General features: G+C 41.6%; 1 protein-coding gene and 1 long non-coding RNA gene across 3 annotated transcripts; one reads left to right on the top strand and one right to left on the bottom strand.

The window, feature by feature from the left end:
- Positions 1 to 15175: 15175 nt before the first annotated feature.
- On the bottom strand, positions 15176 to 16993 carry LOC132872796 (uncharacterized). The gene is made up of 3 exons (XR_009651489.1): positions 16946 to 16993; positions 15515 to 15679; positions 15176 to 15235 (listed from the first exon to the last, which is right to left on the bottom strand). It is a non-coding gene; the product is annotated as an uncharacterized LOC132872796 (long non-coding RNA).
- An 85479-nt stretch (positions 16994 to 102472) lies between these two features.
- On the top strand, positions 102473 to 251581 carry LOC132872795 (uncharacterized). 2 transcript variants are annotated; one of them, XM_060907883.1, is made up of 12 exons: positions 102473 to 102612; positions 102889 to 102999; positions 111422 to 111471; positions 111595 to 111694; positions 116657 to 116745; positions 121113 to 121224; positions 165809 to 165931; positions 180837 to 181067; positions 208299 to 208457; positions 209296 to 209443; positions 223602 to 223736; positions 250551 to 251581. In XM_060907883.1, exons 2-12 carry the CDS (start codon positions 102889 to 102891, stop codon positions 251024 to 251026), a joined length of 1734 nt encoding a protein of 577 aa, XP_060763866.1. In that variant the 5' UTR covers positions 102473 to 102612; the 3' UTR covers positions 251027 to 251581. The 2 variants fall into 2 exon arrangements, with proteins under 2 accessions (XP_060763866.1, XP_060763867.1); XM_060907884.1 differs by lacking the exons at positions 102473 to 102612; positions 111422 to 111471 and having other exon boundaries at positions 102914 to 102999.
- Positions 251582 to 268294: the final 16713 nt, after the last annotated feature.

Below are 268294 nucleotides of genomic sequence, written 5' to 3'. Positions count from 1 at the left end.
TCAACTGGTAATCTTTCTACCACAATGAAACAAGGAGTAATCACTCTAATTCCAAAACCTAACAAAGACATTCTCCTCCTGGATAATTGGAGACCTATTACTTTATTGTATAATGATTATAAAATTTTGGCTCATGTTTTGGCTGACCGACTAAACAGAGGATTAGAAGATATAATTAACGAATGCCAGTCAGCATTTATTAAAGGAAGAAACATTCATAGGTTAATACTTGATATGTTAGATTATTGTGATTTTATTGACAGCGACAGTTTGATTTTATTTCTTGATTTCTACAAGGCATTTGACACAATTGAGCATTCCTTTCTGCTAGAAGTCTTAAAATTCATGGGTTTTGGTGATAATTTTTGTAAGATGATTAAGATGATGTATAGTGATATTTATAGCTCAGTTTCCTTAAACCCAGGACTTGGTTCTAGATTTAAAGTCCAGCGTGGTATTCGGCAAGGCTGCCCCATCTCCCCGAAATTGTTTAACTACTCAATTACTGGCCTTACTCATTAACAATAACCCTGAATAACAAGGTATTAACATTTTTGATAGAGAATTTAAAATTAGTCAGTTTGCTGATGATACGGCAATCTTTTTGAAAAATCATTTTATGATTGAAAAAGCCCTTAATACAATTTCCTTATTCTCCAAGGCTTCGGGTTTACAATTAAATATTAAAAAGTGCGAGATGCTTCCCATTCATACTTGCATTCATAAGAACATTGCATCAATCAGAGTTGAAAATGAATTAAAATATTTCGGAATATTGCTTTCTAAAATGCAATTAGAAGAGACAATGTTAATATCTCAAGTCGATTACTAGAAAAAAAGTGTTAGCCGTTGGTTAGCTAGGGACTTGACTATTTTTGGAAGAAACCTGCTGACTAAAGCTGAGAGTATTTCCGAGGTTATTTATCCTCGTCATTCTATGTAAATATCTCCCAGAAATATAAAGAAAGCTAACTCAATCATTTTTCAGTTCTTATGGAAAAATAAAACTCATTATATAAAAAGGTCCCAATTAGTTAAAAATTTTGAAAATGGTGGCATTAATGCTTTGGATTTTGAATCAGTGGTTGGTACATTTGAGATCAAATGGCTGAAAGCCTTTTTCATGCAACCACATTCCATGTGGTTTGACATTCCGGGTTCCATCTTTCAGCAGCTAGGAGGGCTTAAATTCCTTTTGAAATGTGATTTTGAGATAAATAAGATTCCAGTTAAATGATCAAACTTTCACAGACAAAGTCCTCTTTTCTGGAAATTGATATTCAACCATAATGGGTCTACTCTTTGGAATAACAGAGTAATCACAATTGGTAACAAATCGAAAGGATTGGTATGAAAAAGGTGTTATATTTGTGAAAGATATATTAGATTGTAAGGCGGCACGGTGGTGTAGTGGTTAGCGCTGTCGCCTCACAGCAAGAAGGTCCTGGGTTCGAGCCCCGGGGCCGGCGAGGGCCTTTCTGTGTGGAGTTTGCATGTTCTCCCCGTGTCCGCGTGGGTTTCCTCCGGGTGCTCCGGTTTCCCCCACAGTCCAAAGACATGCAGGTTAGGTTAACTGGTGACTCTAAATTGACCGTAGGTGTGAATGTGAGTGTGAATGGTTGTCTGTGTCTATGTGTCAGCCCTGTGATGACCTGGCGACTTGTCCAGGGTGTACCCCGCCTTTCGCCCGTAGTCAGCTGGGATAGGCTCCAGCTTGCCTGCGACCCTGTAGAAGGTTAAAGCGGCTAGAGATAATGAGATGAGATGAGATGAGATATATTAGATTGTAATGGTAATTTTTTTGTGTTTCTCAGCTTTTATAGAGAAATATATGTGGTGTTCCTCTAGGGATTTCAATAAGGTTTGCAGAGTGATCCCTTTATCTCTGGTTTAGTTAATCGGAAATACCCTTTTATACTCTGACGTGACTACATCATTACCAGCTTTAAAAGTGAATGACTGCAATTTTTTAAAATAAATATTTTTATTAGGGGGCAAGGCACATCAAAACAGGAATCAATGCCAAATCTACATTCAGTACCACACCATCCCTGCACAACAATCGACAAAATACACACACTGATACCACAGAAATACTGTGCATCTCAATGACTTAAGAGCAAGGCATACAGTCTACCTCCTAAGATGTTTTTTTTTCATGCGAACAAGAACAAGGCATTACACAATTCAAAGAAAATAATAAATAAATAAATAAATAAATAAATAACTGGAAGTTCTATTATGGCGGCACGGTGGTGTAGTGGTTAGCGCTGTCGCCTCACAGCAAGAAGGTCCTGGGTTCGAGCCCCGGGGCTGGCGAGGGCCTTTCTGTGTGGAGTTTGCATGTTCTCCCCGTGTCCGCGTGGGTTTCCTCCGGGTGCTCCGGTTTCCCCCACAGTCCAAAGACATGCAGGTTAGGTTAACTGGTGGCTCTAAATTGACCGTAGGTGTGAATGTGAGTGTGAATGGTTGTCTGTGTCTATGTGTCAGCCCTGTGATGACCTGGCGACTTGTCCAGGGTGTACCCCGCCTTTCGCCCGTAGTCAGCTGGGATAGGCTCCAGCTTGCCTGCGACCCTGTAGAAGGATAAAGCGGCTAGAGATAATGAGATGAGATGAGAAGTTCTATTATGTAATAAATAAGTATTAAAGCTGCACAGTACAAATAAAACCAAAAGACAAAAAAAAAAGGGGGGGGAGAGAGAGGGTCCGTCAATCAGGGGGCAGGGACTGGAGAGAGTGGAAGAATATAAGAAAGGGAAGCCACTTGTTATAAAATTTAGCAGAGTTACCTTTCATCTGATCTTTTCCAACTTTACAAAAGACATGGTGTCATTGAGCCACTGACTACTAGAGGGAGCTTTAGTCGACTTCCAGTGGAGTAGAAGGTGGCGTCTTGCCAGTAAGGAAGTAAAAGCTAAAATATCTAATTGATTAGAGGTAAACCGGTTATGGTCTTCTGGGAGCCCGAATATGGCAACATGGAGGGAGACTTTTATGGTCACTGAAAGTATTTTTGACATGATATCAAAATAATTCAACCAGAAGCAAGAGAGTAGCGGACAAGAGTAGAACATATGGGTTAAATTGCAGGATGAGGCATGACATTTGTCGGCAATACTGGGATAGATTTGAGACAATCGAGCTTTAGAAAAATGGACTCTAAACAGTACTTTAAACTGTATAAGTGTGAGACGAGCGCAGGATGAGCTTGTGTGAATTTTCTTAAGAGTCCCACCAGTCATCCTCCAAGTTTAGATCCAGTTCATCTTCCCAGGCAGTCTTAACTTTAGTAACTGGTGAGCAATCAAAAGAAAGAAGTTTGTTATAAACTTTAGAAATAAATGATTTTTGAAGTGGATCACAGTTTAAAAACACCTCCCAGTGTAGAGTAGGCGGTGAGGAAGGAAAAACTGGAAACAAAGCTTTAGCGCAGTGTCTAATTTTAAAGTATCGAAAGAGATGAGAAGGTGGAAGATGAAATTCTCTTGAGAGATCTGTAAAGCTGCGAAAAATACCATCTTTGTAAAGGTCTTTAAAACATTTCAGGCCTTTATTATGCCATGCGAGAAAGGGTTGAATCTGTAAGCGGAGGTAGAAATAAATGATTCTTCAGTAAAGGAGCTAATGTAGATGCTGACTTAAATTTGAAGTGCTTCCTAAACTGATACCAAATTTTAAGTGTGGAGTGAACCACTTGATTATTTGTAAAGCCAGAGAGGTTAGATGGAATAGAAGAGGTAAGTAAAGCAGGTAAGGAGGATGAAACACATGACTGTGCCTCCAAGTTGCACCATGGCAGATTCATAGATTTGAACCAAAATGAAATTGTGTGAATATGTGCTGCCCAATAATACAGTTGGAAATTCGGAAATGTTAATCCACCATTGAATTTACATCTCTGAAGTGTAGATTTACGGATCCTGGGAGCCTTTCCACACCATAAGAAGTCAGAAATAGTTTGATCAATTGTTTTAAAAAAACTGCTTTGAAACAAACCCTCATTTTCCTGTTTTATGAACAAATTCAAATTGTACTATTCTGTATTACTTAGTTTAAAAGACTGGAAGTATTTCTCATCAGATTTCTAAGTCAATGTTTTAACCTATTTCCAGTTGTATGGTGTAGCTCCTTTTTTTTAAAATAAAAAATATTACGCCCCCTGGTTTTTTTTTTGCTGTTTATACTGTTGTACTATAAAAAAAGGTCTGTGAAATATGGTTATGTTTTTTTCCTCTACGAGAGGTTGTACTGTATTGCATTGCTGTGTTCTTGTATAAATAAAATACACACAAAAAAAATTACCAGTCCTAAACGCCGCCTAGCGGTCAGTGTTAGTAATTACCAGTCATACACGCCGTCTAGCGGCCAGTGTTAGTAATTACCAGTCATACACGCCGCCTTGTGGCCAGTGTTAGTAATTACCAGTCATACACGCCGCCTAGCGGCCAGTGTTAGTAATTACCAGTCATACCTGCCGCCTAGCGGCCAGTGTTAGTAATTACTAGTCATACACGCCGCCTTGTGGCCAGTGTTAGTAATTACCAGTCATTCACACCGCCTAATGGCCAGTGTTAGTAATTACCAGTCATACACGCCGCCTAGCGGACATTGTTAGTAATTACCAGTCATACACACCGCCTTGTGGTCAGTGTTATAGGCGGTAAAGGAATAAAACAAAAGAGGCTGGCTATGATATAAGAAAATTCTACAACCCAGAAACGGATAGGAGCTCCGCTTTTAGGCAGTGCCGTGCCTAAATCTATAGAATAGAATGCCTTTATTGTCACTATACACATGTACAATGAGATTAAAGCATCTCCAATAACAGTGCAAACAGCGTGTAGAGAGGGAGAGAGAGGAAGGGGGGAAGGGAAAAGAGAGAAGAGAAAAAAAGGGGGGGTAAGGTGCACAGTCTGAGGTGTATGTGTTGTGTTACACATTATGGAGTGAGGTATTGCACATATAAAGTATTGCACAGTGACAGTCACATTGTAAATTATTGCACGAGAGAGTCACATTATAAGATAAAATATTACACATTATGAATTATTGCAAGGTAAGGTAAGGTGCACAGACTTGAGGTATATGTGCTGTGTGTAAGGTGCACAGTCCTGAGGTGCATGTGCTGTGTGTAAGGTGCACAGTCCTGAGATGTACCGGTATGTGTTGTGTGTAAGGTGCACAGTCCTGAGGTGCATGTGTTGCGTTTCACATTTTGGAGTGTGGTATTGCACAAGGCTGGATTAACTATATGGGCCTGCGGCACAGTGCCCAGGGGCACTAACTACTCACAGCCAGTAGGGGGGCACCACATGACAGAAACTTTAAAAATATTTTTTCGTGAATGTTTGTACACTTAAAATGGTTATACACTTGACATTGTTAAATAGTCATATATAATTCATTATGAACACTAATTTCATAAGAACAACAACAATAATCATAATTCTGAGCAAGAGTGGCCTATGTGACCATTAACCCCCCTTTCCTCAACCTGTCAGTTGAGCCAGTCCACCTACGGTGAAATGTATCAATTTTTTAAAAACCGCAGTAGAAATGAAAAATGGACAGACATCAATTGAGTGGTTGTGCGAAGAGAAAATTAAAAAAAGAGAAAGACTCCAGGCGTGTAGCTGCAATTAAAAATGTTCCAGTGTTAGATCGTTTTTTAAATAAAACGATCGACAACTGCTGTCACTACCAGCGCTGAAGCCGAAGCTAGTGAAATCAGCGATGCTAGTGAGGGAGATGGCCCTGCTAGCACTAGCTGGGGAGATGCTACAACCACAGCCAGTGTTAGCCGAGGGGTCGGCGACGACGAGGATCCCCTTGAGGAAGATGGGAGCGAGGGAGACCCGGGGGAGGAGGATATGTGCGAAGCCACTTTAAGCCAGGTAGAGATCAGTTCACACCATGGTGACGAGAAGGAAGACGAGGGTGTTATGGATTCAAATGTGTCAATTCAAAATGTTATGGACAACATTTTGAATTGACACATTTGAATATGCTGTATTGTATATAGATGGATGCTGTTTAAATTGCTGATGCTGTTTGAATTGATACACATTTTGAATTGGGACATTTTAATATGGATAGAATAGAGTATGGATGCTTTGAAGGTTTTTATTGAGACATACAAATATATGCTGCTCATTTTTGAATAAGACATTTCAATATGCCTACATGCATATCGTTGGTTGTTTTCAGTGAATTTGATGGGCTGATGTAGCCTACTTAATAAATTTTCAATGAGGAAGAATGACCTTGTTTATGTGTACTATTGTTTATGTATATGCTACTATTTTTGACAGCAAAGGGCAAGGTTTGTGAGTGTGTGCAGGAGGTTACTGAACGCGTGCGTGCAGGGTGGTGGTGGGGGGGGCACTTGAGGTATAGTGCCCAGGGGCACCGCATTGGCATAATACGGCACTGGTATTGCACATTATAAAAGTATTGCATAGAGAGTCATCTTATAAAGTACTGCACATTTATAAATTAGTAAAATAGTAAAATAAAATAGACTATAAAGTCAGAGCATATCCGAGTTCAGGGCGGTTATGGCTTTTGGAAAGAAGCTGTTTTTTACCTGCTCAAAGTTGCTTTACTGTCTTCATCCTCACTGCCTGACCTGTCGAAAATAAGCAAGAAGAAGCAAAGTAAATCTTTAATACTTGATTACAAAACAAGGAAATAGTCAACACATAAAAACTGTTGTTTAAACAGGACAGTTTGGCTATTATCTAGTATAGTATTTTTTGAGCACTTCCATAAATGGGAAAGATTGTAACCATTTAAGCCTTTAACAACATAATTGCATATGGTTTCCACTCCCTAGATATGATGGCTTTATAAGCTCCATGACTGAGTCATTATGTTTATATTCCGACCATGTGATTTGCCAGCATACACACTGAAAAAGATGAACCATCGCACAAATTATCCAAAACAAATAGCTTGATTTTGTTGGCGTAATCCCTGTATATTTTGTCACACCCGGGTTTTTTTTCCCCTTCACCATTTTTTCATCAACTGCCAGCTCCCTTTTTGGTTTTTAATGAGCTTGGCAGGCAATGCAAATGTCATCAAGCAGAAGCCTGATTCTGAACAGGTTGTCATGTTCATGTCATGTTGCGGAGTTTCCTTCTTTTTGACATCCTCCTTTGGACCTCTGAGGTGCAATTTCCAAAACAAAGTCCTGAATGACAATGGGAAGAAGTATCACAGACAAGACGTGACTTCCTTTCCAATTGTCCAGTTAGACCAATGATGGGTAGATGAGGAGACCAATGAATTTGTTCGGCTTATCAACTTTTTGTCAGTCCATTTGTATTTCTTGGCCATTTTCTGATATATTGCAGCTTTTTTGTTTGCGTTTGTGCAAAGTCTCAGCATTGTGGTCATGCTGAGAAATCATTTGAAAAGGTCCTGTGGGGAGTGTGTTTTTGTTGTGTCTTACCTGGATTCCTGATGTACACTGCAAAAAATGATATCTCGGCAAGTTAGAATATCTTGAATATCACTGAAATGATCTAGCATTTCCTATTAGAAGAATACAAGACACCAACTCAGATTATTAAAACTAGTTCTAGATTGTAACCAATTTATTCCAAGATGTCTTGTCAAGTAAAATTCTCTGTCCATGCAGCAAGATAATTTAACTAGTATGAAATAATTTTCTCCTCAAATTCAGTTTTCAATGTTTTTGCAGTGTAGGACAGAAAGCTAAAGATGTGTGTGGCACTGTTTGCAGTTTTCCATGGCTCAGAAGTAATTCGTTTGCAGTTTTCCATGCCTCAGAACTGTGGTGTGGCTCTACTGGTAGAGCTTGTGGTGATCTTGAACATGTATAGTGATCCCTCCTTCTCTCGTGTCAGGATTGTGGTTTCTGGCTGCTCCTTATCCTCACTGTATCTTCTTCTATGGGCAGCATGGTGGTTAGCACTGTCGCCTCACAGCAAGAAGGTTCTGGGTTTGAGCCCAGCGACTGGCAGGGACCTTTCTATGTGGAGTTTGCATGTTCTCCCCGTGTCAGTGTGGGTTTCCTCTGGGTGCTCTGGTTTCCCCCACAGTTCAAAGACATGCAGTTAGGTTAACGTGGGGTGGCCTTGGGCTGAAGTGCCCTTGAGCAAAGTACTTAACCCCTGACTGCACCAGAAATATATGTGGTGTTCCGATAGGGATTTCAATAAGGTTTGCAGAGTGATCCCTTTATCTCTGGTTTAGTTAATCAGAAATACCCTTTTATACTCTGACGCGACAACATCATTACCAGCTTTAAAAGTGAATGTCTGCAATTTAATAGATGGTAAGTGCAACAACAAATGACTTAATGCTATAAAACAAAAGATTTACCATGATTATAGCACAGATTTTTTTCAAGAAATTGCCTAATATAGACAATCAATCCATTATGACTAACACTCATTCAAAATTCATAAAGTGGCCTATTCCACCTAAAGGCAAAGAGACTCACTTTAAAAGAATCAATAATATATATCCAGTAGCCCAATTTCTTAAGAGAAGATTTAAATTTGTCGTTAATTTGTCCACCTTTTGTAATTCTGATGGCGAAGCCCTGGAGCATTTGATCTTTTCATACCATTGGACTCAACTTTTTTGATTGAATATCAGATACTGGTTATTACTTACATTTTATTTTATATGGATAATTTAAGCCCATCTAACTCCAATGTTGTTAATATAGTCTTACTTTTAGCCAAATATCACATCCATTGCAGCAAATGGAGAGGAAACAAACCCGCATTTTCCTGTTTTATGAAAAAATTCAAATTGTACTATTCTGTATTACTTAGTTTAAAAGACTGGAAGTATTTCTCATCAGATTTCTAAGTCATTGTTTTAACCTATTTCCAGTTGTATGGTGTAGCTACTTTTTTTTTAAATAAAAAATATTACGCCCCCTAATTTTTTTGCTGTTTATACTGTTGTACTATAAAAAAAAAAGTCTGTGAAATATGGCTGTTTTTTTTTTTCCTGTACGAGAGGTTGTATTGTTGTGTTCTTGTATAAATAAAATACACACAAAAAAATTACCGGCCCTAAACACCGCCTAGCGGCCAGTGTTAGTAATTACCAGTCATACACGCCGCCTTGTGGCCAGTGTTAGTAATTACCAGTCACACACGCCGCCTAGTGGTCAGTGTTAGTAATTACAGTCATACACGCCGCCTAGCGGCCAGTGTTAGTAATTACCAGTCATACACGCCGCCTTGTGGCCAGTGTTAGTAATTACCAGTCATACACGCCGCCTTGTGGCCAGTGTTAGTAATTACCAGTCATACACGCCGCCTTGTGGCCAGTGTTAGTAATTACCAGTCATACATGCCGCCTTGTGGCCAGTGTTAGTAATTACTAATCATCTACGCCGCCTAGTGGTCAGTGTTAGTAATTACCAGTCATACACGCCGCCTTGTGGCCAGTGTTAGTAATTACCAGTCATCTACGCCGCCTAGTGGTCAGTGTTAGTAATTACCAGTCATACACGCCGCCTTGTGGCCAGTGTTAGTAATTACCAGTCATACACGCCGCCTTGTGGCCAGTGTTAGTAATTACTAGTCATCTACGCCGCCTAGTGGTCAGTGTTAGTAATTACCAGTCATACACGCCGCCTAGTGGTCAGTGTTATAGGCGGTAAAGGAATAAAACAAAAGAGGCTGGCTATGATATAAGAAAATTCTACAACCCAGAAACAGATAGGAGCTCCACGTTTAGGCATAAAAATGACAGATATGAACAGCTGATTTACAAAGCAAGAGTCTTTTTCAGGGCGGCACGGTGGTGTAGTGGTTAGCGCTGTCGCCTCACAGCAAGAAGGTCCTGGGTTCGAGCCCTGGGGCCGGCGAGGGCCTTTCTGTGTGGAGTTTGCATGTTCTCCCCGTGTCCGCGTGGGTTTCCTCCGGGTGCTCCGGTTTCCCCCACAGTCCAAAGACATGCAGGTTAGGTTAACTGGTGACTCTAAATTGACCGTAGGTGTGAATGTGAGTGTGAATGGTTGTCTGTGTCTATGTGTCAGCCCTGTGATGACCTGGCGACTTGTCCAGGGTGTACCCCGCCTTTCGCCCGTAGTCGCCCGTAGGGATAGGCTCCAGCTTGCCTGCGACCCTGTAGAAGGATAAAGCGGCTAGAGATGATGAGATGAGATGAGTCTTTTTCATGATTAGTTCTCTAACAGTTAAGTTGCTTCAGCATTTGAATGATTCCCACGAATGCTCAAGAAGCTCCGCTCCCAGTATCTACAGTGGTCAATAAAGTGTTTATAAAATGACTGGCAAAAGGCACATCCAGACACAAAAAAGCATTCTGGACCAGAAATCAGTTTTCCAAACTGTTGTCCACATTATTACTCAGGCCATGGCTAGATGCATTTTTTTTTAAACCATGGTCTTCATATCTTTCAGGTTATTTGTACAAGTAAGGAATAGAAAAATTATCCAAATTCATCTTTTTGCAAGCAATATATTTTCCTGAGAAGTTTGCCTTACCTTAAGTCAGCTAGAAAAACGTTGTATCTTCATTATCTGATCGTTCACGCTCCAGGTCTGATGAAAAAAATTTCCAAACTCATCATCTTCCGGTTTGTTGGGAACAAGCTTAATGACTTGCTGTACATTCAATCTTCTCTCACTCTCAGAAAATAAAGTCCATTATTGTATATTTACAGGTACACTGGCTTGTCCCTGGGGCAGTGTCCTCTAAGATACGCATTTGTACCCTTTATATATTGTTTGGGAACATATACGTACCTTTCTGGACACCTTGAGGTCCAATGAGCCCTAGGGGGTACATTAGTGTAGATTGTACCTTGGGGGACAGAAATGGACTCCTACTATACCCCTATTTCTGCCAGTGCTGCATTTTTGAAAAAGGCAAATATTTTCCAAAAAGTACAACGGCCATCCTTTGTCAATTTAATCAAAACAAACATGAGAGTTTCATATTAAATTTAATTTGCTATATTTCTGTTTCTAACATGGTCTCGCAACACCAAGCTCCCCAAAAACAACCAAATAAACAATGCTTAGTAACATCAGTTACTGTTTATGGCAGTTGGCAGCCCGGCTTATGCTGCATTACCACCATACAGAGCTTTACGAATTATACTTAAAAAATTTTAAATATAAAAAGGATTCAAAATTATATAACTTTGAAAATGTTAAGGACTGAAAATGTTTTCCATAAGATATTCATTCCTGAACTATGTAGGCTTTTTAATGTAAAATCATTATATCTGGTTTGTTCCAGTGTGTCTTCATATCTTTGTGTGATATATTATACTTCGCAGTGTGATAGAACATGCTGTGCTGTCTCCGGACTTATTAATGCTTTTTTAATTAAGAGCAGTAAGTCATTAAATATTGTTTGTATTATTATGGGCAATGTAAGCAGTATTTCCATAAATCCTGTTTTTATTATTATACATTATGTTTAACCATTTTTTATTAAGTTTTTGCTTCTGCCTTGCTCATTTGCAAATCGATCTCTGCTCTTTTAAGACTTTATTTTGCTGTCTTATCCACAGTGCCTTATCCACATCAAGGCATGGACTCTACAGTACCTCTGAAGGTGTGCTGTGGTACCTGGCACCAAAACGTTAGCAGCAAATCCTTTTATTCCTGTAAGTTGTGAGGTGAGGCCTCCATGGATCGGACTTGTTTGTCCAGCACATCCCACAGATGCTTGATCGGATTGAGATCTCGGGAATTTGGAGGCCAAGTCAACACCATGAACTTTTGTAAATCATTCCTGAACAATATTTGCAATGTGGCAGAGCACATTATTGTTGCTGGCCTCAGGCCTAGGGGTACCTGGGCTGGTGACAAACCTGCTGTATGACTGTGATACAGAATAGAAGAGACACACACGTTCAGCTGGTGTTCACAGCAGGAAAATGTATTCTTCCTTATAAACATACTTGAAGTATCAACATATCTGTTGTACTAAATGGGCTTGGCTTCAGTCCTGTTTTGCATAACATAGCCACTTAACTACATTGTGCTACAATAGCAACAATTCCTTCACATGTTCATTTCCAGTAACAAAACAATAACTCAATTAGGCAACTTGGACCCATTCAACACATTCACATTACTTCAGTATTCCCAGGAAACACATTCTCTTAAAATTAAACATATATAACCAAATACTCTTGAATTCTGATTTAGTACATCTTCACAGTACATGAGAAATGAAAACTGTTATCACAGCTTAGTCAAAAAAAAAAAAAAATTACTCTAAAGGCAATATAACCACTTTTGTTCTTGTTACATTCTCTTAACAAAAACCAAATATTTTGCTTTGTTCCTAAACAAACACATTCACAATAACTCTTAACACAAAATTACTACATCTGCTCCGTTAATGTTGCCGAGTCTGTCTATTGTTGTGCAGTCGCCATTTTAGTGTGCTAAACCACTTTCCAACAGCATTTTCAAGTTTTAGTAAAAAACTACAATTACAGTGGTACTTGAAAGTTTGTGAACCCTTTAGAATTTTCTATATTTCTGCATAAATGACCTAAATATCATCAGATTTTCAAACAAGTCCGAAAAGTAGATAAAGAGAACCCAGTTAAACAAATGAGACAAAATATTATACTTGGTCATTTATTTATTGAGGAAAATAATCCAATATTACATACCTGTGAGTGGCAAAAGTATGTGAACCTTTGCTTTCAGTATCTGGTGTGACCCCCTTGTGCAGCAATAACTGCAACTAAACATTTCCGGTAACTGCTGATCAGTCCTGCACACCAGCTTGGAGGAATTTTAGCCCATTCCTCCGTACAGAACAGCTTCAACTCTGGGACGTTGGTCGGTTTCCTCACATGAACTGCTCGCTTCAGGTCCTTCCACAACATTTCCATTGGATTAAGCTCAGGACTTTTACTTGGCCATTCCAAAACATTAACTTTATGCCATTCTTTGGTAGAACGACTTGTGTGCTTAGAGTCGTTGTCTTGCTGCATGGCCCACCTTCTCTTGAGATTCAGTTCATGGACAGATGTCCTGACATTTTCCTTTAGAATTCGCTGGTATAATTCAGAATTCATTGTTCCATCAATGATGGCAAGCCATCCTGGCCCAGATGCAGCAAAACAGGCCCAAACCATGACACTACCACCACCATGTTTCACAGATGAGATAAGGTTCTTATGCTAGAATACAGTGTTTTTCTTTCTCCAAACATAACGCTTCTCATTTAAACCAAAAACTTCTATTTTGGTCTCATCCGTCCACAAAAGATTTTTCCAACAGCCTTCTGGCTTGTCCACATGACCTTTAGCAAACTGCAGACGAGCAGTAACATTCTTTTTGGAGAGCAGTGAGTGGTTTTCTCCTTGCAACCCTGCCATGCACACCATTGTTGTTCAGTGTTCTCCTGATGATGGACTCATGAACATTAGCCAATGTGAGAGAGGCCTTCAGTTGCTTAGAAGTTACCCTGGGGTCCTTTGTGACCTCGCCGACTATTACACGCCTTGCTCTTGGAGTGATCTTTGTTGGTTGACCTCTCCTGGGGAGGGTAATAATGGTCTTGAATTTCCTCCATTTGTACACAATCTGTCTGACTGTGGATTGGTGGAGTCCAAACTCTTTAGAGATGGTTTTGTAACCTTTTCCAGCCTGATGAGCATCAACAATGCTTTTTCTGAGGTCCTCAGAAATCTCCTTTGTTTGGGCCATGATACACTTCCACAAACATGTGTTGTGAAGATCAGACTTTGATAGATCCCTGTTCTTTAAATAAAACAGGGTGCCCACTCACACCTGATTGTCATCCCATTGATTGAAAACACCTGACTCTAATTTCACTTTCAAATTAACTGCTAATCCTAGAGGTTCACATACTTTTGCCACTCACAGATATGTAATATTGGATCATTTTCCTCAATAAATAAATGACCAGGGCTCGAAATTCATATATTTTTTCACCAGCCAGCCAGACTAGTTACCTTCCAAAGTAACTAGCCAAACAGAAAATCAACTAGCCAAAATTTGTTCATGTATGAATTTTACTTCTGTCAAAAATAACACAAAAGAGAGTAGTTACCATTGTTCATGACTAATGTGCATTTATTTCAAGACCCGAGTATTTTGATACTGTTGTTAAATACATAAATGAGAACAACACAGAGCACCATAACATAATCCAAAAAAATGCCAGATGACTGACCCCTTACTAGTTCTTTTAGGAACCAATTCGTCCGCTTCCATTTTTACTTTGTCGCTGAAATTGACAGAGCTTACACGGTAGCCTATGCAACACCAGCGATTGCACGAACTGAGTCAGCGCTGGAAACCGAAACTAGGAAATATTCCCACAAGTTCCTTTCAGCACCTAGATGTCGCCCGGGATTGGTTGGCGAGTGCGTGAAGTTATTGTTTTTTTTTTTTCCCTTTGGCAGCCTCTCATGTACAGTAACTGCCTGAGGGACAGGGAGAAAACCACCGGAAAATGTTTTAAACAAACACAACAAACACAAAACAAACGCAAGTCGGCAGATGACCATAAAATACTCGATAGTTACAATATAATAATTTGATGCATCTCACACAATTTTCGGAGATATATCGAGTATATTCGATATATCGCACAGCCCTAGTCTGAATCTTCGCTTCATACCCAGATAGCAGAGGGTCGTTGAGTCGACGTGGAATCATCGGCATGTTCTTCGACCTATACGCCGTCGAATCACCGTCGATCACCGACGTTGATTCAACACCGCTTTGCTCATACGAGTTTCCGTTGAAACGACGTTGAAAAGTGGCTGGTGGTCGACAGAGAATAGACCCCCTTTCACCCTTTATTCAACTACGTATTTCGGTTGATTTATATTTGAATTTTCGGCGATGATTCATCCAACTTTACTTCCTGTTTTATGTACAACAGGAAGGCTACAAATTAAGCAAAACAGGCTAAATTAAACTAGCTAACAATAAAGCATCGGGGCTCTTGCCTAGGATGAACACACACATGCATACTTCAACCATGAAAGTGAAACTTAATTTATATCAATGTGCGTAGGCTACGTCCTGTTTAATGTACAACAGGATATAAAAATGCATGCAACAATGCACCTCTCCTAATGTTTGTCAAGCTATCTAATGAGGCATAACTTAACATTTATAAGGAACAGAACACACTTGAACAAGTTCTTAGAAACATTTTATGATTTATTTATAATTGTGGCCTATTCCTCCTGCGGCGCAGACCTGTACATGGAAACAGAAAAACATAACCAAAATTAATTTGATGCAGCATTGATAAAGAAAGTCAGCAGTAGGCTATGGGTTTCTAAATGCCACCCTACCTCATTATTTGGACATGGGGAAAAACTATATTTAAAATCCAAAGAGGGATGGAGGGAGGAAAATTAAAACAAAAGAAAGAAATGAAATATAGAGTAGAGAATATTTGATAAAATTAAAGGATGTTTTTATTCAGTAAACATTTAAAAAAATGTTCTACAACACTCTAGCCTAGTGACTTACCAGTAACAAAATAGACTTGAAGTATTCAGATCCGCTCTGCATAAAGCAGCTAAATCCTCTCTCTGTCTCCTGGCAGAAAGCTCCTTGGTTTGCTTGTGTCTCAATCACAGCTGGTATTCTGTAGAAAGACTTCTTTTCACCTTTCCCATCAGCTTTGTTAGAACCCTAACACAACACAAAAGTTTACCATTGTAGGTTTTTGATGAACCAAGTGCCTCGTGGGTTCACATACCGCGCGCTGCCGTTATTTCCCCCAAATCACGAGTTTGTTGGTCTTCCAATGTGGCGCAGGGTTTGTTTACTTCCGGTTTCGGGTGACGTCAGTGAAAGGGGTCTAATGGGGGCATTACCGCCACCCACTGGATTGGGGTGTAAAGCAGTCTGAACAAAACGTGTAAACATAAACATAGGAGAAATGAACCCGTTTCTCTAACTCGTCCTCACTTAGTCTACTTTTCTTTTTTGATTAGTCTGGATTTGATATTGTAAATTTAAATGTGAATCAATGTATATTCATCGGACATGAACAAATGAATAAATCTTGAGTAATCTTGAGGCGTGTGTGTCCGGGGCGCGGTGTCGCGGGGGGGGGGGAATCGAACGAACCCTCCGATCCCCCCTGGCTACGGGCCAGAATTAGTTGCTCCTACCAATGTTGAAAACTGGCCGGCAAAAGTGACGATGGTTCAACGTCGTATATTCAACCTTCTCTGACGGTCGACAGATCAACCTTTACCCACGTTGATTCAACGGTGATAAATCGACCCTCTCAGACGGCAGAGAAATCGACGTTTCACGGCGCCGTTTCAACGTTGATTTTCTGACGTACGACGGAAACCGACCATTCTGACCAAAACTCTACGTCGTTTCAACGACCCTCTGCTATCGGGGTATATATTTTTTATTTTCAACTCGCCAGCCGGGCTGCCTAGTGACAGGAATTACCCGCCAAATGACAAATTAAGTCGCCTCGGGCAACCGGACCACTGCGAATTTCGAGCCCTGATAATATTTTTGTCTCATTTGTTTAACTGGGTTCTCTTTATCTACTTTTAGGACTTGTGTGAAAATCTGATGATGTTTTAGGTCATATTTATGCAGAAATCTAGAAAATTCTAAAGGTTTCACAAAGTTTCAAGCACCACTGTATGTCCATTTGCCAACAAATAGTAACCAGGAAATACCTTCTTGCATAACTAATGTGTCAAAAATTACACACCATACAGTTAACTCTACAAGTCCGCTAGCATTAGCAAGTTAGCATATAGCCCCTTTATCACGATTCACAGAAGATTTTCTAACAAAACGTTTCACTGACCAACATGTAAAAACAACCTCATAAGGTGCATGTTCCACTCTTAAACTCTAGCATGCACACTATTTTTAAGGGATATTAACCAATCTGTGATACACAATAGAAGAGACACATACATTCAGCTGGTGTTAAACTTCCCGGCAGGAGAATTTATTCTTCCTCCGTGTGTGTGATATTATTCTATACCACGCAGCATAATGCGCCATCTAGCGACCTGTTTTAGTGTTGCAAGTGTTACAAGTATAGCACAAAGAAATAGGTTTTTAGTCACTGCTTAGGATACAATAATAATAGATTCACTGCCTAAAAGCAGAGCTCTCATCTGGTTCTGGGTTGTAGAATTTTCTCATATCATAGCCAGCCTCTTTGGTTTTATTTCTTTACCAATATAGTTACCGTTTCCTTATGTTGTACAAAGCGTCGGGCGACAACAGCGACAAGTTACTCACTACTATCCTGTCCCGACTACTACTCTACATCACTTGCTAATGCAAGCGGACTTGTAGAGTATGGGTTAGTGTGTGGGGGGAAAGTTAACTCAAAACTACAGGGAATTCATGAAATGCACTTAATTCATTAGGTATGTAATTTTTGACACATTAGTTATGCAAGAAGGTATTTCCTGGTTACTATTTGTTGGCAAATGGACATTTGCGTGGTGCTTGAAAGTTTGTGAACCCCTTAGAATTTTCTATATTTCTGCATAAATATGACCTAAAACATCATCAGATTTTCACACAAGTCCTAAAAGTAAATAAAGAGAACCCAGTTAAACAAATGAGACAAAAATATTGTACTTGGTCATTTATTTATTGAGAAAAATGATCCAATATTACATATCTGTGAGTGGCAAAAGTATGTGTACCCCTCCTGACCTAAACACTCACTGTAAGTTAATGATTACGTCACAGCCGCGTGTTACTCTGATTGGATGAATCCGCGCTAGCTCATTGAATATTCATCATGTCCCGCAATAAATATCGCACGCACTTCTGAGCTCGAGCGCTTCTACTCGACCTGTCCACCTTTGAGGTGAAACGCAAGGTGTGCGCACGCGACGCTTCCCAAACACTTCTAACGGTTCTGAGAAAGTGATAAGAACAACCCAAAGGTACCAAATCACAGGTTTATGAGCTCATCTATTAGAAATAATTCACACTTGATCATGTCAATTCTTACAGAAATGACTCTGGGTCTGTTTTTGTTTGAATATTTTGGCTGTTTATGTTTGATTATTTGGGTAATTTGGCAGCTCTAACGGTCAACTTTAATAGTTTAATGTTAGTTTAATGCTATATTGTTATTGATAGTGATTTTCAGCTGTTACTGAAGATGCATAAGTGAAATGTTTATGTTATGTTATGGTAGCTGGCTGCCTACAGTACTATCTAGTTACTGCTACAAATCAGTGGTTACAATCTGGCTAGTTTGCACATTTCTCGATGAATAAATAATAGTTTATCTTTTTTTTCCCCCATCCAGTTGGCTGCCAATTCTTTAGCTGGTATGGAAATCTATTCGATCAACCCCAGCAACTTCCCTGGCAAGTTATGGTGCTTGCTGAATGACCCTCACGTTCCCTCAATCTGGTGGGACGCCAGTGGGGAAAGCATACTCATCCATCAGGAGCGCTTCGAAGCTGAAGTGCTATTTTCCAAAACCGACCAGATGAACAAGTACTTCAGAACAACACAGTTCATCAGTTTCGTTCGCCAGCTAAACCTATACGGCTTCAGCAAAGTGCGTTTGGACCATTACAGCTCAGAGAAGGAACTCAACTGCTTTTCCACCACGGCCCAACTTCACCAATTTCATAATCATAACTTCAAACGGGATAAGCCGGAGCTCCTCGTGAACCTCAGGCGACACACGCCTGGCAACAAGGCCAAGCTCGCTGCCGGGAGAAAGCTGACCAGCAGGCCATCGAATCATTTCCATCATGTGATATGGAATTCAACAGAAGAAAACTCTGCTGGAATGAAAAAGGGTTGGTAGTGTTTCAATAAGCAGATAAAAAAATACGCAGGACTGAATAAATAAATAAATAAATAAATAAATAAATAAGTTAATAAATTATTCAATTAATTAATTCCTTAATTAACCAACCTTCAGTAACCGACTTACTGGTCAGGTTCATGGTGGATCCAGGACCTATCCCAGGAAAACTTGGCATCCTGAATGAGACGCCTGTCCATCGCAGGCCACTGTGTGCACAAGCATTCACACACACGCATTCACACTGGGTGTTATAACCCCTCGACTTATAACCCGGGATGTGAAGAAACCTAGCTCAACTCCAGTCCACAGATTTCTGGGCCACTGTGCAGAAGCTTTAAATCTTGAAACATTTTGAGGCAGGTCCTTTGAAGGACTGCATAGTCCCAAAAAAATAGTCATACTGTATGTAGGAATGTGTAGAGAAAAAAACAGACAGCAAATAAAATGAGTCATTTTGCTCGTATGGTGTCAGCTGGCTAACTTTGTGGCCTCGATCATTATTTGAAGTTTTAGTTTATTAATATTTGACTTGTCTTTGTCTCTTCAGATTCAGTTTTGGTTGAACATCAGGGAAGTCCTTACCACCATCACTGTAATGGCCCTCAGCAGGTGAAGGAGTGTGACAGAATGCCCAGATACTCCCAAGCAGCTGTAAGAGATCCTGGTGATCCTTCTCGAGAAACTTTATACACTCAGAAAGCTGCACTGGTCCCTGTGTTCCCCCACTTTTTGGCGGGCCCACCGTGTGCACATCCCTTCGGGCCCATGCATGTCCAGCAGGGCCTCATGCCTCATCACACCCAGTACATGCTTTACACACCAGGTAAAGATGATTTAATGCATTTTGTCCCCTTTATACAACAATAGTTTTGAGCTCAGCCTTAATTACTATAAGCACCCCATTTGCATGCCACTTTAGTATCTATTAACAACTAATAATATCTATCTAGCAAGTTCATCTGTCATATTTTGCTTGAAATGTGTCCCCTTCCATCAGCTCATACAGCTCAGTATAAAATGAAAAAGGGGTGTAGGAGTGTACAGGAGTGAGGCATTATTAAGTAGGAAGTCCCACAATGCCTTGCAGCAAGTCTTTTTTTAACATGAGTGATTAGTGCCCTCTGGTGTTTGACAGTGTATTTGGCTTTTGTTCAAATTCAAATTCAAAACTTTATTTGTCTCTTAGGGGCAATTTAAAGGCACGCAGAGAAGTACAGTTAAACATAATAAAAAAAACCCAAAACATTAAACATAACTATGAATTCTGAATCATATCAAAGACAGCTTGAAGATAATACGAGGCCATTTGTTTAAAACTTGAAGGTGAACTGGAGGTGGACCTTTCAGCAAGATAACGATCCTAAACACACTAACAAATCCACCAAGGACTGGCTCAAAAAGAAGAAATGGAAGGTCATGGAATGGCCGAGTCAAAGCCCAGATTTGAACCCCATTGAAATGTTGTTGGGAGATTTGAAAAGGACAGGACATGCAAGAAAACCCTCAAACATCTTGCAAATGAAGGACTTTTGCATGGAAGATTGGTCAAACATTTTAGCAAGCTGATACCAGAGACTGGTGAACAATAATGCAAAACGCCCACAAGTTACAGTATTTCTGTTAAACGGAGCCATACTAGCTTCTGAAGCCAAGGGTGTACTTAGTTTCTCCACAGACGAATATTACATCTGTTGATATTTTTGTTGAAAAAATGATTGAAAGAGCTAATTTTCCTTGTTGTTTTATTCAAGTGTATCACTTTTATCCGTAGGCGCTGTGCCAATAGGGTGAAATGTTTGTGTGTTTAAATATGTTGAGAAAAGTCTGCAGTTTGTACATATTTTTTTTTCACATGAGTGTAGCAGAATGAACAAAACTTCTGCAGGGTTCCTGCAGGAGCTGTATTGTATTGTAATATCATTCCAGAATAATCTATTAGTGATGTGTTGTTAATGTGTTACTAATCTTGTGACTGTTTGTATTTTTTCAGTGTCTCAGTATATCAACCCAGGCTTCTTGGATTCAGAAGTGCAACGCTCTCAACAACCAGCTACTTCCTACTGTCATTATGGCCCTAACCCTGTGAGATCTGAGAAATGGTTTTAAGTTTATATATGGATCAGTAGAAACAGTCAGTGCCGTTATTTTAGCCTGTGTAGCCATATTCTGTAACATTTACTGGTCCATGTTGCAGTATGATGGGAACGCTGGGATGCCAGACAGTTAAAAGTAAAACCCTGATGTATAAATAATACTAATATGAATTTTCCCTCTCATTTCTCAGGAAGACTCAGTCAGCCACCTTCATTCCACTGAGAAGGATCCTGACTGCAAAGCAGATCCGTTTTTAACGTCTTGGGAGAGTGATATGTCAGTGGATATGGACACCTTAATTAAAATTGCAGAAGAAATGGAGGTGAGATGAGATGATTCCTGCCCATCACAAACATCCCTGAGTGTCTATCTGTGCTTACAATGTAGTCAGGCCTGCTGTATGGCCTAAAAGTCTCAATCCAACACCAAGAACTGTTTACACAGCTCAAGAACATGTGATCTGAGTCTCTCATCCTCATATAAAACAAATCAGAAATCGTACCAAATGCTAACATGTGCACTTCTACCACACACTGTTGAGCCTTATTGTCTTTTCATACACAACTGTAGTGATGCACTGAAATTTTTGACCAAAGCAAAGTTCAACACTTGTAAACACTTTTCCGAGTACCAGGATGATTATTTTTTAATTTTAACCACATTTTTTTACATAATTTATACAGCTGTGAATTGACTTAATTACGTTGTACAAAATGAGAAGTAATGAAAAACTGAATTGAAAAAATTATATTGAAACCATAAAATGTTTGCAGTGGAAATCAGGACATAGACACCATTGTTAATTAACAATAATTCACTGAAGGTTAGGTGAATATCCGTTATTATTATATGGCACGAGCTATTTCCGGTGAAATCGTGCCCACCGATTGGTTCCATAGCAGGCAGTATTTTCCCATAATGCCCGTGGGCAATTACAGACTTTCTTTCCAAGGCGCCAGCTTTCAATATTGCAAAAAACAAAAAAACAGAAATGAGTAACGAAGAGCATTGAGAAACCGCTAAACGCTAACAGAAATTCAGTTTTGAAACCGCTAGCTGTTCATTCTGCATGCATGTCTCAACTACGTTAAAAATATGACGCGACTGGAAGCTGCATCGCACCTCATTATAATGACCGTCTGCTTTAACCTTAGAAATAAAAAAGATATATAATAAACTAATTATTAACTTCGTTTGCTTGGTCTTTACGGGAGAATATCAGACCGAGGTCTTTTTGTACGGCCTCAGTCCGTACTGTTGTACCTCGAGCTGATGTTTTCCCATAAAGAACGAGCAAGCGAGGTTAATAAGTTGTTAATAATAACCGAGACAAAGTCAAGATTATCATTCACCAATATTCACTGAAGCAGATGATTATTTTAGTATGAATACACTGGTGATTATTAAAGCTAGACGGCCTTTCGATTTCATGAAATCAGTGAAATTTTTTTCCCGCTGAAATTTGGTCATTGTGATATATGTTTATTTCTGTAATATCTCACAAAAAATCAGACCATTCTGTGGCTGGGAAGTTATTTCATTTGAGGGGATTCCCAAGCAAATAATGTGCATGAAATCACTCGCTTCCCGCAGTCAAGCAGACAGAGGAAGTCCGTGTGCGCATGCGCAGGTTTACCTTTGACCGTGCACTGACAGTTGCATCATTCTGTCGGTAAACAAACAGCTGATCACACCGAGGTGCTCGCTGACCACCGATATTTATTAGTTTGGTCCTGCGTTTCCTTTCCTTCGCAACATAACGTCTTTTCTTCTCACTTTCCATTACTGTAGTCGGTCTTTCACATGCCTTTCAGGTATTCTGGTGTTCACAAATGAACCAGTGCCGTTATTTTAGCCTGTGTATCCGTAATGTGTAACATTTACTGGTACATGTTGCAGTATGATGGGAACGCTGGAATGTCAGACACTTAAAAGTAAAACCCTGATATACTAATATGAATTTTCCCTCTCATTCCTCAGGATGACTCAGTCAGCCACTTAAAAGTAAAACCCTGATGCACTGTAAAAAAGAATAGTTGAGAATACTTGAAATTTCAAGGCAACAGTCTGCATTAATAATTTTATGTTTTGCCAACGATGTGCCCATGATAATCCAAACTATGATAACAGTTATCTTTATTAAGAATTCTTAATTAAGTCAATTTTCAATTCCTCATTCTGCCAACATAGATTTCTCTTTTTGCTGAACAGTGGCATTCACAGTAGTACAAAAAGGCAATTGAGGTTATCACAATTTTTTGGGGGGCTTTTTTCACCTTTATTTGGATAGGACAGTGTAGAGACAGGAAATGAGCAGGAGAGAGAGAGATCAGGAAATGACCTCAGGTCAGAATCAAACCCAGGCCCCCGGAATTATGGTATGGCGCCTTATCCACCTGAGCCACGACAACATGAACTTCAACCGGAGAGAGAACCACATTGCCCAGCCCTTGCATTTGGGAGAGGAAACCACGTGTCTTGGTCATTCAGAGCATGCGCTGAATAAACACCTGTGACAATTATGTATTTTCAATTCAGATTATTCACTATTGTATATTTACACATCACTGAGGTGCACCCTATCAGTTTGATGTGGATTTTTCTGTTCGTTAATAATTATTCATATTTTCTTGTCCATTCAATTGGCACTCATTTGCTTTACAAAAATGGGTCTTGCGTTGGTCAAATTCCATTGAGAATTCCTCCTTTTTTTCAAGCAAGCAAATACCTGAAATATAAAATAATTGATAGTGCATATGATAAAGGCTTTGGATGAAATGTCTTAACTATTGGACAAAAAGGCTTTCAATGAAATGACCTGTAGTAGTACTCGACGGTCGGTAGAAACGTCTTATCCTCAGGAAAGTCTGACTATTTTAAATAATATGGGTCAAAACCACACATATCTATCGTCTCTTTGTATCGAATCTTCGCTTGACTGTTCAAATTTTGGTAATACTGATAAAATTCAGCATTGTTTACAGACACGCTTTCAGCGGCTGCCATCCTGGTTGCTTTGTATAGCCACCATCACGGCGGAAGTTCATGATGTAGCACATTTTAATCACGTGGTTGCAAGTCATCTATTGGCCGCCATTTTGCCGAGTTGCTCGAGGTGATTATTGAGAAATAGTCATGAATTAGCAATAAGAGTTTTATAGGTTATACCAGATTGCTTTCATTATCCAACTCTGGAGGCTGCTCTGATTGGAGGAGACGAGGAGGAGCGCGTCTCTGTAACCACACAGCAGCAGTTAGTGTGACCGTGACCTGTTTGTGAGGTGATGGATTTCAGTCTGTGTTTTGTGCAGTGCTAAGCATTTGTGTTGGTGTTTTCTCTTTATTCAGGCCGCTGCTGATGTCCATAAAGAGGCGAGGAGTCCTGAGAGTTTTGCAGGCCTGAGAAACTTCACACATTTTACATTTTGAATTTATTATTGTTCCTTGAACATTTGATATCATTCAGCTTTGTCCTGCAAATACATCTTAAGTAGGGATCTCATTTTATTTTGAGTGTCATGACTGGACATGTTCACTGAGTGCCTTTAATCTTTTTCTTGCGTTGATTATTAACACTTTTCCAGGTATAATTCTTTCTGAATTAGTCTAATTCATTAAACATTATGACATAATTGTAAATAGCACAGCTTTAATTAATCAAACCAGTGTGAGTATTTCCTGAATAATTTATTTTAAAAAGATGCCTGTGCATATACTGAAGATGTCATCTGTAATTTATTTAACACAGCAGTATTTGTATGAATTTATCACTTGTACATGTTTTACTTAAGATAACAAAAATGCTTAATGTATTTTTTATACTTATATTTAAATATCATTTTTAGCTGTAGTTTGATTTAATGTAGTTATATTTTTAATGCAAACTTGTCATAGTCACAAATCCTAACCACGTTTTAAAGCTGCTATGTATTAAATAATACACAGGCATGTGAGCACTGAGCTACTTGATTTATTAAATGGACTTATTCAAAAAAACAGTGTCTCTCTTGTAATTTCTATTCACTCACATGATGAGCTATGAGTTTTGAGCTTGGCTTATAACAGTCTAAGAGTAAATAGAAACAGAAATAAATACGCTACATGATTTGATTATGGACAGGCATGCATCAGAGTTATTTGTGGTGTGAACTGATGATTTAAAATTTATCAAGTCAAGTTGCTTCGTATCACGCTTTTAACAACAGACATTGTCATAAAGCAGCTTTCCAGGAAATGAAAGACTTTAAACATGAGCTAATTTTATGCCTAATACATTTATTTAGGAGGTCACACCAGAGACTGAAAGCAAAGTTTCACAGTGGTGCTTGAAAGTTTGTGAGCCCTTTAGAATTTTCTATATTTCTGCATAAATATGACCTAAAACATCATCAGATTTTCACACAAGTCCTAAAAGTAGATAAAGAGAACCCAATTAAACAAATGAGACCAAAATATTATACTTGGTCATTTATTTATTGAGGAAAATGATCCAGTATTACATATCTGTGAGTGGCAAAAGTATGTGAACCTTTGCTTTCAGTATCTGGTGTGACCCCCCCTTGTGCAGCAATAACTGCAACTAAACGTTTGCGGTAACTGTTGATCAGTCCTGCACACCGGCTTGGAGGAATTTTAACCCATTCCTCTGTACAGAACAGCTTCAACTCTGGGATGTTGGTGGGTTTCCTCACATGAACTGCTCGCTTCAGGTCCTTCCACAACATTTCGATTGGATTGAGGTCAGGACTTTGACTTGGTCATTCCAAAACATTAACTTTATTCTTCTTTAATCATTCTTTGGTAGAACGACTTGTGTGCTTAGGGTCGTTGTCTTGCTGCATGACCCACCTTCTCTTGAGATTCAGTTCATGGACAGATGTCCTGACATTTTCCTTTAGAATTTGCTGGTATAATTCAGAATTCATTGTTCCGTCAATGATGGCAAGCTGTCCTGGCCCAGATGCAGCAAAACAGGCCCAAACCATGAGACTACCACCACCATGTTTCACAGATGGGATAAGGTTCTTATGCTGGAATGCAAGTTTTCCTTTCTCCAAACATAACGCTTCTCATTTAAACCAAAAAGTTCTATTTTGGTCTCATCTGTCTACAAAAAATTTTTCCAATAGCCTTCTGGCTTGTCCACATGATCTTTAGCAAACTGCAGATGCGCAGCAATGTTCTTTTTGGAGAGCAGTGGCTTTCTCCTTGCAACCCTGCCATGCACACCATTGTTGTTCAGTGTTCCCTTGATGGTGGACTCATGAACATTAACATTAGCCAATGTGAGAGAGGCCTTCAGTTGCTTAGAAGTTACCCTGGGGCCCTTTGTGACCTGGCCGACTATTACACGCCTTGCTCTTGGAGTGATCTTTGTTGGTCGACCACTCCTGGGGAGGGTAACAATGGTCTTGAATTCCCTCCATTTGTACACAATCTGTCTGACTGTGGATTGGTGGAGTCCAAACTCTTTAGAGATGGTTTTGTAACCTTTTCCAGCCTGATGAGCATCAACAATGCTTTTTCTGAGGTCCTCAGAAATCTCCTTTGTTTGGGCCATGATACACTTCCACAAACATGTGTTGTGAAGATCAGACTTTGATAGATCCCTGTTCTTTAAATAAAACAGGGTGCCCACTCACACCTGATTGTCATCCCATTGATTGAAAACACCTGACTCTAATTCCACTTTCAAATTAACTGCTAATTCTAGAGGTTCACATACTTTTGCCATTCACAGATATGTAATATTGGATCATTTTCCTCAATAAATAAATAACCAGGGCTCGAAATTCATATATTTTTTCACCAGCCAGCTGGAGTAGTTACCTTCCAAAGTAACTAGCGAAACAGAAAATCAACTAGCCAAAATTTCTTCATGTATGAATTTTACTTCTGTCAAAAATAACACAAAAGAGAGTAGTTACCATTGTTCATGACTAATGTGCATTTATTTCAAGACCCGAGTATTTTGATACTGTTGTTAAATACATCAATGAGAACAACACAGAGCACCATAACATAATCCAGAAAAATGCCAGATGACTGACCCCTTACTAGTTCTTTTAGGAACCAATTCGTCCGCTTCCATTTTTAATTTGTCGCTGAAATTGATAGAGCTTACACGGTAGCCTATGCAACACCAGCGATTGCACGAACTGAGTCAGCGCTGGAAACCGAAACTAGGAAATATTCCCACAAGTTCCTTTCAGCACCTAGATGTCGCCTGGGATTGGTTGGCGAGTGCGTGAAATTATTTATTTATTTATTTTCCCTTTGGCAGCCTCTCACGTTACTGCCTGAGGGACAGGGAGAAAACCACCGGAAAATGTTTTAAAGAAACGCAACAAACACGAAACAAACGCAAGTCGGCAGATGACCATAAAATACTCGATAGTTACAATATAATAATTTTATGCATCTCACACAGAATTTTCGGAGATATATTGAGTATATTTGATATATCGCACAGCCCTAGTCTGAATCTTCGCTTCATATATATTTTTTATTTTCAACTAGCCAGCCGGGCTGCCTAGTGACAGGAATTACCCGCCAAATGACAAATTAAGTCGCCTCGGGCGACCAGACTACCGTGAATTTCGAGCCCTGATGACCATGTATCATATTTTTGTCTCATTTGTTTAACTGGGTTCTCTTTATCTACTTTTAGGACTTGTGTGAAAATCTGATGATGTTTTAGGTCATATTTATGCAGAAATCTAGAAAATTCTAAAGGGTTCACAAACTTTCAAGCACCACTGTATGTCCATTTGCCAACAAATAGTAACCAGGAAATACCTTCTTGCATAAGTAATGTGTCAAAAATTACACACCATACAGTTAACTCTACAAGTCCGCTAGCATTAGCAAGTTAGCATATAGCCCCTTTATCACGATTCACAGAAGATTTTCTAACAAACCGTTTCACTGACCAACATGTAAAAACAACCTCATAAGGTGCATGTTCCACTCTTAAACTCTAGCATGCGCACTATTTTTAAGGGATATTAACCAATCTGTGATACACAATAGAAGAGACACACACATTCAGCTGGTGTTAAACTTCCCGGCAGGAGAATTTATTCTTCCTCCGTGTGTGTGATATTATTCTATACCACGCAGCATAATGCGCCATCTAGCGACCTGTTTTAGTGTTGCAAGTGTTACAAGTATAGCACAAAGAAATAGGTTTTTAGTCACTGCTTAGGATACAATAATAATAGATTCACTGCCTAAAAGCAGAGCTCCCATCTGGTTCTGGGTTGTAGAATTTTCTTATATCATAGCCAGCCTCTTTGGTTTTATTTCTTTACCAATATAGTTACTATACCGTTTCCTTATGTTGTACAAAGCGTCGGGCAACAACAGCGACAAGTTACTCACTACTATCCTGTCCCGACTATTGCTCTACATCACTTGCTAATGCAAGCGGACTTGTAGAGTATGGGTTAGTGTGTGTGTGGGGAAAGTTAACTCAAAACTACAGGGAATTCATGAAATGCACTTAATTCATTAAGTATGTAATTTTTGACACATTAGTTATGCAAGAAGGTATTTCCTGGTTACTGTTTGTTGGCAAATGGACATACAATGGTGCTTGAAAGTTTGTGAACCCCTTAGAATTTTCTATATTTCTGCATAAATATGACCTAAAACATCATCAGATTTTCACACAAGTCCTAAAAGTAGATAAAGAGAACCCAGTTAAACAAATGAGACAAAAATATTGTACTTGGTCATTTATTTATTGAGAAAAATGATCCAATATTACATATCTGTGAGTGGCAAAAGTATGTGTACCCCTCCTGACCTAAACACTCACTGTAAGTTAATGATTACGTCACAGCCGCGTGTTACTCTGATTGGATGAATCCGCGCTAGCTCATTGAATATTCATCATGTCCTGCAATAAATATCGCACGCACTTCTGAGCTCGAGCGCTTCTACTCGACCTGTCCACCTTTGAGGTGAAACGCAAGGTGTGCGCACGCGACGCTTCCCAAACACTTCTAACGGTTCTGAGAAAGTGATAAGAACAACCCAAAGGTACCAAATCACAGGTTTATGAGCTCATCTATTAGAAATAATTCACACTTGATCATGTCAATTCTTACAGAAATGACTCTGGGTCTGTTTTTGTTTGAATATTTTGGCTGTTTATGTTTGATTATTTGGGTAATTTGGCAGCTCTAACGGTCAACTTTAATAGTTTAATGTTAGTTTAATGCTGTATTGTTATTGACAGTGATTTTCAGCTGTTACTGAAGATGCATAAGTGAAATGTTTATGTTATGTCACTGGCGTAAAGTATACCCCCGCAGCCCCCGCCAGGCAGGGGGGCCGACCGCTAGGGGAGGGGGGGCGTCGCCCGATGTGATTCAATGCACGAAAAAGTCCGATGAAACATGAAAATAATAAACACAACAATGAAGCGTACCAGAGAAAAAAGTGGTGCTCAAAAGCGGCAAATCAAAAAGAAAAAAGAAGAATTTACATCCACACTGCCCAAAATTGTATCCGTTTTTGGGAGAGTAGGCCTTATCCTCCAGTTCATGACGCGCTAACAGGTAGGGCCATGGGGGGGACGAGTGCAGTTAAAACGAGGCTAATGAGTGAAAAAGTACCTGATTTAAAATGGGATTTGAATAAAAGTTACTTTTTATTATCTTTCTTCTCAATAATTCAATGTTTCTTTTTCTTGAATATTGTTCTCCATGACCACCAGCCATCATCCAACACATTGATCCAAGATAGGTTGGTTATGTAAAATAGTTAAAAAAAAAAACTGCACACAAGGTAGCGTAATTTTCTTTAATTTCCGCCAGATTGTTTTATTATTGTGCTGCATTTCATTTTTACTCAGTAGGCCTTTTCAGGCCTGGTTCCATTGTAATTGAATAAGATACCTAGGTCAAAATTTACTTGAGTAAAATTAAAATTACTCATTTTTATATTACTCATAAAACTTCTCATAACAGTAACGTGGGTAAATGTTAGTTGCTTGCACCCCTGTGTTTGACAGATTTATTCTTTATGCAAACTTTTACTTAAACTTATGATGTATTTTATTTAACCGTACTCTGGCTTTTAAAACAGTTTCATTTTTATTTTCCTAAACCTTATTGAACCTTATGTAATTATCATTATTAATGTTACTGTTATCGTTACTGCTTACTGAGCTGTATGAACTGTGAGCTTTGTCACGTCATACACCATTTTTATTGTTGGATTTATTTGTAATAAATGGATAGCCTACTCTGCTGGTGTACTGAATATGAATGAATTAACAAAACATCTAGGCCTATGGGTTAGGCAGTCCTATACGTGTTTAAATGGGCCTGGGCTGTCAGGGCCTGAGCCCTGGCACTTTTTTCACAGTTTTCAGCAATCAAAAGAGAGATATACAGAGAGAGAGTGAGAGGGAGAGAGAGAGGAGGCCGTGGCAGGGTGGCCTGGGGGGGGGGGCGCACTTTTAGTAGCTGCAGGGGGGCCCCAAGTACTTGCGTTACGCCAGTGTGTTATGTTATGGTAGCTGGCTGCCTACAGTACTATCTAGTTACTGCTACAAATCAGTGGTTACAGTCTGGCTAGTTTGCACATTTCTCGATGAATAAATAACAGTTGATCTTTTTTTTTCCCATCCAGTTGGCTACCAATTCTTTAGCTGGTATGGAAATCTATTTGATCAACCCCAGCAACTTCCCTGGCAAGTTATGGTGCTTGCTGAATGACCCTCACATTCCCTCAATCTGGTGGGACGCCAGTGGGGAAAGCATACTCGTCCATCAGGAGCGCTTCGAAGCTGAAGTGCTATTTTCCAAAACCGACCAGATGAACAAGTACTTCAGAACAACACAGTTCATCAGTTTCGTTCGCCAGCTGAACCTATACGGCTTCAGCAAAGTGCGTTTGGACCATTACAGCTCAGAGAAGGAACTCAACTGCTTTTCCACCACAGCCCAACTGCACCAATTTCACAACCCAAACTTCAAACGGGATAAGCCGGAGCTCCTCGTGAACCTCAAGCAACTCACACCTGGCAACAAGGCCAAGCTCGCTGCCGGGAGAAAGCTGACCAGCAGGCCATCGAATCATTTCCATCATGTGATATGGAATTCAACAGAAGAAAACTCTGCTGGAATGAAAAAGGGTTGGTAGTGTTTCAATAAGCAGATAAAAAAAATACGCAGGACAGAATAAATAAATGAATAAGTTATTTAATAAATTATTAAATTGATTAATTAATTAGTTAATCAGTATGTCAATTAATTAATTAATTAATTAATTAATTAATTAATTAATTAATTAATTAATTAACCTTCAGTAACCGCCTTACTGGTCAGGTTCATGGTGGATCCAGGGCCTGTCCCAGGAAAACTTGGCATCCTGAATGAGACGCCTGTCCATCGCAGGGCACTGTGTGCACAAGCATTCACACACACGCATTCACACGGAGTGTTATAACCACTCTACTCATAACCCGGGACGTGAAGGAACCTAGCTCAACTCCAGTCCACAGATTTCTGGGCCACTGTGCAGAAGCTTTAAATCTTGAAACATTTTGAGGCAGGTCCTTTGAAGGACTGCATAGTCCCGAAAAGAAAACAGTCATACTGTATGTAGGAATGTGTAGAAAAAAAAGACAGACAAATAAAATGAGTAATTTTGCTTGTATGGCTAACTTTGTGGCCTCGATCATTATCTGAAGTTTTAGTTTATTAATATTTGACTTGTCTTTATCTCTTCAGGTTCAGTTTTGGTTGAACATCAGGGAAGTTTTTACCACCATCACTCTAATGGCCTTCAGCAGGTGAAGGAGTGTGACAGAATGCCCAGATACTCCCAAGCAGCTGTAAGAGATCTTGGTGATCCTTCTCGAGAAACTTTATACACTCAGAAAGCTGCGCTGGTCCCTGTGTTCCCCCACTTTTTGGCGGGCCCGCCGTGTGCACATCCCTTCGGGCCCATGCATGTCCAGCAGGGCCTCATGCCTCATCACACCCAGTACATGCTTTACACACCAGGTAAAGATGCTTTAATGCATTTTGTCCCCTTTATATGACAATAGTTTTGAGCTCAGCCTTAATTACTACAAGCACTCCATTTGCATGCCACTTTAGTATCTATTAACAACTAATAATATCTAGCAAGTTCATCTGTCATATTTTACTTGAAATGTGTCCCCTTCCATCAGCTCATTCAGCTCAGTATAAATCGAAAAAGGGGTGTAGGAGTGTACAGGAGTGTGACATTATTAAGTAGGAAGTCCCACAGTGCCTTGCAGCAAGTCTTTTTTTAACATTACTTGAGTGATTAGTGCCCTCTGGTGTTTGACAGTGTGTTTGGCTTTTGTTAAATTTCAAATTCAAAACTTTGTCTCTTAGGGGCAATTTAAAGGCACTCAGAGAAGTACAGTTAAACATAATAAAAAAACAAAAACATTAAACATAAAAATTATGACCGTGTGCAAGGTGGCAGTATGTGGAAAAATAACTGTACAGTGGTACAATATGGATAAATATGATTTTTTTTAATGTAATTTATTCTGGTGTTTTATGGAAGTGATTTCTCATGATACTGACCATTTAATGGAAGCTTAATTCAACAACCAACATATCAGTCAGATTAACTCTTTTAATTGCTCTTAAATGTGCATTTAAAACATTGAAGTTGATATTGATAGCACAGCTATTCAAAAGGTGAATTAGAGCGGCGGCTACAATTATCAACAGTCCATAATTATCAACACCTTTTCAAATTTACCAGTAAAAAACAATCTTACAAAGGTGAGTTTCAGTTACAACAGTTATTATTGGTTAATTAATCAACCGGAAGACTCCCCTTGCCTATGTTTTGTTAACTTAATACCACAGACTGATTATTATTATTATTATTATTATTATTATTATTATTATTTTATAAATAATCATCTGGGTGTTGATAAATGTGAAATGGTGTTGATAACTGTGGACAAAGGTGTCAATAATTGTGGAACGGTGTCACGTGATCTGATACGCTAAGTAATCGGTAATCAGCTCATTTTTTTTCCAGTGGATGTTTGAGTAATTATTCATGCACAATTTACGTATTGAATGTCTTTTCTACTTTTGCAATGGCCAAAAGATCGTGTCGATAATTGTAGCCGCCCCTCGAGTTAAGATTAGTGTTTATTTGTTTTCAGATGAGGGCTCCTAGAGTTAGGTTTGTTCAACATCTGAATGATTTCTGCCAATGTTCATGAAGCTCCGTCCCCAGGATCTACACCGGCCGTAGAGTAGATGTTTGTAAAATGACTGACAGGAGGCATATCCAAACACAAACAAGCATTCTGGAGTAAACAGGGTCTCTCAGCAACTGAATACACTTTTGCTAAGGCACAGCTTAATACATTGCTTTTTATGGTCTGTCAATAGTTTATCATGATTCTGTAATTTTACATATCTTCCAGTTTATTTGACTATTCAGGAATAAAATAAATTGACTTTTGCACCTTTAAAGCTTGATTCTTCATCATGTTATTTAGTATAGTAGGCATATACAGTCATGTGAAGAAAATGTTAAGTACATCCCATGGAAATTGTAGACTTTTCTCCACATATTTAAACACACAAACATTTCACTCTCTTTGATAAAGGTAATATACGCCAACAAATAACACATAAAAGTAACTTTTTGTAGTCATTTTCATAGCTTAAATAAAAAAAATTTTTAAAATTTGAAGTTGAACTGGAGGTGGACCTTTCAGCAAGATAACGATCCTAAATACACTAATAAATCCACCAAGGAATGGCTCAAAAAGAAGAAATGGAGGGTTATGGAATGGTCAAGTCAAATCCCAGATTTGAACCCCATTGAAATGTTGTGGGGAGATTTGAAAAGGACAGGACATGCAAAAAAAACCTCAAACAGCTTGCAAATGAAGGACTTTTGCATGGAAGATTGGTCAAACATTTTAGCAGCTGAGACCAGAGACTGGTGAATAATAATGCAAAATGCCCAGAAGTTACAGTATTTCTGTTAAACGGAGCCATACTAGCTTCTGAAGCCAAGGGTGTACTTAGTTTCTCCACAGACGAATATTACATCTGTTGATATTTTTGTTGAAAAAATGATTGAAAGAGCTAATTTTCCTTGTTGTTTTATTCAAGTGTATCACCTTCATCTGTAGGCACTGTGTCAATAGGGTGAAATGTTTGTGTGTTTAAATATGTTGAAAAAAGTCTACAGTTTGTACATATTTTTTCACATGAGTGTAGCAGAATGAACAAAACCTGTGCAGGGTTCCTACAGGAGCTGTATTGTATCTTAATATTATTCCAGAATGATCTGTTAGTGATGTGTTGTTAATGTGTTACTAATCTTGTGGTTTTTTTTTTCAGTGTCTCAGTATATCAACCCAGGCTTCTTGGATTCAGAAGTGCAACGCTCTCAACAACCAGCTACTTCCTACTGTCATGATGGCCCTAACCCTGTGAGATCTGAGAAATGGTTTTCAGTTGATATACGGATCAATAGAAACAGTCAGTGCCGTTATTTTAGCCTGTGTAGCCATATTCTGTAACATTTACTGGTCCATGTTGCAGTATGATGGGAACATGGGATGCCAGACAGTTAAAAGTAAAACCCTGATGTATAAATAATACTAATATGAATTTTCCCTCTCATTTCTCAGGAAGACTCAGTCAGCCACCTTCAGCCCACTGAGCAGGATCCCGACTGCAAAGCAGATCTGTATTTAGCGTCTTGGGAGAGTGACACGTCAGTGGACATGGACACCTTAATTAAAATTGCTGAAGAAATGGAGGTGAGATGAGATGATTCCTGCCCATCGCAAACATCCCTGAGTGTCTATCTGTGCTTACAATGTAGTCAGGCCTGCTGTATGGCCTAAAAGTCTCAATCCAACACCAAGAACTGTTTACACAGCTCAAGAACATGTGATCTGAGTCTCTCATTCTCATATAAAACAAATCAGAAATCATACCAAATGCTAACACGTGCACTTCTACCACACACTGTTAAGCCTTATTGTGTTTTCATACACAACTGTAGTGATGCACTGAAATTTTTTGACCAAAGCGAAGTTCAACACTCGTAAACACTTTTCCGTGTACCAGGATGATTATTTTTAAATTTTAACCAATTTTTTTAACATAATTCATACAGTTGTGAATTGACTTAATTACAAAATTAGAAGGGAATGAAAAACTGAAATGAAAAAATTACCGGATAAATAAATTACCGGTAAAATAAAATTTTACCGGAAGTAGCACGAGCTACTTCCGGTAAAATCGTGCACACTGATTGGTTCCATAGCAGGCAGTATTTTCCCATAATGCCCGTGGGCGATTACGGACTTTCTTTCCAAGGCACCAGCTTTCAATATTGCAAAAAACAAACAAAATCAAAAACAGAAATGAGCAACAAAGAGTGTTGAGAAACTGCTAAACACTAACAGAAATTCAGTTTTGAAACCGCTAGCTGTTCATTCTGCATGCGTGACTCAACTGTTACAAATATGACGTGACTGAAAGCTGCGTCACACCTCATTATAATGACTGTCTGCTTTAATCTTAGAAATAAAAAAGATATATAATAAACTACTTATTAACTTCGCTTGCTTGGTCTTTACGGAGAATATCAGACTGAGGTCTTTTGTACGGGCTCAGTCCGTACTGTCGTACCGCGATCCGAAGTTTTCCCGTAAAGAACGAGCAAGCGAGGTTAATAAGTAGTTAATAATAACCGAGACAAAGCCAAGATTATTGTTCACTGATATTTACAGAAGCAGATGATTATTTTAGTATGAATACACTGGTGATTATTAAAGCTAGACGGCCTTTGGATTTCATAAAATCGGTGAAATTTATTTCACTTTGAAATTTGGTCATTGTGATATATGTTTATTTCTGTAATATCTCACAAAAAATCAGGCCATTCTGTGGCTGGGAAGTTATTTCATTTGAGGGGATTCCCGAGCAAATAATGTGCATGAAATCGCTCGCTTCGCGCAGTCAAGCAGACAGAGGAAGTCCATGTGCGCATGGACTTTGACTGTGCACTGACAGTTGCATCATTCTGTCGGTAAAAGAACAGCTGATCAGACCGACGTGCTCGCTGACCGCCGATATTTATTATTTTGGTCCTGCGTTTCCTTTCCTTCGCAACATAATGTCTTTTCTTCTCGCTTTCCATTAGTGTAGTCGGTCTTTCACATGCCTTTCAGGTATTCCGGTGTTCACCAACGAACCAGTGCCGTTATTTTAGCCTGTGTTTCCGAATTGTGTAACATTTACTGGTACATGTTGCAGTATGATGGGAACGCTGGAATGTCAGACACTTAAAAGTAAAACCCTGATGTATAAATAATACTAATATGAATTTTCCCTCTCATTCCTCAGGATGACTCAGTCAGCCACCTTCATCCCAATGAACAAAATCCCGACTGGAAAGCAAATAATTTTTCAGAGTCTTGGGAGTGTGACACATCACTGGACATGGCTAATTGGTGGCTCTAAATTGACAGTAGGTGTGAAGGTGAGTGTGAATGGTTGTTTGTCTCTCTATGTCAGCCCTGCAATGACGTGGCGACTTGTCCAGTGTATACCGCGCCTCTCGCTCATGGTCAGCTGGGATAGGCTCCAACTTGCCCGTGACCTTGGCTATGGATAATGGATGGATGGATGGATGGATGGATGGATGGATGGATGGATGGAATTCCACCTTCCCTTTGAATAGCTTTGGACCAAACTTCGTAGCATCTTTAGTGCTTTTAGGACCAGTATTTTATTTCATAATCTGGAATTCTTCCTCACAGTGACAAAGTAATCATTGACTTGCAAGTGACATCAAAGCAAAACAGAAACCATGCTGGTGGATATACAAATGCGGGGTCAAGCGACATTCCATACAAAACATAGTCACGCGTGCGCAAATCTCTTTGTTTTTCCACTGCTTTAAGCGTTCTTTTAGCTCTGCCATATCTTTGTGCTGTATATATGGTTGTGGTCACAACAGTACTTGTGACCATGGCACGTTCCAACTTTTTTAGCATTCTGTGCGTGATTCGGAAACAGTGCGAGGAAACTCTGAGGTTTAGTACGGAGAGGAGACTAGGGGATCAGGACACTTCATCCAGTGAAAGTTTCGTCCAAAGCCTTTTTCATACACACTATCAATTATTTTATATTTCAGGTATTCGAAACCCCCATGAGAGTGCTGCTCTGTGCCTAAAGATTTAATATGATCCAGCTGGTTTATAAATTAATAACTCGGTCAATGGAACTCTCAGCGAAGCCAAATTTTACAGGCACCTCCTTCTAAGCCTCCCCGTTTGAAATAGCATGGCCTCAGGTCGGTAGGACCATTCTTCAGCCTGGAATTTGCAGACGAAGCCCCTGCGAGAGCGCTGCTCAGCGCCTGAAGACTTAATATGATCCAGCCAGAAACATAAACGTGCAAGTGAACAGCCTGCAATGACAAGGGAATTAACTCATCCCAGGGTCAGTGTAGTATCTGACCAGGTGGGTGGAGCACAGAAGCATGGCAGGCCAGAACTGAGTTCTCAAAAACTCTTTTTATTTTTAGCTTTTCAGCTTTTCACTTTCTCCCAGCCACACACGTGCACACACACGTGTTCTGGTTGGGGAGAGAGCTCCCTTTCTCTGCTCTCTCTCTCCTTTTAAAGGGCGCAGTCACTGAGGAAGACACACAAACACAGGTTAATTCCCATCAGGTGCAATGATTCCACCATTTACCTTCCCTGACTCTGCCCTCCATTCACAGACTGATGCTTGGCCACGCCCCTGCTGCCACATACCCCCACCGCCTGACTCAGGCCGGGGAGCCGTCTGGCCTGTAGCCAACTCCCCCCCGACAGGAGAGGAAATCCGCCACGACCATCTGCACCCCCGGCCTGTGGACCACCTCGAACTTAAATGGCTGGAGTGCCAGATACCAATGGGTGGTCCGCACGTTGGCATCCTTCATGCGGTGGAGCCACTGCAGGGGCGCGTGGTCCGAACAGAGGGTGAAAGGGCGCCCCAGCAGGTAGTAGCGGAGGGCGAAGACCGCCCACTTGATGGCGAGGCACTCCTTTTCTATTGTGCTGTACCTGCCCTCACACACTGACAGCTTCCGGCTGATGTACAGCACTGGACGGTCCTCCCCCTCCACCTCCTGGGACAGAACAGCCCCCAGCCCTCTGTCCGACGCGTCTGTCTGCAAAATAAAGGGGAGAGAAAAGTCAGGGGAGTGTAATAGTGGCCCCCCACACAGTGCAGCCTTTACCTCCAAGAAAGCCCGCTGGCATTGCTCCGTCCACTGGACCGGATCTGGTGCTCCCTTTTTAGTGAGATCAGTCAGCGGGCTGGTGACGTCCGAATAATTAGGTATAAACCTACGATAGTAGCCAGCCAGCCCCAGGAACTGTCTCATCCCCTTTTTGGTCTTGGGCCTTGGGCAGGCTGCAATCGCTGCTGTCTTATTAATTTGGGGATGCACCTGCCCATTGCCCAAGTGGAAACCCAGATACCGTACTTCCACCTGCCCAATCGCACACTTCTTCGGGTTGGCTGTGAGACCCGCTCGCCTCAGCGACATAAGGACGGCCCTTAGGTGTTCCAAGTGCCACGGCCAGTCATTACTGTAAATAATAATGTCGTCCAGGTAGGCGGGCCACTTAGGTGGCATGGGGGCAGAGGACCCTATCCATAAGCCACTAGAACATAGCGGGCACCCAAAACAGCCCAAAAGGAAGCGTGATGGACTGGTGTAACTCAAACGGTGTGGAAAAGGCCGTTTTCTCTTGGGATAGTGGAGTCAAGGGGATCTGCCAATAACCCTTTGTCAAATCCAGCATCGAATAAAAACGAGCCATGCCTAGTCGATCGAGCAACTCGTCAATACGAGGCATTGGGTACGCATCAAATTTAGACACCGCGTTGACTTTTTTATAGTCCACACAGAACCGGACCGACCCGTCGGCCTTGGGAACCAAGACCACCGGGCTGCTCCAGTCGCTGTGAGACTCCTTGATAATGCCCATTTCGAGCATGGCCTCGAGTTCTTCCCGCACCACCTTTTTTATTGTGTTTGGGCAGTCTGTAAGGGTGGCTGCGCACTACTACCCCCGGGGTCGTCTCAATGTGGTGTTCTATGAGGTGGGTGCAGCCGGGCAGCGACGAGAACACGTCAGACATTCTGTTTGCAACTGGGCGACCTCCATGAGCTGGGTCGGGGAGAGGTGGTCTCCACAGGGGACCGGAGCGGTGGGTGATGTCAATTTTCTTTTTTGAACCTCCGGCCCCAGCTCCGCCTTCTCTGGAACCACTGACACCAACGCCATGGGGACCTCCTCGTTCCAAAAGTTTTAGGAGATTGAGGTGATAAATCTTTAATGCCCCACCCCTGTCCGTTCACCTCACCTCATAGTCGACGTCCCCGACTCGCCATGTGACCTCAAAGGGTCCTTGCCACCTGGCGATCAATTATGAGCTTGACATGGGCAATAACACGAGTAGATGTGTTATGTTCATTATGTCTTCGTATTAAATCAAATAATTAGTTTTCTTTTGTTTCAGACAGGTAAAAGTTTTTTCCTTTACCTGACATGTTTCGACGGTGTAACTTCCGTCTTCATCAGAGGGTCACCCGGATGTTGGTGTGTGACGTGCCTTTATAATCAGCTGATGTTACGGAGGTGTGACCTCCCTGTCAATATTGACAGGTCGGTCACACCTCCTGCTGTCAGTGTTGCCCCCTCAGGACGGCGCTCCAGGTGTGGGAGAGCATGTATGCCCCCTCATCCCTGTTTATTGTTCTTGGGCTACGCTTTCTGATTTCTATTGAGTCCTTAATCCAACGGTGGTATCTGTTGTTCTCTTGTTGTATGATTTGAGCATTGTCCCAGTCCATTATATGATTTTCCCTTCTGCAATGGTCTGTTATTGCTGATTTGAGGTTCTCTTGCATGGCTTTATCTTTTATTGCTCTTGTTTGTCTCTGTTCTGTTTTTTTTTCACATTCCTTTTTATGTTCCTTTTTTCATGTACTAAAGCTTCTTCCTGTCTCCCCAATGTAGGTTTTGTTGCATGACTGGCATGGTATTTCATATATGACATTGCATTTATTGTGTTGGTCGATTTTGTCCTTAGGGTGAACTAGTAGCTGTCGTAGTTTTGTGTGTGGTTTCACGGGTGTTTGTATGTTGTGTTTTTTCATGGCTCTTTGGATTTGTTCTGTAACTCCTCTGACATACGGTAGAGTCACTACTGCTTTGCTTTCCTGTTTTTGGGTTGTCTGTTTTCTTTCTTTTTTCATCTGTGTCTTTTCTTTTGTTTTCACTTGTTGTGCACCTTTGTGTATGGCCCATGGTGGATATTGACATGTGATCAAAGCTTACCGTATGTGTTGTTCTTCTGTTGCGTGTTCTGTGGGATCGGTTATGATTGCTGCACGTTCGTAGAGTGTTCTGACAACTGACAGTTTGTGTGCGATGAGGTGTTCGGACGTCCAGAGCAGATATTGATCAGTGTGTGTCGGTTTTCTGTAGATTGTTATTATTATTGGACAAGAAGAAAAAACTAAAAGCTTTACTGAAGCCTTTATTGGACGCCAACAAAATTGAAAAACAGGCATACAACAACTTAATACCCACAGCCAGCATAACCCCCCGGATCTATAGCACACCAAAAATACATAAACCAGGAGCACCGTTACGTCCGATTGTGGACAGCATCGGATCAGTCACCTGCAACCTGTCTAAAGCGCTTGCGGAGATAATCAAACCACTGCTGGGCCAAACAGAACAACATTGCAAAAACTCAAAACAACTAGCAGAACAACTCAGTAAAATAAAAGTGGAGAAGGACGAAATTTTAATATCACACGACGTTGTCTCCCTATTCACAAAAACCCCGGTGGAAGCTACACTGCAAATCGTACAACAGCGCCTCAAAACAGATAAGACTCTCAAGAAACGCACACAGTTATCGGTAGAAGACATCAGTCAACTGCTCAATTTCATTGCCACATCCACATACTTCCAGTTCCGCGGAACAATATACAGGCAGAAGGAGGGGTTTGCGATGGGGGACCCACTCTCCGCCATAATGTGCAGCTTCTTCATGGAACACCTCGAAAGAGAGGCTATTACATCTGTCCCAGAAGAATGCAGGCCCACATTATGGAGGAGGTATGTAGATGACATCCTGGAGAAAGTGAAAGTCGGACGCACTCAACAATTGACTGATCACCTCAACTCCATAGACCACACCGGCAACATAAAATTCACGCACGAAGAGGAAACAGAAAAATCAATAGCGTTTTTGGACATAAAAATTCACCACACAGACAACGGAGACATCAAAATAACAATCTACAGAAAACCGACACACACTGATCAATATCTGCTCTGGACGTCCGAACACCCCATCGCACACAAACTGTCAGTTGTCAGAACACTCTACGAACGTGCAGCAATCATAACCGATCCCACAGAACGCGCAACAGAAGAACAACACATACGGTAAGCTTTGATCACATGTCAATATCTACCATGGGCCATACACAAAGGCGCACAACAAGTGAAAACAAAAGAAAAGACACAGGCGAAAAAAGAAAGAAAACAGACAACCCAAAAACAGGAAAGCAAAGCAGTAGTGACTCTACCGTATGTCAGAGAAGTTACAGAACAAATCCAAAGAGCCATGAAAAACACAACATACAAACACCCGTGAAACCACACACAAAACTACGACAGCTACTAGTTCACCCTAAGGACAAAATCGACCAACACAATAAATGCAATGTCATATATGAAATACCATGCCAGTCATGCAACAAAACCTACATTGGGGAGACAGGAAGGAGCTTTAGTACACAAAAAAAGGAACATAAAAAGGAATGTGAAAAAGAAACAGAACAGAGACAAACGAGCAATAAAAGATAAAGCCATGCAAGAGAACCTCAAATCAGCAATAACAGACCATTGCAGAAAGGAAAATCATATAATGGACTGGGACAATGCTCAAATCATACAACAAGAGAACAACAGATACCACCGTTGGATTAAGGACTCAATAGAAATCAGAAAGCATAGCCCAAGAACAATAAACAGGGATGAGGGGGCATACATGCTCTCCCACACCTGGAGCGCCATCCTGAGGGGGCAACACTGACAGCGGGAGGTGTGACCGACCTGTAAATATTGACAGGGAGGTCACACCTCCGTAACATCAGCTTATTATAAAGGCACGTCACACACTAACATCCGGGTGACCCTCTGATGAAGACGGAAGTTACACCGTCGAAACATGTCAGGTAAAGGAAAAAACTTTTACATGTCTGAAACAAAAGAAAACTAATGATTTAACAACACGAGTACTTTATCTCCCGGTGTGAATTCCCTAAGGTGCGTGCCCCTGTCATACACACAGACTTGATGTTCTTGGGCCTGCCGCAAATTCTCCTGGGTTAGGTGCATGAGTATGTCGAGTTTGGCGCGCAGGTCGATAACGTATTGAATTTCGTTTTTACTGGTTGACAGTCCCTCCTCCCAATTTTCCCGTAGCACATCCAGAATGCCACACAGCTTACGCCCGTATAATAATTCGAATGGGGAGAACCCCGTGGAGGCTTGCGGGACCTCTCGCACTGCGAATAACAGGGGCTCGAGCCATTTATCCCAGTTGCGTGTATCTTCGCTTACAAATTTTCTAATTATGTTTTTGAGGGTGCGATTAAACCGTTTGACTAAGCCATCCGTTTGTGGGTGATAAATGCTGGTGTGGATAGGCTTAATTCCCAGTAACCCATAGAGTTCGCACAGTGTGCGTGACACAAATGTAGTGTCTTGATCAGTCAGAATCTCTTTGGGGATTCCGACCCGGGAGATGACGTGGAAGAGTGCTTCTGCAATACTACGTGCTGAGATATTGCAAAGAGGCACTGCTTCCGGATATCGCGTTGCATAGTCCACCAGAACAAAAATAAAGCGATATCCTCGTGTTGACCGATCTAATGGCCCGACAAGATCCATCCCAATTCTTTTGAATGGGGTCTCAATTAATGGCAGAGGGCACAAAGGCACTTTTGGAATGGCCGCAGGATTTACTAACTGGCATTCACGGCACGCTGTACACCACCTACGGACATCGCCGCGAATCCCTGGCCAATAGAACCAGGCCATTATTTGGGCTAGTGTCTTGTCCTGCCCCAAGTGTCCGGCCATGGGATTAAAGTGAGCCACCTGGAATACAAATTCCCGGCGGCTTTGTGGGATTAAAAGCTGTGTTATTTGTTCCTTAGTCTGAGTGTCCTGCGTCACTCAGTATAATCTATCCTTAATAATGGAAAAATAAGGGAAGGATGGGGTGGCGTTTGGCTGGAGAGTTTGACCATCGATTACTCTCACTTGGTCAATTGCATGCCGCAGAGTCTCATCTCACAACTGCTCTAATGGGAAATCTGTGAGGGAATCCCCGAGAGAGGGAGGAGGAGCCTGCTGCTCCTCACTCTGATGCGGTGATGACGCAGACGGCTCTGTGACAGCTACTCCTGCCAATGCCACTCCGGGACCTCCCCCCGCTGAACTATGGCAGGCCCCACTCTTCACTAAATGCATCATTAATTCCAGAAAACCCAGCCAATCAGTCCCCAAAATTATCGAGTGGGTAAGGCAAGGATTAACCACTGCCTTTACTCTAAAATTTTCCCCTCAAAATAGAATGTGGACCACAGGTGGCTTCTCCAGTGAGGAGAGGGAGGAAGATCCTCCTTAAAAATTCTAAGAATAAAAAGTTGAAATTGTCTTGACCAATTTAATGAATTGCTGTCCTTGAATATTACTATTTTACTGCCAAATACGACATGTACATTATATTCGTTTCTCTGGGTGAAATTACATTAGCACCCCCTATCGCTCGCTATTAAAAATTACTGCACGGAGGATCTTCCTCCCTTCGGCTCCCATTCACTCCGATTCAAACAGTCTCCGGCACTGGCGGCTCGTGGTTAACATAGACTTCAATGAGAGAGAGGAGGAAAATCCTCCTCTAAGAGGGTGGGACTAGCTAAGAGATCTGACAAGTGCTACAAAATATCAACCAATAGGCTGCAGCCCTAGTTGCGCAATGAACCAATAAGTAGAGGCCTTAGCTGCCTGGGGGGAGGGGTTATCTTATCAAACTTAACTTCTAGATCCGGTGACTCGGGCACTTCGGCAGTCAGAGTGAGAACGGCGAGGTGGAAGTGGATTGACTATGTTATAGATATTCTACGAATAAAGTAATGGAAACAGAGGACGTGGTGAATGTTTTGCTTGCAAAACCCTTCCATGGGCTGAGCTACAAACATGGCCGCCAGGTTTGCTTCGTTAAATACGGAAGATTTTGAGAGAATTTTGAAAAAGAAAGATGTGTTGAACACCTGAAAGTAATGTGTACAGCAGCTATAAAAAGTGTACACACCCCGTTAAAATGATAGGTTTTTCAACTATTATCAACTCAACCCGTGCATGTAACTATAGCCGGTCCAGCAGGTGCGGTCGCATTGGGGCCCGTGACCTTCAACCAAGCATTCCTTCCTCCCTCACTTTTACAAAAGCCAGCCGCTACTGATGTGGACTGACACTAAAGGGTAGTTGTGAACATCCCCATGCACACACAACACCTTCACCAATTGTGCTCTTCCCAATGCCTGGTCTTGCACCAGGCTTTGGTGGATTGAGGTCTGATTACAGCCGGAGTCCACCAAAGCCTGATACGTATCCCCTTGGATACTCACCGGTATGTGACAATCGAGGGCAGTCCCTGGTGCATCGGGGATTCAGACCACCGTGCCCACCTCCATCGCCAAGCACTGATGCTGGAGGTGCCCCGGTTCCCTGCAGCACCAGCATACTGGCCCAGGCTCTCTCCCTGCACCAGTGTTCCGGAGATCACTCACCTGAGGGGGGAAGACACAGACAAGGAAGTAGGAAATGGTAGGGCACTGCAGGTGCGGCGGGCCGGCTGGGGTGGAACCGGCCCCCGCCTCCACGGTGGGGGAATGGGATGAGGACAAGGAACAGATGGAGAGAGTGAAGAGAGGGGAGAAGGGGAAACACGCTGTCCTGTTGTCAGAATGGCCGCCATATGGTCCTCCGCCAGCTCGATGGCCTGATCCAGCGACGCCGGGCGATGGCACTGGACCCACTCCGCTGTTCCTTCTGGAAGTCGGGCGATGAATTGTTCCAGCGCCACCAGTTCGATGATTCCCTCGGCATCACAGTTGTCGGCCCTCAGCCACCCCCGGCAGGTGTTCAGGAGTTGCTGGCTAAACGCGAACGGCCGGCCAACCTCCTCCAGGTGCAGCACGCGGAAGCGCTGCTGTTGCTGTTCCGGGGTGTGACCCACACGTTGGAGGACGGCCCTGCGGAGGTCCGCGTAGACCAGCCAGCTGTCAGCGGGGAGCTGTAGCGCAGCCAGCTGCGCCTCACCCATTAGCAGGGGGAGGAGGCGAGCCACGCGCTGTTCCACCGGCCAACCCCATGCCTCTGCTGCCTGCTCAAAAAGAGCAAGGAAGGCTTCAGGGTCGTCATGCAGACCCATCTTCATTAGGGTGAGGTGGGGAGGGTCCACAGCGGTGGTGATCGTGGACCCCGCCGACGTCAGCAGGTGCCGGAATGCCTTGCGATCTTCCTGTTGTGCCAGCACCAGGGCTTCGAACCGTTGTTCCTGCTCCTTCCGGAGGGTGATCAGTGCCTGGTGCTGGCTCTGTTGGGCCATGGCGAGGGCATGGACCAGGTCCTTGATGGGGGAGGACTCCATGTGGCTGTTCCCTTCTGCACTCCTTCCTGGGTTTCGGCACCACTGCAGTATCTGACCAGGTGGGTGGAGCACAGAAGCACGGCAGGCCAGAACTGAGTTCTCAAAAACTCTTTTTATTTTTAGCTTTTCAGCTTTTCACACTCTCCCAGCCACACACGCACACACACAAGTGTTCTGGTTGGGGAGAGAGCTCCCTTTCTCTGCTCTCTCTCTCCTTTTAAAGGGCATGGTCACTGGGGAAGACACACAAACACAGGTTAATTCCCATCAGGTGCAATGATTCCACCACTTACCTTCCCTGACTCGGCCCTCCATTCACAGACCGACGCTTGGCCACGCCCCCGCTGCCACAGTCAGCAACTGGCATGGGCCAACATGATTTACCCCCCTTTGTATGCTCTTTAATGTTGAAGCGCACGTACTATGGCACTCATTTGCTTTACAAAAATGGGTCTTGCGTCGGTCAAATTCCACTGAGAATTCCTCCTTTTTTCAAGCAAACAAATACCTGAAATATAAAATAATTGATAGTGGATATGAAAAAGGCTTTGGATGAAATGTCTTAAAGGTCCCATGGCATGAACTTTTCACTTTCTGAGGTTTTTTAATGTTAAAATGAGTTCCTCTGACCTTCTTAAGTCACCCCAGTGGCTAGAAATTTCATAATGTGTAAACCAAACTATGCCCAACATTTGAGAATGGCACGTCAAAACGGCGCGTTGATAAACTCTTCCCTTGCCTACGTCAGCAAGGGAGATGATCCCCACGCCCCCCCCCCCCCCCCCGGATTCCCACCCACTGTATGGATTGCCCGCCCAACTCAAAAGTTGCTGTTTGTCCTACCAAGCCTACTGCGCATGCGCGAAGCCTACTGCGCATGCGCAGAACACATGACTACATTTTGTAGTGAGGAGCCCATAGAAGACACAACATGGAAATTGCGCTGTACATGGATGTGACAACACAGAAAGGAGTCTGTTTTTACTGCCGGCGGGAGAGCCCCTGAAGACGCAGTGGCTTAATTTTATTTACTTCAATAATACGCCGTCGAGTCTACCTAAGATGGTGTATGTTTGTCAGAAGCATTTCCTGATGAATGTTTCCACAACTTGGGACAGTAGGGCAGGTTTTGCACATCAACTGTTACTGAAGCCTGGGTCTGTGCCAAGCATCCCTGCTGCATCAGCCACAAACACCGAACAAGTAAGTGTATAACTGGTCGTTTTGCCGTGTTTTAAAATTGGTGCGTTAGCCTAGCAATGGCTACATTAGCTGTGCAGCTAACCGCTTCCTGCAGTTAGCCAGGTACATGGGCTCGAGTTGTACCATTTTTTTAGACAGGGCGGACGGACCAGGGCATTCGCCCGCCTGGCCGTGCCCGATGAGGAGCGCTCTCAGCCGGCTTGGGAGGCAGACGGCAGCCCCTCCTGGAAGTGCAGTTTTACCATGGGCCTCATGCGGAAAAAAATGACAAAGTCCCACTGCTCAGTTTTACCATGGGCCTCAGGCGGGAAAAAATGACAAAGTCCCAGTTTTACCATGGGCTCGAGTTGTACCATTTTTTTAGACAGGGCGGACGGACCAGGGCATTCGCCCGCCTGGCCGTGCCCGACGAGGAGCGCTCTCGGCCGGCTTGGGAGGCAAACGGCAGCCCCTCCCCTCCCCCCATGGCACGCCCCCACCATCTACCCTTCCCCGCCTCCTGCTTCTCATTAGCAAAACGACGCACTGGGAAAAGCGCTGAAATGGGGCTTTCTCCCAGGAGGCTATATCTACGTGCCGAGGGTTCATTTAGAGAAAGGCTGCGGATATAACATCCGGAAGCCTCCACAAGCCCGTTTAAAGCATCAACAAACCACCATGCCATGGGCCCTTTAACTATTGGACAAAAAGGCTTTCGACAAAATGACCTGTAGTGGTACTCGACGGTCAGTAGAAACATCTTATCCTCAGAAAAGCCTGACTATTTTAAATAATATGGGTCAAAACCACACATATCTATCTTCTCTTTGTATCAAATCTTCGCTCGACCGTTCAAATCGTGGTAATACTGAGAAAATTCAGGATTGTTTACAGACACGCTTTCAGCGGCTGCAATCCTGGTTGCTTTGTATATCCACCATCACGGTGGACGCTCATGATGTCGCACATTTTAATCACATGGTTGCAATTCATCTATTGGCTGCCATTTTGCCGAGTCGCTCGAGGTGATTATCGAGAAATAGTCTGAATTTCTCGACCAATCAGTGTGTGATTTCCTATAATCACCTCTGTATTTATACTAATCTATATTATTCATTAAGTGACCAGCCTTACTTGTGTTTTTGCACATTTTACAGTGAACGGCACATGACTGAATTTTTTTAGTCATGAGTTAGCAATAAGAGTTTTCAAATAGATATCAAATAGGTTATACCAGATTGCATTCATTATCCAACTCTGGAGGCTGCTCTGATTGGAGGAGACGAGGAGGAGCGCGTCTCTGTAACCACACAGCAGCAGTTAGTGTGACTGTGACCTGTTTGTGAGGTGATGAATTTCAGTTTGTGTTTTGTGCAATGCTAAGCATTTGTGTTGGTGTTTTCTCTTTATTCAGGCTGCTGCTGATGTCCGTAAAGCTGCAGAGGCGAGGAGCCCTGAGAGTTTTGCAGGATTGAGAAACTTCATTTGACATTTTGAACATTTTGAATTTATTATTGTTCCTTGAACATTTGATATCATTCAGCTTTGTCCTGCAAATACATCTTAAGGAGGGATCTCATTTTATTTTGAGTGTCATGACTGGAAATGTTCACTGAGTGCCTTTAATCCTTTTCTTGCGTTGATTATTAACACTTTTCCAGGTATATTTCTTTCTGAATTCGTCTAATTCATTAAACATTGTGACATAATTGTAAATAGCACAGCTTTAATTAATCAAACCAGTGTGAGTATTTCCTGAATAATTTATTTTAAAAAGATGCCTGTGCATATACTGAAGATGTAATCTGTCATTTATTTAACACAGCAGTATTTGTATGAATTTATCACTTGTACATGTTTTACTTAAGATAAACAAAAATGCTTTATGTATTTTTATACTTATATTTAAATATCATTTTTAGCTGTAGTTTGATTCAATGTAGTTATATTTTTAATGCAAACTTGTCATAGTCACAAATCCTAACCACGTTTTAAAGCTGCTATGTATTAAATAATACACAGGCATGTGAGCACTGAGCTACTTGATTTATTAAATTGACTTATTCAATGAAACAGTGTCTCTCTTGTAATTTCTATTCACTCACATGATGAGGTATGAGTGTTGAGCTCGGCTTATAACAGTCTAAGAGTAAATAGAAACAGAAATAAATACGCTACATGATTTGATTATGCACAGGCATGCAGCAGAGTTATTTGTGGTGTGAACTGATGATTTAAAATGTATCAAGTCAAGTTTATTCATATCGCGCTTTTAACAACAGACATTGTCATAAAGCAGCTTTCCAGGAAATGAAAGACTTTAAACATGAGCTAATTTTATGCCTAATACATTTATTTAGGGGGTCACACCAGAGACTGAAAGCAAAGGTTCACATACTTTTGCCACTCACAAATACGTAATATTGGATTATTTTCCTCAATAAATAAATGACCAAGTTTCTAAAGGGTTCACAAACTTTCAAGCACCCCTGTATATACCGGTACACACACAGTCATGTGGGTTGCCAGAAGAAAGCCTCTTCTGTCTAAAAAGAACATGGCAGCATTGGCTTAGGTTTGCAAAGATGCATCTGAACAAGCCACAAGCCTTCTGGAACAATGTCCTTTGGACAGATGAGACCAAAGTGGAAATGTTTGGCCATAATGCACAGCGCCATGATTGGCAAAAACCAAGCACAGCATATCAGCACAAACACCTCATACCAACCATCAAGCACGGTGGTGGAGGGGTGATTATTTGGGCTTGTTTTGCAGCCACAGGTGCCTGGGCACCTTGCAGTCACTGAGTAAACCATGAACTCCTCTGTATACCAAAGTATTCTAAAAGTAAATGTGAGGCCATCTGTCCAACAGCTAAAGCTTGCCTGCAATTGGGTCATGCAACAGGACAATGATCCCAAGCACACCAGCAAATCTACAGCAGAATGGCTGAAAAGAAAAGAATCAAGGTGTTGGAATGGCCAAGTCAAAGTCCAGACCTCAACCCAATTGAAATGCTGTAGCAGGACCATAAGAGAGCTGTGCATAAACAAATGCCCTCAAATATGAATGAACTGAAGTAATGCTGTAAAGAAGAGTGGGCCAAAATTCCTCCATAACGATATGAGAGACTGATAAAATGATACAGAAAATGATTGCTTCAAGTTCTCATCTCATCATTATCTCTCGCCACTTTATCCTGTTCTACAGGGTCCAGGGCAGGAATTTCACAAGGGCCATGAGGGCCATGGCCCTCATGCCCTCTCAATTTGGCCTTGTGCCCTTGGAAAAAAATATCTGTCGTAAGGCCACAGTGGCCTTGATGCCCTGCGGTTTTGCAGTCTGCCTCGTGACTGCCAATAGGCTTTAACATCACCTGCGTCTGTTGAGAAAAAAAATACGTCTTTTGATGACATTCTGGATTCTTATTGGGCAACTCATCAGTGGTGGATCGGACTCGAGCCTGGCATAAACCGCTCCGACGTGCTATAATGACACCAATCTATCACCAGCCAACCAGGAGACTTAATCAAACGCATCCCCCGCCCACTCGTGTCTGCGTCTGAGACGTTGAATTTTCACAGAAGGAGGGAAGAAGTCGACTGAGGTAAGACTGTGTGATAAATCAACGAACGAATAAGATTGGAATTTCAACATATAGGACTTAAGTTTGTTACCGTTAAATAAGCATTGCTTGTACAGTAACGTTATGTTGTTACAACGTTGACCCACTTTTAACGTGCCGAGTACCAACTGTAGCTGGTAACAAATGCTAATTAGCTTGCTGTCAAGTTTTTCCTTTGTCGAGCTTTAAGTGTAAGGTCATGGATGTTACTACTACTTGTTCCTGCCGTAATATGATCCGTGATATGTGCTGTGGGGCGGCATGGTGGTGTAGTGGTTTGCGCTGTCAGCTCACAGCAAGAAGGTCCATGTTCGAGCCCCGTAGCCGGTGAGGGCCTTTCTGTGCGGAGTTTGCCTGTTCTCCCCGTGTCCGCGTGGGTTTCCTCCGGGTGCTCTGGTTTCCCCCACAGTCCAAAGACATGCAGGTTAGGTTAACTGGTGACTCTAAATTGACCGTAGGTGTGAATGTGAGTGTGAATGGTTGTCTGTGTCTATGTGTCGGCCCTGTGATGACCTGGCGACTTGTCCAGGGTGTACCCTGCCTTTCGCCCGTAGTCAGCTGGGATAGGCTCTAGCTTGCCTGCGACCCTGTAGAACAGGATAAAGCGGCTAGAGATAATGAGATGAGATGAGATGAGATGAGATGAGATATGTGCTGTTGTCTGTTCATAGCCACTTTTTTAATCTATGCAGTTAGCATTGTTTTGTTACTAGTATTGTATGTTTCTTTTTGCTGTTTAACTGAAGTGTAACTGTTGCCATCTTGATGAGATCACCATCACAAGGGGTTTTCTCTCATTGTTTTTGGTGTCATTACAACATTAACATTTACTTTTATTCATTAACCCCCAGACTGGGGGGTACTTTTATTCATTTACCCCCCAGATGAGTCATACTGTTTAAGTAATGCAATAAAACTAATCTTTAAAAGTGGTATTTACTCAAACTGTTTGCATAGAATGAACTTTCGGGTTAATAGGGAAGCGTATTGCTGCCACACTTAAAAAAAATTGGCTTAGTATCAAGTAATTACATGAAAACTTTATTGTTATAACAATATCATCACGTTTTTACAATATATTTATCATGTAATAACATGATATTATAACATAATTTCATGATATGAAATTATCACGTAATTTCATGATACGAAATTATCATGTTATAACATGAAATTATCATGTTATTTCATGATAAATTATCACGTTATTTCATGATATGAAATTATCATGTTATAACATGAAATTATCACGTTATTTCATGATAAATTATCACGTTATTTCATGATATTTTCATGTAATAACGTGAAAACACCTTATCAAAAAATAATGTGAAAGTATGGTTTAATGTCATAGGCTAGGCTATAGTACTTCCATTAAAAGCAGACGTCCTAGCCTAGCCTACTGAGAACAAGCTATGGCTCGTGTACATGATTTAATTCGATTCTACTTTAAGCTTGGTTTGAGACATGGTGATATTCTACAATTATTGAGCACAGTAGACAACATTATTATCAGTATGCATACTCTCCGATATGGAAGCGTATTGCACGCTTCCGTAGTCAGTGGACTGGCTTGGCTAGATGTTATGATGTTAAACCATACTTTCACGTTATTTCTTGATAAGTTGTTTTCACGTTATTACATGAAAATATCATGAAATAACGTGATAATTTCATGTTATAACATGATAATTTTGTATCATGAAATAACATGATAATTTCATATCACAAAATAACATGATAATTTCATGTTATAACATGATAATTTCATATCATGAAATTACATGATAATATCAAGTTATTACATGATAAATATATTGTAAAAACGTGATAAGGTATTGTTATAACAAAGTTTTCACGTAATTACTTGATACTAAGCCAATTTTTTTGGGTGTGGCAGCAATACGCTTCCGTAGGTTAACAGTGAAATAGTGTTGCAGTGTTCTGCAAATTTGCAATTTAATATTTCAGATCTTGAGACATGAAAGTGCTATTTTAAAAAATAAAAGGTCAGAAATGTTTTCTTTGTCATCTATTTAGTTCATTTTATTTCCTCAATAATTTTCCTTGATTGAGAAATCAGTCTGGGCTCTTATGGGTTTATCAGTAGCCTGCATGCTAGTATATGTTCCATTTACAGTCAAACATTTTGATGTACTCCAGGCTCAATTTTGATTCATCAAAAATCTGCGTAGTAGTACAGTCTGAAGATGCTCTTGCACATTCGGTGTCAAATGAACAAAAATTATGGGAGGGTATAGGTTTAATAAGTTTTACAATTTTTGAAGTGAGTGATGGATTGGCAAGTTTAGATGTGTTCAATGTTTTCTTATCTTCAGACATAATAGTGTAGGAGATATTTCTTTACCTGCTTGATAGTTTCGACTGAGACTCCAATCTTCCTCAGAAGAGTCATTAGTCGTTAAATTAAATTCATTATAGACGTGAACTTAAAATCATTGTTTTATTTTATGGTGCCCTTGGTGCCCTGGCTTTTGGCCTTTGTACCCTCAAAAAATTGACAGCACAAAAGGCCAAGTGGCCTTGCCCCTAAAATGATGAAATTCCAGGCCTGACAGGGTTGCAGGCAAGCTGGAGCCTATCCCAGCTGACTACGGGCGAAAGGCAGGGTACACCCTGGACAAGTCACCAAGTCATCACAGGGCTGATACATAGACACAGACAACCATTCACACCCACACCTACGGTCAATTTAGAGTCACCAGTTAACCTAACCTGCATGTCTTTGGACTGTGGGGGAAACTGGAGCACCCGGAGGAAACCCACACGGACACAGAGAGAACATGCAAACTCCACACAGAAAGGCCCTCGCTGGCCACGGGGCTCGAACCCGGACCTTCTTGCTGTGAGGCGACAGCGCTAACCACTACACCATCGTGCCGCCTCATTGCTTCAAGTTATTGCTGCAAAAGGTGGTTCGACAAGGTATTGAATCATGGGGTGTACTTACTTTTTCCACACATGGATTCAATATTTTCACTTAATTTTTGTTAAATAAATAATGACAGTGGAATCTGTTGTGTGTTGCTTTACACCTGAGGTTAGATTTTCATAATTTTAGGACCTGGTAAGGAGCAGATGATTTTTTTATGTCATGTCTTGATTGGTAAAACCATGTAATTGGAAGAGGGTGTACTTTCTTTTTCACATGACTAAATATATATATAAATATATATAAAATGAACTAATTCATTAACACACACACACACACACACACACACACACACACACACACACACACACACACACACACACATTTTGCCATTGTTTATGGCTTCGAGTTTTTTCCCCAACTAGTAGAATAACAGAGAACCCGTGTGCTGTATGTATGTGTAGTCCTGACCTAAACACTCACTGTAAGTTAATGATTACGTCACAGCCGCGTGTTACTCTGATTGGATGAATCCGCGCTAGCTCATTGAATATTCATCATGTCCTGCAATAAATATCGCACGCACTTCTGAGCTCGAGCGCTTCTACTCGACCTGTCCACCTTTGAGGTTAAACGCAAGGTGTGCGCACGCGACGCTTCCCAAACACTTCTAACGGTTCTGAGAAAGTGATAAGAACAACCCAAAGGTACCAAATCACAGGTTTATGAGCTCATCTATTAGAAATAATTCACACTTGATCATGTCAATTCTTACAGAAATGACTCTGGGTCTGTTTTTGTTTGAATATTTTGGCTGTTTATGTTTGATTATTTGGGTAATTTGGCAGCTCTAACGGTCAACTTTAATAGTTTAATGCTAGTTTAATGCTATATTGTTATTGATAGTGATTTTCAGCTGTTACTGAAGATGCACGAGTGAAATGTTTATGTTTTGTTATGGTAGCTGGCTGCCTACAGTACTATCCAGTTACTGCTACAAATCAGTGGTTACAATCTGGCTAGTTTGCACATTTCTCGATGATTAAATAACAGTAGATCTTTTTTTTTCCCATCCAGTTGGCTGCCAGTTCTTTAGCTGGTATGGAAATCTATTCGATCAACCCCAGCAACTTCCCTGGCAAGTTATGGCGCTTGCTGAATGACCCTTACATTCCCTCAATCTGGTGGGACGCCAGTGGGGAAAGCATACTTGTCCATCAGGAGCGCTTCGAAGCTGAAGTGCTATTTTCCAAAACCGACCAGATGAACAAGTACTTCAGAACAACACAGTTCATCAGTTTCGTCCGCCAGCTGAACCTATACGGCTTCAGCAAAGTGTGTTTGGACCATTACAGCTCAGAGAAGGAACTCAACTGCTTTTCCACCACGGCCCAACTGCACCAATTTCACAACCCAAACTTCAAACGGGATAAGCCGGAGCTCCTCATGAACCTTAAGCGACTCACGCCTGGCAACAAGGCCAAGCTCGCTGCCGGGAGAAAGCTGACCAGCAGGCCATCGAATCATTTCCATCATGTGATATGGAATTCAACAGAAGAAAACTCTGCTGGGATGAAAAAGGGTTGGTAGCGTTTCAATAAGCAGATAAAAAAAAATACACAGGACAGAAGATATAAATAAATAAATAAATAAATAAATAAGTTAGTCAATAAATTAATCAATTGATTAATTAATTTGTTAGTTTGCCAATTAATTAATTAATTAAGCTTCAGTAACCACCTTACTGGTCAGGTTCATGGTGGATCCAGGGCCTATCCCAGGAAAACTTGGCATCCTGAATGAGATGCCTGTCCATCGCAGGCCACTGTGTGCACAAGCATTCATACACACACGCATTCACACTGGGTGTTATAACCACTCGACTTATAACCCGGGACGTGAAGGAACCTAGCTCAACTCCAGTCCACAGATTTCTGGGCCACTGTGCAGAAGCTTTAAATCTTGAAACATTTTGAGGCAGGTCCTTTGAAGGACTGCATAGTCCCGGAAAAAAAAAATAGTCATACTGTATGTAGGAATGTGTAGAGAAAAAAACAGACAGACAAATAAAATGAGTCATTTTGCTCGTACGGTGTCAGCTGGCTAACTTTGTGGCCTCGATCATTATCTGAAGTTTTAGTTTATTCATATTTGACTTGTCTTTATCTATTCAGGTTCAGTTTTGGTTGAACATCAGGGAAGTCCTTACCACCATCACTCTAATGGCCCTCAGCAGGTGAAGGAGTGTGACAGAATGCCCAGATACTCCCAAGCAGCTGTAAGAGATCTTGGTGATCCTTCTCGAGAAACTTCATACACTCAGAAAGCTGCGCTGGTCCCTGTGTTCCCCCACTTTTTGGCGGGCCCACCGTGTGCACATCCCTTCGGGCCCATGCATGTCCAGCAGGGCCTCATGCCTCATCACACCCAGTACATGCTTTACACACCAGGTAAAGCTGCTTTAATGCATTTTGTCCCCTTTATACGACAATAGTTTTGAGCTCAGCCTTAATTACTATAAGCACCCCATTTGCATGCCACTTTAGTATCTATTAACAACTAATAATATCTATCTAGCAAGTTCATCTGTCATATTTTACTTGAAATGTGTCCCCTTCCATCAGCCCATACAGCTCAGTATAAAATGAAAAAGGGGTGTAGGAGTGTACAGGAGTGTGGCATTATTAAATAGGAAATCCCACAATGCCTTACAGCAAGTCTTTTTTTAACATTACTTGAGTGATTAGTGCCCTCTGGTGTTTGACAGTGTGTTTGGCTTTTGTTAAAATTCAAATTCAAATTCAAAACTTTATTTGTCTCTTAGGGGCAGTTTAAAGGCACACAGAGAAGTACAGTTAAACATAATAAAAAAACAAAAACATTAAACATAAAAATTATGACCGTGTGCAAGGTGGCAGTATGTGGAAAAATAACTGTACAGTGGTACAATATGGATAAATATGATTTTTTTTAAATGTAATTTATTCTGGTGTTTTATGGAAGTGATTTCTCATGATTCTGAGCATTTAATGGAAGCTTAATTCAACAACCAACTTATCAGTCAGATTAACTCTTTTAGTTGCTCTCGAATGTGCATTTAAAACATTGAAGTTGATATTGATAGCACAGCTATTCGAAAGGTGAATTAGAGCAGCGGCTACAATTATCGACAGTCCATAATTATTAACACCTTTTCAGATTTACCAATAAAAAACAATCTTACAAAGGTGAGTTTCAGTTACAACAGTTATTATTGGTTAATTAATCAACCGGAAGACTCCCCTCGCCTAGGTTTTGTTAACTTAATACCACAGACTGATTATTATTATTATTATTATTATTATTATTATTATTATTATTATTATTTTATAAATAATCATCTGGGTGTTGATAATTGAGGAACGGTGTCGATAACTGTGGACAAAGGTGTCAATAATTGTGGAACAGTGTCACGTGATCTGATACGCTAAGTACTCTGGAATCAACTAATTTTTTTTTTTTCCAGTGGAAGTTTGAGTAATTATTCATGCACAATTTACGTACTGAAAGTCTTTTCTAATTTTGCAATGGCCAGAAGATTGTGAAGGTGTCGATAATTGTAGCCACTGCTCGAGTTAAGATTAGTGTTTATTTGTTTTTAGATGAGGGCTCCTAGAGTTAGGTTGGTTCAACATTTGAATGATTTCTGCCAATGTTCATGAAGCTCCGCCCCCAGGATCTACACCGGCCGTAGAGTAGATGTTTGTAAAATGACTGACAGGAGGCATATCCAAACACAAACAAGCATGCTGGAGTAAACAGGGTCTCTCAGCAACTTAATACACTTCTGCTAAGGCACAGCTTAATGCATTGTTTTTTATGGTCTGTCATAGTTTATTATGATTCTGTAATTTTACACATCTTCCAGTTTATTGACTATTCAGGAATAAAATAAATTGACTTTTGCACCTTTAAAGCTTGATTCTTCATCATGTTATTTAGTACAGTAGGCATATACAGTCATGTGAAGAAAATAAGTACATCCAATGGAAATTGTAGACTTTTTTCAACATATTTAAACACAAACATTTCACTCTCTTTGATAAAGGTAATATTCGCCAACAAATAACTCATAAAAGTAACTTTTTGTAGTTATTTTCATAACTTAAATAAACAAAAATTAGTCAGAAAAAAGTAAGGACAACCTGGAAAAAGTAAGTACACTCGTACATTTATCACACTTTCAAGTTGGTAAAATATCCAGATTTGATGCCATTGATTCGAACCTCCTGCAGGTGGAACCCATCTTATTTAAACATCTCGGGCAGGGGCGGTCCTGGGGGCGGGCCGACCGGGGGAAATAACGCCAGGGGGAAATAACGCCAGCGCGCGGAATTTAAACCCACGAGGCACTTGATTCATCATAAACCCACAATGGTAAACTTTAGTGCTGTGTTAGGGTGTTCCAACAAAGCTGATGGGAAAGGTGAAAAGAAGTCTTTCTACAGAATACCAGCTGTGATTGAGACACAAGCAAACCAAGGAGCTTTCTGCCAGGAGACAGAGAATAAGTGCATTACTGAGTGTCTGTGAGCAAAGGAGAGCCTGAACGTTGCAACCTCCCTATTGGCTGTTTATTGGTTGTTTGTAAAAATGTATCAATTGTCGCCCTTCCCACGGGAATCATCGCGGGCTCGAGAGATGAGACCTGACGAGTTAGTTCGTTAGTAGCAGAACAAAATGTCTGGACACAAATCGGGTTTTCAGAAAAGGAAAGAAAATAAACGGAGGGTCGAAAATACAAAAAAGGAGGCAGAAAATGCAAAACGAGTTTTACGGTAGGACAAATGGTTACTTTTCTGAGGCAGCCCGCCGTGGCTGCAGGCTTTCAGTTGTGTCATTGAATGGTTACTTTTCTGAGGCAGCCCGCCGTGGCTGCCTGCAGGCTTATTTATTATAGCCCATTTAGTTAAAATAGTTGATATAAAATGTTTATAGTTATAGTTATGTGATAGTTGTCCTGATTTAGACTGGGGTTTTTTTTTGGGGGGGGGTGCGCGATGTTGCACCCGGGTCCAGATTAGGGCAGAACCGGCCCTGGCTACATTTCAGGTGTAGTTTGTTTTATGAATGTATGTACTTGCATAGATGTGTACTTGGTCTTCCAATATGGCGCTTAACAAAATCTCGCGGCACGGTGACGTCATGCGGTAGCCCTCGATACCAAAGTTGTGCAGGTGACGTCATCAGTGTGTGTGTGTGTGCCTAACTTGTCGTAGCCCCATAATATGCACAATCCCGCCAGCGGAACATCGTACTAGTCATCAAAAAGACTTTACTACCATAGTACTACACTACTATGACATTACACAGAGTCTTAAGTAATACATTACGACTTGATCATTGCCATTCTGGTAACAGCAAATTTATAACGGGCCGTGTCCGCGACGTACAACACACGATGAGAAATGTTTAAACGACCATGTAAAGCTGTTAACATTCTGTTGGCTAATACAGAGCCCAACGCGGGGGGGGCGGCACGAGCGCGGGCGCAAAAAAAAAAAACGGTCCCAAAAAAAAGGTCCCCCCAAAAAAAACCCCGAAAAAAAAAAGACAGGCGAGGGGGCGCCAGCAGCCAGCAGGGGGTTTCGCCCGGGGAGTAAATCACTCTAGGATCGCCACTGATCTCGGGTCTGGTGCTCTCTTTGCTATTGAAGTGTGTGGTGTCATCATGCCAAGATCTACAGAGCTCTCTAAGGCACTCAGAAAAAAAAGGTTGTGGATGCCTATGAATCTGGCAAGGGATTTAAAAAGATTATCAGAAATAATTCCACTGTAAGGAAAATCATCTACAAGTGGCTCAGATTTCAAACAACTGCCAGTTTGTCCAGGACTGGCTGCTCCAGCAAATTTAGCCCAAAAGCAGAGTTTTTGATGCTAAAAAAAAACATCTCCAAGAACACCAAAATTTCATCATTGGATCTCCAGGCAACTCTTGCAACTGTTGGTGTGAAAGTGCATACATCTACGGTCAGAAAGAGATTGGACAAATTTGTCCTGCATGGGAGGTGTGCCAGGAAAAAGCCTTTGCCTTGGACAGCCTTTGCTGTCCAAAATGAACATTAAAGCAAGAATATAGTTTGCCAATGAACATCTAGGCAAAGGCCAGGCCTTTTGGAATAACGTGCTCTGAACAGACAAATCAAAGGTAGAGTTATTTGGCCACAGTAAGAGTACACACATGTGGCACAGACCAATGATGGCTTTTCAGGAGAAGAACCTCATACCGACTGTGAAGCACGGTGGTGGAAATGTTATGGTTTGGGGTTGCTTCACTGCCTCAGGGACTGGGACACGTGCAGTCACTGATAACTATTGTGATATCCCGAGAGGCTGCGTCGTCAAGGGGCGCTACATCACACGCAGATGGCTCCAACTTCTGGCAGCTATAACTCCATCTGGTGGTGGAGTTAGGAACTTCACCCCTCAGCACACAACACGGCAGCACACCTGTGGCCCATGAAGGCCTAATGAGTAAGAGGGCTTTGTGAGAGCTCAAAACTCCCAGTGTGAATGTGGAGGGGAGAGGAGAGAGGTTCATGGACTCCCGTTGCTGAGTGGAATCTGCTGGGCGGAATATTTGTTGAAAAGCTTATCTGGAATTCTTACCTGAAAGATTTTGCACTGAAGGACTTACCTGTGTTATGAATGCCTGCTACTGGGCTGCCACCGGGCTAAAGACTACAGGGATTGTTGACTGGACTCAAAGTAAGGCAGAAGATTTTGTTTGTTCTGAGAACGGGATATTGGACTGAAGGAAACCTGCCTATGATTGTGTTGTTCTAAAGCCAGAGACATTGTTTGACTTTTGGGAATCCCCCTTTGTTTGAACATTGGACTTTGAGTTACCTTTTCTGTTTAATTTCCTGGCATAACATTAAAAACCTTGATTTATTTTAACTTTTGTGTCCTTGCACTGATTGAAGGGTCCCGCCGAGAGCCGGCCAGCCTCTTGTGATATCACATATGGTGGAGAATGTGGGCATTTCAATCATCAATAATAATGCAGGTATGAGGAGGACACTGAACATTTGATTGCTCAATTTTCCCAGTTAACCATAGGCCCTCTGCATAACAAGATGGAGGAAATTTTGAAGGCTCTTATTGCAGGCCAGCAAGCCCAAATGCAGGTGAGTGCAGCCCTCCTGGAGGAACAAAGGAAAGCCAACCAACTGAAGCCAGAGGAGTTGCAGCTACAAAAGAAGATGGCTGTTCGGAGCATTGGCCCAATAAAGGCAAGTGATTTTATCTCCAAAATGGGGGTTACAGATGATGTTGAGGCATACTTGCACACCTTTGAAGCCACAGCCACTAGGGAAGGATGGCCCAAGGCACAGTGGGTTGGACTGTTAGCCCCATTCTTAATGGGAGAATCATTGAACGCTGTCTGAGACCTACCCCCCGACAAGACTACGAACTATGATGCTCTGAAGACTGAGATCCTCAGCAGACATGGGTTCACCAAGTTCGGTATGGCTCAACGCTTCCACAGCTGGACCTTCCAAGCAGACCAGGCTCCCCGTGCGCAGATGCATGAACTTTCCAGAATCGCGAGGAGATGGCTGGAACCTGAAAAAACCACAGTGGCTGCAGTAGTGGAGGCCGTGGTCGTGGATCACTACATTCGAGCCCTGCCATATGAGGCGAAGTGCTTCATCAGCCAACAAGCCCTAACCACAGCTGAACTGATGGTTGAAGCTGTGGAAAAGTACCAGGCCACAACAGAAATGCTCCGTGCTTCCAGAAAGGACCCCCGGACTGTGCCCCCACTGCTGACAGGGGGAGGCCACCCCAAAAACCCCAAGGGGTCCAGCCCAGCCACAGCAGGACCTGGCTATGCTCCAGGGGGAGCCAGAAGCCAGCCGGGTCCGGTTAGGATTCCCCGTGATGGTGACACCCAACAATGCTTCTGGTGTGGGGGCAGGGGACACATGTCTTGGCAGTGTGGGAAACCAGTGGACAAGCCTAGGCCCACTGCAGGGTCCTCCAGCTCACCATCCGCCCAGCTGTTTGCATCACTCGTCGGGGCTGCAGACAGGCCCCCAGATCGACCCCCCACCTGCCCAGTGACTGTGAATTGCCATGATGTCGAGGCATTGTTAGATTCGGGTAGTCGGGTCACCTTGGTGCGTAAGGACCTAGTGGATCCATCGTGTCTGACCACTGACCAAGTTCTCCCAGTTTCCTGCGTCCATGGGGACACCAAAGAGTACCCCACCACTGAACTAAAATTGACCATCACCAGGGGGACTATACACACGAGGGTGGGAGTGGTTGATTCCCTCCCTGTTCCTGTTCTGATTGGGCGAGATTGCCCAACCTTCCACCTGCTGTGGAGAGAGGCCCAGCAGAGGCCAGCCTGGGTACCCCGCAGTCAGAGAGGTAAGACTCCTCCTGCAACCACACAAGTGCAACCCGCACAACCCCGCATCCCTGCTTTTGCCCTCGCAGGGATGACAGGCACCCAGGCTGACACAGAGACTGGCCCGGAGACTGGAGAAGAGAATGTGGCCCCGGAAAGCTCTCCGAGCTCCGATGAGGAAGACGCCCCAGGCATCGAGGAGCTTCCCCCTCTCACAGGCCAGTATGGTACTGCCCAGTTGCAGGATCCCACACTTGCAAATGCCTTAAGAAATGTGCAGGTGCTAGAGGGTGTCCTGTTAGGGGGTAGAGCAAGCCCTACATACCCCCATTTTGCAATTATATGGGGCCTACTGTATCAGGTGGTGAAGAAAGATGACAAAGTGCATGAATAGCTCCTTGTACCACAGCCCCACCGGGCGACTGTGATCAATCTGGCACACACACATCCACTGGGGGCCCACCTAGGTGTAGAGAAGACAAAAGAAAGGATCTTACAGCATTTCTTCTGGCCGGGAGTGCACAAGGAAACAGGGAATTACTGTCGTAGTTGCCCAGAATGCCAGAAGGTGGCGCCTAAACCCCCATACCATAACCCGCTCATCCCCTTGCCAATTATCGAAACTCCTTTTGAGAGGATTGGACTGGATATAGTTGGGCCTTTGCCAAAAAGCTCCAGGGGGCATCAGTACATTCTGGTCATCTTGGACTATGCGACCCGGTACCCGGAGGCCATCCCCCTGAGGAAGGCTACCTCCAAACTGATAGCCAAGGAGCTGTTCCTCCTCTCTACCAGTCTGGGGATTCCAAAGGAAATATTGACGGACCAAGGCACTCCATTCATGTCCCGGGTGATGAAAGAACTGTGTGCCCTGTTGAAAATCAAACAGTTGCGAACATCTGTCTACCACCCCCAGACAGACGGGTTGGTCGAACGGTTCAACAGGACTCTGAAGTCCATGCTGAGGAAGGCGACTGAAGAGGATGGGCGGAATTGGGACCAGCTGCTGCCATACCTGCTGTTTGCAGTACAAGAGGTACCCCAATCTTCTACTGGCTTTTCACCTTTTGAACTATTGCTTTCTTACAGACCCAGAGGGCTGCTGGACATTGCCAAGGAGGCTTGGGAGGAGCAACCCTGCAGACAGCAGACCCTGATCGAGCATGTTGGGGCCATGAAGGAGAGAATGAGGGCCATCTATCCGATAGTGCATGAACACATGGAGACTGCTCAATGGCAACAGCAGGCCTCCTACAACCGACCTGCCCAGCTGAGAGAGTTTAAGCCGGGGGACAGAGTGCTGGTCCTGGTGCCGACCGTGGAGTGTAAGTTCCTGGCAACCTGGCAAGGACCGTATGAGGTCATTGAGCGGGTAGGAGAAGTGAATTATAAGGTGAGACAGCCTGATAAAAGAAAACCGGAGCAGATATATCACGTTAACCTCTTGAAAAAATGGCAAGCCAGGGAGGCGTTGTTCAGTTGTTTGCCCCCGACAGAGTCCAAAGAACCCGCCCGAGAGGAGGTTCAGGTGGGGCTGGGCCTATCCCCACACCAGCGGCAAATGAACCTAGAGCTGGTGGACCGCAACCGAGACGTCTTCTCCTCACTCCCCGGGCACACAGAGGTGGTCCAACACGAGATCCACACTGTCCTGGGCCGAACAGTGACCCAGCATCCCTATCATGTGCCGGAGGCTCGCAAGGTGGCCATCCAGGAGGAGGTGAGAAAGATGCTAGAGCTGGGAGTCATCGAAGAGTCCAAAAGTGCCTGGGCAAGCCCCATCGTCCTGGTTCCCAAACCAGACGGGTCTGTGAGATTCTGCAATGATTATCGCAAATTGAATGAGGTGTCAGAGTTTGATTCATACCCTATGTCCCGTGTTGATGACTTAGTAGACTCCTTAGGACATGCCCGGTTCCTCACCACTCTGGACCTTACCAAAGGATACTGGCAGGTGCCCCTGACCCCGGCGTCAAAGGAGAAGATGGCCTTTGCCACCCCAGACAGGCTCTACCAGTACATACGGCTTCCATTTGGTCTGCATGGAGCGCCGGCCACGTTCCAGCGCTTAATGGATCGGGTCCTGGCTCCCCACAAGAGGTATGCAGCTGCATTTTTAGATGATGTGGTCATTCAAAGTGCGGATTGGGACAGTCATTTACCCCGTGTACAAGCTGTGCTTGATTCCCTCAGGGATGCAGGTCTGACGGCAAACCCGAAAAAATGCAGACTGGCCTTCAGTGAAACCAATTACCTGGGGTACACCGTTGGCCGGGGACTAGTCAAGCCCCAGGAGGCGAAGCTGCGGGCCATACAGGACTGGCTGCAACCCCTCACCAAGAAGCAGGTGAGGTCGTTTTTGGGCCTAGCCGGCTACTACCGGGATTTTATTGCCGATTTTGCCTCCATTGCTGCACCCCTGACAGATCTGACAACCAAACGGCACTCAAGGATGGTGAAGTGGAATCCCGCGGTGGAGGCAGCCTTCATCAACCTGAAGCAGGCCCTCTGTTCCAGTCCGGTTCTGGTGGCACCAGACTTCAAGAGGGAGTTCGTGGTGCAAACGGACGCTTCAGAGGTGGGACTGGGGGCTATACTCGTGCAAGTCCATGAAGGTGAGGAACATCCCATCCTATATCTAAGCCGAAAACTACTCCCCAGAGAGAAGAACTACTCAACGGTTGAAAAAGAGTGTCTCGCCATTTCCTGGGCCCTGGAGTCCCTGCGATATTACCTCCTGGGCCAGCGTTTCATGGTGATCTCTGACCACGCCCCTCTGCAGTGGATTGCCAAGAACAAGGAGACAAACAGTAGGGTTACCAGATGGTTTTTAAGCTTGCAAGCGTTTAACTTCTCTGTTGTTCACAGGGCTGGCAGGCGCCATGGTAATGCAGATGCCCTGTCCCAGCGAGATGTCCTCTTCACAACCTTCAGCCCGACGAGGACGTTGGTCCCGAGGGGGGGGATGTGTGATATCCCGAGAGGCTGCGTCGTCAAGGAGCGCTATGTTATACGCAGATGGCTCCAACTTCTGGCAGCTATAACTCCATCTGGTGGTGGAGTTAGGAACTTCACCCCTCAGCACACAACACGGCAGCACACCTGTGGCCCATGAGGGCCTAATGAGTAAGAGGGCTTTGTGAGAGCTCAAAACTCCCAGTGTGAATGTGGAGGGGAGAGGAGAGAGGTTCATGGACTCCCGTTGCTGAGTGGAACCTGCTGGGCGGAGTATTTGTTGAAAAGCTTATCTGGAATTCTTACCTGAAGGATTTTGCACTGAAGGACTTACCTGTGTTATGAATGCCTGCTACTGGGCCACCACTGGGCTAAAGACTACAGGGATTGTTGACTGGACTCAAAGTAAGGCAGAAGATTTTGTTTCTTCTGAGAATGGGATATTGGACTGAAGGAAACCTGCCTATGATTTTGTTGTTCTAAAGCCAGAGATATTGTTTGAGTTTGACTTTTGGGAATCCCTCTTTGTTTGAACATTGGACTTTGAGTTACCTTTTCTGTTTAATTTCCTGGCATAACATTAAAAACCTTGAATTATTTTAACTTTTGTGTCCTTGCACTGATTGAAGGGTCCCGCCGAGAGCCGGCCAGCCTCTCATGATATCACACTATGAATTCATACCTATGAATTCTGAATCATATCAAAGGCAGCTTGACGATAATACGAGGCCATTTGTTTAAAAGTTGAAGTTGAACTGGAGATGGACCTTTCAGCAAGATAATGATCCTAAACACACTAACAAATCCACCAAGGAATGGCTCAAAAAGAAGAAATGGAGGGTTATGGAATGGCTGAGTCAAATCCCAGATTTGAACCCTATTGAAATGTTGTGGGGAGATTTGAAAAGGACAGGACATGCAAGAAAACCCTCAAATATCTTGCAAATGAAGGACTTTTGCATGGAAGATTGGTCAAACATTTTAGCAAGCTGATACCAGAGACTGGTGAACAATAATGCAAAATGCCTACAAGTTACAGTATTTCTGTTAAACGGAGCCGTACTAGCTTCTGAAGCCAAGGGTGTACTTAGTTTCTCCACAGAAAAATATTACATCTGTTGATATTTTTGTTGAAAAAATGATTGAAAGAGCTAATTTTCCTTGTTTTATTCGTGTGTCACCTTTATCCTTAGGCACTGTGTCAATAGGGTGAAATGTTTGTGTGTTTAAATGTGTTGAGAAAAGTCTACAGTTTGTATGTATTTTTTCACATGAGTGTAGCAGAATGAACAAAACCTGTGCAGGGTTCCTGCAGGAGCTGTATTGTATCGTAATATCATTCCAGAATAATTTATTAGTGATGTGTTGTTAATGTGTTACTAATCTTGTGGGGTTTTTTTTTTCAGTGTCTCAGTATATCAACCCAGGCTTCTTGGATTCAGAAGTGCAACGCTTTCAACAACCAGCTACTTCCTACTGTCATTATGGCCCTAACCCTGTGAGATCTGAGAAATGGTTTTAAGTTTATATATGGATCAGTAGAAACAGTCAGTGCTGTTATTTTAGCCTCTGTAGCCATATTCTGTAACATTTACTGGTACATGTTGCAGTATGATGGGAACGCTGGAACGTCAGACACTTAAAAGTAAAACCCTGATGTATAAATAATACTAATATGAATTTTCCCTCTCATTCCTCAGGATGACTCAGTCAGCCACCTTCATCCCGATGAACAAAATCCTGACTGGAAAGCAAATAATTTTTCAGAGTCTTGGGAGTGTGACACATCACTGGACATGGCTAATTGGTGGCTCTAAATTGACAGTAGGTGTGAAGGTGAGTCTGAATGGTTGTTTGTCTCTACGTGTCGGCCCTGCGATGACTTGGCGACTTGTCCAGTGTGTACCCCACCTCTCGCTCATGGTCAGCTGGGATAGGCTCCAGCTTGCTCGCGACCCTGTACAGGATTAGCAGCTATGGATAATGGATGGATGGATGGATGGAATTCCACCTTCCCTTTGAATAGTTTTGGACCAAACTTCGTAGCATCTTTAGTGCTTTTAGGAACAGCCTTTAATTTCATAATCTGGAATTCTTCCTCACAGTGACAAAGTAATCATTGACTTGTAAGTGACATCAAAGCAAAACAGAAACCATGTTGTTGGATATACAAATGCAGGGTCAAGCGACATTCCATACAAAACGTAGTCACACGTGCACAACCCTGTTTGTTTTTTCACTGCTTTAAGTGTTCTTTTAACTCTGCCATATCTTTGTGCTGTATATATGGTTGTGGTCACTACAGTACTTGTGACCGTGGCACGTTCCAACTTTTTTAGCATTTCGTAATCTACAGCCATGATTAGCCACGGCACTTGGAACATCTGAGGGCCATTCTAAAGTCGCTGAGGTGTGTGGGCCTCACAGCTAACCCGAAAAATTGTGCAATTGGGCAGATGGAAGCACGGTATCTGGGGTTCCACTTGGGTCATGGGCAGGTGCGTCCCCAAATTACCCGTAGCAAGACTGCAGCTATTGCAGCCTGCCCGAGTCCCAAGACCAAAAAGGAGGTGAGACGGTTCCTGGGGCTGGCTAGCTATTATTGTAGGTTTATACCTAATTATTCAGATGTCACCAGCCCGTTAACTTACCTCACTAAAAAGGGGGCTCCAGATCCGGTCCAGTGGATGGAGCAGTGCCAACAGGCTTTCTCTGAGGTAAAAACTGCACTGTGTGAGGGGCCACTTTTGCATTCCCCTGACTTCTCTCTCCCCTTTATTTTGCAAACTGACGCATCGGACAGAGGGTTAGGGGCCATTTTGTCCCAGAAAGTGGAGGGTGAGGAGCGCCCCGTGCTGTACATCAGCCGTAAACTCTCAATGCGTGAAAGCAAGTACAGCACCATCGAGAGAGTGTCTTGCCATCAAGTTGGCGGTCCTCGCCCTCCGATACTACCTGCTGGGGCGCCCTTTCACTCTCTGTTCGGACCACGCCCCCTCCAGTGGCTCCACCGCATGAAGGATACCAATGTGCGGATCACCCATTGGTATCTCGCCCTCCAGCCGTTTAAGTTCAAGGTGGTCCACAGGCCGGGGGCGCAGATGGTGGTGATGGACTTCCTGTCCCGTCGGGGGGGGGTCTGCTTCAGGCCGGACGGCTCGGGCGGTGGGGGTATGTGGCAATGGGGGCATGGCTAAGCGGCAGTATGTGAATGGAGGGCGGGGTCAGGGAAGGTAACTGGCTAAGTCATTATACCAGGTGTCAATTAATGCGTGTGTGTGTGTGTGTGTGTGTGTGTGTGTGTGTGTGTGTGTTTGTTGCAGGGATGGAGCATAAAAGGAGGGGGAAAGCAGAGGAGAGCTGACTCCTGACCAGAATGCATGCATGTGTGGGAGTGTGTGAGCTGAAAAGCTATCCATAGCTGTAAAAATAAAAGTTTTGCACGAACTTCAGTTCCTGCCTGCCATGCTTCTGTACTCCACCCACATCAGGGATTCGCTACAGCATGTATCACACAAAACAATTGCAGGTTGGTAAGAAATAAAACACAACAGGGTGTGCTGTTATGGGAAAATAATCAAAGGCAGGGTGGTGTGGTGCAGCCTAACATGAAGCAAAGTTATCACCTTCACCTGAAGGTGATTATTTTCCAATCTCGGTGTATCCTGAAGTGTTTTATTCTTCTTATACAAAAACAATTTACCAAATGTGACAATTTTAATGGATTAATGAGCAACGTCTTTATTAATGAATGAATATATTTACATGATAGTCGTTCCCTCAGCAAGCTCTAGTTTTTCTCTTTCTGTAAGTTAGAAAAATGACAACAACAAAACCCAATAAACACATCTTGTCAAAGAAGTGAGAAACCAGAAAACACAAAGTTCTCTGTCCTGAAGAATTTCCCATGATAGAAAACTTACTGACCCTTACAAAGTGCTGTCCGCTGTTATAGAAAATTAATCAACAGCTTCTTAGTTTAGTTTATTGAGTTCACCACATTTTCACAAGTCAAAAAAGTTACTAATAATGAACAAACAAAATGTGGCAGGGGAAAGGAACAGGACTTGTGTCCCAATTGCCATCTCACCCCTTCAGACTAAAACATGGTAATACAAAGATTACACTGTAAAAAAAATTACACCACGATTCTGACCAATCGGATTCAAGGATTTGACAGTGCTGTGGTATAATATGTGATCGTAACAAATAATTAAAATACTACTTAGTAATAATATTAAATACATACAACTTAGTAAGCGTAATAAAACAATAAAAAAGATATTAATGTATAAATATACAAACACAGGCAGATCGGAGACAACAAACAAACAAAACACAAACAAACAGAGAAACGAGGATATCATATGAACAGAATAATGTAGGACAGCCACTGCTGAGACACTCACTGGACCAACATTTTCACATTTTATTTTTCTGCTCAGAAGAGCAGTGGTGTCGAGTTACATTTATTTACTTGGCAGACACTTTTGTACAAGGTGACCTAGAAACATGGTGTAATACAATCCAAACACAGAGCTGTTAACGGAGCCAGCGGTGATAAAAGGAGCCAGAAGACAAAGGCTGTGTTTATATTACAAGCTTTATTGTTCACTTCCAAGTTTTCCTGCCTTGGTGTTTCACACTGATATTTGTAAATTGTATATTTGTGTATAACCGCATGATCTGCCAAGAGTTATTCCTCACATGGTGTGTTATTCCTGAGTTAACTGCAAACAATATTTTTGTGTTGTTTTTAACATAACATTTATTTCTTCAAAGCAAATATAAACACGGATTGATTTTACCAAATACAAACTTTGTGACTCACTCTAGAATAATTGTAACATGGGACATAAGCAAAATTGACATTATTTTCAGGGCTACTGTCACATTTATCATCTATATTCATTTTAAATTGCTATTAGATTGCTAAATTTTATTTGTATAGCATGTTTAACAATGGACATGGTTACAAAGCAGCTTTACAGATATATAAATAACAGATCTACATTTTAAACTCATAAATTTACACCGATCAGGAAAAATGGGCAAGTGTAAGGATCTGAGTGACTTTGACAAGGGCCACTGTGATGGCGAGATGACTGGGTCTGAGCATCTCCAAAATGGCACATCTTGTGGGGTGTTCCCGGTATGCAGTGGTTAGTACCTACCGAAAGTGGTCCAAAGAAGGACAACCAGTGAACCAGCAACAGAATCATGGATATCGAAGGCTCATTGATTCGCATGGGGCACAAAGGCTAGCCCTACCGCGAGTGGCCTAGTGATTAGCGTGTCCACCTCTAGATCGGGGGAACGTGAGTTCTACTCACGGTCAGGTCATACCAAAGACCATCATAAAAATGGTACCTACTGCCATCTGGCAAGACACGCTGCAATACAGATGTGAGTGGGGAGTCAAACTCTTGTAGTTACCAGAGGACTAGCCCCCTACTGTAACCCTAGCTATGTAATAGGCGAGAGGCCGAGGGCTATGGAAACGGAGATCGGTGCCGCCCTATGCGCCACATGGCATGGGAAGGACAAAGGCTAGCCCATATGGTCCACAGAAGAGCTACTGGAGCACAAACTGCTGAAAAAGTTAATGCTGACACCTTTCTGTTTTAATCAGCATTAACTTTATCAGCAGTTTGTGCTGTAGTAGCTCTTCTGTGGGATTGGACCATATGGAACCATATCTCCATTAGAACCAAAACCTCAAGCCATAAGGCCAGCTTTTTTCCCCACTGCAGCTGGCCTCTCCAATAAGGTCAGAGACCCCCACTGACTCTAACCTCACACTTAATTGCACATTAATGCACTTTGTCTCTGAACTGCCATTTTGCACATTTCAAGCTCATGTCATACATCTTCATTCTCTGAACTTTTATTGCACATTCCAGCTCACACTGCACAGCTTGGGTAAACCCATTGCACATATTCTCTTCTTCTCACACATTCATATCATGTCTCTTCTCCATCTTCATCATGTGACTTATTTTTGCACATTCCTGCATCTCCCGTAACCCGGTGCAGAACAGAATGGGACGGAACAGTACCGTCACGCATTTTAATGTGGTGTCACATATTTTCTTATATTTGCCTTCTGGGTTTTTATATGCTGTTCTGTCCCATGTATAACAAGTGTTCCGTCCCGCAATACTATTTTTGTGACATTTATTTACATAATGTATTATCTTACCTTTTTTGTTCCAGTTTCACAGAGACATCCGTCACGTCCACCATTTTATTAATCGGTACTTACATTACTCATCCCACCTTTATAGATGAACCTGTCCCATCACGTATGATAAATAAAGTTAGAAGAAAAACAAAATATATAGTTTAGTTGTTTTATTGTCAAAACATATAACTTAACTACTATTTATTCATCTATTTTATAATTTCTTGCCTCTTACCCTACCTCTACCTTTTCGTTTCTTCAGCTGACATTGTCTACATTTCAGGTTATCTTTTTTGATCTGTGCTTCTGTTTTATTACCCAAGTTTTCACAATCAGTGTGAAACCACATTTTACTTGAGATGGCGCTCGTTCCGCCACACGGAATTTCTTTGTGACGTCACGCCGAGGTACCGGTATGTTCCGTAATTGGGGTTCCGGGTTTTTAGATCAATTTTGATTGAAAATATCATGAATATAACGTTAACATGGGCGGCACGGTGGTGTAGTGGTTAGCGCTGTCGCCTCACAGCAAGAAGGTCCTGGGTTTGAGCCCCGTGGCCGGCGAGGGCCTTTCTGTGCAGAGTTTGCATGTTCTCTCCGTGTCCGCGTGGGTTTCCTCCGGGTGCTCCGGTTTCCCCCACAGTCCAAAGACATGCAGGTTAGGTTAACTGGTGACTCTAAATTGACCGTAGGTGTGAATGTGAGTGTGAATGGTTGTCTGTGTCTATGTGTCAGCCCTGCGATGACCTGGCGACTTGTCCAGGGTGTACCCCGCCTTTCACCTGTAGTCAGCTGAGATAGGCTCCAGCTTGCCTGCAACCCTGTAGAACAGGATAAAGCGGCTAGAGATAATGAGATGAGATGAGATAATGTTAACACAATGTGACGGGATATAATAATACTGGATAATCAAAGAATACATGACAGTGATACGTGTGAGTACAAGATGTTAAGTATGAAACCCCTGAATATTTAGAAAGAAAGAAAGAAAGAAAGCACAACTTTATTCATCACACACTTGTGAAATTTCCTCTCTGCATTTAACCCATCTGAAGCAGTGAACACACACATACGAGCACACACACATACCCAGAGCAGTGGGCAGCCATGCTAACAGCAGTTAGGGAGCAGTTGGGAGTTAGGTGCCTCGCTCAAGGGCACCTCAGCCCAAGGCCGTCCCATATTAACCTAACCACATGTCTTTGAACTGTGGGGAAAACCGGAGCACCCGGAGGAAACCCATGCAGACACAGGCACAACATGCAAACTCCACACAGAAAGGCCCCCGTCGGCTGCTGGGCTCGAACCCTGAACCTTCTTGATGTGAGGCGACCATGCTAACCACTACACCACTGTGCCACCCACATTAGAAAACGTAACCGGGTTATGGGAGACACACACATTCCGCACATACATGACAGCTTGAACTTCAGCAACTCATGCGCATACCCCTTAAATACAGTGCTGAGCATAAATGAGTACACCCCCTTTGAAAAGTAACATTTTAAACAATATCTCAATGAACATAAACAATTTCCAAAATGGTGACAAGACAAAGTTTAATATAACATCTGTTTAACTTATAACATGAAAGTAAGGTTAATAATATAACTTAGATTACACATTTTTCAGTTTTACTCAAATTAGGGTGGTGCAAAAATGAGTACACCCCACAACAAAAACTACTACATCTAGTACTTTGTATGGCCTCCATGATTTTTAATGACAGCACCAAGTCTTCTAGGCATGGAATGAACAAGTTGGTGACATTTTGCAACATCAATTTTTTTCCATTCTTCAACAATGACCTCTTTTAGTGACTGGATGCTGGATGGAGAGTGACGCTCAACTTGTCTCTTCAGAATTCCCCATAGGTGTTCGACTGGGTTCAGATCAGGAAACATCCTTGGTCACTGAATCACTTTCACCCTGTTCTTCTTCTGAAATCCAACAGTAGCCTTAGATGTGTGTTTAGTCATGTTGGAAAAGTGCACAACGACCAAGGGCATGGAGTGATGGTAGTATCTTCTCTTTCAGTATAGAGCAATATATCTGTGATTTCATGATGCCATCCATCAATGAAATGCAGGTCTCCGACACCAGCAGCACTCATGCAGCCCCACATAAGGACACTGCCACCACCATGTTTCACTGTAGGCACCATGCATTTTTCTTTGTATTCCCCACCTTTGCGACACCATACAGTTTTGAAGCCATCAGTTCCAAAAACATTTATCTTGGTCTCATCACTCCAGAGTATAGAGTCCCAGTAGTCTTCATCTTTGTCAGCATGGGCCCTGGCAAACTCTAGGCGGGCTTTTTTGTGCCTAGGCTTTAGGAGAGGCTTCTTTCGTGGACGGCATCCATGCATGCCATTCCTCTGCAGCGTACGCCGTATTGTGTCACGGGAAATAGTCACCCCAGTTTGGCTTTCTACTTCTTTAGATAACTGCAGTGAACTTGCATGCCGATTTTCTTCAGCCCTTCTCATCAAAAGACGCTCCTGTCGAGGTGTTAACTTCCGTGGACGACCTGGACGTCTCTGTGAGATGGTTGCAGTTCCATCTTTCTTAAATTTTTGTACCACTTTTGCTACAGTATTCTGACTGATAAGTAAAGCTTTGCTGATCTTCTTGTAGCCTTCACCTTTGTGGTGGAAATAAATTATTTTCTTTGGGGAATTCTGAAGAGACAAGTTGAGCATCACTCTCCATCCAGCATCCAGTCACTAAAAGAGGTCATTGTTGAAGAATGGAAAAAGATTGATGTTGCAAAATGTCGCCAACTTGTTCATTCCATGCCTAGAAGACTTGGTGCTGTCATTAAAAATCATGGAGGCCATACAAAGTACTAGATGTAGTAGTTTTTGTTGTGGGGTGTACTCATTTTTGCACCACCCTAATTTGAGTAAAACTGAAAAATGTGTAATCTAAGTTATATTATTAACCTTACTTTCATGTTATAAGTTAAACAGATGTTATATTAAACTTTGTCTTGTCACCATTTTGGAAATTGTTAGTGTTCATTGAGATATTGTTTAAAATGTTACTTTTCAAAGGGAGTGTACTCATTTACGCTCAGCACTGTATGTCCACTTTTCAAATTTGTATATTTTAGATCCTTCTTGTTTTCTGTTCTCTGTATACAGTATATCCACTTTTGTCTGCTAAATTCTTTTATCTTAACTGCTCAGGCACCAATCACCAAAGCAAATTCCTTGTATGTGAGAACGGACTTGGCAATAGACTTGATTCTGGTTCTGATTCTGAACTATAAAGACATTTTCTTTAATTATTTAATGAAAAGAAATGCAATAATTGGCAGCTTGCTGTGATATAAGAGGAGTAAGATACTTCAGGAAGTACTGGTATTGCAATCTTCCAGCCATCAGCTCCCCCTGACGTTGATTAGTTTCCTAGAGCAGCACGCCCCGCCGTGTTTGATTTATCACATGCCAGGTAGGAATCCGAAGCTTTTATTTTGAAAGTTGCAGCGGCGGCTTTTTGGGTAGCAACCAGAAGCATCAGCGGCAAAACACACAACTTGAATGTAAGTTCTCGAAACAAAACACACAGTTTACAAACCGGATATGAAGCGGGCAACTGTCACGGTTTACAATGGAAATGCTGCATATATATATATAATATAAAATTTTAGTTAGTACATATTATTTTCAAATTTATTGGCTAACTAACTTTAGATAATTTAAATTAGCTGTAGGTTTAAAATTAATAGTGTTACAAGTCATAAGAAATCTGAGGAATATCTCAAACACTAGATTATATTTTTTAAGTATTTATGCGCGCGTGCAGACCACGAACAGCAGATGGCGCATGCGCATTAGCTTCTTGTCACTAGTTACTCGCGTACGTCAACACATCCGCCATATTGAGAGGGAGAGACTGGATTATAATTCAACACAACTCTAAACCCTGATCAAATTTTCATTCATTCATTCATTCATTCATTCATTCATTCATTCATTCGCTTTATGTTTATTCCTCCCCACCCCACATGGCCTATTTTTTCTTTTTCCAGACATGATAATTATTCCACATACAGTATATATTGTAGAATTTTGGAAACTGAGGCAAAGGAGTGGAGATTAGGAAATAAATAAACTGAGAGAAAAGTTCATAACATAACTATAACCTGGCAGAGTTTGCATGTCTTTTACTCCTATTGACATTTAAATCACTTGTTAAAAGCAGTTTACAGATCTGAAATACTGGAATTGGATTTGACGTCTCTTCCAATTTGACGTTTCCATTGACGTTTTACACAGAAAACACAGTCTGTGTGCTAACACGGTCCTGATCACACACATGAGCGAAGGACACAACATGACTTAAAGCATTGGGTTCTCACGCTGTTTGCAGACAGGGATGGTCATGAATACATCCTTTTCATGAGCATAATCCCATTATTCGGTAAATTACAGTAATTACATGCGTCCAGTAATATTTTCCTGATTAATTGTTACCATAGAGCTTTTTTGTTCCTGAGCTTTCCACTGATAAGAACGCATTAGGTCCAAGTAAATGCTATTTATAATCTTCCTTGTTCTGAGTTATTCAGGTTTGGATTAAACAGATAACTGTAACAACAAAAACACTTTTGAGAAACACTATGTGGAAGCACGTCACCACTGTGTCTCTGGTTTGTGCATAACCGGGATCACTAATGGAAAGCCAAATGCTACAACATGTTGAGGAAAAAACAATGTTAAACATAGAACCCTAAAGAGTTCTTTGGTGGAACCTTTAAAAGTTTAATGTAGAGCCCAGAACACACGATTTCATTTTCTAAAAGACGAGGTTTCATGTGGAACGCCTTCACCTTTTAACTATAACACTTCTTCACAATTTTTGCAGTCCTGAGAATCTTCACATACTTTACATTTTGAACATTTTGAATTTATTATTGTTCCTTGAACATTTGATATCATTCAGCTTTGTATTCTGATCATCTAAAGCATTTCCATTTTTGCATAAGGTATAGATAGTGAGGGTTGTTTTTTAAAGGCTTGTCACGAATTTAGTTCCAGAACAAACTCAAGACAGAATAAGTCGATAATCCTGAACTGTTTTGACTTTTTAACTTCAACATTCTGTCTTCTGAATTTCATATCATAATAATAACTTCAACTTCCTAATATTGTGATAAATACATTACTGCTGTTACTTTGTACATTTAAAGTTATTGCACGACATTTCTCAAAAGCCTTTACTGCTGACTTATACTTCTACGTTGTTCATGCTGTTTGCACGAACTCTTCACTCTTCATGACCACATTGCAAATTTGTTAATGCATCAGCATTAACAGCATCCAGGAAGAATATTGCAGTTCAGTTTGGTTGTACTTGCACAATAATAATAATAATAATAATAATAATGATATTATATTCTATGCTGCTTACTTAGACATAGGGCTGGGTGATATGAAGATATAATATTGATATTGTAATAATTTATGTCAATATATTTTTTTCTGAGATTGTAATATATAATTGTAACAAACTCTGAATCGTTAAAATTGTTCGATGTTTCAGAGATAACAATAAAACATTTGTTTTCCTCCTTTCCAATCCTAATGTTTGTAGACAATAACAAAAAGTGTCATCGAAGTCAATGATTTAATTTTTTGTTCACAAACCAAAATATACAGGATATTACACGGTGGCGTGAAGATATATATATTACTAGTGAGCAAAACTTCATATCTTTGCACCACCATAGTATTTTAATTTTGACAGCGCGTGTCCAGTCAGCTGGGAGTGACGTCATTGGAGTGAAATATCAGGAATTATTATACCTACAGGACACTTTTGCGATGGAATAAAAACATGTTCTATTCCCTTCTAGTGGGTTTCATTCAGTTGGTTTGATAGCATGCAATATTGTCAACATATCGCTTATCCTGTGTATTACGTCACTCTACCCAATGGAGAATGAACGTTGAATATGGTTTACGATATTGCACAGTTATCAAGACAACATGATGTCACACGTCGGAGCTGATGCGAATATTTAGTGCACAAGCATTTCTTTGTTCACCAGGAAAGACAAAGACTAGGCTAATCCAGTGCTAGGATTATCTATGCTATAATTAAGCACTACATAAAGAAACCGAAAACTGAAACTAAAGACGCATTGAAAACCCGAAAGGCTACCAAAACTCCATTTGTTATTCTTCATGCATATTTACAAGCAGTGGTGAACTTTTGGTGCTTTTTTTCCCCCGTGGTATATCAGATACATCATGAAAGAAAGAAAGCCAATATTGTCACTCAGATCTGTGATGTATTTCGTATGAAAAATGTGAGTTTTTCAACACGAGAAGATAAACTTCATATCTTCAATCCAATGTATGATTTTCTTTTTATTATATTGATACATTCACAAACAAAAAGTACCCAAATTTATCAAAACAATTTATTGATTTCCTCACAGGTGACATTTAGAGATTTATGTCATGGTTTTGGTTCTCCATGTCCCGGATGTAGCTTGTATAAAAAATACACGTGGGGTGTTTCCCAGTAAAACACTCATGTCTCTGTAATATATAATGATTTATGTTGTGCATCGTAGAAAGCAAGCCCTGATGATGTTTTTGCCAGATCACCCACCCCTAACTACCCTGTGAGCAGTTCCACAAAACCCTGCTGTCAGTCCTTAGTGAAGTGTGTGGAAACCCTGAGTAATTCTCCCTGAGCTGTGACGGCTTCCCAGCTCAAATTCAACTCCAGACTTCCTGAGCTGAAACCAGCTACCAGCAGGTGGCATCACTGACCCATAACAGCAACCTTACACCATCATGTGACTCCCCAGTGTTCCTGCGAACTAACAGCAAGCTCCATCAGTGCCACTGGGTGCTTCTCATTTCTTTAGCTGAACCACCTTGTTTAATTTCCTTGTTTTATAGCTCCTCCTTCTAAGGAAGCAATGAACAGGTTGGATATAACGACGGGAAGAAATCAAGAACCAGCATACATCCATACAGCAACTCTCTTATTCACAATATCTTTCCCAGCTCTGTTAACAGATCTGCATATACACACTACATTATTATTAAGTATACGTTAATACATCACACACTTAAACGTTAATATTTTAGCCGAAACAAGAGTCTACTCATCGTCTGACTTTAAAACACACCATAATAATTGACGTTCGTGCAAAGAATTAATTTGAACCCACTGTTTGTTTAATTAAGTATAGTTAAGTATTAAGTAGGTGCTGTAATAAAAACTAAGAAGCACCTGAACCAGGTGAACCAGGCCCATTCAGTCTCAAAACCTCTTATCTCCTCTTTGCTTGATTCCTCATTTTAATAACTGGTCCATCTTTAAAATGGTGGAATTCCATCAGTTTCTGGGTCTCAGGCTGAAGGAAGTTCATGAATCACGTAGGCATCAGTTAAAGTTTTGAGACGCACCCATTGTTAATGGTCCTGCTGCCCTGCTAGGTGGCGTTAACATTTCCTCCTGGTTGGGTCTTGGAATCCAAGTTGTTCCTTATATAGAGTATATTTTGCCACATTGTCAGTTAGCGTTGTTGTCAAGACCACCTAAACCGAGACCAAATCATGACCAAGATCAGAGTGTATCAAGACTAAGACACGACCAAGACTTTGAGGGGTTGAGACCAAGACCAGAGTATATTGAGACTGAGACAAGACCAAGCCTTTGAGGGGTTGAGATCAAGACCAAGACCAGAGGGTATTGAGACTGAGATAAGACCAAGACTTGAGGGGTTGGGGTGGAGATCAAGACTAGAGTGTATTGAGAGTGAGACAAGACCAAGACTTAAGGGGTTGAGATCAAGACCAGAGTGTATTGAGACTGAGACAAGACTGAGACTTGAGGGGTTGAGACCAAGTCGAAACCAAGGCACGGCGAGACCGGACCAAGACCAGACCGGCGTGTGAAGAGGGGTGACAGCCATTTACAGTCATGAAAATTTTGAATTAACAATGAGTCACGTTATTGGTTGCATTTGAAGCAGGAAGTTTTACATCCAATCACTGTAACAATGGTGGTGGTTTTTTTTTTTGTCATTTAAATTTTTATTAAATTTTCATGAGAATATGACAATCACACAGCAAACAGACAAACAAATAAACGTCCAGGCAGGTATTCAAATAGACACTGACAATTATAATATAAGAAAGGCAGCTGTTTAATCTCAGAGAAATGCTGGGCATTTATTACTGCTATGTCTTATCATCAGTGTCCTTACATGTTTGAGTTGCTCTCTCCAGACATATATCTACTGAAGCTTTCCCATTGTTCATGAACAATGTCATTTTTCCAGTTCAGTCTTTCCAGCATCTTTTCATATGCCACAGCTTCCATCATTAGAACCCTCCACATATTCAGTGCAGGAGCTTGGGGTTCCCTCCAACAACTGAGAATCACCCAAGCACAGGTTATTAGGCCAGTTTTCAGTATTCTAAACACAGATTTACTTAAGTGTAGCACTGCAGCTTTGTCCCCAAGGAGACACAGTCCTGGTGATCTAGGCAGTTCACATTCCAACCATGTACTCATATAGTCCAGAACATTCCTCCACAGTGGGGAGACTTTGGGACATTCCCATAACCATAATACATGTATATATGTGCCACGCTCTTTCCTATGTTTCCAGCATAGATCATCTTCAACCAGGCCCATTCTATGGAGCCTAGTTGGAGTGTAATAGTATCTATGTATTATTTTATACCCAATAAATTTGCTTCTTGCTTCTCTGATATATTCCTCAGTGTTGGAAAGGATCCTCTCCCATGTCTTTTCCTCCAATGCACAAGACAGTTCTTTTTCCTCATATCATCCTCAGATTACCACAACCATTATTACTTGTCCATGGACATATCTCATACCACTTAGATGCTTTGTGAAATATTGTTGGCAACTCCTTGTAATACTCTACTACATTTTAATCTTGATGAAAAATAACTTTGCCGTTTACACAGTGTCTACTCTGTAAGTATTTCCAAAAGTGGCCTCGAACTTCTAAATGAAATTTTTCTCTAATTTTGCCATAAGAAAGGAATTTACCCTCTTTGAATAGATCATTTACTATTCTAATACCTTTTTTTAGCCATTGAGCCCAATATATTGTCTGTCTGCCCACAGTAACAATGTTAACAAATAAATCAGGCAATGTACAGTCAATTTAGTGAAATCCCTACAGTTGTGGTCTTGACTGGTCTTGAAATAAGATCCCATGTCGTCTATGTCTGAGACTGAGACAAGACCGAGTAAAAATGCATTCAGTTCCGAGACAAGACCTTCAAAAAGTGGTCTTGAGACCAAGACCGGTCTCGAGTACTACAACACTATTATCAGGACATCACCGTTTCTATGTTGACATTTTAGAGGCTACATGAAAGGTATAAAATATAACCATCCAAAAATAGCAAGGTCCAGATGCCTGGTGTCCTTCTAGCTAGTTGGTAAGTAGAAATAGGTTCGGCAGCAGAAATATTGTACTTGGAAGACACTTTTACACTATTTAGGTTAAAGCCTTTATTATAGTCTTTTAGCAAATCATGACTTTACCATGGCGGCACGGTGGTGTAGTGGTTAGCGCTGTCGCCTCACAGCAAGAAGGTCCGGGTTCGAGCCCCGTGGCCGGCGAGGGCCTTTCTGTGCGGAGTTTGCATGTTCTTCCCGTGTCTGCGTGGGTTTCCTCCGGGTGCTCCGGTTTCCCCCACAGTCCAAAGACATGCAGGTTAGGTTAACTGGTGACTCTAAATTGACCGTAGGTGTGAATGTGAGTGTGAATGGTTGTCTGTGTCTATGTGTCAGCCCTGTGATGACCTGGCGACTTGTCCAGGGTGTACCCCGCCTTTCGCCCGTAGTCAGCTGGGATAGGCTCCAGCTTGCCTGCGACCCTGTAGAAGGATAAAGCGGCTAGAGATAATGAGATGAGATGAGATGACTTTACCATGGCAACATCTGCGACCAATCTTAGTTGATTAATGGCCAAAAACCCATCCATTATAATCTACTTTTTTTGCTTCAGCTACCATTCAGCTACTTTCTCTATCGTCTCACAAAAGTGGCATAACTCGAGCACAATTTCTTTAGCACAGAATTTCTTTATCCATTGAAAGAGATTTTTGTTGATTCAGCATTTAAAATGAAGTCAGCACTGTAAATTGCAAATATCTCCAGCCTGGCATCTCTTCTCAAATCTGATTATCATTTATGAGCTGTGGAATCAAAATGGGCGACAAATGAAATTGTTCCCTGTTGCTTTCGCCACTTTTTTTCTTCGCCACTAATCCTTATTTTTCAAACAGTGACTCAAAGTTGTTTTCCCCCCCCACTTCCAGGCAATCTCTGGAGCTAAGGCAATCTCACGGTCCATTTAGTTTTGCTCCCCATCACATGTTCTTCAGTCTTATTCAGAAAGCTTGGCTTAGCTCTACGCCTACAACGTGACTGTCCCTTTCCCAATTTTACAAAGTCCCTGTTCTTTGGTTTTGCTTTTCAGTTTTCTCCAAATAAAGTTAACATGCATTGATGAACCCTTCCCCCATCGCTCCTTCCAAAACGCGCCTCCTGCCTGAAAACAAAAAGGCAACACAAAACAAGGGATTCGCCCAACCCATGGCTTGGGTGGCAGCTCAGCTTTGCCAAGTGTACGGTTCACTGTCCGGTCACCCCAATCTGTCAGTTTAGCACGTCTGAAGCCGTAATCAGCGCTGGGCTCCTGCACCCGAGGTCCCAAACATTGCCTGGCTCATTATTCCCCCTGGAGGAGGTCGTGGCCTTGGCTGCCTAGACGGAACCTGCTCACTAATTAAGCGCACTGCTTTGGCACTGGACGTGTCGTGTCTGTAGGACTTCCTGCTGAGATTAATGCTACCCATGTTCACTTTTCATAAGGCCTCAGGGGCAGATCCATTCAGACCCAGGGGCTCCTTTCTCTCTGGATGGAAGCCCTGAGCCTCTGCTGTTGTGCATAGCTTACACAAAGTACAGCGTTTCATGTTTGCTGGGTTTGGACGAAATGAACAGCCTATTGCTCTGTCAGGTTTGCTTGGCTAGGCGGTAGATAAAGATGGTATCTCTTCAATTGTATTAAGCTTCAGTACTCGGCTTTATGGTGGATAAAGAGAGGGGGAAGGAAAAATTTGCCTGTCTGGCTTTGGCCTGCGGTGGCTAATATGAGCTGTCCTGTATGCGCATGCTCAGCTAGTCCCATGGCATCTTCTAATGTATCCGTTTATTGATCGCATCTCTATTTTCCTCCTTCTCTCTCTCTGTCTCATGTTTTCCTCTCTCGCTCTTTCTGTGTCTGATGTGAAAGTCATGCTCTGTGAGAACAGGGCCCTAATCGTGTACAAGTTACCAAATGTTTGCACGCAGGGTTCCACACAAAGTCAAACGATACCTCTTGGAAATATAAGGCCACCTGAGCCGCATTACAAATCGTTCCCTGATTGCTCAGTGAATGTTCAATAAGATCTGCAGCCAAAAACAAACGAAGGGGGGAAAAAATGAAAGCGAAGGACGCAGCACTGTGGATGCCACGTGTGGAGTAGCTATTGATCAGTGCGCCGTCTCTCTAACATGATCCTTTCTGCATTCTTCTAACACAGCGTTGAGAGATACAGCACACCAGGCCAGCTGCTACGCTTAGATAAGAGCTGGACATTGGGAACGGTTGATTAAAGGATTTGGAGAACACTACACACTTCCCGAAATCTGCATGGTCAGGGATTATAACACTGCCTTGAATGCTATGCCAGGGGAAAGCAGACCTCCAGTGATGTCCAAATTGTTCTGGAATCCTATTAAAGCAACAGCCGAAGCTTGCAAAACATCTGGGATGTTCAGTTTTAAAAGCAGTTGACTCAGCGAGCAGCTGGGATCACACTTTTTATATTTGGACAAGAATGCTGATCTCAGATGACTCTTTGTACTGAGTGGAGAAGAAATGATTTCAGATCTTGGGCTCTGCTCTAGCTAATGGTCATTAAATTACTGCTGGGTGATGTTCTTCCACCCCGGTACTTTAAAACCTTTGGCCTGCGCTGGCTTCAAAAATTACTAGGTCCTTACACAGATATAGATTTGCATTGACAGTCCATACATTTCAAAGATTTCATGGAAACCCACCACGGCTGTGTCTTGAGGATGTAATGAGTCTTTACTTGCCTAGATGGCACTGTTCCCTAATACAGTACCGTTCACCAGATAATCTGTTTTGATTCAAAGGGCAGGCAGAAGCAACGCACATTGTGCTTTGTTAGTGTCAGAGCAGCCTGAAAGTTCCTCTGTGAAATCCAGATGTTTAGTCCTTAGTAGTGGGCTGCATGACTGCTGATCCAGTACATCTGTACTTTGTTGTAATACTTTTTTTTTTTTTTAGTATTATTATTATGGGAAGAGTACAGATTGCTACAGATGTCCAGTTCAGGAAAGGTGTTCGTGTCAAAATGAAATATAAAGTCTACAATACAGACTGTGTTCCATCAAAATCAGCATACTGTTTACTTTGGTTAGAGAGAAATGTACTGTATTAATTCATGAAATAGATCATTAAGTCATACAATAAAGCAATCGACCAATCAAAAAATAAATATATGAAATGCCACCCTTGACTAAAGTGTACAGATAATAATCCATTCCTGATTATTCTATCCACATTCACTGGATATGAGCAATCGCACGCTCTGATTGGTTACTCTACTACTAGGATATCAGCTCGTATACCTTGAGTAGACAAAAACACAATGGCAGAACGTGTTGCTGAACCAACCGAGGATGAAATAAAAACTCTACTCGAAAACAAAATTCCCCAAAATACAAAAAAAGCAATAAAAAATGGAATGAAAGCATTTGATGGTAAGAACATCTCTCCCTTTTTTTTTCTTTCCCAAGAATTATTATTATCGCAGTTTTCACAAATTGCTCCCATCATTTCGCTGGTTTGTTTAAGTTCTAAGCGGAAATTATTTTGTTGGACATTTTGTATAAAGTTTTTATTTATCGAATTTGCAAAAAATAAAAATGCTTTGTTACTCAAAATCCAGTGAATGTGGATAGAATAAAACAGTTATTCCACTCAATCTCGTCATACATGGATTATAGCCAACTTGGTGCTACGCGCCTCATCAGCTCATGTACGACTTGATTTCATGGAATAACTGTTAAATATACCACGTGTAGCACTTCATCAAGCACTTTAGAATTCTTGAATCTGATTGGTAAAAATGTTGATTAATTTTCTTTCACAGCATCTCTGATAGTAATGATAGCTGTGAGACCAAAACAAAACAGTATTTTATGTGAGTCGACATCGATAAGTGATAGAAGTCTGCGCGCATTACATTTGCATGACACTTTTGAAGATTGAAATGAATGATCTATTTTTAAATGTGATTTATTTTTTTGAAATAATCACTGGTGTATTTATACTAAAACAATTATCTGCCTCAGGCTCAGTGAATGTTGGTGATTTAATTATGAATGGAATGAATGAATGAATGATTGAATGAATTTATTTATTTCGAACATGTATAAAAAAAGTAACTATTTGTACATACAAAAGAAAGAAAACGAGAAATAAAAAAAATAAAATAACATAAAGAGCTAAGACATTACAAAACACTGCACATTGTTCGAAAAAGGAGTGGGAAGAAGTACAATACTTTTATAATTTCCCACCCCTTTTTAACTACCCCGAAATCCTAACTACATTAATACATCTATAAAAATATATACCATATATACACTTCATGAATATCTATATAAATATATAATTACAAAAATAAATATATACTGCATACCATATATACACTTCATAAATATCTATATAAATATATAATTACAAAAATAAATATATACTGCATACCAAATATACACTTCATAAATATCTATATAAATATGTAACTACTATATATATATATATATATATATATATATATATATATATATATATATATACACACACACCATATATACACTTCATAAATATCTATATAAATATATAATTACAAAAATAAATATATGCTACATACATATCCCTGTAAATATAAATATATAAACTATGCCCATAAATAAATATATACCATATACTAAGTTAGTTCTAATATAACAATCAACCCTATTCTACTTATAGATTTATCCGTCATCATCCTCCGTTAACATACTTCCTCTTCCATATACTTGTTTAAAAAAATTTTTTGTACCTTTTTTTAAACAGATTTATATTTACACTTTGTTTTATTTCTGTCTCCAATCTGTTCCATAAAGTCACCCCACAGCTCGATACGCACATGCTTTTCATATTTGTTCGAACCTTTGTTTTTTTAAAATTTAGGTCTCCCCTTAGATTATATCCCCCCTCTCTCTCACTAAACATTCCTTGTATATTTTTTGGCAATAGATTATTTCTCGCTTTGTACATTATTTGTGCTGTTCTGAATTTGACCAGATCCATAAATTTCAACATGTGTGATTTTATGAATAGTGAGTTTGTGTGATCTCTGTATCCTGTTTTGTTTATTGTCCTTATTGCTCTTTTCTGTATTGTACATATTGGCTGCAGGGTGGTTTTGTAGGTGTTTCCCCAGACTTCGACACAGTAAGTCAGATATGGCAAAAATAACGAGTAATATAGAGTACGCAAAGATTTGCAATCAAGAATATGTTTTGTTTTCCACAGAATTGCCGAGCACTTTGCCAGTTTTGCTCGTATGTATCCTACATGAGGTTTCCAGCAGACTTTATGATCCAAAATCACACCAAGAAATTTAATTTCCTGTACCATTTCTATCTTAGTATTGTCTATCATCAATTCTACAATCTATTTTGTGTCTCCCAAACAACATGATCTTTGTTTTGCTTAGATTTAATGATAATTTATTTTTGTCAAACCATAGTTTTAGTTTATTTATTTCAGTTGTGATTGTCTCCAAAGTCTGCTGCAAATTCTCACCGGAACAAAAAATATTGGTGTCGTCTGCAAACAAAACAAATTTCAGTACTTGCGAAACTCTACATATGTCATTGATATATAATATGAATAATTTCGGACCTAATATTGACCCCTGTGGTACCCTGCATGTAATGTTCATGAAATCAGATTTATGGTCACCTATCTGCACAAACTGTTGCCTGTTTCTTAGATAGCTCGACAGCCAGCTCCACCCAACTCCCCTAACACCACACTTTTCTAGTTTACTTAATAATATACTGTGATAAATGGTATCGAATGCTTTTTTTTTAGGTCCACAAATACTCCAATTGCTATTTTTTTATTGTCTATACAGTTTGTGATTTCCTCTATTAGTTCCATTAGTGCCATCGATGTTGATCTGTCCGTTCTGAATCCATATTGACTGTCTGTAAGGAGGTTGTGTTTTTCAATGAATTTGTCCAGTCTATCTGAAAAAAGTTTTTCGAGTATTTTGGAGAATTGGGGGAGTAAAGAAACAGGTCTGTAGTTTGTGAAATGGTGTCTATCTCCGGTTTTAAACAATGGTATCACTTTTGCAATTTTCATTTTGTCTGGAAATGTACCTGATTGAAAAGATAAATTGCAGATGTGGGTGAGTGGTTTCACAATTCCCTCAATAACTGTCTTTACTGTTGACATGTCTATATCATTCCAGTCTGCAGAGGTTTTGTTTTTACATTTTCTTACAATTTGCATAATTTCTTCATCATCAGCTGCAGTTAGAAAAATTGTACTTGGATTTCTGTCCCCCATATCTTCTATGTCCCCACATTGTGTTGTCTCGGGTTCCTTTATTTTTGCTGCTAAATCTGGTCCCACATTTACAAAGAATTGGTTAAAACTAGTGCTGTCAAAAATGTCGCGTTATTAACGCGTTAACTTGACTCAATTTTAACGGCGATAATTTTTTTATCGCGAGATTAACGCTCTGTGGCATGATGTAGGTTTTTCATAAGCTTTTGAAACTGCCAGGAACTTGGAACAGAGACTTTGGTTAGAAAACCGATAGCAGCTAGACTGTAATGCCACGCCCCGCACAGCCAGAGTCCTCTGCCCCCCCCAAGAACCAGCGCGGGGAGGGCGCACTAGTAGAGATGGGATTTATGGCTCTTTGATGGGATCCGCATCTTTGTGATCCGTTCTTTGAAAAGAGCCGTTCAAAAGACTGGCTAATTTGGCTCTTTTTAAATATTTATTCAGTTTTAAGAAGACAGCATCTAAAGAAGCCAGATCCCTCTGAACTGTAAACTCAATGCTATCCCAGAAATCCTTCCTGTAATATGCAAATTTGGCCGCCTCTGATTGGACAGCGTGACGCATCAACAGGCAGAAAGTGTAAAAGTACAAAATGTGTTAAGTGAGCTGAAACAGTAAAGATCAGATTCAATGCAATATTTATCAACGAACAACTTAAAGTTAATATAATAGTGTACTTTATATTATAATCAAGCATGTCAAGCCTACCGTCACTGTGTAACCTGTCTCTCTTTAGTTGTAGACTAACTCAAACAGTAGATCATTTCACTCATGGTTCTCTTGCTAGCCCCGCGCCGGTGCTCGGCTTAGGTTTCACTTTGCAGTGGCTGTGTCAAGACGTGTTATGCTTTGCAGTAAAAAAAAAAAAAACATTGGTGCAAAGCAAGCCCATTCACTTTTTTATGCTGATAAGATAATTACAATGGTTTTTTATGTGACAAAAATGTGCGATTAAATTGCGATTAATCGCGAGTTAACTATGACAGTCGCGACATTAATCGCGATTAAATATTTTAATCGCTTGACAGCACTAGTTAAAACCATTCACCACATCCTCCATATTATTTATGGTCATATCTTATTATGCATACAGGACACTTTTTCGACGGAATAAAAACGTGTTCTTTTCCCTCCTAGCAGGTTTCATTCATTTGGTTTGATAGCATGCAATATTGTCAGCATATCACGTATCCTACGTGTATTACGTCACTCTACCCAACGGAGAATGAGTGTTGAATATGGTTTATGATATTGCATGGTTGTCAAGACAACATGATGTCACATGTTGGAGACGTAAAACTTCTTCCCTAGCGAGCGACTGTGACAACTTGTAAACAAACATGACCGCCAGGTTTGCTTCGTTAAATACGGAAGATTTTGAGAGAATTTTGAAAGAGAAAGACGCGTTGAACACCCAAAAGGAACGTATTATAATAATAATAATAATAATAATAATATTGGCTGGCTTTTTTCTTGTGGTATATCAGATATATTCCATTCAGCTACTCGTCTTCGACTCATTCAACATCATGCTCACTGAATGGAATATATCTGATATATCACTCAACGCCAGCCAGTATTATTTATATAATAACTTCGACTTCGATTTGGTTATTGTTCACTGATATTCACTTTGGCTTCAGTGAATAATTGTTACTGCTGCAATGTAAGTGATAACAAGAACCAGTTTGTCTTGTGAGCCTTCCACAACATGTACTATAATTATAAATGGTTAATAAGTACAATGTGTCAGTCATTAATCAATAACAATTGTAGTAATTGGCAAATTGCTGTGGCGTAAAAGGAATAAAGCATTTTGGAACATTTGGAACATGAGGTTAGAGGAAAAAAATTAACTTTGGGGTAGTAACAGTAACTCTGCTTCACATTGGGGCGCATCACATCACCCTGTCTTTCCTTCCATCCATCCATTCTTCCTTCCTTACTTCCATTCATCCATCCTTCCATCCATCATTTAATCAATCCTTCCTTCCTTCCATTCATCCATTCTTCATTCAATCCATCCATCCATCCATCCATCCATCCATCCATCCATCCATCCTTCCTTCCTTCCTTCCTTCCTTCCTTCCATCCATTCTTCGTTCCATCCATCCATCCATCCATCCATCCATCCATCCATCCATCCTTCGTTCCATCCATCCATCCATCCATCCATCCATCCATCCATCCTTCCTTCCATCCATCCATCCATCCATCCATCCATCCATCCATCCATCCATCCATCCATCCTTCCTTCCTTCCTTCCTTCCTTCCTTCCTTCTAGCACATCACTGATGGGTTTTATATCTAATGTAAGTGACAGTATGGATTGTTATGTCCTTTGATAGGGTTTTGATGGAGTAGCTTATACCTTGTGGTTGGGTTTAAAATAGATTCGCTGATGAGCTTGATTTCCTGACAAGCAAAAGGGCAATACATCAGACCCTGTGGCCTGAAAGATCAGCTACAGCAGCTTCTTTTCCCTCACTGCTGACTTTCCTTAACCTGGAAAATGTTTATACAAGCACACTGTTGCCCATAAATAAGTATCTAATTAAAGGATGAGTAGTTAAATGAGCATTTAAGGGGATTTTACAGGCCTGGAATAAAACACAGTTTAATACGAATCTGTAAATAAAAATGTTATTGATGTCCTCGGAGAAAGTAGATTGTTTTTATGTCTTGGAAAGAGTGCATGCCATTATCGTTAAAAAGATTGCCCAAAGTTAATATACCCTTAGAGAACCAGGTCAGGCTCCTGAAAGAAATGCAACCTTGTTCCATGGGAGGGATGAGGGAGGGTGATGTGTATCGAGGTGCTAATATTTGTTTTGCAGTGTCTTTAGGTATGGATAGTAGTGAGGTCACATGGTCTAGTTAATGTGGAATGAAAAAAGGATGTGCTGTAGTGACATTGTGTGTGGACTATATGTAATACATTATCTCTGGTAAAATATAATGGACAACGTTAAGGATGCATCAATATCAGTATCAGTGCTGATATCGGTCATTGATCTGATCCTATTGTTTACTCCACATGTGCTAACCAGACAACATGACATGACTGCGATCTGAACTTGTTTCCTGATTAATGACAGCAATTTATGTAAAGCAGACTACAAACTTTGCTCTGCAAGGAGCCACTATTGCATCTCTTACAATATAAATAAGCTGATAAAACATCTTATTGTGTTTAAACTGTATCTTTAATAGAGTGTGAGGGAGGCTGATCTGAGCATGCAGAGCGGTGTCAGGGAGTGAGGTGCTGTGAATTGTGTCTTAACAAAGGCAGTTGCGGGTGTGGAGAAACTGTCGCGCTTCATTTCTGCAAGCACTGATCACTGTGAGACACATTCTAATTTATTCTATCCACATTCACTGGAGGGCGGCACGGTGGTGTAGTGGTTAGCGCTGTCGCCTCACAGCAAGAAGGTCCGGGTTCGAGCCCCGTGGCCAGCGAGGGCCTTTCTGTGCGGAGTTTGCATGTTCTCCCCGTGTCCGCGTGGGTTTCCTCCGGGTGCTCCGGTTTCCCCCACAGTCCAAAGACATGCAGGTTAGGTTAACTGGTGACTCTAAATTGACCGTAGGTGTGAATGTGAGTGTGAATGGTTGTATGTGTCAGCCCTGTGATGACCTGGCGACTTGTCCAGGGTGTACCCCGCCTTTCGCCCGTAGTCAGCTGGGATAGGCTCCAGCTTGCCTGCGACTCTGTAGAACAGGATAAAGCGGCTAGAGATAATGAGATGAGACATTCACTGGATATGAGCAATCACACGCTCTGATTGGCTACTCTACTACTAGGATATCAGCTCATATATTGTGAGTAGAGAAAAACAAAATGGCGGGCCATGTTGCTGAACCAACCGAGGACGAAATAAAAACGCGACTCGAAAACAAAACCCCAAAAAATGCAAAAAAAAAAAGCAACAAAATATGGAATGAAAATATTTGATGGTAAGAACGGTTTGTTTGTTTATTTATTTAACTTCACAAGAATTATTATTACAGCATTTTTCACAAATTGCTCCCGTCATTTCACAAGTTTGTTTGCATTCTAAATAGAAATGATTTTGTCGGATGTTTTGTATGAAGTTTTTATTTATCGAATTTGCAAAAAATAAAAATGCTCCGTTTTGCAAAATCCAGTGAATGTGGATAGAATAAAACAGCTATTCCACTCAATTTCGTCGTACATGGATTATAGCCAACTCGGTGCTATGCGTCTCGCCGGCTATCAGGTCATGTACGACTCAATTTCGTGGAATAACTGTTAAATATAAGGGGTCTTCAGTTTTATCTACAAAGAGCCAGTATGGCTGCAACCAAGCAGGAGTCACACCTGATTCTACTTGTTTAATCAGTTCATCTTCATCTCCAATCAGCGACCAAGTGTGTCTGGAATGAAAACCTACAGCCCATCAGCTCTTTGTGGATAAAATTGAAGACCCCGACGTTGTGTACTTTGGGAATTCACGGCATCTTGTGCTCGTTGTTAAAGACCACACTCGTTGATGTTGTTCTCTGAACTCAGGTCCTCGCTGTACTTTGTTAAAAATACTCCTTAAAGTGCTATAACAACTTGAACTCAGCATGGAGTTCATTGTTAGCAGCATACAGCAGCAACCAACATAAACAGAGCTAATGATGATGAAATCCACGTTCCATGATGCACCTGATTGCTCATTACAGTACTACGGAGGTTACTCATTTCTCCATCAGTACAGTATTGTTAATCATCAGAACCAAAAATTATGTACTTGGTGTTAAAATGGACAAGATCCATGACTGAAGAAGAATTAGGCCTACAACTAGTGGATTTTTTTTTTTTTATAATTGTGCCTGAAAACTCAAGATGGTAACCTGAAGAAGGTGCTCCATCTCTCCGAGCACATTTCCCTCTCCAGCAAAGAGAAAAGGAAAATCCTTTATTGATTTGTTTTCCCCTTGCTATTAATGCTAATCCCTCTGTCCTGGGTAAAGCTGTACCTCCAGCTACTAATGATACAGCACTTACACTCACCAGCCACTTTATTAGGAACACCCATCCACCTGCTGTTTGATGCAGTTCTCTAATCAGCCAATCCCTTGACAGCAGCACAATCACACAGATACAAGTCAAGAGCTTCAGTTACCGTAATGTTCACTTCAAACATCAGAACGGGAAAAATTGTGATCTCAAAGTGTGACTTTCTTTCACTGTGGCATGGGTCTTGGTTTCAGCCAGATGGACTGGTGTATTTGAGTATTTCAGAAACTGCTGATCTCCTGGGGTTTTCACACACAACAGTCTCTAGAGTTTACACAGAATGGTGAGAAAAACAAAAAAACATTGAGTGAGTGACAGTTCTGTGGGTGGAAACAAATGCCTTGTTAAGAGAGATCAGAGGAAAGTGGCCAGATTAGTTCAAGCTGCCAGGAAGGATATAGTAACTCATAGCAACTCTTTACAACCGTGGTGAGCAGAAAAGCATCTCAGCATGCAACAGCAGAAGAACACAAGATTGGGTTCCAGTCCTGTAACCAAGAACAAGAATCTTAGAATCAAGAACAAGTTCCTATTAAAGTGGCCGGTGAGTGTAAAATATATTCATATTTAAAAGTAGACGGCCTTTCGATTTTGTAAAATCAGTGAAATTTAGTTCCCTCTGAAATTTGGTCATTGTGATGCATGTTTATTTCTGCAATATCTCACAAAAAAAAAAACCAAGCCAGTCTGTGGTGGGGAAGTTACTTAATTTGAGGGGATTCCCGAGCAAATAATGTGCATGAAATCGCTCGCTTTGCGCAGTCAAGCAGACAGAGGAAGTCCATGTGCGCATGCGCAGGTTTACCTTTGACTGTGCACTGACAGTTTACATCATTCTGTCTCTAAATGAACAGCTGATCACACGGAGGTGCTCGCTGACCACCGATATTTATTAGTTTGGTCCTGCGTTTCCTTTCCTTCGCAACATAACGTCTTTTCTTCTCGCTTTCCGTTACTGTAGTTGGCCTTTCACATTTCATTCTCACACTCCCGTCCTCCATATTCTCTCCTGTTTCAAATTTGTATCCCACAATGCCTTGTGCGAACGAGGAAAGCCCAGCATGTGATGCATAACGTAGTATCTTGAATTGGGTCATGGTGAAGCAGGAAAAATAGCGGACAATTTAGGGCCACATGGCCCTAAATTCATTAATTGTTCTATTGAAAAAAAAAAACACAATAAAATTGGAAGTCTGTGACTCGAATTCAATAGCTTTCGGTCCACTAAACAAAAATAATTGGGTGTCGGGGAAAATTCTTTTTATGACCTACACTTAAAATCTGAAAGGCCGTACAGCTTTAATGCTAGCAAAAAAAAGTTATTTAGTAAATAAAATATAATCTCTACAAATGTAGAGCATAATATCCAATCAGTTACTTGTTAATATACATCTCCTCCATACGGATACCACGTTTTCACACATTACTCATCTTTGGCATGTCAGTTGCATGCACTTTAATACTGAGTGTGTTTACATGGGCCAAATGACTGCAATAGAATGTGGATAAAAGATTATGGAGGATTATGATTTGATGCAAGTTTACATGCATTTATTGCAATCTAACTGTGAAAAATGTTGACGAGTCCGTCAGTAATCAGATTCCCTCTAATTACGAACCTCAAACTTTAGAACTAGTTGCTACTTTTAAATTAAGTATCTCATAAGTATTTAAGATAATGTTATTAACAAAGTAGCACTGTTTCATTTTCCATGATTTCTGGGTTTGAACCGGTCCTGTGATGGTTTTCTAGTCAGTCGGGTGGAAGTTTGTATTGCTGGTGCATACAGTATATAGTGCCAGTCAAAAATTTGTACACCCCTACTCTACTCATTCATAGTTTTTTCTGTATTTTGTCTATTTTCTACATTGTAGAACAATACTGAAGACATCAAAACTATGAAATAACATCTGGAACATATATAGAGTTATGTGGTAAACAAAATGGTGTTAAAAAACAAAATCTGTTTCATATTTTAGATTCTTCAAAGTATCCAGCATTTACTTTGATGATGCTTTGCATACTACCCTTGACTTGCAAGTGACGTCAAAGCAAAATAGAAACCCGGATGTCGGCCATGTTGGTGGATATACAAATGTGGGGTCAAGCGACATTCCATACAAAACATAATCACACGTGCACAACTCTCTTTATTTTTCCGCTGCTTTAAGCGTTCTTTTAGCTCTGCCATATCTTTGTGCTCTATATGGTCGTGGTCACAGTAGTACTCGTGACTGTGGCACGTTCCGATTTTTTAGAATTCCGTCCGTGATTCGGAAAGAGGGTGAGGAAACCCTGAGGCTTAGTACGGAGAGGAGACGAGCACGGCTGAACAACATCGGCAGGGCTGATCGAACAGAGACTAAAACCAAAACAGCTTGTGGTTGCAGTAATCATTTTATCTCAGGTGAGATTCAAAAGCTTTCTCGATAAGATCATGGAAGAATTTTATTTCATGTTACTAGAATTTTGCTATAAAATGAGCATTCTCTTGTTGTGGTTCACTCGGTCGTTGTTATAATTTTAGCACGTATTACCATTTCGCTTCAAGGAGCGCCAGCAAAATTATACGATAGAAACAATCCAGACTGGGCACCCACTCAGAACATGGGCTATGTTTCGTCCAAGGTCGGACTTGATTCTTCGGCAGCCAAATTAGATAGAGCGCGATATCTGGGTACTCGATGGTCAGTAGAAATGTCTTATCTTCAGAAAAGTCTGACTTTTTAAAATTATATGGGTCAAAACCACACATATCTATCTTCTCTTTGTATCGAATCTTCACTCGATCGTTCAAATTGTGGTAATACTGAGAAAATTCAGCATTGTTTACAGACACGCTTTCAGCGGCTGCCATCCTAGTTGCTTTGCGTATCCACCATCATGACAGACGCTCATGATGTAGCACATTTTGATCACGTGGTTGCAAGTCGTCTATTGGTATTATCTTCACCAGCTTCATGAGGTAGTCACCTGGAATACTTTTCAATTAACAGCTCTGCCTCGTCAAAAGTTAATTAGTACAGTTTCTTGCCTTCTTAATGCATTTGAGATCAAATAATAAATAATAAAAATACAGTAAATATTCCTATTCCACAACTGTAGTAATCCATATTATGTCAAGAACCGCTCAATCTAAGTAAAGAGAAACAACAGCCATCATTACTTTAAGACATGAAATGACTTTTTTAATTAATAAAAGTAAAGAAAAAGCATTGAATTAGAAGGTGTGTCCAAACTTTTGACTGGCACTGTATGGGGCATGCGACTACAAAATGAGTCCATTCTGAGATATAGTGATTTGAAATGAGAGTGCATCCAAAAATGTCCAACATATCAACACTTATCTAATTTTGCCCTAAATACATTTCTTGATCTATAATGTATCCATCACCCAAATATTTTACTGTAAAACAACCTCATCTCATCTCATCTCATTATCTCTAGCCGCTTTATCCTTCTACAGGGTCGCAGGCAAGCTGGAGCCTATCCCAGCTGACTACGGGCGAAAGGCGGGGTACACCCTGGACAAGTTGCCAGGTCATCACAGGGCTGACACATAGACACAGACAACCATTCACACTCCCATTCACACCTACGGTCAATTTAGAGTCACCAGTTAACCTAACCTGCATGTCTTTGGACTGTGGGGGAAACCGGAGCACCCGGAGGAAACCCACGCGGACACGGGGAGAACATGCAAACTCCACACAGAAAGGCCCTCGCCGGCCCCGGGGCTCGAACCCAGGACCTTCTTGCTGTGAGGCGACAGCGCTAACCACTACACCACCGTGCCGCTCTGTAAAACAACCTACAAAAATAAATGTATACTGTGCATTAATTTCAATTTACACATCACAAAGTTTACAGCTGATTTTCTCCAGACTTGACTTTCTGTTATGATGATGATACCTTAAACATTTTTTCTGATTTCTCTGGATGGGCTGCACCAAATTTAACAAAAGATCTCCTTATTTTAAAGATGGTTAACTGTACATTTACAATATCCAATAAAACAACTTTTCATTTTTTGACCTACTGGACTCATTTCATGGTGATTGTTGCCTCACAGCAAGAAGGCTCTGGGTTCAAACTTTTTTTTTGTGCAGGAGTTTGCATGTTCTTCTCGTGCTCCGGTTTCCTCTCACACTCCAAATAAATGCAGACCAACGTGCTGCCAACGTGCTCCTCTAAATTACCCATAGATGTTAGCCTAGTAAACTAGACCCACCCGCCTAGCAGCCAAAAATATTTTTGCCTGCGAGTGGGTCTAGCCTCGCACCATATAAACAAAAACACCCTGGGCATCAAATCGTGCCCGCCAATCACAACGCAAGGTTTTTGTTTGGATTCTTTGGGCGGGCTTTTGCAGGAGTGACGACAAAGCTGCGTGACGCTGGAGAAAGCACAGCAGGAAAGATGGCTACCGCTAGTGAACAGCATGCGTTTGACTCCGTTTTGGAATCAGTTTTAGAAGAATTAGACTTGGAGTTTTTGTTGAAACATGAGCAGGAAGAGGCTCTCCGCTCATTCCTTTTCAAGAAGGACGTTTTCGCTGTTTTGCCGACCGGCTATGGCAAAAGTCTGATCTACCAGCTGGCTCCTCTCGTAGCCAAAAGGATGGGGCTAGTTTGTGCAGTACGAAGAATTAATAAACAGCTTTGAAACATTACTTTTTGATTGTTTCTTATTTTGCCGTTATTTTAAATTTAAGGGAAATTATTTCACCAAACACCACTAAATAAAAACTCTCAAAAACAGTTTAAGCAAACCCTTGAAAAACACTTGAAAAAAAATGTTATGTGGTACAGACTCCAAACTTGTGGTCATTATCTCCAAACTTCTTAATATCTAGAACCTGTTTATTAATTAATACGCATTTTGAAAAATTATTTATTTCAAGGCCTCCCCCACTGCTTTCTGTCGCTCTGACTACGTCACAGTCACTGTTGCGCTGATTGGTCAGAGCGTTGGCCTATACGCACAGAGACAGTTTGAAAGACAGCGGGTTGTTCCACCCCCACCCGTCGGAAATGTCTACGGATCGAGGCCAGACTAAATATTCACATTTAGTCTGGCTTGCCAGGCTACATAGATGTGATTTTGAGTGTCTGTCTCTCTGTGTTACCCCTGCGATAGATTGGTAACGATTTACACTGGATAAACGTTATAGACAACACATGGAGATGTACAGTACTGTGCAAAAGTCTTAGGCCCTCCATTTTTTTCATTCAAACTTTGTTATAGATTTCTATTTTATGACTTGATTCAAAACATTAGAAAAACATTTTAGAGTCCAAATGTTCGTTTTCCAACACAAAATTAAATGTTACAGAAAAAAAAAGTTTGTATCTGAGCAGCAGATTCCATAAGAGAGCACTTTTCAGATTAAGAAAGAAAACATAATGAAGGCTGCTGGGTTTTGGTGCAAAATGAAGAAGCGACTGTGACAGTCAAAGTGTCCAGAAGAACTGGGGCTGGTTCTGTAAGATGCTCAGTAAAACCTACAGCTCATTTCCGCATAAAACTGCACTCACTGTACCTGAGATTACTATTTTTTTTTAAGCAAAGGGTCGTCTCACACCAAATACTGACTTTGTGTCATTTATTATAGCTTACTGATTACTGTTTATAGTATTTTTTTAATGTTGAAACATTTAATTTCATTATTTTTAAACCATTTTTGGTTGACAGCATTTCTTTACACGTGCCTAAGACTTTTGCACACTACTATATATCTCAGTGAACAGTCCAAGATACAATCTTTTCTATCAATGTGTGCCAAAACCAAACTGAAGCCAAGTATGGGCTGAGTTTAAAACAGAAGAACAATGTAGATAGTGTATAAAAGGATGCATCAGAGAAGTGATCCTCTCAGTGTTTTAAGTAAATTGAATTCCTAGTGTAGCCAAAGCATCTAGAGTCTGTGTTATGGACACGCATTGCAAAAAAAAAACCACCGTCTTAGCAAGTGAAAGTGTCTTGAATGTGGGTGTGGGCAAATTTACTAGATAAGATAGATAAGATAAAACTTTATTAATCCCGAGGGAAATTCTTGTGCCAGAAGTCACTCCATAACAATACAGTATAAGTTAAAATACAGCAATACAAGCTGGAGGAAAACAAAACAAAAACAAGTGTTGCCAAGCAAAACAAACCTCACCCGGTAGCACTTATGATGAATATGAAGGAAGATATTGTGAAAAAAATAGGTACCCTATGGGTCCATGTGGCTACTACTGCTTATAAATAAAATAGTTTTCTGATCCCATGTCCATACAGTAAATATAGCATATATACATATTTACTCTGAGACAGTAGCTACAAAAATGACGTGTAATCCAAAAAGGAACAATTTAAAAATCACAGAAGTAAAATATACCAAGTGTCTGTACTTTATATTATTCTTCTCTTACCTCTTACAGTTTTCGAAACTGAAACGTCCGAACTGAGGCTGACATACACACGCTGTCGCCATGACCCAAACTCTTATTTCCCGGAAAAGGCCCGGTGCTAGAGCTCAGTGGAACGCACTTTCCCTCTGTAATAAGCATAAACATGTCTGAAAGAGATTTCTTTAGTCTAGTCCATTTATTTCGAATGGTGAACCGAATTCCATACACTCACTGGCCATTTTAATTGGAACGCGTGTATACGCATGTGCGGTGTGTGATCGTTACACTTATATTCTTACAGCACGATGACGTAGTGACTAGCGCCTCTATATGAGGCAGCAGACACAACATCTCATCTCATTATCTCTAGCCGCTTTATCCTTCTACAGGGTCGCAGGCAAGCTGGAGCCTATCCCAGCTGACTACGGGAGAAAGGCGGGGTACACCCTGGACAAGTCGCCAGGTCATCACAGGGCTGACACATAGACACAGACAACCATTCACACTCACATTCACACCTACGGTCAATTTAGAGTCGCAGACACAACAAAAAAACAATTTTGACCTTTTTGATGACCTTGACCGGATGACCCTCAAAATGTTGGAGGTTCTATTTGAGACCAATGCCCATCTATCCTGAAAGTTTCATGAAGATTGATCCAGCCGTTTTCCCGTAATATTGCTTACAAAAAAACAAACAAAGAAACCTGACTGAAAACAATACCTTGCCCCCCGGTGGACTCCGTCCCGGGTGAGGCAACAACAACCTGTACATAATAAGAACTGCGCAAGAAATAAATGCCTAATAACAGTGCCTAATAGAACAGCAATAATAGAAATACTGTAAATATTCTACTAAATGCTCTAAATACTGTAATACTTGTATCTCATATTTCTTATGAGATTATTAAGAATTAAATTGGTCATCCTGCTTTTAAATGATTTTACTCATTTCAAGCTACAAGATAAATTGGGACAGCTGGTTTTCCTTAAAATTAAGAGTATTTCAAGCTTGAAATGAGTAAAAATAGATTTGGGAATAGGTTTGATAATCTTACATTTAGTTTATTGTTGTCTAATTAAGTTATTCCACGAAATTGAGTCGTACATGAGCTAATAGCCGACAAGGCGCATAGCACCAAGTCGGCTATAATCCATGTATGACGAGATTGAGTGGAATAACTGTTTTATTCTATCCACATTCACTGGATTTTGAGAAACAGCATTTTAATTTTTTTTCAAATTCGATAAATAAAAACTTTTTACGAAACGTCCGACAAAATTATTTCCACTTAGAATGTAAACAAACTGGCGAAATGACAGGAGCAGTTTGTGAAAAATGCTATAATAATAATAATAATAATAATAATAATAATTGTTGAAAAATAAAAAAAGATACGTTATTACCATCAAATGCTTTTGTTCCTTTTTTATTTTTATTTTTTGTATTTTTTGGGGTTTTGTTTTCGAGTAGAGCTTTTATTTCGTCCTCAGTTGGTTCAGCAACACGCCCCGCCATTTTGTTTTTCTCTATTCACAGTATATGAGCTGATATCCTAGTAGTAGAGTAGCCAATCAGGGTGCACGATTGCTCATATCCAGTGAATGTGGATAGAATAATAGACAGCGGTCTCAAAAGTAGCCGGTCACCAGCGGCAAATCGCCGGCTATGGCTTGTTATGCCGCCGGCTATTGTCAGTCGAGTCACAAAATTTAATATTAAATATTTCTGACAGCAAAAAAAGTTGTGAACGTAAATTACATCCACTATGTCATGTATGTCCGTTGCCGCGTCAACTGTGTTTACATCCTCGACATGAGTGCAGCCATTACTGCCCTGTGTTGCCAGATTGTGTTTACAGATTGTGTTTACATCCTCGACATGAGTGCAGCCATTACTGCCCCTGTGTTGCCAGATTGGGCGGTTTCCTGCCCAATTTGGGCGGTTTTAAGTGCATTTTGGCGGGTTTTGAACATATTTTGGGCTGTAAAATGTCTCCAGTATCTGGCAACATATTTTTTTACTTAATACAAGAAATTAATGGATGCCAACGTTTTTGCCAAAATGGTATTTTATTTTCCATTGTTTAGGCAGCTTCAGCGTCATACTGTAAGATTCTGTTCAAATTGTTTTTTTTCTTCTATGAAGCCTGAGCCATTTATTTTATTAGTTTATAATTATTGTTTAATTTAGTCTTCAGGAGAGACTGCTTGCACACAGTACTTGTATTAATATTTTTTTTTCTTACATGAAAGCTGAGGCATTTATATTTTAAGGTAACTTCATGTTGTGCTGTGAGGTTCTCTGCACTTTAACTTTTGAACCAACAGGTGCATTTGGATAAGTAAAGCCTATTCTGCATTTTTGTAGTCCTGGTAATCTTTTATATTGGTAAAGTTGTTTATAGGACCATTTCTCAGTGTCTGTTTTTTTAATCAATAGTTTTTCAGTAATAACTTAATATTTAACATATCACTCAATTTTAAACAACCCCCACGCCTCCCCCATGGCTTGCCCCCATAGTCTCCAAAATTTCTGTGGGAAACACTGGCGTGCGTAGCAACGCTAATCAAGCTTAAGCTAGACGACCCGCCTCAAATACCCGTCCCGGGTAAATGTTATCCCAATTTTAGATGGCCTGTTCCAAACCATCCCGCCCCATGAAAAATTCGTACTTGCATATATCCATCCATCCATCCATCCATCCATCCATCCCTGCACGCTTTGCGTGCATTATGTCTGCCGCTGGCAGACATTTTACCATTTTGCACCCTGCTGTAAATTATTTGTACCCTGCTATTCTCCCAAACTTTGAAGCCCCTGATAGAAAACACTATATAAGTTTGACTATATTCAAGATATTTTCACTTGCAATTTTTTTTTTTTTTGCATTTTTTGATAATCAAGCTTGCGTTCACTTGTGTGACAGGCGGTTATAATAAAGTTCATAACAATCAGATTATATTAATTATAACAATCAGATTATATTAAAATGAGGTGTATGTCGAACACATGGATTAGCCTGGTGTATTCATGCTGTAAATAATCTGATTACTGGGTGAAATTCCAGTCTTGTATTCCACAGTATTTATACACTTTCAGTGATGTCCAGATGGCGGTAATTCCCCTCACTCACTCTGCTGCATGTCTGCGTCGTGACAGAAATGCATTTGAAAAGTCGCCCCGCCTCCAAAAGGAAGTGCATACCACTTCGAAGTCACTGGTGAGAACCCCTATCGGCGTGTCACTGTGTGTTTTGTCATGACTTTGTTTCATGTAAATGGGCTGTAGTGTGATGAGACGCGACCTCTCCAGCAGTCAGGTTCACAGCCCTGGAGGCAGGAAAGCATGTGTTGACCTGTAATTCTTTCCAGCAGCTCACACTTCTCTCAGATGGCACTGCACGGATTAGAGCACTCGGCCCACCGGCCTGTTCCCACACCTCACATACTGGCTGGGCCAGATGTGCACAACCACACACACAGCATTTCTCACACTTCTGCTCACTCTCTCTCTTTTTTTTTTCTTTCTTTCTGTTTTTGAGGCGTATTTCTCTTTTTTTGACACAAAGAGAGAAAGAAAGAAGTGAGAGCTTTTTTTTCTTGGCAAGAATCTTAAAGGAGCTTCAGCTGTAAATGAGACTGATGTGCTAATCCATTGGAAAGTGGTAATGGGGGGGCAGATGGGGAAATCAAAGGGGCTGAGGTCATCACAGGATGTTCGGCCCATAAATTACCATTAATCTCTCTCTCTTCGTTCTCTCTTCCTCCTATCTCTCTTCTTTCTCTCTCTTCCTCTTCTCTCTCTTTTCTTTCTCTCTCCTTTCTTCCTCCTTTCTCTCTGTCTGTTGCTCTTTTCCTCCTCTCTCTCTTCCTCTTTTCTCTCTCTCCTTTCTCCCTTTCTCTCTCTTCCTCCTCTCTCTTTTCATTGTCTGCCTCTTTTCTATCTCCCTCTCACTTCCCCACTTCTCATCTTTCTCTTCCATCTTCTTCCCACCTTCTTTCTCTCTTCCTCTTCTCTCCGTCTTTTGCACTCAATCTCTTCTGTTTTTTCTATTTCTCCCTCTCTCTCTCTCACTCTGCTCCACTTCTCTCTCCCTCTTTTCTCTCACCAACTCTCTTCCTCTCAACTGCTTCTTTCTGCTTTCCCTTGTCTCTCGTTGCCTTCCCCCTCTATTTTTTGCTCTCTTCCTCTCCTCTCTCCCTTTCCCTCTCTCTTTCTTTTCTCCCTCTTTCACGCTCTGTCTCGAGCGCTCTTCCTCTGTTCTCTTTCGCTCTTGTCTCTCTCCCCCACCTTATTTCTTTGTTCCTCTTCTCTTTCTCTGTCTCCCTTTGCTTCTCTAGAAAATGTTCCATCGGTGCCAGACGAATGAATGATTTTCATGAGAAATCTTGACTTCGGGGGGAAAAAAATCCAGCAAAGGGTTGAAATAAAAATAATAATAATAAATAAATGATCTCATTAGTTGTGTTGCAGCTGAGGAGGTGGGTCTGCTTCACACTTATTGAAAGATCCGTGCTAATGCAGCAGTGCGCTCTTCCGGATGGTTCTTTGGACGCTATTCTTTATAGATGTTCTTATGTAAAATGTTGACCCGGATTAAACGGATATTATTTTCATGTTTGGCGTAATTGTTTGCAGGGTTTTAAAACACGTCACTTTAGATCCCACAGGTTAATAAATCAAAACTAATACGCCAAATAGACTTGTTGCTGGATTCCTCCTGTATCTTCAGCCTTGTTCTTGTTTCTTATTTCCAGATGGCGCTCAGTAGGGGGAAGCGTTTGCTGGACAGCAGCTCATCAATCAGTCGTGATCTGGAGAAATGCTCCCTCAACACACACGCCGAGGCTAAGGCAGTGAATGCCGAGGTACAGCGAGTCATGAAAAACACAAAAGCAGATGTTTTGTTCCTGTGACTGTTTATACACGCAAAGATCATCAGTCCTGAATAAACCTGTTCTGATTGCAAATCAGTCAAATGACCTAGAATCTGAACCAAATGCCTGCACAAGAGACGAGCAGCCTTTTGTGTCAGTGTTACCATAGCAACCAGATGCCAGAGTGTAACAAGTAGCTAATGTTAGTTCAGTAAGTGTTCAGGAACAGGAATGTTAAAACACAAACAAGGTGTTAAATAAAAGATCACTGCCAATATGATGTCAAGTGAATCAATCGAATTTATAAAATAACATGACTACACTTACTATTGGTCATTTTATGTCTCGTATTTTATTGGCAGATACATGTTGTCTTTCGAGAAAATAAATTCATGAAATAAGCAGAATTTTCTGCAAATTATATAACAAGAAAATCTTAAGCTTTTGTATTTATAACTAAAAGGGCACTTGGTAGAGTTCATACCTCTGCCAACCCATTTGTATTTGCATCAAAATCTACTCGACTGGTCTTTGTCCCATGGCCCACCTTTCCTCAAAATGTCATCAAAATCTGTTCACTACTTTTTGAGTTAGATTAGTAACAGACAACCAACCAACCAAACGGAAGCGAAAACATAACCTCATCCAACAAAAGTTGTCAGAGGTAATTAATATATAATATTTGTATTTAGAAACTGCCTAAAAGTGGAGCTCCCAATGAGTGTATGAGCAAAATATTTGCAAGGGCACAAAATAAACCTGAATAGAATAATGGGAGGGCGGCACAGTAGTGTAGTGGTTAGCACCTCACAGCAAGAAGGTTCTGGGTTCGAGCCCACTGGCCGACAAGGGCCTTTCTGTGTGGAGTTTGCATGTTCTCCCCGTGTCTGTGTGGGTTTTCTCCAGGTGCTCCGGTTTCCCCCACAATCCAAAGACATGCAGGTTAGGATAATTGATAGCTCTAAATTGACCGTAGGTGTGAATGTGTGAATAATTGTTTGTCTCTGTCAGCCCTGCGATGATCCCGCCTCTCACCCACAGTCAGCTGGGATAGGCTCCTATTATAGAGAATAATAGGAGTGTGCAGCCGCAGAATGCAACCTGCATGCAGTGCCATTAGGACTAATTATCATACACCTGTTCCTGATTAGAGCGCAGTCACAGCGCATAAGGACTCTTTGTAACAGAGACTTATACCCTGTCCACACTAGGGATTTTGTACCGATACGATACTACTTTCGTACCGCAACACCTGTCCACACTAGCAACTATACCGGTACTGTAGCGGTATAATGCCGCTTTTCCACTACCAACGCGGCTGAGTTGGGCTGAGCCGTACCGTGCTGAGTTGGGCTGAGTCGAGCGAGTGGGGCTGTTGGAGTTGCATTTCGACTACAACCGCGCTGAACCGTGCTGGCTGGAAGTGGGTGGACACATTGGGTGGAGTTAGCAAAAGTGGGTGGACGTCACGTGATGTCGTTAGGCAGCGCAAACAGTGACATCAGTGACCTTTTAAGCGGTAGTCTCACGACCCGGATAGTAAACAATAAACATGGAAGACATGGAGTCGTTAGTGTTGCTGGTCTTGGTGCTGTGGCTTGTTGTCACCGACAACGCCAACAGATACTGGCAAGAGCGTATAGATGAGGCGAGGCGCATAAGGCTTCAGAAATTCTCGTAATTCGTAATTCTTCTTCTTCCGAGTTTACAGTGTTTACAGATCCCAGCGTGCTTGCGGGGCGTGTGTGGGCATGTGAGGACACACCTCCTCACCAATCAGTGCACAGGGGAGTGTCTCCTCACGCCCCTAGCTCCACTCGGCTCAGTTTGGCTCGCTTTAGCCCTACTCCAAAACCGTGCGAGTTTTTGGTGCTGAGTAGGGCTGAAGCGAGCCGAGTCGTGCTGCTCTGAGGTAGTCGAAACGCGAGCCGTGTCGGGCTGAAGTGAGCTGAAAAAGGGTAGTGGAAAAGGGCCATAACTGTATCGGTACGAAACCCACAAATGTATGGGTTTCGTACCGGTACAGTATCGGTACTGTAGCTCTTCGCTGTAGTGTGGACAGATGAAGACTATAAATTGTCTAGGAATAGGCTTAGTCAGATGAAAAAATGATGACAAAGATAAACTATATATTCTTTTTCCTTCAAATGTCGCTTTGTTTCCTTACAAAAATATCACACCTCGGTCATTGTGCATCACATGAACACAGAGATTGTGACCGTATTATTTTCTGTTTAACAGATTATTCAAAAAAATTAACACCTTGTTTAATCAGGCTATAATTTTAATTCAAGCCTCAGTCTATTTACACAATCCTGTTTTTTTTGTATATACATAATGAGTAAATCAAGCAGGACATGCTGTTATAGAAAAATAATCAACAATGCAGTGGTTGATATTGGAAAATAATGGCACCCCAATTATTATTAGCTCACTGGCTGTAGGGCGATAAGCTATTGCCATAACGTGGCATCCGTCAGCCGTCTGTCTGTCCATCCACAGTTCACAAAAATTGCTACTCCTCCCTGAGTTTTCACTGGATTTTGATTCTGATTGTTTTGTTTGGAAGATCTAATTAGTCTGCACAAAAGTTACTCCTTGGTTTTGTGATTTCTCAGTAACGAGTTGCTAATTAGGCCGGTTAACGAACTTTGAGGAAAATCGCTACTCCTCCCTGAGTTTTTACTGGATTTTGATTCTGATTGTATTGTTTGGAAGATGTAATTGTTCTCATGAAGAGCAACTTGGCTATGTCAGTAGAGGCGCTGAAGTCAACAGCGTGAATCAAACTACAAACATGGCCACTCAGAACTACAACAGCCAGGATTCTCAGCGCCCCCTGTCACCAGAATATTGATTTCAGCTGTTGCTCATTACCACAACGCTACTTAAGCCCCTCTCTGACATTGCCTCAGTGCGAAGTATCGTTCTGAGTTTACGGTCCATGCCAAACCTTGGTTTCTCTGCCTGGCTCTATTGTTATTGACTCTCGCTTTCCTCTTTTCATCTACGCTTCCTGTTTTGCCTATGTCTCCCTGTTTGCCGATCGACCGACCCTCGCCTGCCTTCTGACCATGATTTCTGTTTCACAATTTGGCTTTGTACTATTTGCTTGCTGCTTCTTCCTGTAACTGCATCAGTAAGTGCATGCATCCTGACAGGATACTTCACCTACAATGGGTGTAACAGAAGAAGCCAAACAAACTGCACTGAATGCTCAGGGAAGGTTGTTAGGAGAACATCAGCAGATGCTTGCTGACCTTAACACATGGATGACGCAACTTGCAACTGTGATGTTGCAGGCCCTCCTTCCACACCCTGAGACACTTTCCAGTGCCGCATTGCATCTCCCAGGTGCCTAAAAGTACCCCAGAGACACAACCACCTATAAAGGGTTTTTGCTACAGCGCTCTCTCTACTTTTCCACCATGCCTTGTCTTTCTGATGAACACAAAATTGCCAAGTTCCTAACCTTCCTCATGGGTAAGGCTCTACTGTGGGCTAGCGCTGTATGGGGAAAAGGAGGAGAACACATGACTTCTTATGAGCATTTCCTCAAGCTCTTCAAATGAGTGTTTGATCATGAATCTGAGGGCATTGAAGTCGGTGAAAGTCTCCTCACCATACAACAGGGCACTAAAAGAGTGGCTGAATATGCTTTGGATTTTCTGACCCTTGCCGCAACCAGCGGATGGAACGAGATGGCCTAGAAAGCAATGTTTTGTCAGGGTCTCCGTCTGGAGGTACTCAGTGAAATGGCGTGTAGAGATGAAAACATGACATTAGACTCTATTATTGACCTGGCTATCTGGCTGGATCATTTGCCCACCGGTCAGCCCTCTCTCAGGGAACCCTCTGGGCAAGCTTGTCATACGGAAGAGTGTACCTATGGAATTTTCCCACACTCACCTGAGAAGAGCTGAATGAGAAAAGAGGAAGCGGGACTATGATTTTACTGCAGGAGTTCAGAGCACAGGATAAACCAGTGTCCCATTCGTCCGCCACGCTCCAAGCCAGCAGAACCTGCGACTCCTGTGGTGAGTCCTGATCATAAATTCAGTGCACAATCTTTTAAAGTGCCTGTATTGTTAAAGTTGGTATCTTCCACACACGCCCTGTCTGCATTCATAGACTCTGGGGCAGAGGGAAGTTTCCTCAACTGCATGATTGTCCAGAAGTATGACCTGCCCACAATCCCTTTGCGAAGTCTGCTCAGCATCTGAACCATTGACGGAGGACCCATAGGTGACGGTCAGGTCACCATCAGGACTGCTCCTGTTCTCATTCAGGTGGGAGCACTCCATTCAGAACAAATCTCCCTCTATGTAACTATCACTGTACATCATGACATTATTCTGGGGTATCCTTGGTTACAACTTTATGATCCATTAATCTCTTGGCATAACAAAGAAATTCTTCAATGGTCTCCCATATGTTTTCAACATTGTCTTGCTTGCCCTCAATTATGCATCTCTTCCATGTCAGTCGAAAGCCCACAGCCGGATTCCATCAACAACGTCCCAGAGTGTTACCTAGACCTTAAGGAGGTCTTTAGCAAAGGGAGGGCTTGTGGTCTACCACCTTACAGACCATACGACTGTGCCATCGACCTTCTACCAGGTATGTCACCTTCACGCGGTCGAATATATCCTCTGTCCCAGAAGGAGCATGCTGCCATGGAAGAGTACATCCAGGAAGCCCTCAACCAGGGATACATTTGTTCCTCCAAGTCCCCAGCTTCCGCTGGTTTCTTCTTTATCATGAAACGAGGTGGTGGCCTCAGGCCGTGCATTGATTATAGAGGATTTAAACCAGGTAACTGTGAAGTGCCCATATCCCCGCCTCTTGTTCCGTCTGCCTTAGAAGAACTTCGTTCAGCCAAGATATTTTCAAAGCTTGACCTACGCAGTGCATATAATCTAATCAGAATCTGGAAGGGTGATGAATGGAAAACCGCATTCAGTGCAACCACTGGACACTTCGAATACCAGGTAATGCCATATGGCCTTTATTTGGCACCCAGCGTTTTCCAGTGCTTAATTAACAGCATGCTTAAAGACATGTTGGGACGATATGTCATAGCTTGCATCGACGATATCTTGATTTACTCTCCGGATGAAGAGAGTCATAGAAAACATGTCAGAGCGGTTCTAAAACACTTACTAGATAACCATCTATATGTAAAGGCTGAAAAATGTGAATTTCACCGAAATCAAATGTCCTTCCTAGGCTATATCATAAGCTCCAAAGGGGTAAGCATGGACTCCTCCAAGGTTTCTGCCATCATGTCCTGGCCTGTACCCATGTCTGTCAAGGAACTTCAATGATTCCTGGGTTTTACTAACTTCTATCGTCGCTTCATTCGGGGTTTCAGCATGGCTGCAGCTCCACTCACTGCCTTGCTTAAAAAGGGACCCAGGAAGCTGCAATGGAAACCCTCAGCTGAAGACGCCTTCAAGCGACTCAAGGAAACGTTCACCTCAGCTCCAGTTCTGCAACATCCTGACCCTACTAAACCCTTCATTGTCGAAGGTGACACATCTGATACAGGAGTTGGAGGGATCTTGTCCCAGTAGTGTGGCGAGAAACACAAACTCCATCCAGTGGCCTTTTTCTCCAAAAAGCTCACGTCTGCTGAAAGAAACTATGATGTCGGGAACCAAGAACTCTTAGCTATCAAACTTGCTCTAGATGAATGGAGACACTGGCTGGAGGAAACCATTCATCCCTTCACCATCCTCACTGACCACAAGAATCTCAAGTACCTCAAGAAAGCCAAGCGTCTCAATCCTCATCAGGCTAGGTGGGCCCTATTCTTTACCTGCTTCAATTTCATGATATCGTTCCATCCTGGATCAAGAAACACTAAAGCTGATGCCCTATCTCATACCTTCTCGCCGTCTCACCAGGAGTCTACTACCCATTAAATTCTCCCAACTGCTTTATGCAATCCATTACTTGGGACCTAGACCAATAGATAAGAAACTCACAACCCAGCACAGTTCTGGTGAATCTTTCACCTGGTCTACTCTACGTTCCGAAACGTTTCTGAGGACAACTCTTCACTTGGGCACACACGTCTCCCGCTACTGGTCATTCTGGCAGCCAACAAACCTACCAAATAAGTAATAAGTATTGGTGGGAAAACATGCTCACAGAAATCAATCGGTTCATTACATCATGTTCCGAATGTGCTCAAGCAAATGTTCCATACACCTCACCAGCGAGGAAGCTCTGCCCTCTTCCAGTACCCCAAAGACCCTGGTCTCATATAGCCTGGACTTTATTACCAATCTACCGCCTTCCCAGGGGAACACGACTATCATTGATATTATTGGCAGATTCTCAAGCATTAAAGCTATTCCCGCTACCTGGCATGCCTACCACACTCCAGACTGACGAGTTACTATTTCAGTACATCTTCAGATACTTTGGCATTCCTGAGGACATAGTCAGTGACCGAGGTCCACAGTTCATTTCACGGCTATGGTCCAGCTTCATGGAACGGCTGGGAGTTTCAGTCAGTCTCACATCAGGATATCACCCTCAATCTAATGGTCAAGTTGAGTGGGCAAATCAGGAGCCTGGATGTTTCTTGTGAATCTTTTGCATGAGGAACCCAGGGTACTAGGCACGTTTTATTCCATGGGCCAAGTATGCACCGAACTCTTTGAAGCACTCCGCGGTGCACCTGACACCATTCCAGTGCATACTCGGCTACCAACCACCCTTGTTCCCCTGGGACGATGCCCCAGCCCAGGTCCAAGTCATTGAAGATTGGTTCTTACGTAGCCAAGCCATCTGGGAGCAAGTACATCAGCGCATCGAAACAGTCAATGCTAAGTACAAGGAATATGCTGACAAACACAGGGGCAGCAACCCTGATTTCGCTCCTGGCGACAGAGTATGGGGCGCAACAAAGAACCTCAGATCATCCAACACCTGTAGGAAACTGCAAGTAAGGTACATCGGCCCATTTAAGGTTCTCAGAAGAATCAATGAGGTCTCTTACAGGCTAGCGCTCCCCCTCATAGTTGGATATCTCCCACTTTTCACGTTTCCTGTCTCAAGCCAGCTATTCCAGGCCCACTAGCCAAGAACCCTCCAGTCCAGGAACACCAACCACTGAGTCTAGAGGGCGAACCCATCTACCAAATTAACAGATTACTTGACTCTAGACACAGAAGAGGTCAAATTGAGTATCTGGTAGATTGGGAGGGCTATGGGCCAGAAGAAAGAAGTTGGGTAGCGGCCAAGGATGTCCTGGACCCCCTGATGAAGCAGGAATTTCATGCTTAAAACCCTGACAAACCCGCACCTAGGGGCAGAGGGCGCCCCAAGAAGAATGTAGCTCCCAGAGGGAACTCCTCGGTGGGGGGTCTTCTTTCAGTAGAGGCACTGAAGTCAACAGCGTGAATCAAACTACAAACATGGCTGCCCAGAACTATAACAGCCAGGATTCGCAGTGCCTCCTGTCACCAGAATATTGATTTCAGCTGTTGCTCATTACCACAACGCTACTTAAGTCCCTCTCTGACATTGCCTCAGTGCAAAGTATCATTCTGAATTTTCAGTCCATACCGAGCCTTGTTTTCTCTGTCTGTCTCTACTGTTATCGACTCTCACTTTCCTCTTTTCATCTATGCTTCCTGTTTTGCCTACGTCTCCCTGTTTACCAATCGACCGACCCTCGCCTGCCTTTTGACTATGATTTCTGCTTCATGATTTGGCTTTGTACTGTTTGCTCGCTGCTTCTTCCTGCAATTACATCAGTAAGTGCCTGCATCCTGACGGGCTAATTATAAAAAAAAAAAAGTCTAGTTTCTCATGGTACGGCCGTGTGAGCTACCGCATCACTGACGCTGTGGTTTTCTATCATCAGTATATTCTGAAGCATTTTATTCCTCTTATACCACAGCAATTTGCTTACACAAACAGTTTTTTTTTTTAATTTGTGAATGAGCAACACATCATTTAATAACCTTTTTTCCATTTAAAATTGCATTCAGTGTTGTGGAGCATCTGTGAAACTCTCCAGCTCTCTCTCTCTCTCTGTCTGTCTGTCTGTCTGTCTGTCTCTCTCTCTCTCTCCCTCGTTCTCTGTCTGTCTGTCTGCCTCTTTGTCTTTCTGTGTGTGTGTGTGTGTGTGTGTGTGAGTGTGTGTGTGTCTCTCTCTCTCTCTCTCTCTCTCTCTCTCTCTCTGACTGAAATTGACACCAGAAGTTGACACTCCTTCAAAAATCCAAATGGCTCGTCACAGAAAAAATACCACATCAGCAATAACACACTGTTAATGTCGAGCATCGAATGTACAAATCCATGTCTCACTTGTTACTATCCAAATGATAATGTTTGGTACCTCTGACAGTCTGAGGTCATGGCCTCATTTATGTGCACTTAAACTTTATTGCAGAAACACAAAAGGGAAAATGCCAAGCTGAAAACGCAGTATGAAGACCTGAGGTAACAGATGGAACTTCGTATTTACTTTCCCCAAAGCTTGTCAGTTTCCTTGATAAAGGACTCCTCAGAGAAGAGTCCTTCAGATATCTCCTGCATGACATCACCATCTGCCTCTGTGTTCAGGTGTCAGTATGTGCAGCTCCTCCAGGAGGCCAAGGAGGAGAAGTTTGATGAGAGGAGAGTGAACCTGCTCAAGGCTCAGGTCATGCAGCTGGAAAGACAGGTATCGAAGAGCTGTATTTGTCACCACAATATGCACTTTTTATGTAGAAACGGGTTCTGTCCATCCGGTCACATTTTTGTTTCTGGGCCATATCTTTAAAACCACTGAAGATATCTTCATGAAACTTTGTATACATATCAAGCAACATGTGAACTGGTGCCTTTTGCTATTTTGGATTTTTGAAAAAAAAAGCATTTTTCAAATTTACATAGAAAATGGATTTTTACTTAGTTTCCAAGAGCAGTGTTTGTTTCCTGAGCATATATCAAAAACTATTCATGATACGGATTTGAAACTTGGTATACATGTTAACAAGGTGATGTAGATGTGCGTTTTCATACTAAGAAATTTGAGAAATTTAAATTTTTCATGTTTCCATGGAAACAATTTCAGACTTAGTCTCTCAGGTTAGTCTTAGGGGTAGGTTTTGTTTCCGGAGCAGAACTTGAAAACTATGAGTGGTATGGTCTTGAAAGTTGGTATGTGTTGATTAAGTAATGTATATGTGCCTTTTGATACGAAGAAATGTGAGAAATATTAATTTTTAGCTCCCCTGGACCAAAGGTCCGGTGGGTTTATGCCATGGGCTGCTGAGGTCAGTGTAAAGAGGTAGGGTTGGTTTCCTGCAGCAGAACTTGAAAAATGTGACAAATAATATCTTGAAAGTTGGTATATAGGGCGGGGGATATATATCACTCTGTCTTCTTGTTTTTTTTTTAAACTATTGATCATGTTTGCAGCTTCACTGACAATTAAACTGAAGCCTCAGATACATAATCCACACGAGCCATAGTATGTACTGTAACATTCAGCCGAGTTACGTTTTAACTTGATTACATTTTAACTATTACCTACACACTGTAGATATACTGGACCTTTCCTCGTCTTGATGTAGTACTGTTCAGGATACACCTTTACCTTTAAAGCTAGACGGCCTTTCAATTTCATAAAATCGGTAGCCTGGGCCCGCCCATCCTAAGCGTGACGCAACACGAGGGCCTGTTGCGAGCTTAGTCTGGCCAGGCAAGCTATCTACAGCTCTTCCAAGCTCCCGAAAAATCGGGAGCCAATCAACTTTGAGCATCTCCAACGGCCCTGGGTAGAGGCGTGTTCAAGGCAGTGACGTAGTAGAACTGCGACCGGAAGCCATAGATTGTTTACAGAATCTATGCTGGAAGCGCTTCATTCACTAGAAACATTACGAACATGGAGCAAGTTCTCATTGAAAACGGAGCAAAGAGCAGCCCTGGAGGTATTTATTGAAAGGAAGGACGTTTTCACCTTGCTCCCGACCAGCTTCGGTAAGAGTTTAATCTACCAGTTAGCCCCGTCGCGTCACATACGTCAGAGGAAAGAGTGATGTGATTGGTTTAAGCTTCGTCACAGCCTTTTCTGGCTTCGACCAGTAGCAAACTGAGGCATTTCAGGGAGGCGGGTCAACCACGCACTTTGGGAAACGGTTGGGCTTAATATCTTTGCCAGACCAAATGCTCGCAGAGCTTTGAAGTCGCGTTAGCCAGACTATAAAATCGGTGAAATTTAGTTCCCTCTGAAATTTGGTCATTGTGATGTATGTTTATTTTTGTAATATCTAAAAAAAAAAAAAAAAGGACATTTTGTGGCTGGGAAGTGATTTAATTTGAGGGGATTCCTGAGCAAAGAATGTGCATGAAATCGCTTGCTTCACGCAGCAGACAGAGGAAGTCCGTGTGCGCATGAACTGGTTTACCTTTGACGGTGCACTGAGAATTGCATCATTCTGTCGCTAAATGAACAGCTGATCACATGGAGGTGCTCACTGACCACTGATATTTATTAGTTTGGTCCTGCGTTTCCTTTCCTTCACAACATAACGCCTTTTCGTCTCGCTTTCCGTTACTGTAGTCGGCTTTTCACGTTTCATTTGCGTCCTCCATTTTTCTCTCCTGTTTCAAATCTGTATCCCACAATGCCTTGTGTGAGCGGGGAAAGCCCACCATGTGATGCATGATGTACTATCTTGAATTGGGTCATGGTGAAGCAGGAAAAATTAGCGGAGAATTTAGGGCCATGTGGCCCTAAATTCATTAATTGTTCTATTAAAAAAAAAAAAATAGAAGTCTGTGTTTTGAATTTGGTAGCTTTCGGTCCACTAAACAAAAATAACTGGGTGTCAAGGAAAATTCTTTTTATGACTTAAACTTGAAAAATCTGAAAGGCCGTCTGCCGTTAGTTAATTAATCAATTGATTTGATTGATTAATTACCCAAAAATGTGATGTGGACCTTCAGAATGAGAACTGGATGTTCAGGACCACCTTTAAATCTTTTACTCTAAAACCCAGTGAAAGTTACATTGCATGCACCTTATCAGAAATCTCTGAATATATTTCACTCTTTGAAATTATATAAAATGTTCATTCTTAAAGGCAAAAGCAATCACATTTGAATGTTTAGGATCCCATATTAAATATTTAATGACCTAACATGAGTCTATCACAAGTTTCGACACTTTTCCACTGAAGAAACCTAGATGTTCTTTGATGTAGGAAAACCTGTATGGGCATTTATCCAGACTGTATTTTCACATATATTTAAAAAATATATATTTATTAAATTAAGTTACCTTATCAAGTATAGAAAAAAAGCATGTGACTTAAAATTGATATTACATGTACACAATTTAAATTTCAGCAAGCACTTCATACCCTATGTCGTGAACACATAATACATTATACATATACATTGTTATATTCTATGTGAGCACAGCCAGTACATACATATACATTGTTATTCTATCCACATTCACTAGATATGAGCAATCACGCGCTCTTATTGGCTACTCTACTACTAGGATATCAGCTCGTATACTGTGAGTAGAGGAAAACAAAATGGTGGAGCGTGTTGCTGAACTAACCGAGGATGAAATAAAAACTCTACTCGAAAATAAAACCCCAAAAAATACAAAAAAAATTCAACAAAATATGGAATGAAAGTATTTGATGGTGAGAACCTCTCTTATTTATTTTTCAAGAATTATTAATATTATTGTAGTATTTTTCACAAATTGCTCCTGTCATTTCGCCGGTTTGTTTACATTCTTCATATTTAAGCATTTAAAATTTGAATTTTTTTAGACTGGTTCAAAAGCTCAAAGAAGTTTGAAAATTACATCACTGAAATGTCCAAGGAAGAATTAAATACAGTACAACACTGATATCGTAAAGTCCTTGGGATATTGGAAAAAACTTTATGATATCAGAACTTTATGATAAGCCTAAAGTCACTTTTTAATAGAGAGCAAAGAAACACACTTTCAAATTCAATCTTTATTTGCAAACACATAACACATACATGCATTATATTTAATAGTAACACCAATACATCAGAAGAAATCTTTGATTGTGGTTTGTTTGACACTGATCACATGGTGATTGACATCAAGATCATTTTCAATAGCTAACAAATCCTTCAAATATTGCTGCATCTTGGGAAGGGGTCGTCCAGGGAGGGCCACCATGTACCTTCGAAGTTGATTGAGACCTGCCATGGCACTGGCATATGATGGCTTGTCAGAGTCATCAGATGTTTCTTCAGATATTTCTTCTGCTTCTTCTGGCTTGCTCTGAACTTCTGTCACAATCTCTTCATCTGTGAGTTTGGATGTTGTCTCCACGTTCTTGTCAGCATTGACAAAGTCTTCTGGTTCTGTACTGAATCCACAGTGGGGGCTCTGAGTTAAGATAACTTTGCAGGCTTCTGGAGTGCTTGACAGGAAAACTTTATTATAAGTGTAATTTATGGCCCCTGGGGACATCAAAATGACTTTATATTATACCTAAAATTTATGATAAGCAAGTTTATGATAAGCCAAAAGTTTTATATCATATTTAATGGACTTTATGCCGGGAAATGAAAATCACTTTACATTATCCATAACTTTACAATATCAGTGTTTACGATATCTGTGCTGTACTGTAAATGACGAAAGCTGTTCTATACCTTGGCACGACAGCAAGATGGCACTTTCTACAAAAAAAAACAACACTAAAGTCAATTCGTGCAGCCATCGATAGGTTTTTAAGAAGTCCGCCTAAGTGGAAATGATTTTGTCAGACATTTTGTGTAAATTTTTTTTTATTTATTGAATTTGCAAAAAATAAAAATGCTCTGTTTTATTTATTTATTTTATTTATTAGTTTATTTGATAGGGACAGTGCACATTCACGAACAGTAATATAAAATGCATAATGTAAATAATCCGGAGTTAGCATAATTGCTCATTTTCATCTGTAGTCTCTAGGCAGGTAACATAAAACAGAATGAGATACAAATACACATACTATACTAATTAAGGAAAAATGCAGCATCACTATTAACAAATCCAGGACAGTAACAGAACCAACAAAAACAACACACTACACAAAAATCTTCTCAAAAATCCAGTGAATGTGGTTATAATAAATCAGTTATTCCACTCAATCTCGTTGTACATGGCTTATAGCCAACTCTTTGCTACGCGCCTCGTCGGCTATCAGCTCATGTATGACTTGATTTCATTGAATAACTATTAATTATAGCCTATGTAGTGAGCACATACATACATATGCATTGTCATGTAGCGCTTAAGAAACTGACACAATTTTGGCATTGTGGGGTTTATGTGTAGCACCACTGCTAATATGCACTGATGTGTATATGGCAGTACAAGAGACGACTTAATATTCAACTTCACTTGAATGCTCCTTACTGTCAGTAAATAAAATTTTAAAGGAATTTGTGAATCCTCGTCAAGTCTTTCAGGTGTCTGTTCTCCACCTAGTCTGCACTGTTGCTCTTTTAGCTGTTTTTAGTAAATTGATAAGCACTGATTGGGGGGGGGGGAGTAATATAAATGTGAATCAGGACAGACCTACTGTCATCATTTTCACTCTTCCTGATATCCATCTTTATGCATTCTGCATGTGTCCTGACTGCTTTGCAGGTGATTTTGCTGTCTGAAGGTTTGAGCTCCCAGGTCTGCCGCAGACAGGATGTGGAGAAAGCCCTTGATCCTCTAACACAGAGATTAAGGTATGCTGACTGAGTGGCGAGGCTACAGTACAGTGACCTGACTGCAAATTGCATTTGTTCATCCTCTGGTCAGGTCACCATAGAAGCAGAATTGTTTGATTTAGACGTGAATAAAATTTCAAGCGATGCGTCAGTCCGAATTAAAAGGAAAACTGACTGCAGCTTGATAGCGTGAATCTTTAAGCATTTCCCTTAGAAATGTGTGAAATTTCTGAAACAGGCCCAAGCGGTAGTGAGCGGTATGAAGATTGATCTGGTGTATCAGTTATAATTCATCTTATAGTATCTGATATCTGTAACTTTATACTGATATGGAACTTGAGAAAACATATTACACATCATCCATATTGAATGTAATACGACAGAGAAAAAGACTGAATGATGGTCAGAACATGGGTTTATTATATTTTAGCATGCACACTGGTTGTGCGTGACGACAAGCATACAGCATGACATCGCTCAAATACAACCCCAATATCCAGAAACACAGCCCCCGAGCTCTTTTACGATAGACTGAGGTGAAGTGGAAAATTGTCCCGAGGTCTGATGATTCAAAAGTAGAAATTATTTTTAGAAATCATGGACACCACGTCCTCCAGGCTAAAGAGTCGAGGGACCATCTGGCTTGTTATCAGTGCACAGTTCAAAAGCCACACTGCAAAAAATTGAAAACTGAATTTGAGGAGAAAATTACTTAATACTCGTGAAATTATCTTGCTGCATGGACAGATATTTTTACTTGAGAAGACATCTTAGAATAAGTTGGTTGCAATCTAGAACTAGGTTTAATAATCTCAGAATTGGTGTCTTTTATTCTTCTAATAGGAAATGTTAGACTGTTTCAACTATTTTCAAGATATTTTCACTTGCCAAGATATAATTTTTTGCAGTGCAGCATCTGTGATGGTATGAGGGTGCATTAGTGCACATGACATGGGTAGCTTATACATCTGGGAAGGCATCATTTATGCTGAATGATATATACATGTTTCAGAGCAATATGCTGCTATCCAAGCAAAATCTTTTTCAGGGGAGGCCTTCCTTCTTTCAGCAAGACAATGCCGAACCGCTTTCTGCACATATTAAAACCGCATAGCTCTGTAGTAAAAGAGTCTGGGTGATAAACTGGCCTGCCTGCAGTCTAGACCTGTCTCCTATTTAAAACATTTGGCACGTTATGAAGTGCAAAGTACGACAAAGGAGACCCCGAACTGCTGAGCAACTGAATTTGTAGATCAGGCAAGAATGGGAAAACATGTCTCTTTCAAAACTACAGCAATTGGTCTCCTCAGTTCCCAAACATTTACAGAGTGTTGTTAAAAGTAGAGGTGATGCAACAGAGTGGTAAGCATGCCCCCGTCCCACCTTTTTTGAAACGTGTTACTGACATTAAATTCAGAATGAGCATATATTTTTCAAAAAAACAATAACGTTTCTCAGTTTCAACATTTGATGTTGTCTTTGTATTATTTTCAATGAAATACAGGGTTTCCATGATTTTTGCAAATCTTCACATTCTGTTTTTATTTACAGTTTACACAGCGTCCCAACTTTTTTGGAATTGGGGCTGTACCTGTCTCTGTTTCTGTGACTTTACACTCATCTTCTGTCACCTACAAGGTGCTGTCATTAGTCAGTCAGTGTAGAACAGCTTTTCCTCACTCACATCTAGAAAAGCAACAGATATCATGTTTAGCATGGTTTTTAATAAAGGTTATTATCGCTAAGAATGTGAAGCATGATTTGAATGTATTTACAGAAATAAAAGCTGCTATTTATTCATATAATCAATAATAATGCAGTGTTCATTCAGTGTTGGAGTAGTTTACTTTAGAATGGTTGAAGATCAGGGGAAAAAAAAAATATATGACCTGGTCTTTTTCCAATCATCAGAACTGTCTAGTTTCAGTGAACTTGTGCCCACTGTAGACTCAGCTTCCTGTTCTTGTCTATAGGAGCGGAACCCAACGTGGCCTATTGCCATCGTAGCTCTTCTGCCTTAAGATTTGACATGTTGTATGTTCTGTGGTGCTTTTCTACTCACCACGTTTGTAAAGAGTGCTTATTTGAGTTACCATAGCCTTCCTGTCAGCTCGAACCAGTCTAGCCATTCTACTCGAACCTCTCTCATCAGCAACGGTGTTTCTGCCCACAGGACTGTTGCTCGCCTTTTTTTTTTGTATTTGCACCATTCTGTTAAACTCTAGAGATGGTCATGTGTGAAAATACCAAATCAGCATTTTTTTGAAATACTCAAAACAGTCCATCTGGCAACAACCATTCCACATCACATTTTTCCCCATTCTGATGTTTGATGTGAACATGAACTGAAGCAGCTATCTGTGCTACCTATCTACATAATGTTAGGCATTACGTTGCTGCCACATAATTGGCTGATTTGGATAATTGCATTTATTCTGTCCACATTCACTGGATATGAGCAATCACATGCTCTGGCTACTGTACTACTAGATTATGAGCTCATATACCATGAGTAGAGAGAAACAAAATGGCGGAGTGCATCAAGTCAGGTACATCACTTTATCAAGTATTTAAAAGAAACAGATATAGCTCAAAGAATACAATGTTGTAATGCACCTTTTAAGTTGGTTTGCCAACCGCCAAAAAACCCTGAAGAAGAACAAAATGGCGAAACGTGTTGCTGAACCAACCGAGAACGAAATAAAAACTCTACTTGAAAACAACCCCCCCCCCAAAAAGCAACAAAATATGGAATAATATTTGGTAAGGATGGGGTCCCCCCCCCCCCCCCCCCCAGCCTGGGCCCGCCCATCCTAAGTGTGACGCAACACGAGGGCCTGTTGCGAGCTTAGTCTGGCAAGACAAGCTATCTCCAGCTCTTCCAAGCTCCCGAAAAATCGGGAGCCAATCAACTTTGAGCATCTCCAACGGCCCTGGGTAGAGGCATGTTCAAGGCAGTGACGTAGTAGAACTGCGACCGGAAGCCATAGATTGTTTACAGAATCTATGCCGGAAGCGCTTCATTCACTAGAAACATTACGAACATGGAGCAGCAGCAAGCCTTTGACACAGCGGTAGATGCTGTATTGAAAGCATTCAACGGGAAGTTCTCATTGAAAACGGAGCAAAGAGCAGCCCTGGAGGTATTTATCTTCTTCCTGTTACTCAAGCAGTTTCCGTCGCGTCACATACGTCAGAGGAAAGAGTGATGTGATTGGTTTAAGCTTCGTCACAGCCTTTTCTGGCTTCGACCAGTAGCAAACTGAGGCATTTCAGGGAGGTGGGTCAACCACGCCTTTGGGAAATGGTTGGGCTTAATATCTTTGCCAGACCAAATGCTCGCAGAGCTTTGAAGTCGCGTTAGCCAGACTAGTCCCCCCCCCCCCCCCCCCCCAAGTATTATCGCATTTTTCACAAATTGCTACTGTAATTTTGCCGGTTTGTTTACATTCTTGGCGGAAAGGATTTTGTTGGACGTTTTGTATAAAGTTTTTATTTATGGAATTTGCAAATAATAAAAATGCTGTGTTTCTCAAAATCCAGTGAATGTGGATAGAATAAAATGGTTATTCCACTCAATCTTGTCATACATGGCTAATAACCAACTTGGTGCTACGTGCCTTGTTGGCTATCAGCTCATGTACGGCTCGATTTCATGGAATAACTGTTAAGTATGCACAGCTATACAGGTGTATTAAAAAAGCAGGTAGGTGTATATGTGAAGTTCATCTTGGTTATGTGATGTAAGAATCTCGAAAATGTTGCTGCAGCCAAAGGCGTGACACCATACAAAACTGATCAGGCTCTGCTTTATCTGGCTTACTGATCTCAGATCAGCTCGACACAGATCTCACCCAGGCAAAATGCCCAGGCCACCTCAGATCAGCTAAAGAAATCAGGCTGGTGTTAACCAGTTAGGGTCTGTGGATCTGTACAGCAGGGGCTGAAGTGATAGTGTGGTTAATCAGCTCAGCTGGCCGCCTCTAAGTGCCTGTTATTGGGGCCTCTGATCCAATAAAGGCCAGGATTATGGCACTTTGCTTTCACATAATTTCGTTTGGTTACACCCCGCAAAAGCACAGTCGCATCTCTTCAGCTTGATGACAGCTTGACGATCGGCAGAAACAAGCCGAGAACTGGGCTGGCTTCAATAAAAAGAACACACAGTTGACACAGTCTTGGCTGTCGTGTCTGAAATGCTACATTGAGGCGTTTTGATTATTCTTTATGAGTCAGCTGAGATGAAATTCCCTCTGTCCCTGCAGAGCCGAGGCTGTCATCATGAAGACACTCTAGGGTTTATGATATTATCTTTCATTTACTAGCTCTAATATAGCTTTATTACTGGCAATTAAAAAGCTAATTAAACATTTGTTTGCGCTCAGATCGCTGCTGTGCTCCGCGGATCCTGCTGCGGATGTGGTGATCACTCGGACAGAGCTCACGCAGCTTCTGGAAAAGTGTGAGGATGTGAGACAGAAGCTGCACAGAAATAAGGTAAAGTATGTTTGGAATCAAACACGTTGGGGCGCGTGTATCGGAAAATAACCACAGAACAACGCGTCCTGAAGTGCTTTTAATTATTTTTATAGCATTAACAATAACGTTTTAACAAATGGGACATTTTGGTAAATATTTTATTAATTTACGCTTTAATGTTGTGGAATGTCTGTGAAACAAGTTAGTTCCTGTTGGCACTGATGGTACAGCAGCTATAAACAGTCATTCCCTCACCAGGCTCTCCTTTCTTCTCTCTCTTGAAGTTAAAAAAAAAAAACAACCCACAGCTGGTCATGTAACTGGAAAGGGCAAAGCCTAAAAACCTACCAACCTCTCTCGAGGTGAATAAGTTACTGATTTATTATAAAGTGCTTGTTTTAAAGACCTGAAATCCTCCAGAAATGTTAACCAGCTGTCTCCTTTTCAAAAAGCTCAACATAGCCACAGTTAATTCTTTATTTGTTGTTGTTAAATAAGTTTTTATTTGTTTATTATTAACCATCGATATACTGTAGGCCGACCATTAAACAATAGCTGCAAGTAATGCTGCTAACGCATTACATTTTTTTCCTATCTAATCCTAAGTCCTGTCTACAGATATTCCTGATTATTCTAGCCACATTCACTGGATATGAGCAGTCATGCGTGCTCTGATTGGCTACTCTACTACTAGGATCTCATCTCATCTCATTATCTCTAGCCGCTTTATCCTTCTACAGGGTCGCAGGCAAGCTGGAGCCTATCCCAGCTGACTACGGGCGAAAGGCGGGGTACACCCTGGACAAGTCGCCAGGTCATCACAGGGCTGACACATAGACACAGACAACCATTCACACTCACATTCACACCTACGGTCAATTTAGAGTCACCAGTTAACCTAACCTGCATGTCTTTGGACTGTGGGGGAAACCGGAGCACCCGGAGGAAACCCACGCGGACACGGGAGAACATGCAAACTCCACACAGAAAGGCCCTCGCCAGCCCCGGGGCTCGAACCCAGGACCTTCTTGCTGTGAGGCGACAGCGCTAACCACTACACCACCGTGCCGCCCTACTACTAGGATATCAGCTCATATACCATGAGTAGAGAAAAACAAAATGGCGGCGCGTGTTGCTGAACCAACCGAGGACAAAATAAAAAGTCTACTCCAAAACAAAACCCTAAAAATGATCAAGTATTTAAAAGAAACAGAAATAGTTAAAAGAATATAGTCATATGTCGTCCCCCCCCAAATATATCTCCTGTTCCACACTCCAGCCCAGTCAGTGGCAGTAATGCACCTTTAAGTTGGTGTGCCAACTGCCAAAACACCCTAAAGAAGAACAAAATGGCGGAGCGTGTTGCTGAACCAACTGAGGATGAAATAAAAACTCTACTTGAAAACAAAACCACAAAAAATACAAAAAAGCAACAAAATATTTGATGGTAAGAACGTATCTTTATTTTTCAAGAATTATTATAGCATTTTTCACAAATTGCTATAGTCATTTCTCCAATTTGTTTACATTCTAAGGAGAAATGATTGTCATGTTTTGTATAAAGTTTTTATTTATGGAATTTGAAAAAAATAAAAATGCTCTGTTTCTCAAAATCCAGTGAATGTGGATAGAATAAAACAGTTATTCCACTCAATCTCGTCGTACATGGCTTACAGTCAAATCAGTGCTACGTGCCTTGTCGGCTATCAACTCATGTATGACTCGATTTCGTGGAATAACTGTTAAATATTGTTCTAGGATTGGTTCCACTGTTTTGCTCTGGTTGCTATGGTGATATGGTTTCTCACCCAATCAGTGAGCTCCGAATGAAACAGATCAGCTCGTTTCTTAAAGCATACAAGCTTTAAGACCTACCGACTCTGAGCATGTGTTTGAGCATGATTAGCGGTGTCTCTCTTCACACTTGCACCGCATGTGCTCTGAATCCGAGTGTGTGTTTGGTGACGGACGGTATTACTGCAGGTTTGTGAATTCCTTGTGAGCTGTGGATTGACGAGATAATCTGCCGTATGCGAAATCTTTGCAAACATTTGACACTGATTACCGGTTCGGGTGAAGCCTTTCTGTCAAAGCTGCTTGTTTAGAAATTCTTTCATACTCAATTTGGCTCGAAGTCATCATGTTTTATCTGCAGACACACCATGCTTTTTGCACCATTGTAACAGAGTAACACTACGGTGCTTGCAGTTATGAAGACGTGGACCAGAGATGCATTCCAGGATTGGAAAACAACTTGAACAAATATCTCATGAATGTAAAAACAAGTGAACAACAAGATCTTGTGTGGCGTTTGACGTTTCTATCTTTTTGGTCTTTATTTTCCCAACTACAGCAAGATATGAATGAGCTGATGATGTAGTATATGCCCTGATTAAACCTTTTCTCACTGTTTATATTAGGAAATGATTTACTATTTCCATCTGGCATTCAAAAGGGTTTGAAAAAAAAAAGAAAAATCCACCATGACTTGCATATTAGTCTTTATTATTAACATGTGATGTTCAGTAGCATCCAAGATTTATTATGCAATGAAATAGAGTTCACTTTTTTAATCCCCCATTGGCCGAAAGGCCCAAAGAGGGATTATGTTGTGGCGATGTCCGTCCATCCGTCTGTCCGTCCATCCGTCCATCCCAGGAAAGGGTGCTCACCTTCTGAAATCAACTCCTCACAATTTTTGGAGGAATTTCACCAAACTTGGCAAAAGGCATTGTTACTGTATATGTTGGTAGTACGCATATTGTTATTTTTGTTCAATTCAGTCTCGTTTTACCAGAGTTGTAGCCCTTGATTAACAACCTTGTACTTTCACAATTTCATGAAGGTGTGCTTGCCTTCTGACATCAACTCCTCTAACAATTTTTGGACGAATTTCTCGAAGCTTGGCAAAAGGCCTTGTTATATGACGGTAATATGCATATTGCGATTTAATTTCATTTGTGAAAATTTTCCCAGAGTTGACCCTTGATTAAATAACTTTGTACTTTGACAATTTCATGAGGGTGTACGTTCTTCTGAAATCAACTTCCCTCACAATTTGTGGAGGAATTTCACCAAACTTGGCAAAAGGCTTTGTTATATGACGTTTATACACATTATTTGAAATTTCATTTAATTTGGGTAAATTTCACCAGAGTTATGCCCTTGGTTATTAACAAACTTATACTTTGGCAATTTCATCAAGGTGTGCTTGCTTTCTGAAATCAACTTCCCTCACAAGTTTTGGAGGAATTTCAGGATTCTTTGTTATATGTCGGTAATACGCATATTGCAATTTCATTCAGTTCAGTTGCATTTTACCAGAATTATGGCATGGTTGTGAGTGGGGGATATTGTGCTGTCAGAGCACTCTTGTTACTTTAAATTTCTTTCATTGACATGCTGGTCTATTTTCACTTATCCTGCATTACCCACACTGCTGTTCATCTCCTTGACAATATTAGTCTCCGTGAGATTTATCCCTCACTTCAGCTCTACCTAAAGAGAATGATGCAGCGGCGCTTTAGTACTATACCCCATCCAGACCTGTCACCTTCTGATCAGCTTCCAAAGCTTCAACTTTCATTCTAATACCACCATCTATGCCATCACACTTGTTATCTCATAGATCGCTATATAGCCGAGCTCTCAGTCTCTACTGGAAACTCAGCACAGTTGTGTCATATACCTGCACTGCATTGTGGATCTCATCTCATCTCATCTCATCTCATTATCTCTAGCCGCTTTATCCTGTTCTACAGGGTCGCAGGCAAGCTGGAGCCTATCCCAGCTGACTACGGGCGAAAGGCGGGGTACACCCTGGACAAGTCGCCAGGTCATCACGGGGCTGACACATAGACACAGACAACCATTCACACTCACATTCACACCTACGGTCAATTTAGAGTCACCAGTTCACCTAACCTGCATGTCTTTGGACTGTGGGGGAAACCGGAGCACCCGGAGGAAACCCACGCGGACACGGGGAGAACATGCAAACTCCACACAGAAAGGCCCTCGCCGGCCCTGGGGCTCGAACCCAGGACCTTCTTGCTGTGAGGCGACAGCGCTAACCACTACACCACCGTGCCGCCCCCGCATTGTGGATCTTTGAGTCCAAAGTTTGCTGTTTCCACTATGTCTACACGGGACTTCTCATTAAAATGACATTGTACATTGTTGGGAAATGGTGGAGGAGAGTTGAAGCTCTTGCAACAAGCAAGTCAAAATAAACGTATATTTACATATGCCATGTTTAATCTGTACCACGAGTTGGCCTGGTGGTTAGTGTGTCCACCTCTCAACCAGGACATCATGAGTTCTACTCACGGTCGGGTCATACCAAAGACCATCATAAAAATGGTACCTACTGCCATCTGGTGAGGCACGCCACGATGGGATGGGAGTAGAGAGTCAAACTCCTGCGGTTATCCGAGGACCAGCCCACCACTCTAACTCTAGCTATGTAATAGCTGAGGGGCCGAGGGCTACAGGAACGGAGATCAGCACCGCCCAACGTGTCTTGTGTCATGGGAAGGACTTTCATTGACTGCCTTTAATCTGTTTCAGAATGGAGTTTTGCTTTAAATATTGGAGCAAGAATATTGTTTCTCGTTTAGAAAAGATGTCAAGTTAGAAAAAAAGGAAAACCATTAAACGTACCAGTGAAGTTTGTACACCCCTACTCACTCATAGGTTTTTCTGTATTTTGATTATTTTCTATATTGTAGAAGAATACTAAAGACATCAAAACTCTGAAGTAACATGTATGGAATTATGTGGTAAACAAAAAAAAGTGTTACAATATGTTTCATATTTTAGATTCTTCAAAGTAGCCACTGTTTCCCTTATGACGTTTTGCACATTATTGGCATTATCTTGACCAGCTTCATGAGGTAGTCACTTGGAATGGTTTTCAATTAACAGCTGTGATGCTGAACTTCTATCTAGATTAGAGGAAGAGACTGTGAAGGTTGGTCATTGCAACTCAAAGAAAATGGAAATACAACCATTTAACCAGGATCATCCAGTATAGGTTACAGCGAAAGATGGGAGGAAGCTAAAAGTGGTAGACAATTGTAAATACTTGGGAGCTTGGATGGAAAGCAGAGAAAGATCTCTCTGTGAGGAAGGGACTGGCCTGGCGTGCATGTCACAAGCTATTCAAAATATGGTCCTACCAACTTTCCAGAAAACTGAAAATTCGCCAATTCACTGCCACAGTTGAATCTGTTTTTCTTTATGATGCCAAGACATGGACTCTCATGAAGACTCTTGAGAAGCTGCTTGATGGATACTATACCCAGATGCTCAGGATGGTACACAATGTCACTTGGAGACATCACTTCACAAATTAAGAGTTGTACAGGGAACTCCCCAAAACATCAACAAAGGTTCGTCAGCATTGAATGAGATTGGCAGGACATTGTGCAAGACATGAAGAAGAAATGGCCAACAAACTTGTACTCTGGCAACCAACCAAAGGTAAAGTCAACAGAGGACAAGGACAAGTCATGTTTTTAGACAATGTACTGAATGAGTCTGGAATAGCGAACACTCAGGAACTGCGAACTGCAATGATGGACAGAGATCAATGGAAAAATCGTGTCTTGTCAGTGGGGCGTCCTGGTGGATGACATAGATAGGATGGATAGATAGAACAGCTATGCCTCGTCAGAAGTTAATTAGTGCAGTTTCTTGCCTTCTTAATGCTTTTCAGATCAAACAGTAAATAATAAAACTATAGTAAATAGCCCTATTCCACAACTGTAGTAATCTATATTATATCAAGAACCGATCAACTAAGTAAAGAGAAACGACATCCATCATTACTTTAAGACATGAAGTGTCTTTTTTTTTTTTTTTTTTTTAAATAAAGAAAAAAGTATCTAATTAGGTGTGTCTAAACTTTTGACTGGTACTGTATATTAGCAGAGACCTTGAGTAAGCTTTTTTTTTTTCCTTTTCAGGTTAGATGAGCTTTATGGTAGTGGTAATAAATAAATCTTCATTAAATCCTCATTACTGTGTGTAATATAGGCCAGGCAAGGCAGCTTTATTTATCTGGCACATTTCATACACTAAGGCAATTCAGTGTTTTACAGAGCAATAAAACAGAGAACATGATAAAAGATACAAATTTACAATAAAAGGGTAAAAATATAAAAGGTAAAATTGATTTTTCCAAAGTGATTTACAATTTAAAATACAATTTAAAGTTAAAATTCATTAAAAGTAGCAAATGTGCAGACAAGAAGAGAAAATATTAAAAAAAATAAATGATTTAAAATTGAGTTTAAAAAAAAGAGAGAGAGAAAATAGTCATTGAAGGTGGAATATAGAAAAATCTCACTGAACATACAGTCTAATGAGAAGTTTACTTTACTGCCAGCAAGAATATACAGGGTGTTTTCAAAAAATTTGATATTATTTGAGATGTAAATATCCCAGAAACTACATAGTCTAGGCAAATGAAACTGAACAGGCTTAATGTTAAGCAATATAAGATTTATTCCTCAAAATTTGAATGAGAAGTTCAAAGGTATGTGGATTCCATGAACGATTTCACAAATTTTCAATATGCGCGCTGCCTGAGACACGGCATACGCTAAGTCGGTAGTCCGGCTCCTGCCAAACACACTACAGCATGTCTTTGGTAACAGTGTTTTCTGGTAACAGTGCATTTTTAGAGAATTCTTTCATAAATTTATGCTGCACGGTCTTGTTCGACTGTGTTCAAGTGTACTCTAAGACACAAATGCCTTTTCTTTTCCAGTGAATGGTATTTCTATACCTAAAAAGATAAAAACCAAAAACATAAACACAAAATTTTGACCTGTTTCCACACATGCTGTTAAAATTTGAGGTTGATTGAGCAAGAATTGGCAAAGTTATTAGACTGTGAAATGATATCAAATTTTTTTGAAACACCTTGTACATCCATTATCTGTAGCCACTTATCCTGTGCAGGGTCGCAGGCAAGCTGGAGCCCATCCCAGCTGACTATGGGTGAGAGGTGGGGTACACACTGGACAAGTCGCCAGGTCATCACAGGGCTGACACAGAGACACAAACAACCATTCACACTCACATTCACACCTACGGTCAATTTAGAGTCACCAGTTAAACTAACCTGCATGTCTTTGGACTGTGGGGGAAACTGGAGCACCCGGAGGAAACCCACGGGGAGAACATGCAAACTCCGCACAGAAAGGCCCTCGCTGGCCATGGGGCTCAAACCCAGAACCTTCTTGCTGTGAGGCGACCGTGCTAAGCACTACACTGCCGTTTCACCAAGAATATACTAATTGTTTTAAAAATGAAGTAATAATATTGCTGAACTAATTAAACTTAAATGTGTGTGTCGTGCTTCTGAATTTAATTTATCATCCAAGAACATAACCTCATCACCACACGCCCTCTACCACCATAGATGGATTTCCTACCACCTGGAGTGGTGCGTAGCTCGAAGACGGAGATTTGTCCTCCTGACTGATCTAGAACCCGTTCATCATCTGCTATCTGGTCTCTGCAGCATCTTTTCCATCACTTCCTTTTGTTGAATATACACCAAAACACAATGTCCATCTTTCTTGCCCTACCTCCCTCCCTCTCTTCCTCTGTCCCTAGATAATAACATGCCACAATGATAGAAAGTCCTGTTAAATAATAGGCATGGTGTTATTACATGCTCTGTCATTTATGTGCTTCAGGGGAGGATATCCTGTATACCTGTCAGGATTAAAGAATGGTGGCGGCCCAAGAGGTTTCTGTCTTTCTTTCATTCGTTCGTTCTTTCTTTCTTTGTTGTTCCATGAACGTGTCAGAGAGACACCTTGTCAGCGGAAATGTTCTTGTTCTCGCTCTCACAGTTCTTTTATTGTATTGCTTTCCGTTCTCTTCCCAGTGGGACTGTAGAGACACTAAGAATGGCTGCAAATAAAAGACAAGTGAGAGAATTTCCTCTTCAGGTGCTTTGTTTTCACATGGAAACGGTTAGCTTTAGCAAAAGCATGTTTACTAAGCGCTCTTCTTGTTTACACATCTCTTTGAGAAGTGAATATGGTGTGTGTGTGTGTGTGTGTGTGCTTTGAGCTGCCATATTGCTCATATTGAGCTGATTTCTACTAATCAGCATTGTTTATGGCTTTGCTCACTTACCAGGTGAGGAGAAAGGATGATGTTTTTAATATAAGGTGTACTCGTTTCTGATGGAGAGCAGAACATATTCAACATATTGTTGCTCACATATTCATTCATTTAAAATCCTTAAGTCAATACACTGAGATGCTCTTGATCCACTTAATTTATTTACGTTAAATATGTTTGATCGACGGCGGTACAGTGGCGTAGTGGTTAGCACTGTCACCTTACATCAAGAAGGTTCTGGGTTCGAGCCCAGTGGCCAACAGGGGCCTTTCTGTGTGGAGTTTGCATGTTCTCCCCGTGTCTGCATGGGTTTCCTCTGGGTGCTCTGGTTTCCCCCACAGTCCAAAGACATGCAGGTTAGGCTAGTTGGTGGCTCTAAATTGACTGTAGGTGTGAATGTGACTGTGAATGGTTGTCTGTGTCTATTGGCCCTTTTCCACTACCCTTTTTCAGCTCGCTTCAGCCCGACACGGCTCGCATTTCGACTATCTCAGAGCAGCACGACTCAGCTCGCTTCAGCCCTGCTTAGCACCCAAAACTCGCACGGTTTTGGAGTGGGGCTGAAGCGAGCCAAACCGAGCCGAGTGGGGCTAGGGGCATGAGGAGACACTCCCCTGTGCACTGATTGGTGAGGAGGAGTGTCCTCACATGCCCACACACGCCCCGCGAGCACGCTGGGATCTGTAAACACCATAAACCCGGAAGAAGGAGAATTACGAATTACGAGAATTTCTGAAGCCTTATGCGCCTCGCCTCATCTATACGCTCTTGCCAGTATCTGTTGGCGTTGTCGGTGACAACAAGCCACAGCACCAAGACCAGCAACACTAACGACTCCATGTCCTCCATGTTTATTGTTTACTATCCGGGTCGTGAGACTACCGCTTAAAAGGTCACTGATGTCACTGTTTGCGCCGCCTAATGACATCAAGGGACGTCCACCCACTTTCCCTAACTCCACCCAATGTGTCCACCCACTTCCAGCCAGCACGGTTCAGCGCGGTTGTAGTCGAAATGCAACTCCAACAGCCCCGCTCAGCTCGACTCAGCCCAACTCAGCACGGCACGGTTCAGCCCAACTCAGCCGCGTTGGTAGTGGAAAAGCGGCCTATGTGTCAGCCCTGTGATGACCTGGCGACTTGTCCAGGGTGTACCCCGCCTCTCGCCCATAGTCAGCTGGGATAGGCTCCAGCTTGCCTGTGACCCTGCACAGGATAAGTGGCTACAGATGATGGATGGATGGATGGATGGATGGATGTTTGATCGACGACATGACTAGTGCAATGGAGTTGATGGTGAAATCAGCATGAAAGCTGAAATTTTGGAACACGATCTGTTTGAGCAGAGTGGACAGATGAGGAAGTATGAGAGCTGTACAAACTAAAGGACTAAAGTGCTGCTACATCGCTCTTTAAATCCCACTGGCACTACTATTGGCAGGCCTTGTGGGTGACGCCGTAAAAATAAACCATCGTTTTTATTTTGAAAGAAGTTTCAACTAAATAGAGACTGTGACTAAAGTCGCAGTAATTTGCTCTAGCTGTTACAAACTGGGACATCTGGTCATCGTACCTGTCAGGGATGGGTGGAGATGAATGTATGTGCAGAAGATATTTATTAAGAAAAGTGCAATCAGGCAAACAGCCCAAATCAGCAGGTATAAATCAGAAGCAAGTCGTAGGTCGGGCAAGGCACAAACAGAATATCGTAGGCACAGACAAAGGCGGAATCAAAGGACGAGGAACAGGAACTAGGAATTCAGAAATCAAAACAATGCACGGCTTGGTAATGTGTCTAAACAACGCAATACTTTGCAACCTGAGTTAGTCTTTGGCGTCTTTATACATGCGTGCTGATTGCGCCTTAATCCAGTGCCGGTGTGAGTTCTTAGCGGTGCGTGCACGTAAATGAGTTTGCAGTGCACATCGTCCAGAGCCAGCCAACATGTGTGGGTATGACAGTACCCTATAAATCTGGAACGATAAGAGATAGAGAATGACACTTGCTGAAAAAAAGTTGTGTTCTGCTGCCCTGAACAAAATAATTTAAAAAATAATAATAATAAAAGATTGAAAAAATCATGAAAATTGACAGATGTTATAAGTGATTGGAAAAAAAATCTCATTTTTTATGGTTCGGTGATCCAGACCAGCACCAAAAGTCATAGCAACGTAATTCAGCCCAGAGGTATTCTTCATCTGAAATTTGGTGATGATTGATGAAAAACTGAGGGAGAAATAGCGTCCTAAAAATGTTAGGAGAATAATAATAATGAGGAAGAAGAAAGTAGAAAGATCCTGAGTGAGAGTAACAATTTGCACCCGCGCTGCTAGCACAAATTAACTTAAAAAAAAAAAGTCAACTCAAGAAACGTCGTTAAAGCTTAATATGCGGCCTTAAGATCAGTGGAACATTTCAATAGTTGTCTGCTTGTAATTTATTTAGGCATGCTGTACATGTTTGATGAAAGCCTTCACAGCCCCCCTACACACACACACACACACACACACACACAATCACCACCATCACCACCACCACCGCACTCCCTCGACGTGGTTTCAGAGTCATTTGTTCCCCTATTAAGGCTGAACTGGTTGAATAGGTGTTAAGCAGAGCTTTCGCAATCTCCTGAGTAATTGAAGTAATTACAGGTTCCTGCTTGTGTGTGTTCAACACGGCACCCTAAACACTGTTTTACATTTTAAGGAAGCACCAGATCCAGTGCAGGCAGCTGCGTCCCTGAATCCTAATGTTCTCATTCCACAGATTACAATTCCGAGAGAGTCGTGAAGCTTCTCTTCACCTTTTTATTGGAAGCTCTTATGTGCGGCGTAAAAGTGGTGAAGCAATTTTGTCACTTATTTGATGGTAAAACACTTCCAGTTGCCTCTCCTCGCTCTGCTGTCTTGGATGATGATTATGGATGGGAGAGGAAAATCAGCTCATGAAAAACACTTCCCTCTCCAGCCTGGAAATTGTCTCCAATTTAGTAATTTTCTTTAACTGAATTTGTAATCTCATCAAGATGCTAAAGATGATGATTCTACGAACAAACTCCTGTTTGTGGTTTTCTGATGCATGATTTTTTTGTGTGTGTGTGTGTGTGTGTCCATGATTGCAGGTTTCTTTTGACAGAGTTGCAGTATGTTCTTAATTACAAGCCTGTGAGACATATACCTCTGTTTACCTCACACAAATATAAACAACACAGGAACACGTAACTTTGTATAAAATAAGTCTTTAAAAATTGTACGGTGCATTTTACAATTTGCATACTAAAAAGGTTGAATTAGAGAGTCTAGAATATATACAGTATATTTAGAGTCTTGTAAATTTGTTTGTTGAAGAGTTTGATTTAAGATAGTCTTTTTATGAGCAAACATTACAGTTGCGACAACAAAATAGGGACTTCAATACAATTTTTAACAATGCCAACTAAAAATCTCGGATAGCGTAATGTATATTTAGGCACTGCCTCAAAGCAGAGCTCCCGATGAGTGTAAAATGTGTTGGTAAGTAATCCAATGTTACTTTTTTAAAACGCAAATTAAAAATAAGCGCTGGATAAAAACCCATCTATCTTATGTAAATAAAGATACAAATTTTCTTGTCTGGTGGTCAAGTGTTTGAGATACGTTGCCTTGCACTTGTGATCAGATTCCCTGTGGTGGTCGTCGTTCATACGTATGGACGTCGTATGGTTGCAAAAGCCATCAAAAAGCAGGTCAATACATGACCATATTCTCTTAGGTATGAAGCTTAACTCTGTTATTAAGGCCATTGTAAATAAGAAAAAAAATGGAGCTGAGGGAGGAACCCTCATTTTTAATCTCGAAAAAAAAAATTTTCTGAGATTTAATGCCAGAAGCTGATGAGGAAAAAACCTCCTGTATTCTCTGAGATTATGAAGTCATACCTTTGCGAGAAACACACCTCAGAAATCCCTAGATTAAAAAGTCCCAGTTTTATGAAAAATAAACTTGGAAAAAATATATATATTTTTGTCAAGGAACCAGGTTACTTCACTTTGCAAGGTTGAATCAACACCATTACATCACAGACACAACGGCTGAGCTGAGAGTTATAGGAAATGCACTCTTTCCTTCTCAATCATGTAACATAAAAGATTATTATACCTACGGGGCACTTTTTCAATGGAATAAAAATGTTTATTCCCTTCTAACGAGTTTCATTCAGTTGGTTTGACAGCATGCAATATTGTCAGCATGTCATTTATCCTACGTGTATTACGTCACTCTACCCAATAGAGAATGAAAGTTGAATATAGTTTACGATAATGCATGGTTGTCAAGACAACATGACATCATATGTCAGAGCTGATGCGAATATTCAATATGAGAGTTTTCTGCTGCGCATGCGCACAGGCATTTCTTGAATTGAAAATGCCATAAGATACGGATTACACGTAAAAGTTCCACGCTAGCTGTTCCATCAAATGTATATGTATGATAATACTATTACTACTAATAATAATATTGGCTGGGGGACGGCACGGTGGTGTGGTGATTTAGCGCTGTCGCCTCATAGCAAGAAGGTCCTGGGTTCGAGCCCAGCGGCCAGCGAGGGCCTTTCTGTGTGGAGTTTGCATGTTCTCCCCGTGTCCATGTGGGTTTCCTCTGGGTGCTCCGGTTTCCCCCACAGTCCAAAGACATGCAGGTTAGGATAATTGGTGGCTGTAAATTGACCGTAGGTGTGAATGTGAGTGTGAATGGTTGTTTGTCTCTATGTGTCAGCCTTATGATGACCTAGCGACTTGTCCAGGGTGTACCCCGCCTCTCACCCATAGTCAGCTGGGATAGGCTCCAGCTTGCCTGCGACCCTGTAAAACAGGATAAACGGCTACAGATGATGGATGGATGGATAATAATAATATTGACTGGGGGTGGCACAATGGTGTGGTGATTTAGCACTGTCGCCTCACAGCAAGAAGGTTCTGGGTTTGAACCCAGTGGCCGACGGGGGCCTTTCTGTGCGGAGTTTGCATGTTCTCCCTGTGTCTGCATGGGTTTCCTCCGGGTGCTCCGGTTTCCCCCACAGTCCAAAGACATGTGGTTAGGTTAACTGGTGACTCTAAATTGACTGTAGGTGTGAATGTGAGTGTGAATGGTTGTTTGTCTCTGTGTCAGCCCTGTGATGACCTGGCGACTTGTCCAGGGTGTACCCCACCTCTCACCCATAGTCAGCTGGGATGGGCTCCAGCTTGCCTGCAACCCTGTAGGACTGGATGAGCAGCTACAGATAATGGATGGATGGATATTGGCTGGGGTTTTTTCATGGTATATCAGATATATTCCATTCAGCTAGCATGATATTGAACTCCGCTTCGACTCATTCAGTATCATGCTAACTGAATGGAATATGTCTGATATACCACTCGACGCCAGCCAATATTATTCACATAAAGAGCTAAGACGTTTTCAAATGCATTTCTCAGAATGTTATATCCAGTTCATCTTCCCAGGCAGTCTTAACTTTAGTAACTGGTGAGCAATCAAAAGAAAGCAGTTCGTTATAAACTTTAGAAATAAATGATTTTTGAAGTGGATCGCGGTTTAAAAACACCTCCCAGTGTAGAATAGGCGGTGAGGAAGGAAAAACTGGAAAAAAAGCTTTAGCGCAGTGTCTAATTTTAAAGTATCGAAAGAGATGAGAAGGTGGAAGATGAAATTCTCTCGAGAGATCTGTAAAGCTGCGAAAAATACCATCCTTGTAAAGGTCTTTAAAACATTTCAGGCCTTTATTATGCCATGCAAGAAAGGTTGAATCTGTAAGCGGAGGTTGAAATAAATGATTCTTCAGTAAAGGAGCTAATGTAGATGCTGACTTAAATTTGAAGTGCTTCCTAAACTGATACCAAATTTTAAGTGTGGAGAGAACCACTTGATTATTTGTAAAGCCAGAGGGGTTAGATGGAATAGAAGAGGTAAGTAAAGCAGGATGAAACACATGACTGTGCCTCCAAGTAGCACCATGGCAGATTGGTAGATTTGAACCAAAATGAAATTTTATGAATATGTGCCGCCCAATAATACAGTTGGAAATTCGGAAGTGTCAATCCACCATTGAATTTACATCTCTGAAGTATGGATTTACGGATCCTGGGAGCCTTTCCACACCTTAAGAAATCAGAAATAGTTTGATCAATTGTTTTAAAAAACTGCTTTGGCAGGAAAAGTGGGAGACAATGGAACAAAAATAGAAATTTGGGCAAGATGTTAATTTTAACTGCGTGAATTCTTCCAATTAACGAGAGAGGCAAGCTTCTCCATCTTTGGAAGTCAGATTTAATTTTAGACATTAAAGGTAAAAAATTAGCAGAAAAAAGTGACTTTAACGTTCTGGTAACGCTGATCCCAAGATACCTAAAGCCAGACAGATTCATCTTAAAAGGGACATCTGACTGTGTAAGCTGTGATGCTGAAGCATTAATAGGATAGCATTCACTTTTAGAGATATTCACTTTATAGCCTGAGAATGATCCAAATCTCTGGAAAGCAGATACAATTGTGGGAATGGAAAGGACAGGATCTGAGACATAACAATAAATCATCAGCATAAAGTGACAACTTAAATTCTGTGCCCAATCGTGAGATCCCTCTAAAAGTTGAGGAGGACCTCAGAAAGATTGACAAGGGCTCTATAGCTAGTGCGAACAATAGAGGAGATAGGGGACACCCCTGTCTGGTACCACGGGTTAGAGTAAAAAAACTGGATTGGATGCCATTAGTGGAGATGCTTGCTTGTGGAGATGTATAAAGGAGACGTATCCATGAAATGAACCCATTTCCCAGTCCAAATTTCTTTAGTACAGTAAATAAATAGTCCCATTCAACCCTGTTGAAAGCTTTTTCTGCATCAACCGAGATTACTACTTCGGGTGTTGTTGTGGTAGTTTTAGAATAAATAATATTTAGGAGTGTGCGGACATTAAAAAATAACTGCCGCCCCTTAACAAATCCAGTTTGCTCATGTGAGACAATAGTTGGTACAATGTTTTCCAGGCGACAGGCCAAAGCTTTAGCAAGGATCTTAGCATCTACATTTATTAATGAGAGAGGTCTGTATGAGCTGCAGAGATTTGGATCCTTATCTTTTTTTAAGAGGAGACTTATGGAGGCTTGCCTTAAAGTGGGAGGGAGAGTGCCATGTTCCAGTGATTTCTTTATAAACAGCATGCAGTAAAGGGAGCAGTTTTTCCTGAAATCTCTTAAAAATTCAACTGGGAATCCATCAGGGCCAGGAGCTTTGTTATTTTGCATGCTACTTACAGCGAGAGTGATTTCTTCTACCGTTAATGGGGAGTCAAGTTTTTTAGCAGCATCTAAGCTTAACACAGGAAAATTGAGGCTATCTAGGAATGAATTCACTTCAGTGGTGTCAGGTGAAGATTCAGATGTGTATATAAAGAGGAGTAAAATGAGTGAAAAACAGAATTAATGGTAATGGGATCCTTATGCAATGAGCCAGATGAATCTTTTATCTGAGGGATCATACGTGAGGCTGCCTGGCGACGTAGTTGATGAGCCAGGAGCCGACTTGCCTTGTCGCCATGTTCATAATATGTGGAGCGTGATCATAAGAGAAGTCGCTCTGCATCACTAGTGGTGATGAGATCAAATTCAGTCTGTAAATCAACACGTTGTTTAAGTAAACTGGGAGAGGGGCAAGTAGCGAGTTGTTGGTCCAATTTGGTGATATTAATAGAGAGCTCTTGCAATTTGGTTTTACGGGACTTATTCAAGTGGGCAGAGTAGGAAATAATTTGTCCCCACAAGTATGCTTTTAATGATTCCCACAGCAGTGAACAAGAAACAGGTTCCATATCATTCTGATTTATAGAGATATAATCATGAATTTTAGTTGCAATAAATTCTGTGAACTTATCATCTGAGAGAAGTAATGTATTGAACCTCCAAGGTGTTGGGTAACGGGGTTGTGAAGAAAACTGAATATCTAAAGAAAGAGGAGCGTGGTCAGAAATAACAATCGGGTGATAATTAACAGACAGTACTTTGGGAATTAGTTTAGCATCAATAAAATAATAATCAATCCGAGAGAAAGACTGATGCATCTGAGAAAAAAATGAATATTCCTTGGTACAAGGGTTATAAAATCTCCAAGGATCAATGCAACTGTTCTTAGACATAAAATCTGAAAGTGACCTTGACATTAAAGAAGGGGTCAGAGTTCGTGGGTTAGAGCGGTCTAGGTTGGGATCAATTACACAGTTCATGTCCCCTCCAATTATAAGAAGGCTGTTGTTCAATGAGGGAAGACATTCAAAAAGTTTATTCATAAAGTGTGGATCATCAAAATTGGGGGCATATATGTTAACTAATAAAACGGGAGTATGGAATAGCGTGCCTGTAACAATTAAGTATCTGCCGTTTTTGTCTGATGTCACCTTAGAAGCTGAAAACTGGATTGACTTACCAATTAAAATAGCAACCCCCCTGGCTTTAGAGTTGAAATTAGGGTGAAACACCTCAGAAACCCAAGAACATTTAAGTCTGACCTGATCTTTGACGTGCATGTAGGTTTCCTGCAGAAACACTAGGTCAGCTTTAAGACGTTTCAAATGAGCAAATATCCTTGATCTCTTAATTGGACTCCCCATGCCTTTAATATTCCAGCTCAAAAATCTCACAGAGGACCCAATATGTGGAATATCAGAAGTACGAGCGTTGGTGGACATATGTTAAGTTCCTAGAGATAGAAATAGACTGAAAGCGGACCCCCAGGGAAGGAAGGAAAAGAGGGGGAAAAAACGCAAAAAAAAATTACACACAAAAAAATAATAATAATTAAAAAAAAAACACCACACTTACAAATTGAACCCCCCACCCCGCCCCATTGCACTTACAACGACCCCATCCCCAAATGATGGAGAACCCAGTGTTAACTCCACAAGGAGTCAGATCCCCAAAACGAAAACTTACGGCTTTGAGCATGACTATCGAGCTTCGGATTGAGCTCCTGCAGTCCTAGCAACATTTGACAGATCGGTACAACCAATCAAGTCCAAGTTAAAGTGAAAACTGAAAACCACACAGTGTGCGTATATGAGAATAGTAAAGAAAAGAGGAAACAAATGAAATAAAGTAATAACTGTCAATATTAACTGACACTGCTTCCTCAAGGTTGTGTATCATTTCTTGGTTCTCTCACTATTGAGCGATCTGATGAATGCGCTGGCCTCTTCTGGTGATTTAAACTCCTTCTCTGCACCGTTATGAGTGACCCGGAGGCGCGCCGGGTACAGCAAACAAAAGCGAATCCCTGGTATTTCGCGGAGCTGGCGTCGGACATCATTAAAGGAGGCTCGGGCACGGGCCGTCCTCGGAGTGTGGTCGGGGAAGACAGAAAAACTCATGTCTCCAATCTTGATCCGTTGCTGAGCCCTGGCTCGGCGCAGTATGTCCACACAGTCTGTATGGTAGTGCAGACGAGCGATTATGGGACGAGGACGCTCTCCGGGCTTCGGCTTTGGCTGGAGAGTACGATGAGCGCGGTCCACGAGAGGCTCCTTCGCGAGGTTAAAGGCCTCCTTGAGAAGAGAGGAAACAGCTGTAGCAGTAAAGGAGATGGAAAAATCTTCGGGAATGCCCACTAGCCGTATGTTGTTGCGCCGCAATCTCGCCTCCAAATCCTCGCATTTATTGTCCAATCTCGTCAGTTCAGTTGACAGATGCTCCACTTTAGCCTGTAAGGTAGTAATGTCGTCGGCGCAGGAGGACAGCGATGTCTCCATTTCACCTACGGTAGTCTTCAGAGTGCACACATCGGACTGGATGTTTGTAATGCTACTGGATAATTCAGTCTTCACTGCCTGTAGCTCAGCCTTGATATTTGACAAGTTTTCGGTCAAGGCAGCCTGAAGCTCAGTTTTAAAAATAGCCGACATCTCAACACGGAGTGACGAGAGCAGCTCGGCCTTAAAGTCATGGAAAGCAGTGCCGCTTGCGGCCCTGGCCAGGCCAGAAGGGGAGTCACTACGAGGCGGGGATGCAACGTGCGAAGCAGGCCGCGGTGGCTGCACAGGTACTTTAGGCTTTGGAGGCATTTAGATCGGCAAAAAGACAGCGTTAAATTCAAATTATGGTGGTGAACACACACACCGAAAAAAGATACAAAAGGTGTACCTAAAATAGGTTTTTTTAAAGGTTGCTGCAGGAGCTCGGAGAAACGTGTCCTACTCCATTAGTCGCTACACCGGAAGTCGCGCAGGTTTACCTTTGACTGTGCGCTGACAGTTTACATCATTCTGTCGGTAAACGAACAGCTGATCACACCGAGGTGCTCGCTGACCGCCAATATTTATTAGTTTGGTCCTGCGTTTCCTTTCCTTTGCAACATAATGGCTTTTCTTCTCGCTTTCCGTTACTGTAGTCAGTCTTTCATGTTTCATTCTCACACTCATGTCCTCCATTTTTCTCTCCTGTTTCAAATTTGTATCCCACAACACCTTGCGCGAACGGGGAAAGCCCACCACGTGATGCATGACGTAGTATCTTGAATTACGTCATGGTGAAGCAAGAAACAATTGTGAAGAATTTAGTGCCATGTGGTCCTAAATTAATTAATTGTTCTTTTTTTAAAAAAAAACTAATAAAATTGGAAGTCTGTGTTTCTAATTCAGTAGCTTTCAGTCCACTAAACAAAAATAACTGGGTGTCAGGGAAAATTCTTTTAATGACCTACTCTTGAAAAATCTGAAAGGCAGTGTAGCTTTAATCTTGGAATTTGTGACTTTTTAAATCTTGGAATTTCTTGGAGGTTTTTTTTTTTTAAATCGCAAATTTATGCCTTTGTAATCTCTGATTATATTCTACACTTTTCTTATAAATTACAACTTTAGTCTTAGAAATTCTGAGGGGTTTTTTTTTTCCCTCAGGTTAGTACCCCTGTGTCAACTCCGTTTTATTTTTACCTCCGCCAAGGAGGTTATGTTTTCGGTAGCGTTGGTTTGTTTGTTTGTTTGTTGGTTGGTTTGTCTGTTAGCAACATTATGGAAAAAGTTATGAACGGATTGCTCTGAAATTTTTTCCAGAGGTGTGACTGGGCACAAGTAACAATCCATTAAATTTTGGCGGTGATCCGGATCACCTTCTGGATCCCAGAATTTTTTAAAGGATTCTTGGTGGAGGTCTGCGCTCTCCGAGTGCTTTTCTAGTATTTGTTTATTATTATTTTTTAATAACAAACAATGGCCCTAATACACCGTTGCAAAAGTCTGATCCATTAATTACAGAGAATAAAACATTTCACGACATAATTAATTAAATAAAAAGTCCACCTTAATTAAAAGTGCTCAGTAAAAGAGTTTAAAGGGCAAAAGGGCTCTTATAAGATCTCATTAGTCTATGAACAGTGACTGATACAAAAACAGTCCATTTTTGCTGCTGCTCATCGGTTTAAACATTTTATGCAGCTTTTGTTTCTTTCTCACATTTTCTCAGTTGAACCATGAAACCAAACTAAAAACCAGAAAGGTCTTTGCCAAGAATCTCATCTCATCTCATCTCATCTCATTATCTCTAGCCGCTTTATCCTTCTACAGGGTCGCAGGCAAGCTGGAGCCTATCCCAGCTGACTATGGGCGAAAGGCGGGGTACACCCTGGACAAGTCGCCAGGTCATCACAGGGCTGACACATAGACACAGACAACCATTCACACTCACATTCACACCTACGGTCAATTTAGAGTCACCAGTTAACCTAACCTGCATGTCTTTGGACTGTGGGGGAAACCGGAGCACCCGGAGGAAACCCACGCGGACACGGGGAGAACATGCAAACTCCGCACAGAGAGGCCCTCGCCGGCCCCGGGGCTCGAACCCAGGACCTTCTTGCTGTGAGGCGACAGTGCTAACCACTACACCACCGTGCCGCCCTGCCAAGAATCTATACACCTCAAAATCTCCACATCTCAAAATTTACAATGTGTAAATAGGATATGTATTGTCAATTGATTTGCTTTGTAAGCAGTGTAGCTCGGCCAAATTCATATACAGGGTGTTTTCAAAAAATTTGATATTGTTTGAGATGTAAATATCCCAGAAACTACATAGTCTAGGCAAATGAAACTGAACAGGCAATTAAGCAATGTTAAGCAATATAAGATTGATTCCTCAAAATTTGAATGAGAAATTCAAAGATATGTGGATTCCATGAACGATTTCACAAATTTTCAATATTCGCGAACCCGCTCACTCGACCGTCTCTTCCGATGCTGGTGGTCATCCAGATCCTTTTTCCCTGCTGTACACACAGCCTTCCTTTTTGAACTTTTTGTGCCATGTCCACATCCACATTGCAGTTGGCGCATTTTTAGAGAATTCTGTCATAAATGCACACTGTACGGTCTTGTTCGACTGTGTTCGAGCGTACTCTAAGACACAAAACGCCTTTTCTTTTCCAGTGAATGGCATTTCTATACCTAAAAAGATAAAAACAAAAAACATTAAACAACATTTTTACTTTTTTCCACACATGCTGTTAAAATTTGAGGTCAATTGAACGAGAATTGGCAAAGTTATTAGATTGTGAAATGATATCACATTTTTTTGAAACACCCTGTATAATTGAACAACTGGGTCAGATAATTATAGAACGTAGAGGATAAGAATCCAAAGAAAAGAAAGTGGAAGTGGATGAAGCTGAATTTCAAACACACACACACACACACACACACACACACACACACACACTGTCCTTGCAGTATTGAATACATTACAGTTTGTTCCTACAACACAATATGAGCTATAGAAATATTAAAAAATTAACATTCATTTGCATTTGAGATAAAAAAAAAAAATGATGACTGGCTTTGGTGTGCTACAAAATTAATTTGAAGCCAACTCCCTTCACCATTTACAGCTAAGATTTTGTGCACGTGATGTTTACACGCTTGCTAACATTTATGGTTTTACAGGTAGCCTTTACGATTTTGCTACTGCGTCCAGTTGAGCATTATGCTTTTTTGCTTCATATAAAGCAGCAGTCAGACCAGACACAAATAAATTTCCCATGGAGGAAAAGCCATTTCACTGAATGCGAATGTACATGACGTGTGAAAGATGCATTTGCTCCAGATAGTGGTTACTTTTGCTTCACACTGACTTGATTTGACCTGTAAATTTGTGAATCACATCCATTTCAATTATTATTATATATTTTTTTATAACAGGGTTCCCGCGGGGTCTTAAAAAGCCTTAAAAGTATTGAATTTAAGAATTTGGAAATAATACCTTAAAAAGCCTTGAAAAAGCCTTGAATTTTAATGTGTAGGTCTTAAAATCTGTGCACAGTATGTAACTTCTCCGTATAGAATTTCTCATTATTTTTTAATATCTTAACCGCCATTATTTTGGTAAATAATGTACCGGCGGCCTAAGTAAGTAAATAAGTGGTGGAACTGGAGCTGTGGGCGGAACCATGCTATCGCACGCACACCCCGAGGGCAAAATTCTTCGAACACACATCCCTGAACTTGTTTGGCGCGCAGTAAAAGGAAAGTCTGGAGAATTAAGTCTAAAAGTATAAACTAAATGTCTATAGCCTACATATAGGCCTATCTATGGAAAAATGGGCAAATGTAAGTTTAACGAGGCATGGAGGCATCATATTTCATTTCGTGAGTGGGTAAAACCTGTCGATGGCAATGTATTCGAGGCGTTTTGCTGTGTGTGTAAAAGGGCGTTTAAACTCGGCACAATGGGCATGAAGGCGCTAGAATCGCATGCGAAATCATCAAAACACATAGCATGTATGAAAGAGAAACAGTGAACGCCTTCCATCGCCAGTGTTTTTCGGCCAGCCGAAGCGGCAGTCAACGTTAGCCAACTACCTAGCATGGCTAATGCCAGCCAGCCCGTTGCTAGTGATCTTGTTTGAGAGAGTGAAGTAATGCTTATGAAATGTGTCATTAATAAAATGTGGTCTGCTGAACGTTGCGTGATTTTGTATTGTGGTGGTGTACGGTGAGTACTCAGTACTGTGATGCAATAAGGTTACACTATTCATCATCCTTTGCACATTTTCACATTTGTTTGAGAAACAAGTAAACACAACTTTGAGATGTTTCTTTGCCGGTGAAATCTGCTGTGAAATTAGGTCTTGAATTTGTGTATAAATGGTCTTAAAAAGCCTTGAAAAAGCCTTGAATTTCACTTGAAGAAACCTGTAGGAACCCTGTATAAATATTCCCTTGTTGCAGCTCGGGAGAAGATTTTAAAATAAGACCTTGCTCATGGGACTCCCCAAGGGCACATGGTCAGGGCATGTTAAAAAGAGTAATGGAACTTGTCCTTGTCCTTATCCAATAGAAAACAAGAAAGTGGGACTGTGGTATCTAGTCTGATAAACAAACAAACAACAACAAAAAAAAGTTGCAGTTCATTTGGAAGTAATGAACCCTACTCTGGATTCTTTTAAAGGAGACCAGTCACAGCAACTATTTGTAGAGTCCTTCCAAACTCAAGTGATGAAAAGCATTTCCTTCAAATTCAGCTCCTAAATGAAACTGGTGACTTTGCTGGGAAGTTTTTGTTACTTAGTCCATTTGTTCATCAATAGAAATGCTACAGAGGCTATCAGAGTCTTATTTCTGGAGAGCTCTCGAGTGACACAACAGAATAAACGTTCTCCCATCCATGGCTGGAAGTCAAGGGAGCAAATTTGATGTGATCTCCAAGTGGCATACTCTACCTCCCTGTCAGTCACAGTGACACTAGCCAGTCATGGGCATCTAGAAACTCTTGTATGTGGAAGAGGGCGGATAGCACTTTCCTCTGAGTGTGTTCCGCTTCCCTGTGATGCAGCAGTTTGAAAAGATACGATTGGCTGGGTTTACGTGTCTCAGAGGAAGCACGTGTTAGGCTTCACCCTGTCCATTTGGTTGCTGCTGTATGATCCAGAAGAGCTGGCTGGTGAGTGAGAACTGACAGGTGACCAAATTGAGGAGAAAATGCAGAAAAGTCCAAAAGTCTTTTTTCTTTGCTGTGAAGGGTGATGCAATCAACCCCAGGTCAGAAAAAAAGTTGGGACGGTATGGAAAATGCAAACAAAACAAAGAAAGCAGTGATTTCTAAATTTATTTTGACTTGTATTTCATTGCAGACAGCATGAACCCAAGATATTTCATATTTTATCAGGTCAACTTTATTTCATTTGTTAATATATCCATTCCTGCGTTTCAGGCCTGCAACACATTCCAAAAAAAAGTGATTGTGGCAAGTTAGGGTTAGTAATGAGGTAAACAGTTAAATAATGATGTGATTTGAAACGGCTCATCTCAACAGGTGAGTGTAATAATGATTTGGTACAAAGTCAGTATCCATGAAAGGCCTAGTCTTTGAGGAGCAAAGATGGGCAGAGGATCTCCAGTTTGTCAAAAAATACAAAATAAAATAATTAAAATTGTTTTTAAACAATGTTCCTCAAAGAAAGAAATGAAGGGATTTGGATGTTTCACCCTCTACAGTGCATAACTTCATTAAACGATTCAAGGAATCTGGAGGAATTTTGGTGCATAAAGGGCAAGGGCTTAAGCCTAAGCTGAACATCCGTGATCTCCGATTCCTCAGATGGCACTGCATCAAGAACCATCATTCATCTATAGCTGATATAACCACATGGGCTCGGGATTACTTTGCCAAACCTTTGTCAAGCACTACAATACAGAGTTACATCTACAAATGTAAGTTAAAACTTTACTGTGGAAAAAGGAAGCCTTATGTTCACTATGTCCAGAAGCAGCATCAACGTCTCTGGGCTTGGAGGCATCTGGGATGGACCATCACACAGTGGAAATGTGTATTGTGGTCAGACAAGTCAGTATTTCAGGTCTTTTTTAGAAGAAATGGACGCCGTGTGCTTTGGACCAAAGAGGAAAAGGACCATCCAGACTGTTACCAGTAACGAGTCCAAAAGCCAGCATCTGTCATGGTATGGGGTTGTGTCAGTGCCCTTGGCAAAGGTAACTTACAGTTCTGTGATGGAGCATTAATGTAGCAAAGCACATTGAGATTTGGAGCAACATATGCTGCCTTCGAGACAACATCTTTTCCAGGGAGATTTCAACAAGACAAAGCAAAACCACATTCTGCATGCATTACAAAGGCATGGCTGTGGAAGAAGAGGGTGTCTGTCCCTTCTGTCCCCAATAGAGAATGTGCAGTCTATTTTGAAATGAGCAATGTGATAATGGATGACCCTGTACCGTTGCACACCTTAAGACCTGTGTGCAGGAAGAGCAATTTGAAAAAATATCACCTGAAACACTTCATCGCTTGGTGTCTTCAGTCCCTAAACATCTTGTAAGTGTTGTGAGAAGGAATGGCAACATTATAAAGTGGTAAATGCTTTACAGTCCCAACTTTTTTTAAATGTGTTGTAAGACTCAAAACTGAAATGTGTTTCATCTCATCTCATTATCTCTAGCCGCTTTATGCTGTTCTACAGGGTCGCAGGCAAGCTGGAGCCTATCCCAGCTGACTACGGGCGAAAGGCGGGGTACACCCTGGACAAGTCGCCAGGTCATCACAGGGCTGACACATAGACACAGACAACCATTCACACTCACATTCACACCTACAGTCAATTTAGAGTCACCAGTTAACCTAACCTGCATGTCTTTGGACTGTGGGGGAAACCGGAGCACCCGGAGGAAACCCACGCGGACACAGGGAGAACATGCAAACCCCGCACAGAAAGGCCCTCGCCGGCCACGGGGCTCAAACCTGGACCTTCTTGCTGTGAGGCGACAGCGCTAACTACTACACCACCTGAAACATGCCCCTGAAATGTGTTTATTTTTGAAAAAAAAAAGACAAAATTCATGAGGTAAAACATCAAATAATGTGCTGTTGTATTGTTTTGAATGGAATACAGGTCAAATATTATTTACAAATCATGGTTTTCAGTTTTAGTTTCAATTTCAACACACCATATATTATAAATCTCTGTTGTTTAGTCTACTATATATTAATGCTTCTTCACTTATGACAGACTCAGGGTTAAAAAAAAATTGTGCTTTAGGGTGCTGTTTTCTTTTTTCCACTCATTCCCTTTGATTCATGGCAAAAATTGGAGCAGCAAATTTAGGGCCAATTTTTTTTTTTTTTTTTGCTCTTATCAGATGAGAGAAATGTCATCTTAAGTAAGCTTCTTAACAAGAGTAGTTTATCGGTCTGGCCTTGAGGACAGAGGGGAGGATGTGTTTCATACAGCCGTGTCTGAGGCCATATTTGGTGTGAGGGCTACGACCGGGATTCTCATCTGCTCTGCATCTGGAAATCATCATATTAACGTTCCGCCTTGTTAGACTCACACCCTGCCTACGTAAAGCTGCTGCTGATGTGTATTAAGAAGGATCATATGAATTCTATCTAGGAGGGGTGTTTAAAAGCCTTGGTAGGACGGTCCTTATTGATGGCTGCAGGATGATCTCAGAGGTCATATTGCAAAATTTGTCATATTGCACAATAGGACTGATGCTTTACTGCCTCAGATAAGCTCATTGGTGCTGCTTGAAATCTGATGGAGAGGAAGCAGGATATACTGAGCACAGTGTATCGAGCTTGTGGTCTTTTATTCAGTGGGTGTAATGAACTGCAGCTGCAGCGCTGCCATTGTCAGTCCTAATTAGAGCAGAGAATCATCTGTTGCTTTAACTCTAGCACAAATCCTAAGAGAACTCTGTTGCTATGAAAAGAAGGCCAGGATACATGATGAAGAGCTGCGTAATCTTCGGTGAGGTCTGGAGATAGCTTGGAAGATGGATGTGTACGCCTACATAGCCACAGAAAGACTGTCTTGTGCTGTGATGTAGAAATGCGTTCTCGTGATAAGGTGCTGACCCCAGTGGGTGCAGGCCATCTGGATGGATTGCTGGCACCGAGCATCTGCAGAAGCCCTTATGTGAGTGAGAGAGAGCGAGAGAGGTTGCGATTGAGCCGAGCACATCCGAGTCAATGCGGCTGTTCGGGGCCGTGACTGATACATGGATCATTGTAATTACTGGGCAGTCCAGGGCCAGTTATTAGTTTAGGAGATGTCAGGGGCGTATATCAAACCCAATTTGCTCCTTAGCTTGAGAGGTCACTCATCTTCCTGTGCATCTTTCCCTCTCTCAGAGCAGCAGGGCGGGTAGCCTACACTATATACACACAATGACAAAGACGCTGTGCTTTTTTCCTCTCAGACTACTTTGTTTGTAATATCAGTCGTCTAATTGTGCAACACAGCTTTAGGAAATATCAAAGCTTGTCAAAGTCGAGCTAATCATGCTGGCCAGTTGCTTGAACAGAACAGAAGTCCTTTTGTTTTCTTTTTTTTATTTTGCAGGGCTTAGAAAGGCTGATGTTGGGATTAATTAATGATCAGAAGAAATGTCTGTTTGTCTGTCTGTCTGTTATTGTCAGTCTATCTGTTCACCTACCTGTCTGTTTGTCTGTCTATTATTCTATCAGTCTGTCCATATACTTACCTGCCTGTTTGTCTGCCTGTTATTCTATCACTCTATCTGTTTACCGACCTACCTGTCTGTCTGTCTATTATTCTATCAGTCTGTTTGTCTGTCTGTCTGTCTATTATTCTATCAGTCTGTCTGTTTACCTGCCTGCCTGCCTGTCTGTCTATTATTCTATCAGTCTGTCTGTTTACCTGCCTGCCTGCCTGTCTGTCTGTTATTCTATCAGTCTGTCTGTTTACCTACCTGTCTGTCTGTCTGTTATTCTCTGTCAATCTGTTTACCTGTCTGTCTGTCTGTTGTTCTATCAGTCTATCTGGTTACCGACCTGTTTGTCTGTCAGTCTGTTTATTCTACCAGTTTGTCTGTTTACCTACCTGTCTGTCTGTTATTCTACCAGTCTATGTTTACCTACCTGTCTGTTGTTCTGTCAATCTGTCTGTATACTGACCTGGTTTTTTGTCTGTCTGTTATTCTATCAATCTGTCTGTTTACCTACCTGTCTGTCTGTTATTCTATCAGTCTATAGGTTTACCTACCTGTCTGTTTGTTGTTCTGCAATTATCTCATCTCATATCTCATTATCTGTAGCCGCTTTATCCTGTTCTACAGGGTCACAGGCAAGCTGGAGCCTATCCCAGCTGACTACGGGTGAAAGGCGGGGTACACCCTGGACAAGCCGCCAGGTCATCACAGGGCTGACACATAGACACAGACAACCATTCGCACTCACATTCACACCTACGGTCAATTTAGAGTCACCAGTTAACCTAACCTGCATGTCTTTGGACTGTGGGGGAAACCGGAGCACCCGGAGAAAACCCACGCGGACACGGGGAGAACATGCAAACTCCGCACAGAAAGGCCCTCGCCGGCCACAGGGCTCGAACCCGGACCTTCTTGCTGTGAGGCGACAGCGCTAACCACTACACCACCGTGCCACCCGTTCTGCAATTCTCATTCTCATAATCTCTAGCTGCTTTATCCTGTTCTACAGGGTCGCAGGCAAGCTGGAGCCTATCCCAGCTGACTACGGGCGAAAGGCGGGGTACACCCTGGACAAGTCGCCAGGTCATCGCAGGGCTGACACATAGACACAGACAACCATTCACACTCACATTCACACCTACGGTCAATTTACAGCCACCAATTATCCTAACTTGCATGTCTTTGGACTGTGGGGGAAACCGGAGCACCTGGAGGAAACCCACATGGACACGGGGAGAACATGCAAACTCCGCACAGAAAGGCCCTCGCCAGCTACGGGGCTCGAACCCGGACCTTCTTGCTGTGAGGCGACAGCGCTAACTACTACACCACCATGCCGCCCGTTCTGCAATTATCTCTATCTATTTATTTGGACATATGGATGGATGGATAATTCAAGCATTCTGGCAGTCATTCTATCTGGTGTGTTGTGTCCTTTTGTCCTATGTTTCTGTAGCAGCTTTTTCCCTCTGGTAGAAAATAGTGCTGACACTGGAGACTCCTTTCATGGTGAATAAACGGCTCTTTATAGAAATCTTAGTGTTGTGAAATCAGAACATACTTTAATCTGTTTATTGTTCATTTTTTAATTATGTGGAGTATCCACCATAGAAGTCCCTGTAAATTAATTGTTGCTATAGGAACATTAATGCATTAGAAACAACACATTCATATAAACCAGTGATAAACCTGCCACTGTTACCAGGCAGGGCTGCTCTTATAGTGAATTAAATGACGCTTCCGATTAGAGATTGGAACAGTTGTGAGGTATAAGTTAACTAAGCTGATCTATATGAGTGATTCCACGCTTATGGGTACTGAAATGGGGACATGAACTTATTTTTAAAAATTCACCTAAAACCATTTCTTTTTTTACCATCAGGTCACAAAACATGTAATCTTTAATGAATGATATGTTAAAAGATAACTTTAATTTTCTGAGATGTAATAAAAACATATTTATATGCCAAAGTCAGAACGTAACAGAAGTGTTGTGGACATACATATTCTCAATTTTAACAATGTAGAATTACTTTTTGAAACATAGGAAGGTGATGTTTTAGCAAATATAATTAATAAACATGTGTAGTAGAATAAACATACACATTCTTTCAATAAGATTAACATGGTATATAGCTAGATTGTAATTAATTTGTAACAGACACGAGATGGACAATCGTAACAGAAGTAATGTAACAGACATCATTTTGGAACTCATAGGCTTGACTTTGGCATATAAATATGTTTTTATTACATCTCAGAAAATTAAAGTTATCTTTTAACATATCATTCATTAAAGATTACATGTTTTGTGACCTGATGGTAAAAAAAGAAATGGTTTTAGGTGAATTTTTAAAAATAAGTTCATGTCCCCATTTCAGTACCCATAAGCGTGGAATCACTCATATACAGATAGTTTCCCCTGGCAGCATGATAGCCCAACTAAATACTTCTGCTAACAGACTGAACAGTTGTGTGCTTCCTCCTCACCTCTTTGTTTTAACATGTTTCTTTGAACCCTCTGACCGCTTTCTGACAGCTTTATGCTAATTCAATGTCCTGATCCATGGCAGCTGTCAGGTGGCCTCAAAGGTGGTAGTGGAGCTGCTGTCCCTCTGGAGGCTGATCGAATATTTGATGCTTGTTCTGGAGTCTGGAACAGCGTGACTTGGGGCCAGGAAAAGGGCGCTGGCCTGGTTTGTGTACCTGTATCAGAGGAATGCAGCAGATGGTGGACTTGGCATGACCACATGAGCACAGGGGAATGACGAGACTTCATTTAAATTACGCTCCACTGCCCATGCTATGAAGCTGAGCCCACCTGGCTGCTGAGTGTACATGAGATGGAAAGGGACTTTATTATGTTCTCTTTGTCTCTGCACTGGGGCACGACTGCTGGACCTGTCGTCAGTAGTGTTTTCTGGGAGGCTGGAATGATGAACAAGCTGGACACAGTTACATTTGGGATGGATTGGAGCTGAATGATTAATAGCATACACTTGGCTGTATTAAGAGTTGGCAAAGTAAGTTTAGAATATATAACAGTATTCAGATGGGGGAAAGTTGTACCTGTAGTTTTTCTATCGCATCTAGACCCCATCCCCTTTAACTCAAGCACGTGCCTTTAGGGCCCCGAAAAATCTGGGGATACAAAATACAGACTGATGATAAATATCACATTTTCTAATAATTAAATAATATTGGCTGGCGTTGAGTGGTATATCAGATATATTCCATTCAGCTAGCATGATATTGAACGAGTCAAAGACGAGTTAAATATCATGCTCGCTGAATGGAATATATCTGATATACCACAAAAAAGCCATTATTATTATTATTATGCATACACACACTGCGTATCAGCATTCTCGAAGGCCAACACGAGCTTAACCATGAGTCAGCGCAGCAGTGAAGTCACCTTCCAGACGGTGTAGCGTTCATCAGTAGTGTTAGCGAATGCTAATAAAGCGGTCAAGCCAGTGCTATCGAGAGCAAGTGGCACAGGCTAATGACCGAGAAACTAAGATTTCTGTCTCCAGACTCTTCTTCCACGCTGCACGCTCGCTACAGTATTTTTCACTCAGACTTAAGTATTCATTTCCCTGTGGAATTTACTTCAGTTACTTTTAAAATCAACATCTCACAACAACTACACACAACGGAGCGACCTGGCAGCCTGCCGCTAATCCCTTACAAAATCCTTTGCCCTGTTGCTGTTTTGGTGTCTGGCTAAGTTCTGGCTGAGTTGAAGTCCCAGCATTAATAGTAACAGTTCACCACTGCTTGTAAATATGCGTAAAGAATATCTAATGAAGTTTTGGTAGCCTTTCAGGTGTTCAATGTGTCTTACTCTTTCCCGGCGAACAAAGAAATGCTTGTGCGCATGTGCAGCAGAAAACACTCTCATTGGATATTCACATCAGCTCCAACGTGTAACATTATGTTGTCTTGACAACCATGCAATATCGTAAACCGTATTCAGCGCTCATTCTCCATTGGGTAGAGTGACGTAATACACGTAGGATAAGCGATATGCTAACAATATTGCATGCTGTCGAACCAAATGAATGAAACTTGCTAGAAGGGAATAGAACACGTTTTTATTCCATCGAAAAAGCGTCCTGTAGATATAATAATATAATATTATTGCATAATACAGGGTTAGTCAAAATTACGTTAACACTAATGGATTATTTTTTCTCCTGAATGTGTGGTGCGCCGTGACCGCTGCTGGTGTAATTGGGCCCTATTTTTTGACACCCCAACAGTGATATCAGATGTCTGCTTACAGATGATGCAGCAGTATGCCACTGATGAACTTCCACTACAGATCCGATTGGGTTCTACCATTTAAGTGTTAACATAAACCCGATATATAATAAATATACTGCACTTAGGCTAATTGTTCATGAATAAGTCGTGGACACGGCCAACTTTGGATTAAACTACGCTGCGTGTCCAAGTTCTCATGTTTACCTGCACTAAAAACATGGTTTTAAAATATTTTTCCCCTCTTGGATGGTTTTTGGTTTGGTGTCAGATTTTCTTTTTCTTCTTTTTTTTAATTCAGAAAAGGTCAGTTTACAAAAAAATTCAACTTCACTTATTATCCTTACAAAACAGAAAAACCTCTTCCATTTTTTACATATAAACATGTACATGTACTCAAAAGCCTTACATCTTTCTGATCCTGTGAGCTATAATTCAGACCATGAGAGAAAATTCAAAAAGAAAGATAAAAAAATAGAATATGTACCCAAGTACCTCCTTAAATCTGTCTTAAAGTACCTCTGCTAGAAGCTTTTACATAGCTTTGTCTTTCTCACATATGTCCATATTATGTCCTCCTATCATAAATAACACAATCACAATAAACACGAGAACCAAGGGAGCTTATATTGCTATTATTCACATCAACACAAGGGAATTTGTACTAAGTAACAGTGGAATCATACAAAGTCTGCTCTCATCGGGGCGATGAATTCAATCCATTTATTCCAAATTTGGTAGAATTTGTCCTTTTGTATCCGTAGAGAATAGGTCAATTTCTCCATTTTAAATATTTCCATAATTGCTCCATACCAATCATCCAATGTAGGTGGTACTGGATTTAGCCACCTTCTAGTGATCGATTTTTTACTTGCCGCTAGAAGGGCCTGCAGCAGCTTTATGTCCTTCCTCTGTTTCAGAACTAACACATGTCCCAGGTAAAGATTCTTCCAGTCCATTGGTATCTGAGCTTTAAATACCAAGCACAGTGCTTTCTGGATACCATTCCAATACAGGCTCAGTTTGGGGCAGTCCCAGCATATGTGATGATTTGCTACTGTTGAACCATATTGTCTCCAACACATCGAGCTCATATTTCTGTATTTCTCCTGATGTGGAGTTTTAAAAAAACTTATTCTTCCAACAATGTTCTCTCCACTCCATGGAGTTAGTCGATGCCCATTGAAAACTGCATATTTCCCCCCAAACCTCCTCTGAGATCCCTATTCCTGCTTCTTTTTCCCATTTTTCTTTAACATACACAGTGTTTTCACTTTTAGCACATAAAAGAGCATTATACAATCTAGAAATGGACTTGCTAAGTAACGTAATGGAGGCTGACTTCAGGATTTTATAAAACTCAGTGGTGTCAGATTTTCAACAGAGTTTCTTTATTTTTAGATTTTTTTTGGCTTTTTTTTCTTCACCTTTATTGGATAGGACAGTGTCGAGACAGGAAATGAGTGGGAGAGAGATGGATCGGGAAATGACCTCGGGTCGGAATTGAACCCAGGTCCCTGGATTTATGGTATGGCGCCTTATCCACCTGAGCCATGGTGCCCCCAGAGTTTCTTATTTTTATTAACTTCCTTAAAAATGATCACATATACCATGTAAGCGCAGTTTATGAATTTGTAAACTAAGCTTCATAATTATTATCCAACATGCTAATTATAAGAGGAGGACAAGGTACTCGGATATACTAATCACAAAGCAGATTGAGCCTCAATCTTGTGAAACTCTGTAGCAAAAATGAGCTATTGAGCAGCAGTCAGCTCGCTGGCTAGTTATTCGGAATGGCAGGAGGGCATGTGAATGTTTTCCATTTGCATATAATATATATATATATTCATAGATTTATTTATTTTTTTAAAAATGAGAATAGATGTGTAGAGATTTTTTTTTGTAAACGAGTTTCTTGGAATTAAGTACTAGAAAACAGCTTCACAGAAACTTAAATGAGAAACATGGACACACACACCTATAAATAAATCCTTTAAATAAACAGGTAGATTTATTCTTTATCCTATGGAGTCCTGACAGAGGCGTGATTGTGATCGAACACTGTGCCATTGATTGCGAATGGTAATTGCAGCCCGGAGAAATGATCTTCACAGAAGAGCTAAAGTCTGTGGGCTGCTTATTTACTGACAGGAACAGAGTGTGTACAGTTTGCCTTAAAGTATTCCTGCTACGCAGAGCTCTGCTCCTGAGTGATAAGCTGTGAGGAATAGAGGAAATGTTGTTTACTACAAAGTCCAACCTTGTTGTGAGCTTAGCATACAGACACTGATTAGCTTCCTCTGGGAATTTACACTTGCCTTGTATGCGCTTAAAATAAACGGCAGACTGCAAAGACAGCTAGAAAGCAGTTTTCCATGTGAGGGCGATGAACACATTAAATCACATTTTGGAGCCACCATTATGTGCGTGATTGGATGATTTAGATTCTCAGATTATTAAAAATTCTCTAATTATTGCATATTTCTTCAGTAGAGATATCAGTGGAGGGGCCGATATGTCACACCTAACCTTCAGAAATGGAAAAAAACCCTAATACATTTTCTTTTCTTATATAAAAACGTTATTTAATTAATATTTTGCAGTGTATTTTGGGAAACTATTGAAACACTACAACAGCAAGGGTCATTGTTGTCATCGTCACTGCTGAACCTAATCCGGGCTTGAGGCAAGCCGTGTTTGGTTGGCTTGGCCAGAATTGGAGCAGTAGGGTGGCCAGTTCCTTTCTGCGCACATTCATATCTATGGGCAATTTAGAGTAGCCATTTAACCTAACCATATGTCTTTGAACCGTGGGGGAAACCAGAGCACCCAGAGGAAACCCGCACAGTGGAAAGGCTCCCATCAGACACTGGGCTCGAACCCAGAACCTTCTTGCTGTGAGGTGACGGTACTAACCACTACACCATCGTGCCACCCATAACAGCAAGGGTATTTAACTAAAATCTGTTGATCAAGCTACATAACAATTCTTTCTTACAAAGGCCTGAATAAGCAACTAAAATGACTGGATAGTGACAACAGTTACCTCATCTCATCTCATTATCTCTAGCCGCTTTATCCTGTTCTACAGGGTCGCAGGCAAGCTGGAGCCTATCCCAGCTGACTACGGGCAAAAGGCGGGGTACACCCTGGACAAGTCGCCAGGTCATCACAGGGCTGACACATAGACACAGACAACCATTCACACTCACTTTAGAGTCACCAGTTAACCTAACCTGCAGACTGTGGGGGAAACCGGAGCAAACCCACGCGGACACAGGGAGAACATGCAAACTCTGCACAGAAAGGCCCTCGCCGGCCACAGGGCTCGAACCCAGACCTTCTTGCTGTGAGGCGACAGCGCTAACCACTACACCACCGTGTCTCCCTAAGCTATTATTGTGACTATAAATATATAAGACATCAAATTCAGGTAGTTATTAGCTCACCAGCCATAGGGCAATGAGCTATTGCCATCATGTGGCGTCTGTTGTCCGTCCGTCCATCCACAATTCATAAAAATCGCTACTCCTCCCTGAGGTTTCAATGGATTTCAGTTCTGATTGTTTTGTTTGGAAGATCTAATCAGTCTGCAGAAAAGTTACTCCCTGGTTTTGTGATTTTCTCATTAACAAGTTGCTAATTAGGCCAATTAACAAATTTTCAGGAAAATCGCTACTCCTCCTTGAGTTTTCACTGGATTTTAATTCTGATTGTTTTGTTTGGAAGATATAATTGTTCTAATTGTTCTAATGAAAAACAGTTTGGGTAATTATAAACGACTCTGGTTTCTCATGGTACAGCTATGTGAGCCATTGCGTCGCTGACGCTCTGGTGTTTGTTTTGTAGTGGCAATTCATGTTACCAATTTTGACTAGTGTCGTGGACTCTGAACAGATGAGACGCCTTATTTGAACTTGAAGTGGAGAACAGATGCTTAGCTCTCTGTCTATCTTTTAAATGTTCTGGTTTTGGTTGACTTTTTCTGCTTTAACAAGCCATGTCATTACTTCATTAATCACACTAGTGGGGTACATAAATGAAAAACGCATACAGTACATTTCTCAATGAGCTACCATCAGCAAGTCGGAGAATCTGCTACAGAAGCCGTAATGGTTTGTGATCAGAAAACTGGAGACAGTGAACTACAGTCCTCTGAAATACTTTGCTGGGTCTGGATCTGGTCTATGATGCACCAGGTAACGAACCCTGATCTGTTGTGTGATTCAGTTCTTACCTCACTATTGGTAACACTGTGTACTTAAGTTATGCCATGAAATCGAGTCGTACAGGAGCTGATAGCTGCTATAATCCATGTACGATGAGATTGAGTGGAATAACTGTTTTATCCACATTCACTGGATTTTGAGAAACGGAGCATTTTTATTTTTTTGCACATTCAACAAATAAAAACTTTACACAAAACGTCCAACAAAATTATTTCCGCTTAGGCAGACTTCTTAAAAATCTATTGATGGCTGCATGAATTGGCTTCAGTGTTGTTGTTTTTTTTGTAGAAAGTGCCGTCTTGCCGAGGTATAGAATAGCTTCAGTCTCACCTCATCATCATCTCTAGCCGCTTTATCCTTCTACAGGGTCGCAGGCAAGCTGGAGCCTATCCCAGCTGACTACGGGCGAAAGGCGGGGTACACCCTGGACAAGTCGCCAGGTCATCACAGGGCTGACACATAGACACAGACAACCATTCACACTCACGGTCAATTTAGAGTCACCAGTTAACCTAACCTGCATGTCTTTGGACTGTGGGGGAAACCGGAGCACCCGGAGGAAACCCACGTGGACAACATGCAAACTCCACACAGAAAGGCCCTCGCCGGCCCCGGGGCTCGAACCCAGGACCTTCTTGCTGTGAGGCGACAGCGCTAACCACTACACCACCGTGCCGCCCATAGCTTCAGTCATTTATTGAATTTTTCCTTGGACATTTCAGTGATGTAATTTTCAAAGATTTGAGCTTTGGAACCGGTCTAAAAAAATTTCAACAAATTTTAATGCTTAAAGATGAAGAATATAAACAAAGCGGTGAAATGACAGGAGCAATTTATGAAAAATGCGATAATAATAATTCTTGAAAAATAAAAAAGATACGTTCTTACCATCCAATACTTTCATTCCATATTTTGTTGCTTTTTTTTGTAGTTTTTAGGGTTTCGTTTTCAAGTAGTTTTTATTTCATCCTCGGTTGGTTCAGCAACACGCGCCGCCATTTTGTTTTTCTCTACTCACAGAGCTGATAGCCTAGTAGTAGAGTAGCCAATCAGATCGCACGATTGCTCATATCCAGTGAATGTGGATAGAATAAAATACAGTATTTTGTAGCTTGGCAATATATTTTGTAACGGTGAGATGAGATCAGTAGAGCCACTTCAGTTGATCAGGGTTAGTTGTATTAGTCTTTTCTGGATGATAGTTAATGCTAAAGCAAGTTGATATAAATGGTGAAGGGTCAATTAATTATACCATCTCTTCGGTTTCTAAACTACTGTATGATTAATCTTAACATGTGGGTATATTTATTTCCTGTGTGTTGCTGAGAGGTACGGTAAATGTAGCTCCGAGGGCGTAGATTTGCCTGCTACCTAGCAAGAGGTATGATGACTAATAAACGGCATGACAAATCATGTGAAATTGTGAACATGTTGTTCAGAAAGAAGTCATTCACTTCTTCTAATTCTTCCCTGATGAGAATTGTTCATAAACTGCAGAAGGTACTAGTCTTTGGTGCCGTGGGAAAGTTCGAGTCGTAAAGCAACTCCTGTGCAAGTAGCTGCTCTTCTAAAATCTGCTGAAATACAAAAACACAGAACTCGGACGCGTTGATAGTATTTTGGAAATACAGTACGTGTTTCAGGTTGAAGTTCTATCTGTTCTAATTAGCATCACAGTCATTAAAGTAAACAGTCATATATGTATACGATATGTTACTCAGTTCCACAGGTGTCACAGCTTTCAGATCAATGGTGCAGCTGCTGTCTGTTCTCAGGCTGCTCTTCCTGTCTCAGCTTAGTTTTCGCTTTGCTGTCAGAGTTATTTATCTCTGGTGTGCTACAAAGTATGTGCCTAGCCGCGGGCATCATCAACGTACACTGCGCTTCTCCGACTAATTTTCTGCTTGTTATGTGAGCACCAGCTAGAGTGAAAAACATTCCTTTGCATTCCTTCGCCTCCCCACCCTAAAGCAGTGTCATTAAATCACAATAAGCTGTGATGACAGGAAATCATATATATAAAAATACTTACAGTCCTGGGCCAGTTCAGGCTCTGTAGGTCGACTGGTAATGAGAGGGAGGAGTAAATAAGAATGATATTGATAGCTGAAAGGAGTATCAAGCAATAAAAGGGAAAAAAAAGAATAAAAGTTATTAGTGTGTATGAAGCCTGGTTATAAATGACTACAAGTTTGTAATTCAGGATATGAGTTTTGCTTTTTACCAAGCAGTAAAGGAGGATTATTCAAAATCTTCACTGTAGACCACAATGGAAATCTGTTTAAAAACTATTTTTCTTCTTCAATATGAACATGGATGTGTTTTAATCCAGTCTTAGACTCAGCAGTATTTTACGCTTATTCCTTTTCAATACTGTGTGTGTGTGTGTGTTTGTGTGTGTGTGTAAAATTCTACCCGCAGTCAGATTTATATAGTATTTTCTATTATTCTATCCACATTCGCTGGATATGAGCAATCGCATACTCTGATTGGCTACTCTACTACCAGGCTATCGACTCATATACCGTGAGTAGAGAAAAACAAAATGGCAGAATGTGTTGCTGAACCAAAACCCAAAAAAATTATCAAGTATTTAAAAGTAATAGAAATAGGCTAGGCGGCACGGTGGTGTAGTGGTTAGCGCTGTTGCCTCACAGCAAGAAGGTCCGGGTTCGAGCCCCGTGGCCGGCGAGGGCCTTTCTGTGTGGAGTTTGCATGTTCTCCCCGTGTCCGCGTGGGTTTCCTCCGGGTGCTCCGGTTTCCCCCAAAGACATGCAGGTTAGGTTAACTGGTGACTCTAAATTGACTGTAGGTGTGAATGTGAGTGTGAATGGTTGTCTGTGTCTATGTGTCAGCCCTGTGATGACCTGGCGACTTGTCCAGGGTGTACCCCGCCTTTCGCCCGTAGTCAGCTGGGATAGGCTCCAGCTTGCCTGCAACCCTGTAGAAGGATAAAGCGGCTAGAGATAATGAGATGAATGAGAAATAGGCTAAAGGAATATCATTTCCTCCCACTGCCAAATATCTCCTGTTCCACATTCCAACACAGTCGGTGGCGGTAATGCACCTTTAAGTTGGTTTGCCAACCGCCAAAAAACCCTAAAGAAGGAGAAGAAAACCTCAAAAAGCAACAAAATATGGAATGAAAGTATTTGATGGTAAAAACGTATCCTTTTTTTATTTTTCAAGAATTATTATTATTGCATTTTTCACAAATTGCTACCGTCATTTCGCCGGGTTGTTTACATTCTATGCAGAAACGATTTTGTCGCACGTTTTCTATGAAGTTTTTATTTATCAAATTTGCAAAAAAATAAAAATGCTCTTTTTTGCAAAATCCAGTAAATGAGTGGAATAACTGTTTTATTCTATCCACAATCTCGTCGTACATGGATTATAGCCAACTCAGTGCTATGCACCTCTTCGGCTATCAGCTCATGTATGACTCGATTTCGTGGAATAACTCATCTCATCTCGTCTCATTATCTCTAGCCGCTTTATCCTGTTCTACAGGGTCGCAGGCAAGCTGGAGCCTATCCCAGCTGACTACGGGCGAAAGGCGGGGTACACCCTGGACAAGTCGCCAGGTCATCACAGGGCTGACACAGAGACACAAACAACCATTCACACTCACATTCACACCTACGGTCAATTTAGAGTCACCAGTTAACCTAACCTGCATGTCTTTGGACTGTGGGGGAAACCGGAGCACCCGGAGGAAACCCACGCGGACACGGGGAGAACATGCAAACTCCGCACAGAAAGGCCCTCGCCGGCCACGAACCCGGACCTTCTTGCTGTGAGGCGACAGCGCTAACCACTACACCACCGTGCCGCCCCGTGGAATAACTATTTTTTTTAAATATATATATATATAAAATATGTGTGTGTGTGTGTGTGTGTGTAAATAGGTGTATAGAAACAAGCGTTTTACTGGGAAATACGTCACTCCTATTTTTCATATGATCTACTCTTGAGAACCAAAACCATGACACAAATCTCTATATGTCACTCAGGAGGAAATTGATGAATTGTTTTGACAAATTTGGGTACTTTTTATTTGTGAATGTGTCTAAATAATAAATAGAAAATTATACGTTGGCTTGAAGATACAAAGTTTACCTTCTCATGTTGAAAAACTCGCATTTTTCATACAAAATACATCTCAGTGACAGACATCCTGATATTTCACTCCGATGACATCACTCCCAGTGTTTTCCCGCTGATTAGATGTGCGTTGTCAAAATAGTGAACCGGTTAAAATTAAAAATTAAAATTATTTTGATTAATTTGCATTTTTTGGTGCGGTTGTGTCCATATAATATAAAGAGCATTACATAGTGCAGGGATTCTGAACCATAGGGCCGCGGCCCAAACTTGGGCCGCAAGTGCCACCTGGAGGGCCGCAAAAAACTTTCAGTTTTGCACCAATGGGCCGCGAGGGTCATGGGACTGTAGCTTGTTAGCTTTACAGACACACACAATTATTTTTTACTCCAGAATCGAAATATGTTGGCAGCACACTCAATCATAGGCAATAACACACTACATTTATAGTTTAATTATTATTATTTTAACGTGACTATAATGCATTATAATAAAATGCTTATGGGGGCGTCGTGGCTCAGGTGGATAAGGCGCCATACCATAAATCCGGGGACCCGGGTTTGATTCCGGCCCGAGGTCATTTCCCGAGCCCTCCCTCCCTCTCTCCCGCTCATTTCCTGTCTCTACACTGTCCTATCCAATAATAAAGGTGAAAAAAGCCCCCCCCAAAAAAATAAATAAAATGTTTATGCTGTGACGTTGTATGACACGTTTGCAAACCGGAACTATTATCCATGCTGGTAACGCAACGGCAACAAGCACAGCCATGGATAAGTTTTTAAAGCGTTAGCAATATGAAAAGAAAGATGACAACCCACCCAAAAAACCAAATATTGTACGCAAGTTGCAGCGGCATCTCGAAACAAAGCATCCCACACTGGTGGGGAAGCCGACCGAATACTTCAAACGAAAAGAAAACGGACTACAAATACAGAAAAGAAGTATCGTGTCACTGACTGGCAGCTCTAAATGTGCGTTAAAGGCAAGTTATCTGGTAGCCAAATGTGTGGCACAAACCAAAATCCCCTTCACCATAGCCGAGGATTTGGTTCTTCCTGCCGCTGTGGATATGTGTCGTGAGCTGATCGGAGAGGCTGCTGCAAAGAAGTTTCAGACGGTTCCACTCTCCAACGACACTGTCAGTCACCGCATTGTGGATATGGCCTCGGACATACAGCAGCAGCTTCTTGAGAGGATAAAAGACAGTCCATTTTTTTCATTACAACTCGACGAGTCCACGGATGTCACTAATGCTGCGCTGCTGCTGGTTTTTGTTCGATATCGCTGGGACAGTAGTTTGCACGAAGATATACTTTTTTGTGGAGAGCTACCAACACGCGCTACGGCTCAGGAATGTTTCAGCTGCATGGACAACTACTTCAAAGAGGACGGCCTGGACTGGCAGAACTGTGTTGGGGTGTGCAGTGACGGTGCCGCGTCAATGACTGGCAGGCATCACGGTGTCATCAGACAGATACTCGACCGCGCACCAGAAGCCAAATGGACACACTGTTTTCTTCACCGTGAAAACCTTGCAGCTAAAAAGATGTCACCAGAGCTTCACGAAGTGATGACAGTAAGTGTCAAAGCCATCAACTTCATTAAAAACAATGCTGTGAACTCCAGATGTTTTGCAAAGCTTTGTGAGGATGTAGAAGCAGATCATGTCCAACTGCTCCATCACTGTAAAGTGAGATGGCTCTCAAGAGGACTGGTTCTCAAGCGTTTGTTTGAACTGAGGGATGAGGTTTTCACTTTTCTCACTGAGAAAAAAATCTCCCTTTGCACATTCCTATGCTGACACAGACTTCACAGCTAAACTTGCCTACCTGTGTGATATTTTTTTCACTACTGAACCAGCTGAACACCTCACTTCAAGGAAGAAACAGCAACATTTTTTCTGTTGTAGACAAAGTTCAAGCTTTTAAAGGTCCCATGGCATGAAATTTTCACTTTCTGAGGTTTTTTAACGTTAAAATGAGTTCCTCTGACCTTCTTAAGTCACCCCAGTGGCTAGAAATTTCATAATGTGTAAACCAAACTATGCCCAACATTTGAGAATGGCGCGTCAAAACGGCGCGTTGATGAGCTCTTCCCTTTACTACGTCAGCAAGGGAGATGATCCCCACGCCCCCCTCTGGATTCCCACCCACTGTATGGATTGCCCCGCCCAGTTGTAGTGAGGGGACCATAGAGGACACAACAACATGGCATCACCTAAGCGAGCGAAACATGGAAATTGCGCTGTACATGGATGTGACAACACAGAAAAGAGTCTGTTTTTACTGCCGACGGGAGAGCCCCTGAAGACGCAGTGGCTTAATTTTATTTACTTCAATAATACGCCGTCGAGTCTATCTAAGACGGTGTATGTTTGTCGGAAGCATTTTCCTGAGGAATGTTTCTACAACTTGGGACAGTACAGGGCAGGTTTTGCACATCAACTGTCACTGAAGCCTGGGTCCGTACCAAGCATCCCTGCCGCATCAGCAACAAACACCGAACAAGTAAGTGTATAACTGTTAAGTCGTTTTGCCGTGTTTTAAAATCGGTGCGTTAGCCTAGCAATGGCTACATTAGCTGTGCAGCTAACCACTTCCTGCAGTTAGCCAGGTAATCTGCGCTACAAAACTAAAGAGCATGCAGCATGCTCTGTTAAACTGAGTTTAGTCTGGAAATTGACTGTAACTTATGAGCTTATGTTTGACTATTGCTCCGCAATGCATGTCTTCTGTTGGATAAGCGATATGTTGCTGTAGTCGCTGCTTCTATCCTCTTTGGTTATGGAGTGCGTGTTCAAGCCTAGGGTATTATACGTTCGTAAACTACCACTCCGAACACTCTCACTCTCTGTTCTCTGTGTCACGTTGAGTTTACGAAAGGAGTCCGAGGGAGAACGGGGTTTTGTCTTAGCAGCGTGGCTACAGGCGCTGATAGCAGCGAGTATGTGTGTGCGCAGCTTGGTCAAGCCCCCATGGCCCGCCCCCACCCTCTACCCTTCCCCGCCTCCTGCTTCTCATTAGCAAAACGATGCACTGGGAAAAGCGCTGAAATGGGGCTTTCTCCCAGGAGGCTATATTTACGTGCCGAGGGTTCATTTCGAGAAAGGCTGCGGATATAACATCCGGAAGCCTCCACGAGCCCGTTTAAAGCATCAACAAACCACCATGCCATGGGACCTTTAAAATGTACTCATGTTTTAGCTTATTAGCTTGTTAAACTGTGAGTGGATTTGATTTATCATTGAATACAAATGAGTGAGATCAATTAAATCTACACCGTGATTATTTAGGGCCCCAGGTCACTCGGCACTGAAAAAATTGGGCCTCAGTGTCAAAAAGGTTAAGAATCCCTGACATAGTGGCATGAAGATATGAAGTTTATCTTCTTGTCTTGAAAAATATTTTCACTCGTTTGCTTCACTCACTCATGAATATATTCACCACACGAAGATAAACTTCATACCTTTTATGCAACCATGTAACATCCTCTGTATATAGATATTTAGGCATTGTCGAAAAGCGGAGCTCCTGATGAGTGTATGAGTAAAATATTTACAAGGGCACAAAATCAGCCTGAATAGAATAATATTAGAGCATGTGAACCGTCGAATTGTGTCGTGTCGTATTTCACATCAGTAAATTGCTGCATTGTTTTGTGAGAGTGACACCAATAATGAGATAGACATCACACTTATGATGCATATTCATTCCTTTCTTTGACACAGCATGCCATGTGGCAGAAACATCACCATGACGTTTATTATGGTGTGACTCTGCTGGGTGCCTGGTGGACAGCAGTGAACCAGCGCTTTCACTTTACATCAGTACTATAGAGTTACCAGCGAATATCATCAGACATAAGAACTAATCAATATCGATCCACGGTAGTTTTAGATTATCTACAACTAAGGAACGATGCTCATAATTGTTATTGAACTACACAATAATTATTTAGATGAGTGTACAGAGTAAGAAATCGTTCAGGAAAAAAAACATATGATGCAAAGATGCGTTCCCTGGTATGAAAAAAAACCCTATTTTTTCATCAATATTTTCTGTAAAATGTTTTGGGAAATGATCCCATGTTATTAAAAAAAAAAAGCAAATTAAAAATAAGCGCTGGATTTAAAATCCCATCTATCTTATGTAAATATAGTAATGATACAAATTTCGTTGTCCGATGGTCAAGTGTTTTTGAGATGCGTTGCCTTGCACTTATGATCAGGTTCCCTGTGGTGGTGCACACGTGTCGTACGATCACAAAGCCATCAAAAATCAGGTCAATGCATTACCATATTCTCTTAAGTATGGAGCTCTGCTATTACAAGATCCTAATAATTTTTTGCCCAAATTGTATAACTGAGTTTGCGATAATTTGCATTCCCAATACCTGCAATTAACAAAAATTACTACGTTATATGCTTACATCATCATTCAACGTGACCTGAGCTTGTGCAGAAAATCAGCTTGCATAAACAAACATGTTTCAGTGTCAGCTTAGGGTAATGAGGACGTTTTTTTTATCCTCTCCGTTAGCATGTTGTTTTGTTTACATCTCACTATTGTCTCTCCTGTATTTGTAGCTATCCTGTGAGTTTCGAGTAATCCTACGCTGTGAGGCGACAGCGCTAACCGCTGCACCACTGTGTCGCCCCTTGTGCTTTCTTCCTATGGAGGTTTTTAAACAACTCTCATACTCTGAGATTTTATCTTTGATTGCGATCGCTCACAACTCACGACTCTTTGAAGGTTTTTGTTTTTCCCAGCAAAATCAGGCGGAAAATGGGACGGCGTAAAGCCGGCTTTAGCAGGAGGTGGGCGGAGGGATGCAGAGTAAAAATATTCCCCAAAGGAATATCGTCAGACTTTCAAGTCCATCCATTGCTTGTTTCCTGTCTCTCTTCACAAAGTATAAAAACTCCTTTCTTCTTTTCTTTCCTTCTCAGTGCAGTTTTTCCTTCATTCCACAGACAAACCTGCACTTCGATCCAAGCCATTACCACCATTACAAGTACTGTAGCAGTAATCAGAGCACATTCTGTAAGGAAAGAATCATTTTATTAATGCGAGTACATTTTGGCATTGATGTTAGAACGCAGAAGTCGATTTTTCATATTCCGCCTGATCACCGTAGCCTCAGTGCAATAGCTTTGATTTTCTGAGTCCTGCGTGACTCAAAAAGTGTTCTGTTGCCTTTTGAAGTTCACCTCTATATAGACGGTAAAGAAGCTTTAATCTTTAGGTATTGTCCCAATAATCCTCCACCTTTGATGTCCAAGTGTAGGAAGGGCCCTAAAGAGTGGAGGCGAGGCAGCAGCCGAGGGTCACTGATGGAAACGAATTCACTCTTGCTTCTTTTCTAGGTGACTTTCCCAGAGGATCTCGCAATGCCCTGGATGCTGAGTGGGTCGAAATTCAGCAAACAGCCCACCACCCTGCTGGATCTCTGTTACGGCAAGACGAATAACCTAAACCTTCAGCAAGTGGTGAGTCTGTCAAGCTCAAGTCTACCATTGAGTAATATATTTCATTTGGTAGATATTATCGTCCGTTTTTTGTGGGTTGACGGATGGAGAGTATGGTCTTTATGGGTCCCATGTTTTAAAATCAGAATGAGATTTAGCATCTGTCCCCAGTGTGAGCCTGCAGATAACTGCGAGCCCTCATCTCATCCATTGTCTTGGTGGCAAATCCCACCCCTGGTGACCGTCTCTATTGTGTCATATCACAGTATCACTAAGCCAACCGCTCCTTGGTCTGTGTTACAATGGAAATCAATTTAGCTCCCAGTAGATTTCATAAACTGTCAACACTCCGAATGAACAGGCAGTGGCTGCCCTCATGTTGCTCATTTCCATACCTCATCGTCACACATTATTCTGATTCACATGGTAAATATATATGTTTTATAAATGCAGTACAAAATATACATTCAGTAAGGATTCAAACAGAACCGTTGCTCAAGTCATGTTTGTCTTACAACAAATAGCATTCAAGTCAAAGCTCTTCATTGTCATGTGGACAGAATATACAGTGAAATTCCTACTTGCATGCTGTTCCTCAAGACTACCACAACACTGCAGATACAGCCCAAAGACAACACCAGTAGAGGCTTTGCACCATCACGTGACCCCCATAGCAACAGTAACTACGCCACCGTGACAGGGCGCACACTTGTAGTGCTTCATTCAGACGAGTTAGTGGTTATTGATCAGTATGAGAAGGTTTTGCTGCGTTTTTGGATATGCAAATCATTTTGAACAAAACAAAGACATCAGATTTTTTAATTTACCAAAAGTAATTCATCATCAGGGGAAAAAAACTAGAGAGATTTCTAAACGTAGAAGGGAAAAATGGCTCGCAAACATTCAGCGGGACTCGGTGTCGAAAGGAGAGGTCAAAAACCCAATGGTATGCTCACTTCATTTCCACGAAGGTAAGAATTAAAAAAAATGTAAAAAATAAAATTAAAAAGCGCATTTACATTCGGGGATTCTTCAGAGTGCGTTGTGCGCACACTTGGGACCCAGTCATTATGGGAAACACCTGACGCTGATTTGAGCACAATCAGCACGCGCTGTAAAGACACAGAGACTTTGCAAAGTATTATCATTCTCACTGTCACATTTGTTTCTAGCCATGTTTATGGCTCTGCTTTTGGTTTCATTTGTGTGTGTGTGTGTTTTTTTTTATGCCTCCGCCACCGTAAGGTGCAAGAGGCATTATGTTTTCGGGTTGTCCGTGCGTGCATCTGTGCATGCGTCCTGAAACCTTGTGAACGCGATATCTCAAAGGCTAATGAAAGGAATTTCACGAAACTTTCACCATTTGTGCATTTGGGGACAAAGATAAACTGATTAGATTTTGAGAACAAAAGGTCTAAGGTCAAGGTCACTGTGAGGTCAAATGTCTGTCTGCGTGTGTCCATCCCGAAACCCTGTGAACGCGATATCTCAAAGGCTAATGAAAGGAATTTCACCAAACTTTCACCATTCGTGTGCTTTGGGACGATCATGAACTGATTAGATTTTGGGATCAAAAGGTCTAAGGTCAAGGTCACTGTGAGGTCACATGTCTGTCTGAAAACCTTGTGAACACAATATCTCCAAGGTGAATGAAAGGAATTTCACCAAACTTTCACCATTCGTATGCTTTGGGACGATCATGAACTGGTTAGATTTTGAGATCAAAAGGTCTAAGGTCAAGGTCACTGTGAGGTCAAATGTCTGTCCGAAAACCTTGTGAACACAATGTCTCCAAGGCTGATACAAGTAATTTCACCAGGTCAAGATTACTGTGAGGTCAAATGTCCATCCCCAAATCACAACTTAATAAGACGTGTAGTCTACCGGGCGGAGGCATCCCCATCGACACCGTTGGCGTCAAGTTCTATCTAGTTTTTTTTGTTTGTTTGTTTTTTTGTAAATATCACGCCTGATAATAAACACTCTTCCTGCACTTAGATCCATCTACCGCTGCGTACCTGAGAGAATACTTCACAAAGTCTCATTGAAAACAGTGTCCTTATATGCGTGTGCTGATTGCATCAGGTGTTTCCCATAATGACTGGGTCCCAAGTGGGCGCACAATGCGCTCTGAAGGATCCCCGAATGCAAATGCACTTTTTAAGTCTCAGTGAAGGTGAGGTTCCGCCAAGCTGCTGTGTTGAGGCTCATGTTCACGTCGCTGTATAAGAATGAGCACCCTGCTGCAGTTGTGAAATATTTTTTGGAATTCTTACCTTTATGGAAATGAAGTGAGCATACCATAAGGTTTTTGACCTCTCTTTTCGACACAGAGTCCCGTTGAACGTTTTTCCCCATTTTCCCCTTTACGTTTAGAAATTTCTGTAGTTTTTTTCCCCCAATGATGAATCACTTTTGATAAATTAAAAAAATCTGGTGTCTTTGTTTTGTTCAAAACCTTCTCATACTGATCCATAACCACTAACTCGGCTAAATGAAGTACTACAAGCGCTCCCCCTGTCATGGCGCCCTAGTTACCGTTGCTATGGGGGTCATGTGGCGGTGCAAAGCTTCTATAGAACACCTTCCCAACATGAACCGATTAGAGTTTCTGGGTAATTGTAGAATTTCAGACTATCATTTGTAACCCCTCTCTCTCTCTCCTCTGCTGTGCGCCCACCAGGATTCAGGATGTTCATCTTGAACTGCAGTGTACAATACTTATTACTTTGGAGTGGAAAAAAAATCCTTTGAATGGCTTGAGGCAGCACATGACTTCAATCATCCTGCATTAGACTAGGCTGCAAAGTGTACAAGGGAATGTAATGGATGATGCACAAAAATAGGAGATTTTTAAAAAGAGGCTTTTTGTATCATCCTCTAAATGTCTGTACAAATCATTTCACTTGGGAAGGACAGGTTTGAACACATTTTCACACTGTACTTTGTTTACAGTACTATGTAAAAGTCACAGACATGCTATATTTATACACTTTTTGACTTGCATATTTATATAATGGCCACTGCATTAGTGTGTCAGGAGTAAAGAGGGGGTGGCTCGTATAAATGGGCTAACATGGCTAAACCCCGCCCCTTTCCCTATCTTTCAAAGGTAAAACAAAAATCAGTATAAGGTTTCATATTTTGGTCATCGACTTCATCTTATCTGCAGTTAACAAACATTTTAAAGAGGTTTTTTTTTTCTTTTTCTGAAACTGAGTGCTATAGTACCAGTAGCGATCGTACAAAAGAAACCACACAGAATGACACGAAGTGAGGCTGTGGGCTGACCGAAAGGAGCTCAGTGTTGTCGGCAGAGATACTGTAATTTCACGCAGCCAGTCAGCAGCAGCCATGTGACGTGACTGCACAGCATGGCACGCCTTCCTTGTTTTGAGCTCCAATGGGTTAATATATTCTAGCCCATTTTGGGGACGTTTCCATAATACATCACCATTAGGTGTGTTGCAGACTCAGCTGCAGGTGTGATGAATTTGAACAAAGTGGATAATTTACTCTGTCGGTATTTTTCCATTGAAATATGTTTGGATAAACTGAAAGTTGATACATTGAGCACACATTGTCAAAAAAAAAGTACAAATTACACACAAGGACAGATGATAAAACCTGAAGTTTAGTGTTTTTTTTTTTTTAGTTTGAACAAAAGGGTTACAATTTTTCTATGTAGTGTTTGTTATTCAAACAAAATGCAGTTCAGGTTCAATTTATTTAATACAGTTTTTTTTGTGTGTGTGTTATACAAACCCCGATTCCAAAAAAGTTGGGACAAAGTACAAATTGTAAATAAAAACAGAATGCAATGATGTGGAAGTTTCAAAATTCCATATTTTATTCAGAATAGAACATAGATGACATACCAAATGTTTAAACTGAGAAAATGTATAATTTAAAGAGAAAAATTAGGTGATTTTAAATTTCATGACAACAACACATCTCAAAAAAGTTGGGACAAGGCCATGTTTACCACTGTGAGACATCCCCTTTTCTCTTTACAACAGTCTGTAAACGTCTGGGGACTGAGGAGACAAGTTGCTCAAGTTTAGGGATAGGAATGTTAACCCATTCTTGTCTAATGTAGGATTCTAGTTGCTCAACTGTCTTAGGTCTTTTTGTCGTATCTTCCATTTTATGATGCGCCAAATGTTTTCTATGGGTGACAGATCTGGACTGCAGGCTGGCCAGTTCAGTACCCGGACCCTTCTTCTACGCAGCCATGATGCTGTAATTGATGCAGTATGTGGTTTGGCATTGTCATGTTGGAAAATGCAAGGTCTTCCCTGAAAGAGACGTCGTCTGGATGGGAGCACATGTTGCTCTAGAACCTGGATATACTTTTCAGCATTGATGGTGTCTTTCCAGATGTGTAAGCTGCCCGTGCCACACACACTAATGCAACCCCATACCATCAGAGATGCAGGCTTCTGAACTGAGCGCTGATAACAACTTGGGTCGTCCTTCTCCTCTTTAGTCCGAATGACACGGCGTCCCTGATTTCCATAAAGAACTTCAAATTTTGATTCGTCTGACCACAGAACAGTTTTCCACTTTGCCACAGTCCATTTTAAATGAGCCTTGGCCCAGAGAAGACGTCTGCGCTTCTGGATCATGTTTAGATACGGCTTCTTCTTTGAACTATAGAGTTTTAGCTGGCAACGGCGGATGGCACGGTGAATTATGTTCACAGATAATGTTCTCTGAAAATATTCCTGAGCCCATTTTGTAATTTCCAATACAGAAGCATGCCTGTATGTGATGCAGTGCCGTCTAAGGGTCCGAAGATCACGGGCACCCAGTATGGTTTTCCGGCCTTGACCCTTACGCACAGAGATTCTTCCAGATTCTCTGAATCTTTTGAAGATATTATGCACTGTAGATGATGATATGTTCAAACTCTTTGCAATTTTACACTGTCGAACTCCTTTCTGATATTGCTCCACTATTTGTCGGTGCAGAATTAGGGGGATTGGTGATCCTCTTCCCATCTTTACTTCTGAGAGCCGCTGCCACTCCAAGATGCTCTTTTTATACCCAGTCATGTTAATGACCTATTGCCAACTGACATAATGAGTTGCAATTTGGTCCTTCAGCTGTTCCTTTTTTGTACCTTTTAACTTTTCCAGCCTCTTATTGCCCCTGTCCCAACTTTTTTGAGATGTGTTGCTGTCATGAAATTTCAAATGAGCCAATATTTGGCATGAAATTCCAAAATGTCTCACTTTCGACATTTGATATGTTGTCTATGTTCTATTGTGAATACAATATCAGTTTTTGAGATTTGTAAATTATTGCATTCCGTTTTTATTTACAATTTGTACTTTGTCCCAACTTTTTTGGAATCGGGGTTGTATATATCACACATACATATAAAAAAAATATGTATGTGTGTGTGTGTATATATATATATATATATATATATATATATATATATATATAGAGAGAGAGAGAGAGAGAGAGAGAGAGAGATTTTGTGTGTGTGTGTGTGTGTGTGTGTGTATTTATGGCATAATCACCTGCATAAATCCCCTGGAAGCCATGACCTAATGGTTAGAGAAGCAGCTTTGGGACCAAAAGGTTGCTGGTTCAGTTCTCTGGACCAACAGGAATGGCTGAAGTGCCCTTGAGCAAGGCATCTAATCCCCAACTGCTCCCCAGACTGCTCTAGGTATGTTGTACATTGCTCTGGATAAAAGTGTGTATATATATATATATATATATCCGTCTCAGAAACTGGTCTTTCATTTGGGACATTATGGTCAAAAAATAAATTTTCTAATTTTACTTTTTTTTTTGCATTTACCGAACACTCAATGTTTCTTTTGTCATGTTTAATAAGAATAAAGGTAGTATCTTGCTTTATCTGGCCTCCACTGTGGAAAATTTTTTTGATTACAATTCAAATGCTTTTGTAAAATTGATTTACATATAAAATAACTACATCATGAAGAATTAAAGCCCCTCCTTCACAGATGAGTGAAAATATTGAATAATTTTCCTCTTTTTGATTGCTTGGGTTAAAAATGCCAAATTATGATGACTGAATTGATTATTCACTTACATCTGAATAATATGATACATTTTGGGTATTTGATATGGCGAAATAGGACACAATGGAAAAATCAAGAACACACCGGAAAGATGAGAATAATGGCGGTGGTAAAAGAACAGCGACTGTACCGGCTGAAGGTCGCGTGGGTCTCTGCTGTGACGCACGAGCAACGGGACATCACTACCGCACTGGATGGAGCGGGGGCGGGGCAAAATGACTGGCTGTAGACTCTATCAAAAGTTTGATCTAATGGTTCGATCGATGGTTGCAAAATATTGGCCAAAAATATGCAAACACTATGAAATATGAAAGTAAGATGAAAAAGAAACATTCTATTGCCTTATACTGCAAGACTAAAACAAAATAAAACTGTCAAAACTCACCTTTTCAGTGATTAACGTCCAAACAGATCACTCGCGTAACAGAAAGGCTGCAAATGGAAGCACGATCAACTTCTAACTGTTGGAGTGGAAAATTCCATTCTACACATGCAAATTGTTAATGTGTGTCCTTCCCCTCACACAAATAACACGGTACGGTAAAAAATAGACCACAACTCATTTTATAGCTCAGAAATTCATACAAGACCAGCTACCATCGTAACACATTCTGTAAGAAACATATTCTATACCTAACTTTCAGCTTTCGTTTTAAAAACAAAATCGCAGATTTATAACTAAATTTTTATATGGCGTAGTGATTTTAAGTTACTAATTTTGGTGAGGTAGTGACCTTGACCCTGAGGCTTTCCGTTTAGATCAAAACACATGATCGTATTGGTTTTGGGTCTGCGGAAAATGGAGTTACAACGGTGATCAAATATTTTGCATGATGTTTTATTACGGTTATGATTATTCTGTGAGCGCACCAATCCTTAGGTGTATACAGTTACAACTTAAAATACAATTAGTGATAACTGTAGACTTTTGTGGACTGCAACCTTTTTAAGGGAATGCGATGTAGTCAACCATTTATCATGTCCCAGATCAAGCCGCCATTTTTCCACAAATTTGCAGAATTTTTGCCAAATTCTGAATAGAGTATTCACATCAAAGATTTAGTTTTATCTGTATTATTTCTTTCATCATTTTATTTCAAATTAAAACCAACATCACCATTCAAAACCATATAGTTTATTGACTGTGAGTATATTTAGTGGGGCACCCCCACAGTACCCAGTTTCTGAGACAGACCCATATATATATGTGTGTGTGTATATATATATATATATATATATATATATATATATATATATATATATATATATATATGTGTGTGTGTGTGTGTGTGTGTGTGTGTGTGTGTGTGTATATATGTATGTGTGTATATATATATATATATATATATATATATATATATATATATATATATATATATAAATAATATATGTGTGTGTGTGTGTGTGTGTGTATATATATATATATATATATATATATATATATATATATATATATATAATGTGTGTGGTGTGTATGTAAAATATTATCTATTATTCACTGTACCCCCTCCCTCAAAAAAAAACACCAGCCGCCACTGCTTCCAGATGTTACAGGATTATATCTGTATTTAATTGGACTAGATTTAAGTAAAACACTTTTTTGCTGAGAACATCATCGACGCTAGCTGGGATTTTACTTGCAGAGACGGAAGAAGAAAAGATGTCTGTAACATCCTACCAGTCACATTCCTTTCAAAACTGTGCAACAGTGTAATGTATGCTGTTTTAAATATGAAAGCAAATTATAATTTGATTAAATTCTTACTGGTTGTTTTATACTTCAGGAGTGGACAAATCATAAACTCATTATTGAGCCCACTGGGAAAGTAAAAGCTCCGGTATGCTCGCCCACTCCCATGTATTGTTTTCCTGGGCATCTAATTTGTCATCGTCGTCACTGCCGAACTCAATCCGGGCTCACGGCGAACCATGTTTAGTTGACTTGCCCAGAATTGCAGCAGTAGGGTGACCAGTTCCTTTCTCCACCCTCACATTCACACCTATGGACAATTTAGAGTAGCCAGTTAACCTAACTGCATGTCTTTGGACTGTGGGAGGAAACCCACACAGAGAGAACAGAAAGTCCCCCATTGGCCACTGGGCTCGAACCCAGAACCTTCTTGCTGTGAGGCAACAGTGCTAACCACTACACCATCGTGCCACCCAGGGCATCTACTGTAATTATCTCAGCTAAAAAACAGCACTTAGTCATTGTGTATAAAAAACTAGAGAGATTTCTAAACGTAGAAGGGAAAAATGGCTGACAAACATTCGGCGGGACTCGGTGTCGAACGGAGAGGGGTAAAAAAACAAAACAAAACCCTGATGGTATGCTCACTTCATTTCCATGAAGGTAAGAATTAAAATAATAATAATTTCAAAACTGCAGTGCGGTGCTCATTCTTATCCAGTGAAGTGAACATGAGCGTTAGAGACAAAGTGCAGCGAGGTGCTCAAGCTCATGTTCACTTTGCTGTACAAGAATGAGCACCTCGCTGCACTTTGCATGTTTGTGAGCCATTTTTCCCTTCTGTGTTTAGAAATCTCTCTAGTTTTTTTCCCCCCTGATGATGATTAACTTTTGCTAAATTAAAAAAATCTGATGTCTTTGTTTTATTCAGAACGATTTGCACGTCCAAAAATGCAGTAAAACCTTCCCATACTGATCAATAACAACTAACTCGACTAAATGAAGCACTACAAGTTGCTTCCTATCATGGCGCCCTAGTTACCGTTGCTATGGGAGTCACGTGATGGTGCGAAGCCTCTACATGTTTACACTTCACTGATTGAGTAAAGGGAGAAAACCATTACCGTTATATTGAAAAGACAAGAAAATGGATACACTACCACTTTATTTGGTTGAATGTCAATGTTTTAAGCAAACCACCTTCGTCAGACTTGTCTTCTTTAAAAATTACCCATAAATCTTCCTGGACATCAAATCAAAATCAAATTACAAATAATTGGAAGCCAAGCATGACCTAATGCTTGAGAATGAGAGATTTACATTTGTTATCAGCTGGGGGAAATTGTGTGTCATTCATAGCTGTAGAAATAGAAATCGCGTGGAGACTATTTTCAGGGTGTCTGGATATTTTCCCCCCTCTGTGTCCAAGAGTAATTGTTTGTCAAATAGATTGTCCCTACTCTGTTCTCAGCTTTGTAGAGCTTCAAGAGAGATTTCACCCTAAATTTCACTCGGTTCCTTTCCCATTTCCACACCCTCCTATTCTCCATGGTGGGCAAAATAACAAAAGGGAATGTCATGAAGCAATTTGAATTTAAAGTGGATTTTTCTTTGACCACCGTCCCTGGAGAGCAACAGCATAGATGCACACGAGGAGTTTTCTTTTATTTATTTATTTATTTGATTATTTTAATGCTTGATCGTGCAATTTCTGACAAAATAACGAGCAGGTCTTTTAGTAAAGTAGTTTGCACAAAGGAAAAAACTGTTATAAACAGCACTCATAGATTTTCTAATCAGCATGATGTGAATGAACAGAAATTGCAGAGTGGCATTTTATTTTAATCACTGTTCTCTTTATTGATTAATGTTGTGCTATCAGGCTTAAAATATGGTAATAATCTTTTTAACATTTGATGAGTTTCATCAGAGTCAGACTGGGAGATGGTAAATGGGGACTGTGGGGGTTTTCAGCAGCACCTTCACAGCCTTAATGACGTTGGGCTATAACGAGGCCTCATATGGCGCTGGGTTCAAGTCATTAGAAGACGACGGTGCCATTTCATTCGTGGTTAAATGAATTCAAATAGTGTTTGACTCATAGATAGTACGCATCTGGTGACTTAACTCCTCTAACATGTGATGCATTTCATTTTCTTTCACTGCATTTGTAAGACACATTGTTCATCTGATTAAACCACTTAATGATGATTTATTATTCATATAGTGATTCGCAAACGTAATAGATCCCATTGTTTTGGCTACATTTAGAGGTGATTCGTTTCAAAGCCAACTTTAACTTGAGGACAGACTGCAAAATAAAAAGCGCATCGCTTAAAGAATGAATTGCGAGGCAAGTGTTGGTGGTGTAGTTGTGAGAACGAGCTGTCCAGAGTTCTCCATGATCCTGTGTGCACAGAGAGAAGCAGACAGTTGAATGTAGACAGGGATGATTAGGCATGGCAGGACAGATGGGGAAACACATGGGGCTGGACAGGCAAGCGGTTTCTTACACACACGCGCGTACCTACATGGTGGGAGGAGCTTCCTGCAGCTGCATCTCCCTCGTTAGCACTAGGCAGTAGCTGTCAAAATGGATGCGTTTAGGCTCACCTCTCAAAGCCGTGTGTGTGTAAGTCGAAGAAATACAGCTATTCCAGTTCCAGTGGTATTAGCTTTTAATATTCATCTCCAATATGAACTGAGCAGTATAAAAGCATACTGTCTGTGTGTGCAAAATTTAAGACTAACTTCAAATCACATTGCAAAATATATATTTCCAGTTGCATTTCCACGAACAACAACATACAATGGCTGCCAAAAAATAAAATGGAGTCATTTTATCAGTGCAGTCACTGGCATTTTATTTTCAGTGTGTAAACTGATATGATTGTACCATATTTAAAAAAAAATGTTACAAACTTTAAAAATTACATTGACATTTCCGATTGCACTTTTTCAACACGGCCAAAAATAAAAAGGTTCGTTTTTGCATTTTCGCTGTTAGTGAGGTAGATCTGTCAAACAAACATCAAACATTTGGGGAGGGTCATTTTGGCGTTTTTTAGGAAATTAATATTAATATATTTAGCCACTGTCTGAAAGCAGAGCTCCTGATGAGTGTATGAGTAAAATATTTACAAGGGCACAAAATCAACCTGAATAGAATAATGATATTAGAGAATATATGAACCATTGAATTGTGTCGTGGCGTGTATTTTATGTCAATAAATTGCTGCATTGTCTTATGACAGTGACACCAATAATGAGAGATTACATCGCAGTTATGATACATATTTATTCCTTTCTTTGACACAGTATGCCATGCACCAGAAACAACACCATGACATTTATTATGGTGTGACTCTGCTGGGTGCCTGATGGACAGCAGTGAACCAGCACTTTCACTTTACATCAGTACTATACAGTTGCAATTGAATATCAAACTTGATATGTCAAACAGTTGTCTGCTTTAATCTTTCACGTCCATGTGCAGTGCCATTAGGACTAATTACCATGCACCTGTTCCTGATTAGAGCTCAATCACAGCACATACATATAAGGACTCTCAGTAACACAGACTTTGCAAAGTATACACTCTGCACTCTCCGTCTAACATTACCAAGCCTTGTATTTTGTATCTCTTTTGTGGTTTTGACCCTGTTTGTGTTTTTGGACTTTGAGTATTGTATTACCTCTGAGATCCTGTCTGTGCCTCACTCAACCACTGCCTGTTTTTTCAACTCTGTCTTTGTCTGCGTTTTGGATCTGTTTGCTAGCATGCTTTCAATAAAACTCTTCCTGCACTTACATCCGTCTATCGCCCTTACATAACAGAAACTGTCAACTGTCCAAGCTAGTGGACTAATAAAACTGTTTTAACAGGTTTTATATGAAACTGTCGTGAATATTTTCCGTAAAATATGTTCATAAATAATCCCACGTCATATTTTAGCGCTGGATAAAAACCCTTCTATCTTATGTAAATAAAAGTACAAAATTTTCATTGTCCAGTGATCAAGTGTTCCCTGTTGTGTTACGTGTTTGTACGTACGGAAGTCGTATGGTAAAGCCTTTAAAAATCAGGTTGATGCATTACCATATCCTCTTAGGTATGGAGCTCCACTATCAATGAAGCTGTCTTTACAAACTGGCATCACAAAATGTTCACCAAATTTTCAGTTTTTATTTTGGCAGACATTGCATGTTGCTGTTCGTGGAAATACAATTAAATGTTTTGCAACTGAATTTGAATCTCATCTCATCTCATTATCTCTAGCCGCTTTATCCTGTCCTACAGGGTCGCAGGCAAGCTGGAGCCTATCCCAGCTGACTACGGGCGAAAGGCGGGGTACACCCTGGACAAGTCGCCAGGTCATCACAGGGCCGACACATAGACACAGACAACCATTCACACTCACATTCACACCTACGGTCAATTTAGAGTCACCAGTTAACCTAACCTGCATGTCTTTGGACTGTGGGGGAAACCGGAGCACCCAGAGGAAACCCACGCGGACACGGGGAGAACATGCAAACTCCACACAGAAAGGCCCTCGCCGGCCACGGGGCTCGAACCCAGGACCTTCTTGCTGTGAGGCGACAGCACTAACCACTACACCACTGTGCCGCCCCCTGAATTTGAATCATGGCTTAAATTTTGCACGCACATACACAGGAAACATGACTGCAAATTCATGTTCGAATTAGCATTTAAGCCTGGAGTATGCTGCCATAACTCTGTGTAAGATGTAGATTTCTGGGAGCATTGGCGGCATCGTTCTCAGCGACACTGTTACATTTCGTCATGTCAGTGGAATGTTGGACGAGTTCAGTAGCACAGAGTTTATATGCAAGACTACATCTGGAACATGAGAAGGGGTGAGAAGTTGAATTACATTTATCTTTCATGTTTTGGATGTTGGACGATGTGTGATTTAGGTGCAGGATTACAGCATAATATTTAGCTTTCCTGTATCCTGCTGTAAATCCTGTAGCAGTTGTAAAAAAATAAAAAATCCAACATGAACATTGGGTATAACTGGCTTCAGTGCTAGTTCTCACTGCCATGCTTAAAGCTGTTAGCGTTTTGAAGGCAGTTAGATATGGTGAGAATAGCAGTTGGGCTTCTCATCTGGAATAATTTCACACTTAAATTTATTCTGGCCATACTAGAGCACCATGTGCGTCCACTAAATCAAGGCTACAAATTAGCCATAAGTCGTCTCTAATGGAGAGTATCTGATGCCTGGAGATGTTTTGTCCTGACATTGTGGTCAAAAGGCAAAACTGGATTTCTGAAAGTCTGCCAAAGGCAGACAGGAAAGAGACTACAGAACAAATTGAAACCAAAATGCTTTGCATCAATAGGACAACTGGAAAGGTGACGGATTATACCTCGGGGACGCAAAGCATTTCATTTTATTTGACAGCACTTGCTTGCTTGTGTTCTACCATTTGGAAATCTGTGAGGATATTTTACTTACAGTTACAGCATCATGGTTTATTCTATCCACATTCACTGGATATGAGCAATCGTGCACTCTGACTGGCTACTCTACTACTAGGATATCAGTTCATATACTGTGAGTAGAGAAAAACAAAATGGCGGAGTGTGTTGCTGAACCAACTCGTACAGGAGCTGATAGCCGCTATAAGCCATGTACTACGAGACTGAGTGGAATAACTGTTTTATTCTATCCACATTCACTGGATTTTGAGAAATGGAGCTTTTTTTTTTTTTTTTTGCAAATTCGATAAATAAAAACTTTATACAAAACATCCGACAAAATCATTTACACTTAGAATGTAAACAAACCGGCAAAATGACGGGATCATTTTGTGAAAAATGCTGTAATAATAATTCTTGGAAAAAAAGATATGTTCTTACCATCAAATACTTTCATTCCATAATTTGTTGCTTTTTTTCATTTTTGGAGGGGGGTTTGTTTTCAAGTAGAGTTTTTATTTCGTCCTCAGTTGGTTCAGCAACACACTCTGCCATTATTTTCTTCTTCTTTAGGGTTTTTTTTGGTGGTTGGCAAACCAACTTAAAGGTGCATTATTGCCACCGACTGGACTGGAGTGTGGAACAGGAGATTTTTTTTTTGGGGGGGGAATATTAATCTGTTTCTTTTAAATATTTGATACTGCCATTTTGTTTTTCTCTACTCACTGTATTTGAGCTGATATCCTAGTAGTAGAGTAGCCAATCGGAGCATGCAATTTTTCATATCCAGTGAATGTGGATAAAATAATCATAATATTTGAGCCTCCCACCTAATATTACAAGCAGCCGTCACTGGTCTTTGGGCAACACAAAACTATAAACGACAAACAGATTGTTAAAGTGTAAGCCGTTTGGTGTTTGTGGCAAAATTAGAAGAAGAAGCCTTTATCATATGCACACTCAAGCACAGTGAAATTCGCCCTCTGTATTTAACCCATCTGAAGCAGTGAACATACAAGTGAACAATGAGCGCACACACACATACCCAGAGCAGCGGGCAGCTACGGTATGCTACAGCGCCCGGGGAGCAGTTGGGGGTTAGGTGCCTCGCTCAAGGGCACTTCAGCCATGATACAGAGGGAGGGGAAGTGCTGTTCATCATTCACTCAACTCCCCTCACATTTTTCCTGCCAGTCCCAGGAATTGAACCAACAACCTTTTGGGCCCAAGTCTGCTTCTTTAACCTTCACGCCATGACTGCCCCCATGCACCATATATGCACAATATTTTATAACCAGATATTTAGTTTGTTTATTTATAGGAACCCTATGACAGTATGTTGCTCTTTCACACTGGATTCTCTTTAGAACTCTTTAGAAGATAACATTACCCCCCTTCCCCCTAATAACTGCCCGTAGTGTTGCCCGTATCCGTTTTGTAATAGGTGTTTGATCCTCATTTCCACAGCTCATGTCAAAGCTATGCCTTGGCTGCACTTTGGTCTTGTTATTATTTCTATCACCTTGAGCTACTTTGTGGCATTCCACAAACAGAGGCCCCTCATTGTGCCGGCAGCTCTGACTGGTGTCCAACAAGCCTGGACCAGCAGGACCGCTCTGTTTCAGGCAGGTGCAAGGCCCCCTGCAGCCAGTCACCTGTGTCCAGCTCTCTGGCTTTTTCACGACTGTTGACATTGCTTTCTCCTTCACCTACTTCCTGCAGAGCGCCCTGGAGTCCAAGCTCAGCCAGCTGTTCAAACACCTGCATGGAATGAGACAGACCCTCAGCTTCATCCTGGCTCCTCGTCAAGATCCTGACAATCCCGCAGTACACACGACTCCTACAGCCATCTACACTCGGCTGCTGAACCAGTCGCACCACTGCTGCACAATCCTGGACCGCTGTTGCCTCGACCTCCTGACCCTGTCTCTCATCGTGCCCTCGGCACCCTGGGTAAGCCGATCACCTTGCTGCAGCCCTCTTTGGCTTTCCTGATATCCATCATTTGTTGTGCCATTGTTAGCTCAAAGCTTCAGCATGTTTTAGGTATCCAGGGTGACATGAAGGTTGTCCTTGTTTTGGAAACCGATACATTTGCACATGACAATTAGCCTGCATGAGGGATTCAGGAGCTAGGCACAGGAATGTGCACAGTGGAAAAACAAAGCGAAGAATGCAAAACAGTGAAATGTAGCTGCTGATGTTGAAACGAGTTATTCAAGCATAGAATTCAGACCTCTCATTACTAACTAACTAACTAACTGGGATATCACTGAAGTTGTTTCCCTATAAAATGTGTGCTGTTTAATTATGAGGCCTGTACAAGTAATTGAAGCAAAATGTAGACTCGGATGCTCGGAACACCCACAATGATGTAATACAGGAAACAGCAGTCGTTCTCAAATAAAAATCCTTTATCCTATTTCCACCCATAGCAACCACGTTGCGTCATGGTCCCACCTGATCTGGGTCATTTGGTGTCTCTGAGCTCTCACCTCATGTGTCTGGCTTTGGTCATATTAACTATACTTGGGGTGATTTAGAGAAAAAAAGACGCAAGCGTTCAGGCTATTGTTCCTCCTTTAACTCCCCATGGACTAGCTCATCTGTGGGCTTAAATATGACACAGCCAGACCCACATTAACCCCTGCGTTGCCCATTTCAAACCCTGCTTCACACCCAGGGGCTTTAAAAAAACGTGCATTATTCATTCCCCATTCAAATGACATGCTATCCGGTCGTGACGGAGCATAATGAAACCTGACGCTGTTTAGAATTCTGACTTGCCTCGACAGTAGCTGAGAGCAGACACAGCTCGAGAGATTTGTAGATCTCTCGTATGTAGTGCAATTCAGATTTTGCTGTCGAGTCAAATTCATAATCCAGTTATGCAAAGCGTCCTTTGTCTAGGCTTATACTAATGGCTTGCAATCAGTGCACAAATACCAGAGATCCCTCTCCACTTATCTACATTTTGCCATTTACCCCTCTTCATTGGATTTGTTCCACCTTTCTACAAACTAAGGACACGACCAAATATGAGTACATTATTCCCAATTAACAGAGAACATGTTTTAAATCGATACAAATTTGGGAAGCATAGTATTTTTCTGGTTGAGACGAGCAGCAGGTTTGTACTTTGAGGGTGCAAAGGAGTGGTCAGATATGAAGCTCGCTGGACAAACAAAGACCACATTCAATTAATATGAGCATGATGCATTTACAGCATTCATTCAGCCTTAGTATGTACCTGGTCAGGATTGTAGTAGGGTAAATAGATTAGGATACTAGTTTGTTTATATTTTGGAAAATAAAACGAAGTAAATTTGCTAGAAGATATCATGGGCAGGTAGGAACAAAAATGATAACTGTGTGAGCACACTGTCAGAAATAGGGGGACAGTAGGAGTCCATTTCTGTCCCCCAAGATACAATCTACACCAGGGGCGATTTCTCAGAGACAACAAGGGAAGCCAAGCTTCCCCTAAAATTCTCTCTCCAAACTGCGGCGTCTACGACGTTGAATTCTCATTAAAACAATAACTTGCATAACATAATATATGCCCAAGATTGTATTTATGTTCATAACTATCCTGTAACTTATTTGAGTGATGTCTGACGAACTTGCAGTTCGCTATGAGAATCACCTTTGCTGCCAGGCTGTAACCTTTCTTATTTCAATGGGCGCTATGGACTGGCAGCAGTGTTGCCAGATTGGGCGGTTTTAAGTGCATTTTGGCGGGTTTTGAACATATTTTGGGATGGAAAACGTCAGCAGTATCTGGCAACACTGACTGGCAGCCGGGTATCCGTTGCAGTCTACGAGACGGCTCTGAACAGCCAATTTCGGCTAGTTGTTATTGGTTAAAATCAACAAAATCGTCACTTCCAGGGAAGCCGGGCTTCTCTGGGACCAAACGAGACAGTGGGAGGGACAAGAAGCCAGGCTGATAAAGGATTATTGGAGGTAGTGTTTGAAAGACATGAGGAGGGCGGTACTTCGGCGAGGAACACGGAAGCATGATCAGTCAGTCCCTAGCGGATGTCGAGAAAGTGTAGTCGTGTGCCAAAGTGCTGTCCGAATTTCTTTTCATATAAACGTTTCTTCTCATTGATGTCTCTGTACATTACTCTGTAAATAAATGTAAATATTACTCGTTGTGCTCCGTTAACTTTCATCCATTCTATCAGTTTGATCATTCATGAATTCACTCGTTTATTTCATTTGTAGTTCAATCTGGTTGTAGGCTAGCTTGAGCCTTATTGGGATCTGCAGTGCTAGCTGCTAACAGAAATTGGTGAAGTCTCTGGAAAGCACAACCAGCTGGTATGACAGGGTCACAGACCATTTTCTGGAAAAGGAGCGGAGGGCAGAATTTGTGTATAAATAGTGTTCATGTTCATGAATCTGAAGTGTGTATATTGTTCAGTAATGTTAAGAGAATGGTGGGCTCTGTGTTATAGGTTATACCTGGGTATAATATTCAAGGTTCTGTGTGTTGCATAGCCTACCTGGTTATGAATTTCCAGACTGTGTTGCAGAAGATGTTCAAGGATGTGTTGCACAGCTGGGTGTTGTGTTAAAGACTCTGTGTTGCATATCAGGGTATGATGTTCAAGGCTCTTCGTTGAATAGCCAGTGATTTTTGGATGTTTGATATTTTTGATTAAGGATATGAGGCACTAGCCTGGCAAGCCAGACTATAACATGAAATGTACAAGCAAAAATACTTTCTGCCACTAGGTAGGGTTGTCTAGTTCACTATGCTAATGGGGCACACCTTTCTATGCTTTGATATCCAGCCTACAGGTTTTACGATGAATGCGTAAAATGGGCTTCCCCTGTTTTAAAAACCAGCAGCCGCCACTGATCTACACTACTGTACCCCCTAAGGCTCATTATTGGACCTTAAGGTAACTATGTGTACCTTTTTAGGGTCAAAAAGGTACATATATGTTCCCAAGCAGTATATAAAAGGTACCTTAGAGCAGGGGTTCTCAACGGGTTCTGCTTCAAGGCCCACCTACCATATTCATACTTGTAACGAGTCGGGGCCCATTAAAAAAGATCCCAATTATTTTGGCTCATCTATTCTATTAAAATCTACTGTAAATTGTATTAATGGGATGCAACATCACTCCCTGTTACAGATGGGAGCCCAGGAATTAAATAAATACAATAAAAACAAACTGTTTTTAATTGTAGGTATTGCATTTAAAACTGTCTGGATGTGCCAGAAGCCAAACCATGCACGCAGGGCATTCTCAGCCAAAAGGGATTAATGATCCAAAAGTGGAGTCTGGTCTATTAACACACGAACTTATTGCCATGTTTGTGTTCAGCAAACAAGCAAGTTATTAAAACCAAGAAGTACACTCAAAAGAAGTGGATATAGAAACCACTCAATAGGATTAGATCCTTACACGCTAACAAAGAAGGATTTTTCCTATGAGTTGGAAAATTATCCATCCGTTGAGTTCCCCGACATCTCAGACTACCTGGTGCTGCAGACATCGTTCTACACGGATACACAGATGAAAACTTGGAAGAGCATGGAGGAGTACAACTTTTTATATGTGGCTGGGTTAAAGATCTGGGGATCAGGACACTACAAGATAGACGGCGGTAGACGGATATAAGTGCAGGAAGAGTGTTCGTTTATTAGCAGGCATCATATTTACAAAAACAAAACACAAATGAAAGCAGAATCATAAAACAGAGCATTTAAACAGCATTATAAACATGGCTAGAAACAAACGTGACAGTGATAATGATGATGATGATCCTTCACAAAGCCTCTGTGAAAACAGCATCTGTATCTGTCTGTATTTGCTGATTTTGGTCAAATCAGTATCGGGTGTTTCCCATAATGACTGGGTCCCAAGAACGTGCACCACGCACTCCGTGAGCGCATGGCTGCTCGAGCTGCGCCAGACTCAAGTGTGTGAAGGTGCGACGGTCAAGTGTTCTCCTACTGTGTGACCACGACTTTTAGCTCGCTTGTATATCACCATGCATCGCCACCAAAACGCCTCATTTTCAGTGATAGCCCATCGCAAAGCATCGCGAGCTGTAGTGTGACCATAGCTCAATGAGGGAGATGTGATGTTGGATGCAACCCAGCAATTGTACCCGACTATGGGTAAAAATTAGCTTCAACTTGGGGGGGGGGGGGATTTGCGGCCCACTAGATGGCACTTCAACCCAGTGGTTGAGAACCTCTACCTTAGAGGATACTGCCCCAGTGACGAGCCACTGTATCCCGAAAGGTATAATGATGTACCGGTACTTTTGTTTTCTGAGAGTACAGGATTGAACAAATAAAAATCAGTCAAAAGAACATCTCGAATTAAGACCATTTATGAGCTGGAGTGATGTAGCTGAGGTTGAGGAACTGTCAGAGCCAGATATCCCAGAGCAGACTGACAGAATTTCAGTGTTTTCCACTGTTTCTGCTAGGCATAATTATGTCCTACGGTGATATTGGTTGCGCTAAAAAAAAAATAATTGGCATCATAAAAATAAAACGAGACACGCATCATACTGTTAACCTGACAGTTAATTATAGTAGTTGATTTTTGGCTCAGCCTTTGGCTGAAGCTTATAGAGGCACCTCTCCGTATGTGTATGTTTAACCAAGTTCGAGCGTGTTTTAAGAACGTAATTGGCGAGCCAGCCTCAGATAGCAATTCCACAGTTGCGGTGTGGCGCCACTGCATACTGACTATGTAAATGCCACATTATATAACCTCAGTTTGTGATGTAGTTCTCCGTGGCTGAGCAGTCTAGAGTGCTGTCCAGGAAAGGAACAGATTTTGCAATGTCAGTTCGAATCCTGGCATTGATGTATTTCTGAGCGGGCTATTTTTTCTATTTGTATATCATAGCTTCTATCTCCAAATCCAAAAAAAGGCTGAACTCAGACCTGCACAGGCCTCTAGTTTTAATGAATGAGATGTTTTTGAAAATAAAATGGAAATTGGTTGAAGTGTTTAAAGAGGTGTGTTCATTTGAACGGGTTTTCATGTATGAAATATTTTGCTTAGAAAATACATTCCTACAAAAATCTGCTGAAATGCATTGAAACTCTGATGTCTTCTGCTTTTTATTAAAGTTACTGAATACTGTCAAAGTGATCAAATTAGATGTCTAAATTGTCTAAAAAGCTCTTTTTAAAGAGATGTACAGACTTAAGATCCATTTTAATGAATCCATATAGAATTGTATACGGTACAACTAAATGGTTTTTAATCTTAAACAATAAGTGCTCAAAAAATGCAAATGATTCAGGATTTTAATATACTGTAGGCCATATCTGAACTGTAAATTTGGGTTATAGTGAACGTTTTACCTGCTGAAAAGCCTGTTATGTGAAAACAGAAAGTTCTAATCCTAAGGTCATTACACGTTCCAGGCCGTCTCAAACCCATTTGTGCCTTCAGTCGTGTTCGGGAAGCACTGAAGCTAAAAGTAGGTGAGGGCAGTTTGGGGCCGTCTTCACAGGGGGCGCTTGTTTCTGCATGAACAGAGATGCACATATCAAGATCTTCATCATCACTGGAGTATATCTGTCAGTCCCCCAGCCCTGTGACAAACAACCCAGCTCCAGCTTTGGAGAACCCCCATCAAACACGCGTGATAGATGTGCCCAGTTTGTACAGTGGAGCCTCAAACAAGCGCAGTCAGGGACCCATCTGGGGTATATTAGGACAAGGCTACGTGATTTATTTCAATTTTGCATGTGCATACACAGATTGTTATTAGTCATTTAGAAGGCGTGCCCTCCTAGTGTTTGATGTAATAGGTAGTAAACGTTTACATGCAATGATGGATTTCATGGCAGTAACGCAAGCCACAACCTCAGTAATTATGTAATTGCAGGCGAGCGGATTTGTATTAAAAAATGTAGCTGGCATCATAGGGTGCCCGATTATCATAATTACATCTGTTGGCTTTTAATTGTGGGATTTTTAGCCATTTAAGGAAAACAAATGGAGAGGATATTATGTGCTAACTAAGAGCTAGCAAAGTGTGAGATGGAAGATAAATAGTTCTTTTTAGGGACGTGATTTCATGGAGGAGCCCATTTCCATAGCAGGATCCGTAGGGATAAAGATGGAAACCCCAGCCTTACAGATGGCACAGCAAGGGGTGGAAATGTCTTTGTTGTAGGCTCCATTGTGCTCTCAGGAGGGAAAGGATGGGCTTTGTATCCAAGAGAGAAGAAATCCATAGGAATAACTGAAGTAGCTACCATTAAAGTAGATCTAAAGGCAGAACAGCTGGTGCCTCAGCACTGCTGCTGGGCTTTTTCCTCCCTCTCAGCAGCCCCCGATTGATCCGTGTATCTCCTATTAGCAGTGATTTACACCACAGGCACACTGTACTCTCAAAGTGCACTAATTATCGCAAAATTTCAACTGACTCCCTTCAGCTGGTTCAACATGACTTGTTTCCCCTCATGCAAATTTTCAGTCAGTGCTTTAACAATGATTGACTTGAGCAGTTGATTTCACACCCACACATGGCTGGTCACTGTTCCTCAACCACCCTCAAAGTAAAGACTGATTCTGTGGCCAGAATGTCCTGCTGAAAGCCCAGAATGTTGGTATAAGGGGCTAGGTTTATCTCAAAGTGTCAGGAAACATTGGTTAGAAGTCAATATCTGGAGTTTGCTACAAAGCTCCTTTAGTTTGAGGTTGGCGATACGTGATAAGGACTGTGTGGGTGCTTTTGTTAAAGTGTCGGAAGTCTTCGATAATCATTCTCAGATATTTCCATCTGATAACTATGACTAGGGTGATGCAAGAGTGCAAAGCTCATTAATGGATGAAAAAACAACAACAATAAGAACTAGAAGGGCACTCAGTAGAGTGTATACCTCCACCAAGCCACATAACATCAAAATCAAATCATTTGAAACTAAAGCTGTACGTTGGATCCACATACATATCCAGATTTGCATCAAAATCTAATCAATTGTTCCTTAGCCAATGGCTCAACTTTCCTCAAAATTTCATCAAAAAATGTTCACTACTTTTTAAGTTGCGTTGGGAACAAACAAACAGAGACGAAAATGTAACCACTTCCAACAAAGTTGCCCTATTCCACAACTGTAGTAATCCATATGATGTCAAGAACGGCTCAGCTAAGTAAAGAGAAACTACATCCATCATTACTTTAAGACATGAAGTGTCTCTTAATTAATAAAAACTATAAAAGGGCACTCAGTTGAGTGCATACCTCCATTAGGCCAAATATTAGCATATCCAGATGTTTCCTGTGTTTACATACATATCTGGATGTGCATCAAAATCTAGTCAACTGTTCCTTGGCCCATGACTCTCCTTTCCTCAAAATTTCATTAAAATCCGTTCACTACTTTTTAAGTTACATTGGTGACAGGCAAAGAAACAAACAAACACACGGTGACGAACAAAGTTGGCAGAAGTAACAATAGCAATAGCAGCAAATCAGAAATGCAACAGCCAAAAAAAAATTGCTATTTTATTTTCACTGTAGCATTTTTAGATTTTCAGTCAATGAATTTATCGTCGATATGTACAATGAGTCAGACTCGTAACAGATACATTCGAACTAATCTATCTCTCTCTCTCTCTCTCTCTCTCTGGCCATCCTCATGTTTGAGGGTCAGCGATCTTAGGAGACGCACACGCACTCCTCCAACCCTGCCGGTCCCGTGCCAAGGCAGAGCATGCGGCACCGGTGAGGCCCATCCAGTCTTGAATGTCATCCATCCATCTCCTCCTAGGCCAACCTCTTGATCTAGTCTCCTCCACTTGGCCCTCCAGGATAGTGCATGTTAAACCTCCAGCTCTTGTTATGTGGCCAAAATAGGCTAGCTTACGTTTGGCGATGGCAGGCAGGAGTTTCCTTTGGGTGTTCAGTTCCTGCAGAATGGACTCATTAGTTCTATGTTCTACCCAGCTTAACCCATAAAATCCTGCAGTATCCGAACAACTCGAATGCCTCGATGCGCTTCATATCACCTTTCCTGAAGGTCCAACTTTCGGCACCATAGGTTGCGATGGGCCAAACAAGTGTTTCAAGAAGTTTGACCTTCAGGGATTTACTGAGGGCGTGGTCTTTCCAGAGTTTGGCTAAAGCTTTGATAGTTGTTCCAGCTATGCCAAGCCGACGATGGATTTCCTTGCTGCAGTTAGTGTCCTGGTAGATATATGCCCTAAGGTACTTGAATGAGCTGACTTGTTCGAGTACCACACCATTGCAGTAGATGTTGATTGCTTCTACGTCTCGAGTCGCTGCCATGGTCTTCGTTTTGGCGGCGCTGATCTCAAGGGAATATTCTCTTGAGACTGTGTCAACTTTGTCTACCAGTTGCTGTAGTTGTTCCGGTGATGTAGCAATCACAACAATGTCATCCGCATAACGAAGATTGTTGATTACACGGCCACTGACCCGGACACCCACCCAGGCTAGCTCGTCAGCAGATTTCCTCATTACCTCCTTCGCTGTAAAGATTGAAGCAAAGCGGTGACGGAAGGCACCCTTGCCGTACCCTTTTCTTCACTCTGAGTGGATCGGTGAGGGTTTGTTCCACCCTGACTGTTGCTTGCTGGTTTTCATATAGGCATTGAATGATGTTGACAGCGCCATTTCTTACGCCCATATAGTGGAGTACTTCCCACAGCTTATAGTGGTTGACCGAGTCAAAAGCTTTCTGTTCTGTTCAAATTAATAAAAGCTCTAAATTAAAAATATTAAAAAAGCATTAAACTACTATCATATTAAATATTAAATGACATCATTATATCAAGGAGGTCTTATATAAGACATAATATTAAAAAATAATAATAAATAAAATGTCATTAAATCAAGAATATAACTAAATACAATTCAACTCTGTTGATCACAAATATTACATTTGCACAATGTGCCAATAGTGAGATTTGTTTTCTTTATAGCGCTTTTAAACTTGATTAGAGAATCAAGATGTGTCAGATCTAGAGGGAGTCTGTTCCACATACGCATCACCAGACAGGTAAATGATCTGCGAGTCCGTTTGCTGTTCGATGCTGGTTGTGCTAGTCTGAGGTTACATCCTCTTAAATTATAACGGCTTTGTTGTATTTGAAAGAGTTCCTTTATGTAGTTCGGACCACAGGTAGAGACTAAAGCTTGATAAACCAAGGACAAGGAACTGCATGACCGTCGGTGTCCAAGTGTCTGTAGATTGGCCATGTCGAAAACATCTTTATATGAAGAGTCATAAGGCACTTTGAAGATAGATTGAAGACCAAAACAATTGGTTTTCTCAAGTTTATCATGGAGACCATTAGTAATACCCAGTAGTAACAGACTACAGTATTCAAAATGCGGTAAGGTGAAAGTTGTATATAGCTTCACAGCGGTGTTGATGGAGATCACATATTTTTATTCATTTGATGGCTGAAAGGTTAGCATATACTTTAAGTGTGTTCTTAATATGAAGACTCCTAGACAAGATACTGTCAATAGTAATGCCAAGTAGTTCCAAAACATTTTTTTCTGTTGCTTTCTTTTTCATTGTTTTGTTTTAGTTATGAGTTTTGATTTTTTAGTTTATTAATGTGTTTTGTTCAGTAACTGTGCTGATTGAGTTACCAGTAAGGAAGGCAAACCAGGTAATTGGGAATGGTAAAAAATGCTTTTCATGTTTGTTCATTCAGACAGGGTTTACTTGAAAAATGTTGATATTTTTCATCAATTATAGAATTCACCAGTGTTGTAGTCAGGTAACTAAACCTCGAGTCCAAGTCTAGTCTCGAGTCCCCAGTGTTCAAGTCCAAGTCATTAAAAAAACTTTTGAGTCAAGTCCACTATTGATCCAAGTCAAGTTCGAGAACAAGACTCCAACCGCACCATTTGACGGTGGCCATTTTAGCGCCATTAACATCAGCTTGTTCCTGAACATGACGTATGAACAGGTGAATGTGCATTCTCTCTGTCAGGGAGTGTGAAGTATTCTGTCAGAGATGGTTGGGAGATGGATGAGAGCGCAGAAGGTGTGTTTATTAACATAAGTGAAGACAGGTGAACAATCCAGAACGGCAGGCAAAAATCACAAAACGGTGAAATAGGGCCATCCTTAAAAAAAAATCCGTTTCCTGTCCACCGGGTGAGCAAAAAAATTTTCAGTCGGGAGGGAGGGATTTTATATGGATGGATAAGAAATCGCAATGCTGTGTTTGCTTTTTCTTTCAGTACTTTTTTATTACAAAAGCAGACACATTTAATAAAATATGACAGTTTAATCAACTGAAACTTGTACAAAAACTTTAAGTTAGCATTTTAAATGCTGACTGCAACATTTGCAAAACTTTTACAAAGGTACTTAAAATGTCCGACACACGGACTTTTTGTAGTTCTAAATCGACCGTTAGGCCTAGTTCGGATAAAATTACACTATTAAAATGATCACTGAATGATTTGTTTTTCTGAATCTTTACTATTTTGTTGTTCGCTAGAATACCATTTCGCGATTTCACACTTAAGCAAATGTTTGAAAACTCCAGATCTCCTTCCTTCATGGTGGCTGCCATTTTTTTTGTGCCGCACGGCGCATGCGCAGAGCTGATTCAATTCTATATTCTGCGCGGAATGCAGGGCTTTCCACAAGCGCCGGCTGCCGGCCATACCACCGACTACACAATTAAGTCCAGCCGGCTACTTTAATGACTATTTTTGTAGCCCACAGGCTCTACATATTAATTTTCGATTTTAATAAAATTAAATGTTTATCTAACGGACTGACAATAATGTCAAACTGAACCGCACTCATTTAAGTTGTGATTCGCGCTGTTTGTACCGATAATAATCACAAATTCCCCGCCGACTTCGTTGATCAAGGGAGAGTAACTCATCTGCGGCCCCGACATGCGGTGTGTGTGTGTGTGCGCACACTCGGTGGAGGCAGTAGTGTGTCGGGGCTGTCGGAGGCGACATCGGAGTGAACAGAAGCAGAGATGACGCTTATTTTGTCTCCGGTAAACCAGTCTTCTCTCGTTCAATTACGTGCTGGCATCAAAAGACACCGTTGGTTGTAAATGAAACCAAACTGAGTGGTTGGAGTGTATTTTTATATACAAATGGAGAAATGTTCGCTGAGTGTTTAATTGTTTAATTGTGTAGCCCCACTGCAGACCGTTGTCGTTGTTAATCCATAGCATGCTCAGTTGCGTGAATGTGTCATGCACCGAAAATAAGAGATTTACAAGCCAGGAACGCCTCATGATGTAATACGCAAGAAAAGAAAGAAGATTTACTGCCATTTTACTTTGTATTTAAGTAAAGTGAATAAATAAATGATCTGTGGAAAATACATTTAATCCTGGGAACTGTGTGCACAGGAGTACTGACTAATTATATGTCATAGCTGGCTAGTATGAGCCTTAGTGGAAAGCCCTGGGAATGTGGAAATGTCAAGTTCGATTTTAGATTTATGAACCCGAAAAAAATGTCAAAAAACCTGGGGGCATCGTGGCTCAGGTGGATAAGGTGCCACACCATAAATCCGGGGACCCAGGTTCGATTCCGACCCGAGGTAATTTCCTGATCCCTCCCTCTCTCTCTCCTGCTCATTTCCTGTCTCTACACTGTCCTATCCAATAAAGGTGAAAAAAGCCCAAAAAATATCTTTTAAAAAAAATGTCGAAAAACTGGCGTTAAAAAAAAAAAAATTTCAACGGCACTCACCTGGCCGGTGGACTGGAAACAGAACATTTTTTAATGATGGCCTAGGCAATAGGTCGAGTGAGGCACAAACAGGCTATCGGAGACTCGGTAGAATCAAAGACAAGAAACCAGAAATCAAACAATGAAATTGGGCTCGGTAATGTGTCAGTAACGCAGCTCAATACTTCACAAAGTAAGTGTGTTTTCACAGTTTTTATATAGGCATGCTGTTTGTGCCTTAATCCTGTGCAGGTGCAAGTCGTTTACAGTGTGCGCTGTCTGGAGCGTGCCCGAGAGTCTATCTGATGCGCGCACCAAGGCACGCAGGTGTGATACTCTTGCACAAAATTAGTACAAAAATTAATGGAGATTAAATATCTCCTGCCAGCTTATTATGGCATCTCATCTCATTATCTCTAGCCGCTTTATCCTTCTACAGGGTCGCAGGCAAGCTGGAGCCTATCCCAGCTGACTACGGGCAAAAGGCAGGGTACACCCTGGACAAGTCGCCAGGTCATCACAGGGCTGACACATAGACACAGACAACCATTCACACTCACATTCACACCTACGGTCAATTTAGAGTCACCAGTTAACCTAACCTGCATGTCTTTGGACTGTGGGGGAAACCGGAGCACACCCACGCGGACACGGGGAGAACATGCAAATTCCACACAGAAAGGCCCTCGCCGGCCATGGGGCTCGAACCCAGGACCTTCTTGCTATGAGGCGACAGCGCTAACCACTACACCACCGTGCCGCCCTTATTATGGCATGTTACAAAAAATAAAGAAAAAATCCAAGTCCTCGTCTCCAATTTACAAGTCCGAATGCAGTAAAATGCACAAGTCCGAGTCATCAGTGCTCAAGTCCAAGTCAAGTCATGAGTCCTTAAAATTAGGGCACGAGTCGGACTCGAGTACTACAAACCTGGAATTCATGTCAATCCTGAGATCGAGATGCTGACCTCTTCTGCTCCTTGGACCTGCCTGATCCATCCTGGTGCCCTGTGTCTGGTTGGAGTCTCATCACATCGCTCCTGTGGAGGACGGCCCCATATGGACAGCTGAAAGTCACACCTGGAGGACGCTCTGGACTCTTACAGTAATGCTTTTATGGCTGAGGACTACAGTTGATTTGCTAACTTTAGGACTGCAGTTGTGATGAACAGTTTTGCACTCAAGCAGAGACTCAGATTGTTGGCGCGCCCGCGTCTAAGACGCACTATTTCGAATAATGAACGCATTGTCGAGAGGGGCAGGGGCCAATATGGACGCGAGCATTTTATACCCTATTTGGAACGTTTCGTGGCGTATTACAGACCATCCAGGATTTCGCGATGTTGCGATTTGCAACTTCAACGCGAATTCAGGGCGGTGTTGCAATTATATCCAATCACCACAACTTTTCCGCAAATTTGACCAATCGTTGGCGTCGTCTTGAGGTGACGTCGACAAACTACCTTCCGCCTTACTTCCAGTGTTGCCAGATTGGGTGGTTTCCCGCCCAGTTGGGGGGTTTCAAGTGCATTTTGGCGGGTTTTGAACATATTTTGGGCTGGAAAACGTCAGCAGTATCTGGCAACATGATGTGCGAGTCAGTGTTTATGTAGGCTTAAATTCTGTTACTGAAAGTGTGTTATGTTTACAGTGAAGGACTGTGTGCACTTTATTTTTTACTTAATACAAGAAATTAATGGATGCCAACATTTTTGCCAAAATGGTATTTTATTTTCCATTGTTTAGGCAGCTTCAGCATCATACAGTGAGATTCTGTTCAAATTGTTTTTTTTTCTTCTTCTATGAAGCCTGAGCCATTTATTTTATTAGTTTATAATTATTGTTTAATTTAGTCTTCAGGAGAGACTGCCTGCACACAGTACTAGTATTAATAGGTTTTTTTCCTTACATGAAAGCTGAGGCATTTATATTATATTTTAAGGTAACTTCATGTTGTGCTGTGAGGTTCTATGCACTTTAACTTTTGAACCAACAGGTGCATTTGGATAAGTAAAGCCTATTTTTCTGCATTTTTGTAGTCCTGGTAATCTTTTATATTGGTAAAGTTGTTTATAGGACCATTTCTCAGTGTCTTTGTTTTTTAATCAATAGTTTTTCAGTAATAACTTAATATTTAACATATCACTCAATTTTAATCACAAAAAGAGAAATTCGCAACAATTTCTTGCAACTTTCACTTCCTCCCGCAATGTAATCGCAACAAAAACCTAAAATCACCGCAAATTTCATCGAAATTTTTTGGAAAACCCCCTGCAACATCAGACATTTTAGCCCGCAGCAATCACAAAAAAGGCCCGCGAAATCCTGGGGGGACTGATATTACTTGACTTCATGGTCTCAATATAGAAAATCTTGCACAAATATGCAACTTCCAACATAATTATCTGGATATTCAACAGATTTCAGCATCGGATGAATTTGTTTTGACCGCCGCCATATTGAATATACGTCAGACCTGTTCGTGTATTTACGCTGCCCCGTTTGTAGCGTCCCAAGCGAGTAAAACCTGAGCCAAGTCTTTCGCTAGGTGGCGTCTTACGGCCTATGTACGAATATTCGAAAGAGACAAGAAAACATGGATAAGAAAAAAAGAAAAATGCATCTATTTTGTCATTCTTCGGCTGAAAGAGAGTACATTCACCTGAAAAAACTGATACCCCTGATACCCAAGGTAATTAGTCATACTAGATTTACAACAACAACAACAACAACTACTACTGCAACATCAACTACTACAACAGCAACCACTACTACTACCACTGGCACTACCACTACCACTGGTGACTACTACTACTACTATAGACCTACACCAAACTGAAAACAAGTTAATAAAATAAACCTAGGCACTGCATCACTAATTATAATTTACAAGGAGGAGATAATATAGATGTGATATATAGTGGCCTGTGGTTGAATTCCAAAATATTGCCACTGATTAAACAATATCTCAATATATTTGGTTGAAGCATTGATTTTTGTCATCTACATTGCTTCATATGGCTTCTAATACCAAAAAAAAACAGAATTGAGAAGAAAAAAACAGCCCCTGGGCTGCACCAGCTGTTCATTGGGCTCGCTTCGCTCACTAGGTTCGCTTCAACTGAAGGATAATCACTGGGCCCCCCATTGTAGAAATGGGCCCCTGTTTTTTCCCAGGAGGGGCCCTGTGGGCCCCTTGACCTGCAAAACAATCTGAGTCTCTGCTCAAGTTTCCATCAATTGAAGAGTTTATAACATCAACGAAACTGACTTCATGTTAGAACTGTTAATGGTATAGTCATGTTGTCTGTTGTCGCCCAAATGAGGATGGGTTCGTTTTTGAGTCGGGTTCCTCTCGAGGTTTCTTCCTCATGTCATCTGAAGGAGTTTTTCCTTGCCACCGTCACCACAGGCTTGCTCATTGGGGATAGATTAGGGATAAAATTAGCTCATGTTTAAAGTCATTCAAATTCTGTAAAGCTGCTTTGTGACAATGTCTATTGTTAAAAGCGCTATAGAAATAAACTTGACTTGACTTGAATTCACTGATGTAGTAATAAAGAGACACAGGTTTCCTTGAAGACATTCTCCCAGACGTTAATTGATTGATTGACGTCTGTCCATTCCATGCTGAATGAAAATGGAGATGTACTACATTTTCTAGTCACCAGTATTGAAGCTTTAGCCTTGAGTAACAATAGTTGCTAGGTTTAAGTGTTTATTGACAGCTCTACTTACACAGTGTCCAGGTGCTACTCTAAACCGCTTTATCTAATCCATTTTTTTTTTTCAGAGGAATTTCTTCATGACCTTAACCTTGTGTGAGCGCGTCTGTTTGATCTTCAATAGATTCACTAACTTGGCTCTCTAACCTCGATTATAATTTGAAAGACCCCGTATGTGTAGCTTTGATGTTTTATTCACATGCCATGCTCTTTAAACTCTTTAATACTTAAAGCGAAAGCATTGAGGAACACAGTATATAGGTGTGAGGGGGGAAAGCAGAATGAAAGTCGCCTTAGAAATCTTAGAAAATAATTTTTAAACATGCCCTTGATAGGATTTTATTTATTCACATGTTCAGCTGTATGTGTTTCTATAATAAAAGACACATCAAATTAAATCGTATGGTTCCAGAATCAGTCTCAACGTTTTTAAAAATCACTTTGTAGCTTTTGTTCACTTTTAGATTTATAGCATGTAAAATATTCAAGACACTTTAACAGTTCTGGTCTTGATCAAACTCTACCCTCGATAAAGAATTCTGTTTCAATAAGCCAACTGAGGAACATTTATTTCAGAAGTGGGAGATATTTATTCTTTTGATTTTGCTTGCCGAGGTTTTGAGGTGCGATGCTGATGTTAAACTAGCCTGAAGCTAAAGCACCTGCTCCCAGTGCATGCATTTAAATGAGCCATCATGCTCTCTGTTGAGGCTGCGCGAAGCATTGATGAGAAAGAGAATAAACCAACGATGTGTGTCTTCATATTTTTTGTTTCAAGACAACAGGGTGAACTGCTGCACTACTGCTCCATCATTATTGTTCATGTCACTACCACTGAGCTGTGACAAAAAAGAAAGAGGAGTTGAGGAAGAAGGTGAAAGATGGAAAAGAATTGTGATTGACTCCCAGCAGGTGTTCTTTAAGCTCGCTGTGAAGCTGATGGTGGGGGAAGATAGTGTTTGATGTCCATTCTGATAGTTTTATATATATACATATACACACACACACACACACACACACAACACACACACACAAACACACACTCATCATCTTCCAGTTGAAGCTGCGTCCTGTATGAACTAAATTGCAAGCCCAGGCTAATTTACAGTACCAGTCAAAAGTTTGTACACCCCCACTCTACTTATTCATAGGTTTTTTTTTGTTGTTGTTGTTTTTTTCTTTTCTTTTTTGACTATTTTCTACATTTTATAAAACAATACTGAAGATATCAAAACTATTAAACAACACATGGAACATATATGGAATTATGTAGTAAACAAAAAATATTTAAAAAAACACTATGTTTCATATTTTAGATTCTTCAAAGTAGGCAGCGTTTGCATCGATGACGCTTTATTGGCATTATCTTAACCAGCTTCATAAGGGAGTCACCTGGAATGCTTTTCCATTAACAGGTGCCTTGTCAAAAGTTAATTAGTGCAGTTTCCTGCCTTTTTAATGAGTTTGAGGTCAAATAGTAAATAATAAAAGTACTAGGGCTGTTGAAGTTAACGTGATAATAATAATGCGTTAACACATGCACGTTCTGTGCCCCTCCCCTGTTGTTTGGGAAATCAGGTAGTGATGTAGCGTGAGTGAGCAATGTAGTGAGTAGCTGGTCGGCGTAAGTTGTGATAAAGTGGACTTATGTACAGAATCAACTTGTATTGTTGTATTTGGACTGTCTACACCAAACGTGTGTATTTTTATATGCTTTTGATGGTCCAGAGGGGAGAAAAGGCGACGTCTTAAGGTTCAGATGTGTGTCATATAATATCTCATACATCTTTATGAGCTGTGTGGCTTAACAAATATATTTATTTGGGTTTTGTATTTTTATTTTCTTTATTTGAAGCTAGCCCCTACTTGTCCAGAGTCCATATCACAGAGTTAGTTTATTTTATTTTATTACATAGTTTGAGGCTGGAAGTTAAGCACAGAACTAGAGAAAAATATTGTTTTGTTCACACTGAATTGTGCTAAACCCTCAAAATTATAAAGTTAACGCTGCTTTATTTTTTAAGTGCAGTGGGTGAATAAAATACCCACAGAAATAATGTTTGCCGTGTCCAGCTTTATCCTTCCTGACCTGGCCACATACATTTGCATAAAGTAAACAGATTTGTCCACTCCCACTCCATAAAAACTTGAAAAATATCCCTTTAAGGTACATTTAGAACAGATAAAAAAAAGTGTGATTAACCATGTGTTAACTATGGACAATAATGCGATTAAATATTTTAATCAATTGACAGCCCGAAAAAATACAGTAAATAGCCCTATTCCACAACTGTAGCAATCCATATTATGTCAAGAACCGTTCAACTAAGTAAAGAGAAACGACATCCATCATTACTTTAATACATGAAGTGTCTTTTAATTAATAAAAATAAAGAAATAACATTGCATTAGAAGGGGTGTCCAAACTTTTGACTGGTACTGGATTTTTTCACTCTTTCACAAGGGCACAAAGGGAGTGATGAGTTAGAAACCATCCAGTACTGTCCTGATTTATACACACTTATGGGTGTGTAAAGTGGGTGTAAATGTGATGACACCCACAAGTGCATTGCAACTATCAATTTATCAAAATATAACATCTGTTTACCCCGGTTTTTTTCTTCTTCAAATTGAGTGAAAAGGGAATTCCCATCTACTAGCCAGCTTTCCCCAACTGTATGACATCTACTAACCAGGAAAGATGAAGTATACATGTACTAAGTGAAGAACAACATCCTTTTCAAATTGCTGTTCATGCTGCATCACAGGGCAACATAACACACTCTGAGGAAAGTGCTGTCTACCCTCTTCTGCATACCTAAGCTCACCGATGCCCATGATTGGCTCGTGTTGCTGTGGTTGATACGAGGAGAAAGTAACTCTATCCATCCCTCCCACTCGGCCACTTTTAATTTGTTTCTCCCTGCAAACTCTGCACCAGCACAGCATATGGCGTGACCAGAATAACGGAGCTCATGTATGCTGATGACATTGTAGTGTTTTCCGAAAACTTACATGAATTGAAGAAAATCTTGAAGATTTATGACAGAACCTTCTCAAGATTCAATTTACAGATGTCTTTTATAAAAAGACCGAGACAATGGAACTTATTGTAGAGGAAAATATCAAAGCTCAGGAAAGCCTACTGACTGTCAATGATGTAGAAATAGAAAAAAATCTGAGGCAAATTTGCTATCTTGGCCACTTAATTACCAACGCTGGGGAGTCATCAATGTTTCTACATCACAGGATTGCATCAGCGTATGCAAAGTGGAACGAGCTGAAACGCGTACTTACTGATTGCAAAATCCACCTCAGTACTCGCATGACCATCTTGACAGCTTGTGTGTGTTCTCGGTTATTGTATAGCGTTCAGACATGGGAGCTATCAAGTGTTGAACTCTAGAGGATCAATGTTGTATGGAATGGGTTCTTAAGAAAAATGATAGCTGGGGGCTATGCAAGGAAAAATGTGTCTCCTGTAAGCCAACGTACAAAGGCTGTTGACCCTTCATCCCTAGTGGATGGTGAGTTGTACTGGGCCTTCAAAATCTCAAACGCTAAGCTACATCAAATAACCTCATCACAATCAATTGAGGATTCCTGTCATGTCCAGCAGCTCAAATACGCAGCACATATGTGCCGAATGCCAATACAGAAAGTTGGACTGTTCGACAAGAGGAGTTGGAAGAAGGTGGAAGAATTGCTCGAGCTTGATAAAAACAGGCCCTAAAGACAACGATGGTCAATTAGGACTTCATGCGATTGTTGGAGATTAGATTCCCCTGCTCCAAGCAACCGCACCCCAAGGCTGATCTCATGCCGGGTAGGAAACCATGATGATGATGATGATGATGATGATGATGAATTTTGTTCACTTGGACTCCCAGCCACAGAAGATTAGATGTTGTAATCTCCTTCAGGAGCACTGAACGTTGATGCCGTATGAAGTATTTTATATAAGGATGCAAATTACAGTTTGTTTATTCATATGGATTAATTAAGCACAATTTACCAAATCTGAAAGTCACTATAAGACTAGCCATGGTGTGGACAAATTAATATGACCATAGGGAAGCTATTAAATGTGTAAAGACAAAACAACTTCCTTCTCAAAATTATGACTTATTTTGACAGTATTTCTGTGTACACACTTAAAATTTCACTCATATTGTACATATGAACAGTTCCTTGAAGTTTCTCACCACCTTTATTCAGAGTAATTTGAAACACACATTTGCGTATCCATGTGGCAAGTTGCAGATGACTTTTCTGGAAGGCTCTTGGAGATCTGAACTCGCTTTTGCTAATTAGAACACAAACCATATTTAAATATTTTCCTCTGCGTGCTTTGCATGTATTGTCCTCAATTTCAAGTGTCAATCACAAATGTCATTACATCACTTGTTGTCTGAGTAAGATGGACTTAGCTCGTGCTGAGCAGAACAATGGACTGATTGATTTGGATTTGTAATCCTGCAGCAGCTGTATCCTCTTGCTGCCAAGCTCGCTCACTGAGCCAAAACACCCCAAACTCACATGAGACGATCATTATAAATCCCCAGCACTTGAGCTTCTTTAACCATAAATATCCACACCCCTTTCTCTAAAAATCCCTTGCTTTAATGAACTGGATTTTCTCCAAATGGAGGGTTAGGCTGTGGAGCAGACACCTTATCTGTCAAAGGAGATCAAAGTAGCTCACAGGATCAGAACTCGCGAGCTCTACTGGTGCACCCAGCATTTAATTTGCTCCTAATTGGCCCACGGGTAAATGGATCTGCTGTGCAGGTGTAAACAAGCTGGTGTACAGTCCATCCACCAACAGGGGAATCTCTAAGGGGAGGAAAAGGAAGCTGTTATTCTGGGCAGGGTGATGAAATTATGCTAATGAATGCGTAAATAGCAAAACGAGGAATGAATTTTGAAAGGCTTATGGAGTCTCATTTCTCCAGGCTTAAAGTGGGAGAAGAAAGAGTTCACTTCACCATGAGACCTGACATGAACACTGGGATACCTGCGACATGTTCTGTTATTGTTTTATTTGTGACTCTCTTTCTTTTATGGTTCCTGAAGCTGCAGCTTATCATACTAATAGACTTGGAGATGCATGGCTGAGGATTCAGCAGTGGCTTCCTCTTGATTCAGGAGCTGGAGGGACATGACGGCCTTCGATAGTGGAGATTATTCTAGACAGTACATTATTGAATCCAGTGCAACGTTGTGGTGCTTAAATGTATTATTCATGAGAGTCAGGATTTTTTTTTTAACATTCGCTTCATGTGGTGCAATTGTTTCTCCAAAGTGGAAATATCTCAGAAGTCAGGCTCCCAGGATCATTTTCAGAAAGTTAATGAGGCCCTTCCAAAGCTCAACTTAGACACAGCAACAAATATGACTTACTAAAATAAAAACAAACAAATCAATAAATCCAAGGCTTATTTTTTGTCCATTTTGCTGATAACTGCTCAGGCAGGTTGGCATAATCACCTGCATAAATCCCCTAGAAGCCATGACCTAATGGTTAGAGAAGAAGCTTTGGGACCAAAAGGTTGCTGGTTCAATTCTCTGGACCAACAGGAATGGCTGAAGTGCCCTTGAGCAAGGCATCTAATCCCAGACTGCTCTAGGTATGTTGTACATTGCCCTGGATAAAAGCGTGTATATATATGCTTTGATATACAGTGCCTTGGAAAAGTATTCATACCTTGGAAAAGTATTCATACTTGAACTTTTTCACATTTTTCCACCTTACAACCACAAGCTTAAAAGTTTTTTATTGAGATTTTATGTGATGGACCAACATGGAGTAGCACATAATTATGAAGTGAAACGAAAATGATAAGTGGTCTTCAAAATTTTAAACAAATAAAAATCTGAAAAATGTGGTGTGCATTAGTATTCAGCCCCCTGTACTCTGATACCTCTAAATACAGTCCAGTGCAATCAATTGCCTTCAAAGCAAAGGGGAGTCCCATATACAATTCGTACATTGGGGGAGTGCCTGTTAGAGAGGGCACTTGTCCTGGGCCATCGGCATAGTGAGGTAGGGTGGCCAGTTCCTTTCCTCGCCGCCTTTAACTTCCCCAGTGGTTCCACCAGGTCCCCATTCACTGCTGGGTGGACAGGGAGCGAGCCCCAGATCCCCGTCGAGCCGAGGCTCAACCCAGGGACCGTTCGCTTAGCAGTCAAGCGCTCTAACCACTTGGCCACCTGCGCTCCTCAATTGCCTTCAGAAGTCATCTAATTAGTTAATAGAGTCCTACTGTGTGTAATTTACTCTCAGCATAAATAAACTTGTTCTGTGAAGGCCTCAGTGGTTTGTTAGAGAACATTGAAGAACAAACAGCATCATGAAGACCAAAGAACTCACCAGACAGGTCAGGGATAAAGTTCTGGAGAAGTTTAAAGCAGGGTTAGGTTATAAAAAAATATCTCAAGTTCTGAACATCTCAAGAAGCACTGTTCAATCCATCATTCAAAAATGGAAAAAGTATGGCACAACTGCAAACCTACCAAGACATGGCCGTCCACCTAAACTGACAGAGCGAGCAAGGAGAGCGCTGGTCAGAGAAGCAGCCAAGAAGCCCATGATCACTCTGGAGGAGCTGCAGAAATCCACAGCTCAGGTGGGAGAATCTGTGCACAGGACAACTATAAGTCGTACACTCCACAAATCTGGCCTTTTTGGAAGAGTGGCAAGAAGAAAGCCATTGTTGAAAGACAGACATAAGAAGCCATGTAGGGGACATAGCAAACATGTGGAAGAAGGTGCTTTGGTCAGATGAGACCAAAGTTGAACTTTTTGGCCTAAATGCAAAGCACTATGTGTGGCGGAAAACTAACACTGCTCATCACCCTGCACACACCATCCCCACTGTGAAACATGGTGGTGGCAGCATCATGCTATGGGGATGCTTTTCTTCAGCAGGGACAGGGAAGCTGGTCAGAGTTGATGGGAAGATGGATGGAGCTAAATACAGGGCAATCCTGGAAGAAAACCTGTTGGTGGCTGCAAAAGACTTGAGACTGGGAAGGAGATTCACCTTCCAGCAAGACAATGACCCTAAACATACAGCCAGAGCTACAATGGAATGGTTTAGATCAAAGAATATTCATGTGTTAGAATGGCCCAGTCAAAGTCCAGACCTAAATACCATTGAGCATCTGTGGCAAGACTTGAAAAGTGCTGTTCACAGACTCTCTCCATCCAATCTGGCTGAGCTTGAGCTATTTTGCAAAGAAGAATGGGCAAAAATTTCAGTCAGTGCGTTTACATGCACATAGAGAAAATCGAATTTCTGCCGTAGCTTACTGAAATCGAACCGAACTGGATTTCTCGTAATCGAGCTACGCGACCTAGATTATGCGATTGTAGCCGAGCTACTTAGTGCATGTAAACCCTATCGAGCTACGTAGTCGAGCTACTTACTTCAGCACTGCCCCTTCCGGAAGTGACGAGTGACGAGACCACAAGCGGGAAACACAACAGCCTCGGTCGGCATGACAACAGTAGTAGAAACGTGCACTTCTGGAGCAGTGAGGAGATAGAGTTCATGCTCATTCAGCTTAAGGAGTTGAAAAAAAAATATATATATATATATATATATATATATATATATATATATATATATATCGATGTTGCTGTCCTTGTCGTCGTTCTTCTTGTGAACACGGAACTGATAACTTTGTTTATACTCTTGAATAGCTCTTCTTCATGACGACAACCGGAAGTGTACCAACACGATGGGGCGTGTAGCGCCACCTGTGACTCGGGTGCACAATGTACCTCACACAATAGCTCGATTTCCTTGTGTGCATGTAGGATTGGATTTCTCTGGCACCCCTGCTGGGACCCTTAGCTCAATTACCGACAGTAGCTCGATTTGGATGTGCTTGTAAACACACTGAGTGTCTAGATGTGCAAAGCTGGTAGAGACATACCACAAAAGACTTGCAGCTGTAATTGCAGCGAAAGGTGGCTCTACAAAGTATTGACGCAGGGGGGCTGAATACTAATGCACACCACATTTTTCAGATTTTTATTTGTTTAAAATTTTGAAGACCATTTATCATTTTCATTTCACTTCACAATTATGTGCTCCTCTGTGTTGGTCTATCACATAAAATCTCAATAAAAAACTTTTAAGTTCGTGGTTGCAAGGTGGAAAAATGTGAAAAAGTTCAAGGGGTATGAATACTTTTGCAAGGCACTGTATATAAAATCAGTTAAAAGGTTTATATTCTCTTTTCTCACTGTGATAAATACTCTCTAATAATTCATAGGCCCAACTTTAGCCTTTATAACATTTACAATTCTACCAAATGTCATACTTTTTCAAAAGTCCACTCACCTTTCATTTCTCACATCCTGGAATTATATTAGTGCATTTTCCTTTTTCCACTTCTTTCAGTTTTCTACTTTCCACCTGTAAAACGTGGAATACGAGTAGCACATAAAATAATTGACAGGTTCATTTGCATGTAGTGGTGTTGACTGGCACTCCCATCGGGTGGCAAGGTAACGGTGAAGGGATCCCAGGCTGCTCTCGGTACGTTGTACATTGCTCTGGATAAAAGTGTCTGCTAAATGCCTGTAATGTAATAATAACACTGTTTCCATCATTAAATGCATCACGATTATTTAGAAAAAATAATTTTTCTTTCATCATTTGTACATTTAACATGTATCTTTCGTCTGGTGACCATGAATATAGTGTACTGTACTTAAAAACAAAAGAAAAAAAACATACCAATCCAAAATACCAAAAAGTGTTGAGGGGGGGCGTTAATTTTATTTTTGTAATTTAAAAAAAAATTATACATATTTTATATATATATATATATATATATATATATATATATATATATATATATGTATGTGTGTGTGTGTGTGTGTGTGTGTATATATATATATATAAAATACACACGTGTGTGTGTGTGTGTGTGTGTGTATATATATATATATATATATATATATATATATATATTAGTGCTGTCAAAAATGTCGCGTTATTAACGCGTTAACTTGACTCAATTTTAACAGCGATAATTTTTTTATCGCGAGATTAACGCCCTGTGACATGATGTAGGTTTGTCATAAGCTTTTGAAACTGCCAGGAACTTGGAACAGAGACTTTGCTTAGAAAAACGATAGCAGCTAGACTGTAATGCCACGCCCCGCACAGCCAGAGTCCTCTGCCCTCCCCCCCCAAAGAACCAGCGCGGGCAGGGCGCGCTAGTAGAGATGGGATTTATGGCTCTTTGATGGGATCCGCATCTTTGTGATCCGTTCTTTGAAAAGAGCCGTTCAAAAGACTGGCTCATTTGGCTCTTTTTAAATATTTATTCAGTTTTAAGAAGACAGCGTCTAAAGAAGCCAGATCCCTCTGAACTGTAAACTCAATGCTATCCCAGAAATCTTTCCTGTAATATGCAAATTTGGCCGCCTGTGATTGGACAGCGCGACGCATCAACAGGCAGAAAGTGTAAAAGTACAAAATGTGTTAAGTGAGCTGAAACAGTAAAGATCAGATTCAATGCAATATTTATCAACGAACAACTTAAAGTTAATATAAAAGTGTACTTTATATTATAATCAAACATGTCAAGCCTACCGTCACTGTGTAACCTGTCTCTCTGATTAGATTTGTAGACTAACTCAAGCAGTAGATCACTTCACTCATGGTTCTTTTGCTAGCACCGGTGCTTGGCTTAGGTTTCACTTTGCAGTGGCTGTGTCAAGACGTGTTATGCTTTGCAATAAAAAAAAAAAAAAACCATTGGTACAAAACAAGCCCATTCACTTTTTTATGCTGATAAGAGAATTACAATGGTTTTTCATGTGACAAAAATGTGCGATTAAATTGCGATTAATCGCGAGTTAACTATGACAATCGCGACATTAATCGCGATTAAATATTTTAATCGCTTGACAGCACTAATATATATATATATATATATATATATATATATATATATACTGTATATATCAGTTAAAAGGTTTATATTCTCTTTTCTAAATGTGATCAATACTCTCTAATAATTCATAGGCCCAACTTTAGCCTTTATAACATTTACAATTCTACCAAATGTCATACTTTCCCCTTTCAAAAGTCCACTCACCTTTCATTTCTCACATCCTGGAATTATTAGTGCATTTTCCTTTTTCCACTTCTTTCAGTTTTCTACTTTCCACCTGTAAAACGTGGAATACGAGTAGTACATAAAATGATTGACAGGTTCATTTGCATGTAGTGGTGTTGACTGGCACTCCCATCGGGTGGCAAGGTAACGGTGAAGGGATCCCAGGGAGACGTTCAGGCCATGCGTAATGTAAATGTACAGCTAAGCCTTGTCATAGCAATGAATGGTGTTTATTCATACCCTGCTAAACAGCCCGAGGCCCTGTAGTGCTCTGTTACTGTAAACAGTGAAGGAACAGGCTTTTAACCCTCACCTCTACTACATTCATCCAGACAAATGATCAAGCTGCTGAGGCATTTTGCTGACAGATTCCTCACATGACTAACCCTCATAGACCCTGATTTACAGACAGAGTGACGACCTTTCCATGAGAAGTGGAGCAACTGTACTTTTATATTTGACTTTCCATTCCCATTCAGCTATGTGGATCTACTTTGCCAAATAGCTATTTCAACTGGAACAGTAAATAGCTCAGGGAATCAGCTTGTCCATACACAAATACACCACCGTATGCAAACTACGTGTCTGTGTTGATGGCATTTGAATTCCTTTTCAATCCAGTGCTGTGTGATAGGGGAGTGTGCGGTTTTCTGTCCAGCAGTGTCGGGTTATGTTATATAAAAACATCACATTCATGAATCTCATCCAAGAATAAAATATCATAATATGCACCAAGCGCTCCTGTTGGCTCCCTGTTTTGATGCATTCAGTGGTGTCCGTGAGCAAGAGCTGATAAGATCTCTCGCAGCACAACTCTCTTCATTATTGAATAATTCATCAAAGTAAATGTGTCAGATGAGGACCTGAACCGGCCCACTGTCTCGTTTTTCCAAGGACTAAGCAGATTCACTTGACTTGCCCAAAGATATAGTGTTTCCTGATGCTTTGTGATCAGGAGGTAAAGTAGACAGAATCCTGTCAGCAGGCATAGTTTAGTGGTTTTATTCTTAGCAGAAAATCGTAGATTTGAAATGGAGTAAAAAAATAACTTGATTACAGAATTAGAGTCAAAGTCGTGCTTATATGTTTGTGTACTGGAGTGTATTGAGTCTGGTGTTAAAGTGTATTGAATTCCCCAAGAAATAAAATGTAGGATTTGGATTTCTGGATGTCAATCTGGTCTTACAAATCAGACATGTTGTGTTTGGTTGTTTGTTTTTTTCCTATCCGCGAGCATTTTGTACTTTGGACCTACTTTCATAGAAACAATTATCAATGCACTTTAACATTCCCATCAAGGACAATGGAAAACCTAGGAAGTTCTGTATGATCGGTTGCTTTGTGACTCCTCAAATAAACCAAATGCAGATGCAAAGGTAATTCAGACCTCCATTGTTGCACGGGAAATGATGTTACCTTTTCCCAACCACCGGAGAACCTTCTCCCTTCATTATAATATGATGGAAAACAGTCAGGCAGGGTGCAAGTAGTTTTGGGTGCAGTGGTGTTTCAGTACATTTGTTTTATAGTCTCCCAATAGCATAGCTACTCAATCAGCCCCTTTAAGAAGAAATGTCTTGGCTCACGGTCTATAGCTCACTGTGATTGTGTGTTTGCAGGCCAGCCTAGAGCAGCGGGTAATTCAGGAGCTGGAGGTGGAGAATATCCTGGCAGCGCTGCCAGCTTTTCCCCGAGGAGCACCCCTCCAGCGGGCAAGACGCGCCGCCCAGGCCCTGAGCCGAGCCGCCAATTACTCAGTACTGATGGCTCAACAGCAGGTGGGTCTACTGAAAGGAAGAAAAGAGAGGAGGGAGTCTGACTCACAGCTGTATTGGCTCATCTGCATTTGTCTGGCTCTTTTGCTCTCCCCAACAGCCAACAGGGTGGTCGTGGTCATGCTTTTGTGTCAGTTATCCTTGCTAATTCCTGTCTTTTTCCATCTTTCTGCTTTTTTATATCTTCTGTTTCCTGTTCTCACTGCCAAGCCAGAGCCTCCTCTTTGTGGTAATCTACCTCGCTATGTATGCTAACAGTCTGTCAATGCCAATCAATATTTCATACTAAAATAACCCGACTGTGGTGTTCCTGTCTATCTAAGCCTCCTGCTTCGAGCTCAGGGGTCATCAAATCTGTTATTTCAGGAAAAGAGTCTTGATTGTACCTCCCTATTGTAGCACAGAAGGACTAAGCCATGAATCATTCATGATACACTCTGCCTGACCAGGAGAAACACAATGATTAATGCAACACTTGTTGTGACGCCTCTCTACAGTCAGGAGCAGCATTGCCCAGGCGCCTCCTGACTCTGGGTTATGGGCCCATTATGCATTTTTAAAGACCTGGCATTTGTGAGATAGAGTGAGGAAATACACACTTATCAGACGGCCATTTCACTCCATCTGTGTGTGTGCTGTTAGATAGTGTGTTCATGAGATGTAATTGCCTTTCACTGAGATGAAAGAACAATAGGTTAAGATCTTGACTCTTTGGAAATGTGCTTCAAGACATTTGCTCGAATACAGAGCATCTGCTTTTCCAGTCTTCCTCAAAACACCATCTGGCCTTTTGGCTTGTTGTTGGAGACGCATATTTTCATCTTCTGTTTTCGTGATGTAGGTGGAAGCTCTTGAGGCAGAGTTGGACTTCCATAGAAGCTTATACAGCCTGCAGGTCCGGACCATAGAGGAGCTCGTTCAGGGAATCCGGCAAGCTTATCAAGCCTTCCAGGAGAACATCTCTCACAGTCTGTGTGTTCCACTGCAAGGTAAATAGTCCTAGATCTCCAAAGCAAAATGAGAGTGTTTCTGTGACTGCTAAGAAATTTGCAGTGGGCAATTTGGCAAAAATGAAATATGTTGGGTTTTGCCAAATGATAATACCACATCCCAGGTGAAAGGTACACAGCAGAGCAGCACTCAAATGCTTTTATATTTTTCAGTATACAACACTCATCACATGCATCATTTTGTGAGATTTCAACTACAGTATGTGACAGACCCGCTGCTATTTTTTTTTTTTTTTTTGTGCACCACTCCTTGAAAGTCAAAATCAAATGGCTTGTTGTCTAGAATTTGGCTTCACCAGTAGACATTGTTGGTGGAATTATAGCTTGCGCTGCAGTATCCAGCAGCATTGGCAATGCTAAATCTACCTTCAATTACACGTCACGTAGTTGACAAATTTTGGGCTTTCTGGCTTGCCATGTCCATTGGGATCAACCTATTATCACCCAGGGTCATGTGCGTGAAGGGAGTAGGCTGCTACTTTGTTTCATCATACTGACTACTGACCACAGTTAATCACGCAGATGTCATCACCGTCACATAGTTGACACGTAAAAAAGGTACACTTCAATTTTTGCACACTCTACGCAAAAAACATACCAAAAGCAGTACACACGATCGTGTGTACGAGATGTTCTGTTGCTCTCCCTGGCAGATAACACGAGGCAGGCGAACCTTGTATCTGAGTAACCGTTGCAACGCTGGGACTGAATTCAGCCCCGTCACAGAGTTGACCGCAAGTTCATGGGACACCTACTTTGGCTGAGCTGCAGTCGAAATGATTAAAAGCTGCATCAAGTTTAGTTGTATTTTCTTGAAACACACTCATATCCATGACATGCACAGAGGGTAACTCTGTCTGCTGGCTTTCAGTGGAGAAATAACCCTGTTAGTTCAAACCAAGGTTGCAGGTGGGACAAGCCAAGTTGGCCGTTTTCACACTTTATTTCGATTTTTTTTTTCCTGACAACTAAGAAGTGTCAGAGAGGGCCGCTGGATTTTTTTTTTCACAGTAGGCCCTGGGAGTTCTTGCTGTATGTACAGGTTTTCGATCTCTCCACATTACACAGGCCTAGAGATGGCTGTGGGACACACATTTCTCAGTATTCACAGAAATACTCATGAATAGGCCCAGGTGATCTAAAGGAAATCAGTTTTTTTGCTTTGAAGTGGAAAGAAATGTCCTCTCACTGGGTTTGATGCGGTGTGATCTAACCTTCAAGCAAACAGCAAATTTGTTAACGTAGCGTGCATTAGCCTGAGAATGTGATCTAATATAAAGCAGTTTCGCCTTCAACATGACGTGTTGCTGGATGAACGTGTTGTTTGCACATTCTCAAACTGTTTTATGATCTTTATCTGAAATTATACCATTGTGGTGTTGAATTCTCAAATCTGATGAGACTGAAAGTGTTTATTAAATTTTCGTAACAGCAGCTCTGGCACTAGTGCCGAGTGCGAGGCAAATCACAGGTTTATATTAATGCATTCATTTCAACGCATTATCGTTTCTATAGTAACCAATCATTAACAGGGACTTGTACAGCAGGTATGCCACATAATCTTAGGCGAATAATAAACTGATTAAAAAAAAGGTTATTTAGCAAAGAAAAGCATATAATTGTTGATATGGTGAAGGCTTCGGTAGTTGTTTATTTAACATTTATGGAAGGAGTCTCCAGTGTCCAAGAAGACCTGGTGAGGGAATGACTGTTTATAGATGTATTAGTATAACTGTTATCATTCTGTCCACATTCACTGGATATGAGCAATCGTGCGCTCTGATTGGCTACTCTACTACTAAGATATCGGCTCATATACTGTGAGTAGAGAAAAACAAAATGGCGGTGTGTGTTGCTGAACCAACCGAGGATAAAATAAAAACTCTACTCGGGAACAAAACCCCAAAAAATAAAAAATAAAAAGCAACAAAATATGGAATAAAAGTATTTGATGGTAAGAGCGTATCTTTTTTTTCCCAAGAATTATTATTATAACATTTTTCACAATTTGCTACTGTCATTTCACCGGTTTGCTTAAATTCTTCATCTTTAAGCATTAAGACTTGTTGATTTTTTTAGACTGGTTCAAAAGCTCAAAGAAGTTTGAAAATTGCATCACTGAAATGTCCAAGGAAAAATTAAATAAATGTCTAAAGCTGTTCTGTACCTCGGCACGACAGCAAGACGGCACTTTCTACAAAAAAACAACACTAAAGTCAATTCGTGCAGCCATCAATAGGTTTTTAAGAAGTCCGCCTAAGCGGAAATGATTTTGTTGGATGTTTTGTGTAAAGTTTTTATTTATCAAATTTGCAAAAAATAAAAATGCTCCGTTTCTCAAAATCCAGTCACTGTGGATAGAATAACAGTTATTTCACTCCAATCTCGTCATACATAGATTATAGCCAACTCAGCTATCAGCTCATGTACGACTCAGTTTTGTGGAATAGCTGTTAAATAGCTTTATAGCCATAATGTTCAACTGTAAATGAGAGCTTGTCTTGTTGATGTTCCACAACATATACATGCAACTAGAAATGGCTAAAAAATACAGTACATCATATATATTTTATTTTTGACTTAAAGAGGTAATCACTGGAAACTTGCTGTCGTGTAGTGTAAGAGGAATAATATTTGAGGGCATGCTGTTATTAAAAATAATCTTCTTTATAATGGGGTGATAACAGTAACTTTGTATCGGGACTTGTCACACCACCTCGTTGTTGATTATTTTCCTATAACAGCATGCCCCAATGCCTAAGGTTGATGTATATTATTTTGCTGTGGGTGGACAGACCACATAAAGTCACTTTCGTGTACAAACCAACCATATGTTCCCTTAACCAATTAACTACAACACAGAGCTGTATTTTGTTGAATGCAGCATCACTCCATTCAAAACTGAAATCAGAGCTGGCGTCATTTGGCTATTGCAGGGTGGAACAGGGCGACCTGAGCGACAACTAACGCATTCTTCAACCATTTGGCGTTCTTACAGAGCACACAAGGTACCGTAAGATGACATACTCTGGCTGCCCCGAAGAGCTAAAAGAATATTATCGGTACATTTTGCCCACTTTACACAAAGTGCTGTTCTAGGCAATTGCGTAGCGTACCAATGTGGATGCAGGGTGCAATTTGGAAAAAGCAGCGTGATAAAAACAGCGGTCTGCTGCAGAACATTGAACTGTGCATCACCTTAGTCTGAACATTTTCTGGAAAAAGTAATTGTGTCTACCTGCAGCCCACAAACATACAATTCCAGACATCAGCTATTTCTGCTTAGAACAAACCACATAATCAGGACACTGCTGTTTGGTAATATTGATCCTGCTGGCTGTAGAAATAGGGAAGGTTGGGTTTTTATTTTAGCAAATGCTTGCGTTAACTGATGTAAAAAAAAAAAGAGAGACCACGATAAATCATTTCAAAACCTTTCCCACCTTTAATGTGATCTATAACCTGTACAATTCAATTGAAAAACAAACAAATCTGTTAGGGGGGAAACATCTCATCTCATTATCTCTAGCCGCTTTATCCTGTTCTACAGGGTCGCAGGCAAGCTGAAGCCTATCCCAGCTGACTATGGGCGAAAGGCAGGGTACACCCTGGACAAGTTGCCAGGTCATCACAGGGCTGACACATAGACACAGACAACCATTCACACTCACATTCACACCTACGGTCAATTTAGAGTCACCAGTTAACCTAACCTGCATGTCTTTGGACTGTGGAGGAAACCGGAGCACCCGGAGGAAACTCACGCGGACACGGGGAGAACATGCAAACTCTGCACAGAAAGGCCCTCGCCGGCCACGGGGCTCGAACCCGGACCTTCTTATTGTGAGGCGACAGCGCTAACCACTACACCACCGTGCCGCCCGGGGGAAAAACATAAAAAATAAAATAAAACGTACAATAAGCTGGTTGCAAAAGTGTGCACACCCTTAAACTAATACTTTGTTGAAGCACCTTTTGATTTAATTACAGCATTCGGTCTTTTTGGGTTCACACCTGCCATCAATTAAAATGACTCTGATTAACCCCAAATAAAGTTCAGACATTTACTCAGTTGCATCCTCCAGCGAAAGCCAGCGTTCACAGAGAGCTTACAAAGCGTCAAAGGGATCTCATTGTTGAAAGGTATCAGTCAGGAGAAGGGGACAAAAACATTTCCACAGCATTAGATATACCATGGAGCACAGTGAGGACCGTCATCAAGAAGTGGAGAACACATGGAACAACAGTGACATTACCGAGAACTGGACGTCCCTCCAAAATTGATGAAAAGACGATGAAAACTGGTCAGGGAGGCTGCTGAGAGGCCTACAGCAACACTGAAGGAGCTGCAGGAATTTCTGGCAAGTACTGGTTGTGTACTACATGTGACAACAATCTCCCATATTCTCCATATGTCTGGACTATGAGGTAGGGTCAAAGAAAAACATCCAGGCCCGGTTAAATTTTGAAAAAAAAAAAATACATCAGCTCTCCCAAAAGAATATGGGGAAAATGTGTTATGGTCTGATGAAGCCAAGGTTGAGCTTTTTGGCCACAATTCCAAAAGGTATGTTTGGCGCAAAAACAACACTGCGCATCACCAAAAGAACACCATCCCCACAGTGAAGCATGGTGGTGGCAGCATCATGTTTTGGGGTTGTTTTTCTTCAGCTGGAACAGGGGCTTTAGTCAAGGTGGAGGGAATTATGAACAGTTCTAAATCCCAGCCAATTTTGGCCCAAAACCTTCAAGTGTCTGCTAGAAAGCTGAAGATGAAGAGGAATGTCATCTTTCAGCATGACAATGACCCCAAAAAAGTTTTGGAATGGCCCAGCCAGAGCCCAGACCTAAATCCAATTGAAAATCTGTGGGGTGACCTGAAGAGGGCTGTGCACAAGAGAGGCCCTCGCAATCTGACAGATTTAGAGCATTTTTGCAAGGAAGAGTGGACAAATATTGCCAAGTCTAGATGTGGCAGGCTGATAGACTCCGACCCAAAAAGACCGAATGCTGTAATTAAATCCAAAGGTGCTTCAACAAAATATTAGTTTAAGGGTGTGCACACTTACTGTATGCAACCAGCTTATGGTACATTTTTTATTTTTTATGTTTTGCACCCCAACAGATTTGTTTGTTTATCAATTGAATTGTACGGGTTATAGGTCACATTAAAAGTGGGAAAAGTTTTGAAATAATTTATTGTGGTCTCAGGTTTTTCTGATGTAAAAAAAAAATCATTTTAACGGGGTGTGTACACTTTTTATATCCACTGTGTGTATGTGTGATATATAATATAATTACACACACCCACACATACAGCACCAGTTAAAAGTTTGGGGCACACTTTTTGATTCATAGGTTTATCTGTATTTTTCTACATTGTAGAACAATACTGAAGATATCAAAACTATAAAATAACATCTGGAACATGTATGGAATTATGTGGTAAACAAAATATGTTTCATATTTTAGATTCTTCAAAGTATCTGCCATGGAGGATACAGGGCATGTCAGAAGGGCCTGTGAGACAACAGCTGTTAGTTGTGACATTCTGGTGTTCAACTCACTTAAAATCTGTTGGTGTTTTCCCAACAATTGTCCCTGTGCACAGAGAGCAGTTTGCTTCGCCTCCTCTGCTGCATCCGTGATGGCGAAGTATCCTCTCAGGGTGCAGGTGCTTACAGGTGCAGGGGAGAGCAGGCACGTCATAAACTGTAAGCCAAATCCAATTCGGTAGACTGAAGGCGTAGTCAGGGTCGAGCAAGGGTCAGTCGATGAGCAAACAGGTTATTATAGGACAGGCGAGAGATCAAAGTCAGAATATAAACAAAAGTAAGGTCAGAGTCACAGGAAGTCAGGAATTATTATCAAAAGGCTTGGTATGATCAGGCAATGATGCTTTGCAACGAGACTGAGCGTTTGTTGAGCTTGTTTAGAGGGGCAGTTACTGGGAAGATGGGAGGGGGAAGGTGTGCTCCTAATTGATGGGTTGTACGTGACGTCACATCCGCCTCATTAGTTATTCAAAACTTTAGCTGGTGGTCTACCAAAGCTGACAAAGTGTTTGTACGGAGAAGGTGCATTGCTCACATGAAAAATGCCTTACGCTTGCATCGTTCAAACCGTGAAACTGATAAGTTTCTTCAGGGTTCCCCATGAACTAATAAAAAAGGCTGAACGAACACAGGATTTCACAAAAAGACGTCGAGAAAGGTGGGTTTTGAACCTCTCAGTGAAATCGAAGGAAGCCGAGTGGAAGCGTGCTCGAGTTTGCAGTGATCACTTGGTGAAAGGTTTGTATCTCCCTCTCAGCTATGGCCTTAGTGTTTTCCAAGTACTTTTCTTGCTATGTGTTTGTTATTTTACGGTACTTTTTTTTGTTGCGAAGCACTAAAGTCCCCAGCTGTTTCTTTGTTTACTCCTCACAAAGTCCATATGCATGAAGGTCACAACAAAATTCTTCCCCAGCCGTACAGTTACAATGCGCCGTGATCACTTCTCCGTCTTGTTTAACTAAGATCCAGGTCTTTAAAGGGGTTTCTGATGATCTGTGTGAATGATTTACCTGAGAGATAAGAGCCAACACAAGTGAGAATCAAGTGAACTGTTGTTTGTTTACACTTCAACTTGCAGCGCTTTGTTGTAAAGATGTAAATGAAAAGCTAAAAAAAAATATATATATATATATATATATATATATATATATATATATATATATATATATATACGGGCAAAAACAATCCAGGATTCATTGGGCAGCGACTTGATACCGAGGTCCTTTACCCAGCCACATACAAAAAAGTTGTAAGCCTCCATACTCTTCCACGCTTTCATCTGTTTTGCAGTGTAGAAGGACGTCTGCAACACCAGATAGTTCGAGATGTCGGGGAACTCGACTGAAGGGTAGTTTTCAAGATCGTATAACAAATCCTTCTTTCCCAGACTGTAGGGGTCGATTCCATTGCACATAGCAATCTTCTGAATCTATCTAAAGCCAGCAGTGACTTCTAGATTACGAGCGTACTCTAAGTTATCGCTAGTTGTTTGCACTACAGCAGCCGTTTAGACCACCAGCTATTTCACTTCCGGTAAAACCGCTAAGAAAAGTCACGTGACAGAAACCCAGAAATACTCTGGAGTGGAGGGGTGCTGTGGCACTTGGGAGATGTCACGGGCGATTGCTCTAAGACAACGAGGGAGGCTCAGCCTCCTCTAAAAATGACGAACATCGTGTAGGATGAATTGCACTAGGCTTATGTTATAGCCGACCTTATAACATTGCTATTTCAGATCCAGAATCATAGAAATATATGTGCTCAACCCAACTACAGCGCAAAATCATTCCATTATAACTTTCCCCAGTTCGCCTAATGTGTGCGTGAGTTTTTCCCCCTCGTGACAGCGCGATGCAGCCCAGCCTCAGTGCACTTCAATGGCATTTGGGAGCTATGCGCTTTTCAATCTCAAAATGCAAGACGATTATTGGACAAATACTGCAAAAATGCCCGCCCACGGACTCCGAGCCTCACATGGGAAGGACATGGCAAAGCTTTCCGCGAGGTGATTGGTGAAAGCGGCTGGATATTTTCTTTGATTGACAGCCCGTTTCAACTATAGACAGGCAGCGGTGAATTTCAGTTCAGTCCCATGCGGATTCGCAAGTAGTGTGGTGTATTGTAAGAGATCAGCTTACATTTCGATTTCATTCATTACATACGGTTTCTACCAGCTTTTTTAGTTTGTATATATTTTCATTGTAAATAAAGTGTAAATATACTGTTAAGTTTGCTATCTTAGTTCCAGAAATTTCGTTTATTTGAGTGACTGAACTTGAACTTGAGGGGGCTAGTCAGCTAGCAAGAAAGCTGCGCACGGATGCCAAGCATTGCTGATTTAATTTTGGCGAAGCTATTTGCCAGTCTTCCTTTCGAGGAAAAAATTACAATTAAAGAGCAGGGTAGACCAACGCCTCAAATTGACTTGGTGAAAAAGGTAGGGAATAATACTCGTTCCTTTCAGCTCTCCTGGTACGAGAAAGTGAATTGGCTAACAGCAAGTGACCCACATCAACAACAGTAAATAGGCTACTTTAGTAATATGTCATGGATGGACCAAAAATATAGAATCTATTTAAAATGTTTATGCTGAGTATATTATATTGGAATATATATTTCTCTGGATATGAATTAAACACAGCTACAATTTGGAAAACATTTTTAAACAAAAACACAGCCGAGAACATTTCACACTACAGACCTGGATTAAAAGTGAAGGGTTATCAAAATTGTCAATAAAACATTTCTCAGTCAAAATACTGTAAGTAAAATATAGGGAAAGTGTCATTGAATGAAATGTGTGGCACCCAGCTCTATGTTTGGCTCCCCAAGGTCAGTGCTTGTGCCTATTCCAGAACACTCTGCTGTTACTGCTGAGGTTCCTGACAAAGAGCTGCTTTCAATAATGATCAATTTTTAAACAACATGCCACAATTTTAAAATATAAAATGTTAAAATATACCCCCCCAACACCACCATCATGTATATTGGACAGTAGGCTAATGGGCCAAAAGAACCTGTTATTTCACAGTTTGTGACCCTGCCAACAATCAGCCAGATCAGAGGCAAGAGTATGGGCAAAATTTATGTGTTTTTTCTTTTAAAATCTGGAAATATCGTAACCGACCAGCCTCCCCGTTTGAAAGACTACCAGCCGCCACTGGGAGATGTAGTCTGGCAGTGTTTGGATGCCGCTTTGAACTTAGATTCTCTGCGCTGTTATTGACAGTATAATAAACAATAAACTTTCTCTCTCTCTCTCTCTCTCTCTCTATATATATATATATATATATATATATATATATATATATATATATATATATATATAATGTATGTATGTATGTGTGTATATATAAAACATTCTACATTGTAGAACAATACTGAAGACATGAAATAACCATATGGGACATATATAGAATTATGTGGTACACAAAGTGTTTCATACTTTAGATTCTTTAAAGTATCCAGTGTTTACCTTGATGATGCTTTACACACTATTGGCATTATCTTAACCAGCTTCATGAGGGAGTCACCTGGAATGCTTTTCAATTAACAGCTGTCTCATCAAAATTTAATTACTGCAATTTCTTACCTTCTTAATCCATTTGAGATTAAATAGTAAATAATAAAAATGCAATAAACAGCCCTATTCCACAACAGTAGTAATCCATATTAGGTCAAGAACGGCTCAACTGAGTAAAGAGAAATGACAGCCATCATTACTTTAAGACATGAAGTGTCTTTTAATTAATAAAAAATAAAGAAATACTACTGAATTAGAAGTTGTCTTAAATTTTGACTGGTCCTGTATGTGTAATATAGTATATACAGTATTAAGAGCAGAGCTAGTGAGTAGTATCTCCAGTGCATTGTCAGTGCCTGCCCATTTTCATCTGCTCTGCAGCTTAGATGAACACTGGGAAGCTTTCAAGCTAAAGTGGTACGTGTAGTGCTTTTGCGTGCGTTTGTGTTTTGGCATGTGTGAGTGTCTGCAGCAGTACATGAGAACAGCTACTTAGCGAAGCCATTCAGGAGGGGATGAAAACAAAGTGCTGGTGAGGAGCGGCAGGCATGCATAGCAAAGTGTGTGTGTGTGTGTCCTGTATGTGTGGTGAATAAGCTGACTCTTGCACCTGAAGATGTATTTGTTTTTGGAATAGAGCATATATTGCCTAGTGCTTCTTCACTCCTTTTCACTGGCACACATAACTCCTCATTAAAAACCTAATGCTGGACCTCCTGCCTTGCCTCTGCATAATGTAGAGCATTTTGCCCCAATCCAGTGCTTCAGATGGTCAACAGTTCTGTTCTGTTACAGATTGCATCACACCTGGAGCAAGTAATCAAACTGAATATCTAGTATTTGTGTGTGTGTGTGTGTGTGTGTGTGTGTGTGTGTGTGTGTGTGTGTGTGTGTGCGAGAGAGAGAGAGAGAGAGAGAGACACGTTACAAGCCAACAGTTTGGGAACAAGTGATTTTGAAAAATCAATTTGCAATAAGTGCATTTGCAAACAACTAGCATGCTTATTGACCTCTAGTTTGCCTGGAATATTGCTTCACAGTGCTGTGGTATAATATGGGACAAACTATCATTGTTGCGAACAGTGAACAGTTTATATATATATATATATATATATATATATATATATATATATATATATATATATATATATATATATATATATATAAACATTTTTTTCCATTAAAGACAGCTGAGTGAGTCAAACCCTAATAACCATCTGATGGTGAGAATCATACTCATCTCTAAAAACGACATATGCATTATTTAGACCAAACCTTTTTTTTTCCTATGTTGAACAAATTACAGTCCATTATCTCATGTTTATATAGTTGCTCATATAATTGCAGACTTTAAAAAAAAAAATAAACAAAAAAAAAACAAAGCTAATGTTCCAAGCATTTGGTCTGTCAGCATTTCGCCATCCATTTAGTGAGGCCGTTCAGGAACTGAGACCGAGCAAAACATGTGGACTGTGTGGATTTCCTGAGGCTTGGCTTGGGGAAACACAGCTGTAAGAGGATTGTGAGGTCATCACAGATCTGCTCTTGCTGTGCATTGTGCAAACCAGAGCTCTGGAACATCATTAATCCAGTGGATGGAGGGTCTGTAGACTGTAACATCTTACATATCGTTAAAAAGCACAAGCTCACATTCCCTCCGGTATTTAAATATGGTCATCTAGCATTCATGAGAGTATCTAGCATGTTTCGTTACTAAACATGGCCATGGCTAGTTTCATCGAATGAGGCAATGTGATTGACATGGGGACCAAACATTGACATGCAAAAAAAAGAAAGAAAAAAATCTATTGGTATTCTGTAAGCTTTTTTCACTCCAGTGCCTATATTTTGTTCTGAAGCACTCATTGTGTCAGAGCATTCAAAATGAAACTGACACATTAGTGCATCAGAGATGTCCACAAGCGCTGGCGACTGGCGGTTTTCTCTGCCTACACAGACTTGATCCTAGGCCTACTTGATCCTAGAGAAAAAAAAAAAAACCAAACCTTACCTTTCAATGTTCAAGCAATTTTTTTTTAAATATCGTCTCCACTTCCCATAATTTGCTGCAAAACTAATTATTCCACCATGGAATTGTCTTTGATTCAGATTCAGGTCATGACTAGAAGCGACACCATATTTGTTGATCAATTCTCATGCTCTGATTGGCTGAGCTGGACCATGTGACCACGCCGTAGCATATGTAGTTATGTTACACCATGTAGTTATGTTACAGAGCCAGGTAGCATACTACTGAGAAAGCCAAGCACACACACATCTGGAGGGAAATTTCATACATATTTTGTATTTTACAGGGAAATGGTTAGTCATTTATTAGCTGAGAATGCGTCAGAAGCCACCAGAAGGCATGTCAATTTCAAAATTTTCTGGGGGGAGGGGGCATGCCCCCACATTCCTCTAGCATTAGTGCGCCTTTGGCATGCTGCGGCTACCACAAATTCCAGAGCCACCTACTACTTGTTTTTGGTTTTTTTTTTGGGGGGGGGTTGGCCGGCTACTTCAGATTTTCTGGAGAATCCTGGTGCATATACACGTAGAGATGCATCCTGTATAAACAGAAATGTAGCGAGCCAATCAGATTGCAACCCCAAGATTCTGAAGCTTGTGGCCGGAAAAGGGTTAAAAAAAAAAAATCTTCCTGAATGGCCTCACTAATACCCCTTTGTCACCAAGGCAGTTCCAGGGCCGGTCCAGAGTCGACCGATTTCAAACCAGTTCTTCTAAGACCAGATAAAACTTTGTGACTGCCAAGAAAAAAAACAAAACAGACCTAGTGTAGCATCTAGTCTGATTAATCCAAAGAAGAAGAGATGATGGAGTTTGCCATTGTTGTTGTGCTTGGTGCTAGCGGTACTAGCAGCAAGATTAGTGGCTGGAAGTGGAAATGTATTCAGTGGTGCTTGAAAGTTTGTGAACCCTTTAGAATTTTCTATATTTCTGCACAAATTTGACCTAAAACATCATCAGATTTTCACACAAGTCCTAAAAGTAGATAAAGAGAACCCAGTTAAAGAAATGAGACAAAAAATACTATACTTGGTCATTTATTTATTGAGGAAAATGATCCAATATTACATATCTGTGAGTGGCAAAAGTATGTGAACCTCTAGGATTAGCAGTTAATTTGAAGGTGAAATTAGAGTCAGGTGTTTTCAATCAATGGGATGACAATCAGGTGTGAGTGGGCACCCTGTTTTATTTAAAGAACAGGGATCTATCAAAGTCTGATCTTCACAACACATGTTTGTGGAAGTGTGTCATGGCCCGAACAAAGGGGATTTCTGAGGACCTCAGAAAAAGCGTTGTTGATGCTCATCAGGCTGGAAAAGGTTACAAAACCATCTCTAAAGAGTTTGGACTCCACCAATCCACAGTCAGACAGATTGTGTACAAATGGAGGAAATTCAAGACCATTGTTACCCTCCCCAGGAGTGGTCGACCAACAAAGATAACTCCAAGAGCAAGGCGTGTAATAGTCGGCGAGGTCACAAAGGACCCCAGGGTAACTTCTAAGCAATTGAAGGCCTCTCTCACATTGGTTAATGTTAATGTTCATGAGTCCACCATCAGGAGAACACTGAACAACAATGGTGTGCATGGCAGGGTTGCAAGGAGAAAGCCACTGCTCTCCCAAAAGAACATTGCTGCTCGTCTGCAGTTTGCTGAAGATCATGTGGACAAGCCAGAAGGCTATTGGAAAAATGTTTTGTGGACGGATGAGACCAAAATCGAACTTTTTGGTTTAAATGAGAAGCGTTATGTTTGGAGAAAGGAAAACACCGCATTCCAGCATAAGAACCTTATCCCATCTGTGAAACATGGTGGTGGTAGTATCATGGTTTGGGCCTGTTTTGCTGCATCTGGGCCAGGACGGCTTGCCATCATTGATGGAACAATGAATTCTGAATTATACCAGCGAATTCTAAAGGAAAATGTCAGGACATCTGTTCATGAACTGAATCTCAAGAGAAGGTGGGTCATGCAGCAAGACAACAACCCTAAGCACACAAGTCGTTCTACCAAAGAATGGTTAAAGAAGAATAAAGTTAATGTTTTGGAATGGCCAAGTCAAAGTCCTGGCCTTAATCCAATCGAAATGTTGTGGAAGGACCTGAAGCAAGCAGTTCATGTGAGGAAACCCACCAACATCCCAGAGTTGAAGCTGTTCTGTATGGAGGAATGGGCTAAAATTCCTCCAAGCCGGTGTGCAGGACTGATCAACAGTTACCGCAAACGTTTAGTTGCAGTTATTGCTGCACAAGAGGGTCACACCAGATACTGAAAGCAAAGGTTCATATACTTTTGCCACTCACAGATATGTAATATTGGATCATTTTCCTCAATAAATAAATGACCAAGAATAATATTTTTGTCTCATTTGTTTAACTGGGTTCTCTTTATCTACCTTTAGGACTTGTGTGAAAATCTGATGATGTTTTAGGTCATATTTGTGCAGAAATATAGAAAATTCTAAAGGCTTCACAAACTTTCAAGCACCACTGTACAGTGATGTAATGATGTGTCTCTCTAGCCTGTGGAAAAGCAAACCAGTTCTTCGAAGGTTTGCATGTTGAACCTACTCCGAACCAGTACTAGCACCAGCCCATGTTCATGTTGGTGGAAAGGGGTATCAGTGGCTGCCACAAAATTTACAGGACAGACTGAAAGCTTGGAAGCAACACAAACTTTAAATAAATAAACACTGAGAATACATTCCCTCTAAAGCATAGGGGTTTTTTTTGTAACAGAATTAACTGCTTCATAAGTCTGTATCCCACGGTAATTAAATTCAAACAGTTCCAGTGTATCAGGATGTGTTTCAAAGGTACGACAATGTTTTCTGGTGGACATTTTTAAACTTCACTGGTGTCACTGTGTAATTTTCATCTTGCTCAGCATAGAATTGCAAATCTACCAGTTTCTCTGTGTTTTGAGATGAATTAGCCATGCACATCTGAGCCATTCTGTTTGATACAGCAGGCTCTTTCTCCCCTCATTTCTCACTTCTTTCTTTTTTTTGTTTTTTCATTTTTGCCAGATGTCCTTTCATGTTATGAGGATCTGAGAAGCACAGTGTCAGAGGCTGCACTTCACCGCTTCCTGTCAGCTTTTAAGAGCAACTTGGCGCAGATACGAGAGGCAGTGGATGCCTTCGGCCCTTCAAAGAGCGAAGGTGGATCAATGCCTGTCTCAGACTCTATCTCTCTCTCTCTTTCTCTCTCCCTCTCGCTGTTGAACTGAAATCTACTTTCTCAGCCTGAATCAGCTAGTGATCCTCGGGCTGGTAAGCTTTTGAATTATTGGTAATGACCTCGAAAATTCACATCATTTTCCCAGTATTGCAATTTAAGCCAAAAGTTGAGCAAAGCTGTCGGTTTCACCATTTTGAAGTAAGGGTACTTTTATGATTATAATATACAGCTGACTACAAATGTTTGTATACCCTTACTTCAGATTGATGAAACAGACATTGGTTGTGTTTGTGCATCTTCCATTTCTGAGTGATGATTTTTCAGTGCTGGTAACGGCATCCATAAACAGACTCGCATCTTTTCATCTCTTTCTTCAGCTTCAGGAAAGATCAAACATTTGAGTTGATGTAATAAATAGGCTGTATGAGGTAACAGGTTTTCAGTACAACACCACCATGAACTGAACATGGAAATCTGCTCTGCAGAGAAAATTGAATATATCAGCTATTGTTGTTATTATTGTTATTATATCCACATTCACTGGATATGAGCAGTTGTGCGCTCTGATTGGCTACTCGACTACTAGGATATCAGCTCATATACCATAATAATGTCTCTCATCTCATCTCATTATCTCTAGCTGCTTTATCCTGTTCTACAGGGTCGCAGGCAAGCTGGAGCCTATCCCAGCTGACTATGGGCGAAAGGCGGGTACACCCTGGACAAATCGCCAGGTCATCACGAGGCTGACACATAGACACAGACAACCATTCACACTCACATTCACACCTACGGTCAATTAATGCCGCTTTTCCACTACCAACGCGGCTGAGTTGGGCTGAGCCGTGCCGTGCTGAGTTGGGCTGAGCCGTGCCGTGCTGAGTTGGGCTGAGCCGTGCCGTGCTGAGTGGGGCTGTTGGAGTTGCATTTCGACTACAACCGCGCTGAACCATGCTGGCTGGAAGTGGGTGGACACATTGGGTGGAGTTAGCGAAAGTGGTTGGACGTCACATGATGTCGTTAGGCGGCGCAAACAGTGACATCAGTGAGCTTTTAAGCGGTAGTCTCACGACCCGGATAGTAAACAATAAACATGGAGGACATGGAGTCGTTAGTGTTGCTGGTCTTGGTGCTGTGGCTTGTTGTCACCGACAACGCCAACAGATACTGGCAAGAGCGTATAGATGAGGCGAGGCGCATAAGGCTTCAGAAATTCTCGTAATTCGTAATTCTTCTTCTTCCGGGTTTACGGTGTTTACAGATCCCAGCGTGCTCGCGGGGCGTGTGGGGGCATGTGAGGACACTCCTCCTCACCAATCAGTGCACAGGGGAGTGTCTCTTCACGCCCCTAGCCCCACTCAGCTCGGTTTGGCTCGCTTCAGCCCTACTCCAAAACCGTGCGAGTTTTGGGGGCTGAGCAGGGCTGAAGCGAGCTGAGTCGTGCTGTTCTGAGGTAGTCGAAACGCGAGCCGTGTCGGGCTGAAGTGAGCTGAAAAAGGGTAGTGGAAAAGGGCCATTAGAGTCACCAGTTAACCTAACCTGCATGTCTTTGGACTGTGGGGGAAACCGGAGCACCCAGAGGAAACCCACGCGGACACGGGGAGAACATGCAAACTCCGCACAGAAAGGCCCTCGCCGGCCACGGGGCTCGAACCCAGACCTTCTTGCTGTGAGGCGACAGCGCTAATCACTACGCCATATTAAAAAAAAGTACACAAAAACACATATACAGGCAAACAGTCAAAATCGGCAGGCAAAATACAAAACGTGAGACAGGCAAAAAGGTTGGGCGAGGCGCAAACAGGATATCAGCGGCAAAGCGAAAACGGGAACGAGAAGCAGGCACAGGAATCAAGAACACTGGTAGAAAGGTTTGGTAATGCGTACTAACATAGCATAATACTTCGACCTGAACGTGCTTCAGGACGGTCCTTAAGTAAGTACACACAGTTCCTTATTTGTGTTCAGGTGTGCACAGTTCACAGCGTGCATGCTGGAGTCCACTCGGCGTGCGCGCAGCCTGAGGCGTGCCTTCAGGTGCACGCGCCACAGCGCAGGACTGGCATGAGTAGAGAAAAACAAAATGGCGGAGCGTGTTGCTGAACCAACCAAGGACGAAATAAAAACTCTACTTGAAAACAAAACCCCAAAAAAGACAAAAAAAAAACAAGCAGCAAAATATGAAATGAAAGTGTTTGATAGTAAGAACGTATCTTTTTTTTAATTATTTTTCAAGAATTATCATCACAGCATTTTTCACAAATTGCTCCTGTCATTTCGCCGGTTTGTTTACATTCTGAGCGGAAATGATTTTGTCGGACGTTTTGTATAAAGTTTTTATTGATTGAATTTGCAAAAAATAAAAATCCTCTGTTTCTCAAAATTCAGTGAATGTGAATAGAATAAAACGGTTATTCCACTCAATTTCATTGTACATGCCTTATAGACAGCTCGGTGCTGCGCGCCTCATCGGCTATCAGCTCATGTACGACTTGATTTCATGGAATAACTGTTAATTATTATTCGATTAAAACGGCTCAATGATAATCTTAACCTGGAAGTATATGAAAGCTGCACACAACCAGTACCCAGGTTTCATAGAGTGATCTATACTCTGGCAGTATCTCTAGGTCTGTGTGACCCTCCTCAGAACTCGTGATGTCCCTAACAAGGTAATTTTTTGAAGAAGATGGATCTTAGTCTTGAGACCCAGTCAGTCCATCCATTTCCTCAGGTTTTTAGAGACAGCACCTACAAGTCCAACAACAACTGGGATAACGTCAACCTTTTAGGCTATATTTTTAATATTTTCTGTTTCAGTTCGTCATTGTTGTCAATCTTCTCTTGCTCTTTCTTGCCTTATCTTATCTCCTGGGATAGCTATGTCAGTAATCTGGCAAGTCTCTTCTTTTTTTGTTTCGAACTACTAAATCAGGTCTATGATGTTCAATCACTTTGTCACGCTGTAAATTGAAGTCCCAAAGTAACTTGGTACTGTCTGTCTCCAGAACTCCATCCGGCGTGTGCTCACACCACTTTTCACATCTATTCACATGAGAAAGCCCACATAGATCCCAGTGAATAATTTTCACCACATTCCTGCATTGCATTTGTGCCAACTTACTGCATTTGCTTCAGTACATGCTACACTGTTTCACCCCTCTCATTACACATTCTGCAATTCGGTGTCACTGACGTTTTATCCACGTGGAACTTAACATAGTTGGTTCGTAAAGCCCGTTCTTGGGCAGCACAGATATTATTATTATCCATCCGTTATCCATAACCACTTATCCTGTGCAGGGTCGCGGGCAAGCTGGAGCCTATCCCAGCTGACTACGGGCGAAAGGCGGGGTACACCCTGGACAAGTCGCCAGGTCATCACAGGGCTGACACATAGACACAGACAACCATTCACACTCACATTCACACCTACGGTCAATTTAGAGCCACCAGTTAACCTAATCCGCATGTCGTTGGACTGTGGGGGAAACCGGAGCACCCGGAGGAAACCCACGCGGACACGGGGAGAACATGCAAACTCCACACAAAAAGGCCCTCATCAGCCCCTGGGCTCGAACCCAGAACCCTCTTGCTGTGAGGCGACAGCGCTAACCACTACACCACTGTGCCTAAACTAGAGCTACTTACCACACAAATTATAAGCAAGAGAGCATAAATTAACAGAATTAAGAAAAAATAACCAACATCCCCTTCACCAGATAGCAGGCTCCCATCCTCCGTAAGAGTTAACCACCTTCAACTTGCTTATATTTTCTTTCCTCTTACTTGAATCTCTCTCCATTAGGCATCAACAGTCCTGCATTGAACCCGATATTTTTCATATTCCTACGTAACCTAAGATCAGGATCATTTACCAGCAAACAAGACCAAATGAACAAATGTCATTATTCACTATTTCCCTTTTCCTAGCACTATTTCTTGGCGCCCGTTATTTGTCATGTAGAATTTTTGTACATTTCAATATTCTGGCTACGAAAGAGGACAGGAAAACAATCCCAGTTTTGAATCACCTCAACACATTTCCCTGTGAAAATGAGCAGATGGAAGAAAAGCCTCCAGCCTAGGTGTGGCTTTGAATCAGTGTATTTATTTTAAACGTGTAACCCGAATGTTTAATACGCTGCTGTCTGCTCCTTCTCGATCACGTCTGTCGTGCTACTCTTTCCTGCCAGAATCTTCCTGCCCTAATTCAAATCCTTGTGTTTTTCCGTTACAAACACAGACAACAGCTGTTCGGGGGAATCGTACATGCTTTCACACAGAGGGGAGGGGGGACAAAGATTCCGGCAGGCAGGAACATTTCGGCACAATGCTGAAAGCCGTTGCTTTCTTCACCCCCCAACCCACCCCCCCGAAACCCGCCAACGCGTTCACTAACTTAATTTCAGCTGTCAGTTTGCACTCAGCGTTAACACATTCTTTAAAGAATGAGTGTAATGACTCTTTTACTTAATGTCTACCATGGAAAATATTCAGCATGGAAAATGAGGGAAAATAAAACAATTGGTCCAAAAATACATCAGAGTACAAAAGGTGCGTACCTGTTTAACGAAAGAAAACAAAGAACTTTATTTTAGCCAAGCAGACATTGGGGGGGGTTAGGTTTTTACAGATGTTCAGATACTCCTGCATTATTACAGGTCTTTTTTTTTTTTCTTGGTATTTCTGTTTAACCCTGTCAGCTATCATACAATGCTTTAAAGGTCACATTTATGGAAGTACTGACGATACACACACACACACACACACACACACAAGCAAGCTAAACCGTTGATCATGATCCATCGTCCATCATCATCATATCAACTAGCTTTCATTATGGTTTGAATCATGAGGGGAAATTCTGAGAGTAATACATTCAATAAAATAGAGACGCTCCATGTATATATCTCTGATTTATTTATTTATTTTTTGATGATGATGATGATGATGATGATGATGACTGGAGTGCAAAAATGCAATGCTGTCGAGGGAGTGAGGGAGCAGCTGAGAGTGAGGGTGTGAAAGAGTGTTAGAGTGAGGAGGAGATGAGTGTGAAGGTGTGTGAGGCAGCGAGTGAGGTAGTGTGTGTGTGTGGGAGTGAGTGAAAGACTAAGCGAGTGAGTGAGAGGATTGTGGGATTGGGTGGGTGGGTGTTTGTGTGTGGGAATAAGTGAGGCAGTGAAAGAGAGAGAATGAGTGAGTGAGTGAAGGATTGTGGGAGAGAGTGAAACAGTTTGAGGGAGAAACTAAAGCAGGAAGGTTGGCGTAATGGAATGACTCAACAAAAAGCTAACATGAGTGTGTGAAAGGGTGTGACGTGGTATGAACATAAACAGGCACCTTGAGTTATTGTGTGATTATGTGAAAGTGTGTAGTGATGTGTAATAGCTTGGTATGGTGAATGTGTATGTGAGCGAGAGAGAGAGAAAGAGAGAGAGTCTCTTTTACACAGCCTTTTCAAGGTGGGAATCTTATACCTTTTTTCCTGTCACACGTTCTGTATTAAACGTCCGAATGCGGATCAGGGATGTGTGTTGTTCCGCCTCTGAGCCAGAGCAGTTGGTAGTAACCAAGCCGGAATCAACGTCTGTGCAAAAGGGACAGCCGGTGCAGCGGGACAGGGGTGTGATGATTTTGACCTTGACATTATTCTTTCTGAAACCAGCACAAGTTCAAATGTCCCCATCTATGGCATCTAAGGCCCGTGCACCTTTCTGCCTCAAATCACTTCCTACTTCTCTTCACTTTCTCCTCCAACATATTTCTGATCACAAACATGTTGCTTATATGAGTCTGTCCGCTCCTCTTCATTACCTTTCACTCTGATTCTGATTCTCTCTCTCTCTCTCTCTCTCTCTCTCTCTCTCTCTCTCTGTCTGCAGTAGTTTGTCACACTCCCCCCCCCAAAAAAAAAAGAGCCGGCTTGGCTTTATTACCTCGCCCGGGGCGGAGTCCACCAGGGGGCGAGGTATTGTTTTCGGTGGGGTTTCTTTATTTTTTTGTTAGCAACATTACAGTAAAAATGGCTGGACCAATCTTCATGAAACTTTCAAGATAGATGGGCATGGGTCTCAAAGAGAACCTCTAAAGATCCAAATAATTTTTGTCACAATATCTTCCTTCATATTCATCATATTTACTTCAAACCAATTCCAAACTGGTCATCTTTCAATTCTACTTCCATTGATATGCTACATGATGGGGTATCTCTCATAGTTTCCTTTCAAACTTTCATTTGTTTGTTTGTTTGTTTGTTTGTTTGTCTATTAACAAGCTAGCGTCTAGACAGTTGCACCAATTGACTTCAAATTTTCAGGGTAGGTAGGCAATGGTCCGTAGATTACCTGATTAAATTTTGGGGGTAATCGGGTCAAGGTGAAGGTCACCAGAAAGGTCAACCTTTTGGTCAAAATAACATTTTCCATTATAACTCAAAAACAGTTGCCGATAGACAAATGTTTACTATTATGAGCATATAGGAACTCCCATATGGCCTTTCATTTGGCACCATGATCTCTGACCTTAAATGACTTTGAAATGTCAAACTCAAGGTCATAGATTTTCATAGAACGATAACCTGACAGCTGATGGTTGAGAAATATTACCATTATCAACATATAGGTATAAAATAAGTGCTGCCGGGCGAGGTTTGTTTTGCCTGGCAATACTTGTTTATATTACGGCTGTTACTTCCCTTAAATGTGAATTGAAGTGATTACATGTTGTATGTGATGCTCAGTAACTTTGTTGTGTTTGAAGACTGGTATAAATGTGGATGGCTAACAAAAAAGCACCTCAACACTCAGTTCACCGGCTGTTGTTTGTAAAGCAGCACCAGTATGCTCGGGATATTCATATTTCCAATGCATAGATACGCCACCTCAGACTCCAACACTCTGTTGTGGCATGTCACACGCAGGGATGAGAGTTTTCCGCTTTTCGGCGGATTTCCGCTTTTTCTGAGTAAAAAACAACCTTTTTATATTATGCCAAATCCATTGAGAGTTTTTTGTAAATTAATTTCGGGGGGTTGGGGTATGTTCCTTCATGTTGTTCAAACTTAATTAACTCCAACGATGTTTACACATTATTTGTAAGTCACCATCTTTAGTCTCATTTAATCTCGTTGAATGTGATGTAAAATTCGTGTTATCTACATTGTTACTGGTCAAAACATCGATGTCGAGACCATAATAGCCAATCAGAACAGTTTTTACAAAGACACCCACATCCGCTTTCTTTTATCAAAACTTACACATGTTCATGAGCTGCATATCAAAAATACTTTCCTCTAATCTGCGTTTTTTCTCAAGATGCCATATACTATTGACAAGCGAGATGAAGCGAAGGTATGTGAAATTGATGCTGGTATAAAAAACAAGTTTAGCAAAGCAAAAGGAAAGCAAGAGAGGAGTGTGAGAGAGAGCGGAAGAGAGCCAGGTGAGAGCATGTAAAAACACAGGAGGAGCTGGCTAATGAAAGAAAAAGGAAAAAAGAGAGGACTGATAAGCTTTTGGCTTTGGCCAAGAAGCTGAAGTCTAAATGGTCCAATGAAAATTTGTTTCAAAAATAACTGGGAACTGTAAACAACTTAACTGTAAAAAGTGTGAATAGACATGTGCTCTTCCTTTTGAAGAAAACATACAAGTGATGTGGACAATAAGATAAAGACAGTCCCCATAAAATATGCATTTGTTTGATTCATTACATTGACTATATGATAATTTTAATTATAGCTGACAGTGTTGATAACTATATAACTTTAAAGGAACAGTCCACCGTACTTCCATAATGAAATATGTTCTTCTCTGAATTGAGACGAGCTGATCCGTACCTCTCCGAGCTTTGCGCGACCTCCCAGTCAGTCAGACGCAGTCAGACGCGCTGTCACTCCTGTTAGCAATGTAGCTAGGCTCAGTATGGCCAATGGTATTTTTTGGGGCTGTAGTTAGATGCGACCAAACTCTTCCACGTTTTTCCTGTTTACATAGGTTTATATGACCAGTGACATGAAACAAGTTCAGTTACACAAATTGAAACGTAGCGATTTTCTATGCTATGGAAAGTCCGCACTATAATGACAGGCGTACTAACACCTTCTGCGCGCTTCGACAGCGCATTGATACCTTCACTCCTGAGTGAAGTGCGGACTTTCCATAGCATAGAAAATCGCCACATTTCAATTTGTGTAACTGAACTTTGTTTCATGTCACTGGTCATATAAACCTATGTAAACAGGAAAAACGTGGAAGAGTTTGGTCGCATCTAACTACAGCCCCAAAAAATACCATTGGCCATGCTGAGCCTAGCTACATTGCTAACAGGTGTGACAGCGCGTCTGACTGAATGGGAGGTCGCGCAAAGCTCGGAGAGGTACGGATCAGCTCGTCTCAATTCAGAGAAGAACATATTTCATTATGGAAGTACGGTGGACTGTTCCTTTAAAGTTTAAATAGACATTGTGAAGAAATCATATACAAGTAATGTGGACATTAGGAAAAGGTCAGTCTCGATAAGATATATAAATGTTTTTATTTAATTCAATATATTGAATATATGAAAATTTGAATTATTAATGGAACTGTAAATAACTATGGATTTTAATGGACATTTTTTAGAAAAACAAGTGATGTTGACTGAGTAATAACCAGTCCCCATAAAATGTAGATATTATTTTGAATTAATGCAATACACATTGATTTTGATACATATTGTTCTATATAATAGTGTCTTTATTTCAATAAGTATGAAAATAGGCATCAGGTGTTTTAATTAACTACAGCTCAGATTGCAGGAAATAGGGTGTGTAAGGTCTCATTTTGAAAAAAATTTCACGGGGGGTGTCCCCCTGGACCCCCCCTTATTACTTCGGGCGCCTTCGGCACCCTCAGGACATTTTACAGATTTTCTGCTTTTTTCATCAGGACCCACTCTCATCCCTGCACACGTGGTTGTGGAACACCGGTCTGCAATGTAAAAACACACTTGTGCAGCTTCCTGCCAGATTTAATTGGTTCAGTGTAAATCACTAAAGCTGGAATATTGAGGTTTCTTCTTCTTTACACCAATATTTAACAGTTATTCCATGAAATCGAGTCGTACATGAGCTGATAGTCAACGAGACGCGTAGCACTGAGTTGGCCATAATCCATGTACGAGGAGATTGAGTGGGAATAACTGTTTTATTCTATCCACGTTCACTGGATTTTGAGAAACACAGCAATTTTATTTTTAATTTTTGCAAATTCGATAAATAAAACTCATTTCCGCTTAGAATGTAAACAAACCGGCGAAATGCCCATAGCAATTTGTGAAAAATGCTATAATAATAATTCTTGAAATATAAAACACATGGGCGGCACGGTGGTGTAGTGGTTAGCGTTGTCGCCTCACAGCAAGAAGGTCCGGGTTCGAGCCCCGTGGCCGGCGAGGGCCTTTCTGTGCGGAGTTTGCATGTTCTCCCCGTGTCCGCGTGGGTTTCCTCCGGGTGCACCGGTTTCCCCCACAGTCCAAAGACATGCAGGTTAGGTTAACTGGTGACTCTAAATTGAGCGTAGGTGTGAATGTGAGTGTGAATGGTTGTCTGTGTCTATGTGTCAGCCCTGTGATGACCTGGCGACTTGTCCAGGGTGTACCCTGCCTTTCGCCCGTAGTCAGCTGGGATAGGCTCCAGCTTGCCTGCGACCCTGTAGAAGGATAAAGCGGCTAGAGATAATGAGATGAGATGAGATAAAACACATGTTCTTACCATGAAATACTTTCATTCCATATTTTGTTGCTTTTTTTATTTTATTTTTGGGGGTTTTGTTTTCGAGTTTTTATTTCATCATCAGTTGGTTCAGCAACACGCTCCACCATTTTGTTTTTCTCTACTCATGGTATATGAGCTGACAGCCTAGTAGTAGGGTAGCCGATCAGAGCCCACGATTGCTCATATCCTGTGAATGTGGATAGACTAATCGTGAATGTGTGTGTAAAAAGGGCTAGAAAGAGAAATAGGAAGGTAAGGTTTAGTCCTGTATGTATGCAGGCATGTATAGGAATATGACCGTTTAAAAAACAAACAAACAAAAAAAACTAAGAGGTTTTTACTAACTAGACTAAAGCATATCATTAATTAGCTGCATTAATAATTACACCAGTGGACGGTCCTCAGAAGGTTAGTAAGATGTACAGTGTGTGTGTGTGTGTGTGTGTGTGTGTGTGTGTGTGTGTGGGCACACCAGTTGGCCCTGGTGTGTGGTTGTGCGAGTGTGTGAGTCACTTATCCATGCTCAGTGTTGGTGTGTGGTTATGGGCGTGTGACAGACATGGACTGCAGCCCAGACCTCCCCGTGTAGGAGCCCGTGGCAGCGCAGGCCTGATTAGACTCCACTCAGCAGACTTGAGTGTTGACATCAGCCCTTAATAACCACACACACACACACGCCATTACTGCCTACTCTTGGATAATAACTGTGACACCCAGGCCTGTGTGACGGTGGTTGTGGCTGCACCTGTCCCACATGTTCCACACTGTAGCCTGTCCACTCGAAAGTTCACACTTCAGCTCATGCGTCTCTTATTTTCCTCTGCTCAATTCAGTGGACATGCTGACAGTGTTGTGAAATGAAACCAGTGTCCTCTGCGTCGAATTACCTCAGTGGAGTTAAGCCTCTGCCGAAGAGGAGTGTTCATTGAGCTACAGGACATCTAGAGAAACACATCGAAATGCTTTTTCCAGTTTACACCAGTGATCAGAAAGAGTGAATATATCAAGTGATACAGTTCAGCCTGTCAAGGCTTTTCTTCCCATCAGGTTGTCTTGTGACATTGTCTGAGCTGAAATATTGTAGCAGAGCCAAGAAACATATAAAGAAGTATAGTTTTTAAACACGAACGCAGCCGAAGGCAGCTCTTGATATTAATATTTAAAATGCTTACTGATGTAACGTCTGTGTATTTAATTCAACCGAGACTTAAGTGAGACTTTCCAGATTTACGCTGATTTCCTCAACTATTACAAACAAGAAAAAATGATTTTTGCTACCGTTTATTTGCTTGAGCTTTTATCAGACCAGTCTATTTTTAAAAGATGAGTTTTTCTTTTGGGGGAAATTCCGATTGATACTTTAATTTTATTCCTTTTGAATCAGAGCCCTCATCCAGCTGTATGAATATAATGTTGTGTTCTTCATCTCCTGTAAAGCTGCTTCTTTCTCTGAAAGGTGCTACAAAAATAAAGATTATTATTATTAGTATTATATTTCCACCATAGCCATGCGAAAGCCATCTGAAACACAAGCCATTGCCCTGCTTCACGTTCTTCCATCCCAAACACTGGAATGAACAGCCTTCATCAGCTTTCCAACTCAAACACCTCCGCTTCGCTCTCTGCACTGTTCCAGGTTTTCCTTAGGTGGCCCTGGTTCCTCAGGGCTCGTTGTACGTGTGTGTGTGTGTGTGTGTGTGTGTGTGTGTGGTCTTCAGCAAAGCAGCCGCTAACCGCCCCAAGCTTTTCCTGTGCTGCTTCTCCCTTACACCTCTCTCTTGCCCTCGCTCTCTGTAAATCTATCTATTGCTCTCTTTCTCGCCCTTGGTGCCAAGCACTCGCTCTCTGCAAAACTGCTCCGACTGGAGACACCGATGGCAAATATTTACACAATGAGCTGGTGGAATGCCGGCTTTTCATGGCCTGAAATGGCTCGGCAGAAGGGGTGCATCATTGCATTCAATCATCCGTATAATGTTGCCTCTCAGAGATATTTATGTGGCCTTATGGAGCATCTCCTCTTCAGTCTGGCAAATAGCAGCGAGAGTGTGGCAACTAACTATAGGCTTTAGTTGCACCAGGAAAAACTTGAAGCTCATGATCAAGGAAATAATTCAGATTGAAATATGTTGGCCTTCACATTTGTCACTTTTATGGATTAGAAATGAAGTGCAGTTCTACCTCACTGAGTTTCAAAGCGATGTCATTTTGTACAACATTGTCACTTTAAGCATTATATACGGGCTGTTTCACAATCAGGGTTGTCTCTTTGAATAACACCAACTAACTCCTGCAACTAGGCCCAGTATGTACTAGCAGGTTACCCGGGTGTTGCCAAGGTTTTGCAAAATTCTGGGTTGCCCCCAGACTTCCATGTCAAATTTGGTGAAGATCCGTCAAGAAATGGTGATGTTAACCCAAGACAAACAAAAATCCAAACGTCCACCACCCAAGGGCCCACCAGGGACCCCCTGGGTCCCAAATATGGAATTTCTGAGTTCTGCCAAAATGTGGCCATCTCCTGTACCTACGTGCCATGTTTAGTGAAGATCTGTCCAGAGTTTGTGTTGATAAATGTAACGTGAAAGGCATTGAGGGAGGGGTTGGATAGATGTTGTGCCCCCAGAGACCTCCCTGGGACTCGTACATGAATTTTGTTTATATCTGCAAAATTCTGGGTCATCCCGGGACCTACTTGCCAAATTTGGTGAAAATCCGTCGAGAAATGGAAACGTTAGCTGAAGACAAACAAACAAACTTTGCCACTTTTTATATATATAATATAATATGATGGAATTGCTTGTATCTTTTTTTACAGGGACACACCCGCTCTACCTACAGCCTTGACGTCTCTTATAAGCGCTTATAAATATGCTTGTACGGTAAGAGTCAAATGCAGCTCAGTTTTGACCTTGTTGTCATTTCATTTAATTCTACTTTAATTATTGCACATATTTTTTGGGTTAAATTCAGAATTGCATTTTTTTGGCATTGACTAGGTTTTACTTTGGAACATATACCATACTTTCATTCACAGTAGAAAAATATTTAAGTGGAAGTTACTTTTTTTTTGTAACCTAAGTGCCTCCGACAGGATCCTTTGCCCGTCAAAAATGTCCTCTCTGAAAAACAATCACCATATGATGCAGTTGTAAATGATTTTAAAAGAAAATATGTGTCTCTTTTGAAGCAGGATACTCTGTTGTTGCACAGTAAAAAACAACTTGAAACAGTTGCGGGACACATTTGCAGCAGAGCTTCATGTGTGGTTGAAATGTGAGTCTGTCAAAAAAAAAAAAGTGTCCTCACCGGAAAACCACAAGGGTCGTCCCCGCTTCAGTTGTCATGTCAAGTTTATTTTTATAGCGCTTTTAAGAACAGACATTGTCACAAAGCAGCTTTACAGAAAATTAAATACTTTAAAATTGAGCTAATTTTATCCCTGATTTATCCCCGATGAGCAAGCCTGTGGCGACGGTGATAAAGAAAAACTCCCTCAGACGACATGAGGAAGAAACCTCGAGAGGAACCAGACTCAAAAGGGAACCCATCCTCATCTGGGTGATAACAGATAGCGTGATTTTATAAATAACTTGCTTCAATAACTCATTCATTCATTCAAACTATTCATTGTAGTTTTAACATGAAGTCTGTTTTGTTGAAGTTATAAACTATTTATTGATGGAAACTTGAGCACAAAACTGTTCATGACAACTGCAGTCCTAAAGTTAGCAAGTCGACTGTAGTCCTCAGCCATACAGTGGATAAAAAGTGTCCACACCCCATTAAAATGATAGGTTTTTCTGATGTAAAAAAAAAATGAGACCACGATAAATCATTTCAAAACCTTTCCCACCTTTAATGTGACCTATAACCTGTATAATTCAATTGAAAAACAAACAAATCTGTTCGGGGGAAAAACATTTTTAAAAAAAAGTACAATAAGCTGGTTGCATAAGTGTGCACACCATTAAACTAATACTTTGTTGAAGCGCCTTTTGATTTAATTACAGCATTCAGTCTTTTTGGGTCGGAGTCTATCAGCCTGCCACATCTAGACTTGGCAATATTTGCCCACTCTTCCTTGCAAAAATGCTCCAAATCTGTCAGATTGCGAGGGCGTCTCTTGTGCACAGCCCTGTTCAGGTCACCCCATAGATTTCCAATTGGATTTAGGTCTGGGCTCTGGCTGGGCCATTCCAAAACTTTTTGGGGGTTGTTGTGCTGAAAGATGAAACTCCATTTTCAGCTTTCTAGCAGACACCTGAAGGTTTTGGGCCAAAATTGACTGGTATTTAGAACTGTTCATAATTCCCTCCACCTTGACTAAAGCCCCTGTTCCAGCTGAAGAAAAACAACCCCAAAACACTATGCTGCCACCACCATGCTTCACCGTGGGGATGGTGTTCTTTTAGTGATGCGCAGTGTTGTTTTTGCGCCAAACATACCTTTTGGAATTGTGGCCAAAAAGTTCAACCTTGGTTTCATCAGATGTAACACATTTTCCCACATGCTTTTGGAAGAGTTGATGATTTTTTTTTTTTTTCAAAATTTAGCTGGGCCTGGATGTTTTTCTTTGACCCTACCTCATAGTCCAGACATATGGAGAATATGGGAGATTGTTGTCACATGTAGTACACAACCAGTACTTGCCAGAAATTCCTGCAGCTCCTTCAGTGTTGCTGTAGGCCTCTCGGCAGCCTCCCTGACCAGTTTTCATCTTGTCTTTTCATCAATTTTGGAGGGACGTCCAGTTCTCGATAATGTCACTGTTGTCCCATATTGTCTCCACTTCTTGATGACTGTCTTCACTGTGCTCCATGGTATATCTAATGCCGTGGAAATGTTTTTGTACCCTTCTCCTGACTGATACCTTTCAACAATGAGATCCCTTTGACGCTTTGTAAGCTCTCTGTGAACCATGGCTTTTGCTGGAGGATGCAACTGAGTAAATGTCTGAACTTTATTTGGGGTTAATCAGAGTCATTTTAATTGATGGCAGGTGTGAACCCAAAAAGACTGAATGCATTACCGTAAGTGTCCAGAGCATCTTCCAAGTTTGACTTCCGACTGTCCATATGGGGCCGTCCTCCACAGGAGCAATGTGATGAGACTCCAGCTAGATGTAGGGCATCAGGATGGATCAGGCAGGTCCAAGGAGCAGAAGAGGTCAGCATCACTGGTGTCTCAGGATCGACATGTAACTCGACAGAGGGAAGAGACGGGGGGATGACAGGTTGTTAGGTATGCCCAATGTCACTTAATGAGTAAGAACAGGATACATTTTGCACTGAGTGAAAGCAGAGACTCCGGCAAGATTAACTATGAAAGCATAACTAAAAGGGAGAGCCAGAAGGTAACACAGGAATGAGGGCGCCCTGGGACATAAAGCAGCCAGCCACTTCACCATCAATACTTCAGTTGTTATTACAGTTACCACCATGTACAAACATCGCTGCACAGTACTTGAAATTTTGTACTTAAAATCACATCCATTTCAACAGCTTTTCACTTTGTATCCCTTACTCTTGTGGACTATAAGAAAGGTGGTCAGTTTTAGAAATACACTATATGCTGTCTTCGCACCACAAGCAACACGGCCAGTATCTGACCTGTAGCTCTGAAATTCTACGCAGTTAATTTCCATCTCAAAAGGTCATTTTTGGCAGCAGAGAAACACAGAAACTGAGGTTTGATTTTTGGACTATTGTGGATCTGTAAAGTATACCCTTGGTTGTCAAACAGCCCGTATGGTAGCTCCTGTTATTGTGTTCATTACAATATGTAGTGGAAATTCATTATGTCTGACTGTTTAAGTATTTTTAAGTTCGTTTCTTAGACAAGGATTTTAAGATCGTTACCTTGTTGACAGTTTCAGCATGAAACTTCCACCTTCCTCAGAACTGTCACCAGATGTCAGGTGGTGACGTGCCTTATCAGCTGATGTTACGTTACGGAAAACCTGACATCTGGTGACAGTTCTGAGGAAGGCGGAAGTTTCACGCTGAAACTGTCAACAAGGTAACGATCTTAAAATCCTTGTCCAAGAAGTGTTCGTTACAAATATTAATTTTCATTTATACCAATTTCAACTGTCCTAATACACTTGGCTATGTACAGGTGTACCCAGAAGTTTACATACACTCATCATGGACATGAATGTCATGACAGTATTGGGGTTTTAATGATTTCTTTGAACTGTCCTTTTTTTGTGGCAGAATGATTGTACAACGTACATCTTTAATAGAGAAAAAAAGAATTTGGTGCACAAGTTTTTTTGGTTTTCTGAAATCAAAATTATACACACAGGGTCAAAAATTTCCATAAACCACACCTAATATTTGGTTAAATGCCCCTTTAGGAAGTTTCACCTTAACCAGGCACTTTTGTTCACCATGAACAAGCTTCTGGCAGAATTCTGCTTGGATATTTGACCGCTCTTCTTGGCAGGATTGGTAGACTTCAGTTAAATTTGTTGGTTTCCTGGCACGGAATTTGAGCACAGTCCATATATTTTCGATAGGGGTTGAGGTCAGGACACTGGAAAGGCCATTCCAAAAGCCTGCTTTTTCCATTCCGCAACCAGCTTTGATGTGTTTGGGGTCATTGTCCTGTTGGAACACCCAACTGTGTCGGTCATGCTGAAGAATTCTGAGGCAGGCCGCCTTCTTTATTATTCCATCCACTTTGTTTAATCATGCTTAACAGTTGCTTAACAGTTGGTACAGTGTTCATGGGGTTGAATGCCTCGCCTTTACTCCTCCAAACATACCTCTGGTCATTGTGGCAAACAACCTAATCTTTGTCTTATCTGACCATTAAACTTTCCTCCAGTTTTTTCTTTGTCCGTGTGGTCAACTGCAAACATTAGTCGAGCTTGAAGGTGTCGGTTTTGAAGCAAGGCTTCTTTGTGCCACAGAAAAAGAAAACGGTTCAAAGAAATCATTGAAATCCCAATATTGCCATGACGTTTATGTCCATGATGAGGGTCTGATACTGCAACCATATGATACAGCTTTAACAAGCACTAGTGCAGTGGATCCTCCCCGTCATGCCTCGTAGACGTGTTGGCTAGATTTATGGGACAAGAGGAAAGTTTATCTTGGCAGCAAGTCGTGTTAACATTATCAAAAGTTGCTTAGTTAGCTGATATTTCTTTAGCTTCCCTATAAGATGCTTTTTCTGTCTCTTATGAAACACCCTCGGATCTTTTATCCACTTGGATGCATCCACACACATCCTCAGCTGCTTTAATAGCTATTAAAAGTCATCTGGGTTCCCCCCCCTCCCCCTTTCAATCTTCAACTGTCCAGTTTGGGTGAACCTGTGCTCATTGTAGCTTCAGATTCCTATTCTTGGCTGACACGAGTGAAACCTGATGTAGTCTTCTGCTGCTGCTGGAGCATATCCACCTTGACATTTCACGTTGTGCATGCTGGGATGCTTTTCTGCTCACCACGGTTGTAGAGTGGTAAAAAAAAATGACCTGTCAGCTCAAACCTATCCGTCTTTCCAATCTCCTTTGACCTCATCTCAGCAACAAGGTGTTTCTGGAGTACAGAACTGCTCCTCACTTGATGTTTTATTCATTCATTCATTTATTTAGTTATTTTTACCCCATTCTTTGTCAACTTTAGCGACTGCTGTGCATGTGGATTTCCTGAAATACTCATCCCCTTCTGGCACCAACAACCATGCCATGCTGAAAGTTACTGAGATTACTTAATGTTTGACGTGAACATTAATTCTTGATATGCTCTTGATGCGTATCTGCATGCCACGGCCACGTGATTAGCTAATTGGATAACAGCATGAATGAGCAGGGGGTACAGGTATTCCTAACAAAGTCTATTTTATTGGCTTTGTTGAAGTACTGTTTATTCTCTTCTGAAGTAAAATGAGTAACGATTGTCATCTTTCACCTCTAGTTACATTCGTGTTGTGCAGCAAAGCCAGGAATACAGTTCCAAATATGGCGATCACAACCAAAAAATGTCATATGGATATGAATCACTGGGATATGACAGAAAGCTCTCCTGACCTTTGAAATGTCAGGTTCGAGAGCTCTTCAAACCTTCATCTATCTGCCCTGACTGTTTCAGAGATATGAAAGCACCTTGGCAAAACACAATTTACTCCAAAACGAGATAGCGCCTGGTCTTGAGCGTTTCATTTCCCAGGTACAAGTGTTTGTTATCAGGCTATGTAACGTTTCTATAGAATGCTTTGTGCTGGAAGTGACGGCAGTGGCTCGGTTATCAGCTCGTGCTTTTCCTTTGTCTTTTGCCTGTTATCACCATATCTGTGTGTCAGTCAGTTTAAAGACCTGCCCCTGAACCTGCTTATCTCTGACAGTAGCTCTGTACCATGGAGGTGATGTGTTAAGGCACTTAACACCCAGTGAGCTGATATAAACTCACCTAGAATTCATGCAGGGCATAAGAGACCTGTCGAAACCATACTGCTTCTGTCCATTAGCACTATCATACTGAATGGGTTGTTCCTGTCAGGGTGGGATGATCGTATTCCTCTCTGCCAGCAGCTCATCTCAAACTGGACAGAGGATCGTGGTTGAACGGAAGCATGGGCTAATGATGGAAAGATGATGTTTGCAGAAGAAATCCAAACAATACAATGATAATCAATGCTTCTTAACTTTCTTTAAAAATGTTAGAGATAAATTACATCACACAAAAAATGTGCTTTTGTCCAATATTTATTGACATTAAATAAGTAGTCAAATATCTATGCCAGAGGGGAACCATCAGGGCCTTCTAGTCCTTCAGAGAAGGCCCAAAGATATCAGCATTTCAAATGTTAGATTTAATTTCTATCATTCTTTCATAATTTAATTATAACTATTCTCTTCTAATTCTAATTTGGTCTAATTTTTTATAAAATTTGCTTCAGAAATGAAAGGGTTACTGTACTGAAAACATTCAAATCGAGTTATCCAGTGAGATTTGTTTGTTTGTTGTCTTTAGGCTGAGAAGAGTTTCGAGCTGCTCACTCATTGGTTAGGACTTCATTGCCGGGACAGAAGGCTATGGCAGTGTATGTTTATGTAGGAAGTGACAGATGAATTAACCAATCAGATTTTGATTTATAGTGGGAGGGACCAAAAATTTATCACCCTCAGCCTGCTTGAATGCCAATGTGAGCTTAACCGCAAGTCAGCACCGTCAGCGCAGCAGTGAAGTCACCTTCCAGCCGGTGTAGCGTTCATCAGTAATGTTAGCGAATGCTAATAAAGTGGTCAAGCCAGTGCTATCGAGAGCAAGTAGCACAGGCTAACGACCGAGAAACTAAGATTTCTGTCTCCAGACTCTTCTTCCACGCTGCACGCTCGCTACAGTATTTTTCACTCAGATTTAAGTATTCATTTCCCTGTGGAATTTACTTAGTTACTTTTAAAATCAACATTGACAGCTATACACAACGGAGCGACCTGGCAGCCTGCCGCTAATCCCTTACAAAATCCTTTGCCCTGTTGCTTTTTGGTGTCTGGATAAGTTTTGGCTGAGCTCAAGTCCCAGCTTTAATAGTAACGGTTCACCACTGATCTACACTCAGTTACTAGAAGTCAGTATTAGACTTAGACAACCTTTATTGTCATTCAGTATGCAACAAGTGTACACAGAACGAAATTTCTTTGCAATTTGGCTCAGCACAGAAATAAATTTGATGTGTAGTAAATTAAATTATGCAGCAGCAAAAATATCCATCTCATTCCCATCTCATTATCTCTAGCCGCTTTATCCTTCTACAGGGTCGCAGGCAAGCTGGAGCCTATCCCAGCTGACTACGGGCGAAAGGCAGGGTACACCCTGGACAAGTCGTCAGGTCATCACAGGGCTGACATATAGACACAGACAGCCATTCACACTCACAATCACACCTACGGTCAATTTAGAGTCACCAGTTCACCTAACCTGCATGTCTTTGGACTGTGGGGGAAACCGGAGCACCCGGAGGAAACCCACGCGGACACGGGGAGAACATGCAAACTCCACACAGAAAGGCCCTCGCCGGCCACGGGGCTCGAACCCGGACCTTCTTGCTGTGAGGCGACACCGCTAACCACTACACCACCGTGCCGCCCAGCAAAAATATTATAAAGTGTAATAGTATAAAGTGACCTGTGGAATTAAGAATGTTCAAGTATAAATAGAAGTTTAGAGTTTGGGTTTGGAGTTCAGCAGTCTGGTGACCTGAGGGAAAAAGCTGTTACAGAACCTGGTGGTCCTGCACCAAATGCTGCGGAATCTCTTTCCAGAGGCCAGAGGGGAGAACAGTCTATAATGAGGGTGTGAGGGGTCACTGATGATGTTTCTGGCTCGAGACATGCAGCGCCTTGGTGCAAAGTCCTGAATGGAGGGAAGAGAAGTCCCAATGATTTTCTCTGCTTTATTATTTTATTTATTATTTGTCACATGCACACTTCAAGCACAGTGAAATTCATCCTCTGCATTTAACCCATCTGAAGCAGTGAGCACACGCACACACACTCAGAGCAGTGGGCAGCCACACACAGCACCCGGGGAGTGGTCAGGGGTCGGGTACCTTGCTCAAGGGCACCTCAGCCCAAGGCTGCCCCACATCAGCCCAACTGCATATATTTGGACTGTGGGGGAAACTGGAGCACCTGGAGGAAACCCACGCTGACACGGGGAGAACATGCAAACTCCACACGGAAAGGCCCTCGCCGGCCGCTGGGTTCGAACCCGGAACCTTCTTGCTGTGAGGGGACCGTGCTAACCCCTACACCACCATACCTCCCGCTGTCCTCACCACTCTCCTCACATTCTTCCAGTCAGAGGCACTGCAGCCTCCATACCACACAGAGATGCAGCTGGTTAGAATGCTCTCTATGGTGCTTCTGTAGAATGTAGTGAGGATGGGCGGGGGCAGGTGGGCTCTTCTCATCCTACACAGGAAGTGCAGATGCTGCTGTGCCTTCTTGACCAGTGACACAGTGTTCACAGACCAGGTGAAGTTGTCTGTGATGTGCACCCCCAGGAACATGGTGCTATTGACCACCTTCACAGCCGTGTTGTTGATGAGAAGTGGAGCGTGGCTGGGCTGGTTTTTCCTGAAGTCAACAATGATCTCTTTAGTTTTGTCCATGTTCAGGATCAGGTTGTTTTCCCTGCACCAACCCACCAGCTGCTCCACCTCCTCTCTATAGGCCAGGTCGTTGTCATCCCTGATGAGGCCCACCACTGTTGTGTCGTCTGCAAACTTCACAGTGTGGTTGCTGGCAGCCCTGGGAACGCAGTCATGTGTCATCAGAGTGAACAGCAGAAGGCTGAGGACACAGCCCTGAGGGGAGCCTGTGCTGAGGATGATGACACTGGAGGTGTTCTGTCCTACCCGCACTGACTGTGGTCTTTCAGTGAGGAAGTCTAGCAGCCAGTTGCACAGGGGGGTGCTGAAGCCCAGGGGACCCAGTTTGTTCACCAGATGCTGTGGAATGATAGTATTAAACGCTGAACTGAAGTCCAGGAACAGCATCCGCACATGAGTGTTCTTCTCCTCCAGATGTGCAAGGCTCAGGTGAAGAGTGGAGGAGACGGCGTCTTCAGTGGAGCGGTTTGGCTGGTAGGCAAACTGGAAGGGGTCGAATGTGGGAGGGAGCCTGGAGGTGATGTACTCCTTTACCAGCCTCTCAAAGCACTTCATCATAATGGGAGTGAGTGCGATGGGCCAGTAGTCGTTGAGTGATTTGAGGTTTTTTTGGCACTGGGATGATGGTGGTAGTCCTGAAACATGATGGGACTTTGGCTTGATCCAATGAGTACTAGTTAACTAGCTAATACTACCTCAGTGCTTAATGTTATGAATCCTAGTGTTGGTGATGTAGTTAACATAAATGCATATTGAATCATGGTGAGTAGGGGGAAAATGTAACAGTAACAGTCTTGCATCCATTTTGAACAAAGATGGCTAACGGTACGTTCACACCAAATGCGGCGAGAGCGTTAAAGCAACCAGAATTCTTTCATTTTCTATGTGAGCCAGTGTGTCTTGGTGGAGAACAGTGGCATAACTATTGGCGGCATGTCTTGGGCAGTGGGGGCATCAGAATAGTCTGGGCATGTTTATGGTAATGGTGGCAACCAATCAGAATTTAGAAGTGCTCAGTTCTAAAGAATACTAGAGAACACTGTGGTGTAAATTTTAGTTCCATTCAAAATGTTCCTAAGTACAGTGGAGGAGAAATTAATAATAGTGGTGGCAGGTTTCACCATTATTGTCCCCCGGCATATAATGCGCGGGGATATTGCTATCACTCTGTCTGTCTGTAAACATTGTAGTTTCCGGAGTATAACTCAAAAACTATTAGGAATTTTTTTCACGAAACTTGACAGTTATATGAAGTGACTAGAGGAGTTGTGCCTTTTGACATTTTGGGATTTCTGTGATTTTTTTTTTCTTGTATTTCCATGGCAACCAATTCAACTTATGAAAATTTGGAGTGGGGTTTCATGCGGGGGGGAATACATCATCTCCTGATGACTCTTGTTTATTTATAATGTGTCCCTGTTTGTGTATAGGGACATAACTATAAAAACAAACAAATAAACTGCTTGTTGAAATTTGACAACACTTCACATCAATACAAATGTCATGCCACACAACTACTAAACACTTCTCTATGTCAAGGTCAGGAGGAAATGTATTGGTTCAAACACTGAGTGGGTGGAGTTTACTTTTCAAACATTGTGTTCATCCCCTAGCTCGTACTTTTTGGTAAAAGTACATTATGGTGTAACCAGGGCTTTGAACCAGAATTTTTTTCCTGTTGGTTCGTTCCGAACAGAAACGGAATTTTAACGTTTCCGGTTTTGGGTTCCACCATTAAATAGACGTTCCCGAACCGGTTAGAACAAAAAAAATTTCGTTCCCGGAACGGTTAATTACGTTCCCTGTCAGCTGTTTAACAAATGGCTATAAAATTATGTCTCTGTCTCATCCAGCTTAAGCCAAATGTAGGCTAATTCTATTACAACCTTCATTAAATAAGACAAGAAATAATTCAAAACAATTATTATTTCAAATGTTGGCGATTTGGCTTCTCAGTATGTCTTCCCATCTACACAAACAGAAAAAGTGCCAAAAATGAAAGAGAATTCATTTAGTGTGTTACCAAAGGCTAGTCAGGCCCTATACAGGGCTTTCCACAAGTGTCGGCTGCCAGCCATACAGCCGGCACACAATTAAGTCCAGCCGGCTACTTTAATGACTTATTTTTGTAGCCCACAGGTTCTAAATATTAATTTTCGATTTTAATAAAATTAAATGTTTATCTAACGGACTGACAATGTCAAACTGAACCGCACTCATTTAAGTTGTGATTCGCGCTGTTTGTACCGATAATAACCACAAATTCCCCGCCGACTTCACTGGTCCGCGGCCCCGACATGCGGTGTGCGTGCACTCGGCGGAGGCAGTAGTGCGCGTGCACTCGGCGGAGGCAGTAGTGCGCGTGCGCGCGCACTCGGCGGAGTTTATTTTGTGTTTAACACCCCCTCCCCCGGCCGGCTACTTATTTGTCATGGCTGGCTAGTATGAGCCTTACTGGAAAGCCCTGTATGCATTGATAGGCTAACAGAGGTTAACGTCATTTAATGTTCGCGAGCCTCTCATTAACGTGGACAAATATATTGATATCGTGTTTGAAATTGACGTTTTTGAATAACGATAGACTGCAATATTTACCTCTTATTTAAGATGTGGAGACGTGATAGTAGTCCACCCTCCCGCTCTCTCCATTCAGTCAGCGAACGTCACACAGGAAGTGAACCCCAGCGGGTCATAGAAACTTGCGCAGGAGAAGAATGACTTTTTTATTTGTAGGCTACGGAAACTTTGAGGAATGAAATAAAAACCGGTATTAACCGGTTACCGTTATTTTTAATAAGCGTTTCTGTTCCGGAACATAAAAAATAATAAAGTTTCTGGTTTCGTTTCTGTTCCATGTGAAATAGAAAAAGTTCCCGGTTTTCGCTTTCGTTCCTTGAACCGGTTCAAAGCCCTGGATGTAACTAAGCTAATACTGGTGTAATGTTACGTTCACACCAAAAGTGCAATAATGTTGTCAAAGTTTGTGGACGCTCTGTGACATACAAGAAATAGGCGACTACAATTTCATTTAGAGTGCTTCGTTTTACAAACTTTATTTGAAGGGGCCGCAAAGCAAACACGTCAACTGGTATCTTTGGGCTGACTGTAGTAGGGCATAAGTTAAGATCTCATGAAATAATTTAAATGTGACAGTAAGAAATCAATGGATGAAGGAAAAATAATGAACAATTATGATTACATGATTGGTAAGAAAATACCGCGAGTTGGCCTAGTGGTTAGCGTGTCCACCTCTTGATCGGGAGATCGCGAGTTCTACTCACAGTCGGGTCATACCAAAGACCATCATAAAAATGGTACCTACTGCCGTCTGGCAAGGCACGCTGCAATACAGATGCGAGTGGGGAGTCAAACTCTCGCGGTTACCAGAGGACTCGCCCCCCACTGTAACCCTAGCTATGTAATAGGCGAGAGGCCGAGGGCTACGGAGATCGGCGCCACCCTATGCGCCACATGGCATGGGAAGGGACATTTGATTGGTAAGAAAATAAACTATGACATTAACTAATTAAAACCCACTTTTTCGCATGAGCAGAAAAGAGATGTGGAGTGTAAAGTAATTTTTACACTTTATATTGTTGTGTGTTTATAGGACTGTCCCAATTTCGGGTTAAAATGAAAGTGTCTCTGTTCTGTCAGACAGACGACTGAAATACTTGAGAAACGAATAGCTAGCGTGACTCAACCTTCACGCTTCTGTTTTTGTGTTGGGGTTTATTTTAGTGTCTCGTGACCTAAAAGCTTTAAAATATTTCCGAAAGTGTGAGATGCCACTGCACAATAAAATACATGCCATTATCTCACCTTCCACCTATAATTTACTTCTTCAATAATCATCAGTAAGTTTTTGTTTTTTCCCCCGTACGAGACGCTTTGTGGCATAAAAGTGAGCGAGTTAAGGGGTTTTCCATGCAACAGCTGCAGCCCTTAGCGAAAGTATTTCCTCTGTTAGTCAGGTGACTTTGCCGAGGCCTGACAGAGATTTACAGCCCTCCTGACGCATACCTCTCTCCATCTGAACAAACTCCTCTTTTATCTTCCCTCGGTTTTACACTCCCACCTTTTGAGCCTCATGCTCTGCCCCTCTGTAAGGAGGAGTGTAATGTAAATTGAATGTAAACTCTGGATTAAGGCTTTTCATGCATGCAGAGAGCTAAAGGTCCATCGAGGCTCGTTTATTACGGCTCTGCGTAACAGGTTTGTTTGGCTTGACCGAGTGTTTAGTTTGAGAGTAAAGTTACAGTAATAAAGCTGCATGTTAACTTTTTGTCCTGGTGCTGGAAATGTTGCTGCTGCTGCACAAATGAGTGTAGTAAAGTAATAATCCTTCTGCACAGCGGTAATGATGATGGAGTACTAACAGGCTTATTATTGGCCTGAACTGCTGAATGAGAATAATTATGAACTCGAGTGATGGAGCTGAGCTTGAGGAACTGTCAGGTCCAGAATTCATTCACACACCATGGATAATGCTGGTGTTTCTACTGCTGGGGTGTTTCCAGGGACGTAATAGTAGGGTTTATAGTTTAATTTCTTGTTTCGGCCACACCCGCTTCAGGTTTAAATCCAACAAGAAATAAAAATACGGACATTTGGAGCCCAAAACAGATACAGATTGTGTCATTGCATTGCACTCCTTATATGGATGCTCATATATTTTAACAGTTATTCCATGAAATCGAGTCGTACATGATAGCCGTACATGATAGCTGATAGCCGACGAGGCGCATAGCACCAAGTCGGCTATAAGTCATGTACGACGAGATTTCGTGGAGTAACTGTTTTATTCTATCCACATTCACTGGATTTTGAGAAATGGAGCATTTTTATTTTTATTTTTTGCAAATTTGATAAATAAAAACTTTATACAAAACATCCGACAAAATCATTTCCGCTTAGAATGTAAACAAACCGGTGAAATGACAGGAGCAATTTGTGAAAAATGAGATAATAATAATAATAATAATAATAATAATAATTCTTGAAAAATTTAAAAAAGATACGTTCTTACCATCAAATACTTTCATTCCATATTTTGTTGCTTTTTTTTGTATTTTTTGGGGGTTTTCTTCTTCTTGAGGGTGTTTTCCTGGTTGGCAAACCAACTTAAAGGTGCATTACCACCACCAACTGGGCTGGAGTGTGGAACAGGAGATATTGGGGGTGGGGAAAAAAAACAACTATTCGTTTAGCTATTTCTCATCTCATCTCATTATCTCTAGCCGCTTTATCCTTCTACAGGGTCGCAGGCAAGCTGGAGCCTATCCCAGCTGACTACGGGTGAAAGGCGGGGTACACCCTGGACAAGTCGCCAGGTCATCACAGGGCTGACACACAGACAACCATTCACACTCACATTCACACCTACGGTCAATTTAGAGTCACCAGTTAACCTAACCTGCATGTCTTTGGACTGTGGGGGAAACCGGAGCACCCGGAGGAAACCCACGCGGAGAACATGCAAACTCCACACAGAAAGGCCCTCGCCGGCCCCGGGGCTCGAACCCAGGACCTTCTTGCTGTGAGGCGACAGCGCTAACCACTACACCACCGTGCCGCCTTAGCTATTTCTGTTTATTTTAAATATTTGATAGCAATTTTGGGGGGGGGGTTGTTTTCAAGTAGTTTTGTTGGTTCAGCAACATGCTCTGCCACTTTGTTTTTCTCTAGCTGATATCCTAGTAGTAAAGTATCCAATCAGAGCGCACGATTGCTCATATCCAGTGAATGTGGATAGAACAATTAACATTAGTCTAAGCAATGTTATTAAAAACAACAATCCTTTTTTTTTCCCCAAAAGCAAAGCGGAAAAACTGATTTGACACATGATGCTCATATATTTATCTCAGATTTTTAATTTTTTTTTAACAATCCTGTTTTTCTGTGTGTGTAGGAGATGAAGCCCTGGCGCAATATGGCCATGATTTCCTGCACACTGTGGAGAAGCTCCTGAAAGAGTGCACCGAGAAGAGAGAGAAAGCAGCAAGTCAGCTGCACTCCCTCCAGCAAGAGCAGCAGCAGGCCGTTCAGACCCTGCACAACCTCCGAGCCCAGAGCAAGGAAGTGAGCACAGAAAAGACCCAGGTTCAGTCAGTATGTCCTGGGAACGCTCAGTGTGAGGGTCCTGCTGCTCAGTCTGGAAGTGCAGGAAAATCCAGAGCTGCACCTAAAGAGCCGTCCGGCGTGCCAGCCGAGCAGAGAAACCGAGCGGTCCAGAGAGCTCTGTCGGTCCATGTCTCCAGAAACAGCTCATCTCAAGAAACAGGGGTCAACCAGAGGCCGGGTGGAGAGGAGGATGGGCTGAAGAGGAGGAGTTCTTTCAGGAGCAAAAGCAGGAAGACAGCAGATAGACCTGAGTGGCAGACCTAGACACGTTGAGGGAAAGAGAAACCATTTCGAAGTCCAACTTCTCCATTTTCATATTACTTGCCTGTCCTGTGAGTTCCTGAGTAGTAATGTGTGTGTGGGAGGGGGGTTGCTAATGCCTATTTGAAAAGCCTCTCTGGGTGGAAATGAAAGCACTTAAAGAGCCTTGTTCCGTCAAGCAAAATCCACATCCATTTTTTTCAGCTTTCAGGGCCTCGGATAAGACGAGAGGACGACAAGCCAGGGGGCGCGTTACACGATCACACAATGGCACACTGTTTTTATTCACTTCCTTCAAATAGCTGTCAAGGCAGGTGTTTTTTTTTTTTAAAGTCCTACAAGCCCTGGTTTTATGATAAAGCCTATTTCTGTACGTTGTCTTTGTTTGGATAAGGAGCGTTTACTCTGTTTATTTAAACTGACAGTTTTGTAACAAGCTCTACAGACAACCTGAAACCAAATCTGCAAACCTGACGGTTTTTTACCTTGTTAGTTCATGTCCTGATATCAGTGTTCAATGTCAGCCAATTAAAAAATAAATAAATCTCGTAAATAAACAAATGGAGCTAAAAGTCGGTCTTTATGTCTGTCCTTTATCAAAAAAGCTGCATGTTGAATTTGTTCTTCACGGTATAACCACTAAAGTGATGAAAATAGACGGGAGGATTTTTTTTTGTCAGGGAGGCCGCCCGCCATAACTCCATCATGCATGATGTCATTTTCTGGAGGCGTACAGTACAAGTGCATGCTATACTAGACTATAGTATAATATTATGGTCTGGCGTGACTTCTTGGTCAATTTGTTTGCATTTCTTCACAAAAAATATGGCACTTCAGGATTAAAAAAGGAATCAAAATAAAGTACTGGCTAGTTTATTGTTTGTTTATTTTAAAAATATATATATTTGCCTGCTTATCTTCCATCCATTTGATGCGTGACACGGTGGTATGCTGTCGTGCTGCCGGTGTTTTGTGGTGAAACAAAGTCGGGATCGCGTCTGGCTTTAGTTGTCGTTTCTGCCTCGTGTCTCGCTTCTTCCCAGTGATTTTTTTCAAACAAGTCCTCCACAGAACAATCTTCTGTAAAATGCTCACTGCACAATTTGCTGCTTTTTCCGGGAGTAAAGTTTTCTCGCTTTACTTGATGAAGCCACTCGGCTAAACGTCTTGGATCCAGGACGGAATGAAGAAGACGTGCGGAATCCTACGTCACACAGCACCACCCTCATTTTAGTCTCCTAATAGATCCATATATCTGGCTAATCCACACCTGGGGACATGGCCCAGCGGACTGATGTTACAACCTTAATGTTTTTTTAAGCTAAAGTCTGCTTAATTTTTTTCATCTCGAACATCTTGTATTTAAAACTATATGGCCTTTCAATTTCATAAAATTGGTGAAATTTATTTCCCTCTGAAATTTGGTCATTGTGATATATGACACATTCTATGGCTGGGAAGTTATTTAATTTGAGGGAACTGAGCAAATAATGTGCATGACATCTCTCGCTTTGCGCAGTCAAGCAGACAGAGGAAGTCCGTGTGCGCATGTGCAGGTTTACCTTTGACCGTGCACTGACCGTTACATCATTCTGTCACTAAACGAACAGCTGATCACACCGAGGTGCTTGCTGACCGCCGATATTTATTAGTTTGGTCCTGCGTTTCCTTTCCTTCACAACATAACGTCTTTTCTTCTCACTTTCTGTTACTGTCGTCGGTCTTTCACGTTTCATTTGCACACTCGCATCCTCCGTCTTCTCTCCTGTTTCAAATTTGTATCCCACATTGCCTTGAGCGAATGGGGAAAGCCCACCATGTGATGCATGACGTAGTATCTTGAATTGGGTCATGATGAAGCAGGAAATAATAGTGGCCATGTGGCCTTAAATTCATTAATTGTTCTATTTAAAAAAACTAATAAAATTGGAAGTCTGTGATTCGAATTCAGTAGCTTTCAGTCCACTTAACAAAAATAATTGGGTGTCGGGGAAAATTCTTTTTATGACCTACATTTGAAAAATCTGAAAGGCAGTGTAGCTTTAAAGTATAATGATGATATTTCATAACCCCGTAATTTAAAAATTTCCTGGTTAATCGCTTTTACAGAATTTTTGTTTCTTCCAGAAATGCAACGCTTCTTGCATCTTGAAGTAACTTGAGTTAATGATGCCATGTGAAGCTTATGTGTCACATTCGCATTAACGGCTCTCGTTATACATAAACTCCGGGGCTCTTCTAGATTTTCATGAATCCTGAATTTCTTGTGTAAACGCTCCTGTGGATGATTTAGGAATAAATTTGTTTGTATCCAGCTTGATGAGGCCCACTGAGTGTAAACACATACTAGCTTGTTTTGAAAACGCCCCTTTTTCACAATCTGGTAAAATCTTGACGGATAAAGCCAGATTCCTGATGTACATTGCTTCCTGCCCAAATATCCAGTTTCACTCAGAACTCTTTCCCATCAAAAGTGGAAAAATGCACTATGATTTCCATTCCACATTGTCTTTGATAAGTAACTTGTGTCTGCGTGTGCTTGCTGATTCTATCACAGTGCGCTACTTCACGTTCCCTTTGTAAAGCTGTACAATCATCAAGCTGTTAGATTTGTTTATTGCGCACTTTTGTGGCTTGTTGCCTTTATTCCACAGGATTCATTGAATATTCATGACGCTTGAATGTTTGTTACCGACACCATTAGCATATTTCTTCCAGATTAGGCCCTCCACCCACAGCAGGTCATAAAAGACGCCCCCCTGAGTCCTCCATCTCACGCTTATTGTACGATACAGTATGACATCCATGCCATTAGACAGCAGCGTCGTTGTCCCCCTTTTTTCTCTCCTCCTCTTTTCTCTTGTTGCTTCTCTCGCCACACAAAGGTAGTCATGGGACACATTATTCACCTCCATGCATCCGTCTTCCTCTCTGACAGCTCCGATGTGAAAACAAAAGGCAGAACGACAGAGCGGGGAGATGAGATAAGACGAGTAAAATGCGAATGGAGTCATTCTTCTTTCTTAGCCCTGCAGCTTTTAGATGGGAAAAGTGCTTTCTTTCCTAAATTTCATTCTCATGCATTATGCATAAGACTCCCGCCCTCATACACAAACACTTCAGGGCCTGCTTTTACTTTTACGCTCTTGCCATGAGCATCTCTCTCTCAGTGTCTCTCTCTCTCTATCTGTATTCACCTCTTTCTGTCTTTCTTTTCCGCTGTCTAACTCTCCTTCCATCCTCCTTCTAGGAACACACAAATGGCTCAGGATGAGCCATTTCCTCTCTGAACTCTAACTTGATTATTCTGCATTTGTCCTCCTATCTTTCTTTTTTTTTTATCTTTCCCTTATGCCTTGTTGCCCCCCCCCACACACACACACACATTTGTCACAACGAAAACTCATTTAATAAAAATCTCCCATGGGCCATCAGTAGAAAAGGCCAAGAACATCATCAGCCTCAGTCCATTTCTTTAATTACACAGTTCCAGGATTAAAAACAAAAATGTTTAATGTGACTAATCTGGTTCAGACATGTAAATGTGGTCGGTGATGTGGAGCATTCAGAATTTAGTAATAATGGATTTCAAATGAGTTCTCATGCGTACTCGTGAACTTCAATTTTTAATACGATACATTAAAGGAATACTTCTGATTTTTTTCAACTTGTTGTATGTGTGATTGCCATGGACAAGAGATTTGATCTGTTTCCCTGTACTGAGTAAACAATGTAAAACCTGTTGACTCACCAATATTGTATTTATAATGAAAGTCTAAGGGCAGTTATTCTATTTGATTAACTAGAAGTGCACTTGGTAGAGTGTGTATCTCCACCAAGCCACGTGTTAGAATGTCCAAATGTCTGCTGTGTTTACATACATATTCTGATTTGCATCAATCCATCCAGCCATCCATCATCCATAACCACTTATCCTGTACAGGGTCATGGGCAAGCTGGAGTCTATCCCAGCTGACTATGGGTGAGAGGTGGAGTACACCTCGGACAAATCACCAGATCATTGCAGGGCTGACACATAGGCCCTGTCCACACGGCAATGGATTCAGGTGAATCTGATAACATTGTTTATCGTTTCGGCCTGGTGTCCACACGGCACCGGTGTTTTGGGTGCCCCAAAACGAAATCTTTTGAAAACGGGTTCCAGAGTGGAAAGATCTGGCAACGGCGCCGTTGCGAAGTCGTCTGGATGAGTAGAACGGATTTGTTTACGATGACGTCACAACCACATGTGCTTCACGCCGGGTAGAAGTGTAACGAACTCGATGCGAGTTGTCAACAAATCCTATAACTTGGTTCATGAAACGCGCTTACAAAATATTTTCACTGTGAATATTTATTGTGTAATGGTGCAAAGTGAGAGAGAGAGTGAGAGACTCTGCCCTTAGGGCAGAGTCAATCCCGCCAGCAAAAATAGGGAAAAAAAGGAGCGATCTCACCTCTTCAGATGTTGGTTTAAGTCCTACAATACATTCCTCAAAAAGGGCGTAGAAGAACAAATTAATCCATCAACGTGTAGCATTCAATTTATTCCAGACCATGAAAGACGCTGCCTTCCGCGTAGAATCATACGTCATCCTCGCCGCCATATTGGATAGGTCAAAGCGGAGAATAAAGATGCCTCATTCATGTGCTGCGTTTAACTGTACCCAACAGGTTTACCGTCCAAACGAGATCACATGGGATTACCTTTCACAGGTGAGACTGGAAAAATACTTTTCATTGTATTTGGTCATTATAACATAACTTTACGAACAGATTTTCCTGACTTTGTGGCTAATATGAAGTCTCACGCATAATAGTTTATGCGCATGCGTCCTTACTTCTTCTATTGTCCTGGTGTCTCCGATGGGACCGTCTTACAGCGCACCTAGAGGTGTGGCATGTGTATTGCATCGTTTTCAGCAAGCGTTGCATTGCCATATCTACCTGATATTTTACTGATCCGTTGCCCATGTGGACGCGATATTTTTTTTAATAACATCTCGTTGCCGTTGTCGTGTGGATGTAGCCATAGAGACAAACAACCATTCACACTCACATTCACACCTACGACCAATTTAGAGCCCCCAGTTAACCTAACCTGCATGTCTTTGGACTGTGGGGGAAACCGGAGCACCCGGAGGAAACCCACACAGATACAGGGAGAACATGCAAACTCCACACAGAAAGGCCCCCATCGGCCATTGGGCTCAAACCCAGAACCTTCTTGCTGTGAGGCGACAGTGCTCACCGCTACACCACCATGCCACCCAATTTGCATCAAAATCTAATCAATTGTTCCTTGGCCGATGGTCCACCTTTCCTCACAATTACATCAAAATCTGTTCACTACTTTTTGAATTACTTTGGGAACAGACAAACAAAGGTGAAAACCTCCTCCAACAAATTTAGGTGGCGGTAATAAACAACCAAAATCTCAAAAGTACAATGCATCCATAAAAAGTCCACCTGCTGATTCATACAACTATTCAATTAGCCAATCACGTGACAGCAGCACAGTGAATAAAATGAAGAAGATCCAGGTTAAGAGTTTCAGTTCATGCTCACCTGGCCTTCAGCTGGCCACTGTCTGTGAGCCTGTGCCCACTGTACCCCCAGAGTCCTGTTCTTGGTTGACCTGATGTGATCATCTGCAGCTGTAGCCTGTTCGTCTCAAAGTCTGATGTGTTCTGAGATGCTTTTCTGCTCACCACGGTTGTAATGAGTGGTGATTTGTGTTTACATAGCCTTTCTTTCAGCTAGAACCAGTTTAGTCCATCTATCAATCCATTATCTGTAGCCACTTATCCTGTGCAGGGTCGCGGGCAAGCTGGAGCCTATCCTAGCTGACTATGGGTGAGAGGCGGGGTACATTAGGACAAATCGCCAGATCATCGCAGGGCTGACACATAGAGACAAACAACCATTCACACTCACACCTACGGTCAATTTAGAGCCACCAATTAGCCTAACCTGCATGTCTTTGGACACGGGGAGAACATGCAAACTCCACACAGAAAGGCCCCCCGTCAGCCGCTGGGCTCGAACCCAGGAACTTCTTGCTGTGAGGCAACAGTACTAACCACTACACCACCATGCCGCCCCACCAGTTTAGTAATTCTCTCTAATTTTACGAATAAGATTTTAAGATTACGCAAATTGTTCTCTCAGAAGTCGTATCTCTGTAAGGACAAATTATACCAATTTAGACAAATTACAACAAATTATACAAAGTTAGCACCTTTAGCAAATACCTCTGTAAATAATGCTTAAAGTGCTCATCATTCCTGAAAATACGTTTTTCACATCATTGTTTATTGATACTCCATCAACCGCAACTGTTGAATTTCAAGTAATCTTGTTTTCTGTTCTTTCATAAGGTCACTGAATTCTTGGACCTGGTAACGGTTTATGTTCTACAGTTGTCTTGGCTATAAATTAGGTTGAAAAACTATGGAGAATTCCTTTAAAGGGAACATGGCATACACTTTTTATTTTATATTGTTCACAGAGATCTTTTTGTAAAGTTTTTTTGAATTTTCTTATTTTCTTATAAGAATTTTTTTTCTTTTTTCTCATGCTTTTTTTGGCATGGTATGAAAACCCTGTAGGATAAAACGGGCTGATTTTGCAGCTGTGACTTTTAAAAATATTAAATATGTAAATAGCTTTGCTCTGATTGGCTAACATCTTTCAACAAGAACTGTCATCCACATTTACGGAAGTGTTTTGCGATAGTCTTCACTTTGATGTTTTTAATGATATCCAGCTGTTTGTCTATATATGAAACATCCATCCATCATCTACACCACTTATCCATCAGGCTTGAAGATTAAACTAGACCTGATCTCAGCTGATTTCAGGCAAAGTTCACCCTGGGCAGGTCACCAATCTATCACAGGGCTAAAGGCCAATTTATGCTGACAACCCAGTCCTCGCAGATAGCGTCACAGACAGTGTCTGCGTAGCCCCCCCCCACCTTCGCAGACGTTCTGCGCGCACCTCCCAAAAATTGTGACCACCGCAGAAGCCTTGCAGACAGCGTTGCAGACAAGAGGGCTCTGATTGGTCCACTCTACATCCGCTGTACACGCACTTCCGCTTCCCTACTTTCCCGGTTTGGTTTGTTTTCACGACCGCCATTTTTAAAAACATGAGCGAAGATGGAGCAGCACGAAGAGCGGTTGATCGAGGAAGTGAGGAAGTACGTACATCTATACGACTCCAGTTCTAGTCATTATAAGTAACCGGAGGATAAACACTCCACTAACCACACCCACCAACTACTCCTAGCGATTTCGCGACTTCGTGCCCCCTTGCGTTGTGGCGGTGAATAACATCGCGCACGCCTATTACTCCCTGCTGAACGATAAATTACAACTGTCTGCGAAAAGCTGTCTGCGAAAGCCTTGTCGCAAGAGCATGCAGAGGCCTTAACACAGAGATAAGCAACCATTCACACTTAAGGCCAATTTATGCTGACAACCCAGTCCTCGCAGATAGCGTCGCAGACAGTGTCTGCGTAGCCCCCCCACCTTCGCAGATGCTCTGCGCGCACCTCCCAAAAATTGTGACCACCGCAGAAGCCTCGCAGACAAGAGGGCTCTGATTGGTCCACTCTACATCCGCTGTACACGCACTTCCGCTTCCCTACTTTCCCGGTTTGGTTTGTTTTCACGACTGGCATTTTTAAAAACACGAGCGAAGATGGAGCAGCATGAAGAGCGGTTGATTGAGGAAGTGAGGAAGTACGTACATCTATACGACTCCAGTTCTAGTCATTATAAAAAAACAAAAAAGTTCTAGTCATTATAAGTAACCGGAGGATAAACACTCCACTAACCACACCCACCAACTACTCCTAGCGACTTCGCGTCCCCTTGCGTTGTGCCGGTGAATAACATCGCGCACGCCTAAACTCCCCGCTCAACAATAAATTACAACTGTCTGCGAAAAGCTGTCTGCGAAAGCCTTGTCGCAAGAGCATGCAGAGGCCTTTACATTCACACCCATGGGAAGTTATATATATATATAGCCAGCTGACCTCATCTACATGTCTTTGGACTGTGGAAGGAAACCGGAGCAGGCATGAGGAGAACATGCAAACTCTACATAAAAAGTTAGAACCCAGAACCTTCTTGTTGTGAGGCGACATTGCTAACCACGACACCACCTTGTCACCCAGATGTGAAAGAAATATTCCCAAAACTAATATTTCCATAGCTTGTGTGCCGTATCACATCCCTAACATTGGCTAAGCTACCTTACCAAACTAACTCGAACTAGCAACAGCTAACTGCCTGAAGTGGTGAAAAAAAGAACCCGCAGTATTTTTAGTTCTCACAGGAGCGCACCTCCGTGCATGGTGGCTAACAAACTTACCAAAATCACACAACAGGGAGTTGTTTATTACTCCCCGTGGTTTATTAATGCTATGGTTAATTCAGATAATGTAGCCTAGCTAACTATGTATGTCAAACTATACATTTTATTGAAATTTAGAATCATGGAATGAATGTTAATGTTAGCTAACTGGCCAGTGTTCCCTGAGGATTTTGATGAGTCATGCAAGCGAACTTGGTTCAGTCTGAAAGGAGAAATTTACAAAAGTGTTGCCAGGCAAAGCAAACCTCGCCCGGCAGCACTTACTTTATACCTATATGTTGATAATGGTAATATTTCTCAATCATCAGCTGTCAGGTTATAGTCCTATGAAAATCCATGACCTTGAGTTTGACATTTCAATATCATTCAAGGTCAAAGATCATAGTGACAACTGAAAGCCCACATGGGACTTCTTATATGTTGATAATGGTAAACATCTGGCCATCATTAACCATTTTAAAGTTGTAGCCCTCTGAAAGCCCATGACCTTCAGGTTGACCTTGCAGGGTTACTCAAGGTCAAAGATCATGGTGCCAAATGAAAGTCCATATCGGCGTTCCTATATGCTCTAATTGAAACAAACTGATAAAATAACAAGAAGACGGAGTGAGCTATATCCCCCGTTTCTAGATAAGTTTCTAGATATTATTTGTCACATTTTTCAAGTTCTGCTGCGGGAAACCAACCCTACCTCTTTACATTGACCTCAGCAGCCCATGGCATAACCCACCGGACCGTTTGTCCACGGGAGCTAAAAATTAATATTTCTCACAGTTCTTTGTAACAAAAGGCACATACGGTATACCAACTTTCAAGACCATACCACTCATAGTTTTCAAGTTCTGCTCCGGAGGCTAACCTGAGAGACTAAGTCTGAAATTATTTCCATGGAAACATGAAAATTTTAAATTTCTCAAATTTCTTAGTTTGAAAAGGCACATCTACATCACCTTGTTAACATGTATACCAACTTTCAAATCCGTATCATGAATAGTTTTGGATATATGCTCAGGAAACCACCATTGCTTTTAGAAAGTATGTCAAAATCTATTTTTTACGTCTCATCTCATTATCTCTAGCCGCTTTATCCTGTTCTACAGGGTCGCAGGCAACCTGGAGCCTATCCCACCTGACTACGGGCGAAAGGCGGGGTACACCCTGGACAAGTCGTCAGGTCATCACAGGGCTGACACATAGACACAGACAACCATTCACACTCACATTCACACCTACGGTCAATTTAGAGTCACCAGTTAACCTAACCTGCATGTCTTTGGACTGTGGGGGAAACCGGAGCACCCGGAGGAAACCCACGCGGACACGGGGAGAACATGCAAACTCCGCACAGAAAGGCCCTCGCCGGCCATGGGGCTCGAACCCAGACCTTCTTGCTGTGAGGCGACAGCACTAACCACTACACCACCATGCCGCCCTATTTTTTATGTAAAAATTAGAAAAATACTCTTTTTTTTTTTTTCAGAAATCCAAAATAGCAAAAGGGACCAGTTCACATGCTGCTTAATATGTATACAAAGTTTCATGAAGATATCTTCAGTACGATATGGCCCAGAAACAGACGGACAGACGGACCGACCCACCCCGTTTCTATATCCCCCACCAAACTTCGTTTGGACGGGGATAATTAACATTATAAGACTGGGACATTAACAGTCCACTTTGAAAGGCCGTGTACATCCTCAAGTCACACTGACTTACAGTAGCAGTCAAATTTTTTTCAAAAACAATGAGACAATAACAGTTGCTCCGTAGTATATCCAATTTAATACGCTGAAATTACAAGTCAATCTCAGTTTCAACTTCTTCCTGCCTTATTCTTAGCATGTGGTGACATACTAAACATGTGCATTCATGCACTGACTGCAGTTTTCCGACCCGACTGGAACAATGAGTAAACGGGACATATCCTGCATATGTATGGACATAAACGTATCTAATATCCCTTGAAAAAAATTTCAATTTAATTTCATATCAGAGAAATCAGCCAGAAATATACACTGTGCATAAAACCCAATTACATCGCTCATTGTTTCTGGCAGCTTGGTGCTTAGGGAATTATCTTTATCAGTGCCTTAAAGTGGAGCATCCCACTACGACTGCGTTCATGCACTGAAATTCAGAGTAGATTAGACGGAGGATGTGAAGCGTGCCAGAGGTTTATAAGAATGCATGAAATAAGTGCATGGGCCTGCAGATCAACCTGGCCCTGTGGCATCTTCAGGGTGATGGGAGTGGATTTGCAGTCTAATGAAGCAAATCGACGGAGAGCAGCGACAGGAGGTTAATGTAGTCAGGAGTGTGTGTGTGTGTGTGTGCTACATCATCCGCATAAATACCACCACAAAGCTGCTTGTATTGTTTCTGAAACCGACCTGGGGGAGAAAACAACCCCAAAAATAAAAGCTTATGAATTACAAAGCAAGAGACCCAGAAACTAGGAGAGGAAGCGAACTGAATAAAGTTATGGAGAGATTTCATTATCATTTTATAAACCAGCTCCTGGCAGCAATTCTCTGGAAAATTTTACTCTGCTACAGTATATGTCACTTTAGGAACAGCCAATTATAGAGCTTAAACGGTGGTAATAATTATACACATTATAATCGCCGCAAGATTTGTCATGCTATTTTAATAATGGAGCAGGTAATTACTGCCGCTCGTTTGCAAATGTGTGTTCAAGGGTTAAGAAATGTGCAGTATTAATTATTCAGCTTTATACTGAGTGCACAGTGAGGAGAAAGGAGCTGCCTCAAGATACTATTTCTGAAGAAAATTGAATACTGTGTGTGTGTGTGTGTGTGAGAGAGGGTGCATATATAATAAATCTCATTCTCATCTCATTATCTCTAGCCGCTTTATCCTGTTCTACAGGGTCGCAGGCAAGCTGGAGCCTATCCCAGCTGACTACGGGTGAAAGGTGGGGTACACCCTGGACAAGTCGCCAGGTCATCACAGGGCTGACACATAGACACAGACAACCATTCACACTCACATCTACGGTCAATTTAGAGTCACCAGTTAACCTAACCTGCATGTCTTTGGACTGTGGGGGAAACCGGAGCACCCGGAGGAAACCCACACGGACACGGGGACAACATGCAAACTCCGCACAGAAAGGCCCTCGCCGGCCACGGGGCTCGAACCCGGACCTTCTTGCTGTGAGGCAACAGCGCTAACCACTACACCACCGTGCCGCCATATAATAAATGCAATTCTGATATATAGTAGATTGATTTAAATTATTTTGCTAATGTTATAAAAAAATAGCTCAAGCTTTTACTTAAAACGCATATAGTCAAGTAGTATTGAAGTAAAATTTAGGAACGTGTATAAAATTTCAGATAAGCAGCTAACATGACTGAATGGCAATAACATCCATCCATCCATTATCCATAACAGCTTATCCTGTACAGGGTTGCAGGCAAGCTGGAGCCTATCCCAGCTGACTATGAGCGAGAGGCAGGGTACACACTGGACAAGTCACCAGGTCATCGCAGGGCTGACACACAGACATAAACAACCATTCACATTCACACCTATGGTCAATTTAGAGCCACCGGTTAACCTAACCAGCATGTCTTTGGGGGAAACCGGAGCACCCGGAGGAAACCCATGCAGACATGGGGAGAACATACAAACTCCGCACAGAAAGGCCCTTGCCAGCCACTGGGCTCGAACCCGGACCTTCTTGCTGTGAGGCAACAGTACTAACTGCTACACCACTGTGCCACCCCAACGGCAACAACAGTTACCTTTAATACTTAATCGCTGGTACAGCTGACAGATTGAAGCGATTCTGTTAGGTTTTTCAAAGCAGAGCATCACATTACAGTGTCAGTGTTAAACCTGCACTATAGACTCTGACCAGATGAGAAATGTGTATCTTGAATTTGATGCACGGAGAAGAGAAATGTGTAATCATCTTTTAAACATTCTGTTTTTCTCATGGGCGACACGGTGGTGTAGTGGTTAGCGCTGTCGCTTCACAGCAAGAATGTCCGGGTTCGAGCCCCGTGGCTGGCGAGGGCCTTTCTGTGCGGAGTTTGCATGTTCTCCCTGTGTCCGCGTGGGTTTCCTCCGGGTGCTCCGGTTTCCCCCACAGTCCAAAGACATGCAGGTTAGGTTAACTGGTGACTCTAAATTGACCGTAGGTGTGAATGGTTGTCTGTGTCTATGTGTCAGCCCTGTGATGACCTGGCGACTTGTCCAGGGTGTACCCCGCCTTTCGCCCGTAGTCAGCTGGGATAGGCTCCAGCTTGCCTGCAACCCTGTAGAACAGGATAAAGCGGCTAGAGATAATGAGATGAGATGTTTTTCTCATCAACTTTCTCATCAGTTTGTTAGTCCGATCAGAGAGGGTAAATAAAATGAAAAATCTATCAAAGTCTGTGAAAGTGCTTTTCTTTTCTTTTTTTTCTTTTCTTTTCTGGAATGCTGTCTCTAGCCGTGTAGCTACTCTCTGATCTGATGAGCTGCCTTCACATAAAGAATTTATATAATATACAGTACTGTACAAAAGTCTTAGGCACATGTAAAGAAATGCTGGAGACCAAAAATGGCTTAAAAATAATGAAATGAAAAATACTATAAACAGTAATCCGTAAGCCATAATAAATGAAACAAAGTCAGTATTTGGTGTGATGACCCTTTGCTTTAAAAAAAAAAAATAGTAGTCTGAGCTACAGTGAGTGCAGTTTGATAAGGAAATGAGCTGTAGGTTTTACTGAGCATCTTACAGAACCAGACACAGTTCTTCTGGACACTTTGACTGTCATACTCGCTTCTTCATTTTGCACCAAAACCCAGCGCAGCCTTCATTATGTTCTCTTTTTTAATCTTAAAAGTGCTCTCTTATGGAATATGCCGCTTAGATACAACCTTTTTTTTCTGTAACATTTCATTTTGTGCTGGAAAACAAACGTTTGGACTCTAAAATGTTTTTGTAATGTTTTGAATCAATAATGTAGAAGTCATAAAATAGAAATCTATAACAAAGTTTGTATGAAAAGCTAAACAGGGGGCCTAAGACTTTCGCATAGTACTGCACATGCGACAATCCCTAGTATTGGATGAAATTACACTTTTAAATCTATATGTTTGAAATTGGCGGCACGGTGGTGTAGTGGTTAGCGCTGTCGCCTCACAGCAAGAAGGTCCTGGGTTCGAGCCCTGGGGCCGGCGAGGGCCTTTCTGTGTGGAGTTTGCATGTTCTCCCCGTGTCCGCGTGGGTTTCCTCCGGGTGCTCCGGTTTCCCCCACAGTCCAAAGACATGCAGGTTAGGTTAACTGGTGACTCTAAATTGACCGTAGGTGTGAATGTGAGTGTGAATGGTTGTCTGTGTCTATGTGTCAGCCCTGTGATGACCTGGCGACTTGTCCAGGGTGTACCCCGCCTTTCGCCCGTAGTCAGCTGGGATAGGCTCCAGCTTGCCTGCGACCCTGTAGAAGGATAAAGCGGCTAGAGATAATGAGATGAGATGAGTCTTGCACGTCCTGTCTTATGTTGGTGGTAGATTACTCTTGTTTATAATATACAGCTTTAAAAAAAAAAAAAATCCTGTGTGCCGACAGTAATTGGCTAACGCTGTTCTGGTCATCCTGCCATTTTTTAAAAACTTATTTATAGTTGTAAAGATTTCCATTATTTATTTTTGTTAATTTAAGTATTGATGGTGAAGCTAATAAAATCAACTAAATAAAAAGTCTCTGATTTTGTTGACGTAGCTGACGCTAGCTGTTTTGAAATTCAAAATAAAAAATGCTTAAAAAAAAGCTGTGTTAAAAATGAGATTTTCATATCCATCAAAAACACACCTCTTGCAAAGCAAATAAATACGAACATGTACGTAGATGAACAGCATACAGCAATGCCTGCAGTTTATAGAAACTACATTCTTATTTGTTCGTAGTTGAACTTTTGACAGAACGTGCCCTGATGTGAGCATTAGGGTTGTGCAATGTGACAAAAACAAATGCAAAAAAATTCAAAGCTCCTCCCATGCCAGGACCTGTTACCTGTTATTCCCAGGCAATCTCCTGTCGCAGTACTAACCAGGTCCTTAAAGGAGAATTGAAGTCATTTTTAAACTTGCTTTATTTCTTAATTAACGTGTTATTCAATTACGTTTTCGGTTTTAGTAACTGTGGCAGTGGGGGCGTGGCCAAGCGTCGGTCTGTGACCGGAGGATGGAGTCAGGGAAGGTAGAATCACTACACCTGTGGTTGATTAATGTGTTTGTGTGTCTTCCCCAGTGACCGCTCCCTATTTAAGGAAGAGAGCGAGAGCAGAAAGGGTTCGCTCCCCAACCAGACGACTGGTGTGTGTGTGTGTGTGTGTGTGTGTGTATAGCCCAAAGTATAGTTAAGGCTGAAAAGCTATAATAAACGTGTTTGTGAACTTGGTTCTGGCCTGCCGTCCTTCTGTGCTCCACCCACCCATCCGAGTTGCTACAGTGGTGCTGAAACCCAGGAAGGAGCGCAGGAGAAAACAGCCCCATGGAGTCCTCCCCTTTCGCCGAGCTGGTCCACGCCCTTGCCACGGCCCAGCAAAGCCAGCACCAGGCACTAGTCGCCCTCCGGAGGGATCAGGAACAGCGGTTCGAGGCCCTGGTGCTGGCTCAGCAGGAAGAGCGACAGGCGTTCCGGCACCTCGTCGCGTCGGCGGGGTCTGCCACCGCGGGACCGTCCCCCTTCACCCTGATGAAGATGGGCCCGCAGGACGACCCCGAGGCCTTCCTCACACTCTTTGAACAGGTTGCAGAGACCTCGGGGTGGCCGATGGAACAGCGCGCGGCGCACCTCCTCCCCCTGCTAACGGGAGAGGCACAGCTGGCCGCGCTACAGCTCCCCGCCGACCGCCGGTTGGCCTTCTCAGACCTTCGCCGGGCCATCCTCCAGCATGTGGGACGCACCCCTGAGCAACAACGGCAGCGCTTCCGCACTTTGCGCTTGGAGGAAGTCGGCCGGCCGTTCGTGTTTGGCCAGCAACTCCGGGACACCTGCGGGCGGTGGTTGAGGGCCGACAACCGCGACGCCGAGGGGATCATCGACCAGGTGGTGCTGGAGCAGTTCATCGCGCGTCTACCAGCCGGAGCTGCAGAGTGGGTCCAGTGTCACCGGCCGGCGTCGCTGGATCAGGCAATCGAGCTGGCGGAGGACCATTTGGTGGCTGTCCCGATGGCAGGACAGCAGACAACCTCTTCTCCCCTCTCCTCTCTCTCTCTCTCCCCCTCTCCTCCTGTGTCTCGTCCTCGCCCTGTTCCCCCACCGCGGAGGCGGGGGCCGGCCTCACCCCAGCCGGCCCGCCGCACCTGTGGTGCCCTCCCGTTTCTCCCGTCTGTGTCTGTCTCTCCCCCCCCTCAGGTGAGTGAGCCCCAGAGCACCAGTGCAGAGAGGAAGCCCAGGCCGGTTTGCTGGCACTGCGGGGAGCCGGGCCACCTCCAACAGCAGTGCTCGGTAATGGAGGTGGGCGCGGTGGTTCGGATCCCCGACGCGCCAGGAGCTGCCCTCAATCGGGCCGGAGCATATCGCATACCTCTGAGTATCCAAGGGGATACATGTCAGGCATTGGTGGATTCGGGTTGTAATCAGACCTCAATCCACCAAAACCTGGTGCAAGACGAGACATTGGGGGGAGCGCAATTTGTGAAGGTGTTGTGTGTGCATGGGGATGTTCACAGCTGCCCTTTAGTGTCAGTCCACATTTTTTTCCGAGGGGAAAAATTTATAGTGAAGGCGGCGGTTAATCCTCGCCTTACCCACTCAATAATTTTAGGGACGGATTGGCTGGGATTTGGGGAATTAATGAGGCACCTAGTAAAGAGTGGGTCCTGCCATAGTTTAATAAGGGGAGGTCCCAGTGTCACGTTGGTGGGAGCAGCTGTCACAGAGCTGTCTACGTCAGCTCCACGTCAGAGTGAGGAGCCACCAGTTCCTCCTCTCTCTGTTGGGGAATCCCTCGCGGATTTTCCATTAGAGCAGTCGCGAGACGAGACTCTGCGGCATGCGTTTGACCAAGTGAGGGTAATCGATGGTCAAACGCTCCAGCCAAATGCCACCCCGTCCTTCCCCTACTTCGCGATTATGAAGGATAGATTATACCGAGTGACGCAGGACACTCAAACAAAGAGCGAGTCATGCAGCTTTTGATTCTGAAAAGCTGACGGGAATTGGTATTCCAGGCGGCTCACTTTAATCCCATGGCTGGACACTTAGGGCAGGATAAAACACTAGCCCAAATAATGGCCCAGTTCTATTGGCCAGGGATTCATGGCGATGTCCGTAGGTGGTGTACGGCGTGCCGCGAATGCCAGTTAGTAAATCCAGCGGCCATTCCAAAAGCGCCGTTGCGCCCTCTCCCATTAATCGAGACCCCGTTCGAAAGAATTGGGATGGATCTTGTCGGGCCATTAGATCAGTCAGCACGAGGGTACCACTTTATATTAGTTCTGGTGGACTATGCAACGCGATACCCGGAAGCAGTGCCTCTTCGCAATATCTCAGCACACAGTATTGCGGAGGCGCTGTTCCGCGTCATCTCCTGAGTTGGAATCCCGAAAGAGATTCTGACTGACCAAGGTACCGCGTTTGTCACGTACACTAAAGGAACTGTATGGGTTGTTGGGTATTAAGCCGATCCGCACCAGTGTTTATCACCCACAAATGGATGGTTTAGTTGAACGGTTCAATCACACCCTCAAAAATATAATTTAAAAATTCATAAGTGAGGACGCACGTAATTGGAATAAGTGGCTCGAATCCTTGTTGTTTTCAGTACGAGAAGTCCCACAAGCCTCCACGGGGTTCTCCCCATTTGAATTGTTATACGGGCATAAGCCGCGTGGCATTCTAGATGTGCTGCGGGAAAATT

This window comes from Neoarius graeffei, chromosome 24 (genome assembly GCF_027579695.1).
Source record: "Neoarius graeffei isolate fNeoGra1 chromosome 24, fNeoGra1.pri, whole genome shotgun sequence".
Taxonomy (NCBI): Eukaryota; Metazoa; Chordata; class Actinopteri; order Siluriformes; family Ariidae; genus Neoarius; species Neoarius graeffei.
The sequence above is the reverse complement of the archived record's forward strand: the minus strand, read 5'-3'. Positions and strand labels throughout refer to the sequence as shown.

Bases quoted from the DNA above. Each gene is read 5' to 3' on its own strand.
- LOC132872795 (XM_060907883.1), top strand. From the start codon at position 102,889: ATGGCGCTCAGTAGGGGGAAGCGTTTGCTGGACAGCAGCTCATCAATC. The intron at 165,932-180,836 runs GTGAGTCTGTCA...TACTTCCTGCAG, and splicing joins ACCTAAACCTTCAGCAAGTG to AGCGCCCTGGAGTCCAAGCT. The intron at 223,737-250,550 runs GTGGATCAATGC...CTGTGTGTGTAG, and splicing joins CGGCCCTTCAAAGAGCGAAG to GAGATGAAGCCCTGGCGCAA.